Below are 288,358 nucleotides of genomic sequence, written 5' to 3'. Positions count from 1 at the left end.
TATCTCCTTTTCCATGTTGATTGGCTATTGAAAGTGCAAATAAATTCACAAATTATTCAATGACAGAAAACAAGCCTTACACATCGAGAGTGCATCTGTGAGCCCCTATTGTATCAAATAAAATTGATCTTGACAAAACAGTTACCGGTCACAGGAAAGATGGCCTCATCTCCGCGAAACTGAATATACCTGATTTCACGTTGAAAATTCTGAAGAAATAAAATATACGAGATTCTTTTTAAACATATCATGAACATTATTTCAGAAAGGACGAATATTATACGTGTGATATGTGTAAACATTGGAATTAAATCATCCAAACGAGTTTAATTCTCAGTAGAACTCAGTCTACTTTCCTTCAGAAGATTGTACGAGTATAAGAGTGTGTGTGACCTTTAACCACGCCTAATTCCATAATTCCACTCGTCTCGTAAATATTCAGTAAGAAAAGAACAAAAACCGTACGTGACTATAGCAAAGAGGGCTAGCCTATTTTACATTTGAATAGCCATTGGGTGTTAGTCCTTTTATGCTATTCTACAAGACATTCATTTTCGACAGATCACTATTATTTATTTGTTATAAAAGTTGCCTGAATGAAAGTTTCTATGCAATGTTTTCACTTGTGTGGCAATTCTCTATTATAAACTAAATAGGCAGACAGACAGACAATATTAGACAGGTAGATAGACAGACAGATAGGTAGGTGGTTGGGTGGGTGGATGGATTGATGGATGGATGGATGCATGGATGGGTAGATGGTTGAATGGATAGATAGATGAATGAATGGATTGATAGATAGACGGATGGATGGACGGATAGACGGACGGACTAAAGGAGACAAGCAGACAGATGATCCAGATGAGCAGATGGTTGGTTGAGTGTGTTGGTGGATGGCTTAACGGAATAGTACAATATATGAGTAGGAGTATGTTTATGTGAAAGAATGCACCGTTAGTGTATGGGTTTATTTTGTTCTTTATATATGTTCTGTAAGTCGAAATGCTTTAATAATGGTCCAAGGTTGATCTCACATTTTCTTACAAGCAATCCTATACACTTTGTCCTCTCATTATTATGTAGTAAATTATCAATAATTTATTGATAAAAGTTTTCTTGACATACAAGGAGGACACAAAGTCCCTTTACCCCCTATAATAACCAATATAAACTCCGAAACTTAAAGAAATAAAATGAACAACAGTTCTTTAGAGGAGTTTTGTTGAAATATGAACCATTACTTGTCCAAAGGATTAGTCTGTGTACCGTCATTCTCATGGCAAAGGATAATACGCCACCAACCCATTATGCCATCGCAGTACGCGAATATATTAATTGTCTTAACTCTTAATGAAGTTCTTCCTGGACGTTGGGTTGGTCGTGGTTCTCCTGCGCTGCCGGCACCACTTGCCTGGCCACACGAAGCCCAGACCTCACCACATGTGATAATTCCCTATAGGGGTTCATAAAGGGTATCGTTTCACAAAACCGTTACAATACCACTGACGAACTGAAAGATGCTGTAAGATAAGCTTTCACACCAGCAATGCTCCGAAGAATGTCGCACAGAACCTGGCGGCGTATTATCCTTTGACATGAGAATGACAGTACACAGACTGATTCTTTGGACAAGTAATGGTTCATATCTCAAGAAAACTGCTCTAAAGAACTGTTGTTCATTTTATTTCTTTAAGTTTAGGGGTTTATGTTGGTTATTATAGAGGGTAACGGGACTTTGTGGCCTCTCTGTATAGTATGTAGCTACATTTGAGAATACATTATTTTATTAGGATAACGCTGAACGATATTTCTCTATATATTGTTTATAGATAAACTGATCCGAGTGAAAGTTGCTCATAATTTCATTGTGGTCTACTATACACATATTCATCTCTCCATATTTAGTATTACTATCGCTTTAAATAAATTAAACTGTTTGAACATTCATCTTCTTGAATCGGTTACGTTAAAATATAGATTAGTTCTAACAAATTTCATAATTAGTGAGCTGTTGGCTAAAAATGAAATAAATAATAAATATGGCTTGGAAATTGTATAATATGAGCCAAAACAAACAATACTGAAAATGGGTACTGCACTTTTATGCAACTATTGTTGCAGTTAAGTAAAGCGCTTTAATAAATTGGAACATGAACGTATCATTGTAAAACAAAATTCCATATTCACTGACCCCCTTTTTTATATAAAACACATGTTTAAAATCTTTTCTGTTATTTTATATACAAAATTCATAATCATAACTATCACGTAGATTCTGGAACATGTTTGCAAATAAAGGTTGCTGCAGTTGGTGAAAGAAAGCCACCATCTTTTTCCGTAATTCCACAATTGTTTTTGGTGGACTCATCATAATACTATACTCGTATACCCCATACCCAGGCATTGGGTGATATAAGGTTAGGTGAATGCGATAGGAAATGTACTCCACTGGAAATTATGCTTTCCCAAAATGTTTCTGGAGCAAAGCGAGTGTGTTCATGGCCATGTCAATTAACATAACCGTGTTACTCAGTGGCGGCGGTAAAACATTTGACGTAAGCCATCTGAAACTTATTTCAAACTTGAATCATTTGCAAGTCCATATGAACGGAAATAACATTCAACAATAAAGGCTTCTTCCTCTGTGGTGAGAACCATAATAGCAGCACTAAACCAAGCACTAAATCTACAATATATCCCAATATTCTGGCAAATAAATAAATACTTGGTTACTAGGTAAACATGAGCAGTAGCTAAGGGATAATTTCGATACTAACAAATACTACAAATGGTAGTGATTTTATAACTGGTATGTTGACAGTTGAGACAAATATCGATAATATTTGTCAGTACTGAAGTTCCATGAAATTAAAATTGCACTAGATTTCTGAGACGGTTACTGGAAGCTAGAGAAATTTGAACATACTAATAATTAATTAATATCAGTATTAATTTAATACATAATAGTAATTTGTGTGTATAATTCAGGACTATAATCAGGTAAGTTTTCGGAGTAATAATTTGATATGGTCAAACAAAATACATTTTTAGGTTAAGTCTCGTGAGTCAATTGTTTAGTGAAACCAATGAATTTCGTATTGCCAGACAAAATACTTGACATGTTGATCCCTTTCTCGTATAATTTGCCTACGAAAATATGTTACAAATTATTGAATTATTCAGAATAACCTTCCAACATAAAGTACGGTAAGTAAATAAGTCATTTAGTACGTAGGATCGTGTGATATCTGGTAATAGTTGGCAACACTGACAAGACGGCAATATTTTCTGTTTAGGAACTGTTCTTATGTGACCCTCACTTTATAAAATCTATAAAATAGTTTAGAAGAAATCGCTGTACGTAGACAGTCAGACAGTATACCAAAAGATATTTCCTTTTATATTTACTGAAAACATGTATCATTGTGAAAAACCCTAAATCAATTTTACAGTACCTTTCATAATACTTAATCTTTGTATTCCATATATTGAGAAGGTAAAAAACGAAGAGAAGTTCTCTCTTCATATGATTAATTCTTGCGAATTGGACTTGATGTTGTTTGAATAGACTGAGTGTCTATGGTGTAGGTTTTCTTTGAGAACTCCGAATTACGTGTTTATCTCGTTGTGTGAAGTAGAAGCCCACGCTCCGGTCAATGTTCGGGTCAAACCGTGGGCCGCGCAACTCTTCTAGGCGTTGCGCCGTTACTGACCCGTCTGGAAATCTGCGCCACACCATAAACGGTAGGCGGATATATCTTATTCAACAACAAAGGCTATTCGGAGTCAATGAGGCAAAGGTGTGGTGAATAATTCAAGAATTAAGGAATGAGAAGCTGGATAATTGGAAGTACCTTCTCAAAAGTACCCCTCAACGTCAAATTCGATTCCCTGTTCTCTTACATCTCTTAAATTGCATACTTACAGTACTGTATAGGTTTTTTCTTTATTATCTTCTTGTTTCGCCTCCATGTCATAAGGTCACTGTTTGAGTTCGCTAGGAAGCACACGCAGGGCGTGCAGGTTAACTATAATTGCCATGATTATGTATATCCGTGTCAAGGCAGCTGGACCCTGGAGTCTGCAACCTTGATACTGATAACTCCTCAGGTGTTCAGTTTCTTGAAACTGTTTGACCTTCACGTCGCTACCATCATTATCATCATCAACACCGTCGCAATAATAACAGTAACAGCAATGAAGTATGGGTGGTGGAAGTAATGAAGCAATTAAGAACATAATTTCAGTGGATACACAGCTTCAGGTTGTCCTCACAGGACCAACGGTTACCATAGAATAGAATAGAAATGTAAAGGGCTTCTAAAGGCTGTAATTACCTCTCGTCATTGCATCCTAAACACTTTTGTGACACACTCTGCTTTGTTTTACCAACGTAAAATTAAAATTTAAGCAAATAGGCTCAGTCGTCCCAGGGGCAGCATCTTTGATAACGTCATGCATTAAAATGTATTTCATAGATACATGAGCTTTCTGCAAGTTATAGAATTACAATCACAGATATCTCTGTCCTAATTGGACACAGTAGACAGACACAATCCTCGGTCTTGCTTATCTTTTTGGAGGAGTGTGACCAGTGGTAGCTTTTCTGTTTGTTTAGTTGAAGTTTATTTATTAGTACTTGTCTTAATCCTGGAACACTTTCCCAATAGGAGTAATTTTGTTTCTCTCCCAGGCTCTGATTGGCTTTCTTTGGCTAATAATAATAATAACAATAATAATAATAATAATAATAATAATAATAATAATAATAATAATAATAATAATAATAATAATAATAAAAAAATAATAATAATAATAATAATAATAATAATAATAATAAATAATAATTATTATTAATAGCGGTTATCACGCTATTCGTTGGATCTAACGTTCGCTGGTTAAATCCGGACGGAGGCGATTTATTTTAAAGGACGATGAAATCCTTAGCGTGGCTTCCTTAGGAGGGAATGGAATGGAATTTAACTGAGGGGGGCACGGATGGCCCAGCACTGCGGCCTATTGAGATCTATTGCGCTAACTCTCGATATGGAATGCATTTTACGTCACAGATCCCCTACGCGCACCGCCGTAACCACATCACACCCTTAACGACCGGTCCCTACAGTCGACAGAATCCATATACCATTCCTGCTTCGGCAAATTCCCCCAAGGCCCCCCTATCGGTCCGAGGCGAAACTCCTCTCCCCGAGTAGATCCGCCTCGGATGCCAGAAGCCATCCAACATCTCTGAACTACATTCCACGGAGGCTGGTCGAAAGAGTCAGTAGCTTCGGGAGGCCGCCGGTTGATTGATTTGAAATGATGAGGAAACGATGATGGGGAAGGAAAGGAAGTGGCGAAGATGAGTGGGGTTCCAATCGCCTGATAAAGTTACCTGATATTCATCCATAGGAGTGAGGGAAAAACCCCGAAAAAACCTCACCTAGGCAACTCGTCCTGACCGGGAATCGAAACCGGGACCGTTGGGTTCGGAGTTAAACTCGCTAACCCCTCCACAACGGTGGACTCCTTAGGAGGGAAGTAAAACTTTCGTTTCTATGTAGAAGTAGCTTTTTTAACGTAGAATATTAAAGTGGGCACTTATTCGGAAAAAGAAATATCTGTTACAATTTCTCTGATACTCTAGCAGTGGTCGGCAAAGATTACGTCATATAAAGTACAGTTCGCAGTACACAGCAAAGGAAAAGGTAGGAGGAGATCATACCCATACTGCTTAAATTTGAATGAGCAAGTGATGGCTAGGACGAGGGAAATCATGCCTTATCCCTCCATCCTGCTTGTGTATTAAGGTGTTGACTTGCGAGCCAAGAAATTCCGATCACTGCTCTATGGCATCTTGCTCCCTAGCGCCAGCGCGCCGATGCAACTCGCAACATATCATTAGTCGTTAGCGGCAGAGGGCCGATGCAACCCGCAACTTATCATTATTGAAAAAAATGAAGTTTGAATATCGTCATATATGTTTTACATTCAAGATATTACTAGTGACTTGAGCAATGAATGCTACATTTAAAACTTATTTTCTTGAACTTTTTACGATATTTATTAAAAGTTCAAGTTCTTGGTTTTATGATTATTTTAAGATGATTATCATCAAGCAGTTCCCTACGATTATTTGAAATCACACAACCACCAACCACTTGAACTATTTTTACGTTTCGACTTTTGAGTGGTTGCCTTTACTTTTTCTCTCTCGAATGAGAGGCACACACACAGCCATTTGTGATGTTTCTCGAACAGATGGCCGATCTGTCGGCCTGCCGCGAAGAAGAGAAGATGACATGGAATAAATGATAGGATTGGGGAAGAAGAGGGTTGTGGCCTTTGTAATTGGTATTGGTATTAGCCTGGAGATACTTTGAAAGCCACGAAAAACCTAAGTCAGGATAGACGGCCCCTGGGTTCCAACTTGGCACCTCCAAAGTACGAGACAGCTATGTTAAATTTTACATCATCGTGTAGCAGATTTAAGGCACTTAAAATAATCGTATCTCTTATAGAGGGATAGAGAGACCCTGAAAATTTTATGGCCATTTCTTGTCCACATTGTATTTCAATACTAAATAACCTCTGTAGCTGAAAGCGTCGTTAAATAAAACATTACTGATACTGAGCTACAACTGCTACTATCATAAAAAATAACGCAAAACTAGAAATAGTCTATACATAATATCATTTATCATAAAGTGATTTTGAAATAGTTAATTACAAAAATCTATACCAGACAACAAACAGAGTTCTACGATCGTATTAGAATACAATAAATTCAAATTGGATTGGGACAAAGTCAATATAGCATATAAACGACCAAATAAAATATTTAAACATAAAACTATGAACAGAATATTCGTACTCGATGATTTAGTGTCGTCAGCAGACAACATTGGTAAAAATGAAGAGAATATTTCCGATGAATTTATTACTTTGGAATAAACAGCATGTCTCCGTAATCTTCAACATTTTCCTTATAAGACATTATTATGTAGTCTATATTTTTCACCGAAGCTAAAATTAACTTGCCTAAGAATTGTTTAAAGATTATAGTGAAAATAATTCTATAATTTCTTTAAAAATTGGAGGAAACATATCACGAATAATTTTATTATTCATCAATCATCACTCAAATCAATTTATAGATTCTTACTTATTCTTCAAGTCATAATTCCGTGTAATGTACGAGTATAAAATATAAATGAACATATTTTTTATACTGGAAACTTTATTGTACGCCTATATATTATACAGTTATGTTAAAAAAGAAAAACATGACACTTGTTCTCGGGGTGCAATATTCCGATTACGTTGTATAAGTTCCTAATCTTAGATCAGAGTGACTTTTCCGTTTGAGTTTTCTGTGTGGTGGATCTGGTGGATAGTTGAGAGAAATGTGTTGACTTAGAGAGTTTATGTGATGGCTGAGAGAACTATGGAGCCGTAGAGGAGGATTGCATTACATCCGGAACCCCAAGATCAGAATGGAGATTTGAATTTCTAACGTACCATGGAGTTACAGTAATCACGCGAAGACATCTGTTTTGAATGGTTTGAATTCATCATATTTGGGAAGATGGTGCTGAACCCCATATTGAGTAACTGTAATCCAAATGGATCTTATAAGTGAAATGTATAATAATCTTTTATTGCGAAAGAGAGTGAAGATTTTTACGATATGATGTATTTCAGCTGAAGACGGGCGTGGCTTGGCTTTTTAAAAATATGTTCGAAAAATGATGTTTCCAAGTTAAACGTTGATCAAGGGGAGATCAAGATAATATCTCATTGACTGTGACTCTGAAATTGGAACTCCTTTTAATGTAGAGGGTGATTACAGAATATTATGCTTGTATGTGTAGCCTACATTGCAATATTTGATTTATTAGGATTCATTATAATTCTCCAGTGATTACAACATGTATACACTTCCTCTCAGAAATCTTGAACTTGTCTTGTAGCTGTTTCACACTTTCCTTTACTCATTTTGCAATGGCATCTGCAAAATGAGCAACTGTGAACTAATCAGAGAGAGGAACATCAGTCCGAGAATTAAAACAGGAGCAGCAACAATAGCAATAAAACATATTATACGGGATCTTTCATAAGCAACTGATCACTCGAAAAATCGACCAATTTTTACGATTTTTGGCTGTGTTATGCATCTCTGCTAGTAAGAACCTTTCCCGGCGTCTTACACTCGATTTGATTACGCGTCTGCCCGCTAGAAGTCTAGTCACAAATATGTCCACCAGAAAGCGCCATTTATATTTCATGCGTGTTTGCATTGATATTACAAATGAGCGGCACGGGATATTCGAACCTTGTTTGACCAAGTGTTTCCTAACGGTCGCGCAGGTCAAATTGTTTGGCCACCAAGATCTCCAGGCTTAACTCATCTAGATTTATTTTTATGGGGATCATGTGTTTGCAGATAAACCTCGCAGCATCCCAGAATTGATGGAAAGGATTGTACACATGTTACAGATGGCTACTCCTGATATGCTCTCGAGAGTGTACGAGGAGTCGGTCCGTCGCTTTGTGAATTCTTTGGCGTGGCAGACATGTTGAGAACTGCGAGCCATAATTAGTGTAAGTGTAAGTTCATTGCAATTTATCATAATTTTTGTGTTATTTTGACACCAACTCTAAGTTTTAAATTTCATAGTGATAGTTTCATTCTTTCTATGTAGATAAGTGGAGGCTTATGGGCGGCAAACGAGTAACCAAATCGAGTGTACGCCAGCGGGAAAGGTTCTTAGTAGCAGAGATGCACAACACAGCCAAAAAAAGTAAAAAGTAGAAACTTTTTCGTCCACACCTGTGGAGTAACGGTCAGCGCGTCTGGCCGCGAAACCAGGTGGCCCGGTTGAGGTTTTTTCCGGGGTTTTCCCTCAACCCAATACGAGCAAATGCTGGGTAACTTTCGGTGCTGGACACCGGACTCATTTCACCGACATTATAACCTTCATTTCATTCAGACGCTAAATAACCTAGATGTTGATACAGCGTCGTAAAATAACCCAATTAAAAAAAAAAAAGAAACTTTTTCGAGTGATCAGTTACTTATGAAAGACCCTGTACATATTTAAAAAGTCTCTCTCTTGGCCCAAACTTCTCTTGACTTACAATATTTCAGAAATTTATACTATTACTAAGCTATGTTAACGTTACTCCCAAGTCTTTCATTCATCATGACTCAATGCCACTTCATGAGACAATGCGAAATACAAATAAGGGAAGGAACAGATTCATTTATGCAACCGAATTCTCTGAAGAAGGCGAACGAATGGATGGACGGAAGGACGAGTGTGATTTACATGATGCTCCTTGAAAGGAAATCTTGTTCTGTTGTTGACCGGAGGACTCATGATGCAACTGCCAGAGACCCGGGTCCTAGCTCCTGCAGGCTGATGCTAGGCAGCTTTCCTTGGGCTACTCCCATTTCTACTAAAATAACAATGGTAATAACGAATTAACATTCCATAAAAACAGTGAATCAGTTTAGTTTCCATAGACATACAATTCCGCACAATAACAATGTAGATGTAAATATTTCTTAATTTTAAATCCTAGTAGGAAGGTTATATAATCTATACTAATAATAAATCTGTAGCCGAAATTTTTCTGGTAATTTTCGATTTTCCAAAAATAATTGGTCCTAACATATATAATTAACCACCCTGAAACCGAAAATCGCTTTTTTGAAATTTTTGTTTGTATGTCTGTCCGTCTGTCTGTCTGTATGTTTGTTACCTTTTCACGCGATAATGGATGAACGGATTTCGATGAAAATTGGAATATAAATTATGTTCGTTGTAACTTAGATTTTAGGCTATAGAGCATTCAAAATACATTATTTAAAAGGGGGGTGATAAGGGGGCCTGAATTAAATAAATCGAAATATCTCGTTTATTATTGATTTTGTGAAAAATGTTACATAACAAAAAAAATTTCTTTAAAAATAATTTGCGATAAGTTTTATTCTTGAAAAATCTTGGTAGGACTGATATTTAATGGGATAAATGAGTTTTAAAATTAAAATAACTGCCATCTAAGGACGTATAATGAAATAAAAAAAATTACTTCGTCTATAAGGGGCCTTGGACAGCAACATTCGAAAGCTATGAAAGATAGCCTACAGAGAATGTTTCTGTGTTTGTATGAAGTAATATCGGAAGCTAAATTAACCGATTTGTATAATTAATTATTATTTCACCATTGGAAAGTGTAGTTTCTCTAGATGGACATAATGCTATAATGTTATTACAGTATCTTCTGATATAATATAATGTAATGTAATATAATATAATATAATATAATATAATATAATATAATATAATATAATATAATATAATATAATATAATATAATATAATATAATATAATATAATATAATATGATATGATATGATATGATATGATATGATATGATATGATATGATATGATATGATATGATATGATATAATATAATATAATATAATATAATATAATATAATATAATATAATATAATATAATATAATATAATATAATATAATATATGTCATATTATATACTATAATTTAAGTTATTTGAAGGGTTCAGAACCATAGTGGGCCAAACACCATTTACTGAATACGTAGAAAACAAGGGTTAAAATTAAGTTATTACCATAATTCAGTGGAAACCTATAACAAGTAAAATAAAGTATGCACATTAATTAATCTAAATGATGTCAATGTTCATTAAACTATGGTTGCATGTAATAAAAATTAGAAACATTTTAAAGGAATTGTCATTGCACCAATGAGTGGTCTCTGGACCAAAATGATCGCATTTTAATTATTTGGATGCAATTTAAATTAAGTAACATATTAAACGATTTATCCTTCTATCAAACACGAATGTTCCCTGGATCAAACGTCCTATTTTAATTATGTAATTACTTTATATTCATTTCTAACGGGTGCAGCGGAGCGCACGGGTACGGCTAGTATTGAATAATAAAACTTTTAGCATTAAAAAAAATAAATTGCCACGAAGTTTCGCATTATATCTTTCTTGCGTTTCCAAACAATACAGTTCCCTGACCATGTTAGAATGTTATTGTAATTCATATTTTATTTTCTTGAACTAATATTGAAATATATTCATAAATGAAGTCATGTAATGTGCATCAGAATAAGAAGACGAACTTGTTTTCTAGATTACATCCGAAGGTATTATTTATAATATCAAAAGTAAGACATTAATCTTCATTTACATTATTGCAAAAATTAATTAGTTTATGTTATTATATTAATTTTGTAAAAGTGTGGGAATTACTAATTCAGTTTTTAAGCCCACTCTGGTACAATGCCATACAAAATTAAGAGTGTGCTCTGAGGCTTGGATAATGACGAAAAAGGATATGCAGAAAATCACAACTAGAGAAATGAGATTCATGAGAAAAACAGCAGGATACACAATTTAGAATAAGGAACGAAATGAGGATATTTTGGAAGAACTGGAAGTTAAGTCCGTGATTACTTTCCTACGTGACATATCTGGAAGAGCCACGTAGAAAGAATGCCAGAGAGCAGATGGCCGAAAGCAGCCTTTTCGGAAGACTATCTATTGAAAGACCCTTAAAAAGATGGGAGTAACGAATCATTAGGTCCAAGGCTTGAACTGGATAATAATGATGATGATGATGATGATATTAATTTCGAATAGGTTTACATACCGTGAAGTCCAACAAGTAGTATGGTTTCCATTCCTCGTACACAATATCACGAATATTGTGAGAAAGTGTGATGGAGAACCCCGCCCAGCAGTCAACAGCCCAGTTGGGTGGAGTACGGATGTATTGGTCTTGTGTTGTGTTCATTGTGACATTATTTGTGGAATTTGGCTAATAAAGAAAGTGAAACGGTCGTCACTGTAGAACTGATAATTCTTTTTGTGGAACATTTACTGAGAAAGGAGGATTACAAGAAATTAAAGCGACATTTCAGACGAGAGTATCCGGATACACGAGTTCTTTTTACAATGGTACAAATTTACGTACGAACGGTTTAATGATATTCGAGTGCAGTCATTTAGCCAAAGGTGCGGGAAATTCTTAGAAGCTCCACTCCTAATGTTACGCTAACGTTTATTCATTACTTATTCATTTTGTATTTTCCTTTATTATTTGTTAATTAAATCTGATGTTCATTATTTCATTTAGGCCTCTATGTTAATTTATTCTACAGTTATATGTCTATGGCGCAAACAGTGAGAAAACCGTGAGGTTGACGGCATATTTCACTTTTCGTTGAATCTCATTGTAAAATATATATACCGGTAGTCTATACATATTCATTCATTCATAGTGTTCTGCCCAAGAGCAGATCTTTCACCGCAAACCTAGTATTCTCCAGTCTTTCCTATTTTCTGCCTTCCTCTTAGTCTCTGCATATGATCCATCTGATATCTTCATCTGCCCCGAACTATTCTCTCGTTCACCATTCCTTCCAGTGCATCCTTCAGAAGGCAGTTTCTTCTCAACTAATTCATTTTCCTTTTCCTGATCAGTTTCAGCATCATTTTTTTCTTCACCCACTCTTTCCAACACGGGTTTGTTTCTTATTCTATCTGTTCATTTCACACGCTCCATCCTTCGTCACATTCACATTTCAAATTGTTCTAGTTGCTTCTCTTCACTTCGTCTAATGTCCATGTTTCTGACCTATACAATGCTATACTCCACACAAAGCATTTCACTAGTCTCTAAATACATATTATATAGTGATAATTTTTAATATTATATTTCTATTTACGAAGTTATATAAACGTTTACATATAATAGATCATTCTTCAGAGGTTCACTCATGCGTAACAAAGACATTTAGAGCAGGGACTTATAATAATACTCTAACAATGATGCTTCTCCGCTAGCGATACTCTATTATACAGAATCTATTCTGGCTATTCGAGGATTCAGGTGTTTGGCAAAATACACTGACAAAAGTAAAATAACTTACATAGTTATTATAATGGACATCCTTTGTGGCATAATGGCCTCTGAAGGGACATTGTCGATCACCTGGCGTCCATATGCCTCAACAGAAGTGAACGATCATCCACGCAGTACGAGGAAACATTTCAGCACGACGATCCTTCTCGCCGTTATATCGCCCTTAAGAAACTGGACTTTTTTACTCACTGTAGCTCTCCAAATTCATCACGATGCTCGGCGGGTACCGGCCTCATACACAGGCCAGAATTTCTCTATGTTTTGTATAATGAGAAAGAAACGTTCTTAGACAAAAGTCATGAAAATATTCATTCATGAATGAAATACATATTATACTCTAAATAATTATTACGAAAAAGAAATGAAGCAGTCGAAACTGAAATTAAAAATCAATAACTGATTTCCGTCTTCTTGGCCTAAAGTGAAAGATTAAAACATGTCAAATATTGTGCAAATAGTACGAGAGTATAAAAATAAATGGTCTGGCTATGTATTTAGATTGGATCCACCTCGCATACCATATAAAATATGTCTAACTACCAATTAGAGGGAAGGCGAGGCGTTGAGAGCCAAGGAGACAATGGCGGGATCATTTATAAATTGTTTTACTTCGACGAAGAGACGGAACAAGCCTGCTGGCTTAATCCATCATATTTTATAATGCATATTCCTCTGCGATGTTATCGAGATGAAAGAAAACGGATCTAGCTCCACGATGTTTCAGCTGCATAACAACTAGGTGTAAAGTTTTATTCATCTCTTTTACGTATATTATGAAGCAGACATGATATATAATACTTTGGATCATATACATATATCATAAAATAAAGCTTGAGCTATGACATGCAGGCCGTTCAACAGAAATACGACGTATTGGATGACATTGAGTTTACTTGAATTATAAATCTGTACTGCGTAATATCCGGCCCTCGGACCTGTTATGAAAGATCAGGGGAAACTGTTCAACTTTCATTAATATCACTTTTCGCATTAAGTCGCGGTGCAGTAAGTAGAGCACCTCGTTTCATATTGTAGTAGTACGTTCCTTTCGCCCATAAACATTATGTCAGTATTTCAGGCAGTTTGGCGAGTTAAGTACGATGGCTCGATTTTTTACTTTCTCAATACATGAAGTATAACAGGAATATTACAAGGCTGTAAAAATGAGCGAATCCGAGATTTTCATGTAAATACACGTTTTCAGCATTCCTCTTACCTGGAAAGTGGCTTTCGGCATGCTTCCTATCTGTCTGTATACAACAATATTTCCTTCTAAAATACGAGGTGTATCAAATTAAATCCATTCGAGATGATTTATTAATTTAATTTATTAAAGTTCACAAAAATATGATAGATAGAGGAACATCGATATATTCTTGTAATAGATTTTCTTAGACGATGTCTCCATGAGCATTCACATGTGTCCCATTGTGAGGAAAGCGTCAGCGAAAAAAGATCTTGGCTGTTCCTGGAACTATTTCAGTATTGAAGCTTGCACTTCATCATCTGTGTACAATTTATGCTTCTTTAGATATTTCTCTGAGGCTACGAATAAATGAAAAATATATATCGATAAATCGAGACTAAGCTGGGTATTATATAGCATTCTGATATAAAAAATGAATAAGCTTTCGCTGGTCATCTTTGTACTGATTTATAATAATACTAGCCATATTGACAGATGCCTGAAATCTGTACTCTTACTGTGTATAGAAACAGACTGTTTTCTGTTGCTCTACGCAAAGCGAGTAGCACGCAACATACCACGTGATCGTACTTAGTCTGTGAAGACAAACATGTTTCATTTGATCATGCTTCGTGTTTGACGAATTTTGTTTATAATCATTAGCTATGAGTCTATTTATTCGGGAATGCTTCTTGTGAAATATGATAATTTTTCGTAAAAAAATTAAGGGTACTATTATTTGAAATAGATTGGTAAAAATTAAGGGTTCTTTATTTGAATTAGAAAAAGTACAGTGGTAATCTAGTTCAAATTCAATGCCACGATTTTGTTCTTGACTTTTGTACAACATAGACTTAACAAGACAAGTGAAACTGTGCAGTTCGCATAGAAAATATTTCTTGAGAGAAATTACTAAGTATTATAAGAAAAGTTAAGATTTTAGTCAAAGTTTTTTTTTTCTCCTTTCGACCAAGTACTACACAGATGGGGACGGTTTCTCTTACAAAGAGAATGGTCACTATTTTGTAGCCTACGTTTGTGGTGTAACGGCTAGCGCGTCTGGCCGCGAAACCAGGTGGTCCGGGTTCGATTCGCGGTTGGGGCAAGTTACCTGGTTGAAGTTTTTTCTGGGGGTTTCCCTTAACCTAATATGAGCAAATGCTGGGTAACTTTCTGTGTTGGATCCCAGACTCATTTCACCGGCATTATCACCTTCATCTCATTCAGATGCTAAATAACCTAAGATGTTGATAAAGCGCCGTAAAATAACCTACTAAAAAAACTATAACTATTTTGTAAACTTCCGCTGTCTTGCTTACGCGTGAATTTCCATCTTACATTTCAAGTATATAGCTAGATTCCAGTAATCATTAATCCGTTTTCTATTGTGGTATTTTGTCATGATATTATCTGTTCTGTTTATATTCTTTATAGCCTTCTGAGTGTGTTTTATTATGGATTACCGGCCTACAGCTGTGTAAGACAGTGGTAGGAATACCACAGGAGATGGCGCTGAAATACATAACTATCAACAAGAATGGAGACATAATGTTTTATGGACGTCAGAGTACTGTTTGCCACAGAATTTACCCTACTACAAACGACTTGGAAGAGGGATTTAACAAGACTTCATCTCAGATGAACTGACCAGTTCCTAATGTAGTCATAGAACGTGAAATTGTACCCATACTACAAAGGAAAAATGAACAATTAGTTTTGCTAAATTGTGTTTGAATTATGGTATTAAAAAATTCCATTAGAATGGAATATTCTTAAAATTTCACTATAAAGTACTGGAAATTTTGCATTTATATCACATTTAGTTATCAATTTTAAGGGTAAAAGAACCCCCTTTACACTCCATGGAGGTGCATGGGAGGCGTGGCAGTAGAGATCCATGCTTTCAAAATCCCGCAGAAAGATGTGGTGTTTTCAGCACCACGCTCCGACCGCCTTTTAACCTATGAAAAAACCAGATACTTAATTTGACAAGAGATTGAATGAATTCCAGGGCCGTTCTGGAAGTTGTGGCAATGACCAGCCACGACCCGGGATTGAAGCCGAGATCTTTCACTCCCTAGTGAATTGCTTTACCAACTGACTACCCTGCCGCGAATGTCGATTGTAGTAAACAGAAAAATAATATTGGAAGTTATTTAATTCGAATTGGTGGAAAATTAATTACAAGGTATATTTAAAATGTACAAATTATAAAATAAATCAAATATGTTACTTTTGGGGTAAAGCAACTTCTGTACGTTTTCCAGTAAAACAAAGTCTATCCTTTTACTTGGATAGATATTAAATAATTTTACTTATGTATTTTTAAACCACAAATTTTAAACGATTTAATATATTTTACTTTTAGAATAAAATATCTTTTAACGTCAAAAGTTTCTGCTCTTGACATTCGAGAAATCTGGTCACACTTTCCGTTAATACTGAGACGTCATTAATAATTATAGCAAGCCTTTGGAGATTTAAATTATTATGTTTTTAAACAAAGTAATTTCGAATCCATCCAACAGTGATAAACATAAAGGGGAAACAAATGAATAATTCATTGCTAATCGTACATAAATGAGGATAAATAATGCGGGGAGTTTAACCCAGATATGCTTACCGTCCTTCTACAAGGACAGTGGTCAATGTTTCAAATTACCCTCTCTACTGTTAACGCATTTGCTTTTTCACAGGTTTCAATATTACTGGTTTTAATTAGAGGCTTGCTAGGTGTGGTAAGACTGGTAATGAGAGTTCTGGTCACAGTTGAGTTTCAGATGTGGACGTGAGAAATGTTCGTTTATTTCAGCTATGGCATCAGAGACGCAAATCAGATATGAAAATTAAGTAGTGTTACAGTACGAAATTATTTTAAAAATTGTTATAGATCAAATGACTCCTAATAAACATAAATATTACGTGAAACCACAATGTGTTCGAAATATCTATTCATTGCGACATTACAATGACGAAAACTTATGTGTCCTTTTAGAAGAACAGTAGGCATATTCCCATACGTTTTGAAATTTTTTCGCTTTTTCAAATTTTAGTGGATTTGGCTTGCATGAAATGCTATCTATGTTTGAAAATTATGCTAAGAGCGAAATTTCATCTCAAATACAGACATATCGCTATAATGCAACCTACAAATGCCACTGAAGACGTAACAGACGAGGATTCAGGGAAAAAACGTGATATAATACCTACTAATCTATCTGGTTCGCAGCTTGCAGCAGGAGCAAAAATATTTCAGCATAGTCTTCTTGAACAGGAGAGGGAGGGTTTAGGATTGGGGTGACAAATTTGTTGCACGTGAAGAGCAGACGCAAAGTCATAGCAATGTTTTTGCGAACACAGAAAGATCGGAATACTTTCAAGGGAAAAAATTATTCCGGGGCCGAGTATCAATCCCGGGATCTTTGGCTTAGCACATCAACTCTCTGCCGACTGAGCTACCCAGGAACTACAACCGATACCATCTCAACTTTTCCCTTTATATCCACATACCTCAAGTGGGCTGACAAGACGCCTGAAAGCCAACTTTGAGTACACACAAACTCTGTGTAACTTGAATTGTGGTTTCCTGTTAACTAGCTCAGTGACATATATATCATGCAAATCTGGCTTTCAGCCTAGAGTCACACAGATTGCTCCGAGTCACACAGAGTTTGTGTGCACTCTAAATTGGGTTTCTGGCGTCTTGTCAGCCCACTGAGGTGTGTGGATATAAAGAGAAAAGTTGAGATGGTGTCGGGTGTTGTTTCTGGGTAGCTAGTCGGCAGAGCGTTGGTGCGCTAAGCCAAAGGTCCTGGGATCGATACCCGGCTCCGGAACAATTTTTCCCTTGAAATTATTCAAATCTACTTCACAGGGAGCTATACCTGAAACCAGATTTGCACAGCAAGATCTGTTTACAAGTGGAAGACTGGTGATGTTCTGGAGGGAGGAATTGATTGGACATACTGTAAGTTTCTATTGTTTTTCATTTATTATTTTTGGAAGAGGTCTTATTTTCTATCTAAATTGTCATTGTCATAACAATGTAGATTTGAGAAAATGAACTCAAACCTGTCTCTGGATATTGCCACAGCAATTGTTTCATTATATGTATTGTCTCTTCTCTCCTAATATTACCTCTTCCTCGAAACTTTAACGTTTTTCGTCTATTACGTATTTTTAACGTATCAATAGCAGTACGGTACTACTCAATGACGATAGCATTCTAAGAGTTTAAACGAATGTAGGCACAATGCATCGCTCTTCAGAATAATTATTATTAATAATAATAAACTTTAGTAAAATAACAACGTAATAATTTGATAATAACAATAATAATAATAATAATAATAATAATAATAATAATAATAATAACAGTAATAATAATAATAAATAACAATTACATTGTTTCCTTTCATGTAAGCAAAGTTTACAATTCTTCCTCAAAATGTATGCTCATATGCCTACTGTCCTTTTAAAAGGACACCTGTTTCTAGCTCAGCCAGTTACGACTAGAATGTATCGACACCATAGATGTACTTCATATATATACTGCATTAAATGTAATTGGTAAAATACACAAAAATTGCAAAAAAATATTTCAGGCATATCTGGATTAAGAACATAAATAGAACGTAATCTAAGTCTGAAGTATATAACTGTGGTATTAATTTCCAAATGAATTCAATTCTCTATAATGACATAGGCTATTATTATTCATTACAATTTGAAACAACTCAATGGCGTCATATTGATGTGTGAATCTTGGAATGTAGGCTTTCACGGCCGGCGTTATATGGAACGATGTTATCCGGGCTAAAGGGCCGTGGTCTGTTGGCGCTGTTGCTACCATACGTTTCGTCTGCTGCTCCGGCAGACATCGTCAGTAAGGTGCTCTTTGCGCTCCCATGTGCTACACCACTGACGATGTCTGCCGGAGCAGCAGACGAAACGTATGGTAACAACGGCGCCAACAGACCACTGCCCTTTAGTCCGGATAATATCGTTCCATGATGTGTGAATCGTTTCGATCACTATCGATTGCATTATTGTCTCGAGATTAACCCTCATTTATTGAGGAAACGATTATGAAGTAATTAAAGGGAAGGCTCCGCCTTGTTAAATTTAAATGTGAAGAGTGTAAAGGCAGAAGAAAATATGCTTCGATGAATTCCCTGCCACGTTTGTGCACAACACAGAAAAATAAAGTATAACTTTTTGCTTTGGTATACATATTAACTGATTTCAGTAATGTGTGTATTTTAAACGAACCATTATAGATGAAATCAGATATACAGTATGTTTATTCTTTGTGGCAGAGCACTTTTCATATACAATCAGAAAATGAAAGTATAATTTTACTGAGGTACCGGTACATATTGAATTATTTCATTTGTATGTTTCCTTTAAATGGTACTCCAATAAAATGAAACACAAGAAATAATATGGTTTGCAATGTAATAAAGCAACTAAATTATTGCGAAACTCTTAAAATATATCATGAGAAAGTATATTTCAGCCTCGTGACACAATTTTTTTTAATGATTATCTTTGCCTCAACAATGGTGGGTGAACTGCCGCAAAAAAAAAATATATATATATTTTTTGACATTATAATCTAATTTATTTGGATTGTGCGTTTGTCTTCCACGACGAAGTATTGTTGACTGCTGAGTTACATTACCATTTCAAAATAATAGAAGCACCTGTTCGTATTAATGGACTTGTGCCCACGCTCTGGACGGTGAACACAATACGAGTACAACAATTCTGTTGCCCACCCGTCCATTTCTGAATAATATTGTAATTGGTGGTCTTTAAACTAATATAGCTGATTCAAGTCTTCTAAAACATATAGGTCTACAGTAAAATCTGTGAAGTTGATCACCTCTGTAACATAACACCAGTCTTTATTGACCACATTTTTATGGAATCGGCAAATTTCCATTCATCTGTTTATAGAATTGACTCTGTAAGCTGACCACCTCTCTAACTTGAATATTGACTACAGCAGGGACGGATTTAGTTATAGTGCCGTCCCTAGGCAGTGCTAAAATTTGCCGTCCCGCAACTCCCACAAACAAGTTATGAGCAGGTATTACACAGGTCAAGTTTAGTTTAAATTAGTTTTAAATGAAATGTTACAACTCAGATAACAATGAATTACTGGAATCAAAATACATGCATCTTACTTGTGAATTATAAAGATTTCCTTCGCACTTTCTTCACAGAGACAGCATTGATGATGTCATCAAAGTCGATCTGACGAAGCACATCACATCAGACTCGATGCAAAGAAACATGTTCAATCTTATTCATTGTTGAAATAAAATTGATTTGTGAAAGGCAAGCTATGTTTTATTTTTAAGCATTGGTTTTGTTGGTGATATAATTTTATTGTTTTATTGTATAGGGTGTCCCAACAAGAACGCTGGATTTAATAATGTGAATAAATGCAACAAATACAGATTACAAAGCAGGTATCAGTGTCGCTCACCCAACAATAGCAAGACATTGTTGGGACATTGCTCCATTGTCTTATTGTTGGTTTGGCGGTGCTGTTCTCTATTATGTTACCTGTTTTAGTTGCATTTATTTACATATTAAACCCGGCGTTCTTGTTGGGACACTCTTTACTATTATGTACTGCATTTTGACGAAGTCCACGATCCCTAGCTTAAGTTTTTAGGTTTAACAAAGATTGAATGATAATTACCATAAATGGGAAAATAACACATTACGAAAGTAACATAGTCGTTTTCAGTAAGATTAGGGCGGACCTGAAAAGCAGGAACAGAAAAATTCCTACACACTAAAATCTAGAAGAAAGATAAGAAGAAGATAACAAAGAGTAGAGTAACAACAGAGGAATACAGTCGGATTTTTCAAAGTGATGCATCTTAGACGTGACCCTGTGGCAGTTATGCATCTGGGTCCAAATATACAAACTATGCAACGACATGGCCACTGTACATGAATATGAATATCTATTGCCCATTCACAATAAACAGCTCATTTTCTTTACTTAACGAAGATTTCAATATACGCAGTTTATGCCAGTAAAGAAGGTTATTAAGGAGCAATGGTCAACAATGATTTTGTTAAATGTAAAATTTCTGCTGTTTCTTATGTAATTTCATCTGCTGATTCCAAAAATGAAGTCAGAATTTTCTACCACCCACCATTTTGTTGTAATTTTAGAAAAATTGGTTTATTTTTATTGCTGTAGTTATGTAGTCCTTAACATACTAATGGAAAGAAAACATTTCATTTTATTAATTTAACAATTGGCCTATAACTTTAGATAATTTTATTGTTGCCTGTGAAGTCAGAATTCATAAAAAAGAATTTTATTCCTCATTAGACTGTAAAAGTTAGACTAGTATTAATTTTCAGTTGAGTTGGAGCTTACATGAAACAAGTTTCACAGCCTGTGTTTTCTTTGTCCTAATTTTAATTATAGTAAAACTATCTTATAAAATGAAACATATTTCGAAATACTGTGTAAATCACATAAACAATTTTTGTTACGTTTGTGGTTAATTAACTTTGAAAGCACACAGGCGAATTTTTACTACACTAGTTAAAAGAGCTTACCTACGAGTGTTATTTTGATTCCAAAATAGGGGACAAGAACTGGCCCCCTGAAATCTGTTGTGCTCCATGTAGTTCTATTAACTTGTTGGCTGAAAGGATCCCGTCATATGCTTTTCCAGTTACAATGAGCTGCCGGGAACCTAAGGATCATTCAACAGCCTGTTATTCGTACAGAAGATTACAGAGACTTGTCAGGGAGCTGATTCAGAACTATAACGTGATAGGGTGTCATATGTCTCTCAAAATAACTTGTTGGGTTCTCATCTATTTTTTTCCTTTCTTCAAAACATTGGGGTAGTGAGCGATGAATGTGGGGGGCGTTTTCTTCAGGACTTTTCTGAAAAGGAAAAATGCTATCAGGAAAAATGGCATTCAAATATTCTGGCAGACTACTGCTGGACACTGAAAAGAGATGTTTCTCAAACCAAGTATAGCCTAAAATCTATTTCACACACGTTTTAGAAAAGTAAATATGATATTAGGTAAAATGTTACAAAGTATTAACACTAGAAAAGTTGAATTACATTTCATATAATTACTCAAAAATATTGGGTGATAGAAAAAGTTTGAAAACAGATTTGAAATCACCACAAAAATGCTATAAGAATCACCTATTCTTTATCTTTTAATAAAAAGTATGTTTGATTTTGTTGACCAGTGAATTATGGAATGAAACTGATAGAGAAAGAAAATGTAGAACAATATCCTGAACATAAAGCTGTTTCGTTTATCATAAATCTCGTAGGATTTATGTCGCTTTAGTGATTACTGATTACCAATAATCACAGTGATTGAGCTACGGTGGGGAGGCTAGTGTTTTCGATTTAATCGATTAATCGGAAAATATAATTTTGATATTTTTCTTTGGAAGATCGATCGAATAGAATCTTGTGAAGTGTTGATCGATATTATTAAAAACTATAGAAATAGGAAGTAAAATACTAACAGAATTAAAATTGAAACACAGAATTTGTACAGAAATATCAGTCCAATTGGACCCAACACATTGACAGGTTTTAAGATTAGCGACTACTCAAAATTAGGCTACTCTTCATTGTAGACCTCACTGAAGATCTGTAGACTTCCTGGAAGATCAAACGGAAGAGGTATACTTTACTTGAGTTTTGGATTAAATAATCTTTAATAATTGGGATAGTGAAGCTGATGTTGATGAAGATATAATGAGATATAATAAAGATGAAATACATGAAATGTAGTTTCCAGTGCCATAAAGAAGGTTCAGCATAACAAACTATTGGGCATCCATAAGGAACAAAGAAAAACTTGGTGCAAGATCTAGCTCAATGTCCAGCACTGACAGATGTCAGGCGTGGGCCGGTCTGTGGCGGTTGCGGCCTTATAAGGCGGCGTGTAGGGCGCATGCGTGGAGGCGGCGATGTAGACTCATATCCCGATGTGACCTTCCCGTTTTGTGTTCGATATCTCGAATCGACTTCTCGAAACATGAGTTTTAGTTCCGTGTCAAAGACATTCGACATTTGAGCAGGCCAGGATCTCTGCCCGCATTCTTGTGATGACACACATGTTATTAGGGAGCGTGTCTGTACAATAAACACATAAACAGTGCAATTAAATCGTATGTGTATTATCGTTCAAGTTTCAAACTTCACTTATTGAATTATCTAACTACTGAGTGGGAGAGACATATGACGAGCTAGCCGCAGTATCTGACCTCCTGTGTCCTGAGACATTTTTTGTTTTATTTTTAAAGTCCAATATAAGTCTACACTTAAAAAAAGTCGCTGAAATGAGGAAAAATGTTTGAAAAAATTCTGTAGGTTACAGTTATTCACAGTTAGGGCACAAATGCAGGTATATTATAAGAACCTTACTATACTTCGTGTCTCTGCAAATACATCTTGTATCGTATTTTTTACCCTTAAAATATAACGTTTACTGTGTACTTACTTCGAAAGCGTGTCCTACGGTGCCTTGGCGTTAAGTTGCTGATCCCCAGTTTCATTTACAGATAGTTGAAACACGCATTGCAATGATTAAATCGATCTTCTTGTTCTTCCTGTAAGTCCCAAGATATGTCAGGAGCTTGACAAGCACAGGAAAGAAGTGATCGATAAAGATTCCATCTAGTGGAAAATTTGAAACTAAATGCATGTTTGAAGTATAGTATACTATACTCCAGGACCCAGGAGCTATACGGTGCGGAAGGAAACGAATTAAATTAATTCTTGCGAATTATAAATCGTGTTATTAAGACTAAATTTTGTCAAATAATGCTTTTGATAGGACTATTCAGGATTTTGAGTTTTCCGGGAGAATTAAATGCAACATGTAGCATCGCTGTCGTTCATAATAGTAAGTACCATACTTCTTCACTTTACTGACTTGAAGAGGGATAGGCGTAATTGTACCTACACAGCGAGTCAAATTTAAGCTACGATGCCAAGAGGTTTATTTTTAATGGACAGCGTTTTGGGTTTTCCTGATTAATTATTTCCTCTAAGCCCGGCTCAGACACAATAGCCTACCTGGTTTTCCTTGTTAATTCTTTGCAACACAATTCTGCTGACACTTTGCATTGTCAATCTTCGTTAGTGAGTTTCTAAACTGGATTAAAAGAGACGTATTTTCAGCCATAGATGCACAGTAAAAAAAAATCCTCGTTGAAACGTATCTGCTTAAGTATTCCATCATTGCTCCATTGATTATTCATTATCATGCGATGCTATGTCGTTCGCTTTCCATGGTGCACCAAGGTCAATGCCTATGGCAGCTAAAAGAACTACAGCTTCGATGCGTCGATAACAGATAGGGACGATTGATTGAATAACATAAGTCAAGTGTCTGCCATTAAGATACAAAAAAGTTTTATTAAAGTTTTAAAACTTCTGTCTATAGAAATATTGCATTCTGGCTTTGTTTTATATTAATACTCATTTTGTGAAGCCAGAATTTTTTCAGGATCATTATGTGTAATATGGTATTCGTCATTGTTTCTTATATGAAAAATAAAACGAAAATTAAGCGCGCTACGGACTGGCAAATGGTAACCGCAACTCCACTGCATTGAGTTAGTCGGCAAATGTTGCGGTAACTTATATACTGTTACTTCATTGTAACATTAGTAAATAACATGCCTCAATGTAGCACATTGTAGCTCTTTATTAGGAGTGTATGAGGAAGTAATGGTTTTAGTTTAGTTAGTACTAGTCCGTTAGGCAGCGCGCTACCTCCAACAGACAGTACAATTATTATTATTGTTTGATGTCGTTCGCCCACTAGCTTATATCTCTTACTTACTTACTTACTTACAAATGGCTTTTAAGGAACCCGAAGGTTCATTGCCGCCCTCACATAAGCCCGCCATCGGTCCCTATCCTGTGCAAGATTAAGCCAGTCTCTATCATCATATCCCACCTCCCTCAAATCCATTTTAATATTATCCTCCCATCTACGTCTCGGCCTCCCTAAAGGTCTTTTTCCCTCCGGTCTCCCAACTAACACTCTATATGCATTTCTGGATTCGCCCATACGTGCTACATGCCCTGCCCATCTCAAACGTCTGGATTTCAAGTTCCTAATTATGTCAGGTGAAGAATACAATGCGTGCAGTTCTGTGTTGTGTAACTTTCTCCATTCTCCTGTAACTTCATCCCTCTTAGCCCCAAATATTTTCCTAAGCACCTTATTCTCAAACACCCTTAACCTATGTTCCTCTCTCAGAGTGAGAGTCCAAGTTTCACAGCCATATAGAAGAACCGGTAATATAACTGTTTTATAAATTCTAACTTTCAGATTTTTGGACAGTAGACTGGATGATAAGAGCTTCTCAACCGAATAATAACACGCATTTCCCATATTTATTCTGCGTTTAATTTCCTCCAGAGTGTCATTTATATTTGTTACTGTTGCTCCAAGATATTTGAATTTTTCCACCTCTTCGAAAGATAAATCTCCAATATTTATATTTCCATTTCGTACAATATTCCCGTCACGAGACATAATCATATACTTTGTCTTTTCGGGATTTACTTCCAAACCGATCGCTTTACTTGCTTCAAGTAAAATTTCCGTGTTTTCCCTAACCGTTTGTGTATTTTCTCCTAACATATTCACGTCATCTGCATAGACAAGAAGCTGATGTAGCCCGTTCAACTCCAAACCCTGCCTGTTATCCTGAACTTTCCTAATGGCATATTCTAAAGCGAAGTTAAAAAGTAAAGGTGATAGTGCATCTCCCTGCTTTAGCCCGCAGTGAATTGGAAAAGGATCAGATAGAAACTGACCTATACGGACTCTGCTGTATGTTTCACTGAGACACATTTTAATTAATCGAACTAGTTTCTTGGGAATACCAAATTCAATAAGAATATCATATAATACTTCCCTCTTAACCGAGTCATATGCCTTTTTGAAATCTATGAATAACTGATGTACTGTACCCTTATACTCCCATTTTTTCTCCATTATCTGCCGAATACAAAAAATCTGATCAATAGTCGATCTATTACGCCGAAAACCGCACTGATGATCCCCAATAACTTATATCTCTAGATCTATCAATTATCTTTAGTGCTGTTTTTACAAACTGACAGTGATATGACGTTATGACAAGAAAGGACGTATTCCAGTCACTTCATTTACCGCAAGTCTTGCAAAAGATACACGATGTACAAGCCAGATCTCATCGTTCAACTGACTGAATGACGACTGTTACCTTTCAGATCTATAGGAAACCCTTCAAGTTGTGAAGAAAGAACATCCTCCTGCTCGGAGACATTATACACTGTATATATCTCATACTGTATTGTGTGGGCAATTATGGGTTTGTAAGTTCCTCGAGGAGGAGTTGTAAACTAACAAGAATGCAAGGAAACGTTCATATCCATCGTGAAGCCTCGCTACATTCAATACTTCGTTTCTTTGTTATTGGAACAAAACAAGGAACGGTAAAGAGAATGGCAAACAGAATGCGTTAGTATTCAGACTGCCTAGCGCCCCTAGCCTCAAAGTCTTGTCCAACAAATAGACTATAGCCCTCCTACTGAAAAATTTACCAAGGAAAGAATTTAGAAATCTAGGGGGATCAAAGTACTGCCCTAACCAGCATAGTCTAGAAATGACATCCTATTGACTAGGGTTTGTTCCAATCCATTGCAAAATTTGTATAAAGATGGTGGTTTAATAAATTTAAGAAATCGGAAACGTTTCTTGAGAATGAAGCCTTTAAATAAAAAAATTGGTATCGCCAACAATTTCGTATAACTTAGCAAAAATCAATGAGAGTAATGATACTTGTTTTTTGAAAAGAAAACAATATGAAATACTGTAATTGAAGAAGCAATTCATTACGAATAAAAGATAGTAGACTATTGAGAATTGCTCATGACCAAAACGACAAAAATACATGCACTTCCTAAAAATATATAATATAATATGATTAAAGGAAAAGAGTTTTTGTTTAAGAAATAACTAGAATGATTGTACGTAGTATGGAGTAGTAGTAGTAATTAGTAGTAAGTCCCGCGCCGTGGCGTCGCGGTCTAAGGCATCCTGCCTAGGACTCGCGTTACGGAATGCGCGCTGGTTCGAGTCCTCGTGGGAGAAGAAATTTTCTCATTAAATTTCGGCCAGTGTATGGGACCGGTGCCCACCCAGCATCGTGATGGACTCTGGGAGCTACGATAGGTAGCGAAATCCGGTTGCGAATGCCAGCTATAACGGCTGGGGGGATCATCGTGCTAACCACACGATACCTTTATTCTGGTTGGATGATCGTCCACCTCTGCTTCGGCATATGGGCGTGAGGCCAGCAGCCGGCTGGTCGGTCTAGGCCCTTCACGGGCTCTAGCGCCACAGATTATTTTATTATTATTATTATTATTATTATTATTATTATTATTATTATTATTATTATTAGTAGTAGTAGTAGTAGTAGTAAAATATAGTTAAGTGTTGGTTCTTAGAAAACAGAAATGTAACAAGACCACCATTGACGAATGACATACAAATTAATGATTATATAATATAATATGATATGATATGATATGATATGAGATATGATATGATATATGATATGATATGATATGATATGATATGATATGATATGATATGATATGATATGATATGATATGATATGATATGATATGATATGATATGATATGATATGATATGATATGATATGATATGATATGATATGATATGATATGATATGATATGATATGATATGATATGATATGATATGATATGATATGATATGATATGATATGATATGATATGATATGATATGATATGATATGATATGATATGATATATGATATGATATGATATGATATGATATGATATGATATGATATGATATGATATGATATATATGATATATATGATAGATATATGATATATGATATATGATATATGATATATGATATATGATATATGATATATGATATGATATGATATGATATGATATGATATGATATGATATGATATGATATGATATGATATGATATGATATGATATGATATGATATGATATGATATGATATGATATGATATGATATGATATGATATGATATGATATGATATGATATGATATGATATGATATGATATGATATGATATGATATGATATGATATGATATGATATGATATGATATGATATGATATGATATGATATGATATGATATGATATGATATGATATGATATGATATGATATGATATGATATGATATGATATGATATGATATGATATGATATGATATGATATGATATGATATGATATGATATGATATGATATGATATGATATGATATGATATGATATGATATGATATGATATGATATGATATGATATGATATGATATGATATGATATGATATGATATGATATGATATGATATGATATGATATGATATGATATGATATGATATGATATGATATGATATGATATGATATGATATGATATGATATGATATGATATGATATGATATGATATGATATGATATGATATGATATGATATGATATGATATGATATGATATGATATGATATGATATGATATGATATGATATGATATGATATGATATGATATGATATGATATGATATGATATGATATGATATGATATGATATGATATGATATGATATGATATGATATGATATGATATGATATGATATGATATGATATGATATGATATGATATGATATGATATGATATGATATGATATGATATGATATGATATGATATGATATGATATGATATGATATGATATGATATGATATGATATGATATGATATGATATGATATGATATGATATGATATGATATGATATGATATGATATGATATGATATGATATGATATGATATGATATGATATGATATGATATGATATGATATGATATGATATGATATGATATGATATGATATGATATGATATGATATGATATGATATGATATGATATGATATGATATGATATGATATGATATGATATGATATGATATGATATGATATGATATGATATGATATGATATGATATGATATGATATGATATGATATGATATGATATGATATGATATGATATGATATGATATGATATGATATGATATGATATGATATGATATGATATGATATGATATGATATGATATGATATGATATGATATGATATGATATGATATGATATGATATGATATGATATTCCAGCTATCTATAAACTGGAATGAAGTTGTATGATTCGAAGTAGGATGTGACGATACAGCGCAGGTACAGATACGTCCATAAACAAAATAATTACGCATTCTCTGCACTCTTCCTCTAGAAAGTCAAAATCGGGACGCAGTCATAGTGAGTAGTCTTATCGATCACTGCTCTTAATAGTCGTATTATTTAAATAACTACATCTTTGTGGCTGATTGAAGGTTCCTTGCAGAGGTAAAATGCCATAGGTAAGACGCTCAATCATGTAATATTGCTGGGCATAGTTGAGGATATTTTGGACTAATATTTTCACTGTCAATATAGACAACATTACATATAAATTGTGTAAAAGAAACGTAAAAGTGACAAAAACAGTTCACTGAAAGGCACTGAAATACCAAAAGGCACAGAAAATATGTTGAACGTAATCAAAAAGAACCAGTACCATCAAAATCTGAAAATTATGAAGATATTAACTCGACGTTTAGCATTGATTTGTGTAGGCTACCATGTTGTTCAGTGCCAACATCCCAATTAATAAATTACATAATCTACATTTTAGAGAATTTATAGAAAATTATACAGAAAATTAGTGGGATTACAATGGTGAGCGACATGCAATATCCTAATGAAACACGAAAAAATATCAGACAATAGGAATATCTTGTACTACATCATGCGCCAATAACGTCATGTGCTATTCAAACAATTTCTTGCAATATAAAATCATTTCAAGTGACATCCGCTTATGTTCAAGTTCCGTAACTTATGAATGCACGTTACTATTCACTGCAAAGATCACGACGAAAATGAACATCATGGCTCAAGCATGTGTTTACCAGTATAGCTTCAGAATGTCGGCAGTTGACTGTACTCCACTAACACACAGCGACAACCTGTTTGTTTACATCCTTATCCGTTGCATTACCTGTATTCTGCGTACTATATACCCAATATGTCTTTTAGGTAGCTGGAATACGGAGCCTAATGATGACAAATCTCAACTCCTGCTATATGTTTTAAACTTCGAAGTTTATTACCGAAAGACAATGCAAACTCTGTCTTATCACAAGTTCATCTAATTCGGCATCCGGCGTAAGAAAGTTAGTAAGTAGTTGTCCTGGTATGAAAATGGATGTGAGAAAGGAAACACGACACGCAAAAATTACAAAATGATTGTGGCAAACCCTCGGTTATAAACATAATGTTGTTCTCTAATCGCCGCAAAAATCTCATGTTTGTGTTTAGGTGTAATTTTAGTGGGACGACCTAGACTTCTACGATGTAGTACAGATTTTAATCACCATGGGAAGTAGGCAACAGGAGATATGGCTAAAATTGCGATGAGTGACTTGAAGACGAAAGTTTCCGTATAACAAAACGGTATGGCGGGTACCCCCCTTTCACACGCTGTAATTCAATATTTCTCTGCAATTTACTTAGATGAAAACTTTTTAACAGTATTTAATTACAGTCTACGTCTCCTGGGACACAAAAATTGACTACATGTCCAATTTGAAAGGACGACGCTGACGTTCGTCTCAATAAATCGATTGTTTTATTAATTTCGACAATGTGATATTTTATTTATTTTATACTTGACAGAGAAAACAATAGTAGATATTTCAGAGCAGTGTTTCTCAACTTTTTCGAAGATGAGAACTCTCTTTTCTTCACATTATTTTAGTGCAGCCCCCTTGGTCTAATAATCAAATAGATACAAAATGAGCCTAAAAATTCTGGCAAGTTATAAATGAAGCAACAGATGTAAATATACCAAATAAACAGCAAATCACTGATTTAAAAAAAGAAAAGGATGAATATTAAATTGCAGAAGAAAGATTGTAAACGAATTTAATAATTATTTTTCAGATATAGGACACGAAGTTACTTCTAACATTAATACCGGTACGTGAAATTTTAACTCTTCTATATATGAGGCACAAAATTAACATTTAGTTTCCTCCATGTTCCTTTTCACTGTAACTGAAGATGAAATTATTATATGTTAACCTATATTGGTTAATTATAAAAATGTATCTGATGATGTCGCATGTTCGATGAAAACGTTCATACAAACAGTAAAATATGTAATATAAAGGAATCGCTCCTTAAATATTATATGATAAGTCATTGACTGAAAAATAATAAATTTATTGAATTGAACTCATTAGGAATTATCTGAAAAGAAAGCTTCAAAATGATCGCCTCGGTGGCGTAGTTGGTATAGCGCTGGCCTTGTATTGGCCTTGTATGCTCGAGGTTGCGAGTTCGACCCCGGCCGAGGTCGATGGCATTTAAGTGTCTTTAAATACGACAGGCTCATGTCAGTAGATTTACTAGCATGTAAAAGAACTCCTGCGGGACAAAATTCCGGCACACCGACGACGCTGATATAACCTCTGCAGTTGCGAGCGTTGTTAAATAAACCATAATTTTTTCTTCAAAATGAATTGTAAAATCCATACTAAAAGTTTACTTTTTAAACAGAAAATAGGCGTGCTGTGTCGAAACAACTATTATAATGCAGTAAACAATACAAGATCCGCACCCATTAAACTTCGAATGACCAGAGATTCCTTCACGTGACGTCCTTTATTTTGCATATGAACCTGAAAGTACATCAGTAAAGTAAATAGCTAACGTCATTCTATATCCTGTGTTCCTTAAACCTGTAGCTGTGTTTAGACAATGTTTTGATGTCTCAAATTCGTTCTCTAGTAATTATATGAAATAGTTAAAATAATAAATAGACGTAAACGGTTGGACCGATTAATATTTTACTGATTAATACAAGTACCATGCGTTCGACTAAAGAAGCTGTCATTTCTAATACACAGGTCTTTCGAGGTAGTCCATTGCAGTTATGATAGATTAGTATGTATGTTTAGACTGCCTTAGACGGTTCGATCCCCAGTTTTTACTTTCGTACTTTTTAATTTCGAACTCCTATTCCAGGTAATTCTAGAAGATTCTATTTAATATTACATTACAACGGAAATAGGTAGCCTAATCGATCGAAATACCATATGCACCAGCATGTCCCACAGTATTAACTATAGAAGCTCGAATCCTGCCGTCGATAGTCATTCACGGTTCGAATCTCTGAAACTCGTGACAGTAAAAGTGAAAGATAGCGATAGATGAATTGAATACGAGTAGACTATTTAATGCTCCAACAAGCATAAAGAATGTTCTAACAACCCATGCAGGTTGTTGTCGATCCCGTATGTCTTGTGTGTCATCCTCTGAATCTAAGTTTTTCTTGGTAGTGTTGCTAGGAGTGACATATTCAAAATATCTTGTAATAAATTAATAAATTGTGTTAAAACTTTACGCTGTCTGCTCTTTAAAGATATCTACTTATTATGTCGTTGCTTATTCCAAATGGAACAAAAAATAAATTAATTAATTTGAAGAATTGGAAATAATTTACGTATTGAAATACGTATGAGAAGAGCATAAGTTCTGGCTTCCTTCTCATCAAGGTCTGCATGGAAATGAACAGTCAACTCGTCTTCCTATACAGAATATGGACATTGACATTTGGAATAATGATAATTATAGCCACTCGCCTTAAAAAAGTTAAATGATCTATGGTATTCCAATTGGCTTCAAATATCTAGCAAACTCAGGGAAGTTAGAACTGCTTCCAATTTATTCTATCCAACCAAACATCTATCACGAAGGATCAAGTTCTCATCAATCAACTACATACTATCAAGCTCACACATGGTTATTTACTAAAGAAGAAACCTCCTCCAGTTTGCAACACTTGCAGTGAAACTCTTTCTGTGAAGCACATCATCCAGGACTGTCCTCAATATAATCAGTTACGACAACAACTAAAAATACCCAACGATATAGTAAGATCTCCTGGTGAACCTTCTTACTGCAATGGTGTGATAAAGTTTTTCAAATTAACTGGATTATTTGCTAACATTGTAATGTTTACTGCAATGAATTAACTTGTTAAATGTTATGTTATTGTCAAAATAAGTTTGTGTCGCGATATGACTTTTGTTATAAGTAGACTTCGTGGAATTGCCACGAGAACCGTAAGGTTTACTGCGCACGCGGTATAGACTGTATGAGAAAGGGGCGTGCAACGGATGGAGTATGCCTCTGATGCAAACACTGAGCAGTATACTGCGGTTACAATAAAACCTGTATCCTGCATTCAAGAAATATGATGAATGATCATTGAAGTAGGAAATGTTATGTATTTTTTTTATTTTAATAGGTTATTTTACGACGCTTTATCAACGTCTTTGGTTATTTAGCGTCTGACTGAGATGAAGGTGATAATGCCGGTGAAATGAGTCCGGAGTCCAGCACCGAAAGTTACCCAGCATTTGCTCATATTGGGTTGAGGGAAAACCCCGGAAAAACCCTCAACCAGGTAACTTGCCCCGACCGGGAATCGAACCCGGGCTACCTGGTTTCGCGGCCAGACGCGCTGACCGTTACTCCACAGATGTGGACTTAAACATGTAAATACACAATTATTTTATAGTGAGATATATTAACTCTTAAAATTTAATGTAAGATAATCACATCATCCTTGAATATGTGCATTGCAGTGAAGAGTTACGTATATTTTGAGCGACTGCAAAGTAACCTCCTCCGATGGTCACTCAAACAGTTTTTATTTTGGAATAATGTACGTTCAACATCACACGATGTAATACGTACATATTTGAAGAACGGAAAGTCACTACTTTTTAGTACACCAACTTCAGATGTCTTGTCGTGACCTGATGGTACATCATTTATAATATGAAGTTGTGAATAGGCAGAATTTTTAGCAATAACGTTTCTCAACTTACATTCCACATTTTTTTTCTGAAATTAGTGAATTGTTATTTTGGATAACTGTTTGTGATACTTTATCCACTATATTAAGGTCTTCTGAGAGTTATAGTTTAGACGATTCTAACAGAATGATGCTTTTGGACACGATTTTAAAATTAGAATCAATGAACAGAATATCTTCCAATAGCTGTTCAGAAGGCAATGATTTTACAGCTGCAACAGCGGAACTGTCAGTGCTATCCAATGCATCAATTACCTCCATTATTTTGCCGTAATATTCTGCATAATAATTACCAGCTTCCAACCACGTTCCCCAACATATCAATTTTTTTTATTTTAGTAGGTTATTTTACGACGCTTTATCAACAGCTTAGGTTATTTAGCGTCTGAATGAGATGAAGGTGATAATGCCGGTGAAATGATTCCGGGGTCCAACACCGAAAGTTACCCAGCATTTGCTCATATTGGGTTGAGGGAAAACCCCGGAAAAAACCTCAACCAGGTAACTTGCCCCGACCGGGAATCGAACCCGGGCCACCTGGTTTCGCGGCTAGACGTGCTAACTGTTACTCCACAGGTGTGGACTCCCAACAGGTCAAGACTGGCTGCGGAGGTAAGGGTATTCCAGGGGCAATTGTTTGGAACAGCAACACTCTCATTGTAGTATGTTTGATTGAATTCTTGTCTGCACTGAACAAATGTTAAGCTTTGACTATTCCAACCACAGTAATGGAAAAACAAGTGCTTACATAGGTATACATTAGCTGTAGCTGCTCTATCTATTTGGACCGGTCACAACTCTTAACATGAACTGCTTATACTACGAGATCGGGCGATCGCTCACCTCCTCTATACTACCGTACATCGGCAACCTAATTGCATGCTGCATGTGGCAATTCAACGAAGTCTAGTTATAAGTTAAAGCGACAATAAATAAATTAAAGAAAAGAAAGAGCATAGGCCTACGACTCGACAAAACATTATCCAACGATAATTGCGACTAGAAAAAACGTTGGAAATATAAAATAAGAAACATAATTAACATAATAGGTTGACTGCATGTTTCAAACATAAAATTATCACACGAATACTAAAATTCGTTACATTCACGTGATCATGCCAGTAAACGTTATACTCACCCCGATTCCTCCTGTGAAACTATTAGTAAATACCTCCCACATGCCTGGACTGCTATTTGGGCTTAAGTCAGTCTGTGCAGTAATATCGCCGGTTTGGTTGCCAGATGACACTGACTTCGATGTCTGATAGGCATCGCGTAATTTTATTTCTCTGTTTAAGTTAATTTCAGTAGGACTATAACTCTATCATGATTTCATATAGACAGTGGTCATCTTACGCAATTAAAATATTTTACATAAGCTGAGCAGCGTTTATAAGTAAAGCAGATAAAACGAACCATGTCACCAGTAATGTTTGAAGTCAGCTGTGTTGTTGAATTTTTCAGTACGCACAGATCTGGTATTCAAATGCTGCAGCCAGTGTAATCCTTCACATGTCAGAGGACTGAGGTCCCGAAACTCGGGCAAGCTTGTTCGACCTTGTTGCATTTGGCACAGAACTCGGGACGTTTCGACACTAGGCATTGCGACCGATATTTCTCGAGACAAGGGCAACGACGAATCATATTTCTCACGGTATCTGATGTCAAGAGCTAGAGTTCGTCCTTGCTTGGTGGTTAATGTTTTATGTAATTTATTGGAATATCAGAGATTCAATCACATGTACAGTAAGACACGCCTTAATTTTCTAAGGCCAGGAATAACAGTTTCATTTTGCATCGACTATTGGGACATGGTCCAAGGACAATTTTCCTTCATTTTTTATGTCATATGTATTGGCGCCTCAGCCTTTCCGATTAATCTTTGTCAATACGTACGTAGGGTAACGGCAATCAATTACGTAGCCAGAGAGAAACTGAGATAGAGTATCGTTGAAAGGATAAGTTATTTGGAGCAGTGTGGGTTTGTGGTTTCGAACCATGCGTAATAAACCTATGAGTTTTTTTTTAGTCTTTTAAACTGGTCGTTCTCTCTTATGCGGGGAAGAGTAGTTTGGGACATCTAGCCGCTAATTTAGAATTACTAATTATGGAGCCTATATATATATATATATATATATATATATATATATATATATATATATAGTGGAAGTGATATAACTCTACAGATTGAAGGGATAATAGAATACATTAAAAGAAATAAAATATCTATTATGCGTTTTGTAATTAAGTGCATGGTCAATTAGAAAATCTGAAATTTATGTACAATGAATAAATTTAATGTTTTTCCGTAATTGACTTAACATTTCATATATGAGGATAAACCTTTATATTACATATTTATTCATGAGTATTATTTATTCGTGAGTATTAACGTCACTACGAGTGACATCATCAGATACCATATTGTGTTCACAATATAATAACCACTGTAAGCTCTTGATGTCTAAAAGTTAAAAACTTAACCTAATATACATAAATAAATAAAAAACTACAAGTCTTCAGGATTTGAAATTTACAATTAAAAATTAAAAATTAAAAATTTGAGAATACCACACTATATGTTAAATATGAAGACTTGCTTACATGCAAATTTGACTATTTTGTCATACAAATTTACTATGAATATAAGGAAATAACATTTGAATCTGATATTATGTTGTTATGTTCCTGTCAAATATGCAAGTATTACTGTATATTACTATTTAGGCGTTGATTCATTTATTAGAAACCATTAATGTTGATAGTGAAAAGTGTCGCACCAGACGAAATGTTTCCTGTTGTGGACGTATTCTTCTATATTGAATTGGTAACATGGGATTGAATGTTATGAATATATTTAACCTCAGTCTTCGATTTGGGAAGAATGTTGTATGAGATTATGAGGTTAGAAGATTTTCAGACTGAAAACCAATATTTACGAATGTTTAATTATCAATTTGTAATTGTGATTATCAAATTTAAATGATCAAAATGTAATATGTTGGAAAATTATGATATTGTACCTTAAAATTGGTCCTGGGTTTAGCTCAGGCTTTAACAGAAATGAGTACCAGGTTGTTTCTTTCTGAACAAAGGTAATTGTCACGTAGAACATCCTTACTGCTATTCAATACCGATTGACTAATGAAATGAGAACCTTGACATCCCGCTACTCTAAGAACATTTCGAAGCCTGCAATGGGACAGCTTAAGCTTTCTTTTTCTGTTTATTATTATACAGTTCAGCCTATATATCACATTTGACAGTTGTTTACTATTTATGTGTAATTACTAAGGAAGCTTACCCTTAACCCCAAACTTAAGATACTGTGTTTTTCAGAGGTATATCTTTTAGATAATTTTAAAGTGAATATGCTGAATTACTAATTGAGAAATAATTGAAAAAGGTTTTTATTTCGATCTTCCACATCTTTTCCATTAAATTTAAAAAGTCAGAACTTACGTATCAAGATCATTAACGCCTCTTTCCTTGGATTTTTTCTTTTTAATTGAATTGCAACGGCGTTTAAGTACAACTCAGTTCTGTGTCTTATTATTGTGTCAGGTTTATTCAGTGGTGTTCTATATATATTTATTTGTTAATTCAATAATAGTGTACATCCCCCAGCTTGTTAACACTAGCTTATTATGTTCATAGCATTTATATTTTTCACTTTTACTCAAACAGCTTTACAGATATGGCGAAGTTTTAAATATTATATTCTTAGCATGTGTTTTAATATAATATACAGTATTTCTGAACTAAATTGCAACGTTAAGATACTAGTTGTTCTATGTTATCTTAAACTTCTCGTATATCGTATGGATTTACGATAATATTTATCTGCTGTCGAAAATAATTAGCTTTTAACATTACAGAACATTAATTTTCGACAACTTTGCAGTGATGACGATAGCTGCTTTTTAAATTTTGTTTGTACAGTATGGATTGCTGTAATAGTTTCTCCCAGATTTTTTAATTAGTATAATGTAATATGTCTTCATATAATGTGATATCTCTTCAATTGCAGACATGATATAGGTGCTGATGTAACCTTTTTCGTGCTTCCACATTTACCGAATTTCTTCAGCGTGATGAGCATACTTGGTTATCTTTTCTGTACACTTCTGATGCAGATTATGAATGTTTTGAATGCTTATGTGTTTTATATATGAACGTTTAGTCTCCTTATTTATAATATTTTGTAAGAAGCATACGTCATCGCTTTGTTATAATTCTTATCTTTAACAACTGCATAATTTTAACTGAGTTGATGTATTCTATTTTGCAATACAAACTTAGAAATATACTTATCATTTTGGTTGTAAAGAAACCAAGGAAAGTACCGAAATAATTCCGAGAGTCAATAGATCAGGCCTGGGCGTAAATAACTCGATTGAGTCACTACAGACCATCCCTTAACTCCCCACCTTCCCCGGCTGAGATAGTAATGTTTTAGTGCGGTACGAGTAGGCAGAAAGATCAGTGACTGGTTGTATCGGCGGGCATCATAGTTTTTATCAGCTGTCGCTGGTCGTTTAAAATCCACCACTGATGTACAGAGCCTTACTCCGCGTTTGTTTACAAGACGATGTAAGCAAAAAGGACATGGTCGGGGTTTTTCCAACCCTTTCACTTCCCTTCTTATGCCCAGGGCTGTAACAGATCATCGGCATCTTTACATTTTTGCATGCGGAAGTCATAGGTTCAAGTACCAGTGTGTAGAAATGGATTTTGTAACGGATAGAGATAGTGTTGCATATATTCTAGGGGCAATTTCTCTTCCTTTACAGTCTTTTATCTATTCTAAATTAAACGTGATAATTGATGTGGCATGATCCAGCTAGACGTAAACGAAGGCTGAAAATATAAAGTAATCTCTAGGAATCAATCGCAGGAGATCCAGAGTTCGATGTCCGATTCCGACTATTTTGGCTGAGAAATTTAAGCAATAAAAACGTCGTCAGCTAAAATACAACCGTCAGCGACTGTGTTTCTTTTTACTGTTTTAATACACAGGTCTATCTGTAAAATACTGTGTACCAACAGTCACTGTAGGAGGTATAATATATTAATACTATCTACAAATTATTCAGTGCTTTTATTTACTTTGCAACAGTTATTGTAAAATATTTAATTTCATCCTGATCTTATATGTAAGGAGTGAAAACGTGTGTCTATTTGTAGGATAGGAACTATAAAGTTGGGTTGATTTGCTAGAATTGTGGTAACTTAATGTTCTTTATTTTTCTGGTACTTAACGGAGCTGGTTTCCGTTTCTTGGCTGCTTGTGCCTAATTTGTAATTTTATGAAGTATATATTTTTGGATGTTTCTTGATTGATTCTGTAAATTGTTGTTGAATTTTGTGGGCGAGTCCTTCTATGGATGCGATATTTAGTGCAGGATGTAAAAACTAATTTGTTGTTCTACTCGTATAATCTGCTCCAGTAATTACTGATCTCTGTATGCCACGCAGTTTACTTAACAGAGATTCATTATGAGATGACCAGGCTGCATATCCATATAATATACTGGCTCTAAGTAACATTATGTAGAAAGTGTTTTTGCTCCAGATACTAACTGATGGTAACTTGAATAAACGATATATTTTAAGAAATTTTCCATATCCCTTGGTTGCTGTTATAGTTGTATGATTTTGAAAGATAGTCTGTGATCTAGGCTAACTCCCAAATACATTGTTTCTGTTTTCCATGTAATAATTTCATTCATAAGTTTTAATTTAAATGGTTCTTGAGGACGTCTTCTTTTGAATATTATTGATGTGCCTTTTGTAGGGTTTATTTTAATTTTCCAATCCCGTAGCCAGAGCTCTATTTTATTTAAATAATTATAAATGTTCGTACACGCATTTTTGATATCTATATTTGATGTAAATATGACTGTATCATCAGCATATTGTGCAAAGCGACGGTTTATAAGTCTGGGAAAATCTGAAATATAAAAAATGTTGAATAGAGTGGGTGATAATATAGCTCCTTGAGGAATATCTGCATTATTGAAGTTTTCTGAAGAAACAATGTCTTTTATTTTTACTTTGAAAGTTCTGTCTGTTAGAAAGCTGTGTATTATATGTATGTACATACGTAGGCCTAATTATCTGGTATATCTGTCGTTATTAATTTCATTAATATCCCTTGAGTCCAAACAGTGTCAAAAGCTTTTTCAATGTCAATAAAAACACATACACTATGTTTAGAATAACTCATATTCCTATGTATGTATTTACATACGCGATAAAGTTGATGAGTAGTACTATAATGTGCTCGAAATCCAAATTGTTCCTTCAGTTTTGGTATGAAGTGATTATACTGTATTATTCGGATACAAGTACTCCTACAACATGCAACACGCTTCTACTCGAGACATCTACCGATTACTGTTAGTACTCATGCTGTTAATGTAACAAATTCTCTGTAGAGGGTAGCACTGAAAACATCAGATTGACAAGCAGCTGAGTTCGGTCGTTGGTTCGGTCATGTACCTCAACGCCCATTTTCAAACGCAAGCGGAATACAGTAAGTTCGTGAGTCGCATTTAAACTTCTTTCTCGGTACAGCAATGCTTGACATTACTGACTGATATAATATCGATATAGTTATAATATTTCTTCTTACCAGTGCTTTTTATTCATAAAAACACAAACTGATACATTTTTTAATATTCCTTCGGTAAAATTTAGTGTCCTAATTGATGTTCAATTGAAGTTGTACGCTGCACCTTTTTAATATGCTGAGCATTTCATAACAATACATTACGCAGCGGTTCTCAACCTGTGGCCCGCGGATCCCTGGGTTTCCATGAGTTCTGTGAAAGGGATCCATGGAACCAAGATATTTTTTAAACGGTACGGTATTTTAACTAAGCTTAACTTATCACGTTTCTATGATTTTTTATCATCTTTATGGAATATTTCGTTTATCTCAGACTTTTGAGACACAGAGTTTAACAAGAATGAGTTCGCCTGGCTTGCAATTCCTTCGTACCTATCCGACAGTTTTAGTACCGTATTTTATATTCTAATCTTCAGGGTCCAACTTCAGCTGTGTTCACCGTTCAGGACAAGACTGATGCAACGGTAAATAAATTGAACTTGTAATCTCGCTGAATTATCAAGTGAGTATTTGATTCATTTTCCACTCTAGTGACTTTCTAGGAACACAATATGATAATGAACGCTAATTCGATAGTATCTTTGAAAGTATAAAATCATAATCGACAGATTAAATATTAAGGGAATATTATCCTTTCTGCAATGTAAAAAAAATACAATTGTTCGAAAAATCTCCTTTTGGTTACACGTAGTAGTTTGCCCTTTGAAAAATAACAGAGCCTGTTAGAATCATTAGAATTATCTTGTGATTCGAACTTAAAAATCGTATTTTCTACAACGTCCTTGTTGCTATCTTGGTTGTATTCATCACTCATACATTCCGATGTTTCTGAAATCACTGTACAACAATTAAATATGATTTGCATCAGCGTACTTATGTAGGAGTACATTTTCTGCACTGGTTTTATGGTAAGCCTAAAAAAACTGACTTCATTTTTCACAGAAAAGACATGATGTAACGTAAAATAACTTTGTATTTATGTATTTTCAGATTATGATCAAAAGAAAAAACTGAAATTTAATATTCCTGTAAATTTATGAAGGGAATATTATCCTTTCTGCAATGTAAAAAAAAATACAATTGTTCGAAAAATCTCCTTTTGGTTACACGTAATAGTTTGCCCTTTGAAAAATAACAGAGGCTGTTAGAATCATTAGAATTATCTTGTGATTCGAACTTAAAAATCGTATTTTCTACAACGTTCTTGTTGCTATCTTGGTTGTATTCATCACTCATACATTCCGATGTTTCTGAAATCACTGTTCAGATTATGATCAAAAGAAAAAACTGAAATTTAATATTTCTGTAAATTTATGAAGGATATTTAATTCACTAATATACAAATGTTTAACGAGTCTCAACCTAAATTATACAAAACATTTTGGGAGCACGCCAAAATTAAACATGAGGGGTTCGAGACACTCAAAAGGTTAGGAAGCACTGTCTTAACGGATAACTATTAAACAAAAATGCGTAACGTCATACAATAACTATTCTTACAATGAACATTACGGAGCAGACCAAGATCTGTTCTTGTTATTAATGTGTTGTTCAATCCTTTCTTTGGATGTCCCATTTTTTCCTCCACATAAAACTATTTTTGACTTAAATATATTTGGCTCTATGGTTGAAATGTGTTTTTTTTCCAAATTGGTTGCTTATTGTTTTATTAATAGAAATTAAATTTTCAAAAAGGAATAGAGAAGCAGGAGAAATATAGAACAAATATTTATGGTTGAATCTAACTTAGAATAATAAAATTGAATGGTATGATTTGAAGCTCGTTTAATAAAGAAATACTTGTATCTAATTGTTTAAAATTGTTAAGTACCCCTACGCATACCGGTATAGAATTTTTTGATTGTTATAATACGCCTGTCTGTATTAAATGTATCATTTTAATTTTTTTAATAGTGTAATACAGAGAGAAAATTGAAGAGAAATGAGGAAGAATTCCTCCTACTACCGAAAGCATATTGTTTTAGAGCCCGGAATTTTAGGTGCTAAAAGTTAAGAATGACACTGAGTGTAGATGAATAGAAGTGGTGCCCATGAGGAGAGTTTTAAGCTTAGTTCACAAGAGTCCGATGTGTAATAATAGACAACAGAGTCAGAAGGACTGAGCAATGGATCTTGTAAACAGTGCGCTAATTTGTAAGCGGGGTTAAGAGATTAAAGACCTTTAACGATACCAAAGGGAAAATACTGAATGACAAGAATCGCATTTCAAAGAAGTGGATGTATGGCAATGATCTTGTAAATCGTACGCTACTTTGTAAGTGATGGTTAAGAGGATTTGAGACCTTTATCGTACCGAAGGGAAAATACTGAATGACATCTTAAAGAAGTGGGGACAAGGCTTTTATATCTATAAACTATACCGAGAAACAATATTAACTTTTAGCACCTAAAATTCCGGGCTTTACGAGTATTTGGACAATACACTGCTTATTTTACCTGGAAATGATAATTCTTACTCGTCTATTGCATTTCACTATAAATTAATATGTGAACTTACGTATGTACTTTAAGATATTACTGTATTATTTACAGTGCCGTATTCAATATTTTTAAATACTTTGTACACCTCTTTGCAGTATAGAAGTCAATATATTAAACATTGATGATAGGGATTATGTGTTTTGAACTACGGTTCTCATCTTTTATACATTTCTGAAGGATACTTGCGCAACAATGGAAACTATTGGTTATTAACATTACTTATAGATATTAGATAGATTTATTGATATAGTTCACAAAAGTACAAAACTTAATAATTTAACAAAAGATCTATATACAAATATAGTTCTACATAATAAATATACAATTTCCTAAACTAATTAATCTATCGCAAATCTCAATAATTTATTGGTTCAAACTTGTACTTACGTCTTGTTTTAGTGCATGTTTAAACCAATCGTGATAACCCTTAAGACTTTAAACCTTATTTATTTGCTCCTTTTCAAAATCTAATTGTAATTAACATTACTTATAGCGAAATTCAGTATGGTTAGTTTATTACTGTCGTGAGCTTATTACTATCATGAACATTTAAAATGTTATAGACAAAGGTCCTACACATTATACATAATAAATATAATACAGCAAGCAATATATACAAAATATAAAAAAAAAAAAACAATATCCAGAGGTATTTGAAGAAACTCATTGATACTGCAGAATGGATTTTTTTCTAAGCCAGTTATATAAAACACATTTGAATCCATTGGGAGATTCACATGTTAATCTGATTAATATAGTTATGCCAATTATAGTAAGTAATCAATTCCTAGTTTTAGTCAACCTTACATATGGTTGAGAGATTAGATGAATATGTCTTGTATGATAATAATTATGTATATCGCCTCTAGCTGTATGAAGAACATCAGAATGAAATGATAGAAAAATAAAATGAAAATTAAACCCTCCATTTTATTATTCATTAACATAATTTCAATAGTATTCACCCAAAACATTGTAGCGTGAAGTAGTATTGTGACTGGCTTACAGACGGTGTACAGACGGCATCAGGTTGAGAAGCCATAGTATGCTTTCGGTGAGGGGATGGAGGGACACTAAAATGGGACTCCATTGGAATCTTAATCCTATATGGTTGAATCAACAGATGACATCACATAACGAAATCATGATGTCTACAAAAGCACGACCTTTCGGAATTCAGAATTATTCCTAACTATAGGGGCGGTAAGGCACAATAAGCCCATTAGAGGCTCCAGTACTAGTCTTCGGACAGTGAATTTATAGGTACTTTTAAATATTATAAATTCACTATTATTCTGTAACAATATGATACGCATATAAGATTTTGAAATACACATTTTTTGGCAAAGAAAGAAAAAGGATGGAAAGGTAAACAGAGACATAAGGAGAGGTGAAGAGAGAGAGCTATCCTTTCTAGGATGTGTAATGTTGGTTTGTTTAAATGTAATATAGCTATATGTTAAGACCTAAATCTAAACTTCTAAATTTCTATTTCAACTATCGGATTTGATTGAGGGATAAAAGAATCTGATTTAGAAAATATATCCCCTTACATTGAAAACAGTTTAATCTGGAATGACATACAGTACTTTCGTCTGTTTTTTTAACTGTATGGCTTTTCTTACCAAGGATTTTCATTTAATATTTTTGTAATTAAAACGAGTGTTCTGACAGAATTTTCGCTGAATGTCGTGTAGTTGCAAATGTTCTTAACTAATGTAAGCCACAAGAAGAAAACAGATAGACGTGGTAAAAAGTGCTGTTGTGAGTTTGAAAGTAATGTTTACTTCCGTTACTTGAAGTTTCTTGCAGAATGATTTGTTAATAGAAACGTGAAAAATTATATGGCTAGATATTAAACTCAACAGTTACGACCACTACGATTGCTATGTGAATCCTTAATCAAGATTTATATCGTGCACCACCTCGTGGGGAAAAAAAATATAGCGAAATATAAAACGCAGCAGTTACAAGAACTTCTATGCTACGTGAATCCTTAATCAAGACTTATATTGTACATCGCCGATGAAGGTGCGGACAGTAAAATAAATAAGAGAATGGCACTGAATAAGTGTGATATTTTTGTCGCAAGAAATTTCGAACTTCATGTCATATTCCTGAATATACTTGTATTTTTCTTTATTATTTATGTGCACAAGTGAAGATAAACTCCGTACGTAGATGAAATTATTGGGGATCTCAGTACGGTTTTAGGCTTAATAGATCGACTATTGATTATATTTTTTGTATTCGACAGATATTTGAGGAAAATGGGAGTATAAGGGTACAGTACATCAGTTATTCATAGATTTCAAAAAGGCATATGACTCGGTTAAGAGAGAAATTTTATATAACATTCTTATTGAAATTGGTATTCCCAAGAAACTAGTTCGATTAATTAAAATGTGTCTCGGTGAAACTTACAGCAGAGTCCGTATAGACCAGCTTCTGTCTGATACTTTTCCAATTCACTGCGGGCTAAAGCAAGGAGATGCACTATCACCTTTACTTTTTAACTTCGCTCTAGAATATGCCATTAGGAAAGTTCAGGATAACAGAGAGGGTTTGGAATTGAACGGGTTACATCAGCTCCTTGTGTATGCGGATGATGTGAATATGTTAGGAGAAAATCCACAAACGATTAGGGAAAACACGGAAATTTTACTTGAACCAAGTAAAGAAGTAAATCCCGAAAAGACGAAGTATATGATTGTGTGTCGTGACCAGAATATTGTACGAAATGGAAATATAAAAATTGGAGATTTATCCTACGAAGAGGTGGAAAAATTAAAATATCTTGGAGCAACAGTAACAAATAGGAATGACATTCGGGAGGAAATTGAACGTAGAATAAATGTAAAATGCGTGTTATTATTCCATTGGGAAGCTTTATCATCTAGTCTGCTGTCAAAATATCTGAAAGTTGGAATTCATAAAACAGTTATATAACCGGTTGTTCTGTATGGTTGTGAAACTTGGACTCTCACTTTGAGAGAGGAACAGAGATTAAGGGTGTTTGAGAATAAGATGAGAATAAAATTCTTAGGAAAATATTTAGGGCTAAGAGAGCTGAAGTTACAAGAGAATGGAGAAAGTTACACAACGCAGAACTGCACCCATTGTATTCTTCACCTGATATACTCGTAATTAGGAACATTAAGTCCAGGGGATGTAGCACGTATGGGCGAATCCAGAAATGCATATAGTGTGTTAATTGGGAGACCGGAGGGAAAAAGCCTTTGGGGAGGCCGAGACATAGATGAGAGCATAATATTAAAATGGATTTGAGGGAGGTGGGATATGATGTTAGAGAGTGGGTTAATATTGCACAGGATAGGGACCGATTGCGGGCTTATGTGAGGGTGGCAATTAACCTGCGGGTTCCTTAAGAGCCTTTTGCAAGTAAGTGAGTACAAGTGAAAGAAATCACCTGCTACCACGTGCCTGAAATGGCTTAAGAAATTTTGAAGTGAATTAGTAATCGCACTCTGTTTTAAGAAAATAATATGTATGTACAAACGTCAATGCTGTCATATCTGGTATATCCGAGATAGGCTATATTTCGTTTAGGCGCTTGAATGATTTCATCGCTGTAAATTATTACTCAAAGAGGCGGTATTCATACCTTTTATGATGGAATCTATCTATGTTCTTGTCAAAGTCATAATGATAAATTGAATCAACGTGAATGTGTAAATCAAATCTACAAATTCTAATTTTCAGGGAGGAAGAATCAACAGTAACCCACACCGTATGGAAGCGTCTCGACAGACGAGCGAATAGGAAAACCTGAAGAAATTTCCAAGCAGGCCCGAATGTTGTAAGGTGGCAGACCCTCCAACTAGCTTTCCTTGCTTAGTGCTCTTACCCGACCTAGGGAGATTATTATTACTATATTCCCCAAAGACAAAGCCAGCTTGATAACAGATGACAACCGAAGTAACAAACAAGGACAAAGTGAAGTATGGACGGTGGGAAAAATTAAAAAGAAAAGAATAATTGAGTCATCAGCTATGAGGTTACTATTTTCAGTAACAAGATATTCTTCATTACATCACAAAATGAGTTAAAATAAAAAGACGGGTTGGAAATGTAGAAATGTAAAGAAAATTGCGAGAAAATATAGTAGGCATGCATTGGAAAGACTAATATAGAACGAATTAATAATACCAGGTTACCAAAAATCATGCCTGAATGATATCAAACTACAACAAGAGATATTGGAAGATATGGAAGATTCTGGAAAGATGACTGATTGATAGAGACGGAACGAACTATATAGGTACAAACCTTGAAAGATGATAATTTTCCAAGACTAAGCTTAAATTTTGTGATCTCTTTAAAGAAATAATAAGACTATTGTTTTATACTCTCAATTTTTTCACTCTGATGTCTTGCCATTATGTTCTCTCGATAATGTTCTACATTGCTAACCACGGTCTAATCGTTATTTAAAATGTGTTTGCCAGTAACGCTTCTTTGTGTACAGCCTCCACGACTATATAATATTGTAGATAGTATATTGTAATAAAACTCAGTTTATTCAATAATTTTCACTTACCTCATCCATGGAAGAGACTTCTCGTTGAAATATTTACTTGTTGATACCTATCTCTCGAACGATAAATATGTAACAAAGTCAAATGTCCCAGAAGATGTATTAACATGAAGCAAAAGTATTACATTTTGCAATCCTCATGATGTAGGATAAACCATGTAAAATGTTGAAGTTTTTATTTTACCAAAATTAATCAGTTGTTTGACAAAGTCCTGCAATATGGACATATGTGTTACACAATAACAAATAACAGTAAATTGTAACATTGAGTTGTACAAGTTGGAATACAAGCGAATCGCTACCATATGCATATCAACAAATGGCAGCAATACTTGTGTATTTTCTGCTCGTTGAATAGGCGATTCTATTGGTAGAGAGTATGACTGAAGTTAGTTTGTAATAAAATTGATTGGTCGGTGTCTCCCTCGAACTCATTGTATTCGAATTTTGAACTTATTTTGATTCACCGACATAAGAACGGTCTATCAGCTGTCTGTTGTGGATATTACTATCTCTTGTAGAACCACTCGAAAGCGTAGCCCCTGAGTCCGTAATTCTTCTCCGACTCTTCTTTGGGTGTATCCGGAGAATCTGGGCCCAGAGCCATGAACGTGACGTTGGGCTGGTAGCCGAACTCGTTCGCCACGTAGTCTACGCGCCGGCTTATGCCATCTCTGCCATTTGCAAAGTAGCCGCCCTTCTTGTCGCCGTTGCGGTATCCCTCTTCGTGGTGACCGTGAAAGCCGACTGTGTAGTTGAAACGGTACAGCAGTTTTAGTACGTCCGCTTCCGTGATGCCGTTCGGCAAGCCTGGACGCTCCACGCCAAGTGGGACCAATCCGCCTACTGGGGTAGGTGCACTAGTCCCCCGAGGAGGAGAGGCACCCCCGAATGGGCTACTAGATACAGTTGTGCCTCCAGAAGGAGAAACACCTCCTAATGGTCTGGCAGGTACATTCGTTCCCCCAGGAGGAGAAGCACCCCCGAATGGACTGGCAGGTAAACTCGTTCCCCCAGGAGGAGAAGCACCTCCTAATGGTCTGGCAGGTACATTCGTTCCCCCAGGAGGAGAAGCACCCCCGAATGGACTGGCAGGTACATTTATTCCTCCAGGAGGAGAAGCACCTCCGAATGGACTGGCAGGTACACTCGTTCCTCCAGGAGGAGAAGCACCTCCGAATGGACTGGCAGGTACATTTGTTCCTCCAGGAGGAGAAGCACCTCCGAATGGACTGGCAGGTACATTTATTCCTCCAGGAGGAGAAGCACCTCCGAATGGACTGGCAGGTACACTCGTTCCTCCAGGAGGAGAAGCACCTCCGAATGGACTGGCAGGTGCACTTGTTCCTCTAGGAGGCGAGGCACCACCAAATGGACTGGCAGGTACACTAGTTCCTCCAGGGGGAGTAGAACCACCGAATGGACTAGCAGGAACATTTGAACCTCCAGGAGGAGAAGCTCCTCCGAATGGACTGGCAGGAGCACGTGTGCCTCCAGGGGGAGAAGCACTTCCGAATGAATTTGCAGGAGTATTTGTACTACCAGGGGGAGAGACACCTCCGAATGGTCTGGCAGGTGCGCTTGTCCCTCCAGGAGGAGAAGCACCACCGAATGGTCTGGCAGGTGCGCTTGTTCCTCCAGGAGGAGATGCACCTCCTATTGGGCTAGCAGGTGTATTGAACCCTCCAGAGGGAGATGCTCCGCCAAATGGTCTAGTAGCTGGGCTTGTTCCTGCTGGGGGAGAAGCTCCTCCGAACGGACTGGCAGGTGCGTTTATCCCTCCAGGAGGAGAAGACCCTCCAAACGAACTAATAGGTGCATTTATTCCTCCAGGAGGAGATGCTCCTCCGACTGGCTGTGGTTTGTGTGTAGTGGGCACTGGCACCTTGCAGGACCCACAGCCATTGTTATACTGTGGCTTGCGGGTTGTGGACGGTGTCACTGCGACACTGAAGACTGGCTGCGCCGGTTGGTTAGGTGTCGGTGATTGCGCAGGTGGTCTGAGAGCTTGTGGCTGCGCTGGTGGTACAGGTGTTGGTGGTTGTGCCGGTGATCTAGGCGTCGGTGGTTGCGTCGCAGGTTTTGATGTCGTCGGCTTCAGTGCGCTGCCCGGAGCTGTAAAATCGAATATAATGTGTATACTAAACCCATCACACTAGATTATGCGGTCTTTGCTGTGCTGACGAATATAAAGCTCTTAAACTATGTACATTTTACTAAATGGGACATCATCTTTCGTTGTTAGCATATTATATTTCCACTTTTATTACCTATCAGATTATATGATTTTGTAAAGTTTCAGCTCATATAATATAAATATTATTCAATTAATCAAATATTACAGCATTTCCTTCATACGTCTTAATTATGACCCCTTTCTCTAAATGAATTATTAAAATGTACCAATGTTGAAATAATATCAATGTTCTGAAATTCTTAATTTAAGAGTGGAATATGAAATTTCAAATATTTCTTACATTAACGTTTTTATTCACACAAATTCTGGACTTCTGTAAAATAACTCTCAGATTTGAAAGATCTTCAACAAATCTTATATTTGAGTAAATATATTTTACTCCAAAATGTGTAGATCTACACTTAAGAAGTTTGATACTGTAATATTGAGATCAGCATATAGATAGATTTCAGGGCTCTTATTGAAGTGCGTCGCATTAATAAAATACTGATCTTTAGTACTGTAAGTATGTATATAGTGTTAAGTTCTCGTCTGGATTTACCAAACCCAGGACAGCTCTGGATAATATTATTACACATCTGAACTGTATTAGTTTTGAAGTATCCTATTAATTACATAGCCTACAAGTTTCATTATTATACCTTATTACACGTTAGTGACATTACAGATAAGTTAGGAAAATACGTTAAAGTCCTGACATTTCCAGCCTTGCTTTACCACGGCGAAATCTACGTTCCAGTACAAAGTAATGTAATAAAATCTAAGCAACTGAGGTGCAATTCTTACACAGAATAGCATTCTATTCAAAACTGGATTAAATAAGAAAGAAGACATAAGAAATTAATTATACATAAATTAAATAAACGGAGTAGGCTACATGCAAAATACAGGATTTCCGAGAATGAATAGTGGGGTTTTACGAGTTTGTGAAGCATGTATTATGTTTAATAGATTGGAGGTGCTTGTAATAAATTCAGTACTCAAACGTTACCAGTACCAGTACGACAAGCGAAATTCAGTTTCAGCCCACACTCTGACAAGAACATGTGGCGTAATCCATATGATTACGTTCCGATTCTTCGTTTTAAATGATCAAGATTCTCAATTCTTTCACTGTAGATCTCATTCGTGACATATCCCCAAAGGTAAAAGTCCAATGCAGGATGACCCGAACTTCTAGCGGGCCATGGGATGGGTCCATTTCTGCCAATCCATCGGTCTGGAAATCGATGATTTAACTCTTCTTTGCCAAAAGGGGCTGTGCTCCATCTTGTTGAAAGATGATTTGCAACTCCATTTCCATTTGCTCGATTTGAGGAAATAGGAAATTCTGTAGCATGTCCATGTATGCAATGGAGTTGATGTTTTTTCAACAAAAAAGAATGGGTCAAAAATCTTGTTGTGCATTATGCCGCACCAAACGTTGACCTTAGGAGCATCTCGAATGTGTTCGTGGATTTTCCGAGCCCAAAATTATACAATTGTGCCGATTAACACAACCATTTACATGGAACGTGTCCTCATCGAAGAAGAGGATATTCTCTAGAAATTCTAGTTCATCATCAATTCTTTCTGGCATGATAGCAGCGAATTCAGCCATAAGCAACTTATCCCGTGGTTTTATTACATGCAAGAGTTGAATTTTATAGGGATGTTATTCCAATCTCTTTCGCATGACGTTGTGCACTGTTGACTTAGGAATAACTAACTGTAGACTACGGCGTGGAACGGACTTCTGAGGACTCTGAACACAGGACAGGGGTAGACTACACCGGAGACACAGATAGTCTACAAGTTTTATGCGTAAACACGTCGCTGATGGAATTGCTGTTAAGGTAAACGTCATCAGTTACAATCAACATCTCTTCTTTCCAGATACACTGAAAACCCGGTATATCTTTGTGCTGTGCTGGAACTGCTGGGAGTAGCACTTCGTATGCATTGCAAGTAAATCTGTCGGTTGCTGTAGTAACTATTGTGCTCTATCGTTTGCTACCCATTGCTTATACTCCAGCTCACATTTGTGCTGCATGTCTCTTCGCTCAAATTTACTCACGAATTTTTCCAATTTAACTTGTCGACTGCTGATTGTTGCTCAATCAGAATTACAGCCTGGTTCGTTACAAATGTTTGACACCACTTCGAACGCTCTATCACTTCGCATTCTCGTGTTACACTTCCTCGACTGCAGCGTATCCCGCCAATTCGTGACCCAAATTCCTCCCTCCCGCGTATCGATAGATGATGTTACCCGCTACTATTCTAAGTCACGTTGGATACAATGATTCTTCGTCTGTCGAGTGCCGTTTACTTCATTACAATTTGTCGTGTAATGTAGAAATTGCAGGCCCTACAAGACTGCCTGAAAACGTTTTGATCACAAACACTTTAAACAGATTATAGAAATCTTAGCAATGCTCAAAACAAAAGAGGAATTACGAGCACTACATTGTAATTGCATTACTAAACACTGTGGCAGTCACTCTGGCAATACCATTAGAGGGTGTGATATTTATTAAAGTTAAAAAACCATCAGATCTTCTGGCGCATCCAGTATATACTATACATAATATGTAATATTATATTATATGTAAATATTTGCGTGTGTATGTATGTGTCAAATTGTAGATTATCGCAAGAACTGGATAGCAGCAGATCACTTTAAAGTAAGCGAGATCAGGACAGCAAGATATGTGAAGGCAGAACATACAAAAGTCTAGAATAGTATGAATTAAAAAGAGGAGAAGAAGAAAACGAGTAAGAAGAGAACTCGAAATAGTACATTACGATACAAGGTTGGAAAGAGCTTTTTACAAAATCGAGGAAAAGTTTGTAATGCACTTTACAAACTTGTATATTACAGTATTTTTTGCACGATAGTATATTTTGAAAATAATATTTTTAAAAATATTAATATAGGCCTACAGTACCTATGCACGTTAGACTATGAACAGTTGACTGCTTCTCAGCAAGAAGATTGTCATAGGTGTCGGTAGATGGCAGAAGTAGTTTTAATTACAACCCTAGAGCAGTTATTTGTAATATTTCAACATTGTACAACAGTCATCGGCAGAATTTTAATCACGATGACATCAGGCAATGTAATCAGCAATACACATGACGTCGCATGGTTGTGGATAGGTGGAGGGCCCGCTCAGACATCAGTGGCGTGCAGCCATCACAAACTACATATTTACTGTACCGTAACTTTCAAGGTGCCACAGAATTCTAAGTTTATGTCGTAAGCAGCCAATCTCAAGATAGCGAATAAACTTTCATCTTTCAGCCGCGACCTTTGTTATGATTTTGCAAGTTTCAATTTTGAGAAAAAAATATATATATATTCGCAACTGTAAGTGGAACCAAACATAGCCGCTATATTGGCGGCAAGTATAACCTAAGGGAAGCACATTTTTCCATAGACAGAATTTGAAAGAAATTTAAACCACACATGTCTTTGCACCGCGTTTGTAAATATGTATCACTTGTAAATCAGTTACTACTTGCTGCATTCCTGGCTTAACCTTGTTTATGTCTATGGTCAAAGGACTCGCAAAAAGTAAGAAATCATTTGCAATATTTTAAAAATCACCGAATCTCCGTTGTTGAAATTCTCTTTTTAGATTTAGATGAGCGTAATTATTTAAATTTGATTCAGAAATATCAGAAAGAGATTGTAAGCATGGGAAATGATGGAACTGTTTTCCCGCGTATTTGATTTCCATATATATATCATTGTAATGAATGATCGCATCATATCGTACATATCTACTACGTTTTGCTATTGCCCTTCGTACTGCAATTTGGATTTAAAATATTCATAAATACCTGTGATCTTCTGATGCTCTTTATGACATAGGCTACATTATAATGACGTTTAATATTGTGTTGATAAATGCCCTTTAAATCTTTCTGAGAACAATAAACATATACTATTGTTTCCTTAAGCGCAAGAAAAATACGTCTCCTCCCACTCTACTTTAAATACACGTTTCCTATCATTGGACAAAGCCATGTTTAACTAACTGTATGTTAAACCACTAGTAGATACTTGTACAATGTACCTGCAAAGGGTTGGTTGGGAGGGGGGATGTGTATTCCTTGCCTGCCCCTGCAACGTCACATTCAGCGTATTCCGAATCTCACCGGTCCGGTGGCATCAATGACGTCACGTTGCAGCGAAATAAGGAACAAAACTGCTGGAAGAATCGATGACTGTCATGGCGACTGTACAAGTTGTTGTCTGTGCTACGCTAGCAAAATTTGGCGAAATTTTCGTACTCCCATGACGTTCAAAGAAAAGATAGCATAAACAATTTATTTCTTGAACAAGTAGTAATAACTGGTCCGTTGACATGTTCGCTCATAAGCCATTAACATTGTTTTTACGTTGTGCTCATTACAAACAATACAGCAGAACTAAAGCAGAACACACCGCCATGACACAACAGTGCACGATGTCATTCGTCTGCTAATTCCCGCCCTATACAAGAACCAATCAGATTCACTGATGGCGGCTGATGGAGACTGCCAACACCTCTGCAAGTTGATGGCACCGGTGCGACACCGGTAGAGCATCAATGACGTCATCGGGGGAATTCGGAACACCGTGATGCCATCGGATTGCTCACCCGGTGAGATTCGGAATATGCTCTTTGTAACAGGCATCGCCATGACATTTCTGCCGACGGCTGTTGTACAATATTGTACTCATCTAGGTTGACAACTCTGAATTCAGTAAAATCAACTTCCATTAGTGGCGGCCGTTTGTTGTAACGACGATAAAACACACTATAGTGCAAAAATGGAGGTTTCAGTTTCTTCACGGCTACATTTAATTCTATATGAATAATTTCAATTTTACTCTTGAATATACGAGGACTTAATCTATTCTTAAAGACATACAGTATAGTGTAGCATTAAATGTAGTGTAGCTGCATGGGACTATTTGCAGTATCGTAGTATCGTGTACCAGGCAGGATTTCTGAGCCGAGTCTGCGCTGAGGAGTGAGTTCGAATTCCGCTTGGGCTGATTACCTGATTGAGTTTTTCCCGAGATTTTCCCCAATTATCAGGTAATCTCATTACGTATCCGTACCCTCGGGCTCATCTCCTTATTAGTAATAGACAGTGCAATTGATACAGCGTCGTTGTATAACCGATTCAGTAACTTACGGAATCCTACTTTGATGTTTTTCATCTTCAGGATTTTGAAGTCACCGTTTTCATCCGTGGCGTACACCGTCACGTGGTAGATGCCGTCCGCAGTGATGAAACCAAACTCTCCCATGATGATGCCATTCTCATCTGCAAAACATAACGTCACACATCAGCTATGAGCATAAATATACATCTGAACGAGGGATATGTATTATAACTTACCAATATATTGTTTTGATGTTCTATTACTTACAAGGGGAAATATAACTTTGGTGCGCAATAATAAAGAAGAAAAAATCTATGTATATTTTCGGTATATGATTTACAAAAATACAATTTTAGCAATAAAATGTTTTCCTTTCATTCTATGCTAATCGAAATACATTACATCTCCGAAACACTCTCTACTAAGAAATACAATGATAAAATCTTTTCGATCCCGAAAATATAAATGGGAATAAGGTAGGAGATCAAGCTGCCAAAGAAACAACATCCGTATCAAACATAAACACAATTATTATGACTTCACACGATGATAAAATACGACCCCGTATCTAAGGCGTATGAAAAGACTTTTGCTGAAACAATATAAATACTGCACACTACATCTGGACTTTACATCCAAATAGTAAACACCATTACGCAGGATTGAATTATACGGATGTCTTCTCAACGCGTTTCTTAAGGCGATGAGATCAATTGAAGAGTCCACTGCAAGAATGATGGATGTCATTTGGAATACATTTTGCAGGAGAAGCAATTGAAAGTTTGAAATGCATAGTCCTCAAAGCTTAACTGTGATTTTCCGATCATTACTGGACAATGACTATCAGTATTAATGCCATATAACTCTCTACGTACATTCTATATGCCTTAAGCTATGCATTGACAGTCTTGATTCGTTTTCGACAAGAAAGTGACATCCATCATTCTTGCAGTGGACTCTTCAATTCTTACAGCTCGCGCAAGGGAACGATTACCGAAAAACAGTGGTGGCGTTACTGTCTGTTTTGACGTGTGTATGTAGGCACACCGAGGGAGCGATAGGTGCGGGCCGATGGAAGTACTGCCTCTTCCAAGAAGATGAACAAATGGGGACATCGCCTGTGGAAATGAAGATCGTAGCAAGAGAAAAATTCGAAGCGAATTAAACGAGCAACATTATATTTACGAATAAAATAATGATACTTTGAGAGAAGAACGCTCCATCACTACATAATAAAATAAACGCACTTTGAACAAGACACGTATTCACATGCAGTAGAACTGAAACTAAAACCGTAATATAACTATCACAATGAAAGACTGATTCTATCGATGTCGTTTCTCTTCCGACTGTACTCTTGAACATCATTCAAGTTAACTTGTGATCTTTCCTGTCGCCCACTCTTCATTATCGAATTGTTTCGTTCGAATTCCTGTCGTCGGTAATCCCTGCTTGCGAGACCTATACCACTAGAATCAGAATTAATAATACAAAACTGACTCCTCAGTATCTTCTACTCAAAGATCATGTTCCAGATTATAGACCTACTACATACAATGCCAGCCTTATCAACAAGCACATCATAACCGAGTATACTTCTCATTACTACTAGACAAAACACTAGAACCGCTAAATACAGAAGGAAAAAGAGAGAGAGAGAAACGCTAGTTATTGTGCAGAATTAGATAAACTTTTGATGCTATAAACTAAATTTCTTTGAAAAATTATCGTAGTGTGTACCAAAATACTAGATTACTAATTAAAATGAAGTAATGTAATGTATACTTTGACTTTTTGGCTTTGGCTTTACAGGGTCAGTGAAACACCAGGAGAAAAGAAAAAACGCAATTACATACAAATCAGTATTTACAAAATTTTGAAAGAGGTATCAGCTGGACCTATTACATCTAACATTAGAAGATCAGGAGGAATAAAAAAGCAGCACTCTGAAGTACTCACTTCTACACCCATGAAGAAAACGTTTGAGGCTAAAAAACAGAAGAAACTGTCTCAGAAAAAAGAAAAGAAATACGATCCTAAAAGGTCTGCTGCGAAGAGATCTGATGCAAAGAAAAAACTCCCAAAGAAGTTGTTTGAATCTTCATCAGAGGATAATGATCTAGTCATGTGTGATAACAGTGATGATGAACTGAGAGTGGCAGAAAGAAGTGTTCTCTGTGCAATGATTATGGTATCATGCTGCTGAAAGTGGGTACCTGCAGAGTGTAGTGGTTGTGATAGTGCCAAGGGGTATGAATGTGACTCCTGTCTTAACATGACTGATTAAATTCCGTTCAGAGACCTAAGAAAACTTTTAACTATATCTGTAACTGAAAAAATATAAGACTGTGTTTCATGTAACTTCCTTAAGGCGGATTTGTAGCTAACAAAATATTGTATGCAGTTATTTTGTTTTTTTAAATATAATTTCTATCTTTTTTGAAGAAAGACAGATATAAACATAAGATTTTTAATTTACATATTCATTATAACATTGTTTTTGTGTAATTGCATTTATTGGTACACAAATTGTAACGTAGAAAATATTAAATAAATCATATAATAGGTTGTTCCCTCTAAATTCAATTGTAAATTTCATGATCGTTATTACCGTCATATGCTGGGAATGCCGGTCAATGCAGTGGTCTTTAATTAAGGAATTTATATAAAAATTAGCAACTGTTTATAAACTGTAAATAGAGGCAGTTGAAAGTGGATAGTTCAACAGTTCTAATGCCTTCACTAAAATTCAAATTGGATTATTAGTTGTCTGATACAGTCACATTTTGCTTAGGTGACCGCCATTGTCTGCATCTCCCTACCCCAGTTAAATTTTACTATTGCAGATGATATATGAAATGAGGAGGAGATGGAGAGCGTTGGTGAAATGATAGAAGGAAACGGGAATACCCTGAGAAAAACTCTCTGCAACATCTGTTTGTTTACCGCAAATTCCATCACGACTTGGCCAGGGATCGAACCCAGTCCGCCAGGATGGAAGACCAGCGAGCCATAGACGCGGCTGTAATGTGTACTAGAACAGTCGGATATTTATATCAAATTTAAATGTTACAATCTAAAATAAACTGTAGTCGTTATAAGATCATGCAATCAAGAGACTATAAATAAGATAAATCTGTCATGATGGAAGAACATGCCCATCCTAATTGTCAGAAAGCTGTTTCCTTACACCCGTTATGAACAGTGCTGTCCTCAGACGATCTGAGAAGAGCGACACGTACTTTTCTTTTATACAAACGTAGTCATTTGTCGTTCTTTCAAACCATTTCCAAGTACAATTCAAACAGCTGTATGTTCACATCCATTTAAAATTGTACACATATTATATCAACTTTCTTAGTCAGAATAGTCCATAGTACTATCCCCTAAAATATTCAGTATTTCTCCTGTATTACTCCGTATATTGCATGGTGAAAGAGTGGAAAAGCGACAGCTAACAATCCAAGTCACTAAAACTAGTAATATCATTAAGTCCCACCACGAATTCTAGTGAATCGTACAAAGAACAATACCACATGCAATTAGCCATCTAAACCTCAAAAATGAAACTAGTCGAAGAAGTCGAGAAAATACGAGAACTAAGCACAGGTGACATTTATTCAGTATTATTCTTACCACGACCTACGATGTCCTTGCTGCAACTAGAATACTGAAAGTAAGTTTATGGAAATACAGGTCTTCGGAATGTGGTGATGTGGTCTGTCTTTCCTTCTTTCCATATTTATAAGACTGTTTAAGACGATTTTAAGAATTTATAGTCGACCAGAACTGACATTTTATATAAATGAATTAAGGGAAACAAAGATAAAAATAGTTAACTGATGAAAGTTAAAACAGACTCTTAATGAGAAAGCTTGACCTATGTCATTATATTCGACAATAATAACAACAATATCATTAATAATAATAATAATAATAATAATAGCCTATGTACTGTACATGTTACCTTCCTGAAATTTCCCATTATCGGTGGTGAATAATTATGCTGAACAGACGAGTAGTTACGAAATTTTGCACATGGTGGGTGTAGAACAATATTTCATTACAAGCATTCCTATAACAGTAACGGAACAAAGGTGACTAGTAGGTTAACCTTTTTTCTCATGACGATGCTGGTAACCCTCGATGTTGAAGCCAAACTCGTAGGGACGGTCTTCGTCGTCGATCGCGATAACAGTCAGCACGCCAACCGCCAGCACCAGCATCTGCAACACCTGACAGTGGCAAAAATTATAATGAAGTACCTACTGAAAATATAAAAATATTGCTATATTGAATTATCGCGCGGTAGTCTCGCGGTTAAGGCGTAACGCTGCAAGCCGTAAGATCGCGGGTTCGATTCCCGATAGGGTCATGGACTTTCTCCATTGAGCTAATTATTCCGGCCGAACTATGGTTCTGGGGTTTTGAATTGAATTTAATTTCGTGAGGGAGGCATACGATGCAGCATTGTAACCTTTCAAGATCTATTGCGCTAACCCTGAAGCTATGCGCAGTCCCAACACACACGACTGACTACAGTGTAGTCACTACACTAAGATTCGCTGAGTAACCAGGTTTCAGACAAGCAACCCCACTCGATCCTCGGCCAGGTCTCTTCGTGCGATGCTGTGCAATGATAACGGAATGGACAAATTTTAATGGAACGACGTAGATATCTAATATTAGAATCCCGAAAAAAAAACCAACAAGTGTCAGTATGGATATTGTACGAGTAATGTAAAATCCCAGGCCTCATCGGGACTCGAACTCGGACCATCTGTATGACAGACTGAAGATCTGGTCACTCAGCCACCACAGGGGATAGGCACTGGGGTTTACTCAGAAGTCAGCCTCTAACAGAAATGAGTAAGTTACCAGAGGTATTTTCTTGGGGTAGATTAGTGCCGATTGTCTGTAAATCATAACAGTTATTGTTCTAAGAGTATATTAAGTATTATACTACATTATTATTCCACTTTGGGCACTTTCGACCATTGATGTAAGAACACATGCTAGAACTCATGTGTCGCGTGCTCCCCGCCAAGGTGAAATAGCTGTCTAAGATGACGTAAATAAGACAGGTTTCGAACTCCGAATAATGGCTTCTTACAGATGAGAGATTTAGCCTCTTGCCACTATGTGGGATTCCATGGCCTGAAATGGGGATGACTTCTATACAGAATTATTCTCAGGCAACTATTTTGTTTGTTAATACATGAAGTCTTTTCTACTATCCTTTACTCATTTTCATTGGGTATGCAGCAGTTTTGTGAAAAAATTTGAAATATTTAAGTAAAATTAATGATAAATATAGTATTACTCGACCAAGGTGAGTGGAGCCGCGGGCGTAATGTGAACTATCGCGATACGGCTCCGGGCTGCAGGACTCCATTGGCCTTGGTCGAGTAATAGACTACTTTTGGTCCAGCAGCAGGGTTCTTAACTTGTCGTTATTCGTCCCGACTCTACGAGCAGCTCATAGATGTCGCTAGTGCCGAGAAGCGTAGACCACTTAGTTCGTCACAGACTATTCAGAGTGGACCACGGGCGCGAGTCCACTTACACTCAGAGTGAATGGTGATGAAGAATTGTTGGGATATCAAAGGAACTCCGGAGTATTCTGAGAAAATCCTGTTTTGCCCAAACCACGTGCTTGCCCAATAAATTCAGGATAGAGGGAATTTTGACTCCGGGCCCTCTGGTTTATAAGCTCAGCACTCCAACATATGCTGAGCCACCGTGGCGGTCTTAATGATAAATATTTTAGAGATTATTATTATTATTATTATTATTGTTATTATTATTATTATTATCCTATAGGGTTAGGGCGAATTCTGGCGTTACATCAATTTTTTTTAGAAATGTTACGCATTTTCAGTCTACACCAGCTGATCATGCTATGGTTCGCTCAGTAGCTAGTTCCGAACCAGGCAACCCCACTCGCCCCTAGACCAGTCCCTTCCGGGTGTCGCCACCATTCTATGGGGGAATGCTAAGAATAAGAATGGGATGAAGATCGGACGTATTGACTTAAATGCCTAACTTGGGAAAGCGAGAGAATCCCAGGAAAAACTACAACTGCAACCGGGACTCAAACTCGGACCGCCTGCGTCAGTGATGTCAAAGCAAGCGCATTTTTCTGACCTTGACGTCGTGCGCGGGCATCAAGCGCTAGGTATGGAAGGAGGAAGGATTATGTATATGAATAACCAGCCTGATAGATTAAGAAAACAGTGGTGCACAAACTTCAAACGAAACGTGAAATTTTATGTCGTTATTTTTATATGGCTTCTTTCTGTTTGATATTTTATTTATTGTCTGTAAAACAAAAGTACTAACACCAATTGCTTAATATTGCAGTTGTATTTTAAATGTTAATAACATAATAAAGAGTTAAGAAGGAATATTCACATAAATTCCATAGTAGTAAAATTATACTATACTATGTAAATGAAACACATCATTCATGAAGAAAGCGATATTCCAAAGAAAGAGATTGAGTATGACATGGTAAGTTGGAATTGATATGGATGGTATCTTTAGCCTTATAAAAGTAATCAATAAACTAATCAAAACAATCTTATAGTACAAAGCAAAGTTATCTAGGTACTGTATATGTTTTAAGTGTAACTAATATTACATAACAAAACTCTTATCGCATTAAGCTTTAAGGTGATACTGGTGCGTAACTTCCTATCATCAGAATATTAAATTATTTTCTCGGAATCTGCTGAAGCTATAGAGCTGACGTTTTTACAACACATGGGCACATATCTTTTGCTTATGATGTAACAGTAGTTGCTTTGTTAATTCATTTCTTTACAAACTTTTCCATGCGAATAGTTCCAAAAATTTCAATATACTATCTTTAGTATTACATATTTACGATATATTAGATTTACGAAAACATTGTTTCAATACCTGTAAGGCCACTAAACAAACATCTGAAAATTTAATTTTTCTGTAAAAAAGTTGAGAAAATATTCATTTTGAATAAAAAAGTAAACTTGTGAAAAATGAGCATTAAAATTAAAACTTACATTCTTATAATGCACTTATTCTTCTCAGACAAATATAAAAATTATCATGGATACAGTTTTATTAAGTTCTCTTCCCATTATCCATTGAATCAGTGCTGGTCATCCCTGTATATAGCTCGACCAAGCGGCATTTATGCTACCTCTTTCGTCTCTCTCTTTCCTTTCTGTTGTAAAGCGCTCAGGCTCTTCTGAGCTCTAAAGCGCGCGCTTGCCCATATGGCCATCAGTTGACATGACTGGCCTGCGTTACAGGCTGATGGTCTAGACGACGCAACACCGAACTAATTAATGTATTGGAGATAATGCATAGCCTATCCCCTTCGTGGCATAAAGAAGGACTATTCATAGCTTTATACTCGAAGGAAAGTAAGTCATGAAGGTCGGTAATGTGGCCTAATGAGAGAATAATTCATGTAGAGATTCTGGCCTGACATCACTCATTTCATCACCTGTGTAACTCATAGAGTTCTCGACAGTGGATGGATTGCTATGTTATGTGTCTTTAAACTCAGTGTTTTATCTTGAGCATCAGCAGAAATTCTTCAAATGTTCTTTTATTCTTTTCAAAACTCGTTTCGCGTGCTGAGTCAGTCGAAAATCTAACGGATTAAAGCTTTCAGACTTACACTGACATAGCCCTACACAGTTAGATAGAAATATGGAGAGCTTGACATGTGATTAATGGATTTGCTATTTATTCAACTTCGTATTTGTAAATGTAATGAATTGTCATTCATTTAAAACATTGTTACTCGTTTCAAAGGTCATTTGTCCCAATGAGTATTATATTAATGACATTACTCAGCATGGTTCAGCTCATTAATTTACGTTGGGTATAAATTTCCCTCTAGTTTTTTTTTCTAAATATGAAGCATTTATTAACAGCTGACGAGAGTTCTTGTGAGCCTCTCCCATCTTACATGGTAGCTGAGGGCATGTCTTGCAAGAATCACTTCCTTATTATCCTATTAATTTAGAGACGCGCATTGTACAGTATGATGTTTGTTACTGTTACGCTCTCGTACCAAATTACCAATGGAGTGCAAGAATCCTTTGAATTTTAACCAATCAGAGCCATCTGTCACTGCAATGTTGTAGATTTCATATTGCCAGTTTTGTTTAGACGCTTATGATTCTCATATGTTTCAACATACAAATCAGTAGCGTTGTGATTTTTGTGTACTATCATTAAGCAAAATAGTAGGCCTACTCGTATGCAGTGCTGTCATGGAGGTCATACGGAGCCATACATCGTACCTACAAATTTTTTAATTACTCGTATGGGGAAAAGAAAATTTTGTCTGTACGGAGCCATACGGCATATGAGTGCCTTAAGTTTTGTACGCGGAGATCTGTACAGATCTTAGATCATCTCTTGCTGTTCCTAATGAATTTTGTTTTATGTTCATAAACAAAAATTGTCCACTTCTCCAGCACTGGAATCTAGAATTATATAAAATAATGGTTGAAAAGCAAGAAGTGCTGCAAATACACACTCCAAGATTCATCGAGACAAGTGTGCTTCTACGGTGGGGCTACATGGTGTATTCTTTAAATCCAGCTTGTTGTACAATTAAAATGTAAAGCAAAACAATTTCTTTACTTCTTCTTTAATATTAAAAAAATCATTAAATTATAGTCGAAGAGATAGAAAGAGGAGAGTAAAATATATTTCAAGGGAGAAAACAAGGGGTGGGGCGTCTGGCCAAGAGAAAAAATACCATGACAGCACTGCTCGTATGTATGTACGTAAATAGGTAGTAAATATAGATCATACGATTAGATGAGAACACTGTAAACAGAATACGCTGTAGGATGGGATGTGAAAATATATATATAACAAATATTGTCAAATGGCTATTATAGTCCGCGTCATGTCTGTTAGCACGTGTTTTTATGTAGCACTCCTCTTGTGTTGTCATTTGTTCCTCTTGATTAATACCCCTTCGGCGCAGCTCAGTGCTCATGACTATTTAGAAGAACTCTACAGCGAAATATGTAATTAAATATAAATTCATAAAAAAATATTTAATGTTATATACGTAAACCAAATACTTGAATCGTTTATTTTAGAAAGGGTGGAAGTCGCATTTTTGTGGAAATTATGTTTTGTTAAAAGTATAGGCTACTCTATTAGGGTAGCCGCATTAAGTTTAGAAAGGGCACATTCCTAGCTTGACTCCATTTGTTGCTATGGAGGTTAGATAAATACGTGTATTTGAGAATGAGCATGTAACCTGGATATGTGCCCTTTCTTCATTAAACTGACTAATTCGCGCAAAAGGGTTCTCAAATATGTAGTAAATTAATTCATTAATAATAATCCGTGGCCCTACACCCCGTGAAGGGCCCAGACCGACCTGCCGGCTGCTGGTTACACGCCCACATGCCGAAGCAGAGGTGGACGATCATCCAGTCCACACCTGTGGAGTAACGGTCAGCGCGTCTGGCTATGAAACCAGGTGGCCCGGGTTCGAATCCTGTTCGGGGCAAGTTACCTGGTTGAGGTTTTTTCCGGGGTTTTCCCTCAACCCAATACGAGCAAATGCTGGGCAACTTTCGGTGATGGACTCCGGACCCATTTCACCTGCATTATCACCTTCATATCTTTCAGAAGCTAAATAACCTAGACGTTGATACAGCGTCGTAAAATAACCCAATAAAATAGAAATAAAAAAACGATCATTAAACCAGAATGGAGGTATCGTGTGGTCAGCATGATGATCCCCCCAGCCGTTATAGCTGGCTTTCGCAACCGGATTTCGCTACCTATCGTAGCTTCCCAAGTGCATCACGATGCTGGGTGGGCACCGGTCCCATACACTGGCCGAAATTTCATGAGAAAATTTCTTCCCCCATGAGGACTCAAACCAGCGCGCATTCCGTGACGCGAGTCTTAGGCAGGATGCCTTAGATCACGACGCCACGGCGCGGGACTTACAGTATATTCACCTTACGGTTAGAAAAAACCTTACCAGGTAATTATCCCAAGCAGAAATCGAACCCACGCCCGAGCGCAACTCCGGACAGACAGGCAAGCGTCTCAGGTGATGGAGCTACGCCGGTGAAACTTTTATCTTCTTTCATCACATTTTTATATCGGGGGCTATTATTTTAATTTTTTTAATGTTACAATTGGTTCGACCCATCCAGCCCTACGAAAAGAAAATTATGCTTATTTTCTACTGAACATATTTCCGTCTACAGTTAGATTGGTTATATTCACGTTTGCATTTGATTTCGAGATAACTGATAATCATTTGATTCCGACATTTGTCATAAAGTCACTCGACGTTTGATTTATAAATGCCTATTAGAATTTTAGAACATAGAGGCATAATACATCGTCACCATACTCACAACAAAAATATTCTTTTTCGCATTGTTCCTTAAACATACGTTTCTGAACAGACTAGATTTTCAAAGAGAGCCACCGGTGTAGCTCAGTCGGCTAAGGCACTTACCTGCCTATCCGGAGTTGCGCTCGGTCGCGAGTTCGATTCCCGCTTGGGTTGATTACCTGGTTGGGTTTTATCCGAGATTTTCCCAACCGTAAGGCGAATGTCAGGTAACCTACGGTGAATCCTCGGCCTCATCTCGCCAAATACCATCTCACTATCATCAATGTCATCGACGCAAAATAACCTAGTAATTGATAAAAATTCAGGAAGAAACTATATACAGCAAGTAATCCGCTACTGATTGATGCTTGTATACTGGAGTTGTAGGAGAGTTGAATGGAAGAGAAGAAAGTTCACTTCGCTGCCCTTGCGACGTCGAACTGTTCGATTTATTGCAACCACATTCTTGCGGTGGAAGTGTGAACTAAACATTAGCCTCTTACGCAAGGGATTTGGATTCGAGTACCGGTCAAGGCTATGATTTCTTAATTGAAAATGCGTCTAACTAGAGTGATAGTACAAGAGACTAGGAATGATTTTCTTGCTGGTTCGTATGACCCTTCCTGCTAATACCGAATTTAAAAAAATATCCATCATAGACTTCGTTGAGATAATAATCAAATGTGTCGATGGATCAGAAGTCCATTCTACTGTGTTCCATCATAAACTTCTTTGAAAGTTAGTAAGCAGGAGACAAGGAAGAAACAGTAACGCATATGCACGGCATTTTCATCAACAAATTTCCTGTGTAACAAACATCTATGTTCTATTAACATTCCAGAAATATATGGTGTGGGGCCAGAAAAACTGCAATGTAAGTTAATTTTTCAACATCGTATAAAAAAGTGCAGAGTCACATTTCCAAAGTTCACACCAATTAGTGACAGGAAAATCCGAACGAAAATAGGTTTTTTATAGATTTATTTATTAATTCAATAGGAAATGAAATGTGCACTGAATATAAAAAAATTTAAACGTTCTTTTAAACCTATTTCAATTGGAATTGAAATGTATATTGCAGTTAAAACATTTTATGATTGGAACAAAATAATTAAATTGCAAAACAGTTGGTATTTTGAGAAAAAGCTTAAATTAAACAAAAATACAAATAAGCATTGATTATGAATATAAGTATAAAACGTTTTTCAAATTATGCATCTTTGTGATATGAGAGTATTGTTGTATTAGTTTCAGTAGGCCTACAGCTTGTTTGATGGGTACTAGTGACTTAATCACAAATTTCTGTTACTGTTTAGGTAGAGAAGAGAGCATGATTTTAGAATGGCGTGTAGGCTACTAAAGCCCTCTCCGTCTGACTGTTGCGATCTCCGCGTCCTTGTTTCAGTTTAACTGTATCGAGTTATTGCTCTCCAGTCTCTTAATCTAGTGGTTAGCAACGCTGGCTACTTATCAAGAGGCGTAGAATTGGATTCTCGACTCTACCAATAGATTTTTTCGCGTAGTGAGTAGTTGTTTCTTGGTATATTTGGTCTGGGTGTTTGTGTTGCACTTACAATTATGTTAGATTTAGTTAGATTTAAGTGTTACTAGGGGACTGGCGCATTGTACCAAAAATCTATTGAGAATGTCCGAATGACTTACGATGTAAGGAGTCACTGCCCTCTCTACGCACAATCCCGAAATTTTTGCGAATAATTTTATGCCCTAAGGGATCTAGCTATTAGGCAACAAGAAATGTGTGCCAGCACTCAGTGACGCAAGCGGCACGTGACCCGATGGAACTGCTGTTGTGATTTATAGACTTAGCAATAATCGAATGATAAATCAACTGCTTCCAAGCCTTCCAATATTTCTCTTGTAAAAGTGGTCAACATTTTTCATTACGAATGTACAGAATAACCTGCTGGTTTTAGAAGTTATAGTATTTGAAAACGAAGAAGTTATACAGAAAAATTTAGTAACTGGTGCTGCAGTGCTATGTTGAGAATTGAAGTGGAAATATAACTTTCGATGAATATCTGCACCGCATCGCTTTGTCAGGAATCCAGCAGCGGTCTGACTTCGCCTTCGTAAGTCTTAATTTTTTACTTCTGGCTCTGTTTCAAATTAGCAAGAAACGTGGCACCAAATGGGATGACTGTGAGATATCGTATCGGGGTTTTTCAGTTCTGTATTAAATTGCTAGAATAGGCCTATTACTTTGAATTATGATCGATTCCTTCCAAATCCCGTTCTCAGTCAGTCCATCACAGAACTTATGCCAAGTAAACTCTGATGGGCTACCAGCGTGATCTAGCGAAAGTCGTGCTACGAAACCGCTTTCGAACATGAGTTCGAATCCTGGTTGGGATAGTAACTATAGTTGTGTTTTTCTCCTGAGATTTTCCCAACTGTAAGGTAAACATCATATAATCCCATGACGTATCCTCTGACTCATCTCGCAAGCCCTACTCAGAAGGAAAGCATTTCCGGACCCATGTTGATGTACTAACCATTTTATTTTTCTATATACAGGGTGTAAGGGGTATAAGTGCCATTATTTTAACTGATGATTATTCATGTCATAAGGAAGAAAAATTGTCCTCACAATTGTTTTCTAATTGCAATATTTAACAAATTATTAAAGTTTACAATATGCAACATTTGACAACGTTGTTGGATGAGAGGAGGGGGTTTACAGGTAGGCTGCATGGTACAGCTGAAGCGGGGACAGACATACCGGTGCAAAACAGATGCTCTGTTCTAATGCAGGGCCGGACTAGGCCAGCTGTTTACATAAAACACGCAGCAAATACAAACTTTCAATCTCATTAATGAAACATGGTAAATTTCCATTTTATTTATCAACATTGCTCCATCTTTTTTATTGTGCGTCGAAAAATAAACAATAATCGTTTACTGCACAAAATCACAGAACGTTTTTTTTTCTAGTGGAAAATTTTAATCTCTCCCGCATCCGTAAAGTAGTAACATTTTAAAGAAAATTAAAGTTTGCAGTTTGTCATATTTGAGGACATAACACTTGACGAAAAATCACTACTTACATATAAGCCATTCATAATTGGTTGTCTAAGTTCAGTTTATTTTCATATCAATACGAACTCGTTTAATTACATTTGAAAATTTTACATACCGATTTATTTATTTTTAATTTGTGTTTTATACATGGCACCTTCCCTTCAAAATTAAAACATGCTGTTATTCTTCCAATTTATAAATCGGGCGAAAAAAAATGACATGAATAACTATAGGCCTATTTCTTTACTGTCTAGTATTTCTAAAATTCTAGAAAAATGCATAAAAGTACGTATAATTAACTTCTTAGAAAAACAATAATATATTGCACACGAATCAATTTGGCTTTCTTAATAATCATAGTACTGACGATGCTATCTTTAACATAACCAGAAGTATTATCAATAATTTGGACTGTAAAAATAAATGTTTAGGTGTTTTTATTGACATCAGAAAAGCCTTTGTTACTGTGAATCACCTTTTATTATTAGAAAAATTAAATAAGATAGGAATTAATGGAATTGTTTTGAAATGGTTTGCTTCTTACCTTGGTAACAGAATACATGTAACCAAAATTGATAATAAATTTAGTAGCACTGGAAATATTAATATCGATGTCCCACAGAGGACTGTCCTCGGTCCAATTTTTTTTAAATATATTAATGATTTATTGGCAATTAATTTAAAGAAATTCAATGCTGAGATATTTTTCGTATGCGGATGACAAGGTTGTTATTTTTGCAGGTAAAACTTGGGATGATACCTACTTTAATGCAAACAATGGCATCACATTGATTAAAACTTGGTTTGATTACAACATACTTGTCTTAAATCATTCTAAAACCACGGTTGTACCATTTTCGTTAACATCTGTTGGCATAAAATCTTCTGATTCGCTCTTGTGTTTAAAAATTCATACATCCAATTGTTCTTCTAATAGTTGTAACTGTCCTATTCTAAATGAATCTCCTCAAGTTAAATATCTCGGAATAATAATCGATCAACATTTATGTTGGAATAAACTTGTTCTTTTTCTGTGCAATAGATTAAGAAAAATTATTCACTATTTTGTCATCATACGAATTACTTGACTGTCCATACTTTACGACTGATTTACCTGGCATTAGTACAAGCATTACAATACGACATTATAGGATGGGGTAGTGCTTATAGTACCTCCCTCTTGCCAATAATTCTGCTACAGAAAAGAATAATTGAGCCGTGCCCGACATCGTAGCTGTTCACCTAGTACGTCACTTCGTCCGACAGAGTGCTCTCAGACGTCATATTATAGATAGCGCTATGAATCCTTTCATTTTCTTATCCAAATTATCCTATGGGCCGGTTGATTACGTCAGACGAGGAGAGAGGGAAAGCGAGTTTACTTGGTTACGTGCAGTCATATGTTACTTCACTCAGGAGCCGGAGGCCGTAGGGATAACAACACTCAGGAGGTGGACGCCGTAGCGATAACATCACTCAGGAGTCGGAGCCCGTATCGACAGTTTCATTTAGGCAATCGACGTGCACTTGGGAAAAGGATCTCGAACTGTATTCTACTTTGGTAACTTAAGTTCATCCTGGTAGATTGTTCGAGAATAGTGTGTGTCATTATATTTTACTTGAGTATTTACGGACTATATGGAACCTTGTTTGATATGAATATATTTTGGGATTTAGCGCGGCATTAAGTTGTATCAGATGCGTAATCACTGGAGTAGGCAAATTTGGATTGTGATATTCTCATTTTTGGTTGTATGTGTATGAGATATTGAGGTTGGATCGTGTATGGAAATCACTCGCTGATGATACGTCTTGGGTTAAGTAATTGCGATTACGTGAAGTCATGTATTGTGATATAGCAGGTTGTATTGTATTAGGGGATTACGTGATGAAGCATAATTTGATATGTGAGGTTTGATGTTAGGGGATTACGTGAGGAAATATTATTTGATGTGTGAGGTTTTGATGTTCCAAGACGGTTTGGGTGATAGCGTAGTGATTACGATCTTTTGGGTTACACCGTATTTGACGCTGTAATGAACTAGAATAATATGGGCCTCATTTACCTATTCTAGTATTTCCTACTCCATTTTATTATTATTGGTTTCCACGCCGGTATTCAGGAATCGAGTGCATTGACTTTCCGTTGCTATTCAAATGATCATTGGTATTTGAAATTATTGTCGGTTACTTATCATATATCGTATCTCTCTCTCTCTCTCTCTCTCTCTCTTGGGCATTGTTTTATTGTAAAGTACAGAGATTGTTGTTAGTGCTATTTCCACGGTTTATGTGAGATGTATGTGCAATTGGTAATTTATATAGTGATCAGTCATGTGACGGTTCGTACTGGGTAAATCCTTTGTGTTATACTGAGTTTATGTGTACGTTGAGTTTGGTTAATCAGATGTTATGTTATCTATAATTGAATGGGCCATGTGTTATGAGTTAATGTACTGACTGGGCGTCCATGTTGAGCTTTATATGTAGTTGGATATACATATATATCTATTGAGAGAATGTTTCAATGACTAAATGATTAATGGGTCAGTAATTGATTATTGAGAGATGGGCGTATTAGATTCTATTACGACCTATAAGTATGTTTGCCCAGTGTAGTTAAACTCTCCACGATTCAGTCATTGCTTTTGTACTTATTCAGATTAACTTTTTATATTTACATTCATTTAATTTCATACTTATATGTTATTTCATTTATCATTCATGTATATTGTTATCCATTATTGTTAATTATATCTGTTATACAAATTCACACTATTCATTTCTAAAAGTCTTCCACTGCGCACATCTAATCCTTCAATGTACCATCCACCTGGCGAATAACAGCCACTATAAGTAGTCGAGGAGGAGAGGATGATCGTACACCTCCTCGTCTCATAATAAAAATATGACTTAATAAACCTCTTGATTATCCTTCAGAGCTGCTGTATTCAGAATTTAAAGTATTTGACTTCCATCAAATTTATAACAATGTATTACTGAATTTCGTACATGAAAACCGAAACATATTTAATTTTTATTCACATAAATATAAAACTAAAAGATCAGATAACATATGCTTGATAGTTCCTAAATATACTACAACTGTAGCATATAATCACAGTAGCAACTTCGGTCCAAGGCTTTATAACATGATAATAGATAAATTCCCACACATACAATTTGTTAATGCTCCTTATTTTAAAAAAATCTATTAAGAATTGCTGTTAACAGAAAAAATGTAAAGTTCAATTATTGCGATATGTATTTTTCTTCTTCTTTTTTTCTTTTATTACTTTTTACTCTGTTATTCAATAAAATGTCTTAACATTAACCTAAGTGGAATGCTACCTGAGCACGAGTATGTAACTTACTCTTTCTGGGGGTGCTAGAGAGTTCTTATATTAAAAAAATCAATATGTATCTTTGTTCTGGCATTAAAGTATTATTATTATTATTATTATTATTATTATTATTATTATTATTATTATTATTATTATTTAAGATTTTCCACGTGTCCACCGTCGTTAAAAAGGCAGGCATCACATCTTTTAGTCCAGTTGTTGCGGACACGTTCAAGACTCCCAGTTTCTAACAATCGTTGAGAAACCGCTACAAAAGTTCACCGATTAGGTAACCTTCGCGGAAAACGTTGTCGGTACATCCTTCTTGCCGCACTTGAATTACGACGACTTTCTCCATAAATTAATAACATATCATATTCCTAAACTGTGAAGGACATTGTAAGTTGTTTATTGAATACCCTGTACTGAACTGCCATCCGCTCGGCAGTAGAGCTATGGACAGGGAGCTTGTACTCAGCTGATTCGTACTTACGTCTGTGCAGAGTATTGTCTGCTGAACACGTTTCCACGTCTCTCACGCCAGAATATTAACAAATTTAAGCATCCATTTTTATTTAATTTCACAAGAACTTAATAGAACACACAAATATTTATTTAAACTAATATTTACTATTTGCTAGATGTACCTACTGATGTAATTGTTTTCGTAATTTTAGTAACGATATAAGCAGTATAACGCGAATAAAGTAAGAGAAGAAATATTTTTTTTTCTGGGAAAACTATCGAGTTTTGACCCTATGTTATATGGACATTTTTTTATTCTGTAGATCGTCCCCGACGACTGTTAAAAGGGCGGCACTTATACCCCTTACACTCTGTATATGAGGAATCCATACGCTAAGTTTTGCCCACTTTTTCGTTACACTCCTTTGTATGAGTTAATTCATTCGGAATTATGCAATATAAAATATAATAATTTGATTGTTTCATGCATATAAAAATTAATAACTGGGACTCACGTGCAGGCAGACTATTTCGTTTAGTCGTATCAATGCAAACAGATCAAAGCGGATAAGTCAACAAGAACGACAAAAAAATTCGGGCTTTAGTTGATAAATCTTCCGCAGTTTTAATAAAGAATAATGGAAAAGTATGAATATCGGAATAAGTGAGTGAGTGAGTTTTTGTGATGAAATGCATGCATGCTTGAGCCTACGTGGCTGATGCAAGATATGTACAAGCAGGGATTCAGATGAGGAATGAATTTACTACATATAATATTATTAATGAAGCAGAAGCAATGGTGAATAAAATTGAAAAGGGCATGTCAAATATGGCACGAGCTTATTAAGGGGATAAATAACCATAGGTGACCAAAATTAATTAATATTCTGTGCCACCAGAAAAGATACCTGGACGTAAGATTAGGCAAAAATAAATAAATGAGGCAATGGAAAAGATATACTGTAGATATAGGGCTGAGTAGAATGTGGATAGTAGCGGAGAAAGGTGAAAAGACGTGAGGAGACTACGACAGCTGTAATATTCTCGGTACAAGAAGTGATCCGAGTGCTGACAGCAGCTTATGCATTTTACTAGGCCATTAATCCAGCTGGATGTCTAGAGTAAACCGTCAACTTTCAACGCATCATCTCACGTCAAAGTGGAATTTCTGAGGGACGGAACGGCGTTCGAATAGGTTTATTAGATACTCCTGTTTCTCCTGCAAAAAAACAAAAGGGAAGGAAAAGCACAACATTGAACTGCACATTGTCGCTAATAAGTGTGATTTTACTGAAAACAGCTTCGGCTTGTACTAATTGGACAACTGCAGTAAAAACTCGTTATTTCGAAAATGTGTTGTAATTAGGTGGAAAGTTTTAAGATAAATGCTCAGACACGTCGAATCTTATTTCTTAAAAGGATATATTTTGTAAATGTGAATCTTTTTCGTAATCATTTTTGCTTGAGCTATGACGTCATCGAATAAATTTTTTAATTAGAACACATGATTTTTTCACATTTTCTGAAAGAGCATCCTCGTTTTTATCGCTCTACACCTGTACGCATTTTGTCTACTCATTTTATTATTAGTACTTCATCTACTATAAAAAAAATATTGTGAAAGTTTTAGAGTCGCTTTCGAGAAAAAAAATCGTTTTTCTAATATTTTAAACAAAAACATTAGTTTTGATTTAAGTTGTTATATTTTATGTCTACTGCTGTGGAGTAACGGTTAGCATGTGTGACTATGAAATGAGCGAGCCCTATTTCAAATCCTAATTTTGACAAGTTATCTGGTTGAGGTTTTCTCTAAGATTTTCTCTCGACTCATTAAAAGCAAATGCTGGGTAACATTTTCGGCGCTGGATTCTGGACTCATTTCGCTCGGATGCTAGATAATCATCGCACTTGATAAAGTGTCGTAAAATAAGCTGCCTAAACATATTTCGTATGCATCGTTTCCAGTAACAATTGACTCGTACATACTGAATATGAAACAACCTGTGTAATGTTTTTGAAAAAATCGCTGTACAAATATAAGTAGACAGTACCTATGTAGGGATAGTTATTTATAGGGACCGGATTTTTATGTAATTATATATTATATTCCTTTCAACCTAACCGTATATAAATAACAAATCTTTGCGAATATTGCAATTACCGTTAATATATTAAAATTTGATACTACATATTTTTACATATTTAGCCCACATTACATATTATGACTTGGTATTACATATCTCTATATAGGGGTTTTATTCAATTTTACTTCTCTAAAGGGAAAAAAGAAACTTCTGCTGAGGAAGTTTATAATTTGAAATACGCAGATTTAAAAAGCCTTTTTACCTACCCAGGAAAGGATATATTAATAATTCTGCACACGTCTTAACAAGCCGTTCCCATGCAGTGTGCAACCTTACTCACACTCTTCTTAATAATTCTTCCAGGGAAACCTGTGTCAAGTGTGACATGAGGCGCAATAAAGTAGTCGACTTTTGAAAAGAAGCTGGAGTAAAGGAACAAACTGAAAAGATGTTAAAAGATTAAAATAAATAGCTTTTCAAGTTATTGCTTGACCTCTGTACTTTAAATTTAGTAGACCTATACGGAAATGGGATTTTCCGAGCAAATAGAAAGTATGGTTCTCGGCTTGAATAATCCTTCCCTTCTGAATGAGACAGGAATGCCACTTTTCAAACAACAGTTTGTAAATGCCTATAGTTTGAGATTTTAGTAGGTACTTTGTTTCTTACAGGGAGCAGCTAAAATGCATGTGTCCCAAATCTCCTCTTATTTTCTCCTAATCCAGTAAAGCGAAACAGTGCTTGTAGTACTGTTGTGTCATTCATTTCACTCAGTTTTTAGTTGTAATATTTACAGTATAAAGTGCAAGTAGGTTTATCTACTGCTTTTAACTAACTAAAATGGCCCCTGTATCTTCAACCCTAACGACAAAAATAAAATCATGGATTGAAATGGACGAAGTTTTCACTACAGATGGAAAAATAGTAATGTGTTAAGTGTGCTGTAAAAAACTCGGGTGCTCTATGAAATCACGACTGGATAGTCTTACCATTCTATACCTGATACTGATATTAAATATTTTCATGATTTTACATATTTTGGTACATATTCAGCTATTTTTCTTACATAAATATGTACATATTTCACACCTTGATATTACATAAAATCCGGTCCCTAGTTATTTACGATCTGAGTGTTAAAAATAAGTTTATTTTCTGAGTAGGAATGTTTACAAAACGAGACCACAGACCGCGTGAAATAATCCTACGAATAAAATAAAATAATTTCTATTATGTATTTCGTACGTTATTTCTTAAACATCGCTCGTCCGTATTGGTGTAGAGAATAGAGTCCTGCATAACCGGTTACGAAAGATAGAACAGACATATTGCTACTGAACGCCTGGCGCTATAGACAGTATGCGAAGCTCTTCCGTCTCGCGGAGTAGTCCAATGTTCGGTTTAACTAATGTCCAAGTCTCACTCGATTGGACGGTTCTGGATCATGAACGACAGATAATATTAAGCCATTCAGGAGTTCCAAGAATCGTTGCAAGAACGCGATTATCATCTTGTACCTTTCAAATGATATTTCCTCATCTCTTCTCATTGATTGAAGCACGCATCATGAAACTACAATCATTAGAATTGAGTGTGTTTTTATTTTTCGTTAATAACTTGTTATCTTCCTAAAAACGATTTATTAGAGAAATAATAATACATTCACTTAGAATAATTAAAAGACATGGCTATATTAACAACTACTCTTTCAGAGGTAGCCTATGTATTTTGAGTTTAAAGTATGAACGTTACAATATACATATTCGCGCTTCTATTTTGTAAGTAATTGTAATTTATTTTATTCTTGTCAGATTTCATCTATGCATTACGCTTATTTCCTTTGTTGTTACCGGTGTCCATTAGTTGATTTATATATTAGTTATGAAGATTAATGTACGAAAGTGTCCAATCAGTCATAACCCTATTTCAAGCTAACTTGCTCACTTATGGCTTTTAAGGAACCCGCGGGCTCATTGCTGTTCTCACATAAGCCCGCCATCAGTCCCTATCCTGTGCAAGATTAATCCAGTCTCTATCATCATATCCCACTTCCCTCAAATCCAATATTATCCTCCCATATACGTCTCGGCCTTCTCAAAAGTCTTTTTCCCTCCGGCCTGTCAACCAACACTCTATGTGCATTTCTGGATTTGCACGTACGTGCTACATGCCCTGTTCATCTCAAACGTCTGGATTTAATGTTCCTAATTATGTCAAGTGAAGAATATAATGCGTGCATCTGCTTTGTGTAACTATCTCCATTATTCTGTAACTTCATCCCTCTTAGCCCCAAATATTTTCTTAAGAATTTCAAGCTAACTATTTTTTTAATTAGGAAAAGTAAATTTCCTTCAGTTACTCCATTTGTGTAGTTAAAAAATGTCAACAGAGTTCCTGTATGGTGAAATGCGCTTGGTATTCTGTCCTCTATATCTGTGGTTCTGTCTAGCCAGCCGCAACCGCTTCAAGGCCGGATATCCGAACGAATGTCCAACCTCACCGGTTGATCTGCAACTGGTCGAATATAAACCGGTTGTAATTGCTGTTCTGCAGCATTCTGGTAGAGAATTCCCTCGGCTTCTTCACTGCTCCCCCCGGAATATCCCCATCATTGTAATAGGGTTTGAAAGGGGGCCCTGTCGACCCGCAGTCGAATGCTCTACACTGAGCTATACCATCACTGCACTTAATATGTTATACTTTCCCTGATTTCTCCTAATTTTTTATAATTACATTTAATTATTATTTGTTGCATGTAGTAAACAATAAATAATCTTTCATTCTTCATTACACTTTTTCAACGCTTATATATCACTAAAGTACTGTTAAGTTATTTAGGTAAACAACTACTTCACTGTGTTAATGGTAAACTATGTTGAAAATTTACCATAGTTGACTAGTTTCGATGTGGTGTGCATTATCTTCTGAATTCTAGTTGAATCTCGCGCTGTCTTCCGGTTTCCTATTGTCTTGGTGATGTGGAATCACTAGTGTGTGTAATTTGAAGTTAAATTGAGTGTAGAGGATGTTTTGTGGGTTTGTTCTTGTGTGTCTATAAATTTCGTATTGTTCTAATGTGCCAAGTTTTTTTTTTTTTTTTTATTAATTGTAGGATTTTCATGTCAGTTTCTACCGTATATTGCTGTAGTTGTGGTTGGAGTTCGTGAAGTGTTCGTGAATTGTTGCGTAATAATTGTAACAACTTCTTCGTCGAACAAACAGGAAGAACTTTTGAAACACGATATAAGGAACCTATCACAGTCATAATTAAGTCACTCAACTTAAACAACTCCAAATTTAATTTAAATGTTTCAAAATAAAATAATCATATTTATGATTTCATGTAGATTAAAAAATGAACAGTTGCGTTACAATAACAACTAATTCATTTATGTCAGTATGGCAATTTTACCGAGATACTGTCGCCCTGGGTGGCGCAGTCGGTAAAGTGCTGGCCTTCTGTGCCCAAGGTTGCGGATTTGATCGCGGCCCGGGTCGATGGCATCTAATTGTTCTTAAATAAACCATTATTTAAAAAAATTACCGGAGTACCCGTAGTTCAGTGAAGTATAACTTTCCATTGATTAAACATTCCAGAAAAAAATATTATCTTCCATGTAGGTGCACCAAAACTTTATTTGATCCAGATATTTAAGTGGAAGTGTTAAATACTGAAATATACAATTTTTGAGTTATTACTGTCTTATTGTGATAATAAAACTTCGTTGCCCATACATCATTGCAATAAAAAATATCGAGTTAGAATACGTTTAATTTAACTATTGTGTGATTCATTGTAGTAGTAACAAAATATCGAATTAGAACATTTTGATTAAATATTGTTTAGGATTTTATTACCACAATATTTCATCGCACAGAGTTCATTACTGTATGGGCAATATACAGTCTAATAAAAGTTTTAAATATAAGAACAAATTTGATTAATTACTATTAGAGTTATCGTGACTAAAAGATTTCATTAGTGACCTCAAACATAGTTTCTGAATTGAGATCTGGGATTAGGTTCTTTTATTATTAGCGGTGAATAGTCCATTAACACGATAGTACTATAGTAAACTACTTTGGAACCAAGAGGAAGAAACCATCTAAGTCATTAACTGCACAAAGAGACTATTGTGTTTGAGACGATGCTGCATCAAGTGTGTTTACCTAATCAATTCATAACGTTCACCAAAGATCGAAAGGCCAAGGAACTTGCGTAACGTGCCTTTCACATGTTGAATCAAGCGATGATAGAATATGGCAGGCTTAAAGTCGCCACACGATCTGTAGCGGACTCTTATTCTCAAAGTGAAGTTGAAATATTTAGGTTTTATAAAGGAGCATGACAACTACGCTTTAATAAATGTACAGTACGTAGCCTTAGATAGCCTATATTACAATGTTCGATAAAACCTACAACATTATTTTATTCTAAACTTCTTAATTGTGTACATTAACATTGTATAATGGCCCAGAAAAGTATACCACAACATCTTATAACAGTGATAAAAAGCATGTATGTAGAAAATAAAATTGTAATAGAAACAGGATCAAATAACAGAAAGAATATCATTGCAAAAATAAACAAAGGAGTAAGAGAAGGATGCCCCCTCTCCGCCCTGTTGTTCAACATATTTATTGACGAAGACGTGAGAACATGGATGACGGAATTAGATGAACATTTTAAAATTAGTAATACATTTTTAGACACATTATTGTTCGCTGACGATCAAGTATTAATCTGTAGCTCAGAAGATAATCTGCAAAGAGCCTTATTCAAATTAAATATAATAATTAAAAATTACTCTTCAAACATTTCTCCTAATAAAACAAAAGTGTTTGCAATTAGAGGAGCGGAAAGAGTAAGAGCTAAAATTATATTAGAAGGAAAACCTATTGAACAGGTCAATTGCTTTAATTACTTCGGTTGCAACATATCATATTTGAAAAACGAAGATTTTACAAATAAAATAAATAAATTAAATTACATATGTGGTACAATAAGACGTTTAAAGACTACGCGGAAAGACACCAAAATTAAATTTTACAAAGTAGTAGCAGTTCCTATGTTGATGTATGGTGCAGAATTTTGGGCTCTAAATAAGAAAGAAGAACGCAGAATAGAAGCTGCAGAAATGAAGTTTTTGAGAGGTGTGGCTGGATTTACTTTTATGGGATAGAAAAAGAGCTCAAAATATTGAAATTAACAGAAAAAATATCTCAATATAGGAACGATTGGATGGAACATCAAGAACGGATAGAAGATGACCGCATTCCAAAATTAATTTTAAATTATAAACCGAAAAATGTAAGGAATGTCGGCAGACCGAGAAGGAGGTGGATACAACAGTTGTAATTCATGAGACCGGAACGAGCCATTTATGGCTTAAGCCAGCGTTGTCAGACAGAGCCTAAACGGAGCGGAGCGCTCCACTAGACTCGTTGCATGCTCCGGTGTTTCCACAGACATAAGCAAGTTCACGCTCCGACTCTAGCTACACAACCGGTTTTGGAGCTTACAACTCTGACACTACTGGCTTAAGCCCTGAAGCTGATAATGATGATGAACATTGAAATGGTTAACTCTTCTCGGGTTCTCAGCCAGGTGAGTTGGAGATTAGCTTCCAAGCTTTCGACGGCTAGCTCTGCCATCTTCTTCGTCCCTGAAGAAGATGGCAGAGCTAGCCGTCGAAAGCTTGGAAGCTAATCTCCAACTCACCTGGCTGAGAACCCGAGAAGAGTTATTCTACATCAAACGCCGGGAAAGCCTCAAGTCATACATTGAAATGGTTGTTACACGAAACTTTAATCTTTTCTGTGTTTACAGAACATAAAACAATTTTTACAGTTTAATAGTCACACTTACTCAGTTACAAGAATTTAAATTAAACATTCAACACAGCTCTCTGTACCAACTAGTAGATTATTTAGCACCGTAGGAATTATTAATACCGAGATGATATTTTACGAGATGAGGCTGAAGAGTCGCCATATGATTACCTGATATTCGTCTTACAATCGGAGAAAATTTCGACATAAAAACAACTAGGTAATCAATACAAACGGTGCTCCGATCAGCAGGTAAACCGTCTGAGCTACGCCGGTGGCCACCGAAAAACATAACGCACGGTGTTGAATGACGTATACCAATGTAACGGAAATAAATTTTGGAGCTCCCTTATTGTACAGGTTTCGCTTACAACACACTGCGCATGTGCAGTTAAAAATAGCTCCTGTATATATATGCTACTTGTGGACAGTCGTGTGAAATTGTTGACTCGCTCCAAATTTTAATTTCGCATCTGTACATAGGTAATTTGCTTTTTTTCGTCGATATTTCGCTGGTATAAAGTGTTAAAAATTTTATGGTCATTCAATATAAACAAAAACTTGTACTAAGTCGAAAACCAATAGGGCTATATTTAATATTTAGTATAACAGTTTCAAATAAAACATCGCAGCCTAAGATTAACTCTTACCTTCCCAAATTAACGTAATCTCCCCCTCACCCATTTTCAGAACAAACTTATCGAGGAAGTAGGAATAGATGATAAGTTTATTCCTATCTGTGTCAAGCATGTGTATTCTAGCCAAGTCTAGGACAACCACCAGTCAAAGTTAGTGTGAATAATGTCACTTTAAGTACATAGTAAACACATAACTCATATTGTACTGTCTATTGCAATTGGGCTTTACCCTGTTATAGACAGACAAATTAATGAGTAAATAAATAAACATTTCACTCTTTCTTACCGGCAATTATTGCCACTCTACCGGTGCGTTAAGAGTATGTTAAGTTCATTTTTTATCCCGATTTAATTTGTTTTGCAAAAATATGCGATTAAGAGACATAGGTCAGCGTAAACTCTTACTTTTTTCTGCAATAAAATTTACAGTTCTAAATATTTAACGTCTCCATACAAATTAATTCACTATTTAAACCACATTATTTGTCTTTGAACATGGGACTTTCTCATTAATAATGTTTGAACAATGTTTGGAACAAATTATAAGACAATATATACACTCAAATTATTATAAGAGGTCGAAAAATATACAAGACCAGATTACAAGAAAATTAAACGAAGTTTGTTAATACTTTGACAAATTATAGAAAAATAGATAAGAAAAACATGGATACGCCTATGTGATAAGAACTAAAGTATTTAAATTAAGTTGTAAAAGGACATAGAGATAATTGGATATCGTACATATTAATAACATTTCAAGATATCGCAACAATTTCAAAACTATAAAGTAATAAAACATAGAAAGTTCGAACAACTTTAGCTTAAACATACGAAGAATGCTGCAGACATTTGATGCCTAACACATGACGGATAATGACGATTATAATGAAACAGTGCTAGACATTCCTTCTAGGTACTCACTTGTCATGTCCATCTCAAGACGGAAGTGCATTTGCCTCTTTTTATTTCAACTTAAACTTTAAAAGACATTTTCTGTACCACAGTGTTGTAATTTCTTCACAAAACGGCAGACAGTTACTCCTCGCAATTAGACATTCCTGGCCAGATGTTAAATTAGTACTGCATTCTGCCAACACATCTAGCTTAGAGTTTTGCGTAATACTCGAGCCTTTTATTCTATACATGAAGCTTTCTCAGTTTTCTGGCGGAGAATCGAAACGACATAGCATGAATGCTGTTAAAAAGCAGTTTCTTTTTCATCCTGACTGCCGATTCAAAATGGCGTTAGTTTGTCTCATCGCAAATAACGCATTGTGTTAAGTTGTAAATTCAAGTTGTTTTCGCTAAGTAAGGCTCCAAGTGGCAATATAAGGCCTATTTATTGAAAATACAGGGTCCGGCAGAATGATCTTCTCGATTAGAAACTTAAATAACAAAAGCAACATAGATCCTATGTCATTTTGACATCACTTTGTTTTAAAGAAAATATCGTACAAATGCTTGCCTTCACGAACTAAACACACCTCAAACAGTGACTGTGCGACCTTCTTTCTAAAAAAAAAAAAATGGCTCTATTATTCCAAATTCTGCAACAGGACACTAAACAATAACACGCTCGCTGTGAAGAGATCACTGATGCATTTCTCGAGGGTTTTCTGGGGACCAATATGGAATGTTTTGTTTGTTGACGCAGTCCGACAAATGAAAATGAGCTTAGGCTGGTATTCATAGTCGACACTTTCGATTAAAGTGTCCTTTGGAAGACGCAAAGTATCAATTTTCCGTTGCACAGTCGACACTTTGGTGCAAAGGAACACTTTGGATGAAAGTGTAGTTCCGACCACACTTTGAGCCGAAAGTGGCACTTTGTATAAAAATGGCGGACGTCTTGGAAGTTGTCGAATTATTAGAACGTGCGGAAGAGATGGCACAATTAGTGGACAATGTACAAATTAGAGATAGGCCTAAAGACAATCCCGTGGAATTTTATAATGATATAGAATTTAAAAAAACGGTTCCGATTTGGTAAAGAAACTTATTGAGATTGCTTATATTTTCGATGACTGGTTGACAAAAACGAATAATAGACGTTTGCCAGTGCCTCCAATAATACAGTTATTGACTGCATTAAAATTCTGTGCTACAGATATGTACCATACATTAATATATATAATATTATATTTCAGGGATTTCTGTAGTAACATTCGTATATTTATAACCTCAATTCGATGAAGTGATATGTAGGTAGATATGCCTATATAACCTATTTTTTATTACTGAAACGAATTTTTTAACTTAAATAATATTAATATTAAACTAACATCAATCTAATGTAGGCATAATTATTTTAAATTAGCATTGAGAGACCTCACGTGCCTGCCTTATAAGCAGATTCCATAATTATATTGGGTTTAAAATGATTTTGATTTTTGTTGACTACCTGTATTTTGAGATAAGATTTATCTTGATATTGATATAATCATTACTGTTTTGATACCGGTAATATATATTTTCACGCCGGTAAGCAATACATCTACTGTCTCTAGTTCATGTGCAGTCATAACCTCACCATGAAAGAGGTATCATACTATTAGGCCTATTTTGTTTTGCATTATAGAAACATTTGGCATTCAAAATATTCCTGAAGAGCAGGCAATAATGGAAACGAGAGAGAGAAAATAGTAGTAGTAGTAATAATAATAATAATAATAATAATAATAATAATAATAATAATAATAATAATAATAATAGCAGTAGTAATGTGTTTATCTCATTCTTTTTTTACTTCTATTCACTATTCACGAAAAAGACAAAAATGAAAATAACGGAAATAACACGATATATCAATGAAGCAGATACGTATAAAACCTAACCTAACGATATAAATTTAATGATTATATATATATATATATATATATATATATATATATATATATATATATATACACACACACACACACACAAAACTTAACCTACTCAGTCTAACTTAACCTAACTATATAAACTAATAGAAGATATGTAGGCTACAAAATCTAACTGAACTGTATAAATCAGTGGAACGGATACATACAAAATTTAACTTAGCGACATAAATAAATGAAAATGATATGTACAGAACCTAATCTAATTATATAAATTAATGGATCAGTTATGTACTGTACAAAACCTAACCTAATTTCACCAGCAGTATCACTAACTATTTAATAAAATGCTATATATCTGAACTGACTGAAATAATCTAAACTATCGGCAACAAAAACTAGAAACTGAAATAAAACAACTTTAAATATATATTTTCTTCCTCGCGCGATCTATAGGCTCCCAATTCAAATCACAAGCATTGTAATTTGTAGGTTATACGTCATTAATTTGTTATTGTTTGTTCACTTGTTTTGAAAGGCATTGTGGGACTTCTGGTACCAACCAAATTGTAACTCTACACTTTGCTGGCGTAAAGTGACACTTTGTGAAGTGCACTTCTTCAATCGTCTATGAATACCACTAATATGAAAGAGCCACTTTCGTCAAAAGTGTCAATTTGCAAAGTGGTGATATAAAGTGTCGACTATGAATACCAGCCTTAGTCACTACTGAGCACAATAGTATCGCCTGGGACATTTTCCAATATGGTCTCGCAAGTATCTTGACGGTTGAGCCAGTCACATTGCCGAAATTTCTTAACCGCCATAATTTTGTAGAGATGGAACTTGTGGTCTAGGTGTGAGATTCGTCTGACACTCCGATCAGATATTTCCAATACCAGAGCATGTTTATTGGCTGAACGTCACGACGTGATAACAGCCCTCACTGCTGCGATGTTCTCGGGAGCCCGAACGTTGCTACATCTACCTGACGACTTCTGTTTGAAAGTTGAACCTCTTGTCTGATATTTCTCACCCATATCAATAAGGTTTTCTTATCAGGAATTTTTTTTTGTCGACCTAATCTGAAATGGGTACGAAATTGCTACAACGTTGCAATCACAGTCAGCTGCTCAACAACAAAATGTACGATGTTCACCTGTCCACGCCATGATGGTAACTGAAATGGCATGGCTTGTGCAGCTCAAAGATATATACCACTCAAGCGCAACTATCAAGAAACCTGTATGGCGGCAATTAAAATCGGGGAGATCATTCTGCCGGACCTTGTATTTATAAGAACAAACTTATTCATTTGTACTGGTGCGTTGTGTGCGGCACATATATCATTTTGATGAAATTCCTGTTGATGTCTACTTGATTTGTCATGGCTTCAGCATTGTGCTAGCAAAGACACTATGTTTTCTTTACTTTGTCCAAAACTGTATCTTAATTTTGTTTCTTATCGAAATAACGTAAAATGTACTGCAGCTTATTTCGCACCTGCACAAAGTAGTGGGACGGCGATACAAGGGTAGGAAGTGCATTATATCAGAATCGAGAACAAGTTAGAAAAGACGAGTAACATGTTTGTATTGCGTATTATTTTTTGCAGAATCATGTTTTTATTGCACAATTTGTACTACGATATATTTTGCATTGAAAATATGGAATGAATTTATTTTCAAGGGCTTTGTATATTGTTCCATTGTAGGCCAGTTGGTAACTAAGTAACCCCAAGAATAGGCCTATAGTTAGTTAATACTACGCCATTTTAGTCAATGTAACTATTATATTATATCCAAGGAAGTATTATTTGCTCAATTGATTAGCAAAATTTGTGTTATAATACATTCGATACTCATCATAGCGACTAAGATGACTGAAAGCGGTGATTCTAATATTTCCATAGACATAAATATTGAAGAGTTATGGAAAATTGGCTGAAATTCATTAGTACTGTTATGTCCTACAGCAGTACTGAGTTGTAATAATTTATTTGTTTCTCTACTAGTCCGCATGTTGTAAATCCAACTTACAAGGCTTGTCAACAATAGTAGTAAGTTCACAAAAAAAAAAAAAAAAAACACGATCGTATAAAAAGTAATAAGTACACTGATCTTAGCATTAGTATTCAGTCTCAAAATAGAGAAATAAATTGTAACGAGTTATAAAAAGTTGGAGTGTACAGTACACGGTAGGTAAAAACTCCCATTACTCTATAAATACCTCAAATATACACACTATTTATGTAATTCCGATCGTAATGTAGACACTGTGCACTGTGTATCTCATGGCTAACGAGAAAGATAGGCTACGGCACGAATCGGAGTCACGTGGTTATCATGGTCTAGTCATGGCCATCTTGACAATCGCCTAATATAAATGCACGTTCAAAGTTCTAAAAAACAAAGGAATTAGCATATTAAACTCATGTTAAACGTGCATTTATATATAAACTTGTTCATTGTTGCCCATGTTATGACTAAGAATGTGACGTCGCGCCATAGCCTGCGTTTCTCGTTAGCCACGTGTGTATCCTAAGTGTCCAAAGGGTCAGTATGTCCCCCATAATTCTGCTCACACAAAATAATGCGTCGTCTGGTTCGGTATAACATTCGCCTCAGCATTGCTAGTGTAATCTGTCGGAAAGCGCGTCGCACTGCATTCTTCAATTCATCAGTGGTGTAGTACCGTTCCTGTGCAACAATGCTCTTGATGAAACCCCACAGCGCATTGTCACAAGTTGTGAGATCGGGACTGCGAGGTGGCCAGTCGAGAGGAGCTGTTACGATGAGTGGTCCACGGCCAAGCGTTGTGGAAACCTGTGACAGTGCGCTGTGGGGTTACATCAGTGCATTGTTACACAAGCACGATACGACACCATTGATGAATTGAAGGACGCCGTGCGATGCGCTTTTCAACAGATTACACCAGCAATGCTGAGGCGAAAGTCACGCCGAACCTGGTGACGCATTATTTTGTATGAGGAGAATGATGAGGGATATACTGACTCTTTGGACGCACAATTAATGTAAAGTGGACATATGTCTGTATTATGACTGGGATTATGTAACTAGTGTGTATATATATATTTTTTTAGGTATTTGTAGGGGGTAACGGGACTTTGTGCCCAGCCTGTATTATAAGCCGCCTCTGAACTATGCGACAGATACCTTTCAATGTCGGGCTGTTATGTTGGATCCAATGTTGGACACAAAGAGTAATTTGGAGACGTTTGTCAGTTGGGCTACACGTCCATATATGTCATTCAACGATTCGTTTTGATTTCATCATGGAGGACAACATTGTCGTCAGTGTAGCAGTAACATCATTGTGCTTTCTTATGTATATTTGTTTGAAAGAGAAATGTTGCCGGAGATGGTAGGAAATCGTAGATGTAAACTTTGGCAAGCTGTAACCGAAATCAGCATTAAGGAAATAGAAAACTACTTCCACAGAATTAAATTTGAATTGCCATAAAAGTTATATAAACTGATTGGTTGATTAAATATTTTGGAATATATTCTAAAACTCCCACATTGATGAAATTCCTCTGTTATTTGAAACATTTTACATCTACTTTCCTTTAAAATTATTGAACTTATTCTCACCTCATGTGCCTCATGTGTATATTTAGCGTTTGACAACCATTCCCATTCATTTATAAATTTATTTTTATAATCATAGGAAGATCCAATTTACCGTCTGACAAAAGTCGATCACTAAAACTTAAGAATAATATTTTCATCATATTAGAAGTAATAATTTTTCTAAATGCTTATAATTTAATTTACTGTTTGTATGAAAATACAACTCATCGAAGCTTTCCATTCGATATCATGAAAGGATTCTGATCTTGTTGAGGAAACTCACCGAGTTAATAATTATCTGGCAGCAGGAAATGTACTCTGTTTTAGGAGTATAAAGAATACAGACTTGCAGCTAATTTCAAGGAAGAAAGAAAGAAAAAAGAAAGTTAATAGATTATATTAAAATGTTTGGTAAAATTATTATCGTAGATTTAACATTTATCGGGTAGGCCTACGCATGACAGTACAGAGTGTCCACCACGAACCTCCAACATTTAAACATATAAATTAAAGGATAAAATTGTATACAAGCAATACTATGCATGGAAATTATTGTAAAACTCAAAAAATATTTTCAGTTCAGTGCACTTGAACATGGACGTTCTAGATCAGCGGTCATCAGCACAAAGCACCCTCGGGCTAGCGTCCCTTACCCGCGGATAAAAGACTGAACTATGGTGCATCCGTGGCTGCTGGCGGGTATGCTCTCTCCCTCTCTGCCTGCTGCACGACGGGTCATATGATGTTGCACCGATAATCCTTTACCCATTTCAGCGAGTGCTGACGACCACTGTCCTAGATTTTAATGACGGAAAAGGAAATGCAAGTTCATAAGAGAATTTTGGAGGAGCAAAATAACGAATAAAACATTAAATAAGTTTAGAGGGCGAAAGACGATGCTACTGCATGAAGTAATCGCTTGTTACGCATATACGCGGTAGTCTGTGGGTGAACGACCAACATTGTAGAATGTTATTTACGAATGACAGCATAAGCAATAACGGCCAGTGCTACACAACTGTTGTCATCTGCAAAGCGCGCATTCCTTTCAAACAATTACCAGTAAGTGTTTCTTAGCCTCTTCACATTTCTATGTTCTCAAGTAATACATAACTTGGTACCACTGGTTCCTTATTTAACGACACTCTTTAATTGCCAAAGTTATGCAACAAGAATGAGATGATAAAATGATGACGTGAAATTTGCAGGAGGAAGCAAAACATGTGCCAAAAATGTACCTGACTACTTTCTTGTTCGTCAAGTATAATAAAATCTTTTGAAAATGGAATAACAATGCTTTGACTGGTAAGTCTATGTTTGAAAACTATCTTCACTTCGTCTATTTTCTTTAAATTAGCCTAAATACATTTTAATGAAAATAAGCTATTTTGTAGTAGTAGTAGTAGATCTTTCCACTTCTTGATCGAGAGAGCTCTCCATCTGACCAGATTGGCTGCAGTAGCTTAAGTCTCATTCCATGTTTTTCCCATACTGTCCATCTCTTTGTTTACAGATCTTTTCCACGACCTCTTGGGCGTCCCACTTCCAAAAACCCTGGAGGTTCAACTGCAAAGCCTGTCGTTCAATTGCATCAATGGCTTCCTTAAAGAATGACCAATCCACTTCCTTTTACGCCTTTTGATTTGAATTTCAATGGGTTCTTTATTGGCTAGTTTCCATAAATTTTTATTGTTTATTATTACTGGCCAGGAGATATTTAAAATTCTTCTCAGACATCTGTTTATGAAGGTTTGTAATTTTTTATTAAGAATATTACTAGTTAACCAAGTTTCAGATCCATACAGGAGTTTCTGAAAATTTTTAATTTTTTGCTTCTAGAGATGTACTCAGTTTTTCAAATAGGATAAAGTTGGACGAATATGGAATTTGCTCTCTTTATTCTATTAATAACATCATCAAATGTTCCACCAGTTTAACTAACTGTACTCCCAGGATAAGTGAATGAAACCCGAAACAATACCGCGAGTATCCGTCTGAAACAGCAAACAAAAACTGCACAAGTTTCAGTTTTTTACGGCAAAGACCCAGTCAGAGCAAAACCTGTATGGTACCGTAAACTGGGGTAAAGAGGATCACATGTGGTAAAGTGGATCATATGTGTATTGCTTAGATAAGTCAGCGCCACATGGATCACGCATGCAAAGAAAACCTTTCTTCTATAAATGCCACTAAAAATAGTTTTCTTTGCATGTGTGATCCATGTGGCGCTGACTTATCTAACAATACACATATGATCCACTTTACCACATGTGATCCTCTTTACCCCAGTTTACGGTAATCATCCTATAGAACACTTATTACACGCTAAGTATTTAGGTAGGTTGAAATATTGGATTCTTAGAATACAAGTATCTTAGGCATAACATTAACAAATTTGATATAATTTAACCATTAGATAATCGCTGCTACACAGAAATTGTAGGCAAAGTATCTTAAAATTATATAAGATAAAGGCTGCTTTAATTATAGGCTATGGTTTTGAATGTTGCATCTTAATTAACGTGTTGAAATGAAGTGAATGAGATTTTTGCGATCAGTGGCTAGGAAAGTGCCTATGAGATCAAATTCTTAATATAAAAATAACAGCCCAATTAGAATAGTTTAGTGATCTCGAAGTAGTACTTGACAATAGGTGTCAAATTTCTGGGCGTCCACATTTACGACCTGTCCCCCATTATACTGAATACTTGTTCAAAGTAGCGATGGGAATATGAATTTAAGAAATGAAGCTATTTGCATCGAAATTAATTCGAAAAAGGATCATTGCGTCCAGTCCTTGTTGATGACGACGATGATGATGGTGATTATGATGTTGATTATGATGACGACAGTGTTAACTAGTTCCACACATCCACCTGCACTTTCGCACTGTGAATGGACCGCAGTTACGTAACGCGAGCCTTGCTGGTCGGCGCATCACGCTTAGCCCACTAAAATTTTTGTTGACACATCTTACGTGAGCGTTACGCAATGTACGTCGCATCAACGTGAGAAAGTCCGTGGTTGCATCGCTCGTGAAAGGCAAAGATCGGATATCGAATCTCTGGGCAGGCAAACCTTAGCCCTTAGTTATAGTACCTATCTTTACATAGTGCAAGATCTCCTCCTTCGGCAGTCCCTTTCACCAGCACTGAACTGGCTCTGTAAAATTAACAGGGCTGTATGAAACAGCGCTCCAGGAACAGTATACGTTACAAGGCCACAGAATACCATTTTAGGGTCCACATTTTAGTTGATATAGTGCAACATAATCGATCATTATACGTATCTAGTTCGTTCAAAGGACGACGTTACCGTCGATACTAAATAATGCTGTCCATGATTACCTACTTCCACTACAAAATTTGTGTTTTTCATTAAGTCATTACTCCATAGACAATGGCTGCAATGATTAGACTTCAGTATTGAAGTCTATTTCAGGCTAGAATAAATGCCAGGTTTAGACGAACCCAGAGGAAACTCTCCGAACCTAATTTTGTTAATATTGCAATAGTCAAACTGTTTAATAATGCAAAGGAAAGTCTGTAGAGGAAATGTTACAAATATGAAGTACATACAAACATAAGTGTTCTGCCTACGGGCAGGTCTTTCACTGCAAACCTAGCATTCTCCAGTTCTTCCCATTTTCTGCCTTCCTCTTAGTCTCCGCATATGATCCACATATCTTAATGTCGTCTATCATCTGATATCTCCTTCTATCCCGAACTCTTCTCCCGTTCACCATTCCTTCCAGTGCATCCTTCAATAGGCAGTTTCTTCTCAGCTAGTGACCCAACCAATTTCTTTTTCTCTTTCGGATCAGTTTCAGCATCATTCTTTCTTCACCCACTCTTTCCAAATTATTTCATCTAAAAGTTACCGGTATTTAAAATGAAATACGAGAATAAACTATTACTCAAGGATAACGGCAAGAGACAGTAATTTTCCGCATATCTGCTCAAAGAGGTTCGTTTTATCCTTAAAAAAAAAAACCACAGATTTAATTACAAATCCTTGTTCCAACATACATTTATTCTAAGTCTTCCTCAAATTGAACAATTTATAAGTTTCGTGGTGATGTACACCACTATTATATTTTATTGCTCTGACATCCTATCTTACATGCTTTCTTTTCAGGGTTTTCCATTTCATTTTACCTGACATTTTATCATTTTAGCTTTACCAGTCACCATTCTATTTATTATCATGTGTGATCATCCGTATCATTTGGTAATGTATCAGTTGGGGGTTTTAGCTTGGTTTCCTTTGTGAGTAAGACTCTACAGGGTGATTCAGACCACCCGTAACAGTAATTTATTTCGGAAACCAGTACATTAACATTTTTGAGACAAAAATATTTACAACTAAACCACATGTGAACTTTCACTTGAGTTTGATTTCATCAATCGGCCCTAACAGGAAGTAGAGTCTGTGGGGTATCACTTTAAAATTTCAAATGGAAGTCGGGGTCAAATAGGGTACCATTTGATAGAGTTCTTCAAAACAAACAACTTCCATAGGAAACGTTTTTATTAATGCCTACTCTTTCAATGAGAAAATGTACGAAAAGGCAATGGGCGATTCGGACCACCCGTACGTGCATTAAAATTTTCGAGACAAAAATATTTATAACTGAGCCATATGTGAACTTTCATTTGACCTTGGTTTCATAAATCAGCCTTAACAGGAAATGGGGTCAGTGGCGTATCACTTTAAAATTTCAAATGGGAGTCGGGGTTAAATAGGTACCATTTGATAGAGCTCTTCAAAACAAACAACTTTCATAGGAAACGTTTTTATTAATTCCTATTCTTTCAATGAGAAAACATACAAAAAGGCAATGCCATCAATATTGAGAAATGTTACAAGACGAAAATGTAAATTGACATGTTACTGAAAGACTGGACAATTCCATTGATTTTTATAAATGTTCAAACTGAAGAACATCCTCAACCTAGCTTTGGGAGGACGTATCACTGACAACACGAGCAGTAATGTGGCTTCAGCAAGATGGTTACTCAGCTCATTTCTCTTTGGTGGCATATGATACAGCCAATCAGCTCTTCCCTGGGCGATGGATTGGGAGATACGGTTCTAGCATGGCCAGAACTATCCCCTGTCTTGAGTCTTTTTCTATTTTTGGGGACGGTTAAAAAACATCGTCTATCAAGATTTCCAACAAGCGATCGCATAAAACAGCGAATCCGGGAGACCTGCCAGTCACTTGACTACGCTGAAGTGTTAAGAGTTACTGACATTGTTAGAAGAAGAGTACTGGTGTGTGCTGCTCAGAACGGCACACAGTTTGAACATTTATAAAATTAATGGAATTGTCCAGTTTTCCAGTAACATGTCAACATCAATAATTGTCTTGTTTACATTTTCGTCTTGTAACATTTCTCAATATTGATGGCATCTTTTTGTACGTTTTCTCATTGAAAGAGTAGGAATTGATAAAAAAATGTGTCCTATGGAAGTTGTTTTGAAGAGCTCTAATAAAATGGTACCATATTTGATCCCGACCCCCATTTAAAATTTAAAGTAATACTCCACTGACCCTACTTCCTGTTGGAGCCGATTGATGAAATCAAGCTCAAGTGAAAGTTCACATGTGGTTCAGTTATAAATATTTTTGTCTCGAAAATTTTAATGCACTAGTTTCCGAACTAAATGACTGTTACGGGTGATCTGAATCACCCTGATTGCCAAATTGGTAATGTTTTATATTTCTCTTGTAATTGTTGTGTTCAAAGCTGTCTTGTGTATTAATGTTATAAACTCCTAAAGTGATTATTAAATTAATAAGTAACAGATTTGGTGGAAAAGGGCAATCATTATTTCCCACTATTGATCCCTCGGCCTCATTCTTTAATAATGGATGCTTAAGGCCCAACAGCTTTGAGGAATAATAAGAATTTCGAGAAATGCAACTCCATTATGTTGATTGATACTTTTGTGTATGAAAATAGTTCCAACAAGAAATCATCAAGCAGAAAAGTACAGACTATTACAATTTTTCTTCAATAAACTATAGGTTGATTTTTAATTAAAATATGGTATCGCAAATTACCTTACAAAGATCTCGAAGTGATGATCTTCTCCAGAAGCAGACTTTTGACTATTCCACCTCGTCCTGAAATTTAACATTTTCAATGTTTCGGAACTACATACAGGTTCTATCATCAGGGCAAATAGGTGCAACCTGAAGAGTTGTCTACTCTATTGGACCCGTTACGCTTGAATACTCCAAACAACTGGACTGAACGTAATTTCAAGAATAATCGAAGAATTAGACTCGAACAATAAACAGCCGATTTAGGAGCTTTTCTAGATATTCAAAAGGCTCTTCATACCGTGCACCATAATTAGGGACCGGATTTTTATGTAATATCAAGGTGTGAAATATGTACACATTTATGTAAGAAAATAAGCTGAATATGTACCAAAATATGTAAAATCATGAAAATATTTAATATCAATATCTGGCAGATATAGGATAGGTAAGACTCTCCAGTTGTGATTTCATAGAGCACCCGAATTTTTTTACCGCACACTTGACACATTACTATTTTTCCATCTGTAGTGAAAACTTCGTCCATCGCAATCCTTGATTTTATTTTTGTCGTTAGGGTTTAAAATACAGAGGCCACTTTAGTTAGTTAAAAGCAGTAGATAAACTCACTTTTACTTTATACTGTAAGTACTAAAACTAGAGAATTGAGTGAAATTAATGACACAACAGTACTGCAAGCACTGTTTCGCTTTACTGGATTAGGAGAAAATAAGAGGATATGTGGGACACACGCATTTTAGCTGCTCCCTGTAAGAAACAAAGTACCTACTAATATAACCCAAACTATAGGCATATACAAACTGTTATATGAAAAGTGACATTCCTGTCTCATTCAGAAGGGTAGGACTATTCCAGCCGAGAACCATACTTTCTAATTGCTCGGAAAATCCCATTTTCATATAGGTCTACAAAATTTAAAGTAGTAAAGAGGTCAAGCAATAATCTGAAAAGTTATTTATTTTAATCTTTCAACATCTTTCCAGTTTGGTCCCTTACTCCAGCTTCTTTTCAGAAATCGGCTACTTTATTGCGGCTCATGTAAGACTTGACACGGGTTTTCCGAGGGTGGATGAGGTTGCAAATTGCATAGGAACGGCTTGTTAGACGTGTGCAGAACATTTATAGTTCGAGACAAATCATGTCGCCCTCGTCCCACTCCATCGTATGAAGGCAATGCTACTTTCTGAGTGATTTTTACAATACAAGGTAGTTATATGAGATAGGTTGCCTTTTGTCCACTCATATTTACAGTGGGCGGTAAGGGGTGAGTGCCTCTATTACTTCCTGGAACTAAGGACGTTATGTTTCGTCCCGAAATATATTCTTTCTTGGGTAGTTAAAAAGGCTTTTTAAATCTGTGTATTTCAAATTGTAAACTTCCCCAGCAGAAGTTTTTTTTTCCGTTTTAGAGAAGTAAAAATGAATAAAACCTCTAAATATGTAGCTTTATGTAATACCAAGCCATAATATGTAATGTGGGGTAAATATGTAAAAATATGTAGTATCAAATTTTAATATATTAATGATAATTACAAGATTCGCAAAGATTTGTTATTTATATATGGTTAGGTTGAAAGGAATATAATATGTAATGACATAAAAATCCGGTCCCTAACCATAATATATGAAGAGCTTGCGGGAAAAACGATGAATGTCACATTTCTATTAAGGATTACATAATGATCTAATTGTGTCTATAACTGCAAGATGTAGTGCTGTTTCTATAGAAAATAAAGGAAAGGATTACTGTATTCGTGGTGATAATTCTCCTTTTTACCATTTTTCATAAGAACAACATTAAATTTCGCAGTAATCCATTGAATTAGATAATGACATCAACCTTAAGAAAACTGTGACATTCATCGTTTTTCCCGCAAACTCTTCATGTTAATAACTGAACATCATTCCTATATTAATGAAATAGTTTTAAATTTATTTAAGTCTTACTTAAATAACAGATCCCAGTTAATTAAATTTAATGACAAACTCAATGAAATCAGAAATGTTAACGTGGATGAACCACAGGTACGGCTTTAGATCCTCCATTATTTTTATGTACATGAATGACTTACTAAAACTCTTGGGACATGGGGTAAACACGATGCCGGACCTCCATTTAACACAACACAGGAGATCACAATAACAACATCATGCCTAAGTCGGGATTGGCACGTAGGCTTCCCGCAGCGTTAAACGCTTCACATCTTAACCGTTGCGAATACCACGGTCCGCATAATCTCCTTTGTACTAATGAGTCATTGTTTAACGATAAAGCTGCCAGCATTATCCAGGTAACTAAACTCTTTTAAACTCTTTTGGAATAAAATAAGGCGTTTCCTATGTTAATAGGTATTATAATTGAATATAACCATAACAAAGCTGTATTTGGAAATATAACAGATTGAAGTCAATGATATTTGTTTATATAACAAGTGCAGCGAAGCGCGCGGGTACGGTTAGTAATTGAATATTTTCCTGGTAGGTCAGTAGGCTACGGACTGGAAGGTCCCGGGTGGTGGCAGGATTTATGTCATTGCCGAAACTACCACAACAGCTCAGAACCCACTTACCCTCATGCCTTTCCCGTGGCTCAAAGACAGTCAGAGCGTGGTGCCAAGCACACCATCTCATTTTAAAGACCAGTTAGTTTATGTTGGCACAGGAGTTTTAGAAAGAGAAAGAAACATTGACCCTCTCAGTCTCAATTACACGCATCGTTGCTGTAACCTGTCTGCAAATATTTTAGGTTGTTTGGGAGAGGAGGAGGAAAACTCGTGGTATGTGCCGATGGAAGAAACAGTGGCGGAGCCGTCCTTACCATCTTATTGTAAAGCTGTGCCTTTTTTCTTCCAACACCGCTTTGAAAAATCACAAACTCAAGTAAAACTACCGATATTTAAAATAGGAAATTATATACCATATATGCTCTTCTGGATTCACGATACTTGGAATCTATTTGAACTCGAAAACTAAAACAACTCACCATGTGGACACTGCCACTGATAACTACCAACTGACTGACTGAGCGGCCCGGCAAGTGGGAAGAATGTATGACAAAAACGTTTAGTCCTTCCAGAAGATCATAAGCCTAAATGAGGGTTTTGCATTGTGCTTCTTCAATGCAGGTGACAGCATATAGTTGGTGAGAAAATCTTCTTCTTTCTAACAGCGTTCCCAACATAAACCAAAAGAAGTATATTGCCGAGATCATGAAAACATAGAGCTTTACTTCCATGCCTCCTACACAACTTCATTAAGGCAATTCATCATTATTCTCACGATCTGCAACGATAGTATTTTTCTGGTATTGCACGACGTACTTAAATTTCAGTCCAACTAACCTGAAAAACTTACCCTTCCTGTTAAGAGTAATATTGTAAGGTAAGGTTTGATAAAATCTTCGTAGGACCAGTTTTTGCCTTTATTATGCTGTGGTGTCCTTGGCAAGTATTATATCCATTCCAAGTTTGGTCGAAGTGGGTTCACGCATATGGAAGATGCACAATAGTTGTAGCTTACACTTTCCTCGCGTGATTCCGTTGCCCTTTTCAGAGCTCGGTTTAATGCAACAAAAGTCGCTGAGTAACTCAGAAGCTTATTTAGCAAGTGCTGCTACCAAGTTGTGTCACTTACTTTCACTTCAGCTTTACGAGCACGTCTTTATAGCATCTAGTTACATTAATTTATCATCATCATCATCATCATCATCATCATCACTATCATCATCATCATTCATCATCGTTGTTGTTTTCATCATCATCATCATCATCATCATCATCGTCGTCGTCGTCGTCGTTGTCCTCGTCATCATCGTCGTGATCCTGATCATCATCATCATCATCACATCATCATCATCATCATCGTCGTCGTTGTCCCCAACATCATCGTCGTCGTTGTCTTCGTCATCATTGTCATCGTCTCATCATAGTCATCATCGTCGTCATCATCATCATCATCGTCGTTGTCCTCATGATCGTCGTCCTCATCATCACCATCGTCGTCGATGTCCTCATCATCATCATCATCATCGTCGTCGTTGTCCTCATCATCATCGTCGTCGTCGTTGTCTTCGTCATCATTGTCATCGTTTCATCATCATCATCATCGTCGTCGTTGTCATCATCGTCGTCATCGTTGTCCCCATCATCTCGTCCTCGTCATCATCGTCGTTGTCGTCCTCATCATCATCGTCGTCGTTGTTGTCCTCATCATCGTCGTCGTCGTCCTCATCATCATCGTCCTCGTCCTCATCATCATCATAGTCGTCGTCGATGTCCTCATCATCATCATCGTCGTTGTCGTTGTCCTTATCATCATCATCGTCGTCGTCGTTGTCCCCATCATCATCGTCGTCGTTGTCTTCGTCATCATTGTCATCGTCTCATCATCATCATCATCATCATCGTCGTCGTCGTCCTCATTATCATCATCATCATCGTCGTCGTTGTCCCCATCATCATCATCATCATCATCATCATCATCGTCGTCGTCCTCATCATCAACGTCGTCGTCCTCCTCATCATCATCATCGTCGTCGTCGTTGTCTTCGTCATCATTGTCATCGTTTCATCATCATCATTATCATCATCATCATCGTCGTCATCATCGTCGTCGTTGTCATCATCATCGTCGTCATCGTTGCCCCATCATCATCGTCGTCGTTGTTGTCCTCATCATCGTCGTCGTCGTTGTCTCATCGTCGTCGATGTCCTCATCATCATCATCGTCGTCGTCCTCATCATCATCATCGTCGTCGTCGATGTCATCATCATCGTCGTCGATGTCCTCATCATCATCATCATCGTCGTCGTTGTCTTCGTCATCATTGTCTTCGTTGTCCTCATCATCGTCGTCGTTGTCCTCATCATCATCATCGTCGTCATTGTCCTCATCATTATCATCGTCGTCGTCGTCGTTGTTGTCATTATCATCATAATCGCCACTACTATTACCACCATAATTTTCTTCTTATTCTTCTATCTCCAAGGATTGGACAATCTGGCAGACCTTGAGCCGTTTGCTCAGCAGAATAACTCATTTATTCAATTTCCCCGCGTCGTTTCTCCCTCGGTGATCGGTCATCATGTTTGTGTCGTTGGATCCGAAATTCATTGATTGAATACGCTGCTCTAGAGCGACGGATTTTGCAAGGCCACAGAACCCTTAGCATGGTTTCCTTTCGGAGGGAAATAAAGCTGGGAGTCCGTATATTTGATTCACGGCAAGTAAAAGAATCTTGGCTCTGGAAGATGATTTCAGACAAAATTTTTCGACCATTTTCGTCAAGGTAGAAATTTGGAAATGGCACAATGGATTCATAACTGCGACTTAAATACGTGTGGCCTTGACCTACCTTTCACTTCTAATCCAAACCTAACTATTATTACCCGCGTCATCTTTGCTTCGCGGTGCCTCAATAACTCTGAATATCATCACTTGATTAAAAAGAGCTCCAGGTAAAGAATTACGATTATATCACATGTTTATGCAATCCATCACCTATATGACGCTGGCTGAAGTGAATGTACACACATTACGATCGAGACGCGTTTATATTGTGTTAATGTTTGTGCATTATGTCACTGAACTTCTCATTCTTCCGTCATTTCAACATCTCCCTTATGTGAAAAACATAACTTGGATTATTTCCTTCTGTCAATAATTACTCTGTATCATCACACAAAGCGTTGTCCACTCCATGCACTTATAATCTTCTGAGACGTACCGTAGTCCACCGCTCTAGAGTAATGGCTAGCATGCCTACGAACGGACACGGATTCAAATCCTGGTTGTAACAAGTTACTCGGTTGAGGTTTTTTCCGTGGTTTTCTCTCAATCCATTAGGAGTAAATGCTGGGTAACTTTCGGCACTGGACCCTGGATTCATTTCGCTGGCATTATTACCCTCATCTCATTCGGACGCTAGGTAACCATAGCAGTTGATAAAGCGTCGTAAAAAAAACAAGTAAAAAAAGAACATATCGTCGAGCGAACGGCTAGAACGTCTACTTTCTACGCCAGCTATTCTGTTCAAATCTCAGTGAGCTCCAGGAGGTCTTTGATGAATAAGACTATCGACGAGGTACTATCTTTTCCCACCCGACATTCCAGCTTTGTCATTAATCATCATCATCGTCGTCATCGTCATTATCATCCTGTGTAACATACATTTGCTTTCCATTGTTCATAACGAATAGTGTTGAGGACGAAATCTAAGCTACAGATTCAGAGTATTTCTTTGACCAAACATTGGTTGGCCTATAAGGGAGGGGTGGTAAAGATCTATTTCATTCCTTCCACAATATTTCAGACGTAGCTGCTGTGTTTACATCTACGAGTAACTACATGAACTTGGCTTCTCTTCCGCTTAGGGATGCACAAAACCAATGTAGCATGCCATTACAGTAAACATTTCAAATCAAGTCAAATACGTAATATAGGCATTCATATGGTCTCTATGTTTAGATATAATAAATTTAGAAACCTCTATACTAAAAAAATAGATTTTCCTTTAATAAGAATATGGCTTCAGTTTTACAGGTCTTACCTTTCTTAAATTCATTAATTCTTTCCAAGCACATGTTAAGCTAATATCGTATAATTAAAAAATAACAATAACTCAATACCCTTTTCATATGCACGCACACATATGTTACATGACTATTCAGTTGTTTTCCATAAATTTAATTTAGCCATGAATGATATCGATAATGGTTATTTTGAGATGGCTTAGCATTGCAGTTGAATATTGAGCGTGTTAAAATGAACTGTCGAATCTATTAAAATGCAAGATCACTAATCCATTGTAGGTCTGACAATTCATCTCTAGTAGCTCCCTGTGAAAATAGAAATAATTTGCCTTACCTGCAACTTAGTGCTTTATTTAAGTGTAAATTTTGATGCATATTTGGACATTTTTAAAATTTTAAGACTTGGAGTAGTTGAATACTAACTAGTTTAATACTAACCTCTAATTCTAAGAAGCAGCGAATTGTTTTTTCAATAATCTTTACCACGGACAGCATTAAAATTGCGTCTTATATTATACTGCCATATACACAACGAAATTGAACGGAACATAATATTATCTTTTCCAGCAACAAAATAATCATATTCCCATTCTTTTATTGAAGTAGTATCTTGGTACTTTAGATACAGTGCCATTTTAAAATATTCTGTAAACTGCTCGCCACTGAATGTTTACATTCTGCAGTTATAGAAGATTCTACGTTAAGCAAAATGCATTGAACATGGAGGCTGTTCCATCAATTATCTATAAGTATTTTTTTGAGAATTGGGAATTAATTAGTTTCCTTTAATCCATAGAACATGATTTCATTGAGAACTAGAGCGATTTCATGTGCTAAAATATTGTTACACCTTTAAAATTAATATTTAATTATATTTAATTTACGAATAACGGGATAACAGCTAAATTAGTGGAATAGCCTTCTGCTTTCCTGCCAAACATCCCGCTGAGGAACTTGACAGACAAGTAGGGGTGATACAGTTGGGGCTAATATTTCACACTGTTAAAACACGTACAACATTGTCTGTGTTTATTATATAAAGTACACAACATTTAACTGTTAGCAAAACAACAAAGGCATTAGATATGTAACTTAAGATCTTGTTTGATTATAGTGTGAAGTTAATAACGGAAAAAGTCTGCTGCACATAATCCAAAATCTGTATTATAATTATAACTTTTTTTTATTTTAGTAGGTTATTTTACGACGCTTTATTAACAGCTTAGGTTATTTAGCGTCTGAATGAGATGAAGGTGATAATGCCGATGAAATGAGTCCGGGGTCCAGCACCGAAAGTTACCCAGCATTTGCTCATATTGGATTGAGGGAAAACCCCGGAAAAAACCTCAACCAAGTAACTTGCCCCGACCGGGAATCGAACCCGGGCCACATGGTTTCGCAGCCAGACTTATAATTATAACCCTTCTTAACAGAACAGTTAATGACGGAAAACGTGTGCTGCACATAATCTAAAATCTGTATTATAACCCTTCTTAACAGAACAGATAATGACTGAAAACGTGTGCTGCACATAATCTAAAATCTGTATTTTATAACCATTCTTAACAGAACAGTTAATGACGGAAAACGTGTGCTGCACATAATCTAAAATCTGTATTATAACCCTTCTTAGCAGAACAGTTAATGACGGGAAACGTGTGCTGCACATAATCTAAAATCTGTATTATTACCCTTCTTAACAGAACAGTTAATGACGGGAAACGTGTGCTGCACATAAACTAAAATCTGTATTATTACCCTTCTTAACAGAACAGTTAATGACGGAAAACGTGCGCTGCGCATAATCTAAAATCTGTATTATAACCCTTCTTAACAGAACAGTTAATGACGGAAAACGTGTGTTGCACATAATCTAAAATCTGTATTATAACCCTTCTTAACAGAACAGTTAATGACGGAAAACGTGTGCTGCGCATAATCGCATAATCTAAAATCTGTATTATAAACCTTCTTAACTGAACAGTTAATGACGGGAAACGTGTGCTGCACATAATCTAAAATCTGTATTATTACCCTTCTTAATAGAACAGCTAATGACGGAAAACGTGTGCTGGACATAATCTAAAATCGGTATTATAACCCTTCTTAGCAAAACAGTTAAAATGACGGAAAACGTGTGCTGGACATAATCTAAAATTTGTATTATAACCCTTCTTAACAGAAGAGTTAATGACGGGAAACGTGTGCTGGACATAATCTAAAATAAGTATTATAGCCCTTCTTAATAGAACAGTTAATGAAGGAAAACGTGTGCTGCACATAATCTAAAATAAGTATTATAACCCTTCTTAATAGAACAGCTTATGACGGAAAACGTGTGCTGGACATAATCTAAAATCGGTATTATAACCCTTCTTAGCAGAACAGTTAATGACGGAAAACGCGTGCTGGACATAATCTAAAATCTGTATTATAACCCTTCTTAACAGAAGAGTTAATGACGGGAAAACGTGTGCTGGACATAATCTAAAATCGGTATTACAACCTTTCTTAACAGAACAGTTAAAATGACGGGAAACGTGTGCTGCACATAATCTAAAATAAGTATTATAACCCTTCTTAATAGAACAGCTAATGACGGAAAACGTGTGCTGGACATAATCTAAAATCGGTATTATAACCCTTCTTAGCAGAACAGTTAATGACGGAAAACCTGTGCTACACATGATCTAAAATCTGTATTATTACCCTTCTTAACAGTACAGTTAATGACGGAAAGCGTGTGCTGTGCATAATCGCATAATCTAATATCTGTATTATAATCCTTCTTAACAGAACAGTTAATGAAGGAAAACATGTGCTTGACATAATCTAAAATAAGTATTATAGCCCTTCTTAATAGAACAGTTAATGACGGAAAACGTGTGCTGCACATAATCTAAAATCTGTATTATTACCCTTCTTAACAGAACAGTTAATGACGGAAAGCGTGTGCTGCGCATAATCGCATAATCTAATATCTGTATTATAATCCTTCTTAACAGAACAGTTAATGAAGGAAAACATGTGCTGGACATAATCTAAAATAAGTATTATAGCCCTTCTTAATAGAACAGTTAATGACGGAAAACGTGTGCTGGACATAATCTAAAATCGGTATTATTACCCTTCTTAACAGAACAGTTAATGACGGAAAGCGTGTGCTGCGCATAATCGCATAATCTAATATCTGTATTATAATCCTTCTTAACAGAACAGTTAATGAAGGAAAACGTGTGCTGGACATAATCTAAAATAAGTATTATAGAACAGTTAATGACGGAAAACGTGTGCTGCACATAATCTAAAATAAGTATTATAACCCTTCTTAATAGAACAGCTAATGACGGAAAACGTGTGCTGGACATAATCTAAAATCGGTATTATAACCCTTCTTAGCAGAACAGTTAAAATGACGGAAAACGTGTCCTGGACATAAGCTAAAATCTGTATTATAACCCTTCTTAACAGAAGAGTTAATGACGGGAAAACGTGTGCTGGACATAATCTAAAATCTGTATTATAATCCTTCTTAACAGAACAGTTAATGACGGAAAACGTGTTCTGCACATAATCTAAAATATGTATTATAACCCTTCTTAACAGAACAGTTAATGACGGAAAACGTGTGCTGGACATAATCTAAAATCTGTATTATAACCCTTCTTAACAGAAGAGTTAATGACGGGAAAACGTGTGCTGGACATAATCTAAAATCGGTATTATAACCTTTCTTAACAGAACAGTTAAAATGACGGGAAACGTGTGCTGCACATAATCTAAAATAAGTATTATAGCCCTTCTTAATAGAACAGTTAATGACGGAAAACGTGTGCTGCACATAATCTAAAATAAGTATTATAACCCTTCTTAATAGAACAGCTAATGACGGAAAACGTGTGCTGGACATAATCTAAAATCGGTATTATAACCCTTCTTAGCAGAACAGTTAAAATGACGGAAAACGTGTGCTGGACATAATCTAAAATCTGTATTATAACCCTTCTCAACAGAAGAGTTAATGACGGAAAAACGTGTGCTGGACATAATCTAAAATCTGTATTATAATCGTTCTTAACAGAACAGTTATTGACGGAAAACGTGTGCTGCACATAATCTAAAATATGTATTATAACCCTTCTTAACAGAACAGTTAATGACGGAAAACGTGTGCTGGACATAATCTAAAATCTGTATTATAACCCTTCTTAACAGAAGAGTTAATGACGGGAAAACGTGTGCTGGATATAATCTAAAATCGGTATTATAACCTTTCTTAACAAAACAGTTAAAATGACGGGAAACGTGTGCTGGACATAATCTCAAATATGTATTATAAGCGCCTCTTAACCCAATAGAATAACTACATTGATGTTTAGCACAGTATTATTATTGTCATTACTTACCTATGGTCTTCAGAGAACTGGAGGTTCATTGCCGCCCTCACATAAGCCCGCCATCGGTCCCTATTCTCAACAAGATTAATCGAATCTCTACCATCATATCCCATCTTCCTCAAATGTATTATTATTATTATTATGATTATTATTATTATTATTATTATTATTATTATTATTATTACTGGTGGCCGGGTAGCTCAGTTGGTAGAGCAGCTGGCTACGGACTGGAAAGTCCGGGGTTCGATCCCAGGTGGTGACAGGATTTTTTCTCGTTGCCAAACTTTCAGAACGGCCCCAAGGTTCACTCAGCCTTCTATAAAAATTGAGTACCGGGTCTTTCCCGGGGGTAAAAGGCGGTCAGAGCGTGGTACCGACCACACCACCTCATTCTAGTGCCGAGGTCATGGAAAGCATGGGGCTCTACCTCTATGCCCCCCAAGTGCCTTCATGGCATGTTACGGGGATACCTTTACCTTTTACCTTTTTTTTATTATTATTACTACTACTACTATTATTTGTAATTGCAGTTACTTTTAGGTACCTAAAACAGTATTTTAATGCCCACTTTTGATCATTTTAGAGCCTAGTTGAGGTGTTTAAAAGTTGGTTAATGGCCTAACTGCCCGAAGTCTTGTTGTAATGTATCTAAAATATAATGTAGGTTTTTGCATGAATCATTATGGCAGTAATAGTTTTTTTTATCATTTGAACGAACTCGACTTACCTATATTGTGCGATAAACTTGCCAGAAAACTGTACGTATTAGGAAGAGAGTGAGAAAGAGATACTGTACCTCGCTCTTTTTTCTAACGGAAGCATCTTGCGGCAACAGTGTACGAGGCAAGGCCCATAGACCAATGCTTTTATCTTAAGGTGGAATCCTCTTATAACGACTGAATAGAACAGAATGAAAACAGAATCGCGGACAGGGGGTGGAGAAAGTAAGGATGGTAATGTTTTCGCTCTAGGGAGTACATGTTTGGCATACTTGCCTTACACAATTTTGCGGAATGCATCAGACACTTGAATGCAGCTCGAGTGCTGTTCTAATGGATACGATAAAAGACACGCAGAAAGACATAAACTTAATTGGGACGAGCGACAACAAAAACAAGCCGATGATTTCTTGTTATTTCCATTTTTAAATTGACAACAAATTGAATGAAGACAGAAGCCCATGAATGTGGTTGGCAGACTACCAAGCACTGAGCATGCGAGTCTGTAGTCGTAACAAATGAAGTGCGCCGCGGCTTTACATGCGCGATAATGGCAAGTTGCAGATAACATCGAGGCAACGACACAAGCTGTTTCCAAGCTAATGACTAGACCCAAGGTTCTTCGCTTCAAACACTCGCAAAGTAAGCACACCTTTATTCGAACAGAAATTGGATTTGGAAACCCTAGAATATATTACTGTATTTACAAAGTATGATAAAAATAACTACGTAGGAAAATGAACCATTGCTCACCATCTTTACATAGGCCTATAATTATATCCTAAAAAAGCAGACAATGAATTCCACCTCAGAAATGTCCTAACGCTAGACATGAGACTTCCACATATTCGTGCCATCTAAGGAATTTTTGTTTCCCGATGACCACCCGTGATATTTGCTAAATTTACTTCACGGCAGTCTCAGCCTGGGTGGCGCAGTCGGTAGAGTGCTGGCCATCTGTGCCCGAGGTTGTGGGTTCGAACCCGACCCATATCGATAGCATTTAAGTGTGCTTAAATTTTTTGGATCAAATTTAAAGAGTGGAGTGTCGATTTTGCCATTTCTCTCCAAAATGGTATTAATTTTGTTTTAGAAACGTTCAAAGAAAGTAATTGAGCATCCAGCCATTTTTAATAATGTTAATATACCACTGTTAGAATTTTGATACGTTTCATTCCAGCTCGAACTGCTAAATATAACCACAGTATTACGGTACCAGTCGTATGAAAATCATCGTATGAGACTCAAATCTGAAACAGCATGTTTTTAATTAATGTTTAACGACGCTGTCTTAACTATGAAGTTCTCTATCGTCTGTGCTGGCAAAGTCACACTTGGCGAGATGAGTCCGAAGAATCGTCAATTCATGGCATCCACCTTATAGTCGGGGAAAACCTCAGAAAAGAAAACAACCAGATAATGGACCTCAGAAAAAAAAACAATCAGGTAATCGACCCAAACTAGAGTCGAGCGGGATTTGAACACATGCTTGACTTCAATTTCGAATCTCGAGACTGACTCTCTTAGAGATTACGCCGGTGGTCTCAACTACATGTTTAGAAGCTCTGATTGTGAGTTTTTTGGGGACAAACCGGCTGTGAAGCAGGTTTCCAAGAGTAATTAAGTTTCCCATGTCATTTTTAGTTCCCCTTTACTATAATGACGAGGAGAGTGAGAGAAAAATAAAAAGGAGATGGCACAAATTCTGGTCTTTAAATTCATTCTTCTCGGCAAATTCTTAAATGCCGGATAAAAATAAATGTTTTGGAGAGCTGCGTCTTCCTGATCATGCTCTATGGAAGTCAAACCTGATAGCTGACATGTACTGAAAACGTTAAGAGTAAGTCAACGCAATGCAGCCAAGAAGTGATGACCCGGACAAGCATGAAGTACAGTGCTTTTCTTTCACACTGCGGCCAGCGCACGGCGGCTCGCATGCCGGTCACAGCAGCTGGGACTTCCGCCGAAACAGTTATAATATTCCCGCGCGCCAGCGACAAAGTGTAAATGTGAGATTAAGAAGTGATATTGCGTTTTTTTTATTTATTTCTAATGTTTCTGTGTGCTCGATGTGTTACTAATTTTCTTAAGCAAATTATTTAACGAAGCTTTATCAACTACTATGTTGTTTAGCGTCAAAGGAATTGTTGATAGTGAGATTATATTTGGCAAGATGAGGGCGAGAATTCGCCATGTGATTACCAGACACTCAATTTACAATTTGGGGGGGGGGGAATCGGAAAAAGTACTGCAGGTAATAGACCAAGAAAATATCGAACGCATGCCCAAAAGCAGCTTGGAGTCAGCAAGTAAACGTCTATCGTCTGAGCTACGCCTGTGACAAGCTATTAGTAAAGACCATCGTTTGGTCACCGAGTGAGGAAGCAGGTTAGGTGTGCTATGGGGTATATACACGCGTACGGCACGTTCAGTATAGTCAGAGCAGAAGGTAATAGAAAAAGAGTGCCGATGGTAACATAGTTAGGTGTTGATTATGAGTCTGATTGAAACTGTATTTTTACTAACTTCTGTAGGAAATTGAAACATACAATCACATGATAAACGTACAATCCACTCCACCCCATCCCACCTCATCTGACTCCATTACAGTTAGTAAAGGTTTGCATGTTTTGGTGGATGAGAATCATGCCAATAGACATAATACATCACATTTTATGTGTGCAGCAGTATTTTCTTGTAAAATTGAAAGACGTTTTCCGAAATGGAAACATAGCGTATCTGAAAGAAGAGGAACATGTTCATTTAAATTTTTTTAAATGTACATTGTGATGGGTTTAAATAGGGCCGCTGAATATAAAAGTCGTAAAATTTATTGATCTGAACAGAGGTCATAATTTTTTATTATTGTGAAAGTCTTGCAATGTTTTATTCATTACAACAGTGGTCCTCAGCATTCGCTGAAATGTGCATAGGGTAAGCGGTGTCGTCCCGTGTGCACCGTCGTGCAGCAGGAAGAGGTACAGAGCATACCCGCTAGCAGCTACGAGTGCACCATGGTGCAGTGTGTTCTCTGCGAGTAAGAGACGCTAGCCCCAGGGTGCTCTGTGCTGACTACCCCTGCATTACAATTATAATTCACTACATATGTATGTTTGTTTAATTATAAATAGAGCCCGGAATTTTAGGTGCTAAAAGTTAATATTGTTCCTCGGTATAGTTTATAAAATAGAAACCATGCCCCCACTTCTTTGACACGTCATTCTTGTCATTCAGTATTTTCCTTTCGGTACCGTTAAGGTCTCTAATCCTCTTAACTACCATGTACAAATTAGCGCACGGTTTACAAGATACATTATCCAGTCCTTGTGACTTTGTTGTCTATTATTACATATCAAACTCATGTGAATTAGGCTTAAAACCTTCCTCACGGGCACCACATCCATTCATCTACATTCAGTGTCATCCTTAACTTTTAGCACCTAAAATTTCGGGCCCTAAATATAAACAATAACGCTCGTCTTTTTCTTGTAATATAAACAAACAAAACAGTGTTATGCAAATTAATACACTAGTTTCTTTCATGAGCTAACTGTACAAGTTAATACATGCCCAGTTTCAGTTGCTGGGTCTTTGTAGGATCTTTCATTGCACAAAACAATGTAGAGCGTAGGTATGTGTTCACTAAACTTGTACTTCAATGTGACCAAACACTGGGCTCTAGTTATTAATCGCCCCACCTTCTCTAATTGGCCAAGACAGTGTGACATCCTATTCTTCATACTTGCTCATTGCGACTGTGCCACCCTTACTAATGCTTCAAGGACAAGTAGAAAAAAAACTTCAAAGTAAAAAGCTCTGTAATGGATATGCACCATGTAATTGCGATGAGGAGTGAGTAAGTGGCGAGAGTCATGGAATCGATCAAAATTACTCGAACTTTATATTGCGTATTCCTTCTAATGGCAAGCAATCGATTGAACCGTCAAATAAGGCGAAAGCGTGACTGCCGCGATTGTTAGCAATATGTTTCCTTACGTAATTCTTGTTATTAGACAAAAGGAAAAGAGAATTGTGATAACTAGGCCTGAGAAATATATGCCGTTATACTACCAGTGCGCTTCGTGCGCCTCTGACTTTGAGTACGTCTCAGAGTTGGGGTAAGTTAACGCAGTGTCTTTCGTTCGTTTGAACTCATGCTTATCATCACGGTAAGTTAGTCCTCAGCATTTGGGTGGTTGAAAGACATTCCTTTAATTTCGAAACACAACTATCTGCTAAAGAAAAATTTAAAGACATGATTTTCTTTGTTAAAGAAAAATTGCACTATTTTAAAGACATTTTATTTTCTGTCTGTAGAAATTATTCCTAATATAACATTAACAAGTATCAGACTTTTTATTTCACCATGTTAATATGATGGTGTATTACGTTTTTGTTTTTTACATAATTTTTCATTTCATATATTTTTGCAGGGAATAAAAGGCCACATTTTCAAATTTTCAAAGGAGAATGATTACATGTTGCAAGAAAATACAGCCTTACATCTAGAAAAACTTTGTTCCACTTCTACAGAGACAATGAGGTCATATTTGAAATATTCTACACAAGCATTATCTATCTCAAAATCTGTATCATTGTTAATAAATTTCCTCATTTGAAATTGTCACAAATTTTACATAGAGATAAATATCCATAATATTTATCCAGTATTTTTTCATTTTCTTTGCTATATTTTTTCCTATTTCGTGTCCCAACTATTCACTTTCGTCACAATATCATTGACTACGTGTTATTTTCTGTCTATAGAACATACACCTAATATAACATTGACAAGTATCAGCCTTATTATTTCACTATGTTAATATGATGGTGTATTACACTTTAGTTTTACATAATTTTTCATTTCATATATTGTTGCAGTGAATAACAAACCATATTTTCAAATTTTCAAAGGAGAATGATTGCCTGTTGCTAGAAAACACAGTCTTATATCTAGAGAAACTTCGTTCCACTTCTGGAGAAACAATGAGGACAGGTTTGAAATATTTTACACAAGCATTATTTATCTCAAAGCTTGTACTTGCTATTTGGGAAAAGGAAATTGTACCAGAACAATGGAAGGAGTCCATTATCGTAACTATCTTTAAGAAGAGGGGTAAGACTAACTGTAGTAACTTTCGAGGAATATCACTTTTGTTGACGTCGTACAAAATTTTGTCCAATATTCTTTTGAGAAGATTAACTCTATATGTAGATGAAATTATTGGGGATCATCAGTGCGGTTTTCGGCGTAATAGATCGACTATTGATCAGATTTTTTGTATTCGACAGATATTGGAGAAAAAATGGGAGTATAAGGGTACAGTACATCAGTTATTCATAGATTTCAAAAAGGCATATGTCTCGGTTAAGAGAGAAGTTTTATATGATATTCTTATTGAATTTGGTATTCCCAAGAAACTAGTTCGATTAATTAAAATGTGTCTCAGTGAAACGTACAGCAGAGTTCGTATAGGTCAGTTTCTGTCAGATGCGTTTCCAATTCACTGTGGGCTAAAGCAAGGAGATGCACTATCACCTTTACTTTTTAACTTTGCTCTAGAGTATGTCATTAGGAAAGTCCAGGATAACAGAGAGGGTTTGGAATTGAACGAGTTACATTAGCTGTTTGTCTATGCGGATGACATGAATATGTTAGGAGAGAATCCACAAACAATTAGGGAAAACACGGATATTTTACTGGAAGCAAGTAAAGAGATAGGTTTGGAAGTAAATCCCGAAAAGAAAAAGTATAGGATTATGTCTCGTGACGAGAATATTGTACGAAATGGAAATAAAAAAATTGGAAATTTATCTTTTGAAGAGGTGGAGAAGTTCAAATATCTTGGAGCAACAGTAACAAATATAAATGATACTCGGGAGGAAATTAAACACAGAATAAATATGGGAAATGCCTGTTATTATTCGGTTGAGAAACTTTTATCATCCAGTCTGCTGTCGAAAAATCTGAAAGTTAGAATTTATAAAACAGTTATGTTACCGGTTGTTCTGTATGGTTGTGAAACTTGGACTCTCACTTTGAGAGAGGAACAGAGACTACGGGTGTTTGAGAATAAGATTCTTAGGAAAATATTTGGGGCTAAGAGGGATGAAGTTACAGGAGAATGGAGTAAGTTACACAACACAGAACTGCACGCATTGTATTCTTCACCTGACATAATTAGGAACATTAAATCCAGACGTTTGAGATGGGCAGAGCATGTAGCACGTATGGGCTAATCCAGAAATGCATATAGAGTGTTAGTTGGGAGGCTGGAGGGAAAAAGACCTTTGGGGAGGCCGAGACGTAGATGGGAAGATAATATTAAAATGGATTTGAGGGAGGTGGGTTATGATGATAGAGAATGGATTAATTTTGCTCAGGATAGGGATCAATGGCGGGCTTATGTGAGGGCGGCAATGAACCTCCGGATTCCTTAAAAGTCAGTAAGTAAGTATTATTTATCTCAAAATCTGTATCTTACTTACTTACAAATGGCTTTTAAGGAACCCGAAGGTTCATTGCCGCCCTCACATAAGCCCGCCATCGGTCCCTATCCTGAGCAAAATTAATCCATTCTCTATCATCATATCCCATCTCCTTCAAATCCATTTTAATATTATCCTCCCATCTACGTCTCGGCCTCCCCAAAGGTCTTTTTCCTCCGGCCTCTCAACTAACAATCTAAATGCATTTCTGGATTCGCCCATACGTGCTACATGCCCTGCCCATCTCAAACGTCTGGATTTAATGTTCCTAATTATGTCAGGTGAAGAATACAATGCGTGAAGTTCTGCGTTGTGTAACTTTCTCCATTCTCCTGTAACTTCATCCCTCTTAGCCCCAAATATTTTCCTAAGAGCCTTATTCTCAAACACCCTTAATCTCTGTTCCTCTCTCAAAGTAAGAGTCCACGTTTCACAATCATACAGAACAACCGGTAATATAACTGTTTTATAAATTCTAACTTTCAGATTTTTTGACAGCAGACTAGATGACTGTATCATTATTACAAATTTTCTCATTTGAAATTAAATCACAAATTTCGTCCTCAGCATTTTGCTATTATTCTTCTTTACAGGACGTTGAATGTTGCCTGTTACGAACAGCAGTATTCGGTCGTAATGTAACCGATCAACTAAAGTTCACTGCTGAACGAAACACACTGAAATCCCCCACCGCAACGCAATTTCATACTGATACCTAAAGTCAGAGGCGCATGAAGCGCAATGTAACGGCATACAATTCTTAGCCCTAGTGATAACTTTGTTTAGTTTAAGTAAACGGATGATTTATCCCATTTTTTATTTCCTCTGCCATTTTGTTTACACCAATTGAATCGAGAAGTTGACGATTTCTCACCAGATCGACCATATTGTGTAAGATTGTCATGGACAAAGTGTCTGGGTATCTGTTTTCTACAATTGCTTCATTTCTCTTACAACTATAATTAAATGATCGTTTATATCTCTTCCACTATATAGCCCTTGTAGATTAAAAGAATATTGAAATCCATATTTCTTATTAGGTGTTTCAAATACTAATGCTACCTCACAGCAGACGTTGAAACATTACGATCTCCTCGGATATCGGATTTAACTTATCGCGAAGCACGTAGCTTGGCGAACACCCTGCGGTGCGTGGCTCTCGTCCAACTTTCACGTCGAGGGTCACTTGATATTTGTTTCTCGATTGAGTCTCCATTCATCCCAATAAGGCTACAGGTGTCGTCATGGCAACCAGGGCCCGGGCCTGCAGAGGTACGAGTCGTAGATAATGTCCAAATGCTGGCCGACTATTGGAGTTCTATTGGCCTTGCGCTGCAAAGAATCCCATTTGTGAGGCCGAATAAGTGGCAGTAAATTTACCCGTCGTCCTCTCATCCGCACTTCGCAGACAGGTTGCTTTTATGTACTGCAAACTATGGCATTAAACCCTTGACCTCCCGAAGGAAGCCATAAACATAGGTAAGGGTGCTCCCTTTACAAGTCATACGGGGCATGGAAGTAGAGTTCCCCGCTTTCTTAATCCCGACACTAAAGTGAGTTTGTTTCAATGTCTCAATGTCAGTAGTGGAAATGGGAAGGAAAGCATTTAAAAGGCACGCGAAATGCAAGGGAGTTTGGGACTGAGAAACTGAATATCTGATCTCCAAGCCTGTTGGCCACTTGTCTCACTCAAAGTTTCGCCGTTACACTCGAAGAATTCTAACAATTTTGAAAGGGAAGCCGAAAATGGACGTAAACTAATAGCTACAGTAAAACCTGTATTAAACGACTACGAAAAACTGGTCTTTCAGAGGGGTGATCTCTCAGTGGGGGGAGTTATTTGACAAAATAATGGGTTAAAACGTTTCTATGTTAATCAAGTAAAAACGTGGAAAATATTGCTATTAATAAAAGCTTGAAATCAAAACTTTATTTCTAATTTTACGTTATTTTTCCAATTTTCTCCTTTGATTCTTCTTCACAAAATCATAAATTGAACTCTGCTTACCTTTTTTACATTTCCTTTTTACAATATCATTTTCAAAACTATTATTTAATATGTCAAGAAGTTCATTTGTATGTTCTCTATTCATACAGTCCTTCAGTGGTGCCGATTGTTGAATTAACTCACTATCACTATTATGCCATAAGGCTTGTTCTAGTCACATTTTTTTCGGATTGAAATTCTCTCGATTTCATCCTCGTTATCGGTAGGTTGATCACCAGACAAGATTTTTCTAATAGGTAGGAGGAAGAAAAAAATAAATTATTGGACGGTAATTAACAAGTAACGATTTGATTTTTTTGTACAAAACGAAAAGCAAAACCATCATACGGCATGAGAAATCTTACCTTCCAAGAAACTGCTAAATATAGGTGCAAATAACCTTTTGCCATACCTCGGAGGGCGTTTGCATGTGGTCATTGTACCTTTTTCCTAGCAATCTCCAACATTCCTTAGAGATAACGTGAATACGGTATCACTTAACAACGTTGCCAAACTTCATTTTAACTTCTAGTACTGTACGAATTTCTTGGAATTTATTTAGGCTACAGTAATGTAATAAAATGCTAAATTTTAAATTTGTAAAATACAGTTTGGTCTTTTAAAAGGGGCAAAACTAAGGAAATGGCTATTCAATCACTGATCGGTGGTCGGGGAGAGAGGTGGTCTCTTAATAGGGCTGTGATTTACATTGATTTTATGGATTTTTAATTCGGTACTTTAAAAAAAATCGGTATTTAGGAGGAGTAGTCTCTCAATAGGGGTGGTCTTTCAGACAGGTTTTACTGTATAACATGACGGGAGGGGGAAGAACAGCATCGGGACAAGGACACCGAGAGATGTTAAAAGCCTGCACTGTCTTCACATTGATTGGAACTGTTGCAGTCCTCGCAAGATGAGGGTTTCGAACCCTAGCACTGTTCGAGTGACAATCGAGTAAAATAACCTCAATTATTGAAAGCAATATGGGAAAACCAAGGCTCCTATTTCAATGACTTTAATTTGAAAAAAAGCCGAAACGTGTATGGCGAGGGAGATGTAGGTTCGTGGTCCATTTCTTTTGGGGTCCATCCCGATATTTGACTTAGCGCCTTAGGAAAACCTTCGGAAAACCACAGGCAGGATAAGTTGACACAGTTTAGGAGACTAACCAATTGGCTCTTGGGATTAGAGTGAGACGCTCAGACCATCCTTTCATACTTCCAGGAAAGATACCTTACTCCATTTTGCAGGAGGTTGAATGGACATTTGACAACGAAAATCTCGGGATTAAATCCGGGACCTTCCAGTCTGTAGTTAGTTGGTGCCCTGATGGAAACCGTTCTAAGTACCGGTATATTTTTATTCCTCTCAAAATACATCGTCGGAAAGTAATAAGCAAATAGGCTATCACTCGAGCCGTGTTTGATACGAACAACTTCGAAGGCTTTCAAATTTGTTCTTATACTGGTACTTGAACAAGTTTTAATACTCAAATGTTATATTTTATTTACAACTAGTCAAAAATTAAATACTAAGCCCTGTTGTTCTGATAACTGAAGTAAGCCAGTAGCTTCTTCTGCTGGCAGAGATGATAGAGCAAAGTCAGATGGCAGGAATAGGACAAAGAAAGCAGATAGTACTTTTACGTGTCCTGTCTGAAGCAGGAGGTAGAAGAAACTCATTTAACACCAACGTAAAATCTGTAATCTTATGTACCTGTGCGATGTGTTACAAAATTATGTTAATAATCCAATAATTAGATTTCCTCAGCTGTTAACATGTCCACTAGTGCAGCCAGTAGTTTAGTTGGACCGGAGTGCACGGAACATCGTTCCGAAAGATAAAAATGCATTCATATCAGAAACATGAGGATTGCCAAACTCGATACCCAGTACGAGCACATTTGGCTATTTTTATTGATAAGATAAGTTTCTGTAATAGAATATTGCGATACAAAGGTGGTAAGTGATCAACTACGTCTCGTCTTTTCTAACTTCTCCTCGATTCTGTTACGCACTTAACACATTTTGTATTGCATACTATTTATTGCATGATAATATTTTTAGAATTGAGAGTACTGTATAATTTTCATAATATTTTTACACTGAAAGTATAGAGTAGGCTTAAATTTATTTTCCAAGAGCTTTGCGTATCGTATTATTGTAGGCCAATAGATAGCTAAGTAGCCCCAAGAATAGAGTTTGTTGATGCTTCGCCATTTTAGTCATTGTAATACTTCAAGAGAGTATTATTTCACTAAAAAGATTAGTAAGAGTTACTATAATACATCTGATATATCATGGAAACGCAAAGATTATAAGCGATGATTCCATCTCCATCGATATAAATATTGAAGAGTTACGGAAATTTGGTACTGTTATGTCCTAACGACAATAAGAGTACTGGTGCTGTTATGAGCTGTAATAATAATCTGTTTGTCTAACATTCAGTCTTCGTGTTGCAAATGACTGTCAGGAATAACGATAAGTACGGCCTACAATAAAAAACACAATCGTGCAAAAACATTTTTTTCCAACTAAATCACTGTCTAGACCACAGATTTTTGGGCCCACTCGGTCGAGGGCGATAAAAATCTTTAGCGTAGCTTCCTTTAGAAAAGTGAAGCTGGGAAACCCATGCCGTAATTTCCTACACGTCGTGCATGTAAAAGAACCCTTCTCTGAATGAGAGGATTCCAGGTGAAATTCACCATAAATCCTTCCTCACGTCAAAATTAAATTCTGAAAGTAGCTCAGTTTGCCCATTTGAATAAACGAGAGGCGTGTGGGTTAGTTCAGCTTTCATATTTAATTCAACCTTTTGTTCTAACATTTGCATATACTCGTATTTCTAAACAGCTGTCTGTAATGAATCCTGAATGTACGATGGCCAGAAATAATAAATTCTGCCAATGCACAAATGAAGAACACAGCTCAAAGTAATTATGGAAATAAATGTGCACCGAATCGGCAACACGCTGAGTAATCCGTATCGGACAATAGACCAAACAGTATTACAGTGAATCGTCAGAAAATAAGAAACAAAGGAAAGACTTGAGAACAGTAGTATAATGGATGAAGTAAGACACAAGAGCGAAGTTAAACAATAGCTGAATATGAGTCCCACCGAAAAAAAAATTACGATTCTTTGCTTCGCGTGGTAGTTTGAGGTACTACCACTGCCAGTATTGCCGTGTTTGTGGCTCAGTGCTTTCCAATCTAGAAAATCCATGTTCAATCGCCGCGCCGGCCAGGTAGTAATTGAATTTGTAGTGAACAAAGTAGGCGTTGCAGAAGGTAACCCTTTTTCCATTTTTCATGCACCAACACTCTACATCTCCCCCTCATTCCATCTTTCATCTGCAATAGTTAAAAATAGGCTCTCATGAAGTCTTAGAGATAATAATGGATTTCCGATGCTGATGTAAGAAAGAGCTTTTTCTTTGTCTTGTTTAACTTCGGCCTTCTCTACCACCATTTTGTACGTGGAACGTAAACAGCGGCGCTGCGTTCATATGCTGTTACTCTGTGGGAAAGAAAAAGACACAGTCTATGACTGGAATAAGAGGGCGATCATATTGCACAGATGACGTAACAATGGTGCGCTGTGTACTAGTACAAGCAACTGCCGTTCCACAAACAGAATGGTCAGGTAATGTAAGCCAATGTTATATAGAGGAGATGTATCTGGATCAACACTACACTTACTCACATTGTGAACCTCCCTGGCCGTGATCGATACGATGCAGGACCATCACGAAAACGTCATAGAACAAATACAAGAACATGACACTAACGCCCGGTTCCGTAGAATGGAGATGAATCGTCGCCCACGTTGGGAATCGAAGCACAGATCGCATGGTTGGGAATCGAATGCTTATCCACAGTGTTACAGCGGTTAAAATACTACTAATTGGTTATTATTGGATTCTTTACGCAGAATACTACTAATTCTAATATTAAATATTAATTAACACAATTAGTTTCAAGGCTACGCAATTGCCATACTACTCTCAATCGAGGAATGCATGACATGAGTTACTGTATTGCTGTGAAATTAAAGTCATTCCTAATAGGTGATAAATTTAATGGATATCTTGAGCTTTCTATTTAAGGAGTCAATAGTACTATCTCTCTTTTACGGATAGCTTATGCTCTTTTGACAAATTAGGAGAAAATGATACATTCAAATAAGAGTTAGGAACAGATGAGCGAAGACTCGCTTAACTTCCTTTTCCGCATCAGCATGCTATATGTCTGGGCAAACGCATAAATAATTGCAAAGTCTCACAATGTAATAAACAAGAAAATTAATTATAAACACTGCAAAGAAAGCTTAAGGTGTGTACATTACTTTTAAGATTGAGTAGACGTACTTGCTCAGAAGACTTACCTTTAGCAAAATGGCTAGAATTCCTTCTTTCGACGAATGAGAACCAAGTACAAATACTTTATCATTCAATTGGAACTTGTGATTGATAAAGACAGTGCTGGGGTAGAGTTTCTCGCAGTAGTCCCACTTCTCCGGATTTAATTACCTTATCTCCGTAATTAAGAATGCAATAGAACCCTACTAATCTGAAATTTTAGGTAACCGAAACAAAATATTCCGAAATGGAAAAGTCCTCAAATTTCTAAACTTAAGAGAAATAAAGAGAAAATATAATATTTGGTAAGAAAAAGTGATTTTACTATGTTTTTAAGAGATCAAAATGTAATAGTGTCTTTAAAAAACGAAATTACATTAATCATAGGAAAAGAGTTTTTTTTTAACATTTAAGATAACAGTTTTTGTTCTTTGGTTGCCTAGAGCTCAGTTCATTACAAATATCAACCCATCGTGTCTTGCCGGACACACACGCATAACAATTCAGGTCCATGGTGGAAGAATACCATGTTCAGGTCTACAGTGTACTTGCTGTTAAGTTTTGTGACCATAGGCCTATGTTTTGTTCCTACCTATGTTCCAGTAATGATTTCTAAACCGAACAGCTCACGATCTAAATTAGTTCGGATTGCCGCGTCTGTGGCTCAAGCTCTGGCGCGCTGGTCGTCCAGCCAGGCGGCCCAGGTTCGATCTATGGTCAGGTGGTGATGAAATTTGTGGTGGACAAAGGCGATGTTGCAGATGGATTTTCTCGGGGTTCTCCCGTTTCTTTCTACCATTCCACCAACACGCTCCACCTTTCTCGCATTTCATCTGTCATCTGCAATACCTAGATAGTAAAAATATATTAGGGTAAAGTCTGGCGGTAGTACGGCTTTCCAATGCTGATATAAGAAGGGCTTGGGACTTATCAGGCTAACCGTATGCGGGCGAGACCTAGCTCTATCAGGGGCGGAGGCAGGATGGCTCATCTGTCAGCGTTGGCTGGTTAGGAAGGGCTTGGAACTCCGGGTCCCTGGGGCTTATTAAGTTACTCATCCGCGAAATGGGACCTGGCTGTATCAGGGACTGAGACGGATGATCCAACTATCAAGGTGAGATTCACGAATGCCTTCGGACTTGGACACTTATCGCACAAAAGAAATTCAGCCCTCGTAAGGCCAGCCAGCCAAATTACGAGTAGTTCGGATTAGCGGAGTTCTACTGTATCATTTTTATTGCCCTCTTGAAAGCAATGGGAAAAGAACATCCCAAGATATAATCTCCGTAAAATTCCTACGGCAAACGTCCCCTGGAGCAAGTAATCTTAGGTATCTATAGAAGTTGACATACAGTAGACGTCTGATTGTTCAGGCACGACACAATGATGAGTTGGGCATAGATCCAAGAAGCGTAGGAGTAAGAGGCAGAGCAGAAGCGAATACTTTCCCCTGCTACCATTTCACCGCGAATACTAATTAGTCGGGTGATAGATGTAGTGGTCTTTAAAACCTCTTTTCGCTTGTTCGAATGCGAGAAACAAACAGTAGAGGTAGATCCTGTTTGTTCGCACAGATGTTAGACGTACTACTATCGAAAGAAGTACTGTAACAATTTATTGGCTTAAACGTGCTTTCAATTTTCGTTTACTTATTTTAAGGAAATTCTTATTAAAAGTAAGGAAACATATGATTACTAGAGGAGAAAAATTCGTTCCAGCGCCGGGAATCGAACCAAGTGCTCTAATCATTGAGCTACGTCGAAGTTCAATCCATAGCACCGGATGGGATCTCTCTCCTCTAGATTTTTTTCCTTTGTGGCCTGACTCCAAGTTCGACATATATGTTGACATATATTAAATCAACTGCCATTATAAAAGGAGCGCACTCAATTGAGTGACTTGGTGGCCGGGATTCCACAGTAATATGCACTGTTGGGCGAAGAATCTACGTAAAGACTAATTTTGCTCCTACATAATATATCTGTTATGGTAACAATAATTATTAAAGGAGAAAAATTCGCTCCGGCACCGGGGATCGAACCGGGATCCTTGGTTCTATGTACCAAGTGCTCTAATCACTGAGCTACGCCGAAGTTCAATCCATAGCACCGGATCGAATCTCTCTCCTCTGGTGTTTTTCCCTTTGTGGCCTGACTTCAAGTTCGACATAATATGTTGACATATTAAATCAACTGCCATTATACAAGAAGCGCACTCAATTGAGTGACTTGGTGGCCGGGATTCCACAGTAATATGCACTGTTGAGCGAAGAATCTACGTAAAGACAAATTTTTGGTCCTACAGAATATATCTGTTATGGTAACAATGATTATCGCTACAATAACAGATATATTCTGTAGGTCCAAAAATTAGTCTTTACGTAAGAAAACATAGTTCAGATGTTTTGCTGAACTTGTAGTCTGTCTTACGGTGTGTGGCTTCCTTAGCTTAGTTTAGCTGTTCGAGAACTGGACCCGAGACGGTTCATTGCTCTTACGTAGGCTTAGACTTATATTAGTCAATTGTGCGCCTATATAGGCCTATGCATGATTAAGCCCGACATGTAGCCTGGTTGACACTCATGAATCCGTTGCTGACAGGTTGGCAATGTGCCTCAGTACTGACAGAGCCAAGATTCATCCTCAGACGAGTATCTGATATGCCCTAGGGCCCGAAACCAAAAGCCTTTCTTGTATCACATCTTGGAAATCCGTACCACTCCTAAGACTTCATTCCAATTTATTTTTAACTCTTGCAGACGATAGATGAAACGAGAAACGGGAGCAGCCTGGTAAAAACACTTTGCAGCGTTTGATTTGTCTACCATAAATTCCACCGTGACCTGGCGGGGATCGAAGTCGGGCCACCTGAATGAACCACTGCGTACCAACCGGTTCCCAGAACATATCAAGATTTTTTTTGGGTTTTATACGAACGGAGTCCTAGGCTGCGATAGTACTAACTGGGTCAAACACAAGAAATTCAGGGGTAGAAAATGAATGGTGACAACAAAAGCTGAAAATAGTATTATTGAAGACAATTTAAATCGATATTAAGTATTAGCACATTAAAACGTATGAATTTCTGAAGATAGAAAATCTAAGTACTAAAATAATTTATATGATTGAAATTTAGAGATAATATGTTTTGTGTCTATAATTTTTTTATTTTTCCTTCAAATGTTTCTTTTCCTTTTGAGACACTATATGAGCACTGTTAATTTTGGTATATACTTCGCTCTGGATTTCTTTCAGAGCACCCATTACTAAGAAAATATTCAGATGGGAATGGTAAAACATTATATTAACTTTGAATGAAAGGCTAATCAGCTATTTGTGGTTCTTATTGCACTTGAAAAGAACTCTGTCCAAAGAGGAGTAAAATCATAATAAGGAAAAACAGTTTTTAAAAATCTTATCTGTGAAAGATTGGACTCAAGGTTCTTGGATCTGGATGGACATAACAACACTGTTAAAATATCGTCAACATGGTTGGGATCAAGAAATGGTAAACCAAAAACAACTTTAATAAATAGCTAATTTCATTACCTTTTTCCTATATTCCTGGCATTCCTTGTCATAGGAAATCAGGAGCAGTCGGAGCCTAAAATCTTTTAAATACAGTCTACTTAGAAATGTTGGTAATTTCATAGAAGACGGGCACTTGGTTGAATATAGTAAGTATTACCAACATTTTTATTTCAGAGTTAAATGTTAGTGATCTTTTAGTGACTTTCACATGTTAGTTCTAGGTTTTTTATACTAGGTGTCGCCGTGATTTTCTTTTAATTTGATTGGTTATAGTTGTCATTTGTTCTAGAATTTTCGTTAATTTTGAATGGATAATGACGTTATTAGTTGTTCTTGGTTGTTTGACGTGAGTGGTGTTATGTTGTGTCTGATGGCTAAAGCTATTGAAAGTTTGTCATTTTATGATTTTCTTTCGATTTGATTGGTTATAGTTGTCATTTGTTCTAGAATTTTCATTAATTTTGAATGGATAATGACGTCAGTTCCTGGTTGTTTGACGTGAGTGATGTTACATTGTAGATTTGTCTGCATTTGTCGAATGCGCATCATCATGCTTACGAAAAGTCACTTTTCAGTGTCAATAATTTATTTTGTGTGCACAAGGTTGGAATTTTGAAGTAAGAGGGAAAGGAAGGAATCCGTGTTCTGAAATCATGTATTAAATTTTGTGACGATTTTGATTTAGTTCTTTCGCTGGTGAATAAGGATTGTGTTGAATGTTGAGGAGAAAACTGTTTTTCTGTGGTTTAGAAGAATTATTTACTGAATTTTCTGTAGATGTTAAGGTGTAATAAGTGTTCAAAGAGAATTTCATTTAGTGTAAACACGTGGTTTATTTACGCACAGTTGACTGTACGACAAAGTGTTGGTTTAGTTCCTTGTTGCCTGCATGGTTTAAGGTTAGATTGCCTTAAAGCCTGTGTCATATACTGGAAGTGAAGTGGTTGTCATTGAAGACGTCAATGAGAATTGAATTTTATTTAATAAGGTAATAAATTATTATGTTTTGTTTTGTGTTTTAGTGATTTTTGGGGGTAAAGTGCGGACGAAAACTGCCAGAAAAGTACTACCAACTATGAAGTTCGAATGCCACGAAACTCAAAAAAAATCAAAGGCGAAAAATTAAATATATTTTCATTTTTTTTTGGAGGGCTTGTTCTTCTTTAAAAATATGAATATATATTTGATTTTTCATCTTTGATTTTGCGATGTTTGGTGACATTTGGACTTCATAGTTGGCAGAACGTCTTTGGTAGTTTTCGTCAGCCATGTTGGATTTTGCCCGTCTTCTAGGAAATTACCGAAATGTTTTTATTGAACAAACTAGTCTTGCGGAAGTTCCTAAATAGTCTTAAATGACCAAGTTATTATTTTTTCCCTCTCTCGTTCTTCCCCCCCCCTTTTTATTATCTTGATATATTACTTAATCGTTTGTATCTGTATGCTATATAGTATGATTTTGCTATTCAAGTTTTTATGGCTTGTAACACACATATATTCTCCTGTTAGTATAGTAACTGTATAGGCTATATTATATCTCAAGTGAATTAATCGTCGAATTTATCTCGAGCAGTTTATGTCTTATAAGTTGTATATATTTCCCATATGTTATGTAACTGATTTTGATTATGTGTAATTTTCTACTTTATTTTATATTCTCCTTACATTATATAACTGATCTTGACTATTTGTAATTTTCTACTATATTTTATGTAATCTCTAAGGTATCTTCTTTTGTGTTGTTTTGTAATCTATCACATAATTTTGTATTTCATTTATATTATTGAAACCTGGTTGAGTGGAAGAGAAGGCCTTATGGCATTAACTCTCCAGGCAAAATAAAAACTGCTACTATTACTACTATATTCCGTACTTAATTTGAAGGCATGGATTTCTCGAGATCAGTTTTGAGCAGTACCTATATTTATGTCTATTAATAATTGTTAAAACTCTTTCTGTTTGATTCGTAGTACTAGGTAAGGTTATTTTACGACGCTTTATCAACAACTTAGGTTATTTGGCATCTGAATGAGATGAAGGTGATAATGCCGGTGAAATGAGTCCGGGGTCCAGCACCTAAAGTTATCCAGCATTTGCTCATATTGGGTTGAGGGAAAACCCCGGAAAAATCTGGTAACTTGCCCCGACCGGACATCGAACCCGGGCCACCTGGTTTCGCGGCCAGACGCGCTAACCGTTACTCCACAGGTGTGGACTGTTTTATTCTTCAGTATTTCTAACTTTATATTGATACTACTGAAGTCACACGTTGCACTGCCACCATAACACCTAGCATCAAAAGTGATGAGTAATTACGTCATCACGTAATTCCTGATTGATAGCGTCACCATAAAAATAATATGTAGCCTGCCTCTTCAGTAAGTAGGCTACACAACCACGTGTCTAATACTATCATGGTCGTATGACACTAAAATTCGTTGTAGCTATCACATTCTACTTTCTGCACCTTGGGACCCAGTTATTACGTGTCAGTGTAACAGGGTTGGAATGTTTATATTTTAGCTCAGTAGGAAACAACCTTTGGCTTGGCTTGGCTTTTCAAGGTCTGGACCCGAGACGGGTCCTTACACTTAGACATGCTTCTACCCATTGTGCGCGCTGTAGATATATGCGATGATTGTCCAAGTTCTACAGGTAGCCTGGGTGACATTCGTGAAATCGATGCTTAAAGATACTGTCTGAGCGCCAACTCTGAAAACGTGCGGTTTGAGGAAGTGGGGAGCGGAGGGACATGACTCAGCACGGTCAGCTATGGAGTATGTGTAAATGTTCCCTCCGTAGTACAAACATTAGCTCTTGAGTCTTACGCCAATGCCCGCTTACCGTTGGCGCTCAGGCAGTATGCCATCCTGCCTCAGCTTCTGATAGAGCCAGGTCCAATTCCATCCACACACGAGTAGCGAATGGGTTCGGAACCCCAAATCCTGCCTGAATCAGCATCATATTAAGTATGTCTGTGATTCTTATTAGTCCCGCTTCTTTGTGTTCTCAACATATTATCTTCATACCACAGAAGCGATGAAGTTGCATCAATATGAACAGAATGTGTTTAGCAAGTACAGTAGCAGGATGCTTATGGTTCTATAGAATGTGCAGCACTACTCCCTCTTTGTGCAGGAGACACTGACCTGGAAAACACTAAGCAAATGACCCCGAGTTGAGTGAGGATTGTATTAACGTAGGTAGTACCTTTTGAGCAATGTGAGACAAATTATAGATCCATTGGTTCAACCTTTGAAACAATTACTAGCAAGTCTTCGTGTCGTCAAACACACACTTGAGTCAAGTGACATTTCAGTAGTTCCTCTAACTTGTAATTTGTTCTTGAGTGAAAACCTTTATAACAAAACAACGAAGAGAGGCTGGGAAACTTCACGACCTGCAGCGAAGGCCAAATCGCTACGTTGAGCAACCGCAGTTACGGAGCCGTCATTGCAAACAAAAAAAAAATATATATATATATATATATATATATATGTATATATATATATATATATATATATATATATATGAAATATTGTAACTCATGTCTAATAACAAATATTATATATATGTTATTAGACATGAGTTACAATATTTCATGAATTCGTGCTACATAAAATCGATGATGGTAGTAAATGTGTTTGTGACTACAGAATGTGAGGATGTTTTAGAGAAGTGCAGTAGCATAGAGTAACTAGCAGAACAGTATTGAGAATGGGCAGATGGAATGTCCAGAAAGTTGAGAGTGGTAGAAAGTGCTCTGCTCTACAGTCTAAATGGAGAAAAGGCAGACTCCCACGCTATAGTCTACGATTACTCCTATTTTAGTCTAGCAGATTTCAAGGTGTTGTATTGGTATTGCTTTCCCTGAAATGAAATATTCAAAACAGTTATTTACTTGTTTAAACTGAAATCTCAGGAATTACAGCATTAACAGATCGGGTTGTACAACGTAACAATTTTTTTTTTTTAATTCATCATGTGCGTTAACCTTGCTAAAGTATATTTATGAAAACAATTTGGTGAATCTTTTATCTTATTTTTCAAATTCTTTCAGATTACACAGTCAGCTGGCCGAATGGTGCTACTCCAATTTATAATGAGTGAAAACATTATACGAATTTCCTATCATGGATGAAGGCCAACTTTTTGCATTTCCATTGTGTTGGATTGCAAAGCAGCTGTAGGCATAACCACATTACAATGACGCCATAATGGGTCACTTGACAGTGCAGAAGGAGAGGCATGGCGTTATTTCTAATAGTTAGGACTGCCTAGTGAAAATTGTTTATATCGTGAAATAATAAGTTATTTGTATTTACTTATTTATCACCATCCTACCCACTATTTTATGATTTCACTTTGCTATGCCAAAGTCTCCCGAAATATTAACATCACGGATCGCAGTGGAGGGTGGGAATATCTGCAATTGTAATACATTTCCTGCAGTTCGAGATTAAAATTATATGGCCATGAATTTCAACAAGGAAACAATGAAATTTTTACTCTCTGTTAGTCGATATACTTGCAACAAAAGTTAAAATAGATCCATACCAAAAAGGTCGGATAATGATAAAATTTTAAGTTCATAGCATTGAAATTCAAGTAAGCGAATTTAGTTCATCTTTGCAGGAGTACTGAAACTGGTATCCAAACCAAGCTCTCATTTGCCTCAGTCTGGCTACCAGCGTACCACAGAAGCACTGATACAGACAAAAGGCGGTGTGACGGAGAAGAGGCCTATGGGCAGGGCCGGGTATTTATGGAGCTCGCGGAAACACGATATAATATATACACAATAGATTTTTACTAATCTTTACGAATTAAATCATTCTGATTAATAATATGCGGATAAAACAATCGCGACAAATCGCGAAATATAGTAGAGTTCTAATAGCGAAATATGAACACATTCGCGAATTGTTAGACTATTATTGCGTCGTTTTATAACGAATCTCATATTCTGAGTTTTTTCGGATTTTTTTTCACTTGAATTTGTATATCCAAGTAGGCTACATTACATTGTATTCCAGGTGTTCTGATTACATTAGTGAACTCAAAAGACGGAGAATCCAACATTTCACTAATAATTTGGCAGTGGTAATTTGAGGGCTGCAAGATTTTTTCGTTTGTAATGAATATGTATTAAATACAGTCTCAATCCAACAAATATTGTCTATCGGCCATACCGCACCTTTACCAGAATCCAACGAACCTTTAATGTTAAATATTAGGAAAGTAATATTCATACTGAGTTAATACTCTAATTCCAAAATAACTGTATTTTCCAAAATTTCCATCAATCTCCGCCAAGAGTACAAAACAATCCCCAACAATCTCCGCCGACACCAATATTAAAAAACACAAATGATAAAATTAGTCTCCATAAATACCTGCCCCTGCCTATGGGTTGTGTTATGTTATCCTGCAGGGAGAGAACTTCCGAGCGCTACGTTCATCTGAGAGAACTTTTACGTTGAACCCGTTAGGTGCTTTCCCAATTCACGCCAGCTGACTATTCTAAGATTCGCTGAACATCCAGATTTAGAGCAGACAACCCAACTTGTTTTTATACGTGAGTACGTCTCTAGTCGACTATCGGGGAACACCGTGGAATGGAAATCGGGTTGAATGATGTTAATGCCTAAAGTGTTAAAACGGAAGAAAAACCTACTGAAATCTTGCCCGCCACCACAATATTCAGTGCATGGATTTTTCAGTGAGAAATACCAAATCTGACTTGGCCTCAAGCCCGGAACGCCTGCTTTACAGTCCGAAGGTTTAGACCACGCAGCCACAACGGGGACAGGCCTATTGGTTGACTCATACATCAACGTCATAAATAAATATTTAATTTGATGTCAGTTTTGTTGACTCCAAGGACATGAACAATTGTAATGTTCCCCATAATTATGAAGCTGCTGTGGTTACAATCCCGCCGAGGGCCTTGCACTGTGCTTAGTGGTCAGTGTCGTTGATATTGATGCTGGAAAACTTCGAACGTGTACCAGGCCACTTACCCTCCGCGGTAGCAACAGCACAGCCGTATCGTGATGCTCACTAAGTCCTGAGGGTAGGTTCAGTTTCCTTCATTTCTATCAAGGAATTATCGTGTTGTTGCACGATCATTGATGATGCAATGTGACGGTGATGCCATTTGCTGAACAATGAAGAGTTCCGTGTGCGGCCCTGACGACTCCATCAATCTAACAGAATATTTAACTTCCTCGTTGACGTGTAATTGTGACGGCCCTGTTTGTCATGTAGGCGTAACTTTGCTTGGATACTTAACACCATTTCGCCTAGTAGGTATAAACATTCAAATCAAGAAACGAAGAAGATCTCGTTCAGCAGAAGTTTCCTTCAAATGCTTTGAACTTCACTAACTGTTGCTGTTTTGTGACATTGATAATATAATAATAATAATAATAATAATAATAATAATAATAATAATAATAATAATAATAATAATAATAATGGCTGAGCCATTTATACCCGAACCCACGTTTTCAGAAGTCGAAATTGCGATAGAAAATCTGAAAAAATACAAGTCTCCAGGTATCGATCAAATTGCAGCAGAATTAATACAAGTGGGTGGAAGTGCATTATATAGCGAAATTTATAAACTTGTACTTGCTATTTCGGAAAAGGAAATTGTACCAGAACAATGGAAGGAGTCCATAATTGTACCTATTTTTAAGAAGGGGGACAAAACCAACTGTGGTAACTTTCGAGGAATATCACTTTTGTTGACGTCGTACAAAATTTTGTCCAATATTCTTTTGAGAAGATTAACTCCGTATGTAGATGAAATTATTGGGGATCATCAGTGTGGTTTTAGGCGTAATAGATCGACTATTGATCAGACTTTTTGTATTCGACAGATAATGGAGAAAAAATGGGAGTATAAGGGTACAGTACATCAGTTATTCATAGATTTCAAAAAGGCATATGACTCGGTTAAGAGGGAAGTATTATATGATATTCTTATTGAAATTGGTATTCCCATGAAACTAATTCGATTAATTAAAATGTGTCTCAGTGAAACATACAGCAGAGTCCGTATACGTCGTTTCTATCTGATGCTTTTCCAATTCACTGCGGGCTAAAGCAGGGAGATGTACTATCGTCTTTACTTTTTAACTTAGCTTTAGAATATGCCATTAGGAAAGTTCAGGATAAAAGCAGGGTTTAGAATTGAACGGGTTACATTAGCTGCTTGTCTATGCGGATGACGTGAATATGTTAGGAGAAAATCCACAAACGATTAGGGAAAACACGGATATTTTACTTGAAGCAAGGAAAGCGATCGGTTTGGAAGTAAATCCCAAAAAGACAAAGTATATGATTATGTCTCGTGACCAGAATATTGTACGAAATGGAAATATAAAAATTGGAGATTTATCCTTCGAAGAGGTGAAAAAATTCAAATATCTTGGAGCAACAGTAACAAATATAAATGACACTCGAGAGGAAATTAAACGCAGGATAAATATGTTAAATGCCTGTTATTATTTGGTTGAGAAGCTTTTATCATCTAGTCTGCTGTCAAAAAATGTGAAAGTTAGAATTTATAAAACAGTTATATTACTGGTTGTTCTGTATGGTTGTGAAACTTGGACTCTCACTCTGAGAGAGGAACATAGGTTAAGGGCGTTTGAGAATAAGGTGCTTAGGAAAATATTTGGGGCTAAGAGGGATGAGTTACAGGAGAATGGAGAAAGTTACACAACGCAGAACTGCACGCATTGTATTCTTCACCTGACATAATTAGGAACATTAAATCCAGACGTTTGCGATGGGCAGGGCATGTAGCACGTTTGGGCGAATCCAGAAATGCATATGGAGTGTTAGTTGGGAGACCGGAGGGAAAAAGACCTTTGGGGAGGCCGAGACGTAGATGGGAGGATAATATTAAAATGGATTTGAGGGAGGTGGGATATGATGATAGAGACTGGATTAATCTTGCACAGGATAGGGACCGACCGATGGCGGGCTTATGTGAGTGCGGCAATGAACCTTCGGGTTCCTTAAAAGCCATTTGTAAGTAAGTAAGTAGTAATAATAATAATAATAATAATAATAATAATAATAATAATAATAATAATAATAATAATAATAATAATTTCAAGGACTTTTTCTCCCTTTAAGAAGCATTGTGTATTAATTCTCACCATTCACGAATAGTGGCCTCCCTATCATTGGCCAGCGTGAGCGCAAATTTCGGCGCATGTTAGGGCTAGGAAATCGCCAATCTAGATTAGAAGAAAATAAAATTCATTTTTGATCTCAAGAATTTACTTCGGGATCTCTTCTTTCCAGACTGCATTGCGATAAACGGCTATATACAGTAGTTTATTTGATTCGTAATAATATACAAAAATATCTGGGCTTGTAATCGCAGTGGCATCGCGCTGTCATACTGGAAAAGATATACGAAGATAAATCGCCAGGAAATAGAGGTGTATAAAGACGAACAATTTATTACTTGAATACTTTTCCGAAAGTATTCAAGTCTACTTCACAGGGAGCTTTACCTGAAAGCCAGATTTGCATAATATATATACGTCACTGTAGGTACGTTAACAGAAAACCACAATTCAAGTCACACAGAGTTTGTGTGCACTCAAAGTTGGGTTTCTGGCGCCTTGAGTTGTGTGGATATAAAGGGAAAAATTGGGACGGGTCGGGTGTAGTTCCTGGGTAGCTCAGTCGGTGGAGCATTCGTGCGCTAACCGAAGGGTTCGGGGATCAATACCCGGCTCCGGAACAATTTTTTTCTTGAAAGTATCCAAGTCTGCTTCACAGAGATCTTTACCTGAAAGCCAGATTTGCACAATTTCTTACTTATTTATAAAGAAACCTAGCAATGTGGGCCTAATTATATGTTTACATTTAATTAGACTGGCCGAGTTACGACGGTTCGACACGAGAAAGTGACTAGACATGAGTGTTCTGCAATGTTCGAACATGAGAGAGAAGCAACGTACAGTAGATATTACAAAATTCGTCTTATTCCATAATATGAAAAACTAACCACAAGATATGTCCTAAAATCCTTAAGCGGTTAAAATATGAAGGAATGGGAGTGTAGAACAGCAAATATGCTCATAACAAGGTAGAAGAAACATGAGAGGCTTTCTACAGAACGAACATAAGCGAATATCGAATTTCACCAAACTCGACAAACTTGAACCGAACATAGCGCCTGTAATGCATGATGCTACTAGACATATTGTCCAAGATAAAAAGAAGGCGAAAATCTTTGTCACTTTGTTAAGTCAGAATTATCAGAAATTTCATACAACAATAATAATAATAATAATAATAATAATAATAATAATAATAATAATAATAATAATAGGTAATAGTAATGTGATATGAGATATATGGATCATATGCGGAGACTAAGAGGAAGGCAGAAAATAGGAAAGACTGGAGAATGCTGGGTTTGCAGTGAAAGACCTACCCTTGAGCAGAAGAGTATGAATGAAATGAATAGTAATGTCTGCACTGCGACCATTAATAGGTGTATTTGTGCGTGTAACCTCCTGAAAGGAACGAGTGGGATAATAGAATTCAATGGATGCGGGTGGATGGATTTTCAGCCAAGAGACACCAGAGAGAAAAGCTCCCAAGAGTTAAATACCATTTTAGAATAGTAGTGGGTCCCATGGGAAGAAGACGTGAGGGGAGAGAACTCATTGGCTGTATGGAATTTCAGTCGGGAGATACTACAGAGAAAAGCTCCCAAGACGTTACTGACTATTACCAATACCAGTGGGCGTCACCAACAAAACTAGATGTTTCTGGTGGATCTTGTTATGCCATGCTTGCGAGTAATACTGGCATTGTACTGTACTGCTGTCAAAAGAAAAAGTGGCCGCTCACCTGAAACAAAGTTCCCTTCGGGTATCTTCGCTACAATTCGGAGACAGGCAATGTTACATGTTGTTGGACCACGTTGCCTGATATCTGCAGTTATAATTGAAGTATTCTATGTGTTATTCGATAGCGTAATGGTAGCGTTCCAGCCTCTTATTCTTGAGGTCCTGCGTTCGACTACAACCTCGTGCTTTTTATGTTCTTTTTTGTTCTGTTTTTGAGAGAGACAAACTATACATAATGACTCCTTTCTCTTTTACGATTATTTTAGTAATTAACATCAGGTTCATTAATATATTATGCCATGACTCTATCATTATGATATTGTGGCTGCAAATGGAAAGAAAAAAGATTTTATTCTCAATAAAAATATCTTTCGTGGCATAAATAAAACAAATTTACTGGTGTCGACCTTAAAACATTCAAACAATTAAGCATTCAAAAAACAAAACAAAAAGCCACAATTCAATATTTAGTCTATCTTCCTCTTATCTCGATCATCTTGTAGTCGAGTGGGCATGGAATCGACTAGTCTTTGCAAATAGCGACTGTTTTTATACACGATATTCCAGGCATTCTGAACATACATACATAAGTGTTCTGCCCATGGGCAGGTCTTTCATTGCAAACCCAGCAATCTCCAATCTTTCCTATTTTCTGCCTTTCTCTTAGTCTCAGCATATGATCCATATATCCTAATGTCGTCTATTATTCTTTTCAACCAGAGACCCAACCAATTCCTTTTTCTCTTTCTAATCAGTTTCAGCATCATTCTTTCTTCACTCACTTTTTCAAACACAGTTTTATTTCTTATTCTGTTTGTCCACTTCACACGCACCGTTCTTCTCCACATCCACATTTCAAATGCTTCAATTCGTTTCTCTTCATTTCGTCGTAATGTCCAGGTTCCTTCCACATACAATGCCACACCCACACAAAGCACTTCAAAGTGTCTTCCTTAGTTCTTTTTCCAGAGGTCCGCAGAATATCCTTCTTCTTCTATTAAAAGCTTTCTTTGTTCATATTTGCAGTTTTTCTTGGGAAGGATAGGCCTAAATGCAGTAACATCCCGTTGCTTTCCGCACACCACTATCTCTTTCGCATCTTATTAGATTCCAGGGGCCCAAGCGTGGAGATGAGGAGAATGGATTTGACTAATTGGGCCCTCCGGACTTCACCGAAAGTCACGGCAAGGTTTAAATATTAGTTCTATCAGGATGTTTGACCCAATCAGAGACCGGGAAATCCCAATTAGCCTTTCATCCTGGACTAGCTTCTACGAATCATCAGAAAACCTTAGAGTGTGATTGGGCCAATTTTTCCGAAAATGTTTCCACACTTTTGCCCTCGTAGCTCGGCGGACGAAAGTCGGAATTTAGATGTCAACGTCTCAGGTTCAATTCCTCGTTACTCCTTTTCATTTTATTGTGGTTCAAGATAGTATAATGTAATAATACAAAAAGAAAAACTGAAACCAGTATTATGCAACTGGAGTTTTCCAAACCTAATATTAAATTTATGTTATTTATATCGCTAAAGAACGATTTCAATATAAATTACTTGAATATTATTTATACAGTATCACTAAAGAACGATAACAGAATATAAATGATAAATATCGGTTTGTTTAATTAATAAAGGATATTATATAATACGTATTTAATTATGTAAATAAAATAACCTATTTTACAAAGAAAGGTGGTTATTTGTGTTATAATAATTACTTACATAAAATACAGATTATTTATATTGCGAAAGAACAATAATAATATAAATAACTTGAATATTATTTTATAATGCTAATGAAGGAAAACAGAATATAAATGATAACTTGAATATTATTTATGTCACTAAAGAACGATAACAGAATATAAATGATAAATATCGGTTTGTTTAATTAATATAAGATATTATATAATACGTATTTAATTATCTAAATAAAATAACCTATTTTACAAAGAAAGAAGGTTATTTGTGTTATAATAATTACTTACATAAAATACACATTATTTATATTGCGAAAGAACAATATCAATATAAATAACTTGAATATTATTTTATAATGCTAATGAAGGAAAACAGAATATAAATGATAACTTGAATATTATTTATATCACAAAAGAACGATAACAGAATATAAAAAACGTGAATATTATTCATATCGGAATTTCACAGATTTATTACAGATGTATTTAAGAAATTGTGGAAGAATAGTAATTAGTAACAGTGTCCTATTTATTCTTCTTGGAGCCAAATTTATAACTTTTAAAAGTGTGGTTACTATGTTGAAGTGTATGTGTTGTAACGGATGCTTGATTTGTTATGTATGTGAGTCAGTTATGGGATGCTTGATGTCGCCGCAATGTCGTAATTATAGTTTGATTGTGTTTGTGTGACTATTGTGTATTAATTTATGATGTATGGTACGGAAAGCTGCATATTTGTGTTATAGAAGTGTTACGTATGTGTGTTGTTAATGTTTCTGTATGTTTCAAATTGATAACTGATATTTGTTTCGCAATCGCAATGCCTAATTTACGGATTGTTTATGTTTTGTTTACATCGCGTAAGCTAATTTAATTTTCTTTTCCGTTTCTCTTTATGCTTATCCTTTTTGTGTATAAAACTATAGTCCTAACATACATATGTAAAATAGGGCTAACCCCCATTGGAGATACAATAATAATTATAATTATTATTCATATCGTTATAAAACGATAACAGAATACAAATGATGACTTGAATTTTATTCATATCTCTAAAGAACGATAACAAAATATAAGTAACGTGATATCCATAAAGAACGATAACTGAATATAAATGATAATTTGAATATCATTTACATCGCTAAAGAAACGATTCAAAAATAAAATTAAAACTTGAAGAAGGCCCGAACCAACAACCTTTGAATCATTAAACAAACACTCTACCGCTGTTCTACGAGGCGCAGATATGGAACACTTTCATAGTTCCGGAACTGCTTGTACAAGCACATGCATCGTGTAACATCGCCGCGACCCGAAGTGGACTGAAAATATTCGCTGTTCACGAGTGCGGCCACTTTTTTTTTTTTTTTTTGACAACTGTACATCGTGCTGGTGGTCTTTATGTTACACCACCGTCCTAAACTCTTACACTACCATATTTTTAATATATTAAAACAATATGAAATTTGTAATGAGGAACGCGAGAAACCCCGAGAAGGATCTGATCTTCTGATCATTTCCACCGCAAATATTATTTCAGTCAACGCAGGTCATCAAAGTCGAGTCCTCGAATTGATAAGCCCGTGCTCAAGGGTAATAATGGTATGATTATTATTATTATTATTATTATTATTATTATTATTATTATTATGGTGATGATAATAATAATAATAATAATAATAATAATAATAATAATAATAATAATAATAATAACATAGCATAACACTTCATTGCGAAAGGTAATGAAAATAAGAATTCAGAATTATTTGTGAATCTCACATGGATTAAATATTGATAAAATTGAGAACTCACAATAGCAAAGAACGGAAAAATGTCGATACTTTCGTAAACTCAATTCAACATAGGTAGAAAAATGAGTTATTCGTACATGGGACTGGTGCCAATATCCTTGAGAAGGAAATCATAAATAAAGAAGCTTCGAATAAGTGACAGAAACAAGGACGCCACCATTTTGTAACCATAGGATTCGTCATTGCTGTACAAGGTAGAACATTACAATTAGGAACTATAAAAATTGGTGTCATGGAGGTGACAAATGGTTTCCATGTCAGATTACTGCAATCTAGCATTTATGAAACATAGAAAATTAAAATAATCGGTATTGTGGACATAAATAGGCTAAACACAAACGTTAATTTTAAGTGTATATTTGCATACTTAAGACTTTTTTGTATTTATGAAAGATTATTTATCTTACTTCAATAAAAAATTGTACAGATTAAGTAGATGAAGATATGTCATTAGTTTTGTGAACTATTCATATAAGTTATTCACTTCTATTATTATTTTGCTGGATTTAAATTGAAAGATATAATATGAAAAGTATTAAGCGATTTACATTGAGATTCTAAATGTGTTATAGGGCAACAAATCAATAAACTCTTAAGGAAACATTTCGAATGAAAATAATTATGACCAATTACTCTCGAATATAGAAGTGACGTTAACAACTAACGGGCAATTCTTTATCACAAAAAGTCTACTAATAGTCGAACGGCTTTTGAATTATTCATTTGCATCGAGGCACAAATTCGACGTTGCATTTTGTGACTTAATAGGTAATTATTATTTCTTCCGATCTCCATGATCACAGGTTTTTTTTTTTTCAGTGTCATTTAAAACCTTTTCTGTTTGTTGGTTTCCGTAATCGCTAGGTTAAGTTAGTTTAAATAATTATTTCGTAAAACTATCTTTGAACCCTACATTTTTTGTCTCAAGAAGTTTTAAATAAAAAGTAACTTATAACACTGTAAATATTATTTTAGTAGAAACTATAAAAAATGCTTACTCTGTTCTAATTTTTAGTTGTTATTTAACGACGCTATATCAACTACTGAGTTACTTAGCATCGAGGTAATTGGTGATAGCGATATGGTATATGGCGAGATGAGGCCGAAGATTCATATTGATTACCTCACATTCGCCTTACAATTGGGAAAAACTCGGAAAAAACCTAACCAGGTAAACAGCCCAAGCGGGAATCGAACCCATGCTCGAGTGCAGCTCCAGATCAGAAGAATGTTTATTTAACTTTTTTGTTTTATTTATCTTTTTATGTCGGCTAAGGCGCTTGCCTGCCGATCCGGAGTTGCGTTCGGACGCGGGTTCGATTCCCGCGAGGGCTGATTACCTGGTTGGGTTTATTCCGAGGTTTTCCCCAACCGTAAGGCAAATGTCAGGTAATCTATGGCGAATCCTCGGCCTCATCTCGCTCAATACCACCTCGCTGTCACCAATCCCATCGACACTAAATAACCTCGTAGTTGATACAGCGTCGTTAAATAACCAAGTAAAATTTAAAAATATATATCTTTTTGTTATATGTAATAAACATTCATTTAACTAACATGGCGTAACGCAACAAATTTCACCAATATTATAGCTTATAAAATATTCAGAATTTAAGTAAGGTATTCCTTGCTATGGATGTATACTAAATGTCAATAACATAAACTAATTGTGATCATGAAATGAAAATCGATATAACTATTAAAGCCAATAAACGAAACATTCTATTATAAAATAACACATAATTGAATGGATGTGTTTCAAAAACAGTAAATATAATATATATTTTATCCAATGCCACCCTGTTGTCGTTTGACATTAATCTGGTCTCTCCTGACAATGGCTTATTTGTAACCCATTTCTGAGTTACGTTGCCCCGATGATGATGATGATGATGATGATGATGATGATGGTAGTGGTGGTGGTGGTGATTGTAAATTTCCAGGAGAGGTCTTAAACCTAAATCTAACCTACGTATATTTTATCCAATGCCACTCGGTTGTCGTTTGACATTCCTGGTCTCCCCTGGCAGTGGCTCATTTGTAACCCATTTCTGAGTTACGTTGCCATGATGATGATGATGATGATGATGATGATGATGATGAAGATGATGATATTATGATTGTGAATTGCCAGGAGAGATCTTAAACCTAAGCCTAACCTAATTTTCAGACCAGGGAAGAACATAGGAACATTCCCTTTAAGAAAACATTCCTGTGTTCTAATCGGGAATCGAACCCGGGACCTCATAACCTGTAATCAGAAGCTCTGACTACTAGTTAATATGAAAGTTAATATATTTTGAGAATTTCTGTGCTAATATAAAAAAATATGTTAGAGCATGCGAATAATAATAATAATAATAATAATAATAATAATAATAATAATAATAATAATAATAATGGTTTTATTTAACCTGGTATAGTTAAGGCCATAAGGCCTTTCTGAACCAGGAGTAGAACTTCGATACAAAAATACTAGGCCAACAATAATAGATCTAGCCTATATGTAACGTACCCATATATAAAATGATGAAGCTGGAATGTTTTGTAAATGCAGTGATCGCACAAACGGAGAGAAAGAAACTAATCAGAGGCCTGAAAAGAGGCAAAAATTTCAATTTGATTGACTCGCCAATTGGGAGTAAACAATCTAGTCCTGTAACTGTCGTTACAGGTGGAGAATAAGGTGCTTAGGAAACTATTTGGGGCTAAGAGGGATGAAGTTACAGGAGAATGGAGAAAGTTACACAACACAGAACTTCACGCATTGTATTCTTCACCAGACATAATTAGGAACATTAAATCCAGACGTTTGAGATGGCCAGGGCATGTAGCACGTATTGGCGAATCAAGAAATGCATATAGAATGTTGGTTTGGAGACCGGAGGGAAAAAGACCTTTGGGGAGGCCGAGACATAGATGGGAGGATAATATTAAAATGAATTTTAGGGAGGTGAGATATGATGATAGATTCTGGATTAATCTTGCTCAGAATAGGGACCAATGGCGAGCTTATGTGAGGGCGGCAATGAACCTCCGGGTTCCTTAAAAGTAAGTAAGTAAGTAAGTAAGTAATAATAATAATAATAATAATAATAATAATAATAATAATAATAATAATAATAATAGACTTCACATAAAATTGATGCGGCAAAGGGCAAATTCTGAACAAACTTTTTCCTGCTGATATTAGTGATATCACAGATTCCAAATGACCTCACAATATTTAGATTTCTTCCTGCTGAATTACTAACCAGTAACGTACTCCTTCTGTGAACTCCAATCATTTTACCACACGATGTCGCCCACTCTTTAACTGTATTGGTATTCGCAATTATCGTGCGGGATAAGGAGCATCTCTGTAGATGCCCACGTAGACTTTTTATGCAGCCGTTACGGAATGAGTTCCTTGCCGATTTTGCCGCCCGATTCCATTGTACTCCATACTACCCATTCCACTCAAGTCACGTTCGAACACCTTAGTTCTCGCGATGGTCTACCATAGCCTACCCCATACAGTATGCACACCTCATAGCCTCGTCAGGTGTGAGATTCAGGGGAGACTTTGGTCCCAATCTGTAAATCTATTAATAATCTAGAATCCACCACCACCACCGTCATCAACAAATCTTTGCACAAACAGCGAGGAACACCCACCATAGCGAACTGCCGGTTCGGTGGCGCACAAATAATGTGGTGTCCTATTTTTCAAAACAGCTTGGCGGTGATAGTGAAACATGAAAGTGTTAGTTGAATGACGAGGGAAAAACGGGAGAAACGCGAGAAAAACTCTCAACTTTTTGGCTTTGTTCACCACAAATCTGCAATGTTTGGGAAAAGTGGCATGTCAGTTTCCACAAACATATTTTATTAATTTATTGACAACTTATGGAACATCTGCTCGCTTGGGAAAAGAGACATAAGTATTTCTCCCATTACAATAATTCATACAGAAGAAAATTAAATCGACATAAACCATTGTGAAGACAGTTTTTTTCCTTCTCCTATAAAATTAACATTTTTGACTTGTGCCGCTTTTCCCGAGCACTACAGAATTATAACTCCTACATCTCCGAGATTTGAACTTGGAGTCCTTCGTCGTCGTAAACCAGCGCTGCGCGAAGTAAACTACCAAGGCGGCTGAATTATTTGGAATACTCAGCGCAAGATGAAAACCGAACTCAGTTACGTTATAAGTTATATTACGAAGCATTTAAGGATAAATTAAACGATGTCCATGAAAATTTCGATACACGAGTATCTAAAAAACCAAAATACCATCATGCAAAGTAGATAACAGTGGGATTGTACGAAATTTTGAAGTTATATTTTCACAAATATGAAGTTGTATATAATTTTATACTTAATTATAATTAACTTTCAAACATATTTTAGGAGAAATGAAAATTAACAAGACCGTGGCATTGGGAATAGAATGTCTTCGCTGAAGAACTACATTCCAGCGAGTAGAGGTCGAAGTTCATATTTGACGATAAGTCCTTGCCACAAGCTAGGGTCGGCACCGGTCACTACAACCTTGACAGGGCGTCTTCGGTGAATATGTAAAGCAGCTCTAATAAATTGCGGGATTCGTAATTACAGTTGATTTATCTATTTGTATGAAACAAACATGCACCTGAGGTATGTCATCAGCTGACGTCATTGTTACGGGGATAGAAAAATTGCGGTCCGCGTGACAAGTTTCCAAGAAAGCAGAGTATTTTAGAGAAATGATTATTTACGTCCGATAGAATGTACAGTAGTTATTTACAGCAAGTATCATCCTAGTCTCCGTAAATCTCTATTTCGTCGTTCGTCTTATGGCGCACTTTATATAATTATTACACTTCCTCCAGTTCTTCCTGCGAATATCTGTTTCAGTTTCTTCTATAATCTCTAGTGTTGTATTTTGTTCACCAAAACTTATTAGCTTGGTACTTATTACCTCTCTTCACTTAAGATTTCTGTGTAATTTATATTTTATACTTTGAGTAACTAGCAGATCACAAAACATCGAATATTTTTTTCTCTTACTTGAGTAAATCTGTCATTAACTGATGTTTGTTATATACTATCAGGTGCAATTATATATACACATATATAACCATTTAGAATCAGTACGTTTTATATTTTAAATTTTTGCCATTTCTCGTAAAAGGTGTTTGATATTCCCATCTTCAATATATTTCTCGTATTCACTTTTACTTGGAATTGTAGCTAATAATTCTGGAGTAATTTTATTTCTTTCGAACTCTTTTAATAAATTATTTACTATAAGCTCTTGACTTATTTCGTGCATTCTGGGAGGCCGACCTTCAACAAGTTAATAATTGCCAACTATTATCTTCCTCAGCAAATCCCTATACTGATAAACATACGCGATTTCGACGCCGATCTTCAATCCTCAATAGCCCAGTTACCACTTGCCCACTTGAACATCACTGTGAAAGATATGATGAACAAAAGGAGAAAGATTGATCCACGTTAAATACGGAAAATCTTACGCCAGGAAGAATATTAGAAATGGTGCTTACTACGACAGCAAGACAAACAGGTCTGCCTATATGAAGTTTACATTCCAGTCAATAGCTGGGTTAGGCATCACAAAGGCCTCTCAACGTCTAGGTGGAGGGATGCTATCAAGATGACAGTTAATGTGGCCCCAGTAGGCGCCATACCAGGCAGACCCCAAGACAGTAACGCTGCAGATGACACCACAGTGAGATTGAAACACTTGTACATGTCTTGGGATCCTGTCCTTTTGGCTAGACTCTTCGCAACCACAGAAATCACACCATCTGATCAAAATTTGCTAAAGCGCTACAGAGTATTGGATACACAACATAAGAAGAAGCCCACGGATTAGCTGAAAACAGCAGTGTACGTCGAATCGACATAATCGCCTTTAAACTTGGTAATGAAAAAGCCTATATAGTATATCCAACTATGAGGTTTGAGTCTCACAGAAGCCAACGTGACAAGGTGGACACGGAAAAAAGCCATCTATGAGCCGATCATTCCGTTCTATAAAAATGCCTACCATCTTAGCGATATAGAAGTTATTGGTCTGTTTATTGATGCAAGAGGAACCATGACCACTCTTTTTTCCGCGTGCCACTCGAGTAGAATTGTAAAAAAAATTGCATTAGCCTTTACGGAAGTTACGTCAATGGCACCAGCAATACATTCTTTATTTAAGGAGCTTCAGTTTTCAGTCATGACCTAGGTCAACGGTCATCAGCACAGTGCGCCCTCGGGCTAGCGTATCTTACCTGCGGATAAGAGAGGTACTAGCGTGCACCGTGGCTGCTTGCGGTTATGCAGTCTCCCTCTTCCTTCCGCACGACGGAGCAAATTTCGTTACACTCATTACCTTTTACCCATTTCAGCGAGTGCTAACGACCACTGGCCTAGGTTATAGTAATTCTGATACAACACTGATCAAATGGAATGCGCAACCTTTGCTTATTATGTTGGCGGATCCATCTTCATTTGTTTGTTTGTTTGTTTTTTGTTTTTGTTCAATTTGAGAAGTATGTGTATCGCCAGCATTTGCTGAGAGAAACCTCGTAGTCATCGTGATGTCGTCTCTTTATGTAGATAATTCCAACAGTAACGATTACATTAATTAATAAATGAATGATGTATTTTGATGCTTCTTTATTTCATTGATTTATAACACTGGTCAACAATGATTTTGTTAAATAAATAATTTTGGGTGCTTTTTATGTATTGCCGTCTGCTGATTCCAAAAATGAAGTCAGAAATTTTCCATCACCCACCATTTTTATTTTATTTTGAAAATAAATTTGTTCGTGTTTATTAGCATTTGTGGTATACAACATGATGATTAGAAGGCGTATTTTACATTTATATTTCATTACATTGTGTCGACTATTGACTAACGTTAGGTATTGTTGCCTGTAAATTCACGAATGACAGCAATGACATTTCCCTCACAAAACTGTGATTGTAAGATAAATTTCCCACATGAATAGAAGGTTTCTTTAAAGAAAGAAGCTAATCCTATGCTCTCTTCCGTTGTCAATTGAATTGTGATAGAAGTGTATAATACCGTACCTAATAGTGCATTGTAAGGAGTAGTGTATAATGTATAAGAAACATGTCTTGAAAGTGTCTTATTGTTAGAAACAACTTTTGTTAAGTGTGCGGTGAGCTCACTTTAAAATGGCAGAGGCAAAATTTTACTCTACCCATAGTTAGAAGAGCTTATGAGTGTTATTTTAACAACAAAATAGACCAGAACAAGACATGGACCCCGGAAATCTTTTGTGCTAAATGTGTACCTAACACTATTAACTAGCTGGTTAAAAGAATCCCGTCATATGCCTTTTGCAGTCCCAATGATATGGCGCGAACCTAAGGACCATTTGACAGACTGCTACTTCAGCTTGACAAATATATCTGGAATAAGTCCGAAGTCCAGACACTGTTAAATATAAATCTTTAGTTTCTGCAATTCGGCCGGTGCTTCAAGGGCCATGACTTCCCATACCAACTCCACCAGATTATATTACATTGACTGAAGTAATTCAAAGTGTTCCTGATGTTCAGAATGAATTACAAAATGGTCGAGATTTTGTGGAAGGTGATACTATAAATGAACCTCACTTTCTAACACAGGAGGATTTAAATGATTTGGTTCGGGATCTTGGTTTAAGTAATAGCAAGGGAGAATTACTCGTCTCAAGATTGAAAGGCTGGAAGCTGCTGCAGGTAACACCAAAATCAGTTTCTTTCGCCAACGCCAAAAGGAATTTGAGCATTTGTTTTCTAAAGAGTAGGACCTAGTTTTCTGCAATGATGTTGAGAATTTGTTCGATTCACTGGGTGTTGAGCATAAACCTGAGGATTGGTGTTTGTTAATAGATTCCTCAAAAACAAGTTTGAAAGGATGATTACTACATAATGGAAACAAATATCCATCCATTCCTTTAGCTCATGCAGTTGGTATGAAGGAAAATTATGAGAATATGAAGCTCTTACTATCCACTATAAAGTGTGACAATTTTTCTTGGCAGATACGTGGGGATTTGAAAGTAATAGGTATTTCACTTGAATTATAGCTTATCTATACTAAATTTTGCTGCTTCATGTGCATGTTGGATAGCAGAGATAAAAGTAATCATTATATAAAAGAAGAACTGGTCAAAGAGAGAGTCACTTTAATCCAGGAAAAGATAATGTTCTTCACCAACCACTTACTTGTAAGTTCTGAAAAAATCTTATTGCCTCCACTGCATATCAAACTAGGCTTGATTAAGAATTTTGTGAAAGCAATGGATCGTGATGGCAGTGCATTTCTCTTCCTGAAAAATAAGTTCCCAAGATTAAGTGAAACTAAACTAAAAGCAGAAATATTTGTTGACTTCAAAAAAGGGAACCGATGAAAGATAAGCAATTTTAAAACCAATTAAATATACAAGAAGCAGCTGCATGGTTGTATTTCAAAAATGTTGTCACGAACTTGTTAGGAAACTTCAGGTCTGAGAACTACAGAGAACTTGTCAGTAAGATGATTGAGAACTACAAGTTCATGGGATGTAGTATGTCTTAAAAAATACATTTTCTGCATCCCATCTCGATTTCTTTCCAGAAAACTTAGGGCTGTGAGCGACGAGCATGGGGAGCATTTCCACCAGGACATCGTGGAAATGGAAAGGCGCTACTAGGTTAAATGATGTCCAAATATGTTGGCAGACTATTGTTGGATATTGAAGAGAGATTTACCTCAAGCAAAGTACAGCCGAAAATATGCTTCACATACATTTTAGGTCAATAAATGTAATTTCAGCTAAGATATCGTAATACTATAATGTATAGATACGAAAAATGTTTTTCACGTGATTACTCAAAAACCCTGGGTGATAGAAAACTTCTGTAAAAAGATTTGAAATTAGCGCAAAAACGTTACCTAGAATCACCCATTGTTTCCCATTTAACAGACAAAAGTTTAAATTTTGTTGACCAGTGTAATATATTTTTATATAAGCGGGGTCGTGTTAAAAAGTTGCTGTACATCAGTGTTTTCGGACCTAGATGGACGTGAAACGTTTTTTAACGTATAAAAGCATAACGATATATAATATTTAATTTTCATTCAATATAAAATTATTATTCGTCAACAAATGGGGTGCTTAATAAATAATGCGGGAGTATAAAGACAAAAATAGTTTATTTAAAATAGTATAATTTTTAAAGTACTTAACTGTGATATTAATAATTTCTAAATGAATCCATTTCTCTTTAATGATATTATTAGGCCTATTCGTTACAATTTCAAACAACTCATTGGCGTAATATGGATGTATAAATCATTTAGTCTATCAATTGCATTGTTTTCTTTAGGACTAGGCCACATGGAATGACGAAGCGATTGTGAAGCAGTTAACGAGAAGGCTTCACCTTGTTAAATTTAAATGCGGAGAGTTTGACTAGATAAATGAAAATAAATATCAAAGTTTTATTTCAAACCCCGAACATCCTTACAATCCCAACCATGCTCGCAGTAATAATGACGAACAGCATAATTATAGACATTCGATTAATCCCCTGTCACTTTTTAATCGCAATTACAATGATTATCATTATTTCAAATAAAGAGTGCGCTCCAGAAGAAGCGCGCCGTTACAATTGTTGCTCGCGACACATTAGACCAGGGCTGGGCACCGGGAGTGAATCCCAACTCTAAACGGGGACGCTTGATATTCATCCGTCACAGCATCAACGCTGCGCGGTGTTCGGCGGGGAAGAAAGGAGTTGAAGAGGAGTCATATGGCTCCCCGTGAGAGAGTAGAATTCGCTCTTGGTGCCCAGCCCTGCATTAGAATTATACTAAAGATAATAATTAGGCCTAATGAAGAAATGGTGGATTTCTGGCAAAGAAAGCGAGAGTATTCAGCAACAACCTCCCATAAACAACGTCTTAGGCCACCATACATTCCAGTTGAACTACTAGTTTGGTTTTTAATCCGTGTTTCCGGCAAGTAAAGCCGATACTCGTTAGCTTTCGGATAACAATGGACCAATTAAAGCGAATTTGTAACACTTATACAACACTTGTACATCTCTTAAACGACTGACTTGATCTTCATTCGTATCATGTAATGTATGAAATATATATATATATATATATATATATATATATATATATATAAAATAAAGAAAACACAGGTCTCATTTGGACTATTTTATGCAAAAAGGTGTCTATACATATTGATATATTAATAATGGTGGTGACGGTGAGGCGAATGACGGCGATTATGATGACAATGATCATGATGTTGGTGGTGAGTGGATGACATTTTCATTTGCTATCAGAAAGAGATTTCCAATTTTCTGCACTATTGGACTTGGGCTTCAATTACACTATCATAGTTGTCTGACAAAGAATATGATAAAATATTTTATCAAAGATCTTTGATAAAAGGATTTGGGGTATATTACACTACATAAAATCTTTTACAAAATATTTTATCAAAGATAACCTAAAATTAGTAACAAAAGCTCACATAACACTTGTTCCACAACAGTTAACACGTGTTCCGAGGATTTGTTGATACTAATATTTAAGCGGTAAGTTTATGATTTGTTGATACTAATATTTAAGTTACGCGTTAAATTTATAACACCATGAATGAAGAACAGTATTATGCTTGTTTAGCTACAATTAGTTCAACTGAAAAAGAAACAGAAAAAAAAAACGCCTGTGAGTTAAACCATAGATTGCAAAACGTGATAAGAGAGGTATTCATCAAAACTTACTGAAAGAGCTACAATGCGAGACTTGAAAATTTATACAAATTATTATAAAATATTATTATATAATATTAATATTATATTATACAAATTAATTTACAACATTTAATTTACTTCACACCCCGATATCAGAATTTTCGTGGTAGCAACAGTCCAGTTATATTTGCGTTCCACCGTATTTGTTTCAAGGTATAGAAATCTTTTATCAAAGATAACAAGATGCACTTACATTTTATAACAGATCTTTTATCAAAGAAACTTTTATAAAAGGAAACCCATTACATTGTCATATATTTTATAAAAGATTTTTGTCGAAGAACTGTGATAGTGTAATAGCAGCCTTGGCCATTATTGACGAAGAGTGGAGGAATTCCGTGAATCGTACCGGAATTATATTCATATGAGCTGAGAACATTTAATAGTTTGGATTCTAGCAAAGACATTTCGCTCAGCCTTTCAGAATTTACTTTTAATTTTTTATTACCAAATTCAGAAATAATTTTAATCGTTGATAAAATAGAAACCCATATTGAAGCACATGTTAAAGTCTCTTCAAGTTAGTTTTCATAATATTTGTAATTAGGTCTGTCTAAGCCGAAGAGATAGTAATTAATCATTTTTTTTGGTAATTCGGTATTTAAGACTTCCGGCAAACAGTGTAGTCATGTCCTAAACAAACTTACATAAGTCATAATATGCATTCACTGAAGATTAAAAAAAAATGTAGCGAATATAAGTCTATTGCTATTTTTCAATTCAGTATTTAATAGTGAAAAAAATGTAATTAAGATGTGTTTCTAATTATAATTTTCTAAATATATATTATTTCAGAGGAGATAATCAACTTTATTAAAGAATCTAAAATTTTGGAGACCATATCGAAGTTATTCAAATAATGTATAGAAACATAATATAATTTTTATCCATCTAGAATTTGTAAATTCACTTCACTTATAAGAGGTAAATACTTTGACCATGATAATTTTAATTCTAATGCTAATGCATCGAAAGTTAGCGTCATTAAACTGTATGAAGATTATATTGCAATGCAAGAACCATATTGTACTGCAGAGGAGTCACTTTTTGCGACGCTAAGTGCAGAACAAACCATTGTAACACGCTTTGAGGAACAATCGTGGCCTGTTTGATATTTCGACGAGTGCTGTCCAGCTGCTACATCAATACTTAACCTTTGTTTTACTCTCTCTCATTTTAAGAGTCGAGATTCTACGTTGCACCAGAGCGATTGGAACATGGCTAGTCTCTTCCCTTGTGAACTGTGTTACGCATATGGAAATCCCGAGTGTGTATGTATGTGTTTGTGAGTGTGTGTGTGTGTGTGTGTGTGTGTACGTGATTGATGAATGTTATATAATACTTTTGTCTATTTTTTGAAATTATGGTTTACTTAACGACGCTCGCAACTGCAGAGGTTATATCAGCGTCGCCGGTGTGCCGGAATTTTTATACTGCAGGAGTTCTTTTACATGCCAGTAAATCTACTGACATGAGCCTGTCGCATTTAAACACACTTAAATGCCATCGACCTGGGCCGAGATCGAATCCGCAACCTCGACCACAGAAGGCCAGCGCTATATCGACTACGCTACCGAGGCCGACTATTTTTGTCCATCTTTGTATTGAATTCCTTCACCTTTTCATTACTTGATGTAAGGTAAAGGTATTCATATTACAGGACTTGTAGGACTACAGTTTAGTTAAGGTCCTTATCTTCATAGAAAATTGTCATTGAATAGCTTGCCGCCTTTACCTCCAAGGAAATGGTACTAATTTCTGTTACAGAATGAGTCAAGACCAGGGCTATAGTTTAGTTGGAAAGATTGTATCAATAGAGAAAAATCACGAGTCCCATCGGAAATCGAACCTGTAACCTTCCAGCTTGGGCTGGCAGCGGGAGATGGTATAGAATAGAATGGCATTTCGGGAGGGGGCACTACGAGCCAGCACTATCTATCTATTAGATCACCTTCAGGGGAGGACAAGGACTGGAACCATCCCCGCAAGCAGGTCGTCCGGGTGGGCCCATTGTACCACCCGGGATGGAATGGTGTGTACGCCTCCCACGCTACAGATCCTCCCGCGCTCCGCCATCGAACTCCTCTATAACATATATGATCCATTTACCTTTCCACGTAGGACTCACTACGGTTCCTCATCCCCGGTTCCACGAGTTACCACGAGCCTAATGGAGAGCCCTCGATGCATAGTACTACCATCAGCAACGAATGACCACATATCCACGAGTTCCAAGTTCGGTGGCGGTCCACAGCTGACTCTCTATCGGACCAAGCCCGAAATTTAGGAAATAAACGGAGAGTCCGAGGTCCAGAGCCGAAAATTAGTCTACCCAGAAATTCTGCTTCAATTGGTTGAAGGGAAAACCTCGGACAAAACTTCAGTCAGGCAACTTGTCCCAATCAGAATTTGAACCCCGGCCCGCTCGCTTCACGCTCAGACTTGCTAACCGTTACTCCACAGCGTGGACATGAGCCAACACTGCGACCTTTCAAGATCTATTGCGCTAACCCTCAAGCTAGGTGCTTTCCGAAACCCACACCGGTTGACTACACCAAGTTTTGCTGCGTACTCAGGTTTCGAGCAGATAACCCCACTCGTCCCCTCCGTGCGTCACCATCTGGCGTTCGGGGAATGCTATGGAATGATGACGAAATGGAAAAATGTTGACAGAATGATGCAGATGCCTAAGACGGAGAAACGGGAGAACTCTGAGAAAACTCCAACTTCGACCTCTTCTGTTTCAAGTGACACTATGGTCTTTTCCCAGGCCTTACCGGAACTCGAACTCGGACCGCTTGCATGCCAGGCTGAATGTCTGACCACTCAGCCATCATAGGGATATGGGGGATGGTATAAAGTTTGTTTCTCCAGCAGTTTTCAACGTTGCCAACCATCATGAGCATGCCCACTTCGACTTTACCGTTCTTGCAGAGATAACTTCGAACTCCGACTACTTGCTGACTAAAGTCAGGCGTTTTTGCAGCAAATCGAACTGTCAACAAACCATTCCCTGGCGGTCAGAAAAAATTGCGAATCAAGCGCAAACCAATTGAAGATCATTATTACAAAAACAGCCCTAGTCATTTTCAATGAAATTGAGTTAAGTACACATTTGCTAATATTTCAAATGTTTATAGACTCCAAAAATGACACATGTCAAGTGCAATAACCACAAGGATAAACACCAGTTGTACGGAAACAGCTGATATGTGTTGTTATATTTATTTTTATTGTTCTCCTGAAAAATAGCAATTTTGACAAGGGTCGTTTTTGTATTAATCTTCAATTTCAAGTTACATTGACGCAAGCTCATTAAAATAGCTGTGCTTTACTTTTGTCCATTGGATTGACACACACGTACTTTTTGCATTGATATTTTATGTTTCTATACTTATCTATATTTTGTTATTAAAATATACTGTGATATTTAGTTACATCTTCAATATACGATATTAGTAAATCATTTTACAGTACATGAGCGTTCGTGCAGGGGTGGTATGAAATTAATTTCAAACCTATCATAGCTGATCATGATCTTGCTCAATAGTTGCAGGTTGGAACAGTTTTCAAACTGTTGTCAAACCATCACAAACTCGCTGCAGAAACAAAGCTATAGTTGTGCCGTTCTGCAGTCAGATTAGATGCAAACGATAAAAAATTAGTTTCTATTTTATGGACATATATGCTACTGGAGCTAAATGACAGCTGTGAGCAGTATGGAATAAAGATAATGCCAATAAGACGAAGAACATGGTCATAGGAAGATAAGTAAAGAAGGTAAACTTGCGAATTCTAAATGAGACAGTAGAGCAAGTGGACAGCTTCAAATATTTGGGGTGTACTATAAGCAATAACCTGAGCTGCTGCCAAGAAGTCAAAATGAGAATAGCAATGACAAAGGAAACTTTTAATAGAAAAAGGAGCATCTTCTGCGGACCTCTGGAGAAAGAACTAAGGAAGAGACTAGTGAAGTGCTTTGTGTGGAGTTTAGCATTGTGTGGAGCAGAAACATGGACATTACGACAAAGTGAAGAGAAGCGAATAGAAGCATTTGAAATGTGGATATGGAGAAGGATGAAGCGTGTGAAATGGACAGAGTATGAAACGAAGCTGTGTTGGAAAGAGTGGATGAAGAAAGAATGATGCTGAAACTGATCAGAAAGAGGAAGAGGAATTGGCTAGGTCACTGGTTGAGAAGAAACTGCCTACTTAAGGAAGATGCATTGGAAGGAATGGTGAACGGGAGAAAAGTTCGTGGTAGAAGAAGATATCAGTTGATAGACGACATTAAGATATATGGATCATATGCGGAGACAAAGAAGAAGGCAGAAAATAAGAAAGACTGGAGGACTTGCAGTGAAAGACCTGCCCTTGGGCAGAACACTATGAGCGTATTCCGAATCTCACCGGTGAGCAATCCGATGGCATCACGGTGTTCCGAATTCCACCGATGACGTCATTGATGCTCCACCGGTGTCGCACCGGTGCCATCAACTTGCAGAGGTGGTGGCAGTCTCCATCAGCCGCCATCAGTGAATCTGATTGGTTCTTGTATAGGGCGGGAATTAGCAGACGAATAACATCGTGCACTGTTGTGTCATGGCGGTGTGTTCTGCTTTAGTTCTGCTGTATTGTTTGCAATGAGCACACCGTAAAAACAATATGTTAATGGCTTATCAGCAAACATGTCAACGGACCCGTTATTACTACTGGTTCAAGAAATAAATTGTTTATGCTATCTTTTCTTTGAACGAGATGGGAGTACGAAAATTTCGCAAAATTTTGCTAGCGTAGCACAGACAACAACTTGTACAGTCGCCATGACAGCCATCGATCCTTCCAGCAGTTTTGTTCCTTATTTCGCTGCAACGTGACGTCATTGATGCCACCGGACCGGTGAGATTCGGAATACGCTGTATGAATGAATGAGTTACGCCCCGGAGTGATCAGGTAAAGAACTGGCCACCGCATAGTTGTTGTGCTCTGTTGAACTGTTTATGTAGTGAGATGAAACACAGTGAGCTACGCCATCAATTCATGGTTACATATCACTAGTATTTTGCCTGTTAGCAGCAAAAGGAACCGATGCTTATTTTAAGTTCCGGCCAGTGTAAAAGATGAATGCGTTAAGCCAGAGAAAGCATGCAGTGCAGGTATGTTCATTGCGAAATTGTTATGAATGCAGCAGTCCTTCAAACACAGCCACATTGTAAGCTGAGATGTTGTAGATTTTATCTCGCACAATTATGATACCGGAAAATTAAATGCAGTCTTCGTCTTGGGAAAGCATGCAAGAATCGTGAGAGTGAACAAGTTAAGTTTACTTATATTTATTAAGTTCTTAAACTTTACGATAATTATGTGCCTAGTGACAGATAATTGTGTTATAACTCTTATAACAACTTTTTTTATATAGAAAACATACGTTTTTCTTGATGTTCCTATCTCCAGGTAAAGTGAAAACTTCCTTCACCAATGACTTAAAAGTGATAACTGATGAGTCATAGATACATATACTGAATGTTTTTGGATACATACATTTTACCAGAAGTCCTCTTCCCAATCAAATGTGAGCATGTAACGCGGCATCAAATGAATTTAACGACAAAATGACAAATGCATGCGAGTCATTCAACGCAAATTACAAAAAATCATTGTAATGAAAATTCCAGTCTTCCGATATTTTAAATGAAAAAAGGAGATACACAAACAACACACAGATTTATACTCTGTGGAAAAGCTTATGTGTCAAAACCAAAACGTAAAGATAAGTGTCGTGAGAGATCTTAAATCATGCATCAAAGAATTCAGAAGTAGTAAAACATATATATATATATATATATATTGTTGAAAAAATGTAGCTCATATTCCTAATTTATTACAACTTATTCATGTCACGATAACCATTTTTGTGTAACTGATTCTTTATTTCATGTCATAACAACCAATTTTGTGTGTGCAAACGTTTATTACTTTTAAATTTTATTAATATTATCCTGTTGGAACGCAACTGTATTCTTTCGTTACCTGAATTCGTCGGAGCGCAACTATGTCCTATCATAGTGCAGTATCTTCTATCTGTTAATAGTCGACCTGGTTGGCGAGTTCGTATAGCGCTGGCCTTCTATGCCCAAGGTTGCGGGTTCGATCCCGGGCCAGGTCGATGGCATTTAGGTATGCTTAAATGCGACAGACTTATGTCAGTAGATTTACTGGCATGTAAAAGAATTCCTGCGGGACAAAATTCCGGCACATCCGGCGACGCTGATATAACCTCTGCAGTTGCGAGCGTCGTTAAATAAACCATAACTTTTTTTTTCTATCTATTATTCCCTTTGAAGGGAGAGGCACGGTCTGGGGACTTTTTCCCCGCGCTACAAATTCCGCTGTGGACCGCCCCCGAATTTCCCTACAGTCTGCATAACCTTTTCGCGTACGCCCCTCAACCCCGGTCCCAGGATTAAACACGAGCCCAAGGGGGAGATCACGGTACACTGCACTACCACCAGCAACTAATGACCACATACAACGGTGTCAAAATTAAGAGTAGCAGCCTCCCTACATCGAACACGACCGAAATATGAGAAGGAAAAGCAGATGATGATGATGAAAGAGGGGAAGTGTAATTATAATAGTGAAATAAGTCCGAGGTCCAAAGCTGAAACTTATCAAGAAATTCTGTTACATTTGGTTGAGGAAAAACCTCGGATGAAACCTCAACCAGGGAACTTGTCTCAACCAGAATTGGAATCCGGACCCGCTCGTTGCACGGTCAGGCATGTTAATCGTTAGTCCACAGCAGTGGAGAGTGCAGTGCCCTGATTGAGATTCTACCGCGCGCCCTATAGTGTGTTGTACATTGAAATTATCGCGATATTGTACAACATTTATTTTGAGTTTTAGGTTGGAATATATGTTTTCAGCTTCCGTGATGTTCAGAGAGTACATTTTTGCCTGTTTTGAGACATTACTTTTGAACTCATGGAGATAGTTTATCTAGCCTATATTAAATATGCAGATATTTTATGCGAAGTTTCATCGTTAGATGGCAGGAGCGTTCCATGCTGCACAACATGTTGTAGGGCTATATTACTATCATATGCCACAATTCATTACGTTCTCCCGTTTGTTCGTTTCCTGTGCAAGTCAAAATTATGTTTATAATTATTTTGTATAACCTAGTATAATTTAATGAAATTCAGTATTTCCTTACCTCACAATTTAATTTACAATAAATAATAGCGTAAACTTGTATAATACTGAGCGATTTCCCTTAAGAGATGGATGGGGAAATCTGAAGTATGCAGGATATAAATAATAATAAACCGTGGCGCTACAGCCCGTGAAGGGCCTGGACCGACCAGCCGGCTGCTGGCCTCACGCCCACATGCCGAAGCAGAGGTGGGCGGTCATCCAACCAGAATGGAGGTATCGTGTGGTTAGCACGATGATCCCCCCAGCCGTTATAGCTGGTATTCGCAACCGGATTTCGCTACCTATCGTAGCTCCCCAAGTGCACCGGTCCCATACACTGGTCGAAATTTCATGAGAAAATTTCTTCCCCCATGAGGACTCGAACCAGCGCGCATTCCGTAACGCAAGTCCTAGGCAGGATGCCTTAGACCGCGACGCCACGGCGCGGGACATGCAGGATATAGGCTAGATACGAGTAAATTGAATGTTCATGACCCTAAACGAGAACTTTGAGAACGAGGTGCACGAATAAAAAAAGTAAGAACTTTGTCGAAGGTGAATATTACCTCTTTAGTCATTAGTGATGTAAGTACCATACGCGAAAAACAGGATATGCAGCCACCAGTGTGTGTTTTTTTTTTTTTTTTGTATGGAAGGGACTATCGGGCTTGAATTTCTCGCATTTTTACTCTAGTTGTAGAAAGATCAAATGAAATGTTTATTAGTATCGAAGTAGTATCACGATTATTTGTGGGTTTTGTAGTTTAAGGACATGCAGTTTTGCATATCCTCCCGAGTCTTGAGAGATTTCGTTATCTTAATTCCGAAACCTCGTAACTGCCTCGGATGTCGTTTTCAGTTTTTGCGCGTTTTTGAAGGTATATCCACAGGTCCATCCACTGACAAAGCAGTGAAGTTTAATTTAGAATACTAGCGCTGTTACTGGGCTATTGCGAAACCACTTAACTTCTCTGTTGGTGTACAGTATATACTTTCAAAAACGCGCAAAAAGTGGAAATCGACATTCGAGCGAGTTACGAGGTTTTGGAATTAAGGTAACGATTTGTTGTTTTATTCCTAAAGTTCAATATAATTCTACATTTAAAAAAAGGTCACTGACATGAGGGAGAGTGCTAAATAAATCTACAGGTTACAGTTAGGACACAAATGCATCTATATTATATTATAGGTGCTTCGAGTCTGTGCACATACATCTTATATCATAATCATGTATGAAGTATGGTATAGTATACTATACTCTCAGGACTTAGGAGGTTAAGTAGGATGATTTTGAAAATTTGAAACTAAGACATGGTTTTATTGTTAGTCTACATTATTCACGAAATGGATTTTTCGAGTCAAGATTCCCCTACTTCCTTATTTTATATATAGACTATATTATTTATAGGCCTGTACTTTTTTACTATGGATTGTCCTGGATAATAATCATTCTAGTTAATCGAGAGTTTACTGTAGGCCTAGTATCGTCCCATTGTAAAATGCGTAAAAGGCGTAAACTGCAAAGACTCCTACAAGTACTGAATATAATCTAAGCTAAAGCTAACACAAATATTTTTCTATTACTTCTGAATAACCGTATATATTTAGGATGCCTCTACAATAAATATGATGAAAGTTTGTGACTTTCCAGAGATGTCATAAGACGTTAAAGTGAAAAGTGTGATTTCCAAAGCACTAGACTGTAGAGTCTGTTGCAGAGTTTAAAAGTAAATCGGTTCACTTGTGGATACTGTACATAACAAAATTAACTTACTTCATTTTATTTTATGGAGTATATATTAGTTCCTAAATAATTCACTATATTATGACGAATGCCACCATACAATATTGTTTGAATTCATTAAATGATATTCTTTCATTCAATCCAGATTAAAATCTAATGAGAGAGTTTAAGTTGGTCTTTTTTCCATTGAAATATAATAATTACGTTTTGAGATGTAAAAGATACGTCGTGACTATTAATATAGATTTCTGGCCAGTTTTTAACGTCCGTAACTGTTAGTAGGCAACCATTTAAAACTCCGTATCACCTTAAGACGAAATTCGATCCAAACTTCGAAATATAGTGATTGTTATATTTTATCTGGAATGAAAAATTTTTACAAGATTTCTTACTGTTTTACGAAGACTCGTAGGGGAACAAAAGACAGACATCTTCGTGTAGAAGAAATTATTCATTCATTCATCTATTCATTCATTCATTCATTCATTCATTCATTCATTCATTCATTCATTCATTCATTCATTCATTCATTCATTCATTCATTCATTCATTCATTCATTCATCCATTCATTCATTTATTATTAATTTATTTATTTGTTTTTTTTTTATTTATTTAAATAAAAGAACCTTGTGAATTCCAGTGTTTTATAGTCTAATGCCGGCTTGAACATTAATGAATAAATTATTTACTTTTTTATTTATTTAAATTAAATAATAACCTTGTGAATTCCGATGTTTTATAGTCTAATGCCGGCTTAAACATTAATTAATAAATTATTTATTTCACGAGCACTCCTAACATTGAAGATTATTCTATTATCCAGGCCGCAACAGTAAGAATATTTTTTTTTTAAATGTCCCACATATTGACGTTGACCCATTTGCACGCCTGACTACTTTTTGGTGTTTATGATAAAGAATCCTGTTTTGAGGTTGCATTCTGTTAGCTCCTATAATATCTTATAGGATGACATATGAGTACTGAAGTAGGCATGATGGATGGAGATGAAGATGATAATGGCGGGGAAATGAACCCAGAGTCTGATGTCAAAATTTACTCAGCAACTGATCTTAATTGGTTGAGGAAAAACCTCAACAGAGATTCGATTCCGGGCCCGCTAGTTTCGTGGTTAGACACGCAGTAGAAAACATTGAGCACTGCCACCTTGAATTTCAGTATCCTTAGAATAAGTGGAAATCCTATGCGTATTTTAATGACTTTGTGTAGTCTACACATAATTATTTGCTTCAAGGACGCTTCGGCAGTGTGTGAGATTTCTTGTTCCGGGTCGTGCCAGTGTTAAGGGATGCGGGGGTGGTGCGTCATGGAGGCCTTGAGAATGGCATTCACTCATGCTGTCCACCTTGCATCTCTAGCTACAAGGCCATCGGTGCTACATTGATCTTCCCTGCCAATAACAAGATTCCGACTCTTCTTGAATTTATTTCCCTCATCGCGATTCATCCCATTGCTTTGATGTTCTTTTTTCCGCCTCATTTCGGGAGCTGAATTAGCGCAGTTGACAGAGCGAAATGTATCGTCTTGATTTCGGGTTGGCGCCTTAACTTAAGAACGACTCTGGAGTCCATTCAACCCATGGTGATTCAACCTCTCATGAAATGGAGCTCGCTAAATAAAGGAGGCCGGAGTATGGCGGCTGTGCTAGAGCTCAAGAGTTGCCCTTTGCAGCATACTGTCATTAACGTGGACAGTCGTCCTCGATGGTAGAGTGATTGCCATTAGAACGCAAGTTCGCGGGTTCAAACCTGGCGAAAGGCGGTAAAGTTTTTTGCATTGCTTTCTTCGAAAGAGGAGTAAAGCCGAGAAAATTTACACCGCGCAAAATAACCACGTCGCTGAAGAAGGAATCCAGAAAAATTCACTTTTACAGATCTATGGGACTGTACAGTACAGATCTATGAAGAGAGTCATGTTTGTATCGTGATATATTTTACTTTCAAATGTATAAGAATCATTTTTATATATTCGTATAACATATTCAATACAGTATCAAATATTCTCCATAATTTCACAGTAAAACGGCTAAATAATTTATACAAATCTGGCTTTCAGGTAGTAGCTCCCTGTAAAGCAGGTTTGAATAATTTCAAGGAAAAATTGTGCCGGGGCCGGGGCCGGGTACTACCTGAAAGCCAGATTTGTATAATTATATTCGTTACTAGAGGTACGTTAACAGGAAGCCACAATTTAAGTCACACAAAATTTGTGTGCACTCGAAGTTGGGTTCTGGCGTCTTGTCAGCCCATTTGAGTTGTGTGGATATAAAGGAAAAATTGTGACGGTGTCGTGTATGGTTCCTGGGGTAGCTCAGTCGGGAGAGCATTCGTGCGCTAAGCGAAGGGTCCCGGCTAAATAAGTTATCGCAAATATTTGTGAAAGACCGTACTAAGTGACACTAAATAAATCAGTCATGAGATAACTATGTCAGGAGATAGTGGAGTAAGGTGGTCAGATCTTTTCCTCCTCTATTGCATATATCCCTGACTAGTAACGTACTTCACTATTCAGACTGCAGATGTATGCAACAATATTGTTCTTTCTCTGACACGTGTCATCAAGCGATATGTAGGCCTACTGCCTGATAATTAGATATATCGGTCAGAACTTCAAGTCAGGGATAGTTTTACTTCATATACATTTGAAAAACTATTTTCAAGATATTAAAATACATTTCATTAAACCTAACTTAATCAACGTTCTTACATCATAGCATCATTGTCTAAGGCGTCATATCTTGGTATGCGTTCCGGAATAAGAGCTGGTTTGAGTCTTCGTGGGGGAAGGAATTTTCTCATGAAATTTCTGCCAGTGTATGGAACCGGTGCCTACATAGCTTCGTGATGAATTCGGGAGCTACGATAGGTAGCGAAATCTGTCTGTAATGGCTGAGGGTAGCTCAGTTGGTAGAGTCTTGGCGCGTTTAACCAAAGGTCCCGGGCTCGGAACAATTTTTCCTTTGAAATTATTCAAATTTTACTTTATACGATAATCTTTAGACCTCCTGCGACTTGGTTAAAACTGCTTCTAGGAAGTCCAAATGTTTCGTGTTAAACGTTGGCACCATAATGCAACTTTACGAATCCTTAAATTTTTTATTTCAGAAAAAAAATCGACATTTTTTGTTACGCCCTAATGCACAATATTGGACCACAAGAGAAATGATATAAGATAAGAATTAAATATACAATTGAAAAATATGGAAAGAATTAATTGGAAAGATCATATCCAGCGAGTGGTAGACTCCAGGCTAACAAATGTGAAAGAAGTGTGGGTAGGTCTAAAAGTGACGTGAACTATTCTGAGATGGAACAGGTCAAAAGTGCCTCATTCTTGATGACGACGATAATGATAATGGTGATAATTATGATGTCCGTGATGAACTCTACTACATCAGCATTATCATTCTTCTAGATTTTAAAAATAGCTTTACATTTCTGTCTCTTTGATGTGGTAGCTTATTGTCGCTTCTGAAAGTCTTCCTTGTGTCCATGGTTTAAATATTACTCGCACAAATCTCGTCATTACCACATATTACATTTACAAAACAAAATTTGCACATAAAAATTTTAACTTACATGAAATCTATACCTGCGGTTTTCGTCCGCACTTACTTCGTGTGGCCTTCTATACCGAACACCAATGTGGGAAAACTTTGTTCCATGAGGAAGCTGGTGCACAAGGACAGCTTAACAAACTAGCCAATAATTGCTACTTGCCTGAATCATGAAAAAGCTGAAGAATCATTCATGTTAAATAACAGTGGTGACGAAAATCACATATTCAGTAATATTTATCTGTACAGAATTAAAAACTCACAACTATTCACGTTTATCACATAGGTGTTAATTTGCAGCAGTAGTTTATATTCAAGCTAAAATATGGCCACAGATGACTTGTGGTTCATACGAAAGATGAACACACTTTTTGCGTCATACATAAAGAACTTGTCGCATTTATCATTACTAATACAGTCAACTCTGGATATAGTGAACTCGGTTATAGTGAACATTCAGCTATAGTGAACCTAAATCGTTGGTCCCGATCCGCATACATAAACAAGTACATTAATATTTACGTTTTTAGTGAATCCTCACTTCGGTTATAGTGAACCTTAAAAATTGAAGTTACGAGAGTTGTATCCTGGCAAATTCTTATTTGAAGTCAGACCTTCTTGTATAAAATTGAAACAATGTGTTGAGAGCAACGTTTTAAGTTTCTTACTCCTTTAGTCAAAGGACAAAGGTAGGATTAGTGATTCCTAGACCATTAGCTGTACTGTAAATCCAGGCAACACGTGACGACCTTGTCTCACTCCACCGTCGAAGGGTTGCCATTCTATTCTCAGGCACACTACTCTACTTAGAAAGCATGATGGAATATTCAAATTGTCAATTTCTATAAATGAATACAATATAATATTTTATTACTCAGTCAATGACAAATCAATGTAAAATAAACTCAATAACAATTTAAACAATAGACTTCAAGAAGTTAACAAACTCCACAATAATGGTATTTACAGATTGGAATGTTTTACATGTAAAGAAAAATATATAGGACAAACCAAAAGAAATTTCAAAATTAGATACAATGAGCACATTTCTGACTTCAAACATAATCGTAAGAAATCTACATATGCATCTCATCTAATAGATACTGGACATGAATTAGGCCCAGCAAATGAAACCTCAAAAATATTAAAATCAGGAATAGAAACTAAATTGATAAATTCTGCAGAAGAATATTACATTGCTAAACAGATTCAAATAGAGAACAGCATTCTTAATGAAAATTTAACCCAAATCCGAAATCCCCTGTACAACCTCTAACCCCGTCACCACGCAGTATCCTTCCGCGTAGTTGTTTACACGAATATACACTTCCCCCACGTCATACCAGTTACAGTCCTAATAGCAGCAGGTCGTCTCACCACTACGTAAGTACCTCCATAATTTAGCCCTCCAATTAATTTTTCAAAATTTTACTAGAATTGACATTAATTATTATTTCATTACAGATAATTTACATTAAACACAGGATGTTATAATAATCCATACAGTTGCTAACTATGCAGTTGTCACATTTTAAATCGACGTGAGTACTTTTAAATATCCAATTCGATTACAATTTACATTTGATATTCCCATTTCTATTATATATTTTTTATACATTTCAGATATTCACCACTCATTGGACTGAACAAGAGTTCCACATATTATGAAGTTTAATTACAAAATGGTTTTAACATTTTTAACATTATTAAGTTTACTACCTGTAATATTACATTTTATTAATGGAGATGGCTTGTACATCATTAATTCAAATATGAGATATTGTATAACTCTGCCTGAGGATGCCTGAATAGGCGAAAACGTTCGCAATTTTGTAATTCATGTATATAAACTTAATGACTATAAAATAAGTCATTATTTTGCATTGATTTGTCATTGACTGAGTAATAAAATATTATATTGTATTCATTTACACTACTCTACTGTTATTTCTAATTCTCCACCGTCAAAGGATTGCCTTTTGTTGTCAGAAACATTCCCATTATGACGGATAGCAACGAAACAACGGAAAATGAAATTGCCTTCTTTTCTTAAAAGAGGACAGACATTATGTCCAAAGCATAAATGAAGGTAAGATTCCGATGGTTTTCTAACTCCATCAACCCCCTCGCAGTTTTCATTAAGTGACCCGGGAAATTCCAAGGTTGAGTACGCAGTCGCACCATAACAGCGTTTGTTATTTATACCTGATCAGTCTATTTCTAGTGTTCGAACAGTGAATGTACTGTATGAAAATGTCGAAGCGTAAAGTGTATTCTTTGGAAGACAAGGCGAATATTGTAAGTGACATTGATAGTGGTGTTTCGCAAACGGACGTCGGTCGACAGCATAGTTTAAGTAAATCAACTGTGAGTAACAGTATACAGTGCAAATCCATTCCACAAAGATGAAATATTTTAATTACTGTGTAATATTTTATTTTCTTGTTCACAATTTCATTCATTCCCGCCACTTAAGGTTAGGAGAGAGACACTTTGGATTTAGTGAACCTCGGATATAGTGAACGAAATATGCAAATCTGCAGAGGTTCACTATATCCGAAGTTGACTGTACTTATTTACTTATGGCTTTTAAGGAACCCGGAGGTTCATTGCCGCCCTAACATAAGCCCGTCATCGATCCCTATCCTGAGCAAGATTAATCCAGTCTCTACAGTCATATCCCACCTCCCTCAAATCCATTTTAATATTATTCTCCCATCTACGTCTAGGTCTTTTTCCCTCCGGCCTCCATCAAATTATCATTAATAGTCTAACAAAAAACACAAATCTGCTTATGAGCTGACTGACTGGCTTTTCGAGAGTCGGACCCGGTATGGACGTCTGCATTTGGGGTTTATATTGTCCATGTCTGTGGTTCAGGACTAGCTCTTAGGCAGTTGTCGTATGTATAGGGTGCACAATAGGCATGGATCCGTCCTTGGTCCGGCAGTCTAAAAAGTCAAACCAGGCTAGACTCAATTCATATTGGCCCATTGCGCGTCATGCATTATCTTTTTTTGTAGGTCATTTTACGGCGCTGCATCAACATCTCAGATTATTTAGCGTCTAAATGAAATGAAGGTGATAATGCCCGTGAAATGAGTCCGGGGTCTAGTACCGACAGTTACCCAGCATTTTGTCATATTGGGTTGAGGGAAAGCCCCGGAAAAAACCTCAACCAGGTAACTTGCCCGACCGGAATTCGAACCCGAGGCACCTGGTTTCGCGGCCAGACGCGCTAACCGTTATTCTACAGGTGTGGACGATTATTATTATTATTATTATTATTATTATTATCATCATCATCACCGTCGCGCCGTCATCGCCACTGCAGGGAGTAGGCAATGCTGCATTTTCCAACGTCACAGCTCACTCTATCTTTACAATTCCTGAACACCGGCCGCTGAAGCCTACGCCAACACTTAGACAAGCTATCTTCCTCCATACGTTCCAAATGGGATCTCTATTTTTTTTATACTGCTCTTTTTTTTTTTAATTGAATGATTATGTTGAGTTCTCTTCTCATTTCTTCATTTCTTACCCTATCTAGTATTGTACAACCATTTATTCTTTCCAAAAACTTCATTTCTGCTGCTCGTGATTTGGAGATGCCTCTTTTTGTTATAACCAAATTTTCATTGTCATATTATGTTAGAAATGGCACAGTCATGACGATATAAAATTTCAATTTAGTTTCTCGGCTATTCTCTTCTTTAATGTTCTCTCTATTGTTCGACGTAGCCTATGTTTTAGAACTTTGCAGTTTTACTATTATGTATCTTTCCTGTTTGTAAGCAACGTTACAGCCGAAGTATTTGAAGTGTGTCACCTATTTCAGTATTTGATCATCCATCGCAAGCTTTTTTTATCTACAGACGTGTGCTAATTATTATACTCAGCACCACATTTTCATAATTATCATGAATTACTGGTCACAAAATAATTTTGTGGGACTCTATGCGACAGGATCAGTACAAAAAAGTCCTAGAAACCCGAATTTTTCCACAAATGAGGTACTGGTTCCCTGATGGTCAATGTGTCTTCATGCAGGATGGAGCACCCTGTCACAAAGCCAGATCAGTAACTAATTTTCTGGCTGAAAATAATGTAAGTAACAGCCTAGATGCAAGTCAAATTGAAAATCTTTGGTCTATCTTTAAAAAAACAACAAAAAAAAAACGGCGATTACCACCAAGGTGGACCTAATAGAAGTACTTATCCAAATATGGCACAGGGATGAAAACATGAAAAAACAATGAGAAAATCTCATGAACAGAATGCGAAACCGCATAAAATTGATGATAAAGAACAAAGGTTTTCATACTAAATATTAATTGTTGCAAATAGTGTGTAATAAATTAGATTTGTAGAATAAATGTTACTTGAATCATATACTGTATTTATTATCGTCTGAGTCTAATAATTTTCACCCCGTCGTGATCGTGTCTTGAAATGCCATAATTTTGGTATATGCGATTATTCCAGTATAGTAAATGGCTGAGTGGCATTCTTGAATCCGACGCTGACAGGTAGGTCATCCTACTACAGTCTCTGATAGAGCCAAATCCCATTTCGCGGACGAGTAGCCTGGTAAGTCCCAGGAGACAGGAGTTACAAGTCCTTGCTGTATCAGCACCGGAAACCCGTAGTTCCCTAAGACTTCACCCTAGTCTCTTTTTACTATTGTAGATTATAGATGAAGTAAGAGGTAGGTGGAGTGTTGATGAAATAATAGGGGGGAAATAGGAGTATCCGAGAAAAACCCTCTGCAACATCTGCTTTGTTCACCACAAATTCCATCACGATCTGGCAGCGGACCGAACTCGGGCCGCCTGGATGGAAGATTAGCGCGCAAACGCTTGAACCACAGACGCGGCTCTATCGAGAGTAAGTTGCCAGTACTTAGGATGGATTCGCGTACACTTCGCTAGTGTTATTTATTTTGCTATTTGTAAGTTATTCAACAATTTGAATCTATTTAAGCATAGTAATAAACTAAAACCGTGGAAACCTGAAGTGCTAAATTATCACACACGTACTTACAGATAATTCGGTGTTACTTCAAGCACTGTAATTTTTTTCGGCGTTTGTCCCAAGGTTTGGGTGTTGTGATATATCGCGAGGAAATCAATTGCTAAACAAAGAATGTCCGTTCGTGAAAGGAATGAATATAGCTGAGAAGGTCGAGGAAAGTCTGGTCAGCCTTGATAGATGAGTGAAATGTAAATACAGCTCGCGTGGTCCGCGTACGCTTTATCGTCCTGCGTTGCGTAACAGCTGTGCTGATGGTAATCGATTAATTAGCTTTTGGGAGGTTTCTCGCGGAACATCCTGTCCCCTGCTGTGTGGATTTGAAGAAACTTGACATTTAGTTTTACTGGTTCTGCACATCCAGTCTTGATCTATGTAAATTTGCTGTTTTTACATTTACTTTTTCTTAACTTTGTCAGTAGTTGCACCACTGTCTTCCCAGTCACTCACCTGACGGTTTATTACTGGTAGAACCAGAATCAGGGTTCAATTTGCGCCAAGTAGATCTACAGAGCGGCTGTCGTAATTATTTCATCACTAATCATTTATAACCTCCATCTTATCATTCCATCGACTTTGAATATTATTTGGAGCTTTAGAATGTTCGAAAATAAAGAAAAGAGCGTTAAGCGATGAAAATTCACTATCATTCATACACCATGATAGTAAAACGTAAGAAAAAAACACCAGGTCCATATAGTACACACACGCATTCATACATAATGTGGCTAAAGTGTTGCTGAATAATTTGTTTATTTAGGAATTCTTCATATTACATAGTTTTCCTCCAGGTAGAGCTATTAATTTTACAACTCCATAAATATATTATTATCAGTCTTAGGATCCGGGACACTCTAGCAACCAATGTACGCACAACTTGACTATAGAGTTCCTTGAACATAGTAGACAGACATACTGTGAATGTAAACAACGACGTCAATGTGCTGCGTTATATTCTACTCTTAATAATACAATCTAGTCACGGAAGAAAATGAGGTAGGATACATACCTCACAAATTTTCATGTCCCTCGGCAACGTTGAAGGCATTAGCGTTACAATGAACAACCATGCACATACTTGGAACTAGTTCGAAAAAACTGTTCACTATGAATTGAAAATGCACTGTGATGGCCTGAGTTCATTTCGTAGGGAGAGACGGAAGAATACTGCACCTCTGATCACGAACCGGATTGTACATTAATGCACAGATAAACAAAACTCAACGCGCCACCTCACTCCATCTGTACTCCGTTGCACTGTAACTTCACTTTATTCTTAAGTTGTCTCCAATCTAAGCCTGCTTATATAAACGTTCTATTCTTTTATTTTAATTTCATGGAATGGAAGTCCACGCCTGTGGAGTAACGGTTAGCACGTCTAGCTGCGAAACCAGGTGGCCCGGGTTCGATTCCCGGTCGGGACAAGTTATCTTGGTGGAGGTTTTTTCCGCAGTTTTCCCTCAACACAATATGAGCAAATGCTGAGTAACTTTCGGTGTTGGACCCGGACTCATTTCACCGGCATTATCACCTTCATCTCATTCAGACGCTAAATAACCAGAGCTGTTGATAAAGCGTCGTAAAATAACCTACCTAAACAATGGAATGTAATTTCGGGAGGGGGCACTATGACCCAGCACTGCGACCTTACACGGTCTAGCTAGGCCCCACCGGCCGACTACAATAAGGTTCGTTGTGTACCCAGGTTTCGAGCAGGCAACCTCCTCGTCCCTAGGCCAGCCCTCTCCGTGCGTCGCCAGCCGGCGTTCGGGGAATGCTATGGAATGATGACGGAATGAAGAAAATAATGTTCACAGAATGATGTAGATACCTAATATGGGGAAACGGGAGAATTCCGAGAAAAATCTCAACTGCGACCTTGTCCGCCACTATATTCCAGGCTTGAACGGGACTCAAACCCGGACTGTCTGCATGACAGACTGAACGTCTGGCCACTCAGTCATTGCAGGAATCATTTTTATACCATACTTCTGCATACTCCGCTGGACTCCATCCATCCACTTATCTAACTTCACCTCCTCTGCATCCCATTCCATTATTTTTGTTGGGATTCTATCCGTATGCATTCTTGTTGTGTCCAAACTAGAGAAGTTATTTCTGTACAATGCCATTCAATATTTTCTTTTCAACATTATTTTCATCATTTCTCGTATAGTAGTGTTCCTTGGCTTTCCTTTACTAGCGACCCTTCTCCAAAATTCCATCTTTACACATAATAGCTTTCAAATAAGAATACTAAAATTCTGTTATCTTGCGAACAATTGGTTTCTTACCATTAGTTTCCTAAACCACAGTCGGCCTGGGTAGCTAGTCGGTATAGCGCTGGCCTTCTGTGCTCGAGGTTGCGGGTTCGATCCTGGCCCAGTTCGATGGCATTTAAGTGTGCGACAGGCTCATGTCAGTAGATTTACTGGCATGTAAAATAATTCCTGCGTGACAAAATTCCGGCACACCGGCGACGCTGATATAACCTCGACAGTTGCGAGCGTCGTTAAATGAACCGTATATATTCCTACCCCCACAATGTTTAGTTAAGCTACTCCATAACCACTAAAAGTTTCTCGATAGAATTTCGGTTTGCTCTGTATATGTCTTGCTTCCTTGATCAAATTCTGTATAGCTCCGAAGTTGGGCCTATATGCACTCAAAATAAAGCAAAAATATTAGCACTTCAAATGACGGAAGCATTTAGAGAGTGTTCTTGATGGAAAAATTGCAGAATGAATAAATCAGACTTTGTTATGTTGTAATATACTCCTGTCAGACACAAAAAAGGACATCTCTTGTAAAATAAACAAGTAAAAGTATTTGAATGTTACAATATAAAATACTTAAAAAAAACACAGGCAGTAGAAGAAAGCATAGATCTTATTCCATGCCTTTGAAATATGAATGTTTATGTTAAGTTTTTGAGAACCATTTCAGTTTAAGAAACACACAATATCTTATATTTCTCTAATGCAATGTTCCCAACCTTTTTCGACTGACGACATACTTTACTGAACGCCCACGATATCGCGACACACTTATTTCATTTTAATAATAATAATAATAATAATAATAATAATAATAATAATAATAACAACCAGTACTTTTATTCTGGAGAAAAAGATGGTGGAACTCTATGTAGAATATTTTATAGCGGACGGGGAGATGATTACTGTTCACTGCACGGGAATTTTGTCGTTTTTTAATCTCCTTTTCGTCCAACTAAGACTTTCAAGAGCTAAGCGGAATTCAAAGAAAAATTATATTAAAAACATATTTCGATTCCATGATGAAAAATGCAACAAAAGGTGCCGGAACGCCGTTCCAGCGCGTTCCGCCAGAAAGAAAAGCACTGATAACAACTTCTATGTAGTTCCGGACATCCAGTGTTGTAGATAGGTTGATGTAAATAAACAATCGAAAATTGTAAAAGAATAAGTAGCAACTTGAGTGACATTAGAAAAAAAAACAAAGGTAGGCCCTGTATGTCAAAAATCCAAACCTATCTATGTGGATGTCCGATAAAAAAAAATTATAATTTTTGAAAACTCGCCTATTTAAATTAATGTGACGTGTGCGCTTGGTGAGTTGCACAGACTTTCCCTTACCTGGCCTTATAGTTGAAAAACTGAACTGAGTATTGTTGCAGGTGTTTACGTTTCATTGGTAAAGTCTGTCTCAAAATAAAATGTTCCATATCAAAGACTTCGTTGGAAATAAAAAATGCGTTGTAAAGAGACTTTCTGGATCGCATAAAATTTATTTTTGTATTCCAAAATTTAGCGACACATTCCATGGAGCAGTGTATCGCGACACACCGGTTGGGAACCTCTGCTCTAATGTATAAAGTAGTTTCGAATTCCACGTTAACCACAGGCAGGCTATTGATATAGCGACAATGGAAATTTAGTCCACTGTGTTCCGAGTCACCTACCGCTGCCAATCCTAGTAATTGACAGGTTTAGCTTGCAATCAAAAGAATTCTTCTTCTTCTTCTTCTTCTTCTTCTTCTTCTTATTATTATTATTATTATTATTATTATTATTATTATTATTATTACTATTATTATTACCGGTATATTATTATTATTATTATTATTATTATTATTATTATTATTATTATTATTATAGTAGTAGTAGTAGTAGTAGTACTAGTAGTGATGATGGTAGTAGTAGTCATAATAGTACCGGTAGTAGTAGTGATGGTGGTAGTAGTAGTAGTAGTAGTAGTAGTAGTAGTAGCAGTAATAGTAGTAGTAGTAGTAGTCATAGTAGTGATGTATCAGGATGTGTCAGATTTCGGCCCTGAAGCATTACTTTTGTACAACACGTAAGGTCATTGATGAGACCTTGCAGGCTGCATGACCTCTGACCTCGCGACGCCCTCAGAACCAATAGAAGGGATTGATTTGTTTCTTGCATATCTGATTGTTGAATTGTGAAGGTAACATCCGGAAAGTTCCATCAGGGTTGTACAACATTAATATCTTGCACAGATTTAAAGAGCGGATTCATGAAAGGAAACCAGTCTATACTTGAGTGTTTCCTATTTCTTCCGTGTGGGTAAATTTATTTTGATCAAATGTGGTAAGCGTACAATTCCGACCAAGAACATCTGAACGCTGAACCGCAGGTTCGTAAATACAAATACTGAGTCTTGATAAGCTACCAGATTTGAAATAAAGCCCCAGTTTTACTATTTGAAAGTTGTTCCTTCTGTTAGATTTATAAAATCTGGTGTAAAAGTTGATATTATTATAAATTATTTAATTTACTTTATTGATTGAAATATTGTTAATTTAAATTCAGAATTTGTTATAACATTTTTACTTAATTGGGTATATTTAATTTTATGTTTTTATAGAAACAATTTAAATGGGAAAAATTCCGTCCATTCAGTTATTTACTAAATGGTTGAAGTGTTTTCTTACGAAAAATAGCGCCCATATATTGATCAACTTTCCGTTACAGCTGATCGTTGTAATAATAATTTTTGTTAGTGTCCGAAGACAGTTTGAACCTCATAAGTGATGTCCTATTGGTATCAATGAGCCAAGAGATAATGGGGTAGGGTGGTCAGTTTCTTTCCCCCCTCTACTGCATACATCGATGACAAAAAATGAAATTTTGTTTTTTTATCGTTTTTCGCTAGTTTAATATGTGTAAAATGATAGGATTAATATGATTTTACTTCTTTTAATTGTCAGCTTTTAGTCCTATCTTGAGCCAAAAATATTGTAGAAGCCTAATTCTTAATTCAAAAAATGTTATCAATGAAATTTTTTTTCTTGCCAACCGCTCAATGGAATTTTAAATTTATTTAACCGATTGTATAGACTACATAAATGTATGTTACATTCTTCTACATTTGTATCTTTCATAACTTTTGAGAAAAGTGTGCCCAAAATTTACGATCTATTGCGCTAATCCTCAAGCTAGGCGCATTCCCAAACCCACATCGGCTGACTACACTAAGGTTCGCAGCGTACCCAGGTTTCGAGCAGGCAACCCCACTCGTCCCTAGGTCCGCCTCCTTCGTAAGTGTCCAGCCGACGTTCGAGGAATGCTATGGAATAATGACGAAATGGAGAAATGTTGACAGAATAATGTATATGCCTAATATGGGAAAATAGAAGAATCCCAAGAAAAACCCAAAGTATGTCCTTGTCCGCCACAAGTGTCACTATGGATATTTTAATGAAACATCCCAGGCCTGATCGAGACTCGAACCCGGGCCGCCTGCGTGACAAGTTGAAGGTCTGATCTCTCAGCCACCGTAGAGGATAATAGTAGTGGATACTATCGAAGCGGTCCACACCTGTGGAGTAACGGTCTGCGCGTCTGGCCGCGAAACCAGGTGGCCCGCGTTCGAATCCCGGTCGGGGCAAGTTACCTGGTTGAGGTTTTTTCCGGGGTTTTCCCTCAACCCAATATGAGCAAATGCTGGGTAACTTTCGGTGCTGGACCCCGGATTCATTTCACCGGCATTATCACCTTCATTTCATTCAGACGCTAAATAACCTAGATGTTGATACAGCGTCGTAAAATAACCCGATAAAATAAATACTATCGAAGCGAAGACGACACTCAAATGTGATACGCATGTCAGAAAATGTGGCCAAGGAGAATAATGGAATGGGTACCGTGAGAGACAAGAAGGAAAAAATGGCAGAGAATAGCATGAAAGGAAGGAGTTCAGGGTGTGATGGATGTTAAAGTGCAGGATGGAGACAGAACAACAGTTGTGGAAACTGGGATGCGAGAAACAACTGTAAGGTTGTATACAGGATGAATCTTTTCATCCTGCGGATTGGTAACTAGGCAAGCCTGCATTTTACAGACGATGCGAAATGCAGGTGCTCACATCGCATTCACCAGACCGTCCGATAAGGCTACGATGTTGACCTCTGTTAATGTGCTGTGATAGCGCAACGGTAAACACGCTGGATTGTCCCGGTGTAGGTCCGGGTTCAAGTCACGGCTCTGGATAGCCTACATACTTTTTTTCATAATCTACCTGTGTTTCGAAAACGTTCTAGAAAAACATGTTTTCTGTCCGAATGCGTAGAACATTCTAGACATTGAATTTGCCTATAAATATGTGATTCCAGCCGCTCGTGCTCAGTGCGGTAAGTAGCAATCAATTCGGCCGAAAATTATACGACGCAGGGGATTGTTTACGTATAGTCTGTAAAACGCCAGTACTGCATAACTTCTCAATCCGCAGGATGAGAAGATTCACCCGGTATATAAGGGTGTTTCTAAATTAGACGGACAAACTTTTGGATCGGATAGATAACCTTCTTTAAACACTTTTCGTTAAGGAACCCATGGGCTAGGACGCTTCGTTTCAGTGCAAGAGAGGTTTAACGTTACCATCCAGTTTGTTTATTCCATCAGCGTAGTATCATTCTTCGACCCGGTTTGTTTATTCCCTGAGCTCGGTATCATACATTAACCCAATTTGATTACTACTTGTGGTTTACGAAACCCTTGTTTATTCACTTTTCACTTATCTAATTACTTCAGTTCCTTCCTGTACGATCGAATCATGTAATGACATAAACCCCTCTTACTGTGAAAGGAAGTGTCGCAGCCCAAGGGTTCCTTAACAAAAACTGTTTGAAAGCAGGTTATCTATCCGATCCCAAAATTTGTCGGTCTATTTTAGAAACACCCTATATATATATATATATATATATATATATATATATATATATATATATATATCATTGATATGCTGTTATCAGGCAGTACACTTCACTTGACGATATGTGTCAGAGGAAGAACAAATTGTTTGTATACATCTGAAATCTGATTAGTGTAATATGTAGCTAGCCAGCGATGTATGCATTGAAGGGGAAAGGAACTGGCCTCCCTACCCCATTATCTGCTGGCCTAGTTGCCTGAAAAATGATGTCTTCTTAGTATCTTCTTGTGAGGTTCAGACCTGTTTTCGGACATTTGATTAAACAATAACAATCACTGATCTAGTATATGATAGGTTGCAACAAAGTAATTGAAAATATTGAATAATTTTAAAGGGAAAAGTTGTTCCGGGACTGGGTATTGAACCCAGAACCTTTGGATAAGCGCGCCAACGCTGTAGCACTGAGCTATCCAGGAACTGTACTAGACCCAGGACCAATTATTCCATTTATATCCACATACCTCGAGTGGATTGACAAACGGCAATGACCCAAGTGTAGGCCTACACTATACTGTGTAACTTTTAATTGTGGTTTCATGTTAACGAACAGAGGCGTATATTATGCAAATCTGGCTTCCCGTTAGCTTCTTGTGAAGCTGGCTTGAATAATTTTAAAGAGAAAAATCACTCAATGTTGGGGTCATTGACGTTTGTCACTCCACTTGAAGTAAGTGGATATAAATGGAATAATTGACTCGGGGTCTGGTACAGTTCCTGGATAGGTCAGTTGTAGATCGTTGGCGCGCTTAGCCAAAAGTTCCAGGTTCGATATCCGGTTCCGGAACAAGTTTTCATTCAAGTCATCTTTACAGAAAGCTAACGGGAAGCCAGATTTGCGCAATTGAAAGTATTACTTGTTCTTTTATTTCATTTGTTAAATGTCATTTCGTTCATAAGAATTCTACAACTTTGATGTCTAAATCATTACAGGTTTTGAAGTTACTGACTTCATTGTTACTTCTTCCTTTAGACATCATCCTGATAGCGCATTATTTTCAAAATTGTCTCATAATAATATCTTTCTTTTATCTAACATTATTTGAAATATATTAAAATTCTATGTATCTTAGCTTAATTCTGCTACACAGTTTGTATTTCATTGTTTAATTAATAATTGATAGTATTTTGCTGTTTAATTCATAAATAACTCTTGTACACATGTAACTCTTATCTAAATCAAATTGTTGAATTTATTCTTTGTAGCTTGTAAGTTCATACATATGTACGAGTATGTATACTTTTTGCTGGTTGAGTGGAAGAGAAGGCCCTACGGCCTTAACTCTGCCAGCTAAAATAAATAATAATAATAATAATAATAATAATAATAATAATAATAATAATAATTATTATTATTATTATTATTATTATTATTATTATTATTATTTTAAAGGATGTTAGTAAATTTAAATATATATCTGTAAATTATCCTCTGATTTTGTATTAATTACCATAAAAAGTTAAAGCTATTCCTTACAGGCCATGGAGGCCCACATGTTGGAGAGAGTGGTTAAGGGTCCCATCATTTCTAGACAATCGGCATTAGTATCAATCGGGATATCAGTCCTATGTGCTTGCCCCCTTTACCTTTGACTCTCATTTCTGTTAGAGGCTGAGTAAGCCTCAGGACCATAATGAGGACGGAAGGATTACATCAATGGACTCCATCGAGATTCAAACACGCGATCTTCCCGTTTGCAGCGCAACGCCTTAACCGCCTGTCGTATAATCGGCTAATATGTAATAAGTAAGGTTCTTATTGGTATTTAATCTGTGAAATATTAACTTCTGTCTCCGCAGCTTCCACAGTTGCTGCATGCGAAGAAACAAATGAATGGACATAATCTAGTGACGATGTCAGAAGAATGTTTTCGCACACATGAGAACGCACCTTGAAGCGCGCCGCGTGAAATTAGGCAAGTCACGACTTGGACATGGCGAGACACCACAAACTAAGAAAAACTCCTTCGCTAAACGGCAAGTTTGAAAATTGGCTGTCAAGGAAGCTTCGAGGCATAAGACCACCGACTGCTTAACTTCCCCCTCCCTTGAAACCTTTCACTCTCCGAGGTCTCGCATTGACCCCTGGCCGCGCATTGTGTCACTTACGCACACTTGTTTTTGTTGTCCGCACTCTGCGCCTGATGGTAAACAAGCACAAATAGTTCTATAATTTGAGACAATGAGATCGCAGTCCTTGTCAACACAACACTCGTGAGTCAAATGCATTTTCTCTTGATTATTACATATTTTTAATCTCTTTATACGAATTCCCAGCAACAGTTGTTTACAGTTTGAAGCTTTACGAAGCATTACAACTACAGATTGAGTCGTATTGTTACGTCACTCATCTCGTCCGCCATATTGGGTTAGTTACAGGTGAATTGTAGGCGTTGAGGTGTTCTTCAGCGCTACGGTGTTCCTGCCGAGGTTCTTTAAAATCGGCCATTTGTTCTGTTGCGATACAAGCAGTGGGCTATATGTGCAATATGTCGTTTACATAACTCCCAATGAGTACAGAAATGTCATAAATAATATGAATGATGCCGTAGCATCTTTCAAAACGTGTCTGACGCCTTGATGCTCGTACCAACTATTTTCCATTCTTACTACGTAATCATTAACGCTGTTACCACACCGTAAAGAAGTATATACGGCAGTTCAATGAAAAGGACAATGCATATTTGCACACTTTTTCATTACTTTTTTACGCAAGTGTTAAACTGTAAATCGTGTCGTACAAATTAACACATTTCACATTTTATTAAGTAAAATATTTGATAATATATTAGTAATGCTGCTTTTAATTCAAAATTATCTGAGACTCTCACTCTCTCTCTCTCTCTCTCTCTTTTTCTCTGCCTTCGACATCAAGTTTCTGACACAACAACAGCGCTGGTTAAAATTTAAAGGTACATTTTCGCGAAGTTGCCATTTACTATATGAGTTTTTGGTGTACTAAGTGCACAATATTGTATCATAAACAATGACATTCTTCTTGTGTTAACTTAAAATACTCAACGCAAAAAGGCTGCTTTAAATACGATTATCAGATAGATGACGTTAATATTATGTTTTATTTAACGACGCTCGCAACTACAGAGGTTATATCAGCGTCGCCGGATGTGCCGGAATTTTGTCTCGCAGGAGTTATTTTAAATCTACTGACATGAGCCTGTCGCATTTAAGCACACTTAAATGCCATCGACCTGGCCCGGGATCGAACCCGCAACCTTGGGTTGGGCATAGAAGGCCAGCACTATACCAACTTGCCAACCAGGTCGACTATCAGATAAGTGATCCTAATAAAGTGGTTATTCAATATGTGTGTGTGTGTGTGTGTGTGTGTGTGTGTGTACGTGCGCGCACGCGTGTGTAGGCCGAGTTGGCTCTGCTTAACAAAAATCTGGAAAAAAGGAATTCAAACTCAGATAAAGGCATGATTATTTGACGTACGCATACGTCTTTCTCCTCATTAGATATGCAACTCTCTTTCAACGCCACTACTTGTATTCCCCTCGTTCTCTCTTTTTCTTGCTTTCCCCATGTTTTACGTATTCCCCTTGTTCTCCTTGTCGTTTCTTTGTTCTCCTTGTATTCCCCTGTTTCTCATTGTATTCCTTTGTTCTACTTGTATTCCCATTGTTCTTGTATTTCCACGACATGCTCAACTTGCTCGCTGGTGAGTTCAACATCTCTAAGACATATTCAGAAGCGAGAACGCTGCCTCCCTATAGTTTGAGGTTCGCCTCGATAAAGGCACCTACGACATTCAGCGGCTCGTGCATCGGTTAATTTGCGAACCCATGTTTACTCGAACTTTTCTGCTTCTCTTCGTTTTTACTTCTCATCCCTAAATTTTGACCATCACTTTTGAAACACTCTATACAGCCGTTATGCTCCGGATTTTCTCCTCTTTCCAGGAGTTTAGACGTCATAAGTTTGTTATGGTCCTAACTATAGAGACATGTTTTCTTTAATGACTCCAGTCGGCCTCGGTAGCGTAGTCGGTATAACGCTGGCCTTCTGTGCTCGAGGTTGCGGGTTCAATCCCGGCCCAGGTCGATGACATTAAATGCGTGTTTAAATGCGACAGGCTCATGTCAGTAGATTTATTAACATGTAAAAGAACTGTTGCGGGACAAAATTCCGGCACACCGGCGACACTGATATAACCTCTGCAGTTGCGAGCGTCATTAAATAAACCAACTAACGTTATTTTCTATTTATTTGTGACCCCAGATAAATAAACTGCGCAACATTTACTTCCGGCCATACTGTAATAATAATATTACTTCACATGTTAAGTAATAAAATGGAGTCTTGTTACGCTATCTAAATCGATTACGTAGCATTAGCAAGTCACTCGAATAGGCATAGTGATTTAGTACACAACTCCACAACATGAAGAGTGACTAATTTCACACAGCAAAGAAATGAGTCCCTATTAATGAGCAATAACCCACGTCTCTAAATCCGCAGCGCTGTAGTGACGTTTTAATGGTCGATATATCTTCCATAATGCACACGGCAATTATAACGTAGCCTTGAGGCCGGTCGTGTAATCAAATCCTACCTCTTTGTTTTACGATGCTTCGTATTGCATACAGTTACGGCCGGATTAGCTGAGTTGGCAGAGCGGATTTAATACCATGCTCGTATCTTTCAACTGCCGACAGTTGTCGTGGCCTAATTGAGAGACCATTTAATAATTATCTTGGAGAGGCTGAGACCAGTTAGGATAGCCTACCTGAGTAAGCGAAACCGATTTCTAGACTAAGACGCAACATTACTATAAACTATTCTGTGTTGTCTAAGAGTTAGGTACAGCTTATCTCGGAGGTTGAAAGGCATATTTTGCAACTATAAATTGCTTTCCGCGTAAATTTAATAAAACTCGTTAGGAAGTGTGTGAAGGAATAAATCATTTAATGTTCACGTAATGTGCTCAATAAAGTCAAGATAAACATACTGAAACAGTAGGCTATATTGATTGAGTGATTGTTTTCACGAGGCCTGGATCCGGGATGGATCCTTGCACATAGGCCGTTTAGGCCCATTGTACACCTTATATGTGATGATTAGACTTCGAAGTTGAGGTCCCAGTTGGGGCGATACAGGTTAACTCATAGCAAAGTATTGGGTGGAGGTGAGGAAACAGGCTAGGGCTTGTTTGTTTTTTCCGTCTTCTATCCGCTGTTCTGTCTGTTTAGGTATGGTTGACGTTGAAGGCTTCGTACGTACTACTATCAATGACGTGAAGTCATTAGATGTCGAAAACGAAATGCAATTAAAACAAAAGTTATATAACTTTATATACAATAACTTCTACAAGAAAATTAAATGAAATAAAATAAAACCTTACAAGAAAAGGCAAAATCCATCACAAAAAAAAAACCGTAATTATGAACTAAAAATTTATAACGTGATTTTGAAATTGAAATATAGCCTATATAAATTCTTAAGAAATTATAACACGTATGAATTCAAATTTAAAATGAAAGAGATATTTAGGATACGTAATTTAAATTAATATTTATATATTTGACTGTTAGGCCTATATTTTAAATATCTCGTGGTTTGACGATACTTTACTATAATTCATTTGATTCTCGGTTTAATAATAATCCATGGCGCTACAGCCCGTGACGGGCCTAGACCGACCAGCCGGCTGCTGGCCTCACGCCCACATGTCGAAGCAGAGGTGGACGATCATTCAACCAGAATGGAGGTATCGTGTGGTTAGCACGATAATCCCCCCACCCGTTATAGCTGGCATTCGCAACCGGATTTTGCTACCAATCGTAGCTCCCCAAGTGAATCACGATGCCGGGTGGGCACCGATCCCATACACTGGCCGAAATTTCATGAGAAAATTTCTTCCCCCATGAGGACTCGAACCAGCGCGCATTCCGTAACTCGAATCCTAGGCAAAACCTACAAAACTTTCACTTTGACTTCTTACTGAATACAGTACAATACAGTTCTTACTAAATACAATATTTGAGATATTTTCATTTTAAATATATTATTTATTTTCCTTTCTTCGTAATTATTTATTACCCTATGTACTAAGTGCTCAATTTTTACTCAAAGGAGAATTAGATTTATAGCAAACAGAACATAATATTGTTTTCTAAATGTTTATGTGAAATGTTCTGCCGTTTATAGTAATGGTACTGTTTTAGACAAGTTTATTTTTGTGATTTATACTTTACAATATTTTACAATAACTTTATTTGTGATGTTTCTTTTAGTTAAAAATGTTTTATATAATAATAATAATAATAATAATAATAATAATAATAATAATAATTGCTGAAAAATGAAAATTACCTTTTAAAATTGTTGCTCTGTATAACTTTTTACGGGCCAAGAAAATGTTAAGTTTCTACATCTGAGAAACGATAATATATTGTATTCTGGTCAACATAATATTTACGTTTGTCCTTCAGGCGAAAGTTTTTTCATTTATTTGCTCGGCCTATATATGAGCCGTTCAGAGCAGAAGTGGTGTAAGTCAAAATTTGGTAATGAGGTTTAAAGTAAAAATTCTGTGAAATACAGCACAAAGTAGCAATTTATATGTCCTTCATGCTATCCACTGACTACTAATAGTTTAAATAAATTGAATATTAATTGTTACTTTACGCTGTATTTTACAGCATGTTTACTTTAACCCTCATTACCTATTTTTGACTTACACCACTTCTACTCCGAACGGCTCATACATTGCAAAATCTCCAACTGATACGGTGTGTGCGTGTGATGAGAGAGGACTACCTCGCCAGCTGCTCTGTAAACACTGCTTTGGCCTGAGTGCACATAACTTCAAAGTTTATGTGCCTCAACTTCGAAGTCTAGTGATGATTGTCCAAGTCCGACGGATGGTCGGGTATCATTCGTGAATCCGACGCTGACAGGCGGACATCCTTCCTGGGCTCTGCAGGTAAGGTCCCATCATGTACTGGTGAACCCCAGTCCGAACCCAGAGCCCGGAGCCCCAAGTCCTTAGAACCTAAATCAGCGTAGGGAACGCTTACTGTACTGATACATTACCCTAGCCAAGCGTTTCTCAAACTATGGTCCGCGGACTACCTGTAGTCCTCGAGGTCTCCCCTTGTGGTCCTTCAAAAAAGACGGAAGAAAAAGTAAAATTCAAACGAATTGCTATCAACTGCAATTGCCTTTCACTTTTTCTCCCAGTACTGACATTTAATGAAATTTATTACCCTACCTGTCTACCGACTTCCCACTCTACTCTCAACAACAAAAGAGGAATTTGAAGCACTATGAACGTGGTGTTTCTCGTCATATTTTCCCTGCACATCTGGCGCCTGTAACCCAGCCAGGGACCACCCGAATTCTTAACAGAGGACGAAGTACCGAACCGACACGGAGACCTATTACAAACCAATCGCAAGATTGAAGACTGCAGAAGAAGAGACCGTTGATTAAAATTGAATTGATTGTTGCCAATGTTATTCATATCCCTTCCACTGTTTTGCCGACACCCATTGCACATTGAAATGGTCACGTACTGTACGTACACCAATAATACAACTTTTGAGGTCACAATTTGAAACTTATTTTCGAAGTAAATGTGACGAATTTTCATGGGTTCGTGATCATTTTCATTGCGATATTGAAAATAACAAACTTTCACAGAGTGAAAGAGAACAGTTAATTGAACTCTAGAATGACAACGGACTTAAAATGAAATTCGAAGCGGAAGGTATGGTTAATTTCTGACTGCATCACAAGTGCAAAGAGAATATAGTAAACTATACAATAGTGCTTTAGAGATTGTAATTCAGTTTGCTTTTACGTATCTGTGTGAGAAAGGGTTTTCATCAGTAACTCTAATAAAAACAAAGTAGGCTACCGAAATCGACTCGATGTATAGAACAACTCTGCAAGAATCTCATTAATGTGAGTACCAACATTTATTTTTTTTTAGTTAATTAATGAAAGATTATCTAAACTTTAATACCTTGAATTATAAAAAAAATGATTTTTTTTCTATTAACGTTGACAATTAGTTAATACTAATATAAAATTAATTGAATTAAATTAATTTTAATTAATTGATTCTATTTTAAAATACAAGTATATTGGTATTAAAATATGCTACAAAAATGATAAATTTACTTTCGAAGGGAACAAGAATAAGGTGGTTTGCAAAACTGTTCTGACTTAAAAAAAGTGATCCCCACTTGAAAAAAGTTTGAGAAACGCTGCCCTAGCCTATTTTTACTATTACAGATGATAGATGAAATGAGTGGGAAGTGAAAAATGCTTTTGGAATGAAAGAGACAAAAGGGGTTAATCGGATAGCCCCTAACATATAGGTAATGAATTCCAAGATCGGATAGTGTCTATTGTAAAAGATGAAGAATACGCGGCTGTTCTGTGGGGAGGGACTGACAATAGGTCATGTTGTGAGCGGTTATAGAGATTATGATGTGTGACGAAAGGTATTCAGGGGGTTGATGTATGCAAAATGTGAAGAGAAGGAGAATACAAACTGCGTCTGTTAGTCAGCCGGAGCCAAGAAAATTCATTGAAGGACGGTGAGATATGATCATACAGACGAATACTACATATAAACCCAAAGCAAGCATTGTCAACACGCTGTAATTTTTTAGTCAGGTCATAGCTGAGGTCACTTAATAGAACGTCGCAGTAGTGGAACCATGGACTGATTGGTTTTAATTTAGGGGAAAAAATATTTTTGCTTAGGCGTCTAAGTGATCGCGCTATAAAATGGGAAAAGGAAAAAAGAAAATTTCAATGCAGACTTTTTTTCGGGAATTGCGATGTGATGAAACTAAATTTCGAAATTTCAGAAGATTATCTTTTGTACGTTTGATGTTATTGTAGCTAAACCTTATCAGTGAGAAAATGAGAAGAAAATACACTAGCTACAGAAACGAGCATCAAACCAGAACAAAGAGTGTATACGTTATTCAAAGCAGGTATGTGTTCTACTAAAAAATGTAAATTTTCTTTACCTAGTTCCATAATGGCTAGAACGAGTGAAAGAATCACGACTACAATAATATGTTAAACTAGTGTGACGTTTGGTTTACGTCACTATGATGTTTTCCTTTTCTTTCCCTTTTAAATTTCGTTATTTTTATCTTATTTATTCTTTAATTATTCTTCACTCTTCCTATTTTCTTTATTCTCATCTTATTTTAATACTATACATCTTGATTACAAAACTTTTAACACTATATCACTTTGGAATATATACTATATTTCTTTCACGTGTTAAAATTAGGTACCTAATTTCAACCTGTTTTAAATTATCTTCAGAACTGAGTGTTACTGGTTTTCGCGCCTTCTGATTGTACTTCCTCTGGGGGTGTGTTTGTGTAGTGTAATGTGGAGTCAAATAGTGTGTGTGTTCTGAAATTGAATTGTGTGTTGAGAACATCATGAGAATGTGTTTTCGTGTGTCTGTATATTTCGTATTGTTCTAGTGTGTTTAGTTTCTAGTTTTTTGGTTGAATGTGTAGAATTTCCATGTCTGTGTTTATGTTGCTGTAGGTGTGGTTAGCATTTCTGGTGTATTCTGCGTTTATGGAAGTGTTTTGTGATTTTGTTATGGCTGTGATGTGTTCTTTGTAACGTGTTTGAAATGATCTACGCCTGTCTCTCCTATGTAGAAGGTGTTGCAATTGTTGCATTTGAGTTTGTATACGCCTGTGTGGTTGTATTTGTTTGTTTGTGTTGTTTGTGTGTTGAGATGCTTTTGCAGAGTGTTTTTTGTTAAGTATGCAATGTTGTAATTTAATTTCTTGAATTATTTTAATTATTAATATGTCTTCCTTTTTTATTTTATTTTCTTTCCGGTAGGGCGCACCTGGCATGTACCATTTAACTTTTCTTATTTACGCCCCGTGGATCAGAACGCATGTCCAGTAGCCGGACAGCTGTATATTAAAGTTAGTGTTTCATGGTGAAATTGTTATATCGTATATTTTTGTTTCACGAGACAATCCGAAAATCTTCTCTCCTCTTCTTTACTTTCCATTCCTGAAACGGTTCATGGATAGATCCAAAGGGGTTGGGCTCACAGCAAGATTTACATTAGAGGACAAATGATCGGACAGTAGCTGACTGGTGAAAGGAACACGAGCACAACAAAATGCTTTATTCGAGAATAATGGTTTGGCTATTTGTGACGAGCAAAATGCTTTCTGCTTAATCGTGCCAAATCGTGTGGACAGCGCCTTTGATTTTGCTCGATAAATGTGCGCCAATCGTATCTTAAACTACACGAACGCATATTCGAGCACGTTTCAGCAAGAGCGTTTTTCACAGAAGTATTTTTCCTGTATTGGTTTGCTCCCTGCTTAACAAAACACGGAGACTAGCTAGCGCAGTCATTAAACAATTGCTCCAGTACGGCATAACCTCGTGAGCCACTTGGCAAGTGTTGGCTGCGATGTATCCGATCCTGGTGAGGTCACGGCCCTGCCTCGAAGCAGGAGGTGAGGAAGCAATAGTCGAGTGATAGACCCCGCACACCTGTGAGGACTTACGTGATGCTGTGACTAACGTTTTCTGCACATTTTAACGTCTCCAGACTTATAAGACTGTTTTGCTATGAAAATAACTTTCAGTCTGTTTTGAGTATCTACAATTAACTCGCACTCATTACAATCGCGTCTAGAGAAATGTCGGTAACGGAGTATTAGAACGCTGAAACAAGTGACTGTATAAACATTAAACATCTCTCGGCTAGTACTTATGGCCGTACATAGGACAAAATCATTTTATGAGGGTTATATTGGTATACAACAGGCTATAATGTACACAGTTGGTAAGGTGTAGCTTAGAAAGCTTGTCCTTTGGATATCCTGTTCCACGTTACCGGGTATCCTTAGTAACATTGTTTTTATTTGTATATTTAATGACGCTGTATCAACTACTAAGTTATTTAGCGTCGATGTTATTTTTTGATAGCTAGATGGTATTTAGCAGATGATGCCAAGGATCCGCCATAAATTACCTGACATTCGTCTTATGGTTGGAGGAAGCCTCGGGAAAAACCCAACCACGTAATCAGCTCAAGCGGGAACCGAACCCACGCCCGAGCGCAGCTTCGGATCAGAAGGCAAGCGACTTTGCCGACTCAGCTACGTCGCACAGTGTGCAAAAACGTAAAACTAGCTGGACAAAATTAATAATTTATCTGCATTCTAACGGATTGTTATGAAACTTTGTACAGACCTTATAGGTAGCACATATTTTTTGTGTACAAACTCTGATTATGTTTGTAGTCAGAGAAACTACTCCTTTATAGACGATGTTTTAGACAAAATTAATAACTTCTCTCCATTATAACAGATTTTTAAGAAACTATGTTTAGAAGTTACAGGTAGAATATATTGTTTGTCTGTAGGCCTAATTCTTGTACAAAGTTTCATAAAATAGATTATATAGGCGAGAAGATATTAATTTTGCCTAAATGCACCTCTATATAGGGGTAGTTCCTCTTACAGAAACATGATCAAACTTTGTAAACAAAAAATATGTGCTATCTGTAACTTCTGTATAAAGTTTAATAAAAATCTGTTAGGTAGAAAAGTTTTTAATTTTCTTTAAATGCACCTCTATAAAGGTGTATTTCTTCTTATCGAACCGTAAATATAGTTTGTACACAAAAAATATATGACATCTATAACTTCCGTACAATGTTTCATAATAATCTGTTACATAGCAGAGAAGTTATTAATTTTGTCTAAATGCACCTGCTATAAAGAGTTTGTACACAAAAAATATGTGCCACCTGTAAGGCCTGTAAAAATCCTTTAGAATGCAGAGAAGCTATTAATTTTGTTCAGCTACTGGATTTGCGTTATCATCCACGGGGCGTTTTTAAGGTTAGATAAAAATGTATCAAATGTATTTTTAACCTGATGTTTCGATGTTATGTGAATAATTTTACAGATCTAAAACACTCACACAGTGATTAAAAACTTTCTCATCCCTCTGTTAAGCCAAACATGGAATGCTGTATTAAGTGATAAAAGAACTGTTGTAACCGGACATGACCGACTATGTTAAAACTCGTTCAATTGTAATATTTAAACCTTACTGTAAGAAGAAAAATACTTTACAAACTTGAAATTGAAGTTAAATTAGTAAGAACGTATCTATTTCAACAGATTCCATGTCTCACAACATAATAAATTACAACAATAATTGACTCTTTCACCTGCAAAGTAAGCCTCCTCTCTTTCTACGATTGAACAGGAGCGAGAAGTATTAAAAAGAACTCTTTGTTCTAAAAGTAGCCTACTGTTGATAAAACAGTAAAAAATATTCCTTACAACATTCGTCAAATGTTAAAGAACATGAATTCATATTCATCTATGTCTAAGAAAACAAGTGAAGATTTTATTTTTGTCGACCTAGATTGGGAAAATTGCACACTGTGCGCTGATGGCCTCGTAACATTGTTAAATTCAACCATATTGTGCAGAGGGAAAGTACAGTATAAATTCACAGGATAGGTGACATTGACTGTGATCACAAAGCAAAATGAATATATTGAAAAGGAGGAAAATTAATTCAAAACTGCAATACTTCGCTAACATTTTACTTTCTCATTATGCGAGGTACGAAGATAAAGTAATGTGATGCTGCAAAACAGTCGATTTCGAAGTTTTTATCGGAATACATGTTTACAGCATTCCTCACACCGACATACTGCCTATTTGTATAATATCTGGCTGGGTATGTTGTTTTCTCCTAAACGCTTAGACCAGCAGTCATCAGTACAGTGCACCCTCGGGCTACCGTCTCTTACCCAGGGATAAGAGACTGTACTATAGTGCATCCGTGGCTGCTGGCGGATATGCTCTATCACTCTTCCTGCTGTACGATGGGGCATATTACATTGCACTGCTTACCTTTTACCCATTTCAGCGAGTGCTGACTACCACTAGGTTAGGCGATTCTCTTTAGTATGCCTACTCACTATCTACGATTAATTTTATACTGAAATTGTTGCGTGTCCTATTAGAAAAATAACACAAGCTACGATATTCTCAAAATATCCTTGGATGATCATGTTTTCAACTTATTACATGAGATCATATTGTGATAAGTAATAATAATAATAATAATAATAATAATAATAATAATAATGCTTTATTTTAGTTGGAAAAGTTAATGTCATAAGGCCTTCTCTTCCACTCAACCAATGAATAGAGTTAATAGTTACAGTACTATTATTTAGTCCTGACAGTCGGCGATCTGCGCCTGGGTCAGGCGAGTCCATTTAGTTACGCCAAGGGGTGTTTGGGTTATTCCTTCGCTTGCCTTCGGAGCGATCGGATGTCATGCGTGCGGTAGAGCGGTATGTATTCAGTGCAATTAAGCTGTACTGCATTCCTTTACCGCCCGCTTGCCCTTATATCTACTCCGGAACTCTCCCCACTACTCCTATTACTTCTCCTCTTTCGCGTTGCTGAGCTGTCAGGACTAAATAATCGGTCTGTACAAAGATTACAAAAAATTGAGCTCGATGAAAGTTGTGTGTGCGTATACATGTGTTTTTAATTAAACGATAAAATATGTTATGATTTGAATAATGAAATACAAACTGTATAGCAAATTTAAACTAATATACATAGTGTTAAAGCATTTCAAATAATGCTAAATAATAGGATGAAATTACAGTGAGAATAATTGTGATCATTTAGCGTTATCGGAATGAATGTCTAAAAAAACCGTGCAATCAGTGACCGTTAACGTCAGGATAATTAGATTGAAATGCTACGAAGGTTACCCTTAATTTTGTTCTTAAAAATGTTTATTGCCTTGCAATACTTCATGACAAGATGAAGATGAGTAAGAGAATGAGACAAGGAGTAACAGGTTAAATAAATAGGATGTTACAGCAGACAGTTTGTCTCTAAAAATATTTTGTCAGGTAAATTTTCTATTATTTACGAAATTTTATCTTTAATGTAAACTTCAGATAAAAACGTTAAACTTAAAGATATCTATACGAACCGCTTTGTAAAATTTACGTACCACTCGCCATTACGAAATTAAAGAAAATGTAGCAGTAGAATTAAGGATTCGGATATATTGGGATGGACAAAAGTTGATATACAATAGACTCCTCTATTGTTTGATTATCTAGTTTCGTTGCTCGTTGGCTAAATTACCAGCCATATTTATTTGAAATTTGTAATGTTTACAAATATAATCATAGCAACATCAAGATCTTCAATATTCAAGTTTGTGTTCTTTGTACTGATGTAGAGTTATCATGACATAAAATCATAAAAAAGGAATATTAATAACTGTACGTTTATATGTTTATGAATATGTTCATATTCTTAAGTTAATTTAAGGAAATAATTTTTATGAAGGACAGCCACAATACTATCCCTACACAGGATGGTGCAACACTGAAGCTATTAGCTACTGTTAACAAGCTGCAAGCGCTTCTGTGTGTACAATTATATGCCTGTGCTTTCCAAACTATCTACCCAACCTAGAATCTAAATAAAGGCCATAGAGTCTAAAGTATTTTGTGCACTCCATATCTAGATCAATAGGAAAGATTAAAGAATAGTGGGTTTGCAGTGAAAGACCGCCCTTAGGCAGAATAATATGAATGAAAGAACAGAATTTAGTAAATCATTTTCTCTGAGGTCCGTTATATGTAGGATGTATACGTACTGAGAATTTGACGTTGAAGTTGGCGCAGCGCTGAATCTTACACATGTTCCTGGCTTACACTTTCTCTCGAGTGACCTTTCAGCATAGATGAATTTACGTCAAAAATAAATTATATTTTTTTCTTAAAATAAAGAAATCTACGTAATTATGCCTCTAACCGAAAACTTATTTAGATAAAAATGTTAAAACTTTAAAGACATCTATACGAATTGTTTTGTAAAATTAACGTATTATAACATGACATACAGTTGAAATACAGTAACTCCTCTCTACAGAATTATGTCTATGCATGTAATTGAAAACATATTCAGACTAAAATTTTAGATTTTAAATACTATTGTCAGAAAATGCTTTATCTTGCAAAATTAACGCAATCCTGCCCGTTACGAAATTAGAATAAAACCATCTTATTCTTCTGTAACAATGTTCATTTTCTGTACAAATTCCATAACCAGAATTCCTTTGTCGCCACAATTTAATAACCAGAGAAGATCGTACCATCATTCCGAGTCTTGGTTTGCTTTCCGGGCCGAACCCGGGACGGATCCATGCACTTAAGCTTACATTGCCTCATTGTTGCTCTATAATATTCGATGATTGTCCAAGACCGACAGGAGGCCAGAGTGGCATTGATCAACATCGGAAACCCTTATCTACTAATATCAAAACTCCAGTCCACCTAATTTTAATTATTGCAGGCAATAGATTGAATGAAAGGGAAGTGTAGAATGTTGGTGGAACGAAAAAAGGAAACTAAAGTATCCTGATAAAACCTCTGCAACGTCTGGGCTTTATTTACCATAAATTCCATCACGGTCTGGCCGGGCGTCGAACCCAAACCGCCTGAGTAGAATACTAGCACACTAGCGTTGAGTCATAGGCAAAGCACCACTCCTGGCAGCTCTTTTTAATATATAATTACCTGCTCTTCACAGATAGGTTTGAAAACGACTTTCATATTTTCTGTTTATAAAATATTTTATCTCTTGAGCAGCTTCCTTAATAAATAAATAATATAGTTAAATCACATTATAAAGGATAATATCTTTTAATAATTATATAACTTTTAGATTACAATTTTCGTAAATAATAATTACAGTCGATTACAATATACAACATTAATTACATGCATATATTTAAATCGCATAACATGAGTGAAGTCACCAATGTCAGTTTCTGGATTGTGAAGATAAGTATCTTTCATGCACAACGCGATGCACAAAATGAAAGTTCATCTACTTGTTTGACTGTAAAGTGAATTATTGAATATCCGTATCTTTTGAATAACAATTCAAGAAAAACAATGAAGGGGTACCGGTATATAATTTATAATTGGGGGATCATCTTGCTCTATATGCTCCTGTACTAGTTGGATGATCGTTCACCTCTGCTAAGGTATGTGGACTTAAAGTCAGCAGTCGGTCGACCTTGGTAGTGTATGAGTTGTCGCACCTAGGATAATGATTATATTATTATTATTATTATTATTATTATTATTATTATTATTATTATTATTATTATTATTATTATTATTACATAATTTGTAATAAGATGGGACAAAATCGTTGCGAAGACATGGAAGTTATGATGAAAAACTATAAAAAGCTAGCTGCTGTCCCAAATCTCCATATTTATTACGCATTAAGCCTCTTTTCGTATGTAAAGAACCAAATACGAAAACATATTCTCGAAAAATGGGATCAAAATTGGCGACAGAGTGAAATGGGAAGTACTACAAGAGATCTGTTTTCCAACAGTTCAAGGTAAGTAGGCTTATCTACAACCAAATTTTATTCTAATACAATTTTTTACAAGACATAGAAAGTTTGGCGATTATTTTCAGAGATTTTACATTTTAAATAATGCAAATTATAAATGTGGAGAAGAGAATCAGTCTGTCAGACATCTTCTGTTCGATCGTCCCTTATTCTTGTATGAAAGGTACATATTGATGTCATATTTAAATTATATCAACTTCGACTATTCAGCGCCACTTAACTGTGTAAGTATTTGTAAATAAGTATAGCTGTAGGCATTTTTCATCTTTTGTAAATAGTGTAGGCCTATTTGCTAAATTGTAATGTACGGTACTAACCCAATAACGTATACAGAGTTGTTTCCGATCTCTGATAACGAATTTGAATGACGTCATGTGCGTCAGGAATCACACCGACAGCTGAATTGCGGCGAGAGGTGACGGACCAGTAGTGAGTGATTTTATAATCAGAGTGCACGGTGTATCACAGTAGCAATGCCCAAGAAAATCGAGCCTTTGTGGGAGGGGTACATAACAACTCTTTCCGATGCCAAGTACAGCTACGTGAAAATCATAGCAGCCTGCAAAAAAGTGGTTTCGTTATTTCTAAGAAAGGCATCTTGTGTGTACCTAATAAGACTGGCAAAGCTCGAATGGGATTAATTCCAGAGTGGAAAAAGCAAGCAAATCCACCCCCTGTCACAACTCGCCGCATCCCACGAAATTATACAAATTAATTCCATTCGAGCTTTACCAGTCTTATTAAGTACACAGAAGATGCCTTTCTTAGAAATAACGAAACCTCGTTTATTGCAGGCTTGTTTTATTTTCACTTGACTGTACTTGGCATCGGAAAGGGTTGTTATGTACCACTTCCAAAAATGCTCGATTTTCTTGGAAATTTCTGCTGTGAGTCGCCGTGCACTCACTCTATGAGATCACTCATTACTGGTCTGTCACCTCGCGCCACAGTTCAGCTGTCGTGTGACTCCTGACGCACATGATGACATTCAAATTCGTTATCAGAGATGGGAAACAACCCTGTATACCCTACATAGTTAAACTTATAACCCTAACATATCGACAGGTGAAACAGAGTTCCATATATGAGGGGCTCACAATCAGAGTGGACCAAGTCCATCCGTGGTCAGTTTGTGGATTAATACAATTTCGGATGAAGAAAACTTAGATTTATTCATTGCCATAACAAACCAAGTCCATAACTCATTTGTTACTCTACAAAGAGCAGCATTTCCTATGGAAGGTGAAGGTAGCTAAGAATGAGCCAGGAACTTTAAGACTCAGTTTCTCAAAATTATTCCAGAAGGACTTGGTCCACTCTGATTGTGAACCTCTCATATATCGGATATTCAATAAAATAATGAGAAACTATAAGACGTTGATTTTCAGAATATTTTAACTGTATGCACACAAGGGACTATCTTCCAATAAGAACTAAATGTAGCAAGTAGTGTACTCTACAGTCTGGATAACAATTTATATTCAGTTCGTTTACATTTTGTTATTACTTCAAACAATTTTACCACTTAATGTAATACTTAAAATTAGTTCTGTTGTACTCAGGTAAAATTTAAGCACGTATTAAAATGTTAAATCGTAAATTTAAAGACAGGAAAGTATTAAAAATGTCAGTAAAAAACTGGAGACTTACACTTTCATTTACCTTAGAAGTATCATTCCAAAGATGTCATATATGGAATGGAATGTAATCGAATGGAATTTCGGGAGGGGAGCATTATGACCCAGCAGTGCGATCTCTTACGATCTATTGCGCTAATCTTCAAGCTAGGCACATTTCCAAACCCACAACAGCTGACTACAATAAGGTTCTCTACGTACCCAGGTTTCGAGCAGGCAACTCCCTGCGTCCCTAGGCCAGCCCCCTTCGTGCGTCGCCAGCCGGCGTTCGTGGAATGTAATGGAATGATGACGAAATTAAGAAATATTGACGGAATAATGTAGGGAAAACAGGAGAACCCCGAGGAAAACCCAAACTACGACCTTGTGTCACTACGGATTTTTCAATAAAAAATCCCAAGCCTGACCGAGACTCGAACTCAGACCGCCTGTATGGCAGACTGAAGGTTTGAACTCTCAGCCAACACAGAGGTTCTACATATTTGGTATTCAAGATTTGCAACAGACAATTCTAAAAATAAATGTAAACATTTACATGCTCGAAAATGTTTGGAGAGTTGAATTTAAATACTATGCTCGGTCTGACAATTTATTGTAAGAACGATTTGTGTTTAGTCAACAGTCCGAAGACTGATTGGAACCATAAGTGACACCAATAAGGCATCACTCATGAGGCAACTAAGCCAAGAGATAATGGGGTAGTTTTGTCAGCTCCTTCCCTTCTTCATTTCATACATCACCGATTACCAACACATTTCACTAATCAGACTTCAGATGTATACAAACAATTGTGTAACCTAATAATAATAATAATAATAATAATAATAATAATAATAATAATAATAATAATAATAATAATAATCCGCTAATTTGCAACATATGGAGGTTAAGTTTCTGAATGCTTTCTACGTTCTTTGTGTTAATTTGAATAAGCAAACTGTAAAATTTGATAAGAAATTGTAAAAGGGCTTGGTTTAGGAATATGTAAGTTGTACGCTCCGTAATAAAATAATAATAATAATCCGCTAATTTGCAACATATGACGGTTAAGTTTCTGAATGCGTCCTACGTTCTTTGTGTTAATTTGAATAAACAAGCTGTAAAATTTAATAAATTGTAAAAGCGCTTGGTTTAGGAATGTGTAAGTTGTACGCTTCGTAATAATAATAATAATAATAATAATAATAATAATAATAATAATAATAATAATAATAATAATAATAATAATGGTTTATAATTAGAGCGAAGAATGTATATTAATAGTATAATAGTAGTTTACTAGAGGTAGTTATTTTTTGAGGGGAATGAGGAAATATTATCCCGACCCACCAACTGAATTCCATGACTGTTTGTTAAACGTTCAAGAGGGGCTTACTGTATTTCATCGCGTAATCTCCCTTCTTTTTTCCCCCAAAAATTCAGAAACGAAAAATCGAGGGGATGGGATTACGCGATGAGTACAGAATATAGAGAACAAACTGGTCATAAAAACATTAACAATTCATGTAGCCTACTAATTAAATCAATGTTTGTTACCAAACTATAAATGCAATTTCAGTAATTTTTGACAGATTTGCGCTTTCCATTGTACTGAATTTTGCCAGTTCTAGTGCCTGATCCTAACTAACCACACATCATGTTGTTAACTTCGCATGTAAAATATTCGTATGAAAATTAATTTATTAGTTACGTAAAAATAATAAACGTACATATATTTTACACTCTACTACTTTAGTAACAGAACAAATACAGATCATCTTCTATAAACGTACATATATTTTACACTCTTTACTTTAATAAGTGAACAAATCCAAATCATCTTTTGTACCGTCAGATAAATTATCGGCGTTTTTCACTGTGTAAGAGTTGAATAATGATTGGGTCTTCCATGCGTATTTTTACGATATTTTGAATCTCCACGCTCTTGGAGGGAAAAGGTGTGTCAATTTTCTATATAAAAGGGGTTAATTACACGAGTAAATGCGGTATTTATTTTTGCACATAAGGTAAGTGAAGAACACAATATTGCAACGTCGCGCATATTCATTACAATATGAATGAAAAGTGCATGTTTACTCTCTTCGCTGACGTGACGCCTGACCACTCAATAAAATGAACGTAACAATACGGTAGTTATAGTATCAGCACTCAACGAAACTTAACTTACACACTCCTAACTCAATAGGACAAGATGGAATCTGCGTTAAGATTCTGTATTCAAAAGTCTAGAAATGGAATGATAATGGACTGCAGTAATGTTATTCTTGTTATTTGATTTCAAATGCAAGTTTTCTTTCATTACATTAAGAGCATCAAAACAAATTTTCCCTTAGTGCGTTATGGACCACTGCATGAAGTCTGTAATTTCAAAACGTCAAGGAGTGTGATCAAAATATGCGATGTTTAGTTAACAATTTATTATTCAGCATGAACAGTCATGTATTAATAAGAAAATTTCTATGAGATCATATGGCATTAAGATAGGCGAATTTATTAAAAACATGTAACACCGTATATGAAAAATTTAGTACGTAATTAATGCAATCAAATTTCATTTAATTTTGAGATAATCATATTATTAATGCAAAGCAATGTTTCTGAAATTGTCGTTCACATTGTCGTAATTCTAGTCTATGAACGTTGGCCAAATTCAAATTGCTGCAGTATATCATTATTTTCTCTCAAAGATATTTAAAAATTCTCCCTTTAATATGATTCATGATCCCATAAACTTGTGTATAAATATGCAACTTTATTGACAAAATTGTTAACAGTTTTAATTAAGAAGAAAATGACAGTTGTCTAGATCACGGTTCATTGCTCTTGTTAATGGATCATATAAATAGGTACCCCTATCCTCGCCTTCCCTGATGATACGTAGGTTCGATATGTATCTTCAAAACATTATATATTCCTTCGTCTATGATAGGTGTAAAAACAGAAATATTTCGCACAACGTCTAACACATAAACATCTAGAAATAATTGTCTCAGTATAAATAACTTACCTAATGCCGCACTTAGTATGAGAAGCCCTGGAATCAACTTTATTTCTTAATGTGACGATAATTTATTACAATTTTATTTTATTATTTCTCGAAAATTTTCTGGCCACAATTTCGATAAACACCATGATCAACATATGACTAGACAGAACCGCCACCTATGAAATTGGCTCGAAATGCTCGTAAGGAAGCAATTGAAGACACAGACCTGAGGCAGGCAGTCCATGATGTAGTCTCCAGCTCACGATGGGATCGGCGCACTCGCCGCGGCAGTCGCGCGCGTCCATCTTTTAAACGCCCCCTCCCACTTCTACCTGCACGCGTCGTGTGTCCCTGGAGAAAGTACGTAACTTAAACATCAATTAACCAAAATTATTCTAGCCCGAAATTTAGAGTCTTATTGAACTGTCAACGAGTTAGTCGGAAGTCCCCTCTCTCAATAACGCCTGCATTACATTTCATTTATTGTATTCCATAGATCTTACATTAGTCCTGAAGCTTTAAGATGTGGAACAAGTCGAAAGGTATACAATTTTTTGGCGAGATGAAGTGAGATCAGGCCGAGGATTAGCCTTAGATTATCTGACATTTGGCTTACGGTTAAGGATAACATCGGAAAAAACATAACCATTAAATCAACCCAAGCGGAAATGAAACGCAAGACCTAGCGCAGCTCCGAATCAGCAGGCAAGCACTACCACAAGACAAAATACTGTATGTTTCATTTTTAGAATAAAATACTCTGCTCTACTTCATATTACACAATTACGAAACATCCTGTATATGCATACACATATATAAGAGTGTTGAAAAAGTGTGGAATATTACCAAAACTTCTTAAATTGTAATTTCACAAAAAAAGTTTTATACAAAAGCTGTTGGAGATAAACCACACAATATGATACCAGTGTTCGAAAAAAGTTAGTTATTCAGGCTTACGGGATGTGACAGTAAACTTTATTTTTTTTTAAATGGCATTCTATATTAAAGATTACATATTTCAAATCTCCATTAAATTTACGTATGAATGCATAGAAACTTTACCCATTCTTCCGTTTCTATTTATGAAATTTGTTTCGTGGACTTTAAACTTGAGACAAATAAGTATGTATAATCATTTTGAGTAGAACATAAAGCTAAACAAAACATTACTACTAACCAAACTTTACAACAGATCCAGAAAATGAGAACCATTCACAGCAAAATAATGTCCCAGTCTATCACGAAGACAGTTCATTGTTTTTCTCACAGATTACAGATTCAAAATCCTCTACATCCACTTTCACAAATTAAAAGATTTTAAAAGTAAATAGTATTGAATAGAGGGAATTTTGAACCAAACATTCGCTTTTAACAAGCCCCTTGCATGAAATTTAGTATATTTCTTGGAATTCAAACTATATAAATCAATAGAACTCATTCTTTGTAATCTATTGGTGCACATAACTCAATTGTGAAAAAAATGGTCTTAGAAGATTTTTAATCTAGAGCAGTCTTGCGATGGTGACTAATATTTGCGGGCGAGAGCTATTTTCTGCCCGCAGCGCGCGCGCGGAGCTCTTTTACCTGTAAACATTGCTAAAGGATGTACAGATCTTAGAACACAGTGCATCATGACGGAACAAAAGCGCTCATACAATGAAGTTTCAAGGAAGAGTGGAAGATACAATATTTATGCTTCCAACATGGTGATGAAGTCCAGTGTTTGTGTAAAAAATATATCATTTGCAAAAAAAGCAACATAAAACGGCATTTTGAGACGCAACATTAAAAAATATATAGGCATTATTCAGGAGAAGAGAGAAATAAATTGATTTCGGAAATGACATCGAAGATAAATTAATTTACATTTGGGTCAGTAGATTGTATCTAGATTCCTTTTATTTCTTTATTTTAAATGTATTGTTGATGTTTTATTTGTTGCTTGTTTCTAGATATTTACTTTTATTAGACTACGTGTTTCTTTAATTTAGAAATAATATTTTATCTTTGATTGCACTTTAACTTATACTATTACTAAGCTCAAAAAGCCAATTCACTTTTATTCCAATAACTATTTTCAAGATTTTGAGCAAATATGAACTAAACATTTTGAAAACTTTGATGCAAGGAGCTTTTTTTAGTAACGTCAATATAAAATATACTTAAAAATATAATTTCAAAACTATTAGACCTAATTGCACAAAATTTTGTACAGATATTATTATAGATCTGTTTATATAGTTTAAATTTCACAAATTTTTGGCTGAAAAGTGTGGAAGTTTTAAAAGTCCTACATATCCCCTTAAATGATTGACCCCAAAAATTACGATGGCTCTCAATATCTTAATTTAATCAATTTGTTTTCTTGTGTTACGTGCATCTCACAAATCACTCTAAGAAAAATCATTACATAATCACGACTGAAGAGTAAGGACTACATTTTCACAATCATACAATCAATATTGTCGTTATTATTTTTTCAACAGATACTCAAAAGTACTTAGAGATCACACACGTCGAGCAGGTACACCCTATTAGTTTCTCCTAACCAATGAAGTGAAGTATTTACATAATAAATAATTGCTTTTAACAAGAAAATTATTTACATACAATTAACTTTTCCTATTTCTCTTTTTGTTCCTAAAACACCCTTCCCTTTGCGATTTGTTTATATATGTACATGTATATTAAATAACTGAATAATTAGCCCTATACATAGCCAGAAATTTAGTAACGCAAGTTATTATAATAATTGCTGCCTTTATTCGCTGCATGTGCATGTATATCCCTGTTGTCTACGTTACAGTGGATGCGCTATGCGCCCGTGATCAAGGTCGAGCTCTTCTACCGTGATTGGGAGCTAATATCGTCTCATCCCTGATCTAGAGGATTCATCTCTCAGTTCCATACTAATGTCGTGCAATGTTCGAACATGAGAGGGGATATCAAGATACTACAAAATTCGCCCTACTCCTTAGGCATCCAGCAGTAGGCTACGTGAAAATGAAGCATGTAAGCTAAAATAACCGAATCTGTTGAAAACCGGACAGAGACCTTATATTCGATTCACGTTTGTCGAGTTTTTGTAGAACCGAAAATCCCTTTGCGTTTGTTCAATCTTTCCCCTTCCTTACATATGTTTGGTGCCTTTCTCCTTAGTTCTTCCTCTCCCTGCGCCTTCATGCTTTAGCTGCATAAGGATGTTAAGCACATATCTTGCGCAGTTACGCATAGTAATGATTATAGGTAATTTTTCTTGTTTTTGATACGACTAAACATTCACCAAAATTTACGTATAAATAAATCAAGCAAAATATAAATGAAAAAATGCATATGTTCAAAGTACTGAATAGTATTGTGCAATGTTCAAACATGAGAGAGAAAACCAAGACAACATAAACTTCGTCTTATTCCATACGACAAAATATGAGCTAAAATCTTTAAGCGGTTGAAACATGAAGGGGTGAGAGTGGAGGACAGAGAATATTTGTGTAACAAGGTGAAACAAACACGACAGACCTCCTTCTGCAGAGCGAACAGAGGCAAATATCGAACTTTACCATACTCGGCAAACTTGAACAGAACATAGCGTCTGTAATGCACGACGCTAGTTTAAAGCATGAAGGAATGGGAGAGGAGGACAACAAATGTTTTCATAATGTTGGCGAACAAACATGATAGGCCTCCTACTGCAAAGGAAACATCGGCATATATCGAACTTCGCCATACTCGGCAAACTTGAACAGAACATAGCGCCTGTAATGCACGACGCTAGTTTAAAGCATGAAGGAATGGGAGAGGACAACAAATGTTTTCATAATGTTGGCGAACAAACATGATAGGCCTCCTACTGCAAAGGAAACATCGGCATATATCGAACTTCGCCATACTCGGCAAACTTGAACAGAACGTAGCGCCTGTAATGCACGACGCTAGTTTAAAGCATGAAGGAATGGGAGAGGACAACAAATGTTTTCATAATGTTGGCGAACAAACATGATAGGCCTCCTACTGCAAAGGAAACATCGGCATATATCGAACTTCGCCATACTCGGCAAACTTGAACAGAACGTAGCGCCTGTAATGCACGACGCTAGTTTAAAGCATGAAGGAATGGGAGAGGAGGACAACTAATGTTTTCATAATATTGGCGAACAAACGTGATAGGCCTCCTACTGCAAAGCAAACATCGGCAAATATCGAACTTGAACAGAACATAGCGCCTGTAATGCACGACGCTGGTTTAAAGCATGAAGAAATGGGAGAGGAGGACAACTAATGTTTTCATAATATTGGAGAACAAACATGATAGATTTCCTACTGCAAAGAAAACATCGGCAAATATCGAACTTCGCCATACTCGGCAAACTTGAACAGAACATAGCGCCTGTAATGCACGAGGCTAGTTTAAAGCATGAAGGAATGGGAGAGGAGGACAACTAATGTTTTCATAATATTGGCGAACAAACATGATAGACCTCCTACTGCAAAGCAAACATAGGCAAATATCGAACTTCGCCATACTCGGCAAACTTGAACAGAACATAGCGCCTGTAATGCACGACGCTAGTTTAAAGCATGAAGGAATGGGAGAGGAGGACAACTAATGTTTTCATAATATTGGCGAACAAACGTGATAGGCCTCCTACTGCAAAGCAAACATCGGCAAATATCGAACTTCGCCATACTCGACAAAATGAACCGGACATTGTGTCTGTCATGTACGACGATAATGCGTAGTATGAAAATGAAATAATATTTCATTCAACACGCTGCCGCTGGATAGTATGTTATAATTATGTATAATATTATAAAAATGAAAAAAATTATTTAGGCCCTAACAGGTTGGATATTATTTATTTCATTTATTAAAAGAGTGGATAGTATAAGTTGTAATTAATTTACTCTAAGTTTATTATGTTGAATATGAAAATGAAATAATATTATTTATTCCCAAGTTTGATATTGTAAGCTACAATCAATTATGTGTAGTATGAAAATGAAATCATAAATTTTATTCATTAACAGGTGGACATAAGTTATAATGCTGTGTGACATGAAAATGAAATCATTTATTTTTATAGACTTATATAAGTTATTTTATATTATGTGTTCATGTTAAATGCTTCCATAATCCGTATAGTCAGACCTGTAGAACTGTAGCTTCTCAGATACCATCCCTTCTACCCCACCCACCTTTTCTACCAGTGCGGCCATAGCGTTCTAGTTACGCTCGGCTGCATTAACATTCATTCTCGCGGCGGCAGGTATACAATACGGTGTCAAGAATTAAAATGAACAGATAATGAAATCCTTAGGAACATACCTTTAGAAAGTAAGAGAAAAATGAATGAGGGAAATAAATAAGTTAAAAGACATGTAAAATAAATTTTAAAATGTATGTGTGCATATAATATAAGAAGGACTACCTATGAATGTATCGTCCTATTACTAGTAAAGCCGATTAAGTCCACTTTTTATGTAAAATAATTTAAGTTAAGTCCCCGACTTGTCTTTCTGTACTCTGTATTCTACTAAAATGGAATAAGTCCGAAATGTTGCATGCAGGCAACAAATCAATTACTTTATTTGAAGAATTTATTATGGTTTTTCGCGGATTAATAAAGTTATAATTCATGTTTTTATAAAAACTTGCATTACTGGTCTTAACTGGTTTTACTAGTAATAGGACGATAAATAAATTGTACGTTGATAAGTGAGTGATAGCTATATGACCGGATGTCAGTGCTGTCATTCAACATTGTAACGTACTCCAGCCAAATAAATATATAAATAAATAAAAAATAAATAAATACACAATACGCGTACTGCAGTTTAAAGAGAACTGGAGCATGGCAAAATCTAAACTCGTGAAGAAATACGATGAAAGAGTAATGGAACAGAGAAAAATTCTCTCCGGCACCGGGATTTGAACCCGGGTTTTCAGCTCTACGTGCTGATGCTTTATCCACTAAGCCACACCTGATACCCATCACGGTGTCGGACAGAATCGTCTCAGTTTAAGTCCAACTCTTGAGTTCCTTCTAGTGGCCGCCCTCTGCACTGTATCATAGATGTCTATGAACGTAGGAATGAAGTCAACATATGTGCTGAGGTGCACTCGTTATGAGTGACTAATTGGCACATATGTGGACTTCAGTCCTACGTTCATAGACATCTAGGCCTATGATGTAGTGCAGAGGGCGGCCACTAGAGGGAACCCAAGAGTTGGAACTTAAACTGAGACGATTCTGTCCGACACCGGGATGGGTATCCGGTGTATCTTAGTGGATAAAGCATCAGCACGTAGAGCTGAAAACCCGGGTTCAAATCCCGGTTCCGGAGAGAATTTTTCTCTGTTCCATTACTCTTTCATCGTATGATGACGCAGAATATCTGCATGGAAATATCATATGTACTTCGGTACATTAAAATAATATCGTGAAGAAATCCTACTTCCAAAGGAAATGGGAATATGATTATTTTGTTGTTGAAGACGAAAGAATTGCTTGTTTATTGTGTCCCATCCAATTTATTTCTACTCGTCATTTCAATATTAAACCACATTTCAACAAAGCCCATATTAAGAATTATAAAATGCACAAACTTTTGGGTAAGTTCATTATTACGAACTGAATATTGATTATTTATTTATATACTGTTAAATTAAGGACGTCACTCGTGTTCATTTTGAATTGAAATTAATAGTGGCTTTCAAGGTTCATTACTTAAATGCTATAAATTTGTGTTTCCGTAGGTGATGATAGGAGGAAAGTTTTCGAAAATCTAAAGCAGGCTAGGGGCAAAGAAATCTCAAAGAACCTACCGACAGAAAATCTAGCATAATTGTAAACCTTGAAACGAGATAACGCATTATAAATACAATGAATTTATTACAATCTTTTTTGAAAATTACAGTGCCGCCACTGATGGACCTTGCACGGGAAAAGAATGTAAACAACTCTACGCGGAAGTCGATCATCCCCAATAGAAGTGGAATGAGGTTGATATTCCCCCTACTTACGGGTTCTGCAGGCCTGGTATAGTCACACAGCTATTGTTACCAACAACTGTGATTTATTTGAAAATTTTGAGAAGAATGTAATTATAGCTAATTTCTGTCGGTAACTGGTATAGTAAAAACTATCATATTTTAAAACAAAATGTGATTTACCTATATGTACCCATATATTTCTGTGGTTGTTTTATGAGATTTTGTAATAAAAATTATCTCTCTTTATATCTAAATGAAACTTCACAGGATTTGTTCTAAAATTCTTACGCAGCTAAAAGCATGAAGGGATGGGAGGAGAGAGTAGGAGAGGCCAGCGAGCTTCAAGGGGTAGGTTCGAGCGAGCTGGATAGATCCGCTTCTTCAAACCAGACTTCGATTCTTGTCACGCTCGACAAACTTGAACCGAACTTAGCGCTTGAAATGCACGACATTATTTCATACAGCATTATATTACTTAGGAGAATTTACTTGTAAATAAGTTGTGCACATCTGCTCTAGCCATTCGATTAGTATCTTTAGTCGGTTATTTAACGACGTTGTATCAACTACTAAGATATCTATCTTCGAAGTAATGGTGACACTGAGAGCACAAGGGTGGAAGGACCAGTGCCAGACTATGGGAACGGAATGGACCATACTGTTGTTATTGCTGCTGCTACTGATGATGTTGATGATGATGCCTTTCAGGTGGGGAAAAGCCTTGGAAAATCCCACTCAAGTAATCATCTGAAATTTCATTCGAAGCTACGTCCTTCCTTACCTTAGGACCCCCAGTCCCGCTCGTTACTCCTAGACTACGGCATTTGGTGCTCGAAGACCTGAGTATCGATGGTGTTCTTAAGGCGTGTTTTCGTTGGGAACATTTGTATAGTGCTGTTTATGACAGGAATGTCAAAGCGCCTGTATTACATGCTCATACTACAAGCAATACAAATCCAACAAGGTTCACTTTTTAGCAAGATAAAGTACAATCATTGCTCTTAGAGAAATGTGCGGGTTCTTAAGAGCATGCAGTGTGAGCGTTTTGACATCTCTGGTTTGTGATATTTTGTATCATACAGGTCTGTTCCATACAAAATAATAAGTGAAGAGGGTTTACATTGAGAACCTGCACAGAACATTGTCTAAGTAACACTTTTCATTTTTTCCTATTTTCTATTGTACTGTGATTTTAAGGTTGTGAATCCTTTTCTCTGTATTCAAAATCAAAGAAATATCTCGCAAAGAATCTTTACGGATATTTCTGTATTTGAATTTCGTATTTAAAAGATCTAAGAGACAGTTCCTATTTTATACTTAAAATTTTGATATTTTGCTGTATATTTCTTCTTTGTTCGTGCGCGCTACAAGAAAACGTGTGCGCATGCTCAGGATCTGAATTGGTATCGGCTCATGGCGATACACGGAACTTTACCGTATACATGACTATCTATAGAACTCTTCATTTGTATAAACCTCGGAAGAAAACGAACCAGGTAATCAGCCCAAGCGGGAATCGAACCTGCGTCCGAGCGCAACTACGGATCGCCTTAGTGACTTAGTCGGCTGAGTCACGCCTGTGGCCTAAATGAGTCTTGTTAGTGTTCTGAAGTTCGATTACGAGGCTGGCTACTTAGATGCCCGTCGTTATTCTCAGTTTCGACAGGCCTATGCCGGAATGCAAGCTACGAACTTTTCCTGTCAGATTTCATTCTCTGTACGAATTCATAATCATTCCGTTAGACTGACTCAAAGATTCATTAAATTAACGAATGACTAATAATGAGGCGAAAGAAACTTGCCATGTTAACCTATTATATCCTGGATTATTCTTGCTTCGTGGTGATGCCTTATTGTTAAAAACTTATGAGGTTCAAATCAGTCTTCCGGCTGTTCACTTGATATATATAATATGAAGATAATAAAATTAGTTCCGTTATTGTTGTCACTTATGAGGTTCAAATCAGTCGTCCGGCTGTTCACTTGATATACATAATATGAAGATAATAAAATTAGTTCCGCTATTGCTGTCACTTATGAGGTTCAAATCAGTCTTCCGGCTGTTCACTTGATATACATAATATGAAGATAAAATTAGTTCCGTTATTGTTGTCACTTATGAGGTTCAAATCAGTCTTCCGGCTGTTCACTTGATATACATAATATGAAGATAATAAAATTAGTTCCGTTATTGTTGTCACTTGTGAGGTTCAAATCAGTCTTCCGGCTGTTCACTTGATATATATAATATGAAGATAATAAAATTAGTTCCGTTATTGTTGTCACTTGTGAGGTTCAAATCAGTCTTCCGGCTGTTCACTTGATATACATAATATGAAGATAATAAAATTAGTTCCGTTATTGTTGTCACTTGTGAGGTTCAAATCAGTCTTCCGGCTGTTCACTTGATATACATAATACGAAGATAATAAAATTAGTTCCGTTATTGTTGTCACTTGTGAGGTTCAAATCAGTCTTCCGGCTGTTCACTTGATATACATAATATGAAGATAATAAAATTAGTTCCGTTATTGTTGTCACTTGTGAGGTTCAAATCAGTCTTCCGGCTGTTCACTTGATATACATAATACGAAGATAATAAAATTAGTTCCGTTATTGCTGTCACTTGTGAGGTTCAAATCAATCGTCCGGCTGTTCACTTGATATACGTATGAAGATAATAAAATTAGTTCCGTTATTGTTGTCACTTGTGAGGTTCAAATCAGTCTTCCGGCTGTTCACTTGATATACATAATATGAAGATAATAAAATTAGTTCCGTTATTGTTGTCACTTGTGAGGTTCAAATCAATCTTCCGGCTGTTCACTTGATATACATAATACGAAGATAATAAAATTAGTTCCGTTATTGTTGTCACTTGTGAGGTTCAAATCAGTCTTCCGGCTGTTCACTTGATATACATAATATGAAGATAATAAAATTAGTTCCGTTATTGTTGTCACTTGTGAGGTTCAAATCAGTCTTCCGGCTGTTCACTTGATATACATAATACGAAGATAATAAAATTAGTTCCGTTATTGCTGTCACTTGTGAGGTTCAAATCAGTCTTCCGGCTGTTCACTTGATATACGTATGAAGATAATAAAATTAGTTCCGTTATTGTTGTCACTTGTGAGGTTCAAATCAGTCTTCCGGCTGTTCACTTGATATACATAATATGAAGATAATAAAATTAGTTCCGTTATTGTTGTCACTTATGAGGTTCAAATCAGTCTTCCGGCTGTTCACTTGATATACATAATACGAAGATAATAAAATTAGTTCCGTTATTGTTGTCACTTGTGAGGTTCAAATCAGTCTTCCGGCTGTTCACTTGATATACATAATATGAAGATAATAAAATTAGTTCCGTTATTGTTGTCACTTGTGAGGTTCAAATCAGTCTTCCGGCTGTTCACTTGATATACATAATACGAAGATAATAAAATTAGTTCCGTTATTGCTGTCACTTGTGAGGTTCAAATCAGTCTTCCGGCTGTTCACTTGATATACGTATGAAGATAATAAAATTAGTTCCGTTATTGTTGTCACTTGTGAGGTTCAAATCAGTCTTCCGGCTGTTCACTTGATATACATAATATGAAGATAATAAAATTAGTTCCGTTATTGTTGTCACTTATGAGGTTCAAATCAGTCTTCCGGCTGTTCACTTGATATACATAATACGAAGATAATAAAATTAGTTCCGTTATTGTTGTCACTTGTGAGGTTCAAATCAGTCTTCCGGCTGTTCACTTGATATACATAATATGAAGATAATAAAATTAGTTCCGTTATTGTTGTCACTTGTGAGGTTCAAATCAGTCTTCCGGCTGTTCACTTGATATACATAATACGAAGATAATAAAATTAGTTCCGTTATTGCTGTCACTTGTGAGGTTCAAATCAGTCGTCCGGCTGTTCACTTGATATAGGCCTACGTATGAAGATAATAAAATTAGTTCCGTTATTGTTGTCACTTGTGAGGTTCAAATCAGTCTTCCGGCTGTTCACTTGATATACATAATATGAAGATAATAAAATTAGTTCCGTTATTGTTGTCACTTGTGAGGTTCAAATCAATCTTCCGGCTGTTCACTTGATATACATAATACGAAGATAATAAAATTAGTTCCGTTATTGTTGTCACTTGTGAGGTTCAAATCAGTCTTCCGGCTGTTCACTTGATATACATAATATGAAGATAATAAAATTAGTTCCGTTATTGTTGTCACTTGTGAGGTTCAAATCAATCTTCCGGCTGTTCACTTGATATACATAATACGAAGATAATAAAATTAGTTCCGTTATTGTTGTCACTTGTGAGGTTCAAATCAGTCTTCCGGCTGTTCACTTGATATACATAATATGAAGATAATAAAATTAGTTCCGTTATTGTTGTCACTTGTGAGGTTCAAATCAGTCTTCCGGCTGTTCACTTGATATACATAATACGAAGATAATAAAATTAGTTCCGTTATTGCTGTCACTTGTGAGGTTCAAATCAGTCTTCCGGCTGTTCACTTGATATACGTATGAAGATAATAAAATTAGTTCCGTTATTGTTGTCACTTGTGAGGTTCAAATCAGTCTTCCGGCTGTTCACTTGATATACATAATATGAAGATAATAAAATTAGTTCCGTTATTGTTGTCACTTGTGAGGTTCAAATCAGTCTTCCGGCTGTTCACTTGATATACGTATGAAGATAATAAAATTAGTTCCGTTATTGTTGTCACTTGTGAGGTTCAAATCAGTCTTCCGGCTGTTCACTTGATATACATAATATGAAGATAATAAAATTAGTTCCGTTATTGTTGTCACTTATGAGGTTCAAATCAGTCTTCCGGCTGTTCACTTGATATACGTATGAAGATGATAAAATTAGTGTACAGATATTTCGATCCATTGTCGCCGTATCACTTTACGGCTCTTCAGTGCGTAGTACGCCCTCTCGCGTGTACTGCGGTTACACAATTGTCATGAAAATGTCCTGTGGTGATATTTGATGCAATCATCTTCGTGCAAGCATGAAGCACTTTTACGTTACAAATGTGTTACGAGCCCGGCAGCGCAACGTGCGCTGCGAATCCAGCTGAAAGCTTCTAGGTAATTTGTGCTAACCAATGGAATATCATTACCGAGTTCACAATGTTCAGTTCCATGTGTAAAGTTGAATTGATTACATTTGCACCTAGCCACGAACTGAAATTGAACCACTTCGAACTCCTCAACAAACAATTAAAACTCGGTCATATTCAGCAAAAACATCAGGAGGACTAGGCTTCGGAGAATGACGCACACCACGTCGAAATTAATCAGCCAAGTAATTTACTGTAATATTAACACAGTAAAACAGTTATTACTTGTTCAGTGAAAAACATTAGGTGACAGTTTCAGCAAAATCGAAAATGTTGAATCAGAAGAATTTTGGTTAATTGATGTTTGAATTGTAACACAAATTTCATCACGCACGCAATGCGCAATGCAATAGTCGAGAGTATTTCGAAATGTGTACCGGTATTTACGATTAATTTGGACATCGGTTCTTTAGTGCTGTTATTTCAGTTCCTTTACAAATCGCACTTGTAATCAGTTCATTCGATAATTTACGTAAGGCTCTCAAATTACGATTTTCTTTCTCACGATTACGTTGTTAATGGACCTTGGCTATTTCAGACTACAATAATTGACGTCATCCAAGTTATTACTTTATTTATTTAAGTAAATTAACATCAATTTGAAGCAATATATCACACAAGATTGTGGGAAATAAAACTCTCTATTTTATATCATGGACATTTCAGTTTAGTTTACTGAAAAAGCGAGCTAACGCATAGACCAAAATTAATAAAGTTGATTTTTATTAGAATGCAAACCCAGGATTCTCCAATCTTTCCTCTCTAATGTCCTCTTAGTCTCCGCATACGATCCATGTATCTTAACTTTATCTACAGGGTAAGGCAAAAATCTCCATACAAACGATGATACAGTCACTCTGCAACAGATACCTTATAATATATGTTCGATATGTATTTCCTGCACGTCATAACAAAGTGACATGCTATCCTGCCACTCACAGCTAACACTTGATTACATATTTTACGGTATCAGCAAAATTTGAGTCATTCGTTTGCATGTTGAAGGGCTACTACAGAATTGTACCTTACGATCAGAATCGTCCTCTTCTGCATCTTGTAATGGTGTCATTTGTTAGTGTGCTAAATGTCAAGAACACTTCTTTGGCTGATCCCAAGCAGGGTGCGAATTAACGGGGGGGATGAAGGGGATTTCTCCCCCTGTTGGAAAGTTATCCCCCTCTCATAAATTCATATTAACATCCCTGCCAGGGATAATTTCTATATAATTGTTTTTATATGAGTATACTTTATAAAGTATAAAGTAAGCAAAGAAAATAATATTAATGTATTATCATGACCGGCAAGCTGACAACAACCAATAACTTGGGAATTACACATCTTATTTTAAGCTACTCATGGATATAGTTATTATTATGATCACGATGCAAGGCAAGCAACTCAGTGCGACCAAGCGTTGAGCCATATCGAATGAGGATAATAATAATTTTATGTATGGCATTCTCTATTTAGGATTCTACCCCCACCCCCCGATCAGAAATCTTAATTCGCACCCTGATCCCAAGTTCTGCAGACAGGTGCAGGGTTCCTTCTTTAGGCTCTTCACACCATTGCTGCCGCACCATTGTTGACGTACCTTCTTCTGTTGCGATCTTTGGCCGCCCAGATCTGACTTCATCCTCGACGGGACCAGTCCTCTTGAATTTCTGGATCAGTTTGCCCACGGTGTCGTGGGTGATTTGCGTCTCGTGCATCTCATTAAAATTCTGCTCTACATGGCGGGTGGTACCACTCGCTGCCAGACGAATGATATCAAACCGCTCGTTCTTTGTTAGGGGATTTCTTTAGTTGGCTTAGCTGCCTGAAATGAAAACAGAAAACCTACATCACTGTATCATCGTTTGTATAGAGACTTTTGGCTCATCTTGCCTGATATCTTCTTCCATTTCGAACTTTTCTCTCAACCATTTCTTCCAGTGCATCTTTCAGTACGCAGTTTCTTCTTGGCCAGTGATCTAGCCAATTTTTTTTTCTCCTTCTAATCAGTTTCAGCATTATTCTTTCTTCATCTACTCTTTCATTTATTATTCTGTCTGTCCATTAAAAGACAACTATAGTTCTGTATTTCAACTGAATTCTAATGAAGTATAAAGATTTAAGAATTTATATAAATATTTAATTTATGTTGTTTAAAAATAATTCAATCTAAACAAATGAGATTTCAATAGACAATTAAGAAATAATTTCTTTTCGAACCTTCTTCTGCTTTCTTCCGATTGTTGCAAGGAAGAATAAGGACCCTGTTCACAGACATATAATAATTATTACTACTAAGCAGTCCGTTGAATATAATCGAAATCTTGGATATAAATCTATACATATAACTGAGTATAAAAACCAACAAATCCATGAGGTTCTTGTCCCTCATATAAAGTTTATTGCGTCTTATTTCTGGCAGATTTGGATCTGATTTCCCATATCTACTAACAGTTGCTATGACATCATGATACAGCTCTCTTATATTTCGTGATGAACCTTTAAACAAAGAAGGCAAAATAACTACATGCCCAAATGTAGTGCAAGATTTATTTTTAATATCCGCTAAATTATCTCTCAAACCTTTGTACATCTCAACTTGTAACTTTGTTTGCTGTGTCTTAATAAAATTCAAATTATTGGCTTCAACTTGCAAGTACGAATCCACCACCCACTGTTTTTTTTTTTTACTTGGTTACTTTACGACGCTGTACCAACTACTAGGCTATTTAGTGTCAATGGGATTGGTGATGAAGAGATGATGCCGAGGATTCGCCATAGATTACCTGACATTCGCTTTACGTTTGGGGAAAACCTCGGAAAAAACCAACCAGGTAATCAGTCCAAGCGGGAAACGGACCCACGTCCAAACGCAACTCCGGATCGACAGGCAAGCGCCTTACCCGACCGAGCTGCGTCGGTGGCTCACCCAATGTTGAAATAGTTTCCCACCATACAGAGTTGGATTGAACTCATCTGGTCTAATAGCAGTTTGTGAAACTTTGTGTTATAACATTGAAATGTTTTTGCATTTTGAACTTTAATATCTTTCATACTTTCATAACATGTTAGGTTGCCATCCCGGTTCACCATAAGGAAAGAAAATTGCATACGTCATTGGATTCAAATTAGAGCTTACAATGTTTAAATTAATGAAGATAAATTGTCCAATCCTTCGACAAATTCTAATATCCCTATCAAATGGCGGCACTTCAACGTCATTTTTAAATATCATACGAGGGAGAGTAAAAAAATAACCTTAATAATTGTTTTATTAATTGAATATGTACAATAAGATACACAAACACTTAATCACTTTTGACATAGTATAACAGGAACACTTGCATTGAGCGTAGTTGGGACTATGTTGAAAAGTGATGAAGTGTTTGTAGTCTTATTGTACATATTCAATTAATAAAACAATTATTAAGGTTACTTTTTGACTCTCCCTCGTAGCTAATTCATTAACTGTGGACGGCTTCAAACGTCTTCTATCTGCACCTCTCTCTTGTAAATGCCATATTTACATTAGGAAGAGATCGTACCTCAGCTAAAGCTATTTCAAAAATATATATATTTTTTTTACAATCACAAACATCAAAGCCATGAATGTAGGAACAAAAAATTGTAACTAAGTCTCCAAAATAAAGAACTAAACTGAATGCACATGAAAGATATTAACATCACAACATGTATTGTTATAAATATCGACCTTTATTAACACTGTCATTTTAATCGGCATATTTATTCCAAAACCTTCCTTAATTGGTTTATTTTACGAAGATTTATCAACTGCAATAGTTATCTATCGTCTGAATGAAATGAAAGTGGTAATGCCAGAGAAATGAGTCCAGGGTCCAGCGTCGAAAGTTACCAGCATTTACTCTTAATGGGTTGAGGGAAAACCCCGGAAAAATCTCAACCAGGTAACTTGTCCCAACCAGAATCTGAATCCGGGCCCGCTCATTTCACTGTCAGACATGCTAACCGTTACTCCACAGCTAAAACGACAAGTTGCAGAATGTTGGTCACACTAAATGTTATCACCATCAACGTTTTCAAAATCTGAGAGTTGTTCAATTATTAGAAATTTTGTTTGGTTTTGCAATTTTTGTACATTTTAACAAATCATCAACATCATCATCATCATCATCATCATCATCATCATTAGTTAGCGCTACAACCCGGGGTGGGTTTTGGCCTCCTTAACAACAGCCTTTCATCTTACTCTGTCCTTTACCATGTTAGTCCATCCTCTCTCTCCCATAATTTCAAGATCTTTGGATACCCCATCCATCCACCTTAACTTTGGTCTACCCTTTCTCCTCCTGTTATATAGTCTACCCTTTAACAACCTAAACTACTGCACTTTACATTGTGCATTAAAGGAAATGTACAATTATTTTTGCTCGTTTTTTTTTTTTTTTGCAATGTTTGCACTTTTATTTTCAATATGTATCTCTTACAAGGGAGACCCACTTGCTTTGCCCGTTCGTTATTCAGAAGGTAATCACAACAAAACTTCCTACAGGATTTCGATTTCAAACTCCAGCTACTTTCATGAGAATTCATTCTCAAGTCGACAAATCTATAGGTTAACTCAGCCTCTCACTGAGCCGCCCGCACATGCACTTTTGCTCCAAGTCGTGACGATCTTGCCAATAAACTTGTCAAGTTTGTTTATTTATGCTGCTAATAGCTGATCTCAGTATTTAAGGCCAACTATTAACGGATATTAGAAACGCAACCGGCTCGAGCTTTGCGGATTTATTGTTGTGCAACGAGCCCTGCACTTGTAGTATGTAGGTATTAGTGTTATTACGCGGTGAGATGGTAGGAAAATACAGGATGATTTTTTTTTGTTTATTTACAGCCTACATGCTCCATTACTGTGGAGTTGTACTACATCCATTGGTTTATCTTACGGTATTTACAAATAATTACTTTATTATTCTAAGAGTTATTTTATAGTCAATATAGGTGGATGAAATTTTTTACTTTTCTTTCATTGTAATTTATCAAATTGTATATTATTAGTAAATTTGATCAGATTCTTATGGTATTTGTGCACTAGTTTGTCTTTATTCACTCGCCAGTTTTCATGCCGTTACAGAATGTATTTTTCTCTCTCAAGTAATTTGTAGTTGTATAATAAATGCTCTATCGTTTATCATGTCAGTAGATTTACTGGCATGTAAAAGAACTCCTGCGTGACACAATTTTCCGGCACATCCGGCGACGCTGATATAACCTCTGCAGTTGCGAGCGTCGTTAAATAAAACATAACATTTTTTTCCATCGTTTGTTTGTCATTGTTGCATGGACATAATGGGCTATCTATAATTTTATATTTCACGAGTGTTTGGTTTGGTTTATTATATATAATAGATCACAGACACATTACATACAACAATTTTACACAAAGATATATAATTATTTAAATACAATTTGTACGTTTTACCTATTAACATATTTGTTTTGTCTTGCACTAGCTATAATTTTATATTTACGTAGATAAGATTTTATATTTCCGTGACCTGCTATTATGGCTGTGAAGTTTGGTGTTAAGTTTCAGTTTTAACCGATCGTTTATATTTGGGAAAAATGATTTTATGATTTGTCCTTTTGCCAGGGGCGGCTCGTCCATAAGAGCTGCGGAGCTGCAGCATTCCCTGCTTTGACAGGAAAATAAAAATAAAATTTATTTTAATTTTTAGAATTGTTACAGCTTTTATTGGTAAATTGCTTTATATTTCATCTGGCCGGGAATATGTACTATTATCTTATGCATTATCTTTTTGCGTGTCGACTGTATTGGAATTGACACTGCATTCAAAGTCGTCCCTGGATCTGCAGAGTGGTCAGCTCATAGAGAGTGTGTCTTGCATTGTCAGAGGGTAGAGGGGTGAAGGGAAGCAGAGGGAAACTACCGCTGTTTAAAACCCATATCTCGCTGCAGTGGCTTGCAGAGCCAGGCCACAAGGGATCTTTCCTCTCCTCCCACACTGCTATTGTAATGCTGCGTCAAATGGATTCTCTATTCCCTTGAAACTTAATGACAAAATTTTTATTTTCTTTTCACATACTTATTGTTGTAGAATCTTATCGAGTTAATATAACGAAATTAATATTCTCTTTTGCCTTATTATTACGTATATATCCAGCCTCCAGCAGAACCTAATATTTGCCTTAACTCAAGATGATTGCACGAGTAGAATCCTTTTGATATAGCACGTAAAATACGAAAGAGACTTCTTTTCCAGTTTTAGAAAATTGTTGACCATCAGTATATCTGAGTGTTGCTTTGGTGTGACGTCTTAATACCGTAACTTAACCAGTGCAAATTTGCAAGCATGAGTGTGTGCGAATTACAGAATATTAATTTTATTTTTCTCAACTTTCCCTTGCGGAGAATATTGATGTAATGAAGTGAAATCAAAGGGTCGTCCGTTACCCGACTTAAATCTTACTTAAGCTTCATCCAGCCGAAATAGTGCATATATGTAAGGAAGTATACCAATGAAATTTACGCTAAGCATTTGTGGTTACGTGGATGTGAATAAAAAAAAATCTGTATTTTGTTTTCCTTGCCTCCTCTTCGGTGGTGATACTGCATAGACTAGGAGTGGTATGACAGATTTAGGACATTTGCCCCTAAAAAGCAAAATGCACAAATCTTCGCAGTCTCATCTGAAAAATGTTGTTCCATTGGCTATGTTACGCAACTCATACTGCTGTGCAATTAAGTGAAACGAACAGAATAAACATTCTCAAACATAATCAGGGAGTGAGAAAAAATCGTGAAATTATTTTAAAAAAATATTGATTGTATCAAATTTTGTGGCCATATGAACTTCCCCTTAGGGGACATGATGAAAAAACGATTCGAAGAACCCTGATGTGTTTCGTGGGTTGCTACAGTTCGTGAGTAATCTAAACGAGCCTCTCAAAAATCATTTGGAACATGCCACTGTTTAAGGTTGTTCTAAGACAATTCAGAATGAACTGGTAGATTGTAAGTTGAGTGTCTGCCGATCTGAAATTCAGACTGAAATCGATGGTATTAGTTTTTCTTAGGGATTAGCAAATGGTCCCACAGACATCTCCCAACTAAGTAAGGAAATTTTGATTTTTCGATATGTAGTGCATTTATTTTTGTCCCATACTTATTAGTAATGGTATCAAGAAGTGAAATTTGTATGTACCGAAATCTACTGCAGCTCTCCCAATCCACAAGTTCACGAGCCGCCACTGCCTTTTGCTGTGTTGTTCCATTCGTTTTGCCACTTCATTAAACTGAGATTGTGTATTTCACCTTTCACTGCACTTTTTGGTGTCTTGCTGTAGCTCTCTTGAATATCCTCGGATGATTCAACGAAGGATGTTGAATTTTTCTTAGAAATTAAAGAGAATCAAACAACATAAAGTTGATGTAATATCAGCATGAAATCATATTTATCCTGGGACCACTTCTATTCCTGGCTTTTGTAAATGACCTGCCGATTAACATCTTATCCAGAGTTCGCTTATTTGCCGATAATTGTATAGTGTACAGGGAAATAAAAAGTCATCAGTAGGGTCCTGTGTTTGATCAGTCCTGCAATGAGACTGTCTTCTTCGCTTTGTTTCGTGGGTTTATATCTGCTTATTCATGTGTCTATGAGAATAATACTTACGTACAAAATATATTTACACTGGGATTTAATAGAAAACTAAATATTTATTTAAAGCCACTTTATGAGCAACAGAAGATTATTCTCACAATAAATAAATAACATCTAGATTCTAGTTACTTTCTGTTCAATAATATATTTTTCAGCCAAAAAGTAAAAACCAATGCTCATCATTATTCTCCTATTTACAGAGTTTTGAATATTTAAATTGCACTTTTTAAAAGTTTTACTTTATGTCCTTTCATGAACACCTGCCATTATCCTTACATCTTTCTTTTGTAAAATTAAAATTTGCTTCAGGTGAGTTTCCCCAGAATATTAATCCATATTTCATTGTAGAATGAAAGTATACAAAGAATGCTATTTTAAGTGTGTTTACATCGCAAATAAAAAATAAGGATCTTAATATGTAACAGGCAGATCTCACTTTAGGAGCAATATATTCTAAGTTCTAGGTGTGTTTTCCAGTTCAAGTGATTATCCAATTCCAAACTAAGAAACTTTGTGTTCATGTATATTATATGTGATCAGTTCTATTCAATTAAAATTATAAAAGAAACTTAACACTACTTACTAAATTTGATTACACTAGTTTCGTCAAACATTAAGTGTTAGTTTATTTGCTCTAAAACCATTCATTCATTCATTCATCCATTCATTCATTCATTCATTCATTCATTTCTTTCTTTTTTTCATTCATTCATTAGATTTAACATTGTATTAGAAGTATTTAAAAAGTGATAAGTAAGCTTAGTATTCCTGCTACCAGAAGACTCAAGTTGCGGGTAAATAGTCTTATATAGTAGGTGGAACCCAGGTGATGCAGCAGAGAAAGAGACAGACAAACATGTTCTTACTGCATGTTTGATGGTACTGCTTGTTTTGAGTTACGTACAACCATATTTCTATGCCTTTTTGTATTGCAGTGTCTTTCAATGCACTTCTTTCTTGTAACTTTTATATCTGATTTGCACAACTTACATGTAATGTAAATTATTATTGGCTCCAAACTCCTGAATTAAGTCCTCCAGCCTTTCATACTTCGAACTTTTTGTCTTCGGCATTTTACCTCGTCACAAATACAAATGTTACGTTAAATAAATAATACGACTTTTGCATTTCACTGGTTTGAAGCACTCACTATGACCGTGTTCCGGCTTCAACACAAACTAGAGTGAGCGTGAGTAAGAAGCGGTTCTATGTTGTATCAGACGGGACGTATCCCTGGGCTGTGACGTCAGGTACAGTATTGCGACATGATAAGAAGGAAGTGTTAGGTGTTATGACTACGCGGCCTGACCTGTGTGATCCAGCCCGCCGTATTGATGAGTACTCGCTCTTAGTCTATCAGTCATTCAGTCTATGTACTTACTTTTTGCAGGAGCCAAAATCCCTGAATCAAGCTGTGCAAGGTCATAAAATCGTAGGTCGAATACCTAGTGTATTAGTAAATGTAAAACTCTTCTGTATATATTTCAACTAGACTGTGACTATAATTAAAACTTTATAGTACTATTAAGTTTTTTCGTTTGACATGTTCCATATTCTAGCTATGAAGCAATGTAAGAATACCGTGGAATGTAAATAAAATACAATATAATACAAGCCACCGCCGTGGCTCAGTCGGTTAAGGCGCTTGCCTGCCAGTCTGAAGTTGCGCTCGGGCGCGGGTTCGATCCCCGCTTGGGCTGATTACCTGGTTGGGTTTTTCCGAGGTTTTCTCCAACCGTAAGGTGAATGCCAGGTAATCTACGCGTATGGCGAATCCTCGGCCTCATCTCGCTATCACCAATCTCATCGACGCTAAATAACCTCGTAGTTGATACAGCGTCGTTAAATAACCAAATATATATTTATATATATATATATATATATATATATATATATATATATATATATATATATATATATGGCATTATTCTGTGCTCGTTGGTTCTGGACAATCTACATTCTACAGACCGTTGCGCTACAGACACTGTAGGACAATCCAGAGCAGTGTATATTGGAGAGTACCGCATTCTTTTGATCCGACAAATGCCGACGCGGCGGCCATATTTACTCCTGCGGGGAGGCTGCACTACGCAAGACTTGCGTAGGAACAGAGGTTTCTAGTGTGATATTTCATTGTTATCTTGAAGAGTGCCGTGTTGGTGTGCAGTTAATCAATGTGTAATCAATTGTCGATGTACAAAATTAGCATTAATTCACAAACAAGAGGAGGACTATACCTCAGTGATTAATTTCTCAACGACATAATATTTTCACTGCGGGCTAAAGCAAGGAGATGCACTATCACCTTTACATTTTAACTTCGCTCTAGAGTATGCCATTAGGAAAGTTCAGGATAGCAGACAGGGTTTGGAATTGAACGGGTTACTGCTTCTTGTATATGCGGATGACATGAACATGCTAGAGAAAATCCACAAACTATTAGGAAAAACACGGGAATTTTACTTGAAACAAGTAAATCCCGAAAAGACAAAGTATATGATTATATATCGTGACCAGAATATTATTCGAAATGGAAATACAATATAAAAATTAGAAATTTATCCTTCGAAGAGGTAGAAAAATTCAAATAACTTTGGAACATCAGTAGGCTAACAAATATAATGACATTCGGGAGGAAATTAAACGCAGAATAAGTATGGGAAATGCCTCTTATTATTCGGTTAAGAAGATTTTGTCATCTCGTCTGCTGTCAAAAAATCTGAAAGTTAGAATTTATAAAACAGTTATATTACCGGTTGTTCTGTATGGTTGTGAAACTTGGACTCTCATAAGACAATAAGGTGCTTAGGAAAATATTTGGAGCTAAGAGGGATGAAGTTACAGGAGAATGGAAAAAGTTACACAACGGAGAACTTCACGCATTGTATTCTTCACCTGACATAATTAGGAACATTAAATCCAGATGTTTGAGATGGGCAGGGCATTTAGCACGTATGGACGAATCTGGAAATGCATATAGAGTGTTAGTTGGGAAGCCGGAGGGGAAAACATCTTTCGGAAGGCCGAGACGTAGATGGGAGGATAATATTAAAATGGATTTGAGGGAGGTGGGATATGATGATAGAGACTGGATTAATCTTGCACAGGATAGGAATGATGCGAGGGGGGCAATGTACCTCCGAGTTCCTTAAAAGCCGTAAGTAATAACATAATATTTATAATTGAAAATATCAAGGTGGGCAAAAGCGGACGTTGAAAACCATTCCAAACTGGTATAGTACTGGTAACAAAAACAGTTCTTGATTCTCAAGAAAGTTGTCATAATAAAGCGAACTTCAAATATCTTATGCTAGATAGATCCATGCAGGATGCATTAGAAAATTTATTTTCTACTCTCCGTTCCATAAATCCAATCTTGGATGCAAAATAATTCAAAACTGCATTACGATTTCTCAGTTTTTCTCATAAACGGAGCATGAAAATTACGCAGTTTGCGTTTCTGAACAATTAGTTGAGTTTCTAGGTACAGATGTAAGTAATGCCGAAACAGAAAGGTCCAGTGAAGATGAATGTGAGGAAAAGGAAATTGATATAGGCTAAATTATAATTTAACTGAAAATAGAAATATTGACTTGAGTGAACAACAAACTCTTTACTACTTGTTGAGATCAGTTTTGTTCAAAATAAAACAAAATAAGTTATAGGCATATAGTATTTGTGAAAACTGTTTTTCATCTCTAATAGTAATAACTGATAACAGGGATAAATCTATGAATTTTATTAGCACATTAGTCACTCTCGAGTCTCGCAAGGAAATGTCACTTGTATACCCTTGTAACTCTGTGATTGATATAATTCTAAATGTAGAAAAATGTGTAACGTTGGTAGAAAATGAGTTGACACTAAAGGATTTGAAGTCTTTAATTATTAACACTTCAACTCATAAGTTGTCTACTTGTCACAATATTTTTGAAAAAGCCTTATCACTGTATTTTAGAACAAGACTGTACACAGTATAAAGAAGATACAGTAGAGACATATAAGCTGTTTCGTGGGAACAAATTCTGAGTGCGCATGTCACAAAACCGGGTGTATTATCTGAAACCTCCACCAGATGGATCTGCATGTACGACAGTGCTGGCATAATTTAATATTAACTGAAAACATTACATTACTCATCTTTTAACAATTTGAAAGACATAAGGCAAAGGAATGGCAATATAACCATAATAATAATTACTTCCGTATGCAATCATCATGAAAATATTCACTAATTGACGCTAACGTTCAAGTCACTGTTTGAGGCTTATGTTGGTAGAATTGATCCAAGTACAACGTAGTACATCATGGCGTCCGTTGCGGTGAAGTGCGAATATGAACGTCAACAATAAGTATTTTGACTTCCTAGCGACATAATATTAATGATAGATAATGATAATGGCTAAGAGCACAAAGATTGTATGTACAAAAAGAATGTAAAAAAAGTGTGTGTTATTGGTACTGCCTGATTTGTCTTGGTGTAACTTACTCTTCATCGCAAACTGAAACCGTTAAATTCGGAGTTGCGCTTGGGCGTGGGTTCGATCCCCGCTTGGACTGATTACCTTGTTGGGTTTTTTCTGAGGTTTCCGTACTGCAACGCGAATTCAGGTAATAAATGGCGAATTCTTGTCTTCGTCTTGTCAAATGCCACCTCGCTATCACCAATCCCATCGATGCTAAAAAAACCTAGTAGTTGAAACAGCGTCGTTAAATAACTTCAAAAACACTCTTCATAAAAACTACAGAGCATTGTGACAAGATAAAACCCATTTCGCCACTTCACAACATTTGTTTTTCATTGACATACAACCTTTGTATTCTTACTCACTGCTGTCTAATAATGAAACGAAATTAACCTAAGCTACATTATTTCCCGATTATCTCTGATCACAGGTATTAAGTGGCAGCAATCTCAAAGAAAACTGATACTCAGAAAACAACAACACGAGGTGGTATTTGCGCTGTGAAATTTTGTTGCAATAATAAAAGGAACCTAAGTCAAAATATAAGCTTATTTCGTTTTCCAAAAGACAGAGATAGGTAAGTACAATGAGATGATCACATATCTTAAAAAAATTACGAACTTCTTCTTCACTCAAAAAAAAAAAAATTCTGATGCATACTCAATTTAATTTCAGATGTAAAATATGGGTTCAAGCATGTGGCTGTGAACACTTATTCCGGATTATGAGGGATCTTAATGGCTCAATGTATAGGCTATGCAGTTTACATTTTCCACAAGAAATGATTACAAAAAAAGGCACTTCCAAAGTATCCCGATTAACTGCAAATGCTGTTCCAGTGCTAAACATACCTGAATTTCGAAATAATTCAGTACAACATGCACGTTCAGGTTAGTATTAATTTTTGGCAATTGTGAAAGTTTTAACAAAGATGCCAGTGAAAACAATTCCATTTCTGTGAGTTAACCTAAATAACAATTAATTCATCTCTTATTTCTAGATGGAGGACCGCATACTGGCCCATTCCACATTGTACCAGAATTTCAAGAGAATGCAGTACAACCTACACGTTCTGGTTAGTATAAATTTTTGGCAATTGTGAAAGTTTTAACAAAGATGCCAGTGAAAACAATTCCATTTCTGTGAGTTAACCTAAATAACAATTAATTCATCTCTTATTTCTAGATGGAGGACCGCATACTGGCCCATTCCACATTGTACCAGAATTTCAAGAGAGTGCAGTACAACCTACACGTTCTGGTTAGTATAAATTTTTGGCAATTGTGAAAGTTTTTACAAAGATGCCGGTGAAAACAATTCCATTTCTGTGAGTTAACCTAAATAACAATTAATTCATCTCTTATTTCTAGATGGAGGACCGCATACTGCCCCATTCCGCATTGTACCAGAATTTCAAGAGAGTGCAGTACAACCTACACGTTCTGGTCAGTATATATTTTTGGCAATTGTGAAAGTTTTAACAAAGATGCCAGTGAAAACAATTCCATTTCTGTGAGTTAACCTAAATAACAATTAATTCATCTCTTATTTCTAGATGGAGGACCGCATACTGCCCCATTCCGCATTGTACCAGAATTTCAAGAGAGTGCAGTACAACCTACACGTTCTGGTTAGTATAAATTTTTGGCAATTGTGAAAGTTTTTACAAAGATGCCGGTGAAAACAATTCCATTTCTGTGAGTTAACCTAAATAACAATTAATTCATCTCTTATTTCTAGATGGAGGACCGCATACTGCCCCATTCCGCATTGTACCAGAATTTCAAGAGAGTGCAGTACAACCTACACGTTCTGGTCAGTATATTTTTTTGGCAATTGTGAAAGTTTTAACAAAGATGCCAGTGAAAACAATTTCATTTCTGTGAGTTAACCTAAATAACAATTAATTCATCTCTTATTTCTAGATGGAGGACCGCATACTGGCCCATTCCACATTGTACCAGAATTTCAAGAGAGTGCAGTACAACCTACACGTTCTGGTCAGTATATATTTTTGGCAATTGTGAAAGTTTTTACAAAGATGCCGGTGAAAACAATTCCATTTCTGTGAGTTAACCTAAATAACAATTAATTCATCTCTTATTTCTAGATGGAGGACCGCATACTGGCCCATTCCGCATTGTACCAGAATTTCAAGAGAGTGCAGTACAACCTACACGTTCCGGTTAGTATAAATTTTTGGCAATTGTGAAAGTTTTTACAAACTTGTCGGTGAAAACAATTCCATTTCTGTGAGTTAACCTAAATAACAATTCATCTCTTATTTCTAGATGTAGATCTACCTGGACCTTCGAATGTATACAACAAAGGGAGTAGATCTGAAGAATGTTAATTATCAGTGACAAATGTAAACACACAAACACCAACTGTGCTCAGTTCCAATACCCCTAGAAAGCGAAAACTAAAACGTAGCATCTGTACTTTAAAGAGAAAAAATAGGAAAATGGAAAAACAAATTGAAACCAATAACGAGAAATCTGTATTGTCAGATGTTACATGTGAAGACTTTAAAGTGTTATGCGAGAAATTCCTCCCTAAAAAATGTATTGATTTTGTTAAACAGCAGGCCGATCTTCATAACAAGACACCCCATCAAAGAAGATACTCCGAAGAATTTTTGAACACTTGTTTGAAAATATATTTTATGGGTCCTAAAGCTTACAGAGGTATGTCCAAAATATTTACATTGCCAACGAAAAGAACCTTGAACAGGATCACAGAAAGTATAGATTTTAAAGCTGGCTTAAACAATTTCATCTTTGAAGCTCTCAAAGAAAAGATTCTTACATTTTGTGACGCTGATAGAAATTGTTGCCTTTGTTTAGATGAAATGTCCATAAAATCTAATTTGTTTTATTGCATAGGGAAAGATGAGGTGGTGGGATTTGAAGATTTGGGGGAAGGAAAAAGTTTTAGGCCAGCTTTAAATGTTTTGGTGTTCATGCTGAAAGGTATATATTACAACTGGCATCAGCCTCTTGCCTATTTCTTTGTTCATAATACATGTTCAGCCTCAAAACTGAAAGATTTGCTGTACACGGTTATTTAAAAAGTGAATGCTATTGGTTTGAAAGTTAGAATAGTTATTAGTGACATGGGAGCCTCAAACATTAAGCTAGCTAATACCTTATTCAAGGATGAACCAGTATTTCTAGTTCAGAATGAAGAAATAATTTATATGTTTGACACTCCACATCTTATGAAGGCGACAAGAAATAATCTTCTAACCAACACTTTTCACTTCAGAGGGGAGACGACCTCTTGGCAATATATTGTGGAATTTTTTAACAAAGTCCAAGCATTGCCAAACAGATTGGCTCCTAAATTAACGGATTCACATATGCATCCCACAAATCCAGAAAAAATGAAAGTGAAATTAGCAGTTCAGGTTTTAAGTTCGACAGTTGTAGCTGCAATGTCAACATACATTGCACTGGAAAAGCTCTCCCCTAAAGCAGCTGCAACGATAGAATTCTTAGATAGATTTGATAAACTTTTTGATATGTTAAATTCGATGTCAGAAAAAAATGTAAAAGAATTTAAAGAGGCATTCAGTGGCAAGGCATATCAAATTGATTTTCTGAAAGATATGTTAATCTTCTTAGAGGAGGTTAAAGTGTTGACCAATCAAAATGTTGACATTACAAAGAAAATAAAATCACTTAAATGTTGGAAACTGACAATCAGAGCACTACTTTTGTTGTGGGAAAAATTGAAATTTGAAGGATTTCGATATATTCTCACAAGAAGACTGAACCAAGATTGTTTGGAAAACTTTTTTGGAGCAGTGAGGCAACAAGGTGGGAATGCAGCAAACCCAACTGCTGTTCAGTTTAAAAGAACATTTAAGAAGATGTTCAGGATCGAATTTTTTAAGTCAAATAACCAGAACTGCGAACCAGATTTCCATAAAATTCTAAATATCAGCATGGAAACTGTGAAGAAATTTCAAGAGCCCTTTCCTGAAGTACAATGTGTTGAGAAACTTAACATAAAAGACTGTGACTATCACTACCATGATGTAGAAAAAAATTCTGTAAGGTACATATGTGGTTACTTAATGAAAAAATGCTTGAAAGTCCACTGTTGTCAAATATGTGAAGATTTTGCGAACCACCACACTGACCTAGATGAAACAAGCTATTATAGTCATTTCCGCAGCTATAAAAATGATGTCAACAATTTTGGAAGTCTTTGCATGCCCAGTGACATTTTTTTTTAATACATTTCAAAACTTGAATTAATTTTTAAAGATACTTTTGAACGTATTGTGATTAATGAAAGACCACTTTCGAATTTCATCACCTGTTACGAGGAAGTTACACTTCATCACCCTTGTAATAGTTTTCCTTACAAGTATTTAATCCATTTGTATGCAAGGATGAGGCTTTTTTACACACTGAAATTTATAAATTCAAAATTCAGGGAAACTAATTTAAAAGGAGAGAAATCTGCTAGGAAGGAAATTATCTGGAAGCATATATAGCGTGTATTATTATCCAGAATTGCAAACAACTAACTACTGCTACTACTATTACTACAACCACCTACAACGAGTACTACAACCACCACCACTACTATTGTATTATGTTTTTTGATGACAGTAATTGTTAATAAATTGGCACATGTAGTATAGTATAGTGAATGGAAAACTAGAGTACTCGTCTACTGGAATGAACAGATATTTGTTTTCTGACACTATAATAAGCCTCTCGAACAGTGCTATAGCTTTGAATGTCGACAAAAGAAGTAATAAAGGGGAAGATGATTCTTAAAATGTCCAAGATATAAAAATGACAATGAAATGAAAAGAAACCGTTGTGGAAAGCCACAAGTCGAGATATTTCACTTCGGCTGCGGCCTATTAAATCATGGAAAAGAAGAATCTTGTTGATAGTAGTCGATGAAAATTTCTCTTAGAGGTAGTGTTACAGAAGATTATAAATATGGTGATAAAAAACAAATCATTCACTGTCACAAAACACCTTAACAGGATTAGCAAGCAAAGCAGTATTATGAGAGAATCAGTACATGTATCAAAACCTAAAAGAGATTTAATTGAAATGTATAATAAAATTATTATTAGTATTTATCTTGTATGTAGAGAAGTTTCCATGGTGTGTTTTCTGGCCTGTATGCAATATTACATTATAATTTTTGAAAGAAGATGCAGTCTTGTGTGTATTTATATTTTCATATGTTAGCGCGATGTATTTTTTTGTGTTCTTGTGTGGTGTTTGTTTCTTGTGGTCATAGTATTAATAGTGGTAATGTTTCGTCTTTTTTTTTTATGATGTAGTCTGTTATGTTGAAGTGTATCCATTCTCTTATGCTGTGTATTTGATAATGTAAATTTCCTCATTGTTGGGTCATTTGTATGTTGATTAATTTGTATACCATGGACCAAAATGCTGCACGTTTGTGTTCTATTGGATAATTAGATGTGTTGTGGATTCCCTATAAAACTGTCAGCACTTGTTTAATGAAGTATTTCATTTCAATGATGAACATTGAAACTGTCGTATGTATTTTGGTATTAGTACTGTAATTGTGTTTTGGATACATAGTTATGTGTTATAATAGTTGAAGTAAATAATTACTATCATACATCAACCCCTATCAACATCTATGGATTGTAACATATACCTGAAAATTCACTTCCTTCACTCCCATCTTGGCTTTTTCCCCGAGAATTATGACGATTTCAGTTATGAGCATGATGAGCGCTTTCATCAAGAAATTTCAACTACGGAGAAAAAGAAAATACCAAGGACAGTGGAGTACCAATATGCTAGCAGACTATTGTTGAACTTTATCTCGTGATTTACTTCATGTCCAGTATAAAAGAAAATGCAGAAAAAGAAAGCTGTAATCTTCTAAACAGTGAATATTTAACCTTATTATTATATAAAGCTGTATTTTGAATAGATATAAATTCTAAAATTTCTCAAAAACCGTAAGCAACAACGGTTTTTGTCATTTTCGTATTCAGGAGGCTCAAATTATAAAAAAAAAAACATGTATCACATGATCAGCGCAGAAAAAAAAAGTTAAAATTTGTTCGCAGTGTTATTAGGCCCACTTTGTACACCCAGGTAGTTAGGCCTACAATTCTGCAATGCTTGGAGAAAGTGGCATTAGTTTCCACAAACATTTTGTAATAATTTATTGACAATTTACGGAACATCTGCTCGCTTGGGAAAAGAGACACAAGTATTTCTCCCATTACAATAATTCATACAGAATAAAATCAAATCGACATAAACCAGTGTAAAGACAGTTTCCCTGGTGTATGTGTTTTGCAACATATGATCCAAGACGAAATGCAATGGATATGAAGATACAGAATAAAACATAAGCACTTAGCTAAAAGTTTATTTCATTTCGTTGATGAACACTGAAATTGTCGTGTGTATTTTGGTATTATTACTGTAAATTGTGTTTTGGACTAAATATTATGTAGTTACATATAATAGTTAAGGTAGATAATTATTAGGCCCACTTTGTATATCTAGGTACGTAGTTTGGCCTACAATCAGGTACTGGTATACAGTGAACATACATTTTTAATTGCTACAAGCTACCCGAATTCTTGTTTATTTATTGAATGTTTCCCTGGTGTATGTATTTTACAACATAGTGTGATCCAAGACAAAATGCAATGGATATTGTGATACAGAATAAAACAGCACGCACTTCGCTAATAGTATATTATTTTATTTCAATCATGAACACTGGAATTTTATATGTAACTTGAAAAGAAAAATTAAATTTTCATTAGACGTACATTATAAAACAAATATCGCTATATAACGAAGGAGTACAACAGTTATTACATATGAAAGTTTAACCACAATAGTTTAACATGTCTAAATGTGATCTGAATAGCTGAACGTTAGCTCAGCTGTCAGCTCTGCCGATACTAGCGACATAGTTGGATTCATTGAGAACTAGACCTTGCTGAGCTCGATTTTAGTACCAACAACATCAAAGGTGCCGACAAGAATTGTCCCTACTGTATGTTCTCTATACTGTGTACTGTGGATGAAGCGTGAGAACGCGAGAGAGGGAGGAGTCTGGAAGGAAAGTAGCTAGTTGCATGGTAGGTGCGGTGGGGGTAGAGGGGAAGGGTGCAATCCATGTTTTGGAGTTTATCCCTTGTGTGTGAAAAATGTGAGGAAAATTATTCATTTTTTACTTCAAAACAATGTGACAAGGGATTTGAAATTAATCTTAGATTTGTGTACGGTATGCGTTGCATCGGTAAAGGTAGGGCAGCAGGTAAGACAGTGTGTTCAGTGCTAAACACTCCAGCTCCACCAGTGCTATATAATAAAGTAAATAGTGTTTTGTTAGAGTCTCTTGAAAAGGTAGCAGAACAGTGCATGCAAGACGCAGCAATAGAAGCTGTAAATGACAACAATGGGTGCAACGAAATTGCTGTTGCATTGGATGGAACTTGGCAAAAGCGTGGCCATAGTTCTCTTCATGGTGTAGTGACAGCTACTAGTGTAGACACTGGTAAGGTTTTGGATGTAGAGTGTCTTTCAAAGTACTGTATGAGCTGTAAAAGAAGAGGAAAATGTGAAGATAATTGTGAAGTGAACTATGCAGGATCCAGTGGTGGAATGGAAGCAGATGGTGCAGTTAGAATATTTGAGAGGTCTGTTAGAGTAGGGGAGTAAAATATATCCAATACTTAGGAGATGGAGATAGCAAGGGATTCAATAGTGTAGTGGCAGCAAAACCATATGGGGATAGCACTAATATCACAAAATTAGAGTGTGTGGGACACGTTCATAAGAGGATGGGGTCTCGACTTAGGCGACTGGTACAAGAATGGAAGGAGAAGAAATTAGGAGATGGGAAAGGAATTGGTGGTACTAAAAGACTCGCAAGCAGTGAAATAGACAAGCTACAAGACTATTACGGTAAAGCCATAAGGGAAAATACAGGTAATCTGGAGAATATGAGAAAGGCAGTGTGGGCTAGCTTTTTTCATAAAATTTCTACTGACACTACACCTGTTCATGGATTGTGTCCTCATAATTCATGGTGCAAATACAACAGTTCTGACAGAATAAATTACAAGCACCATGGTCTCCCTGAAGTCATAATGGATTTAGTGAAACCTATTTATAGAGATCTAGCACAACCAGATCTTCTAAAAAAGTGCCTCCATGGACGTACTCAAAACCCAAATGAATCGTTCAACAATCTCATCTGGACCAGAGTACCCAAGAATGTGTTTGTGGGCAATAGCACACTAAAACTAGGTGTTCTGGAAGCAATGCTCTCCTTCAATTTGGGTAATATTGGGAGAGTAAAAGTTCTACAGCAGCTGGGAATTGATCCAGGTTTCTACACCATGAGACACATTGAGACGTTGGATGCCATACGACTGAAAGATGCAGAAAGACAAGCTGAAGAGATGGCCAAGGAGGCAAGGAAGAAGAGGAGAAGTGAAAAAAGGAAAAGGGAAGACCAGGAAGACCCTGCATATGGTGCTGGGAAGTTCTAGGTATGACAGAAGAAAGTTTTTTTATACAGAAAGTTTAAATCTATTTTTCTCCCATTTCACATTTTTCAAACTTTGAGTACACTCAGTGTGAAAACTATTCCAGATAGAAACTTAAATTTTTTACCAGATGTTTCTATAGTCATGCCCTTTGCATTAAATGTAAAATTATGTGAATTGAAAAAAAAATTCTGTCAGAAAAAAAAATTATTAAATAAAATTATGTTAAATTTTGGACAGTTAGGAAAAAAATCAGGGAGAAAGTATCATGACAGTCAAATCAACTTGAATGATTTAATGGAGAGATAAAGCATTGAACAACAATCTGTAAAAGTTTCAAGTCTGTATCTTTAATGGTTTAAGAGCTGAGTGTACCACAATATTGAAAATTTAACATTGCCAAGATAGGAGGTATCCGGTCCCCTTAATGCTTCCAAAGGTCTACTGTTCACCTATAACACTACTATACACAATGTCCCAAAGTCGTGGTGGGGTTTCAGAGGATTTTATTTTTTGAATGGAGGTAGACTAGAAATGTAATATTGGTGCCAGATGAAAATAAAACTATCAAAGTTCTTCGTCTGTAAGTTTGAGGCACTGAAGGAAATGAAAGGCGGTAATAATCGAACAGATGATGGATGTTCAAAGAAAAGTGTAATGAGTTTTGTGGCTGGCAAAATTTGAATCTGTCACTCGTGTATGACGTGAATTTCGTCGAGTATTTAACGAAGAACCACAACACGAGAATAACAATCGTCATTGGGATAGACGGATAGTGACTTAAAAGATAATGGAAGACCATTGACAAAAATGATGAACTGCTGTTTTCGTTAGTCCTGAGTCGGGTATACAGTTACGAACTGATTTCTTTTTACTCTGAACAAATGCTTTTCGGATGATTTATATCGTTTCATCATTTTTGTCGATGGTCTTCCAGTATCTTTTAAGTCTCTATCCGTCTATCCCAATGACGATTGTTATTCTCGTGTTGTTCTCTGATAAAAACTCCAAATTTTGTATTTTTAAATACAGTATTTAATACTTAAAGACAAAATTTAGAGTTTTTCATCAGTGTCTTTGACAATTTTCAGGTTTGCTTCTCCTATGAATCAACCTTTCAGTGTTTGATGGACAAAACAATGTTTGTTCGTTGACGAAAGGGAGAAAATTTTGCTCCTGGATGCCTGGTTAACACAGTTAAACACCCAATATCAGTCATGAAATGGTCTGTGATATCAGGCAAAGGTTCAGGACGACTCTACATTGTTCAGGGAACAATGAAACAAGATCAATATATCCAGGTATTGGAAAACAGGCTTATCCCTCAGCTGAACGAATGGTTCCCAAATGGGGAGAAATATGTTTTTAAGCAAGATGGTGCACCTTGCCACACTGCTACGAGAGTCAAAACGTTTCTGGCTTCCAAAAACATTCCACTTTTGCCATGGCCAGGAAACTCGCCGGACTTGAATCCTATTGAGAACGTCTGGGTCCTCGTAAAAAGAGAGATAGCAAAAGAATTTATTACTACCAGAGTTCCACTTATTAAAAGGCTGATACATGTTTGGAATCACAATGAGAGGATCCAGGAAATAATACAGAAGTGTATTGTAAGCATGCCAAAGAGAATTGAAGCTGTAATTAAAGCCAAACGAGGTCGAACGAAATACTGAAATTTCTGTAAAAAATGAGGTGTGGTTGGTTATTTATCAATATTTCTTGAAATAACATTGTTATAATTGTAATTTTACTTAATATTGTTTAAAAATTAAATATGTAATGTGAATTCTGCTTCAGAAAGGAAACCAGAGTTCAAATGAGGAAGTAATATGTAAAGTATAGTAAAAATGTGAGTGATTATAATAATGTGGCCAGGTACTGTATATTAGGTATACTGGAAAAAGGATGCCCCTACTTGGTAAATCTAAAATCTGGCAACCCTGGCTTCCAGTCTCTTTAAACTTTCTATCCCAACAACGAATGTTATTCTCGTGTGTTGGTTCTTTGTTAAATACGTAACGGAATTCATCTCGTACATGAGTCACATATTGAAATTTTGTCAACCACAAAACACATTGTACTTTGCATTGGACATCCATCTTGTATAAGTAATGGTAACAATGAAAATTATTGCTTATGTTCGACTGTTGCCGTCTTTTGTTTTCTTCATGTCTCAAACTTACAGATGAAAAACTTTAGTTTTATTTTCATCTGGCACTAGAAACGTTGCAATACGTCATTTTAAGCGATCCTTGGAATCGATGCTCAATCCCATATTTAATAGGCCTATCGATACTCCCATAAGATCGTATGGATAATATCGATACTTGAAGTATCGATTGCTATCGCTAAAATTCATTGAAGAGCAATGTCACTATATTGGGCCCATTATCGGTAATGATGCTTGTATTTTTTTTTCGATGATCCATTAACTGAATATTTCCAGCATTACATTACTTGTAGCTATATTCATGAATATTCCTTAAGTAGCAGTAGGTAAGTATGGATAGATATTCGCCGTTCTTTGGTAACGCAACTGCAAAGAATTATCGAAATTAGTAAAAAAAAAAAGAGAGAGAAAAGAAATTGATGCAAACAAAATCAAATTAAATATAACTTTAAACAGGGGCGGCTCGTCCATAAGAGCTGCGGAGCTGCAGCACTCCCTGCTCTGACAGGAAAATAAAAATAATATTTATTTTAATTTTTAGAATTGTTACAGCTTTTATTGGTAAATTGCTTTATATTTCATCTGGCCGGGAATATGTACTATTATCTTATGCATAATCTTTTTGCGCGTCGACTGTATTGGAATTGACACTGCATTCAAAGTCGTAATGGGATCTGCAGGGTGGGACAGCTCAGAGAGTGTGTATCTTGCATGGTCAGGGGGTAGAGAGGTGAAGGGAAGAAGAGGGAATCTGCCGCTGTTTAAAACCCATATTTCGCTGCAGTGGCTTGCAGAGCCAGGCGACAAGGGAAGATATTTCCTCCACTCCCACACCGCTATTGTAATGCTACATCAAATGGATTCTCTATTCCCTTGAAACTTAATGACAAAATTTTTATTTTCTTTTCACATACTTACTGTTGTAGAATCTTATCGAGTTAATATAACGAAATTAATATTCTCTTTTGCCTTACTATTACGTATATTTCCAGTCTCCAGCAGAACCTAATATTTGCCTTAACTCAAAATAATTGCACGAGTGGAATCCTTGTAATATAGCACGTAAAATACGAAAGAAACTTCTTTTCCACTTTTAGAACATTGTTGACCATCAGTATATCTGAGTGTTGCTTTGGTTTGACGTGTTAGTACTGTAACTTAACCAGTGCGAATGTGTAAGCATGAGTGTGTGTGAATTACAGAATATTAATTTCATTTTTCTCAACTTTCCCTTGCGGAGAAGATTGATGTACTGAAGTGAAATTAAAGGGTCATCGTTACCCGACTTAAATCTTACTCAAGCTTCATCCAGCCCAAATAGTGTATATATGTAAGGAAGTATAACAATGAAATTTACGCTAAGCATTTGTGGTTACGTGGATGTGAACAAAAAAAAAATTCTGTATTTTTTTTCCTTGCCTCCTCTTTGATGGTGATACTGCATAGACTAGGAGTGGTGTGACAGATTTAGGACATTTGTCCTTAAAAATGAAAAAAGCACGAATCTTCGCTGTCTCACCTGAAAAATGTTGTTTCATTGGCTATATTACGCAACTCATACTGCTGTGCAATTAAGTGGAACGAACAGAACAAACATTGTCAAACATAATCAAGAAGTGAGAAAAAATCGTGAAAGTATTAAAAATATATATATATATATATATATATATATATATATATATATATTGAATGTATCAAATTTTGTGGCCAATATGAACTTCCCCTTGGGGGACATGATGAAAAAACGAGTAATCTAAACGAGCCTCTCAAAAATCATTTAGAACATGCCACTGTTTAAGGTTATTCTAAGACAATTCAGAATGAACTGGTAGATTGTAAGTTGAGTGTCTGCCGATCTGAAATTCAGACTGAAATCGATGGTATTAGTTTTTTTTTTTTTTTTTTTTTTAGCGATTATGGCAAATGGTCCTACAGACATCTCCCAACTAAGTCAGGAAGTTTTGGTTTTTCGATATGTAATGCATTTATTTTTGTACTATACTTATTAGTAATGGTATCAAGAAGTGAAATTTGTATGTACCGAAATCTACTGCAGCTCTCCCAATCCACAAGTTCACGAGCCGCCACTGACTTTAAATGTAAATAATGAAATAGTACAGTAAGCCTAACTCCAGTAATCACCGTCATGTTCTTTGCTGAATCCAAGGCTCGAAATGGACAGGAGCGGACCAGAAGGCGTTCGTGACCTTCAGGAACCTTTCCGTTCCGTCTCGTAAGAAATGGCTGTGGTCCGTTCGTGTTCGTTTTAATGAGCAAAGCTCGGAACTTGGGGACTTGTGTGTCGTGTGCATGAGTAAGGTTACAGGTACAACGTACACAAAGCTCACGCTGCAAGTGCTCAGGGACAGTCGTGTGTACTAAGAAAGTGGTCACATCGAATGACAGGAAGACGGAAGAGAAAACTGTGTCGTGTCGAAGCCAATGACATTCGGATAATTAATTAGAGGTAAACGATCTGTTTGAAAATAAGAAAATACGTATTATTCGAATGGGTATTGTATACGTTTGAAAATATATTTCTTAAAATTTAGGTACAGAATTTCGTGGAGGAATTCTGAGGAGATACATTATTTTCTTCGAATGGAGAGTTTATATTTTGTAATTTGTGTCAAACACTAACTAGAGATTGGAAACGGGCATTCATTGAAATACATTGCAGTCCCTTAAATCGGTGGAAAATTTGTCCATAGCCATGGATCAAGTCGTAGTGGAACCTTCCCTAGTAGTGACATAGAAATTGAAAACTATTTTCGAGACAAATTTAGGATACTTATCTTTCTCAGATACGAGATCAGCTAGCAACTACTGAAAATCGAACAGGAAACAGTGACAGTGAAAACATTCAATACTTTATTTCGGCCTAAGACTTTATAATACAATTACAAACAATTTTCCAAATTAAAATTTTTTTTAAATTGAAGCTTTTAAAAAATAAATTTGTAAAATTATCCACGATATAATATAATATTAAGAAATGTATTTTTTTTTTACCTTTTATTTCTGTCTACTATATTCTTGTTATATTGAATATCACTGGCTTCTGTCGAATTGTCAATTTATATTAAATGTGTATTTTTCCCTCTTTTTCTCTTTCTTCTTTATTCTTGCTCTTGTGTTGTATTTATTGGTTTGAATTAAGTTACTTACTGTATTTAGTAAAGTGTCCTTGTAAATTTTATGTTATATTATTGACTAAGACCACACCGTACACGAGCCTGGCTCTTACGGTAGTGGCTAGAAACATTTTTGTTTTATAAATGTAATTTGTATTCAGTAGGTAGCTAGTTAAAATAAATAAAATAAAAAAAAAATAATTTTGCTCCCGTCACTTCATGTGACGTGGAAATAAGTTTCTTTCGTTTCAAATCATGTTTAACTAACAGACGAAGAAGGTATGGGTTCGAAAAATATTCGAATGTATGTAGTCATACACTATAATAAAATATACAGAGCAGAACTGTAAATTTGATATATTTTGCATGTTTATTTATATATATATGCTATAAAATTACTTGTTTCAACCTACCATAATATTATCAATATGTTGTTCCAGCCAGGAACCACTTTTATAGCAGACCTTACAGTACCTCTGTGCTGGAAGCGGGAGTTTGTTGACATTGAAGTCCGGTCGCTTAGCCACGTTCAAAGACACAAGTCCCCAAGTTCCGAGCTTTGTTAATGAGGTATGATATTTCAATACATTTTTCAAGTCAATGGAAATTGAACTGTTAAAGAAATATTTTTAGCAATTTAATTCACAAAGACACTGTCGATACTACTTTATTTTATTATAGCATTCGTATTCGACAGATATTGGAGAACAAATGGGAATATAAAGGTACAGTACATCAATTATTCATAGATTTCAAGAAGGCATATGACTCGGTTAAGAGAGAAGTTTTATATAATATTCTTATTGAATTTGGTATTTCCAAGAAACTAGTTCGATTAATTAAAATGTGTCTCAGTGAAACGTACAACAGAGTCCGTATAAGCCAGTTTCTATCACATGCTTTTCCAATTCACTGTGGACTAAAGCAAATCAGCTCCTTGTTTATGCGGATGACGTGACTATGTTAGGAGAAAATTCACAAACGATTAGGGTAAACACGGAAATTTTACTTGAAGCAAGTAAAGAGATAAGTTTGGAAGTAAATCCCGAAAAGACCGGAATATTGTACGAAATGAAAAAATAAAAATTGGAAATTTATCCTTTGAAGAGGTGGAAAAATTCAAATATCATATTTTATAAGTAGTAACAAATATAAATGATACTCGGGAGGAAATTAAACGCAGGATAAATATGGGAAATGCGTGTTATTATTCAGTTGAGAAGCCTTTATCATCCAGTCTGCTCCCAAAAAAGCTGAAAGTTAGAATTTATAAAACAATTATATTACCAGTTCTTCTGTATGTGGTTGTGAAACTTGGATTCTCACTTTGAGAGAGGAAGAGGGGTTAAGGGTGTTCGAGAATAAGGTGCTTAGGAAAATATTTGGGGCTAAGAGGGATAAAGCTACAGGAGAATGGAGAAAGTTACATAACGCAAAACTGCATGCATTTTATTCTTCACCTAACATAATTAGGAACATTAAATCCAGACATTTGAAATAGGCAGGGCGTGAAGCACGTATGAGCGAATCCAGAACCGGAAATGCATATAGAGTATTAGTTGGGAGGCCGAAGGGAATAAGACCTTTGGGGAGGCAGAGACGTAGATGGGAGGATAATATAAGAATGGATTTGAGGGAGGTGGGATATTATGGTAGAGACTGAATTAATTTTGCACAAGATAGGTCTGATGGAGGCTTATGTGAGGGCGTCAATGAACCTCTGGGTTCCTTTAAAGTCGTAAGTAATTAAGTACCAGTATAGCATTCGTAACAGTTTTCGCTAATTTATAATACTTTTGTAGCTTCCCTTTAATGAAATTAGAAGGACCGGAATTCTTCAACACTTCACTACACCACAGCGACTAATGATCAGATATCATAGGCAGAGAGTCGATTTTTTTAAACTGCGACCTGTGTTTCCATTTCAAAGAATTTGCGAAATAAAGGTTCCAGTCGTAAGTGTAGGACCGAAAATAATTATTTTTCGCTAATATGATGATGATGATAATAATAATAATAATAATAATAATAATAATAATAATAATAATAATATAGGCCTATGCGTCGAAGAAAACTATTAAGGATGTGTGTATTTTATTAAGTATATAGAGGGTGAGTTAAAAGTGGCTTTCCCAAACACTTTCTTACGCTTAATTACGTTAAATTTACATTTGACTAGGCCCTACACATTCCTTTACAGATTCTATTCAAAATGGAGGCTCTGTTTTTCGATAGACGATTCACAGTTAAATACAGTTTAGACACTGATTTACAGATGAAAGAACATAACTCACGATTTTCATCGATTTTCACGAATGACTGTTTCAAAAAAAAAAAAACATCATTTGCCAGGATACCCCACAGCGAAAAATCACATGGATTCAGGTCGCATGATCTAGGTGGCAATTTTGTTGTGCCAGGACGGCCAATCCACTCATGGAATTGCTGGTTCAAGAAGTCCCTCACTCCTATAACAAAATGAAGTGGTACTCCATTCCGTTGTCATATCAATTGCATATCGGCAAAACAAGGGCTGTTTTCAAGGCATGACATCGGAAAAATAGTTGACACACGAACATGGTTGACACCCCACCACTTTTACACCAGCTATTCGTTTATTCTAGTTATGGGTTATGGCATCTGTATATGTGTACAAGTATGAAACTTAAGAACGAATATTGGAGAAGCGACTTTTGACCTACCTTGTATGTATGTATGTATATATATATATATATATATATATATATATATATATATATATATATATATATATAATTTTAGTAGGTTATTTTACGACGCTTTATCAACAACTTTGGTTATTTAGCGTCTGAATGAGATGAAGGTGATAATGCCGGTGAAATGAGTCCGGGATCCAACACCGAACGTTACACAGCATTTGCTCATATTGGGGTGAGGGAAAACCCCGGAAAAAACCTCAACCAGGTAACTTGTCCGTACCGGGAATCGAACCCGGGCCACCTGGTTTCGCGGCTAGACGTGCTAACCGTTACTCCACAGGCGTGGACACACACAGATATATATATATATATATATATATATATATATATATATATATTCAGTTGCATGAAGTGGCTACCGTTCGTGGTTTCCGTCTGTGTAAATATGATGAAGGAATGAAAATTTCCTTGGATTCTATTTGCAAAAAGATGAAGAGTACAAGGGTCTGTTAAAACCCATTTGCGGTAGAGTCACTGGGCCATAAGAATAAAAATGAAGGATTTCCTTCGAAGCAAGAGGTTGAAGTATAAGGATGTGCTCCGAAGCAAGAGGTTGAAGTATAAGCATATGCTTCGAATTGTAAGAATAACCTCTACCTTATCCTTCGACCTTATGCTTCTAAGACAGGAGCATGTGCTCACGAATGTTGTTGTGTCGTTTCATGTTGCAGTACTGTGTATTTGTCGGCGCTCTTTGTCAGCTGAGTGCGGGTGTTCGGTTTCATAAATAAATGCGATAAGCAGCAATGGTAGGCATTCCAATGACAAAGCAAGTTTCCTTCTGATGCTAATAAACCAAACTCATTTCAATCACAGTCCCGCACTGTGGCGTCGTGGTCTAAGGCATCTTGCCTAGGACTCGCGTTACGGAATGCACGCTGGTTCGAGTCCTCGTGAGGGAAGAAATTTTCTCATAAAATTTCGGCCAGTGTATGGGTCCGGTACCCACCCAGCATCGTGATGCACTTGGGGAGCTACGATAGGTAGCGAAAATCCGGTTTCGCAAACCAGTTATGACGGCTGGGGGGATCATCGTGCTAACCACACGATACCTCCATTCTGGTTGGATGATCGTCCACCTCTACTTCGGCATGTGAACGTGAGGCCAGCAGCCGGCTGGTCGGTCTTGGCCCTTCAGGGCTGTTAAACCATGGATTTACTTTTACTTTACATTTCAATCACAACTAAATAAGGATTCCACGTGGTTAAAACTGCATCTTCCGATTCAGACAGCGGTAGCTTTGTGCCCCTTGAAAGTACAATTATATTTTTAGCTACACATCCTGGAATATTAGAAAAAAGTGACAAGTTCCAGAAGTGAAAAGGAAAAAAAAGAGGTAGCATTTCAGAAAATGATAAAAATTATTGTAAGAAAATTCGGCATACTAATAAATTCCTCTTAACATGCGTCTTTGAAGTACCCATAACAGCATTATTAAATATTATAATTAAGCCTACTGTAAGAAATACTGATAGTTAATTAAAGTTTCTACGTTAATCTGTGTGCATCAATAAAATACGAGTAGTAAAATTATACCAATGCAGTGACGTGAATGTATCTGAAGTCCTTCCAGTGGCAGGTTCCTCTTGCTCTTCAGTATTTTCATCTTCATTTAAATCCTATATATTGTTTGTAAAGTCATAATTATGATCATATAGGTACTTCGCTAGCTTACATTGTGCATCACAAAGCAACAAACAATATGACTGTTGGGCTGTTTGAGGCAGCATTGTACAGGCGTATTGTAGAATGGGAAACCTGCTTCATAGTTGGCCAGAGGAACGTTCTGTTATAAATAACTGTCTCTTTATTTAAAAATCCGATTTCGATATGATACCATGAGCCATGGTTCGAAGCCGTCACTCAATAGGACAAGTATTTTTAAATCCACTGAACACATCACGAACTGATGAATTTTTCCTTATTCTACAGTCAAGAACGGACCCTGGCCAACTGCAACACTAGTAAAGCATTCTTTTGCTTTGCATGTAGCTTGCAACATACTCCTAATTTTATCACCATATCACCATGCTGTGTATGTTTAGCAATACGCACGAGTGCAGTCTAATACACTGATTACACTCGGAAAATTTAATTTCTATAACTATTCAGGTTTATATCTTGTAATGATGGTGACAACTTGAGCCATTTGTTCGCTTTTTCCGTTATATTTAAATACATTAATAATAGTTTTACTCATAGTGGTCCAATGTATACCCATCTCTTCTGCAATACCGGAGCTCCAAGCCCTTCCTATATCAGCATCGGAAACCCGTACTACTCCCAAGAATTCACTCTAACCTATTTTTACTATTGCAGATAATAGATGAAATGGAATGTTGCAGGGAAACGGGAGTATCCCGAGAAAAATCTTTGCAACGTCTGATTTGTCTACCACAAATTCCAACACGACCTGGCCAAGGATCGAATCCGGGCCTCCGGGATTGTAGACAGCGCGCTAGCACTTGGGCCCCTCCTCTTATCTCCTGTGTTTCCTCCAGAAAATGTGATGTAATCCATTGGATATTTTCTTCATTAAGAGTATATAAACTGTTATACTGCTCCCTAACAGTACACCAACGTAATTTGTAGTATTTTTCACGACGTAATGCGACTGGTAATTCAACCAGATCAGTAAACTACAGAGATGAGTCTGCTCCTGACCAGACTTCACTTTTTAGAAGGATATGCTTCGGAATCGAAGGATATGCTTCACTTTATTCATACATTTTTTCTAATTCTGAAGCAAAAGGTTGCGCTCGAAGCAAATGCTTCTTCCTGTGAAGCAAGTGCTCTTTTCCTATTGCGTCATCAAGAGCAGAAGGTTTTGCTCTGCATTTTATTATTAAAATCTGAAGCACATCCTTCAAAATAGTAGAGTAAAAGGATATGCTCAACTTTATTCTTACGGCCCACTGTAACATTAGTACGATACTGCTGCAGCAGGAACTAACTAGAGGTATTGGTGTTGGTGGAATGGATGTCTTCTCAGACGGTGTGCTTGTAATACAATAACATTACAGTACCATCGCCGTCTGCAGCTATATACTCCGCCTTCCCATTTAGCAAGCAGCCTGTGTTAAATAACGAACCTAGCGTAGTGCATGATTTTGCCACTACAGCGCTGAGAGAGTGATACTGTGTACCAGGGGGTAAAGTTAAGTAATTTCAGCGAGCTACTTTATTGGAATGTGTAAATTATCGAATGCGTGAAATTAACACATTGTTAAACTCTGAAAAGAAGAAGTTACATCCTATAATAATATTATTTATCAATGAAAGTACCAGTCGGTGATGCCGCATATCGTAAGTTAACTGTTCTTTTCCCCCTCTTATATTCTCGTAACACATAACAATATACTTTCGAATTGAACATATCTCATAACGTCAGTATATTTTAAGAGAATTGCATATAGGTTATTTTATTGTAAAAATACTTGAAATATTTCCCTCTCATTACTTATAGGTTTTATGAAAATTCTACTTATTATTGCGTCCCTTTCTGTAAAAGTGACAGTAGGAAAGTTAGTTAGAGAGGTCGCATTCCACGAGTTCCCTAGCCAAGATGAACTTAAAGAAAAATGGCTTAAAGCAGTATCAAGAGCAGATTTTATTCTCAATTTTAATTCACGTTCATCAGTAGCATGTAGTATGAGATCTTCATTTGCGTGAGACAGATTATCATCCTGGATTAAAAAGGAAACAATTGCTAAAGAACGTGATTCCTTCAGTTTTTGAGTCTTATCCGTCTTACAAAATTTCAGAAAACAAACAAGAGAGAAGGCAGATAACAAAACACCCCATCTTGCCCCCTAACAACAAAAGGAAACGTAGTTCAGGCACTTCGGATGACCCTGAAGATTTTTAGGAATAATGCAGACACCGATTCTCATAAAAATCTTTGTTGTATCGGTATTCAAACGTATAGTCGTATGGATGACAAATTCCTCCAAGCACAGAAAGAGAAAAATAAATTAAAACTTAAATTATGGCGCGCGAATAATAAGATTCGTCAGTTAGAAAGGCAATTGCAACAAACACAAGATAAAATGAAAAATTTCGATAACTACTATTACTATTTGCCTTCGCGAATAATTACAAGTAATGAAAATAACCTTCCGATGCGAGATATAGTTTCCTTTTGAAACAAATGCTTGAATTTGAGAAAAAGTCACCCAGCTGAAGAGAATCCACCATCAAACCATGCACAATGTGGGAATTTATATCTCCCAAAGGATATCGGCATGTTAGGGACAATATTTTGAAATTGCGGTCGAAAAGCACTCTATCCCGATATTTAGGCAACACGTATTGTGAAACTGGAGTTACAGATCTCGTGAAAGAAAGGTTAATCACTGAATGTCAACAACTGAATCAAGCTGAGCGAGTTTGTTCATTAATAGTCGACGAGATGGCAATAGAACAGCAACTACAGTATGACAAATAATTGGACACATTTTTCGGGCAAAAGAACAGTTTTACTCCAGAATCAAGCAATGTAGAAAGATATGCCATTATACCCATGGAAGAAAAAGTAAATTATGATATTTTAGCTAATAATTTTCTTTGTTTTTTGATTTGTGGCATTTCTTCAAAATTGAAAATACCAGCTGCCTACTTTTTACAAAGAGGATTTGCATAAACTTACTCCTTCTGTTATAAAGGAAGTGGAAGTCTGTGGAATTGTCATATTACGTTTGGTTTCAGACAATCACAAAAGCAATGTAAATATGATGAAACGACTTTGTAATGGCAAGTCTCTAATATCAGAAGTCGTTCATCCTAACGACCAAACAGATCCCTGTTTGTTGCTTTTGATCAATACCACATTTTAAAAAGTGTGAGGAATGCCTTCCTAGAAAAAAACAATGCATGCTGGTGATAAAGATATAAGTGGACAGCATGTGAAAGATCTGTATGAGTTGCAGTCAACCCAGGTAATTAAACATGTTCCAATCCTCACCCGTAAACATGTATGTCCTAACAACCTGGAGAAAATGAATGTAAAACGTGCAAAAGATATATTTTCTTCATCTGTAATTACAGCCCTTGAATATCTTAAAGAAAACTGTGGACAAGAAAAGGCATACACTTTTAAAGAGTGCGGAGGACCAATTCACTTTATGAAAATCATTCAGAAGTGGTTTAATATCCATGATATATGTAGCTTTAACAATTAGCTCGATAAGGACAAAGTTCATTTTTTATGTCACTGATGAAAGATTAATCTGGCTAAAAATGATTTTCCAGCCTATCTTAGGAAAATGAAGAAAGAAAATTAAGGACGCGGCTCAGGCTTCTTAAGCAATGAGACATACGAAAAAAATATTCTATTAACTACGGTATCAACTGCGAAATGCATCAAATATCTGTTGTCAGCAGGGTTTGACTTTGTATTAACAAGATGCTTCAACAGTGATTCAATTGAAATGTTTTTTCAGTAAGCTAAGAACAACTTCTGGTAATAATGATATGTTGGATTTAAGGGCTGTAATATTCGCCCTGAATAGGATACTCAAGATTACATCCCTCTCTTGTAAAAGAATTATAGCTTAACATAGTGTTATAACAATTACAAGCGCAACCTCAACCCAAGCCTTGTAAGTTTTCCAGACGCTGGCGCTGTAAGAAATATACTGGAAAAATTGAACAATGCGCCATGTAAGAATGAATACATAATATATATTGTTCTTTACATTATTAGTTACCATACTATATTATTACTATTATTATTACTACTACTACTACTACTACTATTATTATTGTTATTATTATTATTATTATTATTATTATTATTATTATTATTATTATTATTATTATTATTATTATTATTATTATTATTATTTGTAGTGGTTAGCTTGTCTGAGAGCTAATCCAGTGGGCCCGGGAATGGATTTAATTTTTCAAGCTATAGCTATTGCTATTTTATTGGTATTAATAAAACTTTTTATTGTTATTAGCATTATCGTAGATAATTAAATTTTAGTCTGAATTATTTACTTTGTTCGTTTTCAGCACCAATAAAACTTGCTTCATTGGCTTATATTGGTGGATTCATAGTGAAACATGTTGTGAAGGAAGTAGTGATCTGCTGCAACAAACTAAATTCAGTTCTGCTCTGCTGGACATAATTTTCAAGCAAGATGATTGTGACACATTATATTATCCGTCTGAGTTGTTAGTGCGGGTGATTAATATTATTAAGGAGTTTGTTTGCGAAGCCGTAAAATTTGTAAACAGTAAAGTGTGTGAAACATTAATACAGACAATACTTCCTGTTATGAAGAAATCAATTGTACTAAAATGCCACCAATCTAACGATTCAATTCATATTGGAAATTTGGGACACATTATCTTGAAAACTACAATTTCAATATTCCTGAAGAATGTTGGTATTGAAAGAACGGAACGTTTTGAGAGGGTGAAATACCTTAATTCAAAATCAATAAGCAGGAAAATCTTGCGTATCTTCTGGCAGATTTGTGTTCCCGCGGCAACAGTGTATCACTCTGTCAGCGCCTCCGTGGAGAAGGTGAGTACTAACAGCAGTTCGCATGTTTCCTTCAGTTGGGAGGGCGGAGTATATAGCAGCCGGCGATGACAGTACAAAAGTCAATAGGAATCATGTCATTGATATGATCTAATTTAACCAACAGAAATCTAAGTAACCTAGTGAATTAATTTCCATTGTTTGAATCTACTCTGCATAGTACTCGCTTGCCAGTCCAATAATAATAATAATAATAATAATAATAATAATAATAATAATAATAATAATAAAGTGTTACAAGTATGAAATAATGGGACCCGAGACATGTAGGCCTATTCTAGCGGAAGCCTTCCAAATTACTACGATTCTCTCTTTCGCGGGAATGTGTTAAACAACCACAACAATCGAAATCAGATTGAGAATGCGATAAATTTTAAACGAATGAGATTGGAAAATGAAGTGGGCTAATAGAGTTTAAAAAATGGCATAATTAAATTTCATGACAATGAGTTAGGGTTTAAATTTTATTTGTAATATATTCTATACAGTCAAAAGGTTATTTTAAGCGGATTTTTTTTTTTTTAAAGAAAAGGAGTTTTAGTCAAATTTTAGTATCCTCTTCTCTTAACTCAGAGCCAATATTGCTCAATGGAAGTCTTGTGTAGAAGTTATAACCTCCTATTATTCGAAATGCTTTATTTTGAATCACTTGTAAATGATGTAAGATAGTATTCGGTGCAAATCTCCAAGCTCGTGCCGTATAATTATGTTATTTGACTTCGAATATATACATAGTTTATATAGAATTAGCTTACATCGTAAGGAGAGGACAGTACGTTAGAGCAAAGGCATGATCTGTTTTAGACGATTTAGGGCAGCGTTTTTATTTTTCAAAATGTGTTTCTTCCAGTTGAGACGCCAATGAAGAGGAATTCCTAAGTATTTAGTTTTCAGTACATGAGGGATTTGAACATTTCTGAGGAAAAGAAAAATGGTGGTAATGCTGCTCGACATTTGGTGAAAACTACTGCAGATGTCTTTCTATTGTTAAATTTAATGTTCCATATTTTAGCCTAATTATCAATCGAATGTTGTTGAATCACTCTGTAGATAATGTAGATAGGCCTAATGTTTTTCAGTTTCTTCGACAGTAGATCACAGTGTCATATGTATACATTGTCAACTGGGTAGAGACATGATGGGGAATATATGAGATATATTTGAGTAGATGATAAAGTGTTGGAGATGAGAAAGAACACTGAGAAACACCTGCTTCCTTTTGAAGGACTACTTTGGTGAAGATGCTGATATTGCTGCTATAGTATAGCTAGGTATAGTTGTAAACCATTCTTCCAAGTCTTGATATTGATTTGCCAGTGTATCTATACTAATAATAAATCTGTAGCCGAAATTTTTCTGGTAATTTTCGATTTTACAAAAATAATTGGTCCTAACATATATAATTAACCACCCTGAAACCGAAAATAGCTTTTTTGAAATTTTTGTTTGTATGTCTGTCTGGATGTTTGTTACCTTTTCACGCGATAATGGCTGAACCGATTTAAATGGAAATTGGAATATAAATTAAGTTCGTTGTAACTTAGATTTTAGACTATATGGCATTCAAAATACTCTATTTAAAAGGGGGGTTATAAGGGGACCTGAATTAAATAAATCGAAATATCTCGCTTATTATTGATTTTTGTAAAAAAGTTTCTTTAAAAATGATTTCCGATAAGTTTTATTCTTCACAAAATTTTTATAGGACTGATATTTAATGAGATAAATGGGTTTTAAAATTAAAATAACGCCATCTAAGACGATGCAATGAAATAAGAACAAATGACTTCGTCTATAAGGGGCTTTGGACAACAACAACCGAAAAAGGGGCCGTGGACAACAACAATCGAAAGCTATTAAACATAGCCTACAGAGAATGTTTCTGTGTTTGTATGAAGTAATATCGGAAGCTAAATTAACCGATTTGTATAATCAATTATTATTTCACCATTGGAAAGTGTAGTTTCTCTAGATGGACATAATTCTATGTTATTACAGTAACTTCTGAGTAAATCGAGGACAGGTAAGATTAAAATAGCTTCTTATGCACAGAAAATTTGATAGGCTATTTTGTACATTCGTTTTCTGTATTTCTTAAAATAATATTTATGTACACACTCATTTTAATCTCAGAGAATTAACGAACAACGAGAGTGTATTGATTTAATATGCAGTAATAGTACGTTAGCTTAGCAATCCATTATTTTATAATTCAAATTTTAACTATGCTCAATTGAATCGTGTTAAAACACATAAAATATATATGCAATAAATGCAAGAAAAAAATTGGGTAATGAGTCAAGCAGATTATGTTGCGCTGTTGTAAAAGTTGTTCCTTCTTAGATACAAGAGCCCCCACAACAAATTAAAAACTTACTTATTGGAGTACATCCGTTATCTGAGACCGAAAATCGCTTTTTTGACATTTTTTATTGTATGTCTGTCTGTCTGTCTGTCTGTCTGTCTGCCTGCCTGCCTGTCTGTCTGTCACCTTTTCACGCGATAATGGCTGAACGGATTTCGATGAAAATTGAAATATAAATGAAGTTCGTTGTAATTTAGATTTTAGGCTATATGGTATTCAAAATACTTCATTTAACGGGGCCTGAATTAAATCGAAATATCTCGCTTATTATTGCTTTTTTTGTGAAAAATATTACATAACAAAAGTTTCTTTAAAAATGATTTCCGATAACTTTTATTCTATGCAAAATTTTGATAGGAATGATAGACTTTTAAAATAACAATACAATACATTTTCACCGCCGCCTCAGATTGTAGCGGTTTTGTTCCTGCAGTAATTCCTATGTGCAAAATATAAAATTTTTGAGTAGGAAGAAAAAACACATTTATTTATTCCATGGCAATGGTACATAGGAGATAGTGAATTCTTACATTTTCGAAAGAAAGAAATATAATTACATATCACTGTTTATGCTGTATCATTATTTAAGTTATTTGAAGGGTTCAGAACCATAGTGGGCCAAGCACCATTTACTGAAGACGTAGAAAACAATGGTTAAAATTAAGTTATTATCATAATTCAATGGAAACATATAGCAAGTAATATAAAATATACACATTAAAACTAAATGATATTATGTCAATCTTCATTAACCTATGGTTGCATGTAATAACAAGTAAGAAACATTTTAAAGAAATTGTCATTGCACCAAATGAGTGGTCTCTGAACCAAAATGATCGCATTTTAATTATTTAAATACGATTTCAATTAAGTAACATATTAAACGATTTGTCCTTCTACTGGAGCAAATGTCCTATTTTAATTAAGTAATTACTTTATATTTATTTCTAACAGGTGCAGCGGAGCGCACGGGTATGGCTAGTACATAAATAATATATTACACTGACTATTTCACAATTTGCTCACACATAAAAGTGTGTGTTTAAGGTATATGTAGGAGGTATACCTATTCAGTCAACCATTCTCATCTAAAATGCGAGTGTGTGTACACTAATTCCTGTTTTAGTGGCCATATATCTCTAGTTCGCTGTCATAAAGTAATCTTCCGGACATATTCCACCAGACAGACCCTATTAAGAGGGGAAATGTGCAGAAGTGCTCCCATTGCTGCAATTGAGGTTGCACGCATGGCGACAGTAATACAAGGCAGGAAAGACACTTAACATAGCTGAATGAGCTTCTTGTTGTTACTGTTCTGATTCTGGGCCACCAGACAATTGAGCCATAACATAGAATAGCGTCACTTAATGTGCAAATTCTCGTATTCTACAACATGAAAATTTTATAGGAGAATGAAAAAACTGTTTTTTTTTTCGTCGTTAATTGCAGGCTTAAGTGGTATTGAAATTTTTACTTTTCCGCTGTTAATATTAAAATGTGGGTTAGGAGACTTTGCAGGTACGATAGATGCACATCAACGGTACCAAAAACTCAAATTAAAAAAATATTAGGCTTACGAGAATTTTCTCCTTAAGCAACAATAGATTTTGTTATAGCAGTGTGCAGCTACAGTATTTTATTATTTAATCAACTGTCCGAAGACAGATTTGAATCCATTATTATTATTATTATTATTATTATTATTATTATTATTATTATTATTATTATTATTATTATTATTATTATTATATGACAATCCTGACATAAGCCTATCAATGTGCAATAGGATTTTTTTTTGTAAATTTTGCAGATTCAATAACAATTTTCAGATATTTGAAGTATTGTGGAAAGAAACTCGATAGAATAATGGACGTTTATGTTCAACACTTCTTTCTTTTGTAAAAAGTACTGTCTCTGTTTTTAACAGAACCGAAAATATTGTTTTCCACACAAATTCTCTACTAATTTAAGAACTTAGTGAATCTAAAAGGACAGTGTACTGTCTTATAATATTTTTCCAGTCACTGGAATTGTAGTTGCATGGTATATTTTTTAAAATTAAATTAAATTAAATTAAGTTTAATATTTTAACTATTGCTAATCTGTTATACTGTTCTAATTTATATGAAAAGTAGTTACCATACTCGTGATTTTAGACAGAATATTCACAAGCATGACACAAGATATAAGCACAAGACCAACGTTCCTAGATAAAACCACGCAAAAGTACTGGTTTATGGGTATTGATTTGTTTAATAATAAATTACCTCAAAATGTTGTTTAATTAGAGTGTAATACATTTTTAGACGATATTTATTCATGGTTGGCGGCTGATTCACTTTATTCTATTGAGGAATTTTTTAACAATACAAACAAATTCGATACTTTTATCATGTTCGTACCTTGTTTTTTTTAGGTTATTTTACGATGCTTTATCAACATCTTAGGTTATTTAGCGTCTGAATGAGATGGTGATAATGCCGGTGAAATGAGTACGGGGTCCAGCACCGAAAGTTACCCAGCATTTGCTCATATTGGGTTGAGGGAAAACCCCGGAAAAAATCTCAACCAGGTAACTTGCCCCGACCGGAAATCGAACCCGTCCACCTGGTTTCGCAGCTAGACGCGCTGACCGTTACTCCACAGGTGTGGACCGTGTACCTTGTTGTATGCTATTTTAATTGTATTACTATTGTAACTGACTATTGATTTAACAAAGCCGATTTTAGATTACACTAATTAATGAAAATAGCCTAAATATGATCGCGGTTATGATTATAGAAGCTATTTTAATTGGGAATGTGAAGAAGACTGTTCACTACTTTGTTTCACACTAATGCAAATGGAATACCTCGAGGACAATCCTTAATCACAATTCCTCCTCCAGAGCCATCTCTCAGTGTTATTTGTATTTGTGTTATACTGAGTATATATACTATACACTCCGTATTAATTCTATTAATGTGAATTTAACTCCATACTCCTGGACGTCTTCAATTCTTAAATGCCCATTTTCGTAAATATAAAACTTATTGAAATATACTAATTAGTAACTGAATTTGTGTAAAATTAATTAAATATATCTAATTCAACCGTAAATTTATAAATAAGGTTTGGGATTAGGCTATAAAGAATGCCTTTCGTGTGGAGTTAACCCACAGTCTAGTATAGTACAGTAGCGAAGCTCAATACGTAGTAAATATGCAAACATTAGATAGTTGCTCACCACTATTATCGCTAATATCGCCTCATTACAGGCAATGCAAAATAGTACCGTCACAGTCTATTGTTTCTAGCACCCTCAAAACTCAAGCTTCGTGACTGTATATAGTAGACTGTGGTTAACCCTGTCTTACCTGAATTTATGGATGCATAAGATCATAGAGACACCATGGAGAAACAAAAAAAACAAAACAATCCTCTTCCTAATAACAGCTGGCCAAGGAACTGGCGGGTGCTGCACTCTATCGGTAAAGAACGAAATTACTTCTGAGGATACCGAATGGAATCATCAGGACATTCTGGCATAAAGGCCTTCTAGCAAAACTTATTGATATTATTATGATGTACCGAAGTACATATGATAATTCCGTGCAGATATTCTGCGTCATCATATGATGAAAGCTGAGTGGAACGGTGTGGCTTAGTGGATAGAGCGTCAGCACGTAAAGCTGAAAACCCGGGTTCAAATCCCGGTGCCAGAGAACATTTTTCTACGTTCCTCTCATCTTTCATCTTATGATGACGCAGAATATCTGCACGGAAATATCATATGTACTTCGGTACATCATAATAATATATGATATGCGAAAAATATTCACTTAGTGAATTAAGATGGAGCTTATTCCGTCGGATCCCGGCCACTTAATCACTCATAACGAGTGCACCTCTGCACATATGTGGACATTGTGCCACTGTCACACATCTCTGACGCAGTGCATGAGAGTAGGCCAGTAGAGGGAACCCAAGAGGTGGAACTTAAACTGAGAGGATTCGATCCGACATCGGGATGGGAATCCGGTGTGGCTTACAAGCAAACATTCTGAAGGGGGAAGATAAAAAAGTTAAATTTTTTCTTCCACCATGTTAATAATGTCAAAACAAGTGCTTATACAAGTTTTGGCCACTTGACCGCAATTACTAGTCCGTCAAGAAAGTGATTTTCCCTGGGGTCGTTTACAGAATAAAGCACAATTTCATGGAAAGATTTATTGGAACAGATACAGCATTGTTGCGCTATTTTTCAACATGTTCCTCACTGGAATTTAGACATTTGTCATACCGTGGGATCAATTTTTGAATTCTTGAGTCTTAGAAGTCTGCCGCCTGAGATCCGAACTGGTATGACAAATGTCTCATTTCTGGTGTGGAATATGTTGAAAAATAGCACAACAATTGCTGTATCTGTTCCAGTAAATCTTTCCATGAAATTGTGCTTTTTTCTGTAAACGGCCCCAGGTAAAATCACTTTCTGTACGGCCTCGTACTTACTGTCGAGTGGCCAAAATTTGTATAAGCACTTGTTTTGACATTATTAGCATGGTGGAAGAAAAAAATGTAACTTTTTTATCTGCCCCCATGAAAATGTTTGCTTGTTAGTGGATAGAGCGTCAGTACGTAGAGCTGAAAGCCCTGGTTCAAATCCCGGTGCCGGAGAGAATTTTTCTCCGTTCCACCCATCTTTCATCATAAAACTTATTGAGCTCAAAATTCCTTCAGATATTATCATTATATCCTCTTTACTGTCAGATCGTACTTTCAAAGTCAAAATCCGGACATCTTTATCTTCAGTCAAGTACATATTAGAAGGTGTTCCTCAATGTTCCGTCTTATATCCAACACTTTATTATCTACCTATTATATCTCATATATTCCCTATCATGACTCTACTCAGTTAGCAATGTATGTAGATGACACTGTGATTTATTGTCGAAGAAAATGGAATATATCATACACACAGAGTGATTCAACAAAATCTCAATTCGATTGACAAGTGGGGTAAATTATGAAAGATTAAAATTAACAATACAAAGACATCCGTACTAGTTTTCACCAAATGTCAAGCAGCACTAACACCATTTCTTTTCCTCAGAATTTTTCAAATCCCTTATGTACTGAAAACTAAATACTTGGGGGGAATCTTCTTCATTGACGTCTGAACAGGAAAGAACACATTTTGAAAAATAAAAACGCTGCTCTAAATCGTCTAAAACAGATCATGCCTTTGCTCTTAAGTACTGTCCTCTCCTTACGATGTAAGCTAATTCTATACATAAAAACTGTGTATACAGAGTGTTTCATAATTCCTATTACAAACTTCTAGAGGTTGTAGAGGGGATTAAGTAGATACAGTTTTCATTAGGAACCCATGTCCGGAACGATGCAAAATAAGTTTGAAGATTGAATCGATTTCACATCTCCCACTTCACTAGAAACAATGAGCTCTTGCCAGTGTGCACCACAGGAGTCTCATAAACAAGGTTCTTCATGTGGCCCCAAGGATAAAGTGGAGAGGAGTTAAATCTGGCGACCATAGTGACCAAGGAGTTGAACTACCTCGACCTATCCACCTTTCCCCGAATGTTTGGTGGAGATGTTCGCGGACGGCAAGAGAAAAGTGCCCGGGTGCGCCATCATGTTGGAACCACATTTAGTGACGTAGTGCCAGTGGCAAATCTTAACATAACTCTACCAGTATCCCTTGCAGGAAGGTCAAGTACCTGGAACCCGTTAGGCGGTACGTGGAACCACTCTTGTAGTGCACACTGGCAAAAACTCATTGTCTCTAGTCAAGTGGGAGATGTGAAATTGATTCGATCTTCAAACTTATTTTGCATCAGAACGATACATTTACGGACATGGGTTCCTAATCAAAACTTTATCTACTTAGTTCCCTCTACAACCCCTAGAAGTTTGTAATAGGAATTATGAAACACTTTGTATATTCGAAGTCAAATGACATATAGCACCGGCTTCGGGATTTGCATCGAATACTATCTCACTTCATCTACAAGTGGTCCAAAATAAAGTATTTCGAATAATAGGAGTCCACACCTGTGGAGTAACGGTCAGCGCGTCTGGCCGCGAAACCAGGTTGCCCGGGTTCGAATCCCGGTCGGGGCAAGTTATCTGGTTGAGGTTTTTTCCGGGGTTTTCCCTCAATCCAATACGAGCAAATGCTGGGTAACTTTCGGTGTTGGACCCCGGACTCATTTCACCGGCATTATCACCTTCATATCATTCAGACGCTAAATAACCTAGATGTTGATACAGCGTCGTAAAATAACCCCATAGAATCGAATAATAGGAGGTTATGACTTCTATGTAAGACAAATACAGATGCACGACGATCTTGAAATGCCTACAGTTTCTGAATACATCCGATTTATTACCAAGAATATTTATATACAAACAAGAGGAAATGAAAATGTATTAATTTATAATATTGGGAACTGTAATGTTGCTACGTATAAGAAGCATAAAACCCCAAAACATATTCCACCGAATTAATAGGTGGTAACTTATTTTTGAGTTAACCATTGAATCGTAATTGACATTATCATTATTAAAGAAAACGGACGAATTGTCCAGGCTCTTCATGAAGCCGTAACAATAATAGTAACATCAAGAAAGAGCATCGTCGTCGCAATCATCAGGCAAATCGTATGAGTCAGAGATTACAGAAATGTTAGTGATTCCAAATGGACTTATTGGAGCTGAAAGGGTTAAGATAACGAAAGTCTGCCTTCTTATTTCGGTGTACAGTAAATTATTATGTCGTACTGTCCTGAAGCTGGTACGATATATTTTCGCAGCAGTGTAGAAATCTTACGCGTATTATAATAGTCCATTTCAGTGAAAAAAGAACTCAATTTTATAAAAGGCGCCGAGTGTATGGAATGTTAATTCGTGATTCTTTTTTCTAACTGCACAACTAAAAGCGACTACACACGACCCAATCTGCAGGATCCGATTTGCAGGGCGGTTGGGTCGGACGATCTGGTTCTGCTCTCCACACGACCCAACCTGCAGTAGGCTGATCCGCTCCGTTGTGAAAAGATATATCATAGCTCGTTCACTTTCCAAGTTTCAAAAAATTGGAATTGCATTGAGTTTGTTGTTACAGAACGATAAACAGGTACTATATGAAACAAATATTTTTTTCGATTAAAAAAATATTTAGGTCTATATATACTGTATATATATACTGTATATATATATATATATATATATATATATATTTTTTTTTTTCAAAATTAAAAATGTTGGCAGTTCACTGTGCAGTGATGAAGCGTTTCCCTCACAACTTAAAAACTTGTTAACTTTTCATGTTCTCTCTTTTTATTTTATTTCTGAAACTCATGTTTACAATATCATGCTATTTCAACTACATTCCTTAATAAACAATATTTTTTTTTTATTTTGTGTAATAGAAAATACTGATGTTTGGCCACTTTTTAAAATGAAATTATTTTTTATCAGACAATCTATCAACGGTAGACAAGTGATCTTGCATCATATTATAGATATGACATGCATAAATATACAAAAAAATTTCATCACAGAATGTTGGATAGTTCTTGAGTTATGTGAGAAACGCATCATCACTGCACAGTGAACTGAATTTTGAAAAAAAAAGTAAAAATTTTTTTTGATAGTAAAAATATTTTTTTCATATAGCTGAAGGACAGTTACCTATGCGGATGACGTGAATTTGTTAGCAGAAAATCCACAAACGATTAGGGAAAACAAGGAAATTTTACTTGAAGTAAGTAAAGAGATAGGTTTGGAAGTAAATCCCGAAAAGACAAAGTATATCATTATGTCTCGTGACGAGAATATTGTACGAAATGGAAATATAAAAATTGGAAATTCATTTTTTGAAGGGGTGGAAAAGTTAAAATACCTGGGAGCAACAGTAACAAATATAAATGATACTCGGGAGGAAATTAAACACAGGATAAATATGGGAAATGCCTGTTATTATTCGATTGAGAAGCTTTTGTCATCCAGTCTGCTGTCAAAAAACAGAATTTATAAAACAATTATATTACCGGTTGTTCTTTATGCTTGTGAAACGTGGACTCTCACTTTGAGAGAGGAACATAGGTTAAGGGTGTTTGAGAATAAAGTGTTTAGGAAAATATTTGGGGCTAAGAGGGATGAAGTTACAGGAGAATGGAGAAAGTTACACAACGCAGAGCTGAACGCATTATATTCTTCACCTGACATAATTAGGAACATTAAATCCAGACGTTTGAAATGGGCAGGGCATGTAGCACGTATGGGCGAATCCAGAAATGTATATAGAGTGTTAGTTGGGAAGCCAGAGAGAAAAAAGCCTTTGGGGAGGCCGAGACGTAGATGGGAATATTAAAATGGATTTGAGGGAGGTGGGATATGATGATAGAGACTGGATTAATCTTGCTCACGATAGAGACCAATGGCGGGCTTAAGTGAGGATGGCAATGAACCTCCGGGTTCCTTAAAAGCCAGTAAGTAAGTAAGCAGAAAGACAGTGTTTTAAACATATTAGTTTTCATTATTGTACAAGATACAGTAATGGAGGAAAAAAATGTTGAATATTTCCAAAATTTTACTGCTGTAAGCTGTACCTAACCTCTTAAAAATAAGAAAACTTTTAAACTCTTCTCATATTTTCGACAAAGCATAGATATGCATATTGATAACGTTGATCATATTATGTTGGCATGCTGTGCGATACATAATTTATATTTTTCGAGAAAAATTTCTAAAGTCTGATTACGCATATCTCTGTTCAGATAATTTGCGTTTGAAATGTCCCATAAAGAAGGCGTATCTTTATCAGTTCAAAAATATCCCTCCAGACTTCTTTCTCCTTTTCCGTCATTTCACGTCGCACTCACTGTCACTGCTCTCAATTCTTCATAAACGCCACTTCTGCAAGCTACAACTGACAAGAAATCAGCCCGATCTTACTACACACGACCCAACTTGCAGGGTGTTGGAGTGGGGGAGTCGGGAGATTGGGTGGCTGCCCGAACCAATTACCCGACACGAGGTTTGTTGTCCCAGCAAGCCTACACCACAGTCTAGTATATACAGTCGCGAAGCTCAATACGTAGTAAATATGCAAACATTAGATAGTTGCTCACCACTAGGATCGCTACTATCGCCTTATTACAGGCAATGCAAAATAGTACCGTCACAGTCTATTGTTTCTAGCACCCTCAAAACTCAAGCTTCGTGACTGTATATAGTAGACTGTGCCTACACACCACCCGATCGGCAGGGTCTCTGCAAATCGGACCCTGCAGATTGGATCGTGTGTAGCCGCTTTAAAAAAAGTAAAAAAGCAGGTACCAGAAATTAATACTGATTTAGTCGTTATCGCTGTGGAGATGATCTCTCAGCTTCACGCACTAGGATTAGCATTAAGTCAATTTTGAAGTGATGTAAAAGATCAGTGTTTCCAATAACATGAATGGTAGTGAGGACGGAATTTTGTGGGAGGATTAGCAGTTTAAAATAGAATCCAGTTCCAGTTGAGAAGATGGGGCGATAGAAGAAGTGAGTAAGGAAGAGAAGAAAAATTCTTCGGTGTATCAGGCATACACCGGCAGGTAGAATACGTCACTCATTTCGGGAATGAAACTACAGTTGTGTTAGTGTGAATGTTATATTACTGTTGTTTCGGTTTACAAATGAGAGTAAAGATCTATAATAATTGAAGTAATTAATGAAGGAACAATATGATTTCTCTTCATATGAAACGACATTCCGAAATTAGTCCCAGCTCACAAGAAATTTTTCATTATTGTTCACTCAAAGTGTATCGTACGTGCCTATTATCACTTTAATATTGCAGAACTCGCGATTATAAATCAATCCAGTGGTAGCACATGCCTATAGCTTTTCTCTGTGCCGAGATATTATTGAGAGAAGACGTGCAGCACGGCTATTTTCATATGTAACTTCGGCGCCCGCATGTCTGTAGCGAGGGGAGGTAGAGTTATCGGTCATGCTTACAAATTAGTGGTTCGTGGCATAACTACTACTAACATTAGCATTCAGCTGTGGCTCATGGTGTTGTTACAGTAAGTATTTCAAACTCTGCCTTTTTTTTTTTTTTTGCACCACGGATCCCGGAACGGATACCACTGATCATATACGGATATAATATCAGGTTGGCCATTCCCAAGTTATAAAATGGCAACATAAAATGAGAACAACCACCAGAGCCGCCACCGTCGAAAAGGCATTTTTTGGTAATGACCGCTAGATGGAAGTACAGTTGCTCCATGCAATTCCATAAGGGTTATAACGTGACTTATTTTGCAGTCGCTAGATGACAGCATAGTGAAATTCGAAATTGATAAAAGTGATTGCAATACCGCACAACTAGAATTATCCACTTCACAAATCTGGACAGAACTGAATGAACTAAAAAAATATGCTTCCCACCGTACCTATCAACAACAAAATTTATACCGTGGTGGTCTCCTGAACGCCAAATCCGCAGAAAAGAGGTAAATGGTTCACAGCGTAGAGATGCAAGAACCTTACTCTAAAAGCTATCTGTACAGCCCAAGTTTCAAAGATCTCGGTACAGAACAGAACTCATTACAGCCAAAGTCCACCGCTGTGGTCTCGTAGTAGCGTGTTTGCTCCAGAACCCAGCGGGCCGGGGTTCGTTTCCCCGCTTGGGACGAGTTGCCTGCGTGAGGTTTTTTCGGGGTTTTTCCCTCACTCCTATGGATGAGTATCAGGTAACTTTATCAGGCGTTTGGAACCCCACTCATTCTCGCCACTTCCTTTCCCCCGTCATCACCCTTTCCTTATTATGCCGGTTTTCTTTATCGGTTTTCAGATTGCGCATGCGGCGGCTCTCCGAAGTTCCTGACGCTCTCGGCCGGCCTCCATGGATATGTCAATGCATGGTAGTTGGTGACCCAGCAGCGGAACTCACTCCCTTCCCGACGGGGGGGTGGCCTACACTTCAGACCGTGTTGGCCAGACGTGAGGGAGGCGTACACCTCAGACCTTTTGAGGGGGGACTGTGGGGTAGGGGATATTGAGTGGACTGGTACACGGACTTAGAGGGATGGAGGGACTGGTCGTTAGGGTGTTCGAGGTTAGGTCGGTTCGGCATGAGTGCTTTCGATGGGCTTGCAACTCATCCCAAGACGCACAATAGACCTAGGTCGCTATGCATAGGGTTGTTCCCCTCCCGGCCTCAGAGAGAGAGAGAGCCAAACAAGAATCTTGGAAGAACTTTTGTACCGAGCACACCAGGGACATGCCGTCGAAAGTATACATGATCTACAAAGCAGGGGCGGCCGGTCCTTATGTGCTACAGTACAATGATAATTTTTTCTTAAATAATGTATTTGCAATGTCATAGTATTTAATCTGTCATTTGACAATTTCCCGTGGTTATGTTCATGACGCGTTATAAAGTGTTTAGTCTTCGCTCTTCGTTTTTTGGTGCCTCAGGGGGTACGTTGTGCTACTCAGAACTTACATGAGAATGTAGATAATTATTGCGCATGTGCGAAGCTGAAATCACTGCTCTGATTGGCTATTTTTACGCGGGGAAGTGCTGTAGTCAGCTTCAGCACAACACAGCTTGGAGATTGCAAAAGTAAAGCGTAACGAAAGAATGCTTGTTTGTGGAAGAACTCGGAACTATGTACAATGTATTTGGTAATTCAAGTGTCCGACTGCTGCTGCCATCTACTAGTTTTTTTAGGTTTCTCCTGAATCAGTCAGCAAGCGACGGAAAATGGAATCCGAAAATTGAAGCCAAGGAAGTATGTGACCGTATAATTCAGGAAACTACTCTTCGTTTCCAGTCTTTAAGCTACCTAGACTTAACAAAATTGTTAAACAGCAAATTTTTTGACAATTTTTTGCATAATTTTCCTAAACGCGAACTTGAAGTTGCTGTCAACAGCTATACTGTACTGAACAAAAGAATGTTAAAGACACAACTTGGGATTCTATATGGAAGACTCGACTTCCGAAATATAGATGGAGCTGTTCAATTGTTACAATACATAGCCTCCAACAATTCACAGGATCTATTCTGTGAAGTAACGAAGTTGTTAAATATTTTTGGTACAACACCAATGACCACTGCTGAGCCAGAAAGATGATTTTTAAGGAACACTATGTCCCAGGATCGCCTCACTGTTCTTACAATACTGTCAATAGAAAAGAGTATAATGTCCAAGATGGAGGGTTTAACGTTTAACACTAGGGTAATTCGTCACTAGGCGAGTCTCAAATTAAGATAAATATATGTAAGTGTATACAGTAGGCCGATATAGAGATTGTAGCACACTCATTATTTGGCCACCAGCGGCTACTGCTACAAAGTAGGATTTTTAAGTCAAACAGTAAAATCAACATTACTTCCAGATGATGGATCCTCAACAAAAACAAAGTCGCACGGAGAAACAGCTGCCGCTCTTCTTAACAAATTATTCCCAGACGACGCCCCAGACCAGACAGTGAGACGCAACTATATATTAGAACTCTGACCTCTGAAAATCTTCTTCCTGATACTCAAGCTGAACCGGATTTCACGACTCATGAAATAGATGAGATGTTATGAAACCTCAAAGAAAAGAAATATCCGGAACCGAACGGCATGAACGTCATCATCGTCAAAAGAACACCCGATACAATACAAACCAATATACGTGCAACCACCCCTTTGATTATTACAGAGAGACATATATATATTCAGTTTTATTTTCTTGTTGGCTGTGTCGATCTAGTCATTTATTTACTCTTATCTATACCGTCCGCTCGTATGTTCCTATGTCAGTCTGTTTATTTACTTGTATCTTCTCCGACCTTTCCTCTCGTGATCTCTTTTCCCTCTATCTAAAGTTTTGTGACGTATAAATTATTTGTCCCAAAGGTACAGACGGAAAGAGAAGGGCAAAGAGAAAGAGAGGAAGAGAGAGAGAGAGAGAGAGAGAGAGAGAGAGAGAGGAGAGGGAAGTTGTATTTTTCCATCACAATTTCTGTGAATTATTTAATAAAAAGTTACTGTCAGTAAAGTAACAGTTGATTTCTCGTTAGGCCTGTCATATGGCTAACGATAATACGGTAATATTAACGTTCAGACTTAATTTTCTTGAATTAAATAGGTCTATTATTTAATAATATACATGATCTATTGTATTAGCTCGAATCTAATTAGACTTCAAATATATCGATGGCTTAAAGCACAAATAGGCTCTATTGTATGTCCATTTCTGGTAAAAATTGCGTTGTGGTGAGATACAGACAATATGAGGCTAAATCTTCATTCTGCACAAGTAGGTGGTCTTGTTTTGCATCAGGCATTATTAATATACATAATAATAATAATAATAATAATAATAATAATAATAATAATAATAATAATGGGGTCAAGGGGATGACAGAGGTAGTACCTTTGCATGGGGTTGACTCAGCACTGGTCCTCGTCTACCCAGGGCTAAGCTGAGGCATATGCAAGATCTTTTGCCGAGGACGCTATAGCCAAGACAGTCCATGCGTGGTGAAGAACCACATCCTGCAAGAGGTGGCCCTGCTTATACAGAACATGGCGGATATAGACCTGGCTGGTCGATAAATAACCCCGGCATGTTTAACAACAATACATGAGAAACCGGTGAGAAACAGCTGGTAGTAGCCCTGAAGAATTCACCGAAGCCGAATAGGTGAATTTTTGAATCTCAGGAATGGCTATCACTAAAAGAATACCAGTAGGTCTTCTTTAGGAAGACTCAAGGCGAATATCCGGCGCCTAAACGGGATTTTTTCGGCTAAGGAATGGAAACCCTAACAGAAGGTTCCCTGGCCCTCCAGGTTGGGGGTTGGGCTTTGGATTGACAACCCAATCCCGGAAAAATTTTAACGTTGAGAAACCCAAAGAAGCAAGCCGAACTGATCATCGGAGACGACTAGGCAAACGGAATAAGGATATGTATTTGGCTAACAAAAGTTGGAATTAGGAGATCGAGAACACGAGCATTAGACAGGAGTGATTGGTCGGATGTTCTGAGGGAGGCTAAGGCTAAACTATAAGGGCCGTAATGCCAATGAATAATAATAATAATAATAATAATAATAATAATAATAATAATAATAATAATAATAATAATGTTTTATTTTCGCTGGCAGAGTTAAGGCCATAGAGCATACATACACACATACATACATACATACATACATGTTCTGTCCCAGAGCAGTTCTTTCACTGCAAACCCAGCATTCTCCAATTTTACCTATTTTCTGCCTTCCTCTTAGTCTTCGCATATCACGCATATATCTTAATGTCCTACATCAATTGATATCTTCTTCTACTTCGAACTCTTCTCCCGTTCACAATTCCTTTCAGTGCATCCTTCAGAAGGCAGTTGTTTCTTAGTCAGTGACCCAACCAATTCCTTTTCCTCTTCCTGATCAGTTTCAACATCATTCTTTCTTTATCCACTCTTTCCAGCACAGCTTCGTTCCTTATTCTGTCTGTACATTTCATACGAATCATTCTTCTCCATATCCACATTTTAACAATGTTTCTAGTCGCTTCTCTTCACTTCGTCGTAATGTCCATGTTTCTGCCCCATACAATGACACACTCCACACAAAGCACTTCACTAGTCTCATCCTTAGGTATTTTTCCAGAGGTCCGCAGAAGATGTTTCGTTTTATATTAAAAGCTTCCTTTGTCATTGCTATCCTCCTTTTGATTTCCTGGCAGCAGCTCATGTTACTGCTTATAGTAGGCCTACACTCCAAATATTTGAAGCTGTCCACTTGTTCTACTGCCTCATTAGTATTCGCAAGTTGTTCTTCTTTATTTTTTTTTTCTGACAACTATGGTCTTTGTCTTGTTTGAATTTATTTTCATCCAATACTACTCATAACTGTCATTTAGCTCCTGTAGCATATCCCTTAGTATCGTCTCCTCTTCTTCTAACTATGCCATATCATCAGTAAATCTTATGCACTTTATTCTTCTTCCTCCTACTATTACCCCTCCCATGTTATAAAAACAGTTCTTTACCAAATCCTCCAAGTAGATGTTGAACAGGGTAGATGATAAAGTCATCGTTGTCGTACTCCTTTCCTTATATCACTTCCTTCAGACATTTCTTCTCCTATCCTGATTTTGACTCGTTATTTCATATAAAGGTTACTGAACAGCCTTCTGTTTTTCCAATCCACCTATTTCCTTCAGGATCTCCATCAGTTTGTTCCAGTCCACTCTGTCAAACGCCTTTTCTAAATCCACAAATACTATATACACTTCTTTATTATTCTCTAGGTATTTTTCGCCTATTTTTCGTAGTAGTCCGATTGCATCCTTCGTACTTTTTCCCTTCTTGAAGCCAAACTGCTCTTCTTCCAACAGTCCTTTCATCTTAGAATCTCCGCCGAGTGCAATATCAGGCTGATAGTTCTGAACTCCTTGCATTTCTTGGTATTTTTCTTCGGTATTGGAAGCAACACTGTCTACGTAAAATCTTCAGGCCATTCGCTTTTCTCACATATTTCGTTGCATAATGACATAAATTCCTGTTTGTCTTACCCAAGCATTTCACTAGTTGAATGAGGATTCCATTAATTCCTGTTGCTTTCCCATTCTTCATTTCCCTAAGCGCTTCTCTTAAAATAGAAAATCCTTTTTCATCTTCTGATAGTGTTGCTTCATCTTCTATGGCTAACTTATCTGGACGATTCCCTGTTTCATGTAACTCTTATATTTATTTCGTCCATGTGATTACTAGTCCTTGTTTGTCTGTTATTTCATTTCCTATTTCGTCTTCTATCAACCACATAGATTTGCTTTTGTTATTTGTGAAGTCCAAACATTTAACTTCTCGGTACATTAAATCATATCTTCCTTTCCTCTCTAGATCCTCTGTTCTATGTATTTCTCTGTCATCCAGTGCGTTGTCAGTTTCTCTTCTTATTTTGTTGTTTAGTTTCCTGGTAGTATCATATTCCGTATTGATGTTTTTCCATTGCTTCCTTTCCTCCATCATCTCCAACATTTTACCTATGACCCAAGGTTTCTTAATGTTCACACCTTCTCTGTATCCTATTGCAAAAACATAGCTCTACACTTTTCGTACGATTTGTTCGTAATATACTTACCATAAATGAATATTCGCTGTTGTAATGTATAGTGCACCACTACGAACTAAACTGAATTGTACTGGATAGAAGCAGTTGTATACGGTCTACTAATGCTCTAACCTTGACGTCCTTTCAACTTGTGTTGCCTTTCCATATTACGCAAAACAAAACGTTTCCTCTCTCAATTCATTCCCTCACCATTCGCGTTTGATCTACATGAGTTAAGTCCAACAGCATTTGAGGAGCTCAGAGCACAAATGATGTATCTCCATTTTCATGAAAATAGAGCTATTGACATGTTTTGTAGCAAGAATATCCATATTTTTCACTGTTGCAAGGAAATGTTTATTCAAATTATTACAGTGCTCACAAATGTCAGCACTTTATTGTGTACTGAATGTTCCCTGGACATATTCAAAGCACAACGGAAGTCCATGACAGAGTGGTAAAGTATTATATTTTTCTCTGATCTTCACCAATATTAGAAACACACAAGTTAATCTTGAAATAAAGCTTTTGATGCTGATTTTGGTATGACAGAGACAGTCAGCCGTAAGAAAAAATTTGTATAGCTACACTTGAGATACTTGGATGGACACGACAAAAAACACAAGAATAAAAATTGTTTCATAGTGGAAGAAATGAAGTGAACTGAATTTTTGTCCACTAAACAGCTGGAAAAAGAGATAAAAAAAAATAAAACTCCTAACAATGGACACAACGTATGTATGCCGGTTGAAGATGAGATTATGCGCTATGGAAGGTCAGCATCTCTTATCTTTGAATTAAAAGAGAGCTTCAATTCGGATCATGAGTTCCATAACGTTAATTTCAAGGAAGGCCATTAAAATGTCCATAAGGATTTATTCTATAAATAGCCCGCCTTCGTTTAGACAGGAAAAGAAGAAATACATGTTAGATCTTGTGAAATATATTCGCTCTGTGTATCATGGACTTAATCAGAACTTATCAACATGTTCTTCAGCACTTCTGTCAAAAAAAAGCTGAAATTTGACAGTGAAAATAACGAAATTGTATAAAACTAAGGTGTTATCACAGTCTAGTATATACAGTCATGAAGCTTGAGTTGTTGAGAGTACTAAGAACAATAGACTGTGCCGGTACTATTTCGCATTGTCTGTGATGAGGCGATAGTAGCGATCCTGGTGGTTAGCAACTATCTATGGATGCATATTCCCTACGTATTGAGCTTCGTGACTACATATACTAGACTATGATGTTATCCTCTTACTACACTGAACTTTCAAGGGCACAAACGCAGAAAGTCCATTTTAAATATTGAAATTATACAAGAAACATGAGAATTACATTTTTAAATGAAATAAATTGTGTATTAAATCATATATGTGAATGAATATTCATTGATTAACTTTACAACTTCCTTCCTGTGTAAATTTGTTAGGAAATTACCTGACTCACTAATTTCGTGGTATTATCCTTCATTGTCTAAAGCCTAGTCTTTGAGCAATGAAACATAACACTTCGAAACTAGTCAGCCAGATAATTTCCTAAAAAGTTAACACAGTAAAGAAGTTGCAAAGTTAATCAATGATCATAAAAGTATTAAAAGTGTATATAGAACATTGAAGAATAAATAATACTCTTTACAATTTATTATTAATTTTTTTTCCCCAAAGATTCATTTTACACAGAAGTATCCTAGATGGAATTACACAATTTCTGCTCTAAGCCCCTCATTTGCTGTCTGAGCGCCACTTCTGAAACCGCGCCATGTGAGGAAGTGGGGAGCGGGGGAAAGTGACTCAGCAGGTATAGTAATCTAGCGGGTTCCACGTCGCATTTCTGCCACGGTTTCAGAGTTGGCGCTCAGATAGTACCTGAGCGAAATCTCTTTCTTGACGAACGCCCTGTAATATCCGTGGCGTTTACATAACTGGCAGCCGAGGATGAGATCTGGTTGAAAGAATTTACTGAGTGCCATACTTGGATACAAAATACGTTATTTAATGATTAAAATGGGTTTACAAAACAGAGATAGACAGGAAGAAAGAGAGAAACGTATGTAATAAGAAGTATTGGGAATCGGAAGATGTAAAGAACTATATTATTAAAGCTTGGGGATTAGAGAGAATTACAGCGTGAGGAGAAAACAATGGCGAGGCAGTACAGGAAGGGTGACAAAGAACCGGGGGCAAGGGTGAAAGAAAAAGGATAACAAGAAGAAACAGTATGATTTAAGGAGTTGGTGTGGTGGGGAAGTAGTGCGAGATAAAAGAAAGAAAAATTAGATAGGAGGGGGAGCCAAGGATGTCAATTGCGAGTGAAGTGAAGTGAAGTGAAGTGAAGTGAAGTGAAGTGAAGTGAAGTGAAGTGAGGATGTGGAACTGAGTGGTGGGTGCCAGTAGTGGATCATCGCTAGTGTGAGAAGTGGGAAAGTAATGGTTGGGTAATGTGGGGAGTGAGAGGAGACAAAGATACACTGAAAAGAACATGAGTGGAAGAATGAATTCAGTAAGATATGACTTGCATAAATTGTTATGTAATAAGGTGAGATGACACTGTATACAAAATCTGTGAAGTATTATCTTGCCGAAAGAAATGATTAATGACAAATATATTACATTTTATTAAAGCCGGTAATATACAGGATGTTTAAAAAATACGGGGCATAATTTCAGGTATGTATTTCCCACATGTAGACAATCAAAATAGTTCATTACAACATGTGTCCGGAAATGCTTTATTTCCGAGTTATGGCCTTCACAACATTGAAATTTACCGGAACGTTTTTCTTTCCGCAGGTCGTTCCCGTCAAAGGAGACATTAAGAGGGCACTCTGACACTTCATTCCGAGGCGAAGGTTACATTCAGTGTTGTGGAGGCGTTAGACTGTGCGACATGTATTCAAATCAAGAGCTGGCAGAGATACACTTCATGTACGGTAAGGCGGACGGCAATGCTGCGCTGGCTCATCGTTTGTACCAGGAGAGGTACCACAGCGACAATGTCCAGATCGGAAGACATTTGTACGTCTCCATTACCGTCTGTGCGAGTATGGAAAATTTAACTCTCCCGGTTTGGGAAGGGAACGACCAAGATCTACAACTCCAGAAGTACAGGAGGAGATTCTGGAGGCTGTGAACATGACTCCTTCTATCAGCACACGAAGGGTAGCGTTGCAAGTCAATGTTCCTCATACGACTGTCTGGAGACTGTTGAAAGAGTATCAATTGTATCCTTATCATTTGCAACGTGTACAGGCCCTGTCACCAGCAGATTACCCTGCACGAGTTAGGTTCTGTCAGTGGTTCTTGCAGCAGTGTGGTGTAAATCCGAACTTTCCTGTCTTAGTATTTATTTACAGATGAAGCACAGTTCACACGCGATGGCATAACAAATTTCCACAATCAGCATGTATGGGCGTATGAAAACCCACGTGCAACTGTTCCATCTCATCACCAGGTGCGGTTCTCCCTCAACATGTGTGCCGGTATCATTGGTGATCGATTAGTTGAACCCCATGTACTTGTAAACAGACTTACGGGCCAGGCGTACACAAACTTCCTAGAAAACACCATACCTCATGTTTTAGAAGACACTCCTCTGATCAATCGTCAACACATTCACTTCTTGCATGATGGCGCTCCTGCACAGTTCAGTCGTACGGCTCGCCGGTACTTGGATCGAAGGTTTCCTGATCGATGGATAGGTAGAGGTGGCCCAATTGCTTAGCCTCCACGCTCACCTGATCTGAACCCTCTCGATTTCTACTTGTGGGGCCATTTAAAATCATTGGTTTATTCGTCTCCGGTGCCTGATTTGGAATCCCTTCGGAATCGAATTGTGGCATGTTCTGAGGGCATACGCAATACTCCTGGAGTTTGGGATCGTGTTCGCAGGTCAATGAGACATCGATGTGAGGTCTGTATTCAAGCAGGAGGTGGACATTTTGAACATCTTCTGCAATGACAACGACCTGCGGAAAGAAAAACGTTCCGGTGAATTTCAATGTTGTGAAGGCCATAACTCGGAAATGAAGCATTTCCGGACACATGTTGTAATGAACTATTTTGATTGTCTACATGTGGGAAATACATGCCTGAAATTATGCCCCGTATTTTTTAAACACCCTGTTGAGTGATGCAAAATATTTTTTTTTTCTTAGAACACAAATGAAACCTACAAAAATGTTTTCAAATAGGGAATTAGGAACGAATTAAGATTCTCCTGAATGGTGTACATAGCGAATGAATTGGTAATCATTCCTTTCGAAGCCTGCTTCTCGCAGTTCCTGTGAAATCTCTTAGATAACACGCACCATCCCCTGAACTTTGAGTCCGGTTTCGAATCCCGCTTGGGGCAAGTTACCTGGTTGAGTTTTTTTCCGGGGTTTTCCCTCAACCCAATATGAGCAAATGCTGGGTAACTATCGGTTCTGGACCCCGGACTCATTTCACCGGCATTATCACCTTCATCTCATTCAGACGCTAAGTAACCTATGATGTTGATACAGCGTCGTAAAATAACCCACTACTATAATATTAAACATAATCTTAATAAGATCCAGGGATTCAATGTAGCACAGTTATAATGTCTGCAACACTGTTAGACGTAGTCATTTTAGAATAGCTGCTCTGACTTTGTTTCTGCTGTTACTACTTAGAACATAATTATGCTGCAATTATTTAACAACGCTGTATCAACTACTAGGTTATTTAGATGGTGTTTGGGTGAAGAGAGATAAGCCATAAAATGAGTTTTGAGATAAATGAAAATTAAACTCCGGATCCTTATTGAAAATAATTTTCTACTCAAATAAAACACATCAACTGCTAATATTCTTTAAGTTTTTTCACACCCTCTTATAAGTGTAATCACCTGGCGAACAAAATCAATTGCACAAAAAAAAAGAGACTTAACTCCCTTTACCCGAACACCATTGATTTAGTTCGATGAAACGGTGATAGCAGGATGCTATTTGGCGAGGTGAAGCCGAGAATTCGCATGCGATTACCTGATATTGTCCTTGGAGTTGAGGAAAACCTCAGAAAAACCCAACCAGGTAATCAGCTCAAGCGGGAATCGAACCCACTTCCGAGCGCAGTTGGCAAATGTGCTATCGCCTGAGGGACGCCGGTAGCTGTTGCAATGTTAAAACTTAATTAACAAACCAGTCTTCAAGAATACATATTATTGTTACATTAAATCACAGCAAATGCTACCAGCACATAGAGATATAGAAATGCTTATAAGTAGCATCCATATGCAATATAGCCTAAAGAAGTGTTTTGTACCCATGATGGAGTGAGTTGCGTGACGACTGTAAGCCAGCCTCACTATCCGTCACACTACGCACTTCTTTCTAGCCTTCAAATCCATATAGCAGTGATCTGTATTTCCTTACAGTTCTATACGTATATGTATGGGCCATTCCATATGAAATCGGATAACGAAAATCCATGACATGTCATAATTGTCTGAAAATTCGTACAGACGTTTAGTATATGGGAACTGGTAAATGTACAAATTTTGGCTTTCCTTAGCCCAGTACTTTTTCAGATAAAATTCCTTAAAATTTAGCGTATTTTGTATTTTCTTCTTACTTTAAACACGTATTACTATGCCTGGTTTCGAAATAAAAACTTAAGCTATACCTAATTTTGTAGTGCACATGTAAGTGTATTAATGGGGTGTAACACATATATTTTATTCTTTGTGGAAATTATGGATATATTGTTTTTGTGGTTTATAACATGTTACCACCAAAAAAGTATGGATATAAAATACTATAATATTAGTTATTGTTGAGACAAAAACCATACTTAAAAAAAACTATTTTAAATGAAACGCCTTAAAATAAATATTTCAAATTTCGCTATAAAATACGCGCTCTCTGCAGCGTCATGCGGAGATGTGAGAGGAGACAGAATATTCTTATCAGATGGCCTAGAAACAGCTGGTGTGTTGTCACAACACAAGGAATGAGACGAATACGTGACCCACCAGCCAGTGTTCTGCGTATAATTATTACAGGGTGACAGTGGATATTCAGTTCCAGTGTTTGAAAGTTTTCCTTTATTGTGTTGCAGAAAATTCAACAAAAACTACTATATTAAGGTAATATAATGATTACATATTGCCTTAAAAGCAAGAATTATAGCTATCAATCATGCTATTACAGAATCGCATTACAAAAATACATGTGCACATTATCGGTACTGAAAAGTCAAATCCTTTTTTATAGGGTGCCCAAAATGGAAAATCGTTTTAGGACAGATCGCTGTTTCAACCCCTTCCAACGATTACATAGAAAAAGGACCACAGAAAAGTTGAAGGTAGTGCCAAATCGGATATTGGAAAATTTTAACATTCCCATTAACTTAAAAAGCTCTGTGAGAATGTGTAAAACTTGTTCCGTGCAATTATACAAGACTAGACTATCCCCCACGGATATTACCGGTACTTCTAAATATTGTGCGGAACAAATTACAAATCCCAATTCTGATATCTATCACAATGATAAAACTAATGTAGGAGGAAGCGCAAGTAACCCAAGTGTTACAGAGGAAAGAACAGGAGAGGAAATTATTGAAGTGGATAGTGCCGATAATACAAGTGACGGTACTACTGCTGCTGCTACTACTACTACTACTACTACTACTACTACTACTACTACTACTACTACTACTACTACTACTACTACTACTACTTCTAATGACTTTCAGAAAGAAATTGCGATTCCAAAATTAAATCAATCCCTCGTTGCTATTGGGGAAAGTCCACTAAGAAAAAGAAGAATGACACAAAAGAAGTAGCTACGCGAAAACTAAAGTCAAGAAAATTGCAACAGCTTTAAATACAACAATTTTTCAACAATCAGAAAGCAGTGACACTCGGCAAGAACCTGAAGACGAAATATTAGACTTTTAATGTGTAGCCCAGACAAGAAGAAGGGACAGTCTCTGATAGATGAAACAATAACTTTGGTTCATGAATTTTACCACTCAGAAGAAGTAAGTCGGACGATGCCAGGGAAAAAGGATTTTGTGACAGTGAGGACAGAAGACGGCAAAAAAGAACATATTCAGAAGAAGTTGGTTCTGTGCAATCTGATGGAATTGTATCAGCAATTTAAAGATAAATATCCTTCTGTTAAGGTAGGCTTCTCCAAATTTGCACAGTTGAGTCCTCAGAATTGTGTGTTAGCGGGTTCCTCTGGCACACACACGGTTTGTATCTGCCTAATCCACCAAAATGTTAAACTGATGATCGACGGAGCAAATTTGGCAGCACTGACAAAGGAAGAGGATTTGCCCATAAAATCCCATAAAGATTGTGTTGCTAGAATCATATGCAATCCTGCACGTCCCTCATGTTATTTTAACAAATGCACAGAGTGTCCCGGAACAGAAAATTTAAAACAACAGTTTGGAATTATTTTTGATAAGTTTCTGATTGACAAAGTAGCCTACAAGCAGTGGATTTGTGTTGATAGAACTAGTCTCGAACAAATTGAAAAGGACCCCGATGAATTTATACACGTGCTTCCCGAAAAACTGAACATGCTTAAAATGCATTCATTCATAGCTGCACAACAGAATGACTATTACTCTGATGGAAAACCAAATTAAATCCAGAGAAATACGCAGTAGTTTTTTATTTTTCAGAAAACTATGCCTTCATTTACAGGACGAGGTTCACGGATTTCATTGGAACAACCTTCAGTCCACATTACACCCTTTCGTCATTTACCATAGAAACTACGATGCTCTCCAGTGTGTCTCTTTTGTTGTAATATCTGAATGCCTAAAACACGACTCTGTCGCAGTTCACCTCTTTCAGAAACGTTTGGTAAATTTTTTAAAACACAAATTTGCAAATGTGAAGAAACTTACTATTTCAGTGACGGTGCGGCCTCCCAATACAAAAACAGAAAACAGTTCATTAATTTATGCCATCAAGAGAAAGAATTCGGTGTAGAGGCGCAGTGGCATTTTTTCGCAACTTCACACGGCAAAGAACCGTGTGACGGTGTCGGAGATACCGTTAAGAGATCAGCTGCAAGAGCTAGCCTGCAAAGGCCCGTCGATAAACAAATAACAACCCCACTTGAATTATTCAAATGGGTTGAAACGGATTTGCAAGCAGTTACAGTTTCTTACTGCACAAATGAAGAGTATGCCATTGAACTAAAAGAGTTAGAACAGAGATTCGAACTCGCCCAAACAGTGCCTGGAACAAGAACATCGCATGCCTTCATACCTGTCTTCACATCGAAGCTGGAAATGAAACTTTTCTCCCATGCTGCCGATAGTGTTGAAGTAACCATCAGTAAACAGTAACAGGTTAGTGTAATTATATTAGTATTCAGAGAAATACATCTTTCATTTCGAGTTGTTTTCAAATGCGTGAACTACTCACATAACGGAACTTACGAGCTGCTAGCGTTGGCCAACTACGCGCACGCTCAGCTTGCTGTGGGATGGAGCCGCGCGGCGAAGAAATCCACGATGAGAATTCTTTTCTTTATTTTCTTCCATCCTTACCCAAAGAAAATTTTGGATCTGTAAACTGTGTTTTATTCTATATTAAGTCGCCCATATTACCGTATTTTTATGTTTGAGCTATTTAAGTCAAGAAAAAAAGTAAAATAAATAAATCTGCCTAGTCAAGTGAATAAGAATTTAAAAAAATCCCTCCAAAGTCATTCTATTACTCTCTTTAAAAAGAGATGTCGTTGAAAATTCTACCACTAAATGTTTTTGAGCAATGTTCTTCCAAAGCTAAGAATTTTATGAAGTACGATAAATTTGACGCTCTATAAAATGAAAAGTAATACTAGTTGGGGATATTTTAACTCACCATTAGGCTTGTCCAGTGAAGGCCTTTCAAAGAGAGAAGCACCGTTTTTTTTTTTAAATGCGAGGTCAAATTTTCTGAAATGTTGTCCGATTTCACATGGAACAGCCCGTATGAGTTGTATCCGCATCAAAAGAAGAGTAAGAATATCTAGAACTCACAAAGAAATGCAACCCGGAAACATAACAGCGCGTAGAGGCAAACAAATGCAAACGAAAATAGGGATACTTTTATTTTCGATGCAGAACGGAGTATGCCCAGACGTTGACTACCAGTTTTTGCAGAGGTATGTATCCTTTCCTTCTGTCATTTTGTAGGAAAAGTGTACCAATATAGACTTTACTTGGTTTAATGAGGCGTCTGTTAACCATGTGTAAGTAACCGGTGATCGTGAATGGTGCACAGAAATTACATTTTAATCACGGTTATTTTTAATCATGGTTTCATAACCAATGGTTGCTACGTTTTTAACCGGCGTTACTCATATTTATTACTCATATTGTTACTCATATTTGTTCTTCGAGATAATTAACTTTGCAAGGATGCACATTGACACAGAACCTACTTTGTCAGTGTAAACAGAATCTTTAAGGTGTCAGAATTCACAACGTCCTATCTCCTGAAGTTGTAGTGATAAAAGCGGTACTCAAAATTCTGTATATTATTCTTCTTCTTCTTCTTCTTCCTATGTTGTAGGAAGTGAATCGTGTTTGTTTTGCGATTCAAGATTATTTATTCTGATAGCGTGCACTCACTCTCCATACAATGTTGATATGTGCTTCCTCTTCTTCCATCTATGGACCCATATTCTTTATTTCTTGAGTAGTAAAGTTTCCTTCATTCAGTTAACGTGTTGTATCCAACATTTGAAGAGTCCAGGGGAAAAAGGGGGGATGTCCACTTTTAGGCAAAATTCAGATTTCCATTCGCTTATATACTTCATATGAAGTGTTTTCATTCTACACTTAGAAAAGGGGAAGAAAGTTCTCAGTTATCGAATAATTGCAGGTTAAATATTCCTTGTACAGGGAAAGAAGGGGGCATTTCCATGTCGAACAATGAAAGAAGGGGGTCATACAATCAGTTTTTCATTTTTCCTTGCTATTGGATTGAATATTATAGCTTTTGAAATCATAATCCATTGTTCACAATAATCACTAATAAATTTAGCTTCAACAAAGGAATTATTATTATTATTATTATTATTATTATTATTATTATTATTATTCATGTTAGTTTTACTAGAGCAATTGAAGTGCAAACATGTGTGACTCTGTATCAGAATCTCTTTGTATCAATACAAAAAAGAGGAAGAGGTTTGGACCTGTTAATGATGCTTTCAAAAAGTTAAGAGCCTAAAGTTTTGAAGCCGATAAAGAATGTTACTGCAGAAACAAATGTTTTGAAAAACTACAAGTCTTTGATATTCAGAAAATAATACATGACTTTAATCCACTGGCTGATTGGAATGCACAAAGTTCTCACCTTGCTGGCCTCATCACTGTTCAACTAATATCACGAAGAAAGAGCAGGAAGAATGAAGATGATGCTCAAGACGGAAGAATTGGTGATTTTGTTGTGTGTCAGAAATCCTTCTTATCTGTCCACGGAATAACGAAGAAGAGACTACAAACAATTCGGCGTTCTTTGAAATTTTCTGAATTAGCACCTACTGATGACAGGAGAAAATATGGAAATCGTCCTCACAAACTATCCACAGGTACACATTTCGAAGTCATTGAGCATATTAAATCTTTCAAAGGTCGTTCAAGTCATTACTCAATGGAGAAAACTTAAAAAATTTATCTTCCTGAAACCCTCAATGTAAAGAGATTGTAGGCCTATAATGAACATTCTCAGACTTATGAAACTTATAGAACTATTCTCCACTGAGTTCAACATATCATTTAGGTACCCAAGATGTGACACGTGCAGTACTTGCGATGAATGTGCAGCCAAGTTAAAAGGATTAAGTACTGAGTTGTTAAAGCTTGCCCATAAGAAATACAACCAGGAAGAATGAGATTGAACATGAAATAAAGCATTTAGATGTTCAAAACAAAGTACATCTTGCAAAGGCACAAACATTTTATCAGCGTAAGAATAAATCTAAAAACAGGTGCAGGAAATCAGAAGAAGTTGAGAGTTTAGTGATGGACTACCAGAAGAATCTGCCAACACCAAACATCTCATTAAACATTGTATATTATAAGCGCCAATTATCTTTTTATTCATTTAATGTGCACCAATTGTCTGATTCTAAATCAGTTTTCTATACTTACACAGAAAAAAAAAATGAAAAAAAATGGTGCTAATGAAGTAATTTCATTCTTGGTTCACTATTGCGGATTTGAATTATCTTCTAACTTTCGCCACCTAGAATTGTTCTGTGATTGCTGTAGTGGTCAAAACAAGAATTATACAGTAGTGGAATATCTCCATTACATGGTGCATGAGAAAAAGAGGTTCAGTTCAATTCATGTCACATTCCCTATTCGGGGACATTCTTCCATGGAATGTGACAAGAATATGGGACTTGTAAACACAATATCAAAAACTGAAATTCCTGACGACTGGAATAATATAATCAGATGTGCCAGAACCAAGCCCCACCCATCATGTCAAGTCAATGAAGTCGATAATTCCATGATTCGAGATTGGACTACATTCTTGGAATAATTTTAATTGAAGGAATGTCCATTCCAACCAAGGCCAGTGAGGGAACTGCGAATAGAAGAGAAGCATCCAAGAATGGTGATTCATAGGGATATTTACAACGGTGCCTGGTACTCTTCTGTAATTCGACCTCCACTTAGAAAACGGCCAGTGAATGTAGACTTATTGAATGGAGAATTCTTGTATCCAGACAGAGCATATGAAGGTTTTATTTACTTGGTTATTTAACGACGCTGTATCAACTACGAAGTTATTTAGCGTCGATGGAATTGGTGATAGTGAGATGATATTTGGCGATATGAGGTCGAGGATTCGCCATAGATTACCTGATATTTGCCTTACGATTGCAGAAAACTTCGGAAAAAACCCAAAAAGGTAATCAGCTTAAGTGGGAATCGAACCCGCTCCCGAGCACAACTCCGGATCGGCAGGCAAGCGTCTAAAGCCTTGGTTTTTCTGAACCGACGCACGCGACGTGCGAGGAGCGAGACGGGCCTCGCACCACGCACTTCGTATGCGTCGGTTCAGAAAAACCAAGGCTTTAGCCGACAGAGCTATGCCGGTGGCTGCATATGAAGGTGGGATTATATTTTTACAAAATCAATTTTAAATAGGCCTTCTTATTAATTTATTATATTATTAATATAATATTATACTGTATTATTTTAGAGAAATTGCCGATATCACAAGAGAAGTGGCAGAAATTAAAAGAATTAAAGGTATTATGTGGACCAAACGCTCAAAAGTTCTACCCATAGTTCACTAAAAGTGGCTGTGCATGAACAGAAACAAACTGAAAGAGAACCAATTACTCGGTGTTATGAAGTGCTAATTTTATATTTTATTTTGTCCATTGATTTTATAGTTAACTAATATTTTGCTCTTTTTCTACGGTATTTTTAATGCCATTATAGGAGTAGGACCCCCTTTATTCACTTTTTTAGTTGCCAGGGCCCCATTTTTCCCCTGTATGAGGTTACATCAAAACAGATTTTTAATTACTGTAGTCATAATACTCCAGTGTTGTGCATCACATGTTATATACTGGTAGAATATATATCAATAAATGTCACAAAATAAAATGGAGGTATTAGTCAGTATTATTTTCGGAATGATAGAGTTTCAAACTTTAAAACTGATTTCCTGAAAATTGTTTAAAAGTGGACATCCCCCCCCCCCTTTTTCCCTGGACTCTTCATTTCCTTCTGCCTTTAATGATTTTGTAACATCTTGAATATTAGTACTTGCTCTGATATTAGCATTGTGTCTGCTGTCAAATAATGTTTTCCCTTGAATTGTCCTTAAAATATTTATTCCACTAGTGTTCATTGCATTGATTTACATTTTCTCTATTTTTTCTATTTCCTGCATGTTCACTGTTAGATGGGGAATGTACTGATTTAAAGAAGCCATAGACGTAATGTTAGTCCTGCTCCGTGGCGTCGCGGTCTAAGACATCCTGCATAGGACTCGTGTTATGGAATGAGCGCTAGTTCGTGTCCTCATGGGGAAGAAATTTCCCCATGAAATTTCGGTCAATGTATAGAATCGGTGCCCATCCAGCATCGTGATGCATTTGAGGAGCTACGATGGGTAGCGAAATTTGGTTCCGAAAACCATCTTGGTGGATCATCGTGTTAACCACATGATACCTCCACTCTGGTTGGATGATCGCCCATCTCTGTTTCGGTATGTGGGCATGAGGCCAGCAGCCGGCTGGTTGGTCTAGGCCAGCGGTGACCAAAGCGAGTGTCGTGATTACATCGTGTAATCACAGACATTCAAACGGGTACGAGGAGTTTCCTGTACATTGCTGTGTGTTTCATTCACGTACTGAAGGCAAGTTGTGGCGGTATCATATCGCTCTACAAACTCTGTCTCTACAAGCAGTAAGAGGTGGTTTCGTAAAGAATGAGGAGGACTTTTTTGTTGTTCTGTCGGACGGACAAAATGTAATGTGTTTACTTTGCTCAACGGTTCAATTAGGAGTAGGCCTATACTGTATAGAAACATTAATTGCCACACTGAATAATGTATTATTATTATTATTATTACTATTATTATTATTATGATTTTATTTATTTTATTGGGTTATTTTACGACGCTGTATCAACAGCTAGGTTATTTAGCGTCTGAATGATATGAAGGTGATAATGCCGGTGAAATGAGTCCGGGGTCCAGCATCGAAAGCTACCCAGCATTTGCTCGTATTGGGTTGAGGGAAAACCCCGGAAAAAACCTCAACCAGGTAACTTGCCCCGACCGGGATTCGAACCCGGGCCACCTGGTTTCGCAGCCAGACGCGCTGACCAATACTCCACAGGTTGGACATGATTATGATGATGATGATGATTATTATTATTATTATTATTATTATTATTATTATTATTATTATTATTACTGACCACTAAGTATGTGTTTATATAATTCTTCTGTACGTGCATGAATATTGATATTTTTAGATCTTCTCCCTAGAAGGATACAATTATTAGGTTTTGTCTCAATTTTAATCTTCTTAATCTTTAGATGAGGGTAACTGTTTAGCCTATTAGTTATTCATTTAATAATAATATTGTAGAAGAACTGATTCAATATTATGTGCCAACGAACTGTTAAACGCCAGGAAATGACATGTCTTAAATCATAGCCAGGAAGAGAAAGATGACATAAATAAATGTAAGGAAGTCGGCTACCTAATGGGGTTTGAAATATCTTGTGCTCTAAAGCCTTTTAATAGAACAGAATTTCTAAAAGAAAAGTAGTAATTAAAATAGCTTAAATAACTTGCCATAGGAAGTTTTTAATTTTGAAAAACTACGAATTTCTCGACCAAGTATCGAGAGATGAATTTAGAAATTTCCTGATTATATTCAAGAGGAAGGTTAAAAAAGAAGCAAGAAAAATCGTATATTATTCACTGGCTATTGATGACAGCAGTGACATTACTGATAAAGCAAAGCTTGAGATTTTTATCCGCGGGATTGAGCAAGATGTTAGTAAGCTTACAGGAACCACCGCTGGTTGTAATTTCACCTTTCCTCCGTCTCCTTACTTCATAGGCTGTCTGTCGCATGTAATCACTGCAGCTCGAGTTTTGGTCACCACTGGTCTAGGCCCTTAAAATGCTTTAGTGCCATGGATTGTTATTATTATTATTATTATTATTATTATTATTATTATTATTATAAACGTAATGTTTGCATTGAAATACGTTTTAACGGATGTACTCTTGGAAACAGATTTCGCAGTAATAGTAAGTTACCAATCCATTACGATCTAAATATCGATTACGCTCATTTTAATGGTATCCAAATTGATAAAATGGATCAAACATGTGATAAATACAATGTGAAAAAATAAAATATTGAGCCACCGGATTATGTTGCGCTGCTGGGAAAGTTGTTCTTCCTGAGATTCAAGAATTCCCTTAACTAATTATTAGAGACTTACTAATAGGAGTACATCCGTTATCAACACAAGTTTTAAGTAATATGAGTCATTCTCGAGTTTTGCAGCAATTCTTGTCCATGGCACATATCGCTATTATGTTTCATATTTACTTTATAAATTAATTTTTAAAATAATCAGTAGAATATAAAGAACAATTGGGACAACATTTTAGTTGTGCTTCAAAGTATTATATATTTAAATAATTTCCATAAACTAGTTGAAATACTTGTAAATATAAATTGTCCACAACCACAAAATTAAAATAATATCGCTTTATAACTTCATAGATGGAGGGATGATTCAGATGCTTTTGTTTGAAAACTAACTCCTACTAAATTAATACCAAACCTAGGCAGTTTACATGCTCAATCTATGAAACAAACTTAGAAAGTAATTTTCAAATGCTTCATAGAATACTGATGTCTTTGGTGTTACCTAATATGTCTGTGGTAATATTTAAATATTTACAATTTGTTTCTGGACTCTATTGTAGAGTGTACTGTTATCAGAGCATATCCTTCCCATACATATAGGTGGAAAGAAGAAGAATTGCTTTTCAGTGTGTAATTGTGCTTCAAGTGTTACATATTATATAAAGTAGGTTAGATTAATTGTATGTCCTTTGAGTTACTTAATATTTCGACAGAAACAATAATACAGAAATATCAGTTATTTTTAGTAAATATACGACCTTGTTCTTTTGTTTATATAACATAACTTCAACTTGATGCAGGCAGTTTTTAAATTATAAAAAATCTAAGCATAAATAAATGCCCCTCGAGTTAATGTCCTTTACCAAAATGACTGGGTGACACTAACCATATTAACATTTCCATTAATGCTTTGATAAGTATAAAAAGTGTGTGAAATAAACCAGTTCACTTAAACTGAAGTGTTTCAAGTACGTACTCTGGGGAATTTATATTGTGTTTAACTATTATCGCTCCCTAATCTTTTTCATCGACTCGCTAAAAAAAAAAAAATCAAAATGTTACGTTATATGTGATACAGTCAAACGTAATTTTGCCAAAGGTTCTTAACCAGTAAACTTATCCTGTATTTTGATTTCACAATGATCATCTGTGAAAAAATTGCAACACTTATAGGTTGGCGCACATATATATATATATATATATATATATATATATATATATATATATATATATATATGGAACGAGGAACTCTGTTACGCTAATAATAATAATAATAATAATAATAATAATAATAATAATAATAACGTAGCCAGAACTTATCCCTGATCAGAATATTGGAAGTTGTACTTAGTATAATGACGTTTTATATTGGTTTTGGAAAGTCACATAAAACCTTGCAGCGAATGGAGCATTTAATATTATTTCTTATACTCACAAGAAACATTTGTTCTCCCATTGCGAATGGAAGTCTCTTTTCTTCACAATCGACACGGAATAAGACGAATTACAAGGTACAAGCGCCACTGATACCATCGTTCCTGTCATCCCAGATCACATATTATAGATTGCTCATTCCTATGTTAAAATCGGTTGCACTTTGAAGAGAACAGCCGCCAGGATCGTCATCCGTCCGCCGTAAACGAACACGAGATGGCAATACAGTCGCTAATGCAATTCAAATGGGAATTATGATGTGACTGCTTATGTAATAACTAGATGGCAGCATAGTAAACCTGACAAAAGTTGTTACCGTCAAAGCCTATTACGCCGAGCAATCTGGGTATATATGATCTAGGCTGTCATGCAGGGGGTAGTGGAAGGGGTTGAGGAAGGAAACATTACGTCCTACAGTGATCAATATACTCGCTACTCACGTTTGCATCACAAGTCACTAAATGGACACTCCTGTCATATGGTATATACCAGCGGCGTATCTGTAACGGAAAGGTTATTTGCAGTTTCGGCGTACTACTTCCAGAAGGGAACGTTTGGGTCAACGTTAACTTAAAAAAATCACGGCTTGGAAGAACAAAACCAAGGCGAAAAGAAATGACCTCTGTTTAAATGAGGTGTTACTTTATGTCTCTACGGTGCAAAGTATGATGTAAGAGAACAGAGTGGAGCTTCATTTAATGTGCTACAACGCATTCGTACCTTTATGAGAACGAAGAGAGAAATTTCAGGAACAACTGTCCAGTCTATAAAGTCGGACAAGCGGTAGAACGAGTCGCATAAAACAGCAGTTAAAATATGGCTTACACCTGGTATCAGAGGACATTAATTTTACAGACTTGAGTCAAGAGCTGCTGTATAAAAACCGCATATAATTCATGAGATGTCAGATTCGTACGTAAAGTTTGGAGTCTAATGAAAGTGCATGTAGGGGTAACATTGGTCATTAAGGGGTGCCAGAACGTACAAACTAGAACTTCCAAGATGTATTGGAACTGTAGTTTCTGAATATATCTAAATGCAACGAGTCCTTTAATTATGGACTTCACTACATTCTGTATAATTTATGTACAAATTTGTATGTGGATAATAAACTTACTATTCTGAAATATAACCTAACATACATACGCTTTTGTGTTAATGCATCATAAAAAAGGAACAATATTTCGTGTGGGCTATATCTAAAGAAAATAATTATTTAATCAGAACTTATGCATGAACATTTTAAATAATCTCGTATTTGTGATTGAGTTATTAAGGTCTACCAGGAGTATAAAATTATATATATATATATATATATATATATATATATACACACACATATATATATATATATATATATATATATATATATATATATAGTGATACTAAATATGGAGGCCGAGAAGTATGTAGGCCTAATATGTGTGTTATGCGACATTAGAAAAGTATTATTTCGATAAATTTTAATTACTTGATTTACTTGGAAAACTACTTACTTTATAAAGAAAACATACCGGTAACTATTGAATACAGCTATAAATAAAATAATCAGAGAAGAAAGAAAAGAAGGAAGAAATAAAAACACACCAACGAAAGGAAAAAAAAACGAAGCTAAGAAAGAATATAACATAAATAAATGTTGATAGGCAAGAAACGAAGAAGAAATGACGAAAATACAAGAAATGGAAAATTAATAAGCCTATATAAAATACATAAATTCAAACTAAATAATAGAATATTGAAAGAAGGGTAGAAGCAAGAAATTAGTAAGAAAGGAAGTAGAGAGAAAGAAAGAAACGAAGAGTATGAGAACAGATAAATTTATACTAGATAATAATAAATCTGTAACCAAATTTTTTCTGGTAATTTTTGCTTTTCCAAAAATAATCGGTGTTAACATGTATAATTAACCATCCTGAGATCGAAAATCTCTTTTCTGAAATGTTTGTTTGTATGTCTCTGTATGTCTGTCTGGATGTTTGTTACCTTTTCACGCGATAATGGCTGAACCGATTTATATGAAAATTGGAATATAAATTAAGTTTGTTATAACTCAGATATGAGGATATATGTCATTCAAAATACTTTATTTAAAAGAGGAGTTATGAGGAGGCCTAAATCAAATTAATCGAAATATCTCGATTATTACTGACTTTTATGAAAAATATTACATAACAAAAGTTTCTTTAAAACCAATTTCCGATAAGTCTTATTCTATGCAAAATTTTGATAGGACTGATATTACTATGATGTACCGAAATACATAATATTTCCAAGCAGGAATTCTGCATTATTTTATGGCGAGATATATCCGTTTTAAAATAACAATGCTTTTTAAATCATGGCCACGTCAGATTAATATACGAGTAATAAAGATAAAACAAATGACTCTGCTCTTATTTAAGGCGGCTTTGGAGTCCTTGGACAACAATTGGATTAATATACGGATGATATGATACGTGTTTATAATATACTAAACATTATTATTATATTATAAAGAGAGAGTGTTTGTGTGTTTGTATGACGCAATCTCAGGAAACTATTTAATAGATTTAAATAATTATTTCATATTAGAAAGTGTATTTCTTTAGTTGGACGTAGGCTTTATGTCATTACAGAAGCTCATGAGTGAATCAAGAACTGGGCACAAATGCTTATGAGGTAGGACTAAACAGAACCTTACGCACATAAACTTTATATACATACTGTCGAGACTAATAATTAGCAATAAGTAGTTAAATTTAATGCTATTTGAAGTTATACTGAAATTTGATGTCTGATTTGCTTTGATTTTTTATGAACGAATGAAAGCCAGAGATGGAATAATTATACAAATATACACGCGACACATATCAAGTATTAATTATTCAGTAACATAACAGTACATATTTTTATTGCTTAATTACGTATTTGGGTGAGCTACGGTAATGTATACATAATAAGTAACTGTTCTATGTAGTGCACAATACTCCATATTGAATAATTAACAAATCAATATCTTTAGCATGACTTGTAGTTTGTAGGCTATCTCAAACCCCAAACTCCATCCCTCTGAGAGCGAGATCTTATATACTCGGTCAGTTATGGCCGAATGTTACAATATAAACAATTAACAACGTAGGTATTTCAATCATAACGTCATACAATACCAGATGAAACTATGAAGTAATTACATAATTGAAATACGACTATTTGGTCTAGGGAGCATCCGTTTTCGTTGCAAGAATAATTCGTTTAACATGTTTGTAAATTAGTCTTGAATACGTTGCGCTGCTGGAAACGTTTTTCTTCCAGAGATTCTTGAGCTTCCACAACCCATTAAAAACTTAGGTAGATACTTACAGTAGTACATCCGTTCTAAAAAATATAGACCAGTACAACATCTTAGGTATTTCAAATGGTATCGTTTGGTGAAAAAGCCTTCTTCCAACTGCGAGTAACGAACTTCAATTCTTACAAATATATTCTATTTCAGACGCTGTTAGGTCTAACATAGTACCAACTTTAAAAGTAGAAGTAATCGAACAATTTCAGAACCAATTGCATGGTAATAACAGTTACATTCATAGTTCTAAACAAAACTTTGAAAGTAGTTCAGGAGCAAACGATTTATTGATAATAAATTAATTATTCACTAACAATAACAAAGCTGTATTTGGAAATATAACAGATTTAAGACAATGATATTTATAACAAGTGCAGCGAAGTGCATGGGTATGGTAGTAAATAAATAAATATATATATATATATATATATATATATATATATGAAGTTCAATACAGAAATGCATATAGAATGTTAGTTGGGAGGCCGGAGGGAAAAAGACCTTTGGGAGGCCGAGAAGTAGATGGGAAGATAATATTAAAATGGATTTGAGGGAGGTGGGATATGATGACAGAGATTGGATTAATCTTGCTCAGGATAGGGACCAATGGCGGGCTTATGTGAGGGCGGCAATGAACCTACGGGTTCCTTAAATGCCAGTAAGTATATATCTATGAAGTTCACACCTGTGAAATAACGGTGAGCGCGTCTGACTGCGAAATCAGGTGGCCCGGGTTCGAATCCCGGTCGGGGCAAGTTACCTGATTGAGGTTTTTTCCGGAGTTTTTCCTGAACCCAATACGAGCAAATGCTGGGTAATTATCGGTGCTGAACCCCGGACTCATTTCACCGGCATTATTACCTTCATTCCATTCAGACGCTAAATAACCTGAGATGTTGATACAGCGTCGAAGTAACAAGTAACCCACTAATACGAGTATTAGGGAGAGTCGTTAAATTTATTGAACAAAAGCGAAACACAAGTGTATCATTTTTCGACATGGTCTCCTTGACGTTCAATACAGGTCCTCCAACGCGTAGGAAGTGCACGAATTCCACTGAAAAAAAAAATCTTGTGGTCGTGTGCGCAGCCACTCAGACACCGCCTGGTGTACCTCTTCACCAGAATGAAATTCTTTCCTCCCATCGCCTCCTTGAGTGGTTCAAACATGTGATAATCACTCGAGGCGAGGTCTGGTGAGTATGGCGGATGTGGAAAAATATCGAAGTGAAGGTCATTGATGGTTGAATTGGCAGTATGAGACCGAGCATTTCCATGTTGCAAAATGACACCTGTAGTCAAGCGTTTTTTAACAAATCTGAATATGATGGTGTTTCCCCTACGAAGACATGTAGTGCTTTAAGGTAACGCCTCGTTCATCCCAAAAGAGAGTCAGCATAACCATCCCTGCAGATGGCTGTGTCTTTGGGTTTTGGTGATGAGGAATGGCACCATTCCTTGCTGCCTCTCTTTGTTTCGTGTTGGTGGTAATGTACCCAGGTTTCGTCTGTAGTAAAAATTATCGCAAGGAAGTCATCCCCTTCTGCTTCAAAGCGCCGCAAAAGTTCTTCACAGGCATCAACACGTCGCTGTTTGAGTTCTGGAGTGAACTGCCGTTGGATCCACCTTGCATACACTTTGTGAAACTTAAGCACATCATGAATAATGTGATGTGCTGAACCATGACTAATGTCCAGATTTGTGGCTATTGCCTCCACAGTTACAAGTCGATTTTCCATCACAACGGCTCGAACTGCTTTAATAGGCTCTGGTGTCACAATGCGGTGTGTCTTATCTGGGAAGGGAGCGTCGCGCCGTTACTGAACTTTCTACTACACTCATACACTTCCTGCTGTGATAAACATGCATCACCATATTGGACCTTCATTCGCCGATGGATTTCAATAGGTTTCACACCTTCACTGCTCAGAAAACGTATGACAAAACGTTGTTCTTCGTTGGTGCACGTCGCAAGCGGAGCAGCCATTTTTAAACTGATGCTGTGACAGCGTTTCGCTTGTCTGCACTATACTGCCATCTGTAGGGTATTGTTAATAGCAGTGGTAACAGTACTGCCAACTTGCAGGATAATGGCGCGAAATTTCGAATTTTTATTACATTTTTAAGGTTTTCATTTGACTCCCTTCGTATATATGTATACATGGATAAATAAGTAAGACCTGTAAGAAATAAAGGAACGGAAGAAGGGAAAGGAACAAAATAGTAGCGAAGATAAAATGAATAAATAATTTTCGGAAGAAAGATAAGGAGGAATGAGTAAAGCATGAAGGAATGTAATAAATGAAAGAAAAAATAGGGAAGGAATTGTATCTGGGGGGAAGAGAAAAGAAGGGATTACAAGGAGAGAATTAAACAAAATTATGGAAAGAACACAGAAAGAAAGAGTAGGCCCAATTAACTGGTACAAGGAGAAGAACTTAGGTTATAGAAAGAGAAAATGAGTAAATGTTATACTTATTTTAAAATTAATAGGCTAGACCATTAATCACAGATGCACTGCGCACAATAAAAGCGAGACAACTGTCAGTATCCGGAACATTTTGGTCTGTATGTATAGTAGGTCTACAATTCGACTCACAAATTTAACATATTCACCCATATGTCGGGTCGTCTTGTATGGTCTTCTGGATACCACGCTCGATAGTGAAGCCGAAGATAGCTGAGACGTTGCCTACGCTATAGTATAATAGCGTAGGCAACGGCTGAGATGAGGGATACCGGTATACATTTTCAAGGAACAGTGATATTCGCAGCCTGATTTCCTTCGAGAAGGAAGAAAAGATTGCAGTGCAGTGTCTCAGGTATACGGCCCGTAAAGGAACCATGTTCTTTATTAAATTAGATCCAGGAGATATTACGGGTCACCATTTTGTCGCCTCCCAGAGTTCCTTGCTCAATGAACAGATAACTATCTCTGCAGAACAATGTATCGATTCAGACGACGGAGAAATGTGGTAGACAAAGCGGGAAGCCAACCAAGAAAATGTGAGAGAGGGCACAATAAAACCAGTAGACTGCAGTGTATCCGGAATTGTAACGTGGAAGAAACCTCCATGCCGATGGAACAGATAATAAATACGTACAGTCGACTACTTTCAAATTGTTATAAGCGCAATTTTTAATGTCTGATGACCTCAGTACTCAATCAACTGTATTAAACAATTAAAAATAAAAAAAAAATCACTGTGGCAATTTAAAACACGGCTTTTAGTAACAGTAGTAGTAGTAGTAGTAGTAGTAGTAGTAGTAGTAGTAATAGTAGTAGTAGTAGCAGTAGTAACAATAGCAATCTGTATTAATAATAAATCTGTAACCAAAATTTTCTGATAATTTTCGATTTTCCAAAAATAATTGGTGTTAACATGTATAATTAACCATCCTGAGACCACAAATCGCTTTTTTGAAAGTTTTGTTTGTTTCTCTGTCTATCTGTCTGTCTGTCTGGATATTTGTTACCTTTTCACGCGATAATGGCTGAAATTATTTATATGAAAATTGGAATATAATTGGAGTATTAAGTTCATTGTAACTTAGATTTTAGGCTATATGTCATTCAAAACACTTTATTTAAAAGAGGGGTTATAAGGGGACCTTAATTAAATAAATCGAAATATCTCGCTTATTATTGATTTTTATGAAAAATATTACACAACAAAAGTTTCTTTAAAAACGATTTCCGATACGTTTTATTCTCTGCAAAATTTTTATAGGACTGATATTACTATGATGTATCGAAGTACATAATGATATTTCCGTGCAGGAATTCTGCTTGTGAAGCATATGGCGAAATACATCTGTTTTAAAGTAACAATGATTTGTTTATATCATGGCCACGTCCTGCCACGTCAGATTAATATACAAGTAATAAAGATAAAACAAATGACTCTCCATTTATTTAAGGCGGCCTTGGAGTCCTTGGACAACAATCGGATTAATATACGAATGATATGATACGTGTTTATAATATACTAAATATTATTATTATTATTATTATTATTATTATTATTATTATTATTATTATTATTATATTATAAAGAGAGAGTGTTTGTGTGCTTGGATGAGGCAATCTCAGGAAACTATTTAATAGATTTAAATAATTCTTTAATAATAATTAGAAAGTGTAGTTCCTTGAAATGGACGTAGGCTTTATGTCATTATAGAAGTTAATGAGTGAATCGATGACTGGGCACAAATGTATTTAAGGTAGGACTAAACAGAACGTTAGGCCTACTTTATATACCGTCGAAACTAATAATTAGCTATATGTACTACAGTTAAATTTAATGATATTTGGAGGTACCGTAATAAAATTTGATGTATCATTTGCGTTGCGTTTTTTTTATGAAAGAGTGAAAGCCAGAGATGGAATAATTTTACAAATATACACGCGACACTTAATAAATATTAATTATTCAGTAACATAACAATACATATTTTTATTGCTTAATTACATATTTCTGTGAGCTACGGTAATGCATACTTAATAGGTAACAGTTCTATGTAGTGCACAATACTCCATATTGAATAATTAACAAACCAACATCTTTAGCATGACTTGTGGTTTGTAGGCCATCTCAAACCCCAAACTCCATCCCTCTGACAGCGAGATCTTACAGTATATACTCGGTCAGTTATGGCCGAATGTTACAATAAAAACAATTAACAACATAGGTATTTTAGTCATAACGTCATACAATACCAGATGAAACTATGAAGTAATTACATAATTGAAATATGACTATTTGGTCTAGGGAGCATCCGTTTTCGTTGCAAGAATAATATTCTTTTAACATGTTTCTAAATTAGTCTTGAATACGTTGCGCTGCTAGAAATGTTTTTCTTCCTGAGATTCAAGAGCCCTCACAACCAATTAAAAACTTAGGTAGGTACTTATAGTAGTACATCCGCTATCAACACACGTTTTAAATAATATAGGGCAATACAACATTTTAGGTATTTCAAATGGTATCGTTTGGTGACAAAATCTTCTTTCAGCTGAGAGTAACAACCTTCAGTTCTTACAAATATATTCTTCAGACGCTGTTAGATCTAACATAATACCAAACTTAAAAGTAGAATTAATCGAACAACTCCAGAACCCATTGCATGGTAATAACAGTTACATTCATAGTTCTAAACACAAGTTTGAAAGTAATTCAGGAGCAAATGATTTGTAATTGATAATAAATTAATTATTAACTAAAAATAACAAAGCTGTAGGCCTATTTGGAAATATAACAGATTTAAGTCAAGTTATTTATTTAGCAAGTGCAGCGGAGCGCACGGGTACGGCTAGTAATGAAATAAAAATAGTTATAATAATAATAATAATAATAATAATAATAATAATAATAATAATACGAAATGGAGATACAAAAATTGTAAATTTATCCTTAGGAAAGGTAGAAAAATTCAAATACCGTCAAATGGGGTGAATTGAGACTGCGTGGTGACTTGAGACAAACATGCCTTTCTCTGTTTAATGTTGTCTAATCTACATACTATTATTTAAATTAGCTCGCGATTTTTTTACCATTGGTTCATACGGTCAGAAGAAGACATCACTTCACTTACAAACAAGTTTCAGGTTCGGCAAGTTGTCGAAACACATCGTGAATATTGACCTCTATTTATTCAAATTGTAAGTATTCGTTAAACTTCTGAATATTTCACTAATAATCATTATATTGAGCAACCAATTTTTTAAGTATTATAATAGAAATGTATTTACTGAGGATCCATTAAATTCGCATTGTTTGGTTTGCATCCTACATTTGTATTTAAAGCAGATTTTGTTTTTAGGTGTTTCCGTGGGGTGAAATGAAACATGCCGAGGGTTTATAAGAAATGGTTTGAATCAAAATCTTACCGAAACTATGATCCTTAGAATTTAATGCAAGCAGTGGAATTTATCTGTAACCGAAAATTCTGTACGTACAATGCCGAGTACGAGACACACTCTAAGATGCCTCGAGGTCGAGTTTTAACTTCAGGTGAAAAACAATTGGTTGACGGAATCATTGTCACAAGTATATGGGGATTTATGTTTACCACTAAAATCATCAAATTTATAGTAAAAGGTTACCTGGACAATAGAGGTAGAAACGAAAAGAGGTTCCGAAATAACAAACTGGGAGTATAGTGGACAAATTAATTTCTCCGTCGGCCCTCTAGTGTCCTAACGAAAAGACTTTGTGAAAATATTAATCGTGCTAGGGCAGGAGTGAGCCATGAAACAATTAATACTTACTTTGACAACTTAAAGCAGAACGTCCAAGGATTTCTGCCATCTCACATTGCCAATTATGACGGAACTAACTTCGTGAATGGTCCTGGTCACACTAAAGTTGGAGTCAAGCGTAGTATAAGTTAAAACATGTAGAAAACATAATTCATCCAAAGCAGCTATTTCAGTCATGTTTTCTGGCAGTGCTGATGTAACTTTACTGTCACTGTATGTATGCTACAATGCCGATCATCTCTGAAAATCGTGCTGCCAAAATAGCTCTCCAGGAACACGGCACAATTGAACAAAATCTGGTTGCTTTGATCAACATGTATTTGAGGAGTGGTTCGTGTCTGCATTGCCATATTTCCAGCGACTTCACTCTGATGAAAAAAAATTTATCTTTGGAGACAACCTGTCCAGCCATCTTTCACAATAGATAATAAGTATTTTTCAGACTGGTGACATAAACTTTGTGCTGTTAGTTCCAAACAGCACTCATTTGCATTTCTTACTTCCTCAAGAAAACATGGCACGTTGTTCTTTTGGCATGAAAGAAGAGAAACAGGGGTTGTTTGGCGAAAGAGCTGAAATGTTAACTTTATTATGTCCTTGATCTTTTTATTTCTGACATTTTGTTTCACATTTATATGTTTATATTTGTGTTTCATTTATTTTAAATTTGTTCCTAAATGTGGGTTTTATTCATAATGTTGCATATTAGGTAGTTCTTAAGTGATTTTTGAATTTGTGGATTTTACTGTGGCGTTAAAATATTAAAAAAACAATATACCTGTCTCATTACACCCCAATGGCAGTGTTATTTGAGATTTCAATTGATTTCCATGTGTGTCTCAAGTCATCCCCACTAACAAGGTGACATGAGACAACGCATTTCTTAAAAAGAAAGACACATTTGAGGTTTATAAATGTAATCAAATGGTCAAATATATCCTGAGATATGAATTGCACTATTGGATTATAAAAATAGTAAAAAGAAGTATTGCAAAAACAACATAGAACAAAATACCTAAAATCTGTCTCAATTCACCCCGTTTGACGATACCTTGGAGCAACAGTAACAAAATATAAATGATACTCGAGAGAAAATTAAACAGAGAATAAATATGGGAAGTACTTGCTATTATTCGGCTGAGAAGATTATTACCATCCAGTATGCTTTAAAAAGGCTGAAGTTTAGAATGTATAAAACAGTTATATTAGCGGTTGTTGTGAAACTTGGACTGTAAATTTGAGAGAGGAATAGAGGTTAAGAGTTTTCGAAAATAAGATGCTTAGGAAAATATTTGGGGCTGAAGAAGATGAAGTTACAGGAGAATGGAGAAAGTTACACAACGCAGAACTGCAGGAATCGTATTCTTCATCTAACATAATTAGGAAAAACCCACACGTTCGAGATGGACAGGGCATGTAGCACGTATGGGTGAATTCAGAAATGCATATAGTGTATTACTTGGAAGAGCTGAGGGAAAAACACATTTTGGGAGGCCGAGATGTAGATGGGAGGATAATATCAAAATGGATTTGAGGTAGTTGGTATATGATGGTAGGGACTGGATTAATCTTGCTCAGGATAGGAACAGATGGCGTACTTAAGTGAGTGCGGTAATGAATCTCCGGGTTCCTTAAAATCCACTTGTAAGAAATAATAATAATAATAATAATAATAATAATAATAATAATAACAATAATAATAATGATAATAATAATAATAATAATAATAATGATAGCCATTTGTAAGAAATAATAATAATAATATTATTATTATTATCATCATCATTTTTTCATTCTTTTTTTCGTACTGTCTTTCTTTGTCGGTTTAACATCCTCCTTTTCCGTCTTACACGTTCCTGCAGGTAGGAGAGGAAGAATCACTGAATATCACACTAGATATCTCACAGGACATTCCTGACCATGAAATGAGCGGGCCCGGGTTCAAATCCGGTTGGGACAAGTTACCTGGTTGAGATTTTTTCCGGGGTTTTCCCTCAATAAATTAAGAGCAAATGCTGGGTACCTTTCGAGGCTGGACCCTAGACTCTTTCGATGGCATTGTCACCTTCTTCCCATTAAGAAGCTATATAACCATAGCAGTTGATAAAGCGTCGTAAATTAATCAATTAAAAAAAGTACGTATAGTGGGATACTGTCTTAATTGTTGTGTAAACTTTGTTAAGAGGTGGTTAAAATACTGTTTGTAAAACTATAGTCTGAAGGTCCTTATGATGGCAAAACTTGTAACCGTCCTTAAAGGTTAAATCAATTTCGACTTCTCACCAAATACATCTTCTTCATGGCATGCACGACAGGCACTAACCGCGAACTAGTCAGCCACGAGAGTGTGTTTGCGATTCTGCACCAAATGGCATGCATGTATTCATAAGGTTACCCATTGGTCTCATACATGGCGCCAATAATATAAACATAGAGTAGATTCAAGTGGTTCAAAACGTTACCTCTGTTAATTAAAATTACTACTTACGGCAAAATGTCAAACCACTTACAGTTAACTATATGATTTACAATTTACCTCATGAGCAGTTGTTAATAATTGCTAGAATCTAGATCTGGCAGCACATGAACCATGTAATAAAATATCCCTGGCTGCACTTGGACAAATTTGTTTGGTCAACTTCTCATGTGGGCCGCATTTGGACGGTCTATAGCACTAAAAATGTGTCAATACTGGTATAATCAATTTATATGTACATCGTTTTTTATGAAAAGTAAGAAAATATTATGATTTTAATAGGAAATATTGTTGGATCAAAGCCTATGTTATTATCGCCGCGGTCTCATGCTTCACATTCGGCAGGTCTTTGAACGGCCTCGTGAGTAACATTCGGCAGGTCTTTGAAATTTAATTGTATTATTCTTTTCAATTTCTTGTGTCGCCGCTCCAATCACTCTCCTCAATTTAAATGTTGCAACCAATAAGATGCTTCCATTATAAAATGATACCTACTTGTCTAATCCACGTGGACCAAAACCGAGGTTGCAATGTCTTGTGCTGAGGACGAACATTAAAGTGTGTGATTAAAAATTAGTATTAAAGAGTTATTATTAACAGTTAAAAATGTAAACGTACTCGTGTATTAACAATATAACAAACTAGTGCTTATTCTTATCGAGGAAGTAGACGTGACAACGTGAAGCTTGCTAGCTCCACACTCTCGCCGAGTCAAGCCGAGCCAAGGCGAGCGCGAGAGTGTGGACTGTGCGCTCGCCTCGCCTCGCCGTGTCTCGCCTAGACTCGCACTCGCCTGCGCTCCGCTCCGTGTCGGTTTTTGGTGTCCGAGTCAAAAGAAGCGAATGGTGAACCCGAGCGTCACCCCAGATACAATAACAAAAAGTGCAGACCAGTGGTTCTCCCTACGTGGCCCGCGGACCGCATGCGGCTCTTAAAGTGATTTATTGCGGCTATTGAATTAATATTAGGCCTGCTATTACTATTTTTTTTTACCTTTTCTTTTTAATTTCTCTAATAATGTGCAACTGGGGAAATCTTTGGTTACTCTGCATCCTTACTGCCAGTGAAGGTGTTCAAAAACAACGCGCATTTGTTTTCATTTTAAAAAAGTGTAGCAGTGTCATGTCTCATGTCTTACTGTGTCTTGATATAATACTGCGTTATAAATGTTTTTATCTTAATAGACATAGCGTGCATTCAAATTTTTGTAACAGGTACTCAAAAGATTCTCAATCAAAGATAGAGAAACAGAAAATGTTAAAAATTCCGTAATATCTGTACAGAAAGTAATGTATTTCCTGTACATAAAAATCAATTGACAACAAAAGCATCGTGCCACGTAGCAGACATTAAGGCTATTTATAGATTCGGTGATTGTTAAGGAGTGTCTTCTAGCTGTATGTAACACTTTAATTTCTAAATTTCCAAACTCATTCAAAACAGATTACAGGTAAAATAAAACATCAAATCAACCTGCTCATATCGTATGATTTGCATAAGGATAGCAGAGTCCGCCCTTTAACTTCAAAATATCAGTAATATATTATAAATATTTGATAATGATCACGATGATGCTGATGATAATAATAGCAATAATAATAATACACCAAATTATATAATAATTAAAAATCTGCGCATTTTGTTAAGCTTCAATGGTGTAAACTGCATTGTGGCTCTCGGCAAGTTCCTATTTTCCACTTTCGGCTCTCCTTTAATTTCTAGTGAATACCATTGGTGTAGACTCTTGTACTCAATTACTTACAAATGACTTTTAGGGAATCCGTAAGTTCATTGCCGCGCTCACATAAGCCCGCCATCGGTCCCTATCCTGTGCAAGATTAATCCAGTCTCTATCATCATACCCCACCTCCCTCAAATCCATTTTAATATTATCTTCCCATCTACGTCTCGGCCTCCCTAAAGGTCTTTTTCCCTCCGGTCTCCAAACTAACACTCTATATGCTTTTCTGAATTCATCCATACGTGCTACATGTCCTGCCCATCTCAAACGTCTGGATTTAGTATTCCTAATTATGTTGGGTGAATAATTCAATGCGTGCAATTCTGCGTTGTTTAACTTTCTCCATTCTCCTGTAACTTCATCCCTCTTAGCCCCAAATATTTTACTAAGCACCTTATTCTCGAAGACCCTTAACCTCTGTTCCTCTCTCAAAGTGAGAGTCCAAGTTTCACAACCATACAGAACAACCGGTAATATAGTAACTGTTTTTTTTTTTTTAATTCTAACTTTCAGCATTTTCGGGAGCAAACTGTATGACAAAAGTTTCTCAACTGAATAATAACACGCATTTCCCATGTTTATTCTGCGTTTAATTTCCCCTCGAGTGTCATTTATCTGTTGCTCCAACGTACTTGAATTTTTCCACTTTTT

At 36.3% G+C, this 288,358-nt stretch overlaps 1 protein-coding gene and 2 long non-coding RNA genes across 5 annotated transcripts; 2 read left to right on the top strand and 1 right to left on the bottom strand.

Moving 5' to 3' along the window:
• Nucleotides 1-48,094: 48,094 nt before the first annotated feature.
• l(3)mbn (lethal (3) malignant blood neoplasm) lies at nt 48,095-191,981 on the bottom strand. Of its 3 annotated transcripts, none has more exons than XM_069818382.1 (4): nt 191,912-191,981; nt 59,407-59,518; nt 55,322-55,453; nt 48,095-50,064 (listed from the first exon to the last, which is right to left on the bottom strand). In XM_069818382.1, the coding sequence occupies exons 1-4, from the start codon at nt 191,927-191,929 to the stop codon at nt 48,458-48,460; spliced, it is 1,869 nt and encodes a 622-aa protein (XP_069674483.1). In that variant the 5' UTR covers nt 191,930-191,981; the 3' UTR covers nt 48,095-48,457. The 3 variants fall into 3 exon arrangements, with proteins under 3 accessions (XP_069674483.1, XP_069674482.1, XP_069674484.1); XM_069818381.1 differs by having other exon boundaries at nt 59,407-59,527; nt 191,912-191,974; XM_069818383.1 differs by lacking the exon at nt 191,912-191,981 and adding an exon at nt 191,707-191,886 and having other exon boundaries at nt 59,407-59,527.
• A 25,574-nt stretch (nt 191,982-217,555) lies between these two features.
• On the top strand, nt 217,556-221,584 carry LOC138694544 (uncharacterized). Its single transcript, XR_011330969.1, has 3 exons — nt 217,556-217,759; nt 218,055-218,129; nt 218,236-221,584. It is a non-coding gene; the product is annotated as an uncharacterized lncRNA (long non-coding RNA).
• Nucleotides 221,585-223,051: 1,467 nt separating this feature from the next.
• LOC138694543 (uncharacterized) lies at nt 223,052-256,142 on the top strand. Its single transcript, XR_011330968.1, has 3 exons — nt 223,052-224,486; nt 230,228-230,357; nt 252,294-256,142. It is a non-coding gene; the product is annotated as an uncharacterized lncRNA (long non-coding RNA).
• The last annotated feature ends 32,216 nt before the right edge of the window (nt 256,143-288,358 follow it).

Source organism: Periplaneta americana, chromosome 2 (assembly GCF_040183065.1).
Source record: "Periplaneta americana isolate PAMFEO1 chromosome 2, P.americana_PAMFEO1_priV1, whole genome shotgun sequence".
In the NCBI taxonomy this organism is placed as follows: domain Eukaryota; kingdom Metazoa; phylum Arthropoda; class Insecta; order Blattodea; family Blattidae; genus Periplaneta; species Periplaneta americana.
This window is presented reverse-complemented; position numbering and strand designations above follow the sequence as displayed.